Genomic DNA, 288,358 nt, shown 5'->3' with positions numbered 1-288,358 from the left:
GCAACAGCAAAATCTTCGCTGCCACATCCGCTGCTTCGAACCTGCGATCTGCGGCCCGTGTCGCATTTTATAGGATGTCACGAAAAAGATGCATCACATTACCGTGCTGCCACCACTATACCAGTGGTGTATGTGTTTATAAAATTAAGGCAACAGCCAAATCTTCGCTGCCACATCCGCTGCTTCGAACCTGCGATCTGCGGCCGGTGTCGCATTTTATAGAATGTCACGAAAAAGATGCATCACATTACCGTGCTGCCACCACTATACCAGCGGTGTATGTGTGTTTAAAATTAGGGCAACAGCAAAATCTTCGCTGCCACATCCGCTGCTTCGAACCTGCGATCTGCGGCCGGTCTCGCATTTTATAGTATGTCACGAAAGACATGCATCACATTACCGTGCTGCCACCACTATTCCAGTGGTGTATGTGTGTATAAAATTAGGGCAACAGCAAAATCTTCGCTGCCACATCCGCTGCTTCGAACCTGCGATCTGCGGCCGGTGTCGCATTTTATAGTATGTCACGAAAGAGATGCATCACATTACAGTGCTGCCACATCTATACCAGTGGTGTATGTGTGTATAAAATTAGGGCAACAGCAAAAGCTTCGCTGCCACATCCGCTGCTTCGAACCTGCAAGCCGCGGCCCGTGTCGCATTTTATAGTATGTCACGAAAGAGATGCATCAAATTACAGTTCTGCCACCACAATACCAGCGGTGTATGTGTGTATAAAATTAGGGCAACAGCAAAAACTTCGCTGCCACATCCGCTGCTTCGAACCTGCATGCCGCGGCCGGTGTCGCATTTTATAGTATGTCACGAAAGAAATGCATCACATTACAGTGCTGCCACCGCTATACCAGTGGTTTACGTGTGTATAAAATTAGGGCAACAGCAAAATCTTCGCTGCCACATCCGCTGCTTCGAACCTGCAAGCCGCGGCCGGTGTCGCATTTTATAGTATGTCACGAAAAAATGCATCAGATTACAGTTCTGCCACCACAATACCAGCGGTGTATGTGTGTATAAAATTAGGGCAACAGCAAAATCTTCGCTGCCACATCCGCTGCTTCGAACCTGCAAGCCGCGGCCGGTGTCGCATTTTATAGTATGTCACGAAAGAGATGCATCAGATTACAGTTCTGCCACCACAATATCAGCGGTGTATGTGTGTATAAAATTAGGGCAACAGCAAAAGCTTCGCTGCCACATCCGCTGCTTCGAACCTGCAAGCCGCGGCCGGTGTCGTATTTTATAGTATGTCACGAAAGAGATGCATCAGATTACAGTTCTGCCACCACAATACCAGCGGTGTATGTGTGTATAAAATTAGGGCAACAGCAAAAGCTTCGCTGCCACATCCGCTGCTTCGAACCTGCGAGCCGCGGCCGGTGTCGCATTTTATAGTATGTCACGAAAAAATGCATCACATTACAGTGCTGCCACCACTATACCAGCGGTTTATGTGTGGATAAAATTAGGGCAACAGCAAAATCTTCGCTGCCACATCCCCTGCTTCGAACCTGCGATCTGCGGCCGGTCTCGCATTTTATAGTATGTCACGAAAGAGATGCATCACATTACAGTGCTGCCACCACTATACCAGTAGTGTATGTGTGTATAAAATTAGGGCAACAGCAAAAGCTTCGCTGCCACATCCGCTGCTTCAAACCTGCAAGCCGCGGCCGGTGTCGTATTTTATAGTATGTCACGAAAGAAATGCATCACATTACAGTGCTGCCACCGCTATACCAGTGGTGTATGTGTGTATAAAATTAGGGCAACAGCAAAATCTTCGCTGCCACATCCGCTGCTTCGAACCTGCAAGCCGCGGCCGGTGTCGCATTTTATAGCATGTCACGAAAGAGATGCATCACATTACAGTGCTGCCACCACTATAGCAGTGGTGTATGTGTGTATAAAATTACTTCAACAGCAAAAGCTTCGCTGCCACATCCGCTGCTTCGAACCTGCGATCTGCGGCCGGTGTCGCATTTTATAGGATGTCACGAAAAAGATGCATCACATTACCGTGCTGCCACCACTATACCAGTGGTGTATGTGTTTATAAAATAAGGGCAACAGCAAAATCTTCGCTGCCACATCCGCTGCTTCGAACCTGCGATCTGCAGCCGGTGTCGCATTTTATAGGATGTCACGAAAAAGATGCATCACATTACCGTGCTGCCACCACTATTCCAGTGGTGTATGTGTGTATAAAATTAGGGCAACAGCAAAATCTTCGCTGCCACATCCGCTGCTTCGAACCTGCGATCTGCGGCCGGTGTCGCATTTTATAGTATGTCACGAAAGAGATGCATCACATTACAGTGCTGCCACATCTATACCAGTGGTGTATGTGTGTATAAAATTAGGGCAACAGCAAAATCTTCGCTGCCACATCCGCTGCTTCGAACCTGCGATCTGCGGCCGGTCTCGCATTTTATAGTATGTCACGAAAGAGATGCATCACATTACCGTGCTGCCACCACTATTCCAGTGGTGTATGTGTGTATAAAATTAGGGCAACAGCAAAATCTTCGCTGCCACATCCGCTGCTTCGAACCTGCGATCTGCGGCCGGTCTCGCATTTTATAGTATGTCACGAAAGAGATGCATCACATTACCGTGCTGCCACCACTATTCCAGTGGTGTATGTGTGTATAAAATTAGGGCAACAGCAAAATCTTCGCTGCCACATCCGCTGCTTCGAACCTGCGATCTGCGGCCCGTGTCGCATTTTATAGGATGTCACGAAAAAGATGCATCACATTACCGTGCTGCCACCACTATACCAGTGGTGTATGTGTTTATAAAATTAAGGCAATAGCCAAATCTTCGCTGCCACATCCGCTGCTTCGAACCTGCGATCTGCGGCCGGTGTCGCATTTTATAGGATGTCACGAAAAAGATGCATCACATTACCGTGCTGCCACCACTATACCAGCGGTGTATGTGTGTTTAAAATTAGGGCAACAGCAAAATCTTCGCTGCCACATCCGCTGCTTCGAACCTGCGATCTGCGGCCGGTCTCGCATTTTATAGTATGTCACGAAAGACATGCATCACATTACCGTGCTGCCACCACTATTCCAGTGGTGTATGTGTGTATAAAATTAGGGCAACAGCAAAATCTTCGCTGCCACATCCGCTGCTTCGAACCTGCGATCTGCGGCCGGTGTCGCATTTTATAGTATGTCACGAAAGAGATGCATCACATTACAGTGCTGCCACATCTATACCAGTGGTGTATGTGTGTATAAAATTAGGGCAACAGCAAAAGCTTCGCTGCCACATCCGCTGCTTCGAACCTGCAAGCCGCGGCCCGTGTCGCATTTTATAGTATGTCACGAAAGAGATGCATCAGATTACAGTTCTGCCACCACAATACCAGCGGTGTATGTGTGTATAAAATTAGGGCAACAGCAAAAACTTCGCTGCCACATCCGCTGCTTCGAACCTGCATGCCGCGGCCGGTGTCGCATTTTATAGTATGTCACGAAAGAAATGCATCACATTACAGTGCTGCCACCGCTATACCAGTGGTTTACGTGTGTATAAAATTAGGGCAACAGCAAAATCTTCGCTGCCACATCCGCTGCTTCGAACCTGCAAGCCGCGGCCGGTGTCGCATTTTATAGTATGTCACGAAAAAATGCATCAGATTACAGTTCTGCCACCACAATACCAGCGGTGTATGTGTGTATAAAATTAGGGCAACAGCAAAATCTTCGCTGCCACATCCGCTGCTTCGAACCTGCAAGCCGCGGCCGGTGTCGCATTTTATAGTATGTCACGAAAGAGATGCATCAGATTACAGTTCTGCCACCACAATACCAGCGGTGTATGTGTGTATAAAATTAGGGCAACAGCGAAAGCTTCGCTGCCACATCCGCTGCTTCGAACCTGCAAGCCGCGGCCGGTGTCGTATTTTATAGTATGTCACGAAAGAGATGCATCAGATTACAGTTCTGCCACCACAATACCAGCGGTGTATGTGTGTATAAAATTAGGGCAACAGCAAAAGCTTCGCTGCCACATCCGCTGCTTCGAACCTGCGAGCCGCGGCCGGTGTCGCATTTTATAGTATGTCACGAAAAAATGCATCACATTACAGTGCTGCCACCACTATACCAGCGGTTTATGTGTGGATAAAATTAGGGCAACAGCAAAATCTTCGCTGCCACATCCCCTGCTTCGAACCTGCGATCTGCGGCCGGTCTCGCATTTTATAGTATGTCACGAAAGAGATGCATCACATTACAGTGCTGCCACCACTATACCAGTGGTGTATGTGTGTATAAAATTAGGGCAACAGCAAAAGCTTCGCTGCCACATCCGCTGCTTCGAACCTGCAAGCCGCGGCCGGTGTCGTATTTTATAGTATGTCACGAAAGAAATGCATCACATTACAGTGCTGCCACCGCTATACCAGTGGTGTATGTGTGTATAAAATTAGGGCAACAGCAAAATCTTCGCTGCCACATCCGCTGCTTCGAACCTGCAAGCCGCGGCCGGTGTCGCATTTTATAGTATGTCACGAAAAAATGCATCACATTACAGTGCTGCCACCACTATAGCAGCGGTTTATGTGTGGATAAAATTAGGGCAACAGCAAAATCTTCGCTGCCACATCCCCTGCTTCGAACCTGCGATCTGCGGCCGGTCTCGCATTTTATAGTATGTCACGAAAGAGATGCATCACATTACAGTGCTGCCACCACTATACCAGTGGTGTATGTGTGTATAAAATTAGGGCAACAGCAAAAGCTTCGCTTCCACATCCGCTGCTTCGAACCTGCGATCTGCGGCCGGTGTCGCATTTTATAGGATGTCACGAAAAAGATGCATCACATTACAGTGCTGCCACCACTATACCAGTGGTGTATGTGTGTATAAAATTAGGGCAACAGCAAAAGCTTCGCTGCCACATCCGCTGCTTCGAACCTGCAAGCCGCGGCCGGTGTCGCATTTTATAGTATGTCACGAAAGAGATGCATCAGATTACAGTTCTGCCACCACAATACCAGCGGTGTATGTTTGTATAAAATTAGGGCAACAGCAAAAGCTTCGCTGCCACATCCGCTGCTTCGAACCTGCAAGCCGCGGCCGGTGTCGCATTTTATAGTATGTCACGAAAGAGATGCATCAGATTACAGTTCTGCCACCACAATACCAGCGGTGTATGTGTGTATAAAATTAGGGCAACAGCAAAAGCTTCGCTGCCACATCCGCTGCTTCGAACCTGCGAGCCGCGGCCGGTGTCGCATTTTATAGTATGTCACGAAAGAAATGCATCACATTACAGTGCTGCCACCGCTATACCAGTGGTGTATGTGTGTATAAAATTAGGGCAACAGCAAAATCTTCGCTGCCACATCCGCTGCTTCGAACCTGCAAGCCGCGGCCGGTGTCGCATTTTATAGTATGTCACGAAAAAATGCATCACATTACAGTGCTGCCACCACTATACCAGCGGTTTATGTGTGGATAAAATTAGGGCAACAGCAAAATCTTCGCTGCCACATCCGCTGCTTCGAACCTGCGATCTGCGGCCGGTCTCGCATTTATAGTATGTCACGAAAGAGATGCATCACATTACAGTGCTGCCACCACTATACCAGTGGTGTATGTGTGTATAAAATTAGGGCAACAGCAAAAGCTTCGCTGCCACATCCGCTGCTTCGAACCTGCGATCTGCGGCCGGTGTCGCATTTTATTGGATGTCACGAAAAAGATGCATCACATTACAGTGCTGCCACCACTATACCAGTGGTGTATGTGTGTATAAAATTAGGGCAACAGCAAAATCTTCGCTGCCACATCCGCTGCTTCGAACCTGCAAGCCGCGGCCGGTGTCGCATTTTATAGTATGTCACGAAAGAGATGCATCAGATTACAGTTCTGCCACCACAATACCAGCGGTGTATGTTTGTATAAAATTAGGGCAACAGCAAAAGCTTCGCTGCCACATCCGCTGCTTCGAACCTGCAAGCCGCGGCCGGTGTCGCATTTTATAGTATGTCACGAAAGAGATGCATCAGATTACAGTTCTGCCACCACAATACCAGCGGTGTATGTGTGTATAAAATTAGGGCAACAGCAAAAGCTTCGCTGCCACATCCGCTGCTTCGAACCTGCGAGCCGCGGCCTGTGTCGCATTTTATAGTATGTCACGAAAGAAATGCATCACATTACAGTGCTGCCACCGCTATACCAGTGGTGTATGTGTGTATAAAATTAGGGCAACAGCAAAATCTTCGCTGCCACATCCGCTGCTTCGAACCTGCAAGCCGCGGCCGGTGTCGCATTTTATAGTATGTCACGAAAAAATGCATCACATTACAGTGCTGCCACCACTATACCAGCGGTTTATGTGTGGATAAAATTAGGGCAACAGCAAAATCTTCGCTGCCACATCCCCTGCTTCGAACGTGCGATCTGCGGCCGGTCTCGCATTTTATAGTATGTCACGAAAGAGATGCATCACATTACAGTGCTGCCACCACAATACCAGTGGTGTATGTGTGTATAAAATTAGGGCAACAGCAAAAGCTTCGCTGCCACATCCGCTGCTTCGAACCTGCGATCTGCGGCCGGTCTCGCATTTTATAGTATGTCACGAAAGAGATGCATCACATTACAGTGCTGCCACCACTATACCAGTGGTGTATGTGTGTATAAAATTAGGGCAACAGCAAAAGCTTCGCTGCCACATCCGCTGCTTCGAACCTGCGATCTGCGGCCGGTGTCGCATTTTATAGGATGTCACGAAAAAGATGCATCACATTACAGTGCTGCCACCACTATACCAGTGGTGTATGTGTGTATAAAATTAGGGCAACAGCAAAAGCTTCGCTGCCACATCCGCTGCTTCGAACCTGCGATCTGCGGCCGGTGTCGCATTTTATAGTATGTCACGAAAGAGATGCATCAGATTACAGTTCTGCCACCACAATACCAGCGGTGTATGTGTGTATAAAATTAGGGCAACAGCAAAAGCTTCGCTGCCACATCCGCTGCTTCGAACCTGCGAGCCGCGGCCGGTGTCGCATTTTATAGTATGTCACGAAAGAAATGCATCACATTACAGTGCTGCCACCGCTATACCAGTGGTGTATGTGTGTATAAAATTAGGGCAACAGCAAAATCTTCGCTGCCACATCCGCTGCTTCGAACCTGCAAGCCGCGGCCGGTGTCGCATTTTATAGTATGTCACGAAAAAATGCATCACATTACAGTGCTGCCACCACTATACCAGCGGTTTATGTGTGGATAAAATTAGGGCAACAGCAAAATCTTCGCTGCCACATCCGCTGCTTCGAACCTGCGATCTGCGGCCGGTCTCGCATTTATAGTATGTCACGAAAGAGATGCATCACATTACAGTGCTGCCACCACTATACCAGTGGTGTATGTGTGTATAAAATTAGGGCAACAGCAAAAGCTTCGCTGCCACATCCGCTGCTTCGAACCTGCGATCTGCGGCCGGTGTCGCATTTTATTGGATGTCACGAAAAAGATGCATCACATTACAGTGCTGCCACCACTATACCAGTGGTGTATGTGTGTATAAAATTAGGGCAACAGCAAAATCTTCGCTGCCACATCCGCTGCTTCGAACCTGCAAGCCGCGGCCGGTGTCGCATTTTATAGTATGTCACGAAAGAGATGCATCAGATTACAGTTCTGCCACCACAATACCAGCGGTGTATGTTTGTATAAAATTAGGGCAACAGCAAAAGCTTCGCTGCCACATCCGCTGCTTCGAACCTGCAAGCCGCGGCCGGTGTCGCATTTTATAGTATGTCACGAAAGAGATGCATCAGATTACAGTTCTGCCACCACTATACCAGTGGTGTATGTGTGTATAAAATTAGGGCAACAGCAAAAGCTTCGCTGCCACATCCGCTGCTTCGAACCTGCGATCTGCGGCCGGTGTCGCATTTTATAGTATGTCACGAAAGAGATGCATCACATTACAGTGCTGCCACCACTATACCAGTGGTGTATGTGTGTATAAAATTAGGGCAACAGCAAAATCTTCGCTGCCACATCCGCTGCTTCGAACCTGCAAGCCGCGGCCGGTGTCGCATTTTATAGTATGTCACGAAAGAGATGCATCAGATTACAGTTCTGCCACCACAATACCAGCGGTGTATGTTTGTATAAAATTAGGGCAACAGCAAAAGCTTCGCTGCCACATCCGCTGCTTCGAACCTGCGAGCCGCGGCCTGTGTCGCATTTTATAGTATGTCACGAAAGAAATGCATCACATTACAGTGCTGCCACCGCTATACCAGTGGTGTATGTGTGTATAAAATTAGGGCAACAGCAAAATCTTCGCTGCCACATCCGCTGCTTCGAACCTGCAAGCCGCGGCCGGTGTCGCATTTTATAGTATGTCACGAAAAAATGCATCACATTACAGTGCTGCCACCACTATACCAGCGGTTTATGTGTGGATAAAATTAGGGCAACAGCAAAATCTTCGCTGCCACATCCCCTGCTTCGAACGTGCGATCTGCGGCCGGTCTCGCATTTTATAGTATGTCACGAAAGAGATGCATCACATTACAGTGCTGCCACCACTATACCAGTGGTGTATGTGTGTATAAAATTAGGGCAACAGCAAAAGCTTCGCTGCCACATCCGCTGCTTCGAACCTGCGATCTGCGGCCGGTCTCGCATTTTATAGTATGTCACGAAAGAGATGCATCACATTACAGTGCTGCCACCACTATACCAGTGGTGTATGTGTGTATAAAATTAGGGCAACAGCAAAAGCTTCGCTGCCACATCCGCTGCTTCGAACCTGCGATCTGCGGCCGGTGTCGCATTTTATAGGATGTCACGAAAAAGATGCATCACATTACAGTGCTGCCACCACTATACCAGTGGTGTATGTGTGTATAAAATTAGGGCAACAGCAAAAGCTTCGCTGCCACATCCGCTGCTTCGAACCTGCGATCTGCGGCCGGTGTCGCATTTTATAGTATGTCACGAAAGAGATGCATCAGATTACAGTTCTGCCACCACAATACCAGCGGTGTATGTGTGTATAAAATTAGGGCAACAGCAAAAGCTTCGCTGCCACATCCGCTGCTTCGAACCTGCGAGCCGCGGCCGGTGTCGCATTTTATAGTATGTCACGAAAGAAATGCATCACATTACAGTGCTGCCACCGCTATACCAGTGGTGTATGTGTGTATAAAATAAGGGCAACAGCAAAATCTTCGCTGCCACATCCGCTGCTTCGAACCTGCAAGCCGCGGCCGGTGTCGCATTTTATAGTATGTCACGAAAAAATGCATCACATTACAGTGCTGCCACCACTATACCAGCGGTTTATGTGTGGATAAAATTAGGGCAACAGCAAAATCTTCGCTGCCACATCCCCTGCTTCGAACGTGCGATCTGCGGCCGGTCTCGCATTTTATAGTATGTCACGAAAGAGATGCATCACATTACAGTGCTGCCACCACTATACCAGTGGTGTATGTGTGTATAAAATTAGGGCAACAGCAAAAGCTTCGCTGCCACATCCGCTGCTTCGAACCTGCGATCTGCGGCCGCTGTCGCATTTTATAGGATGTCACGAAAAAGATGCACCACATTACAGTGCTGCCACCACTATACCAGTGGTGTATGTGTGTATAAAATTAGGGCAACAGCAAAAGCTTCGCTGCCACATCCGCTGCTTCGAACCTGCGATCTGCGGCCGGTCTCGCATTTTATAGTATGTCACGAAAGAGATGCATCACATTACAGTGCTGCCACCACTATACCAGTGGTGTATGTGTGTATAAAATTAGGGCAACAGCAAAAGCTTCGCTGCCACATCCGCTGCTTCGAACCTGCGATCTGCGGCCGGTGTCGCATTTTATAGGATGTCACGAAAAAGATGCATCACATTACAGTGCTGCCACCACTATACCAGTGGTGTATGTGTGTATAAAATTAGGGCAACAGCAAAAGCTTCGCTGCCACATCCGCTGCTTCGAACCTGCGATCTGCGGCCGGTGTCGCATTTTATAGTATGTCACGAAAGAGATGCATCACATTACAGTGCTGCCACCACTATACCAGTGGTGTATGTGTGTATAAAATTAGGGCCACAGCAAAAGCTTCGCTGCCACATCCGCTGCTTCGAACCTGCGATCTGCGGCCGGTGTCGCATTTTATAGTATGTCACGAAAGAGATGCATCAGATTACAGTTCTGCCACCACAATACCAGCGGTGTATGTGTGTATAAAATTAGGGCAACAGCAAAAGCTTCGCTGCCACATCCGCTGCTTCGAACCTGCGAGCCGCGGCCGGTGTCGCATTTTATAGTATGTCACGAAAGAAATGCATCACATTACAGTGCTGCCACCGCTATACCAGTGGTGTATGTGTGTATAAAATTAGGGCAACAGCAAAATCTTCGCTGCCACATCCGCTGCTTCGAACCTGCAAGCCGCGGCCGGTGTCGCATTTTATAGTATGTCACGAAAAAATGCATCACATTACAGTGCTGCCATCACTATACCAGCGGTTTATGTGTGGATAAAATTAGGGCAACAGCAAAATCTTCGCTGCCACATCCCCTGCTTCGAACGTGCGATCTGCGGCCGGTCTCGCATTTTATAGTATGTCACGAAAGAGATGCATCACATTACAGTGCTGCCACCACTATACCAGTGGTGTATGTGTGTATAAAATTAGGGCAACAGCAAAAGCTTCGCTGCCACATCCGCTGCTTCGAACCTGCGATCTGCGGCCGCTGTCGCATTTTATAGGATGTCACGAAAAAGATGCATCACATTACAGTGCTGCCACCACTATACCAGTGGTGTATGTGTGTATAAAATTAGGGCAACAGCAAAAGCTTCGCTGCCACATCCGCTGCTTCGAACCTGCGATCTGCGGCCGGTCTCGCATTTTATAGTATGTCACGAAAGAGATGCATCACATTACAGTGCTGCCACCACTATACCAGTGGTGTATGTGTGTATAAAATTAGGGCAACAGCAAAAGCTTCGCTGCCACATCCGCTGCTTCGAACCTGCCATCTGCGGCCGGTGTCGCATTTTATAGGATGTCACGAAAAAGATGCATCACATTACAGTGCTGCCACCACTATACCAGTGGTGTATGTGTGTATAAAATTAGGGCAACAGCAAAAGCTTCGCTGCCACATCCGCTGCTTCGAACCTGCGATCTGCGGCCGGTGTCGCATTTTATAGTATGTCACGAAAGAGATGCATCAGATTACAGTTCTGCCACCACAATACCAGCGGTGTATGTGTGTATAAAATTAGGGCAACAGCAAAAGCTTCGCTGCCACATCCGCTGCTTCGAACCTGCGAGCCGCGGCCGGTGTCGCATTTTATAGTATGTCACGAAAGAAATGCATCACATTACAGTGCTGCCACCGCTATACCAGTGGTGTATGTGTGTATAAAATTAGGGCAACAGCAAAATCTTCGCTGCCACATCCGCTGCTTCGAACCTGCAAGCCGCGGCCGGTGTCGCATTTTATAGTATGTCACGAAAAAATGCATCACATTACAGTGCTGCCACCACTATACCAGCGGTTTATGTGTGGATAAAATTAGGGCAACAGCAAAATCTTCGCTGCCACATCCCCTGCTTCGAACGTGCGATCTGCGGCCGGTCTCGCATTTTATAGTATGTCACGAAAGAGATGCATCACATTACAGTGCTGCCACCACTATACCAGTGGTGTATGTGTGTATAAAATTAGGGCAACAGCAAAAGCTTCGCTGCCACATCCGCTGCTTCGAACCTGCGATCTGCGGCCGCTGTCGCATTTTATAGGATGTCACGAAAAAGATGCATCACATTACAGTGCTGCCACCACTATACCAGTGGTGTATGTGTGTATAAAATTAGGGCAACAGCAAAAGCTTCGCTGCCACATCCGCTGCTTCGAACCTGCGATCTGCGGCCGGTCTCGCATTTTATAGTATGTCACGAAAGAGATGCATCACATTACAGTGCTGCCACCTCTATACCAGTGGTGTATGTGTGTATAAAATTAGGGCAACAGCAAAAGCTTCGCTGCCACATCCGCTGCTTCGAACCTGCGATCTGCGGCCGGTGTCGCATTTTATAGGATGTCACGAAAAAGATGCATCACATTACAGTGCTGCCACCACTATACCAGTGGTGTATGTGTGTATAAAATTAGGGCAACAGCAAAAGCTTCGCTGCCACATCCGCTGCTTCGAACCTGCGATCTGCGGCCGGTGTCGCATTTTATAGTATGTCACGAAAGAGATGCATCACATTACAGTGCTGCCACCACTATACCAGTGGTGTATGTGTGTATAAAATTAGGGCAACAGCAAAAGCTTCGCTGCCACATCCGCTGCTTCGAACCTGCGATCTGCGGCCGGTGTCGCATTTTATAGTATGTCACGAAAGAGATGCATCACATTACAGTGCTGCCACCACTATACCAGTGGTGTATGTGTGTATAAAATTAGGGCAACAGCAAAAGCTTCGCTGCCACATCCGCTGCTTCGAACCTGCGATCTGCGGCCGGTGTCGCATTCTATAGTATGTCACGAAAGAGATGCATCACATTACAGTGCTGCCACCACTATACCAGTGGTGTATGTGTGTATAAAATTAGGGCAACAGCAAAAGCTTCGCTGCCACATCCGCTGCTTCGAACCTGCGATCTGCGGCCGGTGTCGCATTTTATAGTATGTCACGAAAGAGATGCATCACATTACAGTGCTGCCACCACTATACCAGTGGTGTATGTGTGTATAAAATTAGGGCAACAGCAAAAGCTTCGCTGCCACATCCGCTGCTTCGAACCTGCGATCTGCGGCCGGTGTCGCATTTTATAGTATGTCACGAAAGAGATGCATCACATTACAGTGCTGCCACCACTATACCAGTGGTGTATGTGTGTATAAAATTAGGGCAACAGCAAAAGCTTCGCTGCCACATCCGCTGCTTCGAACCTGCGATCTGCGGCCGGTGTCGCATTTTATAGTATGTCACGAAAGAGATGCATCACATTACAGTGCTGCCACCACTATACCAGTGGTGTATGTGTGTATAAAATTAGGGCAACAGCAAAAGCTTCGCTGCCACATCCGCTGCTTCGAACCTGCGATCTGCGGCCGGTGTCGCATTTTATAGTGTGTCACGAAAGAGATGCATCACATTACAGTGCTGCCACCACTATACCAGTGGTGTATGTGTGTATAAAATTAGGGCAACAGCAAAAGCTTCGCTGCCAAATCCGCTGCTTCGAACCTGTGAGCCGCGGCCGGTTGCTTATTTTATAGTATGTCACGATAAAGATGCATCACATTACAGTGCTGCCACCACTATACCAGTGATGTATGTGTGTATAAAATTAGGGCAACAGCAAAAGCTTCGCTGCCACATCCGCTGCTTCGAACCTGCGATCTGCGGCCGGTGTCGCATTTTATAGTATGTCACGAAAGAGATGCATCACATTACAGTGCTGCCACCACTATACCAGTGGTGTATGTGTGTATAAAATTAGGGCAAAAGCAAAAGCTTCGCTGCCACATCCGCTGCTTCGCACCTGTGAGCCGCGGCCGGTTGCTTATTTTATAGTATGTCACGATAAAGATGCATCACATTACAGTGCTGCCACCACTATACCAGTGGTGTATGTGTTTATAAAATTAGGGCAACAGCAAAAGCTTCGCTGCCACATCCGCTGCTTCGAACCTGCGATCTGGGGCCGGTGTCGCATTTTATAGTATGTCACGAAAGAGATGCATCACATTACAGTGCTGCCACCACTATACCAGTGGTGTATGTGTGTATAAAATTAGGGCAACAGCAAAAGCTTCGCTGCCAAATCCGCTGCTTCGAACCTGTGAGCCGCGGCCGGTTGCTTATTTTATAGTATGTCACGAAAGAGATGCATCACATTACAGTGCTGCCACCACTATACCAGTGATGTATGTGTGTATAAAATTAGGGCAACAGCAAAAGCTTCGCTGCCACATCCGCTGCTTCGAACCTGCGATCTGCGGCCGGTGTCGCATTTTATAGTATGTCACGAAAGAGATGCATCACATTACAGTGCTGCCACCACTATACCAGTGGTGTATGTGTGTATAAAATTAGGGCAACAGCAAAAAGCTTCGCTGCCAAATCCGCTGCTTCGAACCTGTGAGCCGCGGCCGGTTGCTTATTTTATAGGATGTCACGAAAAAGATGCATCACATTACAGTGCTGCCACCACTATACCAGTGGTGTATGTGTGTATAAAATTAGGGCAACAGCAAAAGTTCGCTGCCACATCCGCAGCTTCGAACCTGCGAGCCGCGGCCGGTGTCGCATTTTATAGGATGTCACGATAAAGATGCATCACATTACAGTGCTGCCACCACTATACCAGTGGTGTATGTGTGTATAAAATTAGGGCAACAGCAAAAGCTTCGCTGCCACATCCGCTGCTTCGAACCTGCGATCTGCGGCCGGCGTCGCATTTTATAGTATGTCACGAAAGAGTTGCATCACATTACCGTGCTGCCACCACTATACCAGTGATGTATGTGTGTATAAAATTAGGGCAACAGCAAAAGCTTCGCTGCCAAATCCGCTGCTTCGAACCTGCGATCTGCGGCCGGTGTCGCATTTTATAGTATGTCACGAAAGAGATGCATCACATTACAGTGCTGCCACCACTATACCAGTGATGTATGTGTGTATAAAATTAGGGCAACAGCAAAAGCTTCGCTGCCACATCCGCTGCTTCGAACCTGCGATCTGCGGCCGGTGTCGCATTTTATAGTATGTCACGAAAGAGATGCATCACATTACAGTGCTGCCACCACTATACCAGTGATGTATGTGTGTATAAAATTAGGGCAACAACAAAAGCTTCGCTGCCACATCCGCTGCTTCGAACCTGCGATCTGCGGCCGGTGTCGCATTTTATAGTATGTCACGAAAGAGATGCATCACATTACAGTGCTGCCACCACTATACCAGTGATGTATGTGTGTATAAAATTAGGGCAACAGCAAAAGCTTCGCTGCCACATCCGCAGCTTCGAACCTGCGATCTGCGGCCGGTGTCGCATTTTATAGTATGTCACGAAAGAGATGCATCACATTACAGTGCTGCCACCACTATACCAGTGGTGTATGTGTGTATAAAATTAGGGCAACAGCAAAAGCTTCGCTGCCACATCCGCTGCTTCGAACCTGCGATCTGCGGCCGGTGTCGCATTTTATAGTATGTCACGAAAGAGATGCATCACATTACAGTGCTGCCACCACTATACCAGTGGTGTATGTGTGTATAAAATTAGGGCAACAGCAAAACCTTCGCTGCCACATACGCAGCTTCGAACCTGCGAGCCGCGGCCGGTGTCGCATTTTATAGGATGTCACGATAAAGATGCATCACATTACAGTGCTGCCACCACTATACCAGTGGTGTATGTGTGTATAAAATTAGGGCAACAGCAAAAGCTTCGCTGCCACATCCGCAGCTTCGAACCTGCGAGCCGCGGCCGGTGTCGCATTTTATAGGATGTCACGATAAAGATGCATCACATTACAGTGCTGCCACCACTATACCGGTGATGTATGTGTGTATAAAATTAGGGCAACAGCAAAAGCTTCGCTGCCACATCCGCAGCTTCGAACCTGCGAGCCGCGGCCGGTGTCGCTTTTTATAGGATGTCACGATAAAGATGCATCACATTACAGTGCTGCCACCACTATACCAGTGGTGTATGTGTGTATAAAATTAGGGCAACAGCAAAAGCTTCGCTGCCCCATCCGCTGCTTCGAACCTGCGATCTGCGGCCGGTGTCGCATTTTATAGTATGTCACGAAAGAGATGCATCACATTACAGTGCTGCCACCACTATACCAGTGGTGTATGTGTGTATAAAATTAGGGCAACAGCAAAAGCTTCGCTGCCACATCCGCTGCTTCGAACCTGCGATCTGCGGCCGGTGTCGCATTTTATAGTATGTCACGATAAAGATGCATCACATTACAGTGCTGCCACCACTATACCAGTGGTGTATGTGTGTATAAAATTTGGGCAACAGCAAAAGCTTCGCTGCCAAATCCGCTGCTTCGAACCTGCGATCTGCGGCCGGTGTCGCATTTTATAGGATGTCACGAAAAAGATGCATCACATTACAGTGCTGCCACCACTATACCAGTGGTGTATGTGTGTATAAAATTAGGGCAACAGCAAAAGCTTCGCTGCCACATCCGCTGCTTCGAACCTGCGATCTGCGGCCGGTGTCGCATTTTATAGGATGTCACGAAAAAGATGCATCACATTACAGTGCTGCCACCACTATACCAGTGGTGTATGTGTGTATAAAATTAGGGCAACAGCAAAAGCTTCGCTGCCACATCCGCAGCTTCGAACCTGCGATCTGCGGCCGGTGTCGCATTTTATAGGATGTCACGAAAAAGATGCATCACATTACAGTGCTGCCACCACTATACCAGTGGTGTATGTGTGTATAAAATTAGGGCAACAGCAAAAGCTTCGCTGCCACATCCGCTGCTTCGAACCTGCGATCTGCGGCCGGTGTCGCATTTTATAGGATGTCACGAAAAAGATGCATCACATTACAGTGCTGCCACCACTATACCAGTGGTGTATGTGTGTATAAAATTAGGGCAACAGCAAAAGCTTCGCTGCCACATCCGCAGCTTCGAACCTGCGAGCCGCGGCCGGTGTCGCATTTTATAGGATGTCACGATAAAGATGCATCACATTACAGTGCTGCCACCACTATACCAGTGGTGTATGTGTGTATAAAATTAGGGCAACAGCAAAAGCTTCGCTGCCACATCCGCTGCTTCGAACCTGCGATCTGCGGCCGGCGTCGCATTTTATAGTATGTCACGAAAGAGTTGCATCACATTACCGTGCTGCCACCACTATACCAGTGATGTATGTGTGTATAAAATTAGGGCAACAGCAAAAGCTTCGCTGCCAAATCCGCTGCTTCGAACCTGCGATCTGCGGCCGGTGTCGCATTTTATAGTATGTCACGAAAGAGATGCATCACATTACAGTGCTGCCACCACTATACCAGTGATGTATGTGTGTATAAAATTAGGGCAACCGCAAAAGCTTCGCTGCCACATCCGCAGCTTCGAACCTGCGATCTGCGGCCGGTGTCGCATTTTATAATATGTCACGAAAGAGATGCATCACATTACAGTGCTGCCACCACTATACCAGTGGTGTATGTGTGTATAAAATTAGGGCAACAGCAAAAGCTTCGCTGCCACATCCGCTGCTTCGAACCTGCGATCTGCGGCCGGTGTCGCATTTTATAGTATGTCACGAAAGAGATGCATCACATTACAGTGCTGCCACCACTATACCAGTGGTGTATGTGTGTATAAAATTAGGGCAACAGCAAAAGCTTCGCTGCCACATACGCAGCTTCGAACCTGCGAGCCGCGGCCGGTGTCGCATTTTATAGGATGTCACGATAAAGATGCATCACATTACAGTGCTGCCACCACTATACCAGTTGTGTATGTGTGTATAAAATTAGGGCAACAGCAAAAGCTTCGCTGCCACATCCGCAGCTTCGAACCTGCGAGCCGCGGCCGGTGTCGCATTTTATAGGATGTCACGATAAAGATGCATCACATTACAGTGCTGCCACCACTATACCAGTGATGTATGTGTGTATAAAATTAGGGCAACAGCAAAAGCTTCGCTGCCACATCCGCAGCTTCGAACCTGCGATCTGCGGCCGGTGTCGCATTTTATAGTATGTCACGAAAGAGATGCATCACATTACAGTGCTGCCACCACTATACCAGTGGTGTATGTGTGTATAAAATTAGGGCAACAGCAAAAGCTTCGCTGCCACATCCGCTGCTTCGAACCTGCGATCTGCGGCCGGTGTCGCATTTTATAGTATGTCACGAAAGAGATGCATCACATTACAGTGCTGCCACCACTATACCAGTGATCTATGTGTGTATAAAATTAGGGCAACAGCAAAAGCTTCACTGCCACATCCGCAGCTTCGAACCTGCGAGCCGCGGCCGGTGTCGCATTTTATAGGATGTCATGATAAAGATGCATCACATTACAGTGCTGCCACCACTATACCAGTGGTGTATGTGTGTATAAAATTAGGGCAACAGCAAAAGCTTCGCTGCCACATCCGCAGCTTCGAACCTGCGAGCCGCGGCCGGTGTCGCATTTTATAGGATGTCACGATAAAGATGCATCACATTACAGTGCTGCCACCACTATACCAGTGATGTATGTGTGTATAAAATTAGGGCAACAGCAAAAGCTTCGCTGCCACATCCGCAGCTTCAAACCTGCGATCTGCGGCCGGTGTCGCATTTTATAGTATGTCACGAAAGAGATGCATCACATTACAGTGCTGCCACCACTATACCAGTGATGTATGTGTGTATAAAATTAGGGCAACAGCAAAAGCTTCGCTGCCACATCCGCTGCTTCGAACCTGTGAGCCGCGGCCGGTTGCTTATTTTATAGCATGTCACGATAAAGATGCATCACATTACAGTGCTGCCACCACTATACCAGTGGTGTATGTGTGTATAAAATTAGGGCAACAGCAAAAGCTTCGTTGCCACATCCGCTGCTTCGAACCTGCGATCTGCGGCCGGTGTCGCATTTTATAGTATGTCACGAAAGAGATGCATCACATTACAGTGCTGCCACCACTATACCAGTGATCTATGTGTGTATAAAATTAAGGCAACAGCAAAAGCTTCGCTGCCACATCCGCAGCTTCGAACCTGCGAGCCGCGGCCGGTGTCGCATTTTATAGGATGTCACGATAAAGATGCATCACATTACAGTGCTGCCACCACTATACCAGTGGTGTATGTGTGTATAAAATTAGGGCAACAGCAAAAGCTTCGCTGCCACATCCGCAGCTTCGAACCTGCGAGCCGCGGCCGGTGTCGCATTTTATAGGATGTCACGATAAAGATGCATCACATTACAGTGCTGCCACCACTATACCAGTGATGTATGTGTGTATAAAATTAGGGCAACAGCAAAAGGTTCGCTGCCACATCCGCAGCTTCGAACCTGCGATCTGCGGCCGGTGTCGCAATTTATAGTATGTCACGAAAGAGATGCATCACATTACAGTGCTGCCACCACTATACCAGTGATGTATGTGTGTACAAAATTAGGGCAACAGCAAAAGCTTCGCTGCCACATCCGCTGCTTCGAACCTGTGAGCCGCGGCCGGTTGCTTATTTTATAGCATGTCACGATAAAGATGCATCATATTACAGTGCTGCCACCACTATACCAGTGGTGTATGTGTGTATAAAATTAGGGCAACAGCAAAAGCTTCGCTGCCACATCCGCTGCTTCGAACCTGCGATCTGCGGCCGGTGTCGCATTTTATAGTATGTCACGAAAGAGATGCATCACATTACAGTGCTGCCACCACTATACCAGCGGTTTATGTGTGTATAAAATTAGGGCAACAGCAAAAGCTTCGCTGCCACATCCGCAGCTTCGAACCTGCGAGCCGCGGCCGGTGTCGCATTTTATAGGATGTCACGAAAAAGATGCATCACATTACAGCGCTGCCACCACTATACCAGTGGTGTATGTGTGTATAAAATTAGGGCAACAGCAAAAGCTTCGCTGCCACATCCGCTGCTTCGAACCTGCGATCTGCGGCCGGTGTCGCATTTTATAGTATGTCACGAAAGAGATGCATCACATTACAGTGCTGCCACCACTATACCAGTGGTGTATGTGTGTATAAAATTAGGGCAACAGCAAAAGTTTCGCTGCCACATCCACTGCTTCGAACCTGCGATCTGCGGCCGGTGTCGCATTTTATAGGATGTCACGATAAAGATGCATCACATTACAGTGCTGCCACCACTATACCAGCGGTTTATGTGTGTATAAAATTAGGGCAACAGCAAAAGCTTCGCTGCCACATCCGGTGCTTCGAACCTGCGATCTGCGGCCGGTGTCGCATTTTATAGTATGTCACGAAAGAGATGCATCACATTACAGTGCTGCCACCACTATACCAGTGGTGTATGTGTGTATAAAATTAGGGCAACAGCAAAAGTTTCGCTGCCACATCCACTGCTTCGAACCTGCGATCTGCGGCCGGTGTCGCATTTTATAGGATGTGACGATAAAGATGCATCACATTACAGTGCTGCCACCACTATACCAGCGGTTTATGTGTGTATAAAATTAGGGCAACAGCAAAATTTTCGCTGCCACATCCGCTGCTTCGAACCTGCGATCTGCGGCCGGTGTCGCATTTTATAGTATGTCACGAAAGAGATGCATCACATTACAGTGCTGCCACCACTATACCAGTGGTGTATGTGTGTATAAAATTAGGGCAACAGCAAAAGCTTCGCTGCCACATCCACTGCTTCGAACCTGCGATCTGCGGCCGGTGTCGCATTTTATAGGATGTCACGATAAAGATGTATCACATTACAGTGCTGCCACCACTATACCAGCGGTTTATGTGTGTATAAAATTAGGGCAACAGCAAAAGCTTCGCAGCCACATCCGCAGCTTCGAACCTGCGATCTGCGGCCGGTGTCGCATTTTATAGTATGTCACGAAAGAGATGCATCACATTACAGTGCTGCCACCACTATACCAGTGGTGTATGTGTGTATAAAATTAGGGCAACAGCAAAAGTTTCGCTGCCACATCCACTGCTTCGAACCTGCGATCTGCGGCCGGTGTCGCATTTTATAGGATGTCACGATAAAGATGCATCACATTACAGTGCTGCCACCACTATACCAGCGGTTTATGTGTGTATAAAATTAGGGCAACAGCAAAATTTTCGCTGCCACATCCGCTGCTTCGAACCTGCGATCTGCGGCCGGTGTCGCATTTTATAGTATGTCACGAAAGAGATGCATCACATTACAGTGCTGCCACCACTATACCAGTGGTGTATGTGTGTATAAAATTAGGGCAACAGCAAAAGCTTCGCAGCCACATCCGCAGCTTCGAACCTGCGATCTGCGGCCGGTGTCGCATTTTATAGTATGTCACGAAAGAGATGCATCACATTACAGTGCTGCCACCACTATACCAGTGGTGTATGTGTGTATAAAATTAGGGCAACAGCAAAAGTTTCGCTGCCACATCCACTGCTTCGAACCTGCGATCTGCGGCCGGTGTCGCATTTTATAGGATGTCACGATAAAGATGCATCACATTACAGTGCTGCCACCACTATACCAGCGGTTTATGTGTGTATAAAATTAGGGCAACAGCAAAAGCTTCGCTGCCACATCCGCAGCTTCGAACCTGCGAGCCGCGGCCGGTGTCGCATTTTATAGTATGTCACGAAAAAGATGCATCACATTACAGCGCTGCCACCACTATACCAGCGGTTTATGTGTGTATAAAATTAGGGCAACAGCAAAAGCTTCGCCGCCACATCCGCAGCTTCGAACCTGCGAGCCGCGGACGGTGTCGCATTTTATAGGATGTCACGAAAAAGATGCATCACATTACAGTGCTGCCACCACTATACCAGCGGTTTATGTGTGTATAAAATTAGGGCAACAGCAAAAGCTTCGCTGCCACATCCGCAGCTTCGAACCTGCGAGCCGCGGCCGGTGTCGCATTTTATAGGATGTCACGAAAAAGATGCATCACATTACAGTGCTGCCACCACTATACCAGCGGTTTATGTGTGTATAAAATTAGGGCAACAGCAAAAGCTTCGCTGCCACATCCGCAGCTTCGAACCTGCGAGCCGCGGCCGGTGTCGCATTTTATAGGATGTCACGAAAAAGATGCATCACATTACAGTGCTGCCACCACTATACCAGTGGTGTATGTGTGTATAAAATTAGGGCAACAGCAAAAGCTTCGCAGCCACATCCGCAGCTTCGAACCTGCGAGCCGCGGCCGGTGTCGCATTTTATAGGATGTCACGATAAAGATGCATCACATTACAGTGCTGCCACCACTATACCAGCGGTTTATGTGTGTATAAAATTAGGGCAACAGCGAAAGCTTCGCTGCCACATCCGCAGCTTCGAACCTGCGAGCCGCGGCCGGTGTCGCATTTTATAATATGTCATGAAAAAGATGCATCACATTACAGTGCTGCCACCACTATACCAGCGGTTTATGTGTGTATAAAATTAGGGCAACAGCAAAATTTTCGCTGCCACATCCGCTGCTTCGAACCTGCGATCTGCGGCCGGTGTCGCATTTTATAGTATGTCACGAAAGAGATGCATCACATTACAGTGCTGCCACCACTATACCAGTGGTGTATGTGTGTATAAAATTAAGGCAACAGCCAAATCTTCGCTGCCACATCCGCTGCTTCGAACCTGCGATCTCCGGCCGGTGTCGCATTTTATAGTATGTCACGAAAGAGATGCATCACATTACAGTGCTGCCACCACTATACCAGTGGTGTATGTGTGTATAAAATTAGGGCAACAGCAAAAGCTTCGCAGCCACATCCGCAGCTTCGAACCTGCGAGCCGCGGACGGTGTCGCATTTTATAATATGTCATGAAAAAGATGCATCACATTACAGTGCTGCTACCACTATACCAGTGGTGTATGTGTGTATAAAATTAGGGCAACAGCAAAATCTTCGCTGCCACATCCGCTCCTTCGAACCTGCGATCTCCGGCCGGTGTCGCATTTTATAGGATGTCACGAAAAAGATGCATCACATTAGAGTGCTGCCACCACTATACCAGTGATGTATGTGTGTATAAAATTACGGCAAAAGCAAAAGCTTCGCTGCCACATCCGCTGCTTCGAACCTGCGATCTGCGGCCGGTGTCGCATTTTATAGGATGTCACGATAAAGATGCATCACATTACAGTGCTGCCACCACTATACCAGTGGTGTATGTGTGTATAAAATTAGGGCAACAGCAAAAGCTTCGCTGCCACATCCGCTGCTTCGAACCTGCGATCTGCGGCCGGTCTCGCATTTTATAGTATGTCACGAAAGAGATGCATCACATTACAGTGCTGCCACCACTATACCAGTGGTGTATGTGTGTATAAAATTAGGGCAACAGCAAAATCTTCGCTGCCACATCCGCTGCTTCGAACCTGCGATCTGCGGCCAGTCTCGCATTTTATAGTATGTCACGAAAGAGATGCATCACATTACAGTGCTGCCACCACTATACCAGTGGTGTATGTGTGTATAAAGTTAGGGCAACAGCAAAATCTTCGCTGCCACATCCGCTGCTTCGAACCTGCGATCTGCGGCCGGTCTCGCAATTTATTGTATGTCACGAAAGAGATGCATCACATTAGAGTGCTGCCACCACTATACCAGTGGTGTATGTGTGTATAAAATTACGGCAACAGCAAAAGCTTCGCTGCCACATCCGCTGCTTCGAACCTGCGATCTGCGGCCGGTGTCGCATTTTATAGTATGTCACGAAAGAGATGCATCACATTACAGTGCTGCCACCACTATACCAGTGATGTATGTGTGTCTAAAATTAGGGCAACAGCAAAAGCTTCGCTGCCACATCCGCTGCTTCGAACCTGCGATCTGCGGCCGGTGTCGCATTTTATAGTATGTCTCGAAAGAGATGCATCACATTACAGTGCTGCCACCACTATACCAGTGATGTATGTGTGTATAAAATTAGGGCAACAGCAAAAGCTTCGCTGCCACATCCGCTGCTTCGAACCTGTGAGCCGCGGCCGGTTGCTTATTTTATAGCATGTCACGATAAAGATGCATCACATTACAGTGCTGCCACCACTATACCAGTGGTGTATATGTGTATAAAATTAGGGCAACAGCAAAAGCTTCGCTGCCACATCCGCTGCTTCGAACCTGCGATCTGCGGCCGGTGTCGCATTTTATGGTATGTCACGAAAGAGATGCATCACATTACAGGTCTGCCACCACTATACCAGCGGTTTATGTGTGTATAAAATTAGGGCAACAGGAAAAGCTTCGCTGCCACATCCGCAGCTTCGAACCTGCGAGCCGCGGCCGGTGTCGCATTTTATAGGATGTCACGAAAAAGATGCATCACATTACAGCGCTGCCACCACTATACCAGTGGTGTATGTGTGTATAAAATTAGGGCAACAGCAAAAGCTTCGCTGCCACATCCGCTGCTTCGAACCTGCGATCTGCGGCCGGTGTCGCATTTTATAGTATGTCACGAAAGAGATGCATCACATTACAGTGCTGCCACCACTATACCAGTGGTGTATGTGTGTATAAAATTAGGGCAACAGCAAAAGTTTCGCTGCCACATCCACTGCTTCGAACCTGCGATCTGCGGCCGGTGTCGCATTTTATAGGATGTCACGATAAAGATGCATCACATTACAGCGCTGCCACCACTATACCAGTGGTGTATGTGTGTATAAAATTAGGGCAACAGCAAAAGCTTCGCTGCCACATCCGCTGCTTCGAACCTGCGAGCCGCGGCCGGTGTCGCATTTTATAGTATGTCACGAAAGAGATGCATCACATTACAGTGCTGCCACCACTATACCAGCGGTTTATGTGTGTATAAAATTAGGGCAACAGCAAAATTTTCGCTGCCACATCCGCTGCTTCGAACCTGCGATCTGCGGCCGGTGTCGCATTTTATAGTATGTCACGAAAGAGATGCATCACATTACAGTGCTGCCACCACTATACCAGTGGTGTATGTGTGTATAAAATTAGGGCAACAGCAAAATCTTCGCTGCCACATCCGCTCCTTCGAACCTGCGATCTCCGGCCGGTGTCGCATTTTATAGGATGTCACGAAAAAGATGCATCACATTAGAGTGCTGCCACCACTATACCAGTGATGTATGTGTGTATAAAATTACGGCAAAAGCAAAAGCTTCGCTGCCACATCCGCTGCTTCGAACCTGCGATCTGCGGCCGGTGTCGCATTTTATAGTATGTCACGAAAGAGATGCATCACATTACAGTGCTGCCACCACTATACCAGTGGTGTATGTGTGTATAAAATTAGGGCAACAGCAAAATCTTCGCTGCCACATCCGCTCCTTCGAACCTGCGATCTCCGGCCGGTCTCGCAATTTATAGTATGTCACGAAAGAGATGCATCACATTAGAGTGCTGCCACCACTATACCAGTGGTGTATGTGTGTATAAAATTACGGCAACAGCAAAAGCTTCGCTGCCACATCCGCTGCTTCGAACCTGCGATCTGCGGCCGGTGTCGCATTTTATAGTATGTCACGAAAGAGATGCATCACATTACAGTGCTGCCACCACTATACCAGTGATGTATGTGTGTATAAAATTAGGGCAACAGCAAAAGCTTCGCTGCCACATCCGCAGCTTCGAACCTGCGATCTGCGGCCGGTGTCGCATTTTATAGTACGTCACGAAAGAGATGCATCACATTACAGTGCTGCCACCACTATACCAGTGATGTATGTGTGTATAAAATTAGGGCAACAGCAAAAGCTTCGCTGCCACATCCGCAGCTTCGAACCTGCGATCTGCGGCCGGTGTCGCATTTTATAGTATGTCACGAAAGAGATGCATCACATTACAGTGCTGCCACCACTATACCAGTGATGTATGTGTGTATAAAATTAGGGCAACAGCAAAAGCTTCGCTGCCACATCCGCTGCTTCGAACCTGCGATCTGCGGCCGGTGTCGCATTTTATAGTATGTCACGAAAGAGATGCATCACATTACAGTGCTGCCACCACTATACCAGTGATGTATGTGTGTATAAAATTAGGGCAACAGCAAAAGCTTCGCTGCCACATCCGCAGCTTCGAACCTGCGATCTGCGGCCGGTGTCGCATTTTATAGTACGTCACGAAAGAGATGCATCACATTACAGTGCTGCCACCACTATACCAGTGGTGTATGTGTGTATAAAATTAGGGCAACAGCAAAAGCTTCGCTGTCACATCCGCTGCTTCGAACCTGCGATCTGCGGCCGGTGTCGCATTTTATAGTATGTGACGAAAGAGATGCATCACATTACAGTGCTGCCACCACTATACCAGTGATGTATGTGTGTATAAAATTAGGGCAACAGCAAAAGCTTCGCTGCCACATCAGCAGCTTCGAACCTGCGATCTGCGGCCGGTGTCGCATTTTATAGTATGTCACGAAAGAGATGCATCACATTACAGTGCTGCCACCACTATACCAGTGGTGTATGTGTGTATAAAATTAGGGCAACAGCAAAAGCTTCGCTGCCACATCCGCTGCTTCGAACCTGCGATCTGCGGCCGGTGTCGCATTTTATAGTATGTCACGAAAGAGATGCATCACATTACAGTGCTGCCACCACTATACCAGTGATGTATGTGTGTATAAAATTAGCGCAACAGCAAAAGCTTCGCTGCCACATCCGCAGCTTCGAACCTGCGAGCCGCGGCCGGTGTCGCATTTTATAGGATGTCACGATAAAGATGCATCACATTACAGTGCTGCCACCACTATACCAGTGAAGTATGTGTGTATAAAATTAGGGCAACAGCAAAGCTTCGCTGCCACATCCGCAGCTTCGAACCTGCGATCTGCGGCCGGTGTCGCATTTTATAGTATGTCACGAAAGAGATGCATCACATTACAGTGCTGCCACCACTATACCAGTGATGTATGTGTGTATAAAATTAGGGCAAAAGCAAAAGCTTCGCTGCCACATCCGCTGCTTCGAACCTGCGAGCCGCGGCCGGTGTCGCATTTTATAGGATGTCACGATAAAGATGCATCACATTACAGTGCTGCCACCACTATACCAGTGATGTATGTGTGTATAAAATTAGGGCAACAGCAAAGCTTCGCTGCCACATCCGCAGCTTCGAACCTGCGATCTGCGGCCGGTGTCGCATTTTATAGGATGTCACGATAAAGATGCATCACATTACAGTGCTGCCACCACTATACCAGTGGTGTATGTGTGTATAAAATTAGGGCAACAGCAAAAGCTTCGCTGCCACATCCGCAGCTTCGAACCTGCGAGCCGCGGCCGGTGTCGCATTTTATAGGATGTCACGATAAAGATGCATCACATTACAGTGCTGCCACCACTATACCAGTGATGTATGTGTGTATAAAATTAGGGCAACAGCAAAGCTTCGCTGCCACATCCGCAGCTTCGAACCTGCGATCTGCGGCCGGTGTCGCATTTTATAGTATGTCACGAAAGAGATGCATCACATTACAGTGCTGCCACCACTATACCAGTGATGTATGTGTGTATAAAATTAGGGCAACAGCAAAAGCTTCGCTGCCACATCCGCTGCTTCGAACCTGTGAGCCGCGGCCGGTTGCTTATTTTATAGCATGTGACGATAAAGATGCATCACATTACAGTGCTGCCACCACTATACCAGTGGTGTATGTGTGTATAAAATTAGGGCAACAGCAAAAGCTTCGCTGCCACATCCGCTGCTTCGAACCTGCGATCTGCGGCCGGTGTCGCATTTTATAGTATGTCACGAAAGAGGTGCATCACATTACAGTGCTGCCACCACTATACCAGCGGTTTATGTTTGTATAAAATTAGGGCAACAGCAAAAGCTTCGCTGCCACATCCGCAGCTTCGAACCTGCGAGCCGCGGCCGGTGTCGCATTTTATAGGATGTCACGAAAAAGATGCATCACATTACAGTGCTGCCACCACTATACCAGTGGTGTATGTGTGTATAAAATTAGGGCAACAGCAAAAGCTTCGCTGCCACATCCGCTGCTTCGAACCTGCGATCTGCGGCCGGTGTCGCATTTTATAGTATGTCACGAAAGAGATGCATCACATTACAGTGCTGCCACCACTATACCAGTGGTGTATGTGTGTATAAAATTAGGGCAACAGCAAAAGTTTCGCTGCCACATCCACTGCTTCGAACCTGCGATCTGCGGCCGGTGTCGCATTTTATAGGATGTCACGATAAAGATGCATCACATTACAGTGCTGTCACCACTATACCAGCGGTTTATGTGTGTATAAAATTAGGGCAACAGCAAAATTTTCGCTGCCACATCCGCTGCTTCGAACCTGCAATCTGCGGCCGGTGTCGCATTTTATAGTATGTCACGAAAGAGATGCATCACATTACAGTGCTGCCACCACTATACCAGTGGTGTATGTGTGTATAAAATTAGGGCAACAGCAAAAGCTTCGCAGCCACATCCGCAGCTTCGAACCTGCGATCTGCGGCCGGTCTCGCATTTTATAGTATGTCACGAAAGAGATGCATCACATTACAGTGCTGCCACCACTATACCAGTGGTGTATGTGTGTATAAAATTAGGGCAACAGCAAAATCTTCGCTGCCACGTCCGCTGCTTCGAACCTGCGATCTGCGGCCAGTCTCGCATTTTATAGTATGTCACGAAAGAGATGCATCACATTACAGTGCTGCCACCACTATACCAGTGGTGTATGTGTGTATAAAATTAGGGCAACAGCAAAAGCTTCGCTGCCACGTCCGCTGCTTCGAACCTGCAATCTGCGGCCGGTGTCGCATTTTATAGTATGTCACGAAAGAGATGCATCACATTACAGTGCTGCCACCACTATACCAGTGGTGTATGTGTGTATAAAATTAGGGCAACAGCAAAAGCTTCGCAGCCACATCCGCTGCTTCGAACCTGCAATCTGCGGCCGGTGTCGCATTTTATAGTATGTCATGAAAAAGATGCATCACATTACAGTGCTGCTACCACTATACCAGTGGTGTATGTGTGTATAAAATTGGGGCAACAGCAAAATCTTCGCTGCCACATCCGCTGCTTCGAACCTGCGATCTGCGGCCGGTCTCGCATTTTATAGTATGTCACGAAAGAGATGCATCACATTACAGTGCTGCCACCACTATACCAGTGGTGTATGTGTGTATAAAACTAGGGCAACAGCAAAATCTTCGCTGCCACGTCCGCTGCTTCGAACCTGCGATCTGCGGCCAGTCTCGCATTTTATAGTATGTCACGAAAGAGATGCATCACATTACAGTGCTGCCACCACTATACCAGTGATGTATGTGTGTATAAAATTAGCGCAACAGCAAAAGCTTCGCTGCAACATCCGCAGCTTCGAACCTGCGATCTGCGGCCGGTGTCGCATTTTATAGTATGTCACGAAAGAGATGCATCACATTACAGTGCTGCCACCACTATACCAGTGATGTATGTGTGTATAAAATTAGGGCAACAGCAAAAGCTTCGCTGCCACATCCGCTGCTTCGAACCTGCGAGCCGCGGCCGGTGTCGCATTTTATAGGATGTCACGATAAAGATGCATCACATTACAGTGCTGCCACCACTATACCAGTGGTGTATGTGTGTATAAAATTAGGGCAACAGCAAAAGCTTCGCTGCCACATCCGCAGCTTCGAACCTGCGAGCCGCGGCCGGTGTCGCATTTTATAGGATGTCACGATAAAGATGCATCACATTACAGTGCTGCCACCACTATACCAGTGATGTATGTGTGTATAAAATTAGGGCAACAGCAAAGCTTCGCTGCCACATCCGCAGCTTCGAACCTGCGATCTGCGGCCGGTGTCGCATTTTATAGTATGTCACGAAAGAGATGCATCACATTACAGTGCTGCCACCACTATACCAGTGATGTATGTGTGTATAAAATTAGGGCAACAGCAAAGCTTCGCTGCCACATCCGCAGCTTCGAACCTGCGATCTGCGGCCGGTGTCGCATTTTATAGGATGTCACGATAAAGATGCATCACATTACAGTGCTGCCACCACTATACCAGTGGTGTATGTGTGTATAAAATTAGGGCAACAGCAAAAGCTTCGCTGCCACATCCGCAGCTTCGAACCTGCGAGCCGCGGCCGGTGTCGCATTTTATAGGATGTCACGATAAAGATGCATCACATTACAGTGCTGCCACCACTATACCAGTGATGTATGTGTGTATAAAATTAGGGCAACAGCAAAGCTTCGCTGCCACATCCGCAGCTTCGAACCTGCGATCTGCGGCCGGTGTCGCATTTTATAGTATGTCACGAAAGAGATGCATCACATTACAGTGCTGCCACCACTATACCAGTGATGTATGTGTGTATAAAATTAGGGCAACAGCAAAAGCTTCGCTGCCACATCCGCAGCTTCGAACCTGCGATCTGCGGCCGGTGTCGCATTTTATAGTATGTCACGAAAGAGATGCATCACATTACAGTGCTGCCACCACTATACCAGTGATGTATGTGTGTATAAAATTAGGGCAAAAGCAAAAGCTTCGCTGCCACATCCGCTGCTTCGAACCTGCGAGCCGCGGCCGGTGTCGCATTTTATAGGATGTCACGATAAAGATGCATCACATTACAGTGCTGCCACCACTATACCAGTGATGTATGTGTGTATAAAATTAGGGCAACAGCAAAGCTTCGCTGCCACATCCGCAGCTTCGAACCTGCGATCTGCGGCCGGTGTCGCATTTTATAGGATGTCACGATAAAGATGCATCACATTACAGTGCTGCCACCACTATACCAGTGGTGTATGTGTGTATAAAATTAGGGCAACAGCAAAAGCTTCGCTGCCACATCCGCAGCTTCGAACCTGCGAGCCGCGGCCGGTGTCGCATTTTATAGGATGTCACGATAAAGATGCATCACATTACAGTGCTGCCACCACTATACCAGTGATGTATGTGTGTATAAAATTAGGGCAACAGCAAAGCTTCGCTGCCACATCCGCAGCTTCGAACCTGCGATCTGCGGCCGGTGTCGCATTTTATAGTATGTCACGAAAGAGATGCATCACATTACAGTGCTGCCACCACTATACCAGTGATGTATGTGTGTATAAAATTAGGGCAACAGCAAAAGCTTCGCTGCCACATCCGCTGCTTCGAACCTGTGAGCCGCGGCCGGTTGCTTATTTTATAGCATGTGACGATAAAGATGCATCACATTACAGTGCTGCCACCACTATACCAGTGGTGTATGTGTGTATAAAATTAGGGCAACAGCAAAAGCTTCGCTGCCACATCCGCTGCTTCGAACCTGCGATCTGCGGCCGGTGTCGCATTTTATAGTATGTCACGAAAGAGGTGCATCACATTACAGTGCTGCCACCACTATACCAGCGGTTTATGTTTGTATAAAATTAGGGCAACAGCAAAAGCTTCGCTGCCACATCCGCAGCTTCGAACCTGCGAGCCGCGGCCGGTGTCGCATTTTATAGGATGTCACGAAAAAGATGCATCACATTACAGTGCTGCCACCACTATACCAGTGGTGTATGTGTGTATAAAATTAGGGCAACAGCAAAAGCTTCGCTGCCACATCCGCTGCTTCGAACCTGCGATCTGCGGCCGGTGTCGCATTTTATAGTATGTCACGAAAGAGATGCATCACATTACAGTGCTGCCACCACTATACCAGTGGTGTATGTGTGTATAAAATTAGGGCAACAGCAAAAGTTTCGCTGCCACATCCACTGCTTCGAACCTGCGATCTGCGGCCGGTGTCGCATTTTATAGGATGTCACGATAAAGATGCATCACATTACAGTGCTGTCACCACTATACCAGCGGTTTATGTGTGTATAAAATTAGGGCAACAGCAAAATTTTCGCTGCCACATCCGCTGCTTCGAACCTGCAATCTGCGGCCGGTGTCGCATTTTATAGTATGTCACGAAAGAGATGCATCACATTACAGTGCTGCCACCACTATACCAGTGGTGTATGTGTGTATAAAATTAGGGCAACAGCAAAAGCTTCGCAGCCACATCCGCAGCTTCGAACCTGCGATCTGCGGCCGGTGTCGCATTTTATAGTATGTCACGAAAGAGATGCATCACATTACAGTGCTGCCACCACTATACCAGTGATGTATGTGTGTATAAAATTAGGGCAACAGCAAAGCTTCGCTGCCACATCCGCAGCTTCGAACCTGCGATCTGCGGCCGGTGTCGCATTTTATAGGATGTCACGATAAAGATGCATCACATTACAGTGCTGCCACCACTATACCAGTGGTGTATGTGTGTATAAAATTAGGGCAAAAGCAAAAGCTTCGCTGCCACATCCGCAGCTTCGAACCTGCGAGCCGCGGCCGGTGTCGCATTTTATAGGATGTCACGATAAAGATGCATCACATTACAGTGCTGCCACCACTATACCAGTGATGTATGTGTGTATAAAATTAGGGCAACAGCAAAGCTTCGCTGCCACATCCGCAGCTTCGAACCTGCGATCTGCGGCCGGTGTCGCATTTTATAGTATGTCACGAAAGAGATGCATCACATTACAGTGCTGCCACCACTATACCAGTGATGTATGTGTGTATAAAATTAGGGCAACAGCAAAAGCTTCGCTGCCACATCCGCTGCTTCGAACCTGTGAGCCGCGGCCGGTTGCTTATTTTATAGCATGTCACGATAAAGATGCATCACATTACAGTGCTGCCACCACTATACCAGTGGTGTATGTGTGTATAAAATTAGGGCAACAGCAAAAGCTTCGCTGCCACATCCGCTGCTTCGAACCTGCGATCTGCGGCCGGTGTCGCATTTTATAGTATGTCACGAAAGAGATGCATCACATTACAGTGCTCCCACCACTATACCAGCGGTTTATGTGTGTATAAAATTAGGGCAACAGCAAAAGCTTCGCTGCCACATCCGCAGCTTCGAACCTGCGAGCCGCGGCCGGTGTCGCATTTTATAGGATGTCACGAAAAAGATGCATCACATTACAGTGCTGCCACCACAATACCAGTGGTGTATGTGTGTATAAAATTAGGGCAACAGCAAAAGCTTCGCTGCCACATCCGCTGCTTCGAACCTGCGATCTGCGGCCGGTGTCGCATTTTATAGTATGTCACGAAAGACATGCATCACATTACAGTGCTGCCACCACTATACCAGTGGTGTATGTGTGTATAAAATTAGGGCAACAGCAAAAGTTTCGCTGCCACATCCACTGCTTCGAACCTGCGATCTGCGGCCGGTGTCGCATTTTATAGGATGTCACGATAAAGATGCATCACATTACAGTGCTGTCACCACTATACCAGCGGTTTATGTGTGTATAAAATTAGGGCAACAGCAAAATTTTCGCTGCCACATCCGCTGCTTCGAACCTGCAATCTGCGGCCGGTGTCGCATTTTATAGTATGTCACGAAAGAGATGCATCACATTACAGTGCTGCCACCACTATACCAGTGGTGTATGTGTGTATAAAATTAGGGCAACAGCAAAATCTTCGCTGCCACATCCGCTCCTTCGAACCTGCGATCTCCGGCCGGTGTCGCATTTTATAGGATGTTACGAAAAAGATGCATCACATTAGAGTGCTATCACCACTATACCAGAGGTGTATGTGTGTATAAAATTACGGCAAAAGCAAAAGCTTCGCTGCCACATCCGCTGCTTCGAACCTGCGATCTGCGGCCGGTGTCGCATTTTATAGGATGTCACGAAAAAGATGCATCACATTACAGTGCTGTAACCACTATACCAGTGGTGTATGTGTGTATAAAATTAGGGCAACAGCAAAATCTTCGCTGCCACATCCGCTGCTTCGAACCTGCGATCTGCGGCTGGTCTCGCATTTTATAGTATGTCACGAAAGAGATGCATCACATTACAGTGCTGCCACCACTATACCAGTGGTGTATGTGTGTATAAAATTAGGGCAACAGCAAAATCTTCGCTGCCACGTCCGCTGCTTCGAACCTGCGATCTGCGGCCAGTCTCGCATTTTATAGTATGTCACGAAAGAGATGCATCACATTACAGTGCTGCCGCCACTATACCAGTGATGTATGTGTGTATAAAATTAGCGCAACAGCAAAAGCTTCGCTGCCACATCCGCAGCTTCGAACCTGCGAGCCGCGGCCGGTGTCGCATTTTATAGGATGTCACGATAAAGATGCATCACATTACAGTGCTGCCACCACTATACCAGTGATGTATGTGTGTATAAAATTAGGGCAACAGCAAAGCTTCGCTGCCACATCCGCAGCTTCGAACCTGCGATCTGCGGCCCGTGTCGCATTTTATAGTATGTCACGAAACAGATGCATCACATTACAGTGCTGCCACCACTATACCAGTGATGTATGTGTGTATAAAATTAGGGCAACAGCAAAATCTTCGCTGCCACATCCGCTCCTTCGAACCTGCGATCTCCGGCCGGTGTCGCATTTTATAGGATGTTACGAAAAAGATGCATCACATTAGAGTGCTATCACCACTATACCAGCGGTGTATGTGTGTATAAAATTACGGCAAAAGCAAAAGCTTCGCTGCCACATCCGCTGCTTCGAACCTGCGATCTGCGGCCGGTGTCGCATTTTATAGGATGTCACGAAAAAGATGCATCACATTACAGTGCTGTAACCACTATACCAGTGGTGTATGTGTGTATAAAATTAGGGCAACAGCAAAATCTTCGCTGCCACATCCGCTGCTTCGAACCTGCGATCTGCGGCTGGTCTCGCATTTTATAGTATGTCACGAAAGAGATGCATCACATTACAGTGCTGCCACCACTATACCAGTGGTGTATGTGTGTGTAAAATTAGGGCAACAGCAAAATCTTCGCTGCCACGTCCGCTGCTTCGAACCTGCGATCTGCGGCCAGTCTCGCATTTTATAGTATGTCACGAAAGAGATGCATCACATTACAGTGCTGCCACCACTATACCAGTGATGTATGTGTGTATAAAATTAGCGCAACAGCAAAAGCTTCGCTGCCACATCCGCAGCTTCGAACCTGCGAGCCGCGGCCGGTGTCGCATTTTATAGGATGTCACGATAAAGATGCATCACATTACAGTGCTGCCACCACTATACCAGTGATGTATGTGTGTATAAAATTAGGGCAACAGCAAAGCTTCGCTGCCACATCCGCAGCTTCGAACCTGCGATCTGCGGCTGGTGTCGCATTTTATAGTATGTCACGAAAGAGATGCATCACATTACAGTGCTGCCACCACTATACCAGTGATGTATGTGTGTATAAAATTAGGGCAACAGCAAAAGCTTCGCTGCCACATCCGCTGCTTCGAACCTGCGAGCCGCGGCCGGTGTCGCATTTTATAGGATGTCACGATAAAGATGCATCACATTACAGTGCTGCCACCACTATACCAGTGATGTATGTGTGTATAAAATTAGGGCAACAGCAAAGCTTCGCTGCCACATCCGCAGCTTCGAACCTGCGATCTGCGGCCGGTGTCGCATTTTATAGGATGTCACGATAAAGATGCATCACATTACAGTGCTGCCACCACTATACCAGTGGTGTATGTGTGTATAAAATTAGGGCAACAGCAAAAGCTTCGCTGCCACATCCGCAGCTTCGAACCTGCGAGCCGCGGCCGGTGTCGCATTTTATAGGATGTCACGATAAAGATGCATCACATTACAGTGCTGCCACCACTATACCAGTGATGTATGTGTGTATAAAATTAGGGCAACAGCAAAGCTTCGCTGCCACATCCGCAGCTTCGAACCTGCGATCTGCGGCCGGTGTCGCATTTTATAGTATGTCACGAAAGAGATGCATCACATTACAGTGCTGCCACCACTATACCAGTGATGTATGTGTGTATAAAATTAGGGCAACAGCAAAAGCTTCGCTGCCACATCCGCTGCTTCGAACCTGTGAGCCGCGGCCGGTTGCTTATTTTATAGCATGTCACGATAAAGATGCATCACATTGCAGTGCTGCCACCACTATACCAGCGGTTTATGTGTGTATAAAATTAGGGCAACAGCAAAAGCTTCGCTGCCACATCCGCAGCTTCGAACCTGCGAGCCGCGGCCGGTGTCGCATTTTATAGGATGTCACGAAAAAGATGCATCACATTACAGTGCTGCCACCACTATACCAGTGGTGTATGTGTGTATAAAATTAGGGCAACAGCAAAAGCTTCGCTGCCACATCCGCTGCTTCGAACCTGCGATCTGCGGCCGGTGTCGCATTTTATAGTATGTCACGAAAGAGATGCATCACATTACAGTGCTGCCACCACTATACCAGTGGTGTATGTGTGTATAAAATTAGGGCAACAGCAAAATCTTCGCTGCCACATCCGCTCCTTCGAACCTGCGATCTCCGGCCGGTGTCGCATTTTATAGGATGTCACGAAAAAGATGCATCACATTAGAGTGCTATCACCACTATACCAGCGGTGTATGTGTGTATAAAATTACGGCAAAAGCAAAAGCTTCGCTGCCACATCCGCTGCTTCGAACCGGCGATCTGCGGCCGGTGTCGCATTTTATAGGATGTCACGAAAAAGATGCATCACATTACAGTGCTGCCACCACTATACCAGTGGTGTATGTGTGTATAAAATTAGGGCAACAGCAAAATCTTCGCTGCCACATCCGCTGCTTCGAACCTGCGATCTGCGGCCGGTCTCGCATTTTATAGTATGTCACGAAAGAGATGCATCACATTACAGTGCTGCCACCACTATACCAGTGGTGTATGTGTGTATAAAATTAGGGCAACAGCAAAATCTTCGCTGCCACGTCCGCTGCTTCGAACCTGCGATCTGCGGCCAGTCTCGCATTTTATAGTATGTCACGAAAGAGATGCATCACATTACAGTGCTGCCACCACTATACCAGTGGTGTATGTGTGTATAAAATTAGGGCAAGAGCAAAATCTTCGCTGCCACATCCGCTGCTTCGAACCTGCGATCTGCGGCCGGTCTCGCAATTTATAGTATGTCACGAAAGAGATGAATCACATTAGAGTGCTGCCACCACTATACCAGTGGTGTATGTGTGTATAAAATTACGGCAACAGCAAAAGCTTCGCTGCCACATCCGCTGCTTCGAACCTGCGAACTGCGGCCGGTGTCGCATTTTATAGGATGTCACGAAAAAGATGCATCGCATTACCGTGCTGCCACCACTATACCAGTGGTTTATGTGTGTATAAAATTAGGGCAACTGCAAAATCTTCGCTGCCACATACGCTGCTTCGAACCTGCGATCTGCGCCCGGTCTCGCAATTTATAGTATGTCACGAAAGAGATGCATCACATTAGAGTGCTGCCACCACTATTCCAGTGGTGTATGTGTGTATAAAATTACGGCAACAGCAAAAGCTTCGCTGCCACATCCGCTGCTTCGAACCTGCGATCTGCGGCCGGTGTCGCAATTTATAGTATGTCACGAAAGAGATGCATCACATTAGAGTGCTATCACCACTATACCAGCGGTGTATGTGTGTATAAAATTAGTGCAACAGCAAAAGCATCGCTGCCGAATCCTCTGTTTCGAACCTGCGATCTGCGGCCGGTGTCGCATTTTATAGCATGTCACGAAAGAGATGCATCACATTACAGTGCTGCCACCACTATAGCAGTGGTGTATGTGTGTATAAAATTACGGCAACAGCAAAAGCTTCGCTGCCACATCCGCTGCTTCGAACCTGCGATCTGCGGCCGGTGTCGCATTTTATAGGATGTCACGAAAAAGATGCATCACATTACCGTGCTGCCACCACTATACCAGTGGTGTATGTGTTTATAAAATTAGGGCAAGAGCAAAATCTTCGCTGCCATATCCGCTGCTTCGAACCTGCGATCTGCGGCCGGTGTCGCATTTTATAGGATGTCACGAAAGAGATGCATCACATTACCGTGCTGCCACCACTATACCAGTGGTGTATGTGTGTATAAAATTAGGGCAACAGCAAAATCTTCGCTGCCACATCCGCTGCTTCGAACCTGCGATCTGCGGCCGGTGTCGCATTTTATATTATGTCACGAAAGAGATGCATCACATTACAGTGCTGCCACATCTATACCAGTTGTGTATGTGTGTATAAAATTAGGGCAACAGCAAAAGCTTCGCTGCCACATCCGCTGCTTCGAACCTGCAAGCCGCGGCCGGTGTCGCATCTTATAGTATGTCACGAAAGAGATGCATCAGATTACAGTTCTGCCACCACAATACCAGCGGTGTATGTTTGTATAAAATTAGGGCAACAGCAAGAGCTTCGCTGCCACATCCGCTGCTTCGAACCTGCAAGCCGCGGCCGGTGTCGCATTTTATAGTATGTCACGAAAGAGATGCATCACATTACAGTGCTGCCATCACTATGCCAGGGGTGTATGTCTATATAAAATTAGGGCAACAGCAAAAGCTTCGCTGCCACATCCGCTGCTTCGAACCTGCGATCTGCAGCCTGTGTCGCATAATATAGTATGTCACGAAAGAGATGCATCACATTACAATGCTGCCAACACTATACCAGCGGTGTATGTGTGTATAAAATTGGGGAAACAGATAAATCTCCCCTGCCACATCTGCTGCTTCGAACCTGCGATCTGCGGCCGGTGTCGCATTTTATAGGATGTGACAAAAGAGATGCATCACATTACAGTTCTGCCACCAGAATACCAGTGGTGTATATGTGTATAAAATTAGGGCAACAGCAAAAGCTTCGCTGCCGACCTGCTGTTTCGAACCTGCCAGCCGCGTCCGGTGTCACATTTTATAGTATGTGACGAAAGGGATGCATCACGGTACAGATTAGTCACCACTCTACCAGTGGGACATGTGTGTATAAAATTAGGGCAACAGCAAAAGCATCACTGCCGACCTGCTGTTTTGAAACTGCTAGCCACGGCCCGTGTCGCATATTATCGTATGTCACGAAAGGGATGCATCACGTTACAGATTAGCCAATACAGTACCAGCGGTGTATGTGAGTTTAAAACTTAGGCAAGAGCAACACCTTCGCTGCCGCATCCGCTGTTTCGAACCTGCGAGCCGCGGCCGGTGCCGCATTTTATAGTATGTAACGAAAGAGATGCATCACGTAACAAATCAGCCACCACTATACCAGCGGCATATGTGTGTATAAAATTAGGGCAACAGCAAAAGCTTCGCTGCCCCCCTGCTGTTTTAAACCTGCCAGCCACGGCCGGTGTCGCATTTTAAAATTTATCGCGAAAGAGATGGATCACGTTACAGATTAGTCGCCACTATAACAGCGGGATATGTGTGTATAAAATTAGGGCAACAGCAAAAGCATCGCTGCTGACCTGTTGTTTAGAAACTGCCAGCCGCAGCCGGTGTCGCATTTTATAGTATGTCGCGTATGAGATGCATCACGTTACAGATTAGCCACCACTATACCAGCATGTTTGTGTGTATAAAATTAGGGCAACAGCAAAAGCTTCGCTGCCGACCTGCTGTTTCGAACCTCCCAGCCGCGGCCGGTTTCGCATTTTATAGTATGTCGCGAAAGAGATGCATCACGTTACAGATTAGTCACCACTATACCAGCGGGATATGTGTGTATAAAATTATGGCAACAGCAAAAGCTTCGCTGCCACATCCGCAGCTTCGAACCTGCGATCTGCGGCCGGTGTCGCATTTTATAGTACGTCACGAAAGAGATGCATCACATTACAGTGCTGCCACCACTATACCAGTGGTGTATGTGTGTATAAAATTAGGGCAACAGCAAAAGCTTCGCTGTCACATCCGCTGCTTCGAACCTGCGATCTGCGGCCGGTGTCGCATTTTATAGTATGTGACGAAAGAGATGCATCACATTACAGTGCTGCCACCACTATACCAGTGATGTATGTGTGTATAAAATTAGGGCAACAGCAAAAGCTTCGCTGCCACATCAGCAGCTTCGAACCTGCGATCTGCGGCCGGTGTCGCATTTTATAGTATGTCACGAAAGAGATGCATCACATTACAGTGCTGCCACCACTATACCAGTGGTGTATGTGTGTATAAAATTAGGGCAACAGCAAAAGCTTCGCTGCCACATCCGCTGCTTCGAACCTGCGATCTGCGGCCGGTGTCGCATTTTATAGTATGTCACGAAAGAGATGCATCACATTACAGTGCTGCCACCACTATACCAGTGATGTATGTGTGTATAAAATTAGCGCAACAGCAAAAGCTTCGCTGCCACATCCGCAGCTTCGAACCTGCGAGCCGCGGCCGGTGTCGCATTTTATAGGATGTCACGATAAAGATGCATCACATTACAGTGCTGCCACCACTATACCAGTGAAGTATGTGTGTATAAAATTAGGGCAACAGCAAAGCTTCGCTGCCACATCCGCAGCTTCGAACCTGCGATCTGCGGCCGGTGTCGCATTTTATAGTATGTCACGAAAGAGATGCATCACATTACAGTGCTGCCACCACTATACCAGTGATGTATGTGTGTATAAAATTAGGGCAAAAGCAAAAGCTTCGCTGCCACATCCGCTGCTTCGAACCTGCGAGCCGCGGCCGGTGTCGCATTTTATAGGATGTCACGATAAAGATGCATCACATTACAGTGCTGCCACCACTATACCAGTGATGTATGTGTGTATAAAATTAGGGCAACAGCAAAGCTTCGCTGCCACATCCGCAGCTTCGAACCTGCGATCTGCGGCCGGTGTCGCATTTTATAGGATGTCACGATAAAGATGCATCACATTACAGTGCTGCCACCACTATACCAGTGGTGTATGTGTGTATAAAATTAGGGCAACAGCAAAAGCTTCGCTGCCACATCCGCAGCTTCGAACCTGCGAGCCGCGGCCGGTGTCGCATTTTATAGGATGTCACGATAAAGATGCATCACATTACAGTGCTGCCACCACTATACCAGTGATGTATGTGTGTATAAAATTAGGGCAACAGCAAAGCTTCGCTGCCACATCCGCAGCTTCGAACCTGCGATCTGCGGCCGGTGTCGCATTTTATAGTATGTCACGAAAGAGATGCATCACATTACAGTGCTGCCACCACTATACCAGTGATGTATGTGTGTATAAAATTAGGGCAACAGCAAAAGCTTCGCTGCCACATCCGCTGCTTCGAACCTGTGAGCCGCGGCCGGTTGCTTATTTTATAGCATGTGACGATAAAGATGCATCACATTACAGTGCTGCCACCACTATACCAGTGGTGTATGTGTGTATAAAATTAGGGCAACAGCAAAAGCTTCGCTGCCACATCCGCTGCTTCGAACCTGCGATCTGCGGCCGGTGTCGCATTTTATAGTATGTCACGAAAGAGGTGCATCACATTACAGTGCTGCCACCACTATACCAGCGGTTTATGTTTGTATAAAATTAGGGCAACAGCAAAAGCTTCGCTGCCACATCCGCAGCTTCGAACCTGCGAGCCGCGGCCGGTGTCGCATTTTATAGGATGTCACGAAAAAGATGCATCACATTACAGTGCTGCCACCACTATACCAGTGGTGTATGTGTGTATAAAATTAGGGCAACAGCAAAAGCTTCGCTGCCACATCCGCTGCTTCGAACCTGCGATCTGCGGCCGGTGTCGCATTTTATAGTATGTCACGAAAGAGATGCATCACATTACAGTGCTGCCACCACTATACCAGTGGTGTATGTGTGTATAAAATTAGGGCAACAGCAAAAGTTTCGCTGCCACATCCACTGCTTCGAACCTGCGATCTGCGGCCGGTGTCGCATTTTATAGGATGTCACGATAAAGATGCATCACATTACAGTGCTGTCACCACTATACCAGCGGTTTATGTGTGTATAAAATTAGGGCAACAGCAAAATTTTCGCTGCCACATCCGCTGCTTCGAACCTGCAATCTGCGGCCGGTGTCGCATTTTATAGTATGTCACGAAAGAGATGCATCACATTACAGTGCTGCCACCACTATACCAGTGGTGTATGTGTGTATAAAATTAGGGCAACAGCAAAAGCTTCGCAGCCACATCCGCAGCTTCGAACCTGCGATCTGCGGCCGGTCTCGCATTTTATAGTATGTCACGAAAGAGATGCATCACATTACAGTGCTGCCACCACTATACCAGTGGTGTATGTGTGTATAAAATTAGGGCAACAGCAAAATCTTCGCTGCCACGTCCGCTGCTTCGAACCTGCGATCTGCGGCCAGTCTCGCATTTTATAGTATGTCACGAAAGAGATGCATCACATTACAGTGCTGCCACCACTATACCAGTGGTGTATGTGTGTATAAAATTAGGGCAACAGCAAAAGCTTCGCTGCCACGTCCGCTGCTTCGAACCTGCAATCTGCGGCCGGTGTCGCATTTTATAGTATGTCACGAAAGAGATGCATCACATTACAGTGCTGCCACCACTATACCAGTGGTGTATGTGTGTATAAAATTAGGGCAACAGCAAAAGCTTCGCAGCCACATCCGCTGCTTCGAACCTGCAATCTGCGGCCGGTGTCGCATTTTATAGTATGTCATGAAAAAGATGCATCACATTACAGTGCTGCTACCACTATACCAGTGGTGTATGTGTGTATAAAATTGGGGCAACAGCAAAATCTTCGCTGCCACATCCGCTGCTTCGAACCTGCGATCTGCGGCCGGTCTCGCATTTTATAGTATGTCACGAAAGAGATGCATCACATTACAGTGCTGCCACCACTATACCAGTGGTGTATGTGTGTATAAAACTAGGGCAACAGCAAAATCTTCGCTGCCACGTCCGCTGCTTCGAACCTGCGATCTGCGGCCAGTCTCGCATTTTATAGTATGTCACGAAAGAGATGCATCACATTACAGTGCTGCCACCACTATACCAGTGATGTATGTGTGTATAAAATTAGCGCAACAGCAAAAGCTTCGCTGCAACATCCGCAGCTTCGAACCTGCGATCTGCGGCCGGTGTCGCATTTTATAGTATGTCACGAAAGAGATGCATCACATTACAGTGCTGCCACCACTATACCAGTGATGTATGTGTGTATAAAATTAGGGCAACAGCAAAAGCTTCGCTGCCACATCCGCTGCTTCGAACCTGCGAGCCGCGGCCGGTGTCGCATTTTATAGGATGTCACGATAAAGATGCATCACATTACAGTGCTGCCACCACTATACCAGTGGTGTATGTGTGTATAAAATTAGGGCAACAGCAAAAGCTTCGCTGCCACATCCGCAGCTTCGAACCTGCGAGCCGCGGCCGGTGTCGCATTTTATAGGATGTCACGATAAAGATGCATCACATTACAGTGCTGCCACCACTATACCAGTGATGTATGTGTGTATAAAATTAGGGCAACAGCAAAGCTTCGCTGCCACATCCGCAGCTTCGAACCTGCGATCTGCGGCCGGTGTCGCATTTTATAGTATGTCACGAAAGAGATGCATCACATTACAGTGCTGCCACCACTATACCAGTGATGTATGTGTGTATAAAATTAGGGCAACAGCAAAGCTTCGCTGCCACATCCGCAGCTTCGAACCTGCGATCTGCGGCCGGTGTCGCATTTTATAGGATGTCACGATAAAGATGCATCACATTACAGTGCTGCCACCACTATACCAGTGGTGTATGTGTGTATAAAATTAGGGCAACAGCAAAAGCTTCGCTGCCACATCCGCAGCTTCGAACCTGCGAGCCGCGGCCGGTGTCGCATTTTATAGGATGTCACGATAAAGATGCATCACATTACAGTGCTGCCACCACTATACCAGTGATGTATGTGTGTATAAAATTAGGGCAACAGCAAAGCTTCGCTGCCACATCCGCAGCTTCGAACCTGCGATCTGCGGCCGGTGTCGCATTTTATAGTATGTCACGAAAGAGATGCATCACATTACAGTGCTGCCACCACTATACCAGTGATGTATGTGTGTATAAAATTAGGGCAAAAGCAAAAGCTTCGCTGCCACATCCGCTGCTTCGAACCTGCGAGCCGCGGCCGGTGTCGCATTTTATAGGATGTCACGATAAAGATGCATCACATTACAGTGCTGCCACCACTATACCAGTGATGTATGTGTGTATAAAATTAGGGCAACAGCAAAGCTTCGCTGCCACATCCGCAGCTTCGAACCTGCGATCTGCGGCCGGTGTCGCATTTTATAGGATGTCACGATAAAGATGCATCACATTACAGTGCTGCCACCACTATACCAGTGGTGTATGTGTGTATAAAATTAGGGCAACAGCAAAAGCTTCGCTGCCACATCCGCAGCTTCGAACCTGCGAGCCGCGGCCGGTGTCGCATTTTATAGGATGTCACGATAAAGATGCATCACATTACAGTGCTGCCACCACTATACCAGTGATGTATGTGTGTATAAAATTAGGGCAACAGCAAAGCTTCGCTGCCACATCCGCAGCTTCGAACCTGCGATCTGCGGCCGGTGTCGCATTTTATAGTATGTCACGAAAGAGATGCATCACATTACAGTGCTGCCACCACTATACCAGTGATGTATGTGTGTATAAAATTAGGGCAACAGCAAAAGCTTCGCTGCCACATCCGCTGCTTCGAACCTGTGAGCCGCGGCCGGTTGCTTATTTTATAGCATGTGACGATAAAGATGCATCACATTACAGTGCTGCCACCACTATACCAGTGGTGTATGTGTGTATAAAATTAGGGCAACAGCAAAAGCTTCGCTGCCACATCCGCTGCTTCGAACCTGCGATCTGCGGCCGGTGTCGCATTTTATAGTATGTCACGAAAGAGGTGCATCACATTACAGTGCTGCCACCACTATACCAGCGGTTTATGTTTGTATAAAATTAGGGCAACAGCAAAAGCTTCGCTGCCACATCCGCAGCTTCGAACCTGCGAGCCGCGGCCGGTGTCGCATTTTATAGGATGTCACGAAAAAGATGCATCACATTACAGTGCTGCCACCACTATACCAGTGGTGTATGTGTGTATAAAATTAGGGCAACAGCAAAAGCTTCGCTGCCACATCCGCTGCTTCGAACCTGCGATCTGCGGCCGGTGTCGCATTTTATAGTATGTCACGAAAGAGATGCATCACATTACAGTGCTGCCACCACTATACCAGTGGTGTATGTGTGTATAAAATTAGGGCAACAGCAAAAGTTTCGCTGCCACATCCACTGCTTCGAACCTGCGATCTGCGGCCGGTGTCGCATTTTATAGGATGTCACGATAAAGATGCATCACATTACAGTGCTGTCACCACTATACCAGCGGTTTATGTGTGTATAAAATTAGGGCAACAGCAAAATTTTCGCTGCCACATCCGCTGCTTCGAACCTGCAATCTGCGGCCGGTGTCGCATTTTATAGTATGTCACGAAAGAGATGCATCACATTACAGTGCTGCCACCACTATACCAGTGGTGTATGTGTGTATAAAATTAGGGCAACAGCAAAAGCTTCGCAGCCACATCCGCAGCTTCGAACCTGCGAGCCGCGGACGGTGTCGCATTTTGTAATATGTCATGAAAAAGATGCATCACATTACAGTGCTGCTACCACTATACCAGTGGTGTATGTGTGTATAAAATTGGGGCAACAGCAAAATCTTCGCTGCCACATCCGCTGCTTCGAACCTGCGATCTGCGGCCGGTCTCGCATTTTATAGTATGTCACGAAAGAGATGCATCACATTACAGTGCTGCCACCACTATACCAGTGGTGTATGTGTGTATAAAATTAGGGCAACAGCAAAATCTTCGCTGCCACGTCCGCTGCTTCGAACCTGCGATCTGCGGCCAGTCTCGCATTTTATAGTATGTCACGAAAGAGATGCATCACATTACAGTGCTGCCACCACTATACCAGTGATGTATGTGTGTATAAAATTAGCGCAACAGCAAAAGCTTCGCTGCCACATCCGCAGCTTCGAACCTGCGATCTGCGGCCGGTGTCGCATTTTATAGTATGTCACGAAAGAGATGCATCACATTACAGTGCTGCCACCACTATACCAGTGATGTATGTGTGTATAAAATTAGGGCAACAGCAAAAGCTTCGCTGCCACATCCGCTGCTTCGAACCTGCGAGCCGCGGCCGGTGTCGCATTTTATAGGATGTCACGATAAAGATGCATCACATTATAGTGCTGCCACCACTATACCAGTGGTGTATGTGTGTATAAAATTAGGGCAACAGCAAAAGCTTCGCTGCCACATCCGCAGCTTCGAACCTGCGAGCCGCGGCCGGTGTCGCATTTTATAGGATGTCACGATAAAGATGCATCACATTACAGTGCTGCCACCACTATACCAGTGATGTATGTGTGTATAAAATTAGGGCAACAGCAAAGCTTCGCTGCCACATCCGCAGCTTCGAACCTGCGATCTGCGGCCGGTGTCGCATTTTATAGTATGTCACGAAAGAGATGCATCACATTACAGTGCTGCCACCACTATACCAGTGATGTATGTGTGTATAAAATTAGGGCAACAGCAAAGCTTCGCTGCCACATCCGCAGCTTCGAACCTGCGATCTGCGGCCGGTGTCGCATTTTATAGGATGTCACGATAAAGATGCATCACATTACAGTGCTGCCACCACTATACCAGTGGTGTATGTGTGTATAAAATTAGGGCAAAAGCAAAAGCTTCGCTGCCACATCCGCAGCTTCGAACCTGCGAGCCGCGGCCGGTGTCGCATTTTATAGGATGTCACGATAAAGATGCATCACATTACAGTGCTGCCACCACTATACCAGTGATGTATGTGTGTATAAAATTAGGGCAACAGCAAAGCTTCGCTGCCACATCCGCAGCTTCGAACCTGCGATCTGCGGCCGGTGTCGCATTTTATAGTATGTCACGAAAGAGATGCATCACATTACAGTGCTGCCACCACTATACCAGTGATGTATGTGTGTATAAAATTAGGGCAACAGCAAAAGCTTCGCTGCCACATCCGCTGCTTCGAACCTGTGAGCCGCGGCCGGTTGCTTATTTTATAGCATGTCACGATAAAGATGCATCACATTACAGTGCTGCCACCACTATACCAGTGGTGTATGTGTGTATAAAATTAGGGCAACAGCAAAAGCTTCGCTGCCACATCCGCTGCTTCGAACCTGCGATCTGCGGCCGGTGTCGCATTTTATAGTATGTCACGAAAGAGATGCATCACATTACAGTGCTCCCACCACTATACCAGCGGTTTATGTGTGTATAAAATTAGGGCAACAGCAAAAGCTTCGCTGCCACATCCGCAGCTTCGAACCTGCGAGCCGCGGCCGGTGTCGCATTTTATAGGATGTCACGAAAAAGATGCATCACATTACAGTGCTGCCACCACAATACCAGTGGTGTATGTGTGTATAAAATTAGGGCAACAGCAAAAGCTTCGCTGCCACATCCGCTGCTTCGAACCTGCGATCTGCGGCCGGTGTCGCATTTTATAGTATGTCACGAAAGACATGCATCACATTACAGTGCTGCCACCACTATACCAGTGGTGTATGTGTGTATAAAATTAGGGCAACAGCAAAAGTTTCGCTGCCACATCCACTGCTTCGAACCTGCGATCTGCGGCCGGTGTCGCATTTTATAGGATGTCACGATAAAGATGCATCACATTACAGTGCTGTCACCACTATACCAGCGGTTTATGTGTGTATAAAATTAGGGCAACAGCAAAATTTTCGCTGCCACATCCGCTGCTTCGAACCTGCAATCTGCGGCCGGTGTCGCATTTTATAGTATGTCACGAAAGAGATGCATCACATTACAGTGCTGCCACCACTATACCAGTGGTGTATGTGTGTATAAAATTAGGGCAACAGCAAAATCTTCGCTGCCACATCCGCTCCTTCGAACCTGCGATCTCCGGCCGGTGTCGCATTTTATAGGATGTTACGAAAAAGATGCATCACATTAGAGTGCTATCACCACTATACCAGAGGTGTATGTGTGTATAAAATTACGGCAAAAGCAAAAGCTTCGCTGCCACATCCGCTGCTTCGAACCTGCGATCTGCGGCCGGTGTCGCATTTTATAGGATGTCACGAAAAAGATGCATCACATTACAATGCTGTAACCACTATACCAGTGGTGTATGTGTGTATAAAATTAGGGCAACAGCAAAATCTTCGCTGCCACATCCGCTGCTTCGAACCTGCGATCTGCGGCTGGTCTCGCATTTTATAGTATGTCACGAAAGAGATGCATCACATTACAGTGCTGCCACCACTATACCAGTGGTGTATGTGTGTATAAAATTAGGGCAACAGCAAAATCTTCGCTGCCACGTCCGCTGCTTCGAACCTGCGATCTGCGGCCAGTCTCGCATTTTATAGTATGTCACGAAAGAGATGCATCACATTACAGTGCTGCCGCCACTATACCAGTGATGTATGTGTGTATAAAATTAGCGCAACAGCAAAAGCTTCGCTGCCACATCCGCAGCTTCGAACCTGCGAGCCGCGGCCGGTGTCGCATTTTATAGGATGTCACGATAAAGATGCATCACATTACAGTGCTGCCACCACTATACCAGTGATGTATGTGTGTATAAAATTAGGGCAACAGCAAAGCTTCGCTGCCACATCCGCAGCTTCGAACCTGCGATCTGCGGCCCGTGTCGCATTTTATAGTATGTCACGAAACAGATGCATCACATTACAGTGCTGCCACCACTATACCAGTGATGTATGTGTGTATAAAATTAGGGCAACAGCAAAAGCTTCGCTGCCACATCCGCTGCTTCGAACCTGCGAGCCGCGGCCGGTGTCGCATTTTGTAATATGTCATGAAAAAGATGCATCACATTACAGTGCTGCTACCACTATACCAGTGGTGTATGTGTGTATAAAATTAGGGCAACAGCAAAATCTTCGCTGCCACATCCGCTCCTTCGAACCTGCGATCTCCGGCCGGTGTCGCATTTTATAGGATGTTACGAAAAAGATGCATCACATTAGAGTGCTATCACCACTATACCAGCGGTGTATGTGTGTATAAAATTACGGCAAAAGCAAAAGCTTCGCTGCCACATCCGCTGCTTCGAACCTGCGATCTGCGGCCGGTGTCGCATTTTATAGGATGTCACGAAAAAGATGCATCACATTACAGTGCTGTAACCACTATACCAGTGGTGTATGTGTGTATAAAATTAGGGCAACAGCAAAATCTTCGCTGCCACATCCGCTGCTTCGAACCTGCGATCTGCGGCTGGTCTCGCATTTTATAGTATGTCACGAAAGAGATGCATCACATTACAGTGCTGCCACCACTATACCAGTGGTGTATGTGTGTGTAAAATTAGGGCAACAGCAAAATCTTCGCTGCCACGTCCGCTGCTTCGAACCTGCGATCTGCGGCCAGTCTCGCATTTTATAGTATGTCACGAAAGAGATGCATCACATTACAGTGCTGCCACCACTATACCAGTGATGTATGTGTGTATAAAATTAGCGCAACAGCAAAAGCTTCGCTGCCACATCCGCAGCTTCGAACCTGCGAGCCGCGGCCGGTGTCGCATTTTATAGGATGTCACGATAAAGATGCATCACATTACAGTGCTGCCACCACTATACCAGTGATGTATGTGTGTATAAAATTAGGGCAACAGCAAAGCTTCGCTGCCACATCCGCAGCTTCGAACCTGCGATCTGCGGCTGGTGTCGCATTTTATAGTATGTCACGAAAGAGATGCATCACATTACAGTGCTGCCACCACTATACCAGTGATGTATGTGTGTATAAAATTAGGGCAACAGCAAAAGCTTCGCTGCCACATCCGCTGCTTCGAACCTGCGAGCCGCGGCCGGTGTCGCATTTTATAGGATGTCACGATAAAGATGCATCACATTACAGTGCTGCCACCACTATACCAGTGATGTATGTGTGTATAAAATTAGGGCAACAGCAAAGCTTCGCTGCCACATCCGCAGCTTCGAACCTGCGATCTGCGGCCGGTGTCGCATTTTATAGGATGTCACGATAAAGATGCATCACATTACAGTGCTGCCACCACTATACCAGTGGTGTATGTGTGTATAAAATTAGGGCAACAGCAAAAGCTTCGCTGCCACATCCGCAGCTTCGAACCTGCGAGCCGCGGCCGGTGTCGCATTTTATAGGATGTCACGATAAAGATGCATCACATTACAGTGCTGCCACCACTATACCAGTGATGTATGTGTGTATAAAATTAGGGCAACAGCAAAGCTTCGCTGCCACATCCGCAGCTTCGAACCTGCGATCTGCGGCCGGTGTCGCATTTTATAGTATGTCACGAAAGAGATGCATCACATTACAGTGCTGCCACCACTATACCAGTGATGTATGTGTGTATAAAATTAGGGCAACAGCAAAAGCTTCGCTGCCACATCCGCTGCTTCGAACCTGTGAGCCGCGGCCGGTTGCTTATTTTATAGCATGTCACGATAAAGATGCATCACATTGCAGTGCTGCCACCACTATACCAGCGGTTTATGTGTGTATAAAATTAGGGCAACAGCAAAAGCTTCGCTGCCACATCCGCAGCTTCGAACCTGCGAGCCGCGGCCGGTGTCGCATTTTATAGGATGTCACGAAAAAGATGCATCACATTACAGTGCTGCCACCACTATACCAGTGGTGTATGTGTGTATAAAATTAGGGCAACAGCAAAAGCTTCGCTGCCACATCCGCTGCTTCGAACCTGCGATCTGCGGCCGGTGTCGCATTTTATAGTATGTCACGAAAGAGATGCATCACATTACAGTGCTGCCACCACTATACCAGTGGTGTATGTGTGTATAAAATTAGGGCAACAGCAAAATCTTCGCTGCCACATCCGCTCCTTCGAACCTGCGATCTCCGGCCGGTGTCGCATTTTATAGGATGTCACGAAAAAGATGCATCACATTAGAGTGCTATCACCACTATACCAGCGGTGTATGTGTGTATAAAATTACGGCAAAAGCAAAAGCTTCGCTGCCACATCCGCTGCTTCGAACCGGCGATCTGCGGCCGGTGTCGCATTTTATAGGATGTCACGAAAAAGATGCATCACATTACAGTGCTGCCACCACTATACCAGTGGTGTATGTGTGTATAAAATTAGGGCAACAGCAAAATCTTCGCTGCCACATCCGCTGCTTCGAACCTGCGATCTGCGGCCGGTCTCGCATTTTATAGTATGTCACGAAAGAGATGCATCACATTACAGTGCTGCCACCACTATACCAGTGGTGTATGTGTGTATAAAATTAGGGCAACAGCAAAATCTTCGCTGCCACGTCCGCTGCTTCGAACCTGCGATCTGCGGCCAGTCTCGCATTTTATAGTATGTCACGAAAGAGATGCATCACATTACAGTGCTGCCACCACTATACCAGTGGTGTATGTGTGTATAAAATTAGGGCAAGAGCAAAATCTTCGCTGCCACATCCGCTGCTTCGAACCTGCGATCTGCGGCCGGTCTCGCAATTTATAGTATGTCACGAAAGAGATGAATCACATTAGAGTGCTGCCACCACTATACCAGTGGTGTATGTGTGTATAAAATTACGGCAACAGCAAAAGCTTCGCTGCCACATCCGCTGCTTCGAACCTGCGAACTGCGGCCGGTGTCGCATTTTATAGGATGTCACGAAAAAGATGCATCGCATTACCGTGCTGCCACCACTATACCAGTGGTTTATGTGTGTATAAAATTAGGGCAACTGCAAAATCTTCGCTGCCACATACGCTGCTTCGAACCTGCGATCTGCGCCCGGTCTCGCAATTTATAGTATGTCACGAAAGAGATGCATCACATTAGAGTGCTGCCACCACTATTCCAGTGGTGTATGTGTGTATAAAATTACGGCAACAGCAAAAGCTTCGCTGCCACATCCGCTGCTTCGAACCTGCGATCTGCGGCCGGTGTCGCAATTTATAGTATGTCACGAAAGAGATGCATCACATTAGAGTGCTATCACCACTATACCAGCGGTGTATGTGTGTATAAAATTAGTGCAACAGCAAAAGCATCGCTGCCGAATCCTCTGTTTCGAACCTGCGATCTGCGGCCGGTGTCGCATTTTATAGCATGTCACGAAAGAGATGCATCACATTACAGTGCTGCCACCACTATAGCAGTGGTGTATGTGTGTATAAAATTACGGCAACAGCAAAAGCTTCGCTGCCACATCCGCTGCTTCGAACCTGCGATCTGCGGCCGGTGTCGCATTTTATAGGATGTCACGAAAAAGATGCATCACATTACCGTGCTGCCACCACTATACCAGTGGTGTATGTGTTTATAAAATTAGGGCAAGAGCAAAATCTTCGCTGCCATATCCGCTGCTTCGAACCTGCGATCTGCGGCCGGTGTCGCATTTTATAGGATGTCACGAAAGAGATGCATCACATTACCGTGCTGCCACCACTATACCAGTGGTGTATGTGTGTATAAAATTAGGGCAACAGCAAAATCTTCGCTGCCACATCCGCTGCTTCGAACCTGCGATCTGCGGCCGGTGTCGCATTTTATATTATGTCACGAAAGAGATGCATCACATTACAGTGCTGCCACATCTATACCAGTTGTGTATGTGTGTATAAAATTAGGGCAACAGCAAAAGCTTCGCTGCCACATCCGCTGCTTCGAACCTGCAAGCCGCGGCCGGTGTCGCATCTTATAGTATGTCACGAAAGAGATGCATCAGATTACAGTTCTGCCACCACAATACCAGCGGTGTATGTTTGTATAAAATTAGGGCAACAGCAAGAGCTTCGCTGCCACATCCGCTGCTTCGAACCTGCAAGCCGCGGCCGGTGTCGCATTTTATAGTATGTCACGAAAGAGATGCATCACATTACAGTGCTGCCATCACTATGCCAGGGGTGTATGTCTATATAAAATTAGGGCAACAGCAAAAGCTTCGCTGCCACATCCGCTGCTTCGAACCTGCGATCTGCAGCCTGTGTCGCATAATATAGTATGTCACGAAAGAGATGCATCACATTACAATGCTGCCAACACTATACCAGCGGTGTATGTGTGTATAAAATTGGGGAAACAGATAAATCTCCCCTGCCACATCTGCTGCTTCGAACCTGCGATCTGCGGCCGGTGTCGCATTTTATAGGATGTGACAAAAGAGATGCATCACATTACAGTTCTGCCACCAGAATACCAGTGGTGTATATGTGTATAAAATTAGGGCAACAGCAAAAGCTTCGCTGCCGACCTGCTGTTTCGAACCTGCCAGCCGCGTCCGGTGTCACATTTTATAGTATGTGACGAAAGGGATGCATCACGGTACAGATTAGTCACCACTCTACCAGTGGGACATGTGTGTATAAAATTAGGGCAACAGCAAAAGCATCACTGCCGACCTGCTGTTTTGAAACTGCTAGCCACGGCCCGTGTCGCATATTATCGTATGTCACGAAAGGGATGCATCACGTTACAGATTAGCCAATACAGTACCAGCGGTGTATGTGAGTTTAAAACTTAGGCAAGAGCAACACCTTCGCTGCCGCATCCGCTGTTTCGAACCTGCGAGCCGCGGCCGGTGCCGCATTTTATAGTATGTCACGAAAGAGATGCATCACGTAACAAATCAGCCACCACTATACCAGCGGCATATGTGTGTATAAAATTAGGGCAACAGCAAAAGCTTCGCTGCCCCCCTGCTGTTTTAAACCTGCCAGCCACGGCCGGTGTCGCATTTTAAAATTTATCGCGAAAGAGATGGATCACGTTACAGATTAGTCGCCACTATAACAGCGGGATATGTGTGTATAAAATTAGGGCAACAGCAAAAGCATCGCTGCTGACCTGTTGTTTAGAAACTGCCAGCCGCAGCCGGTGTCGCATTTTATAGTATGTCGCGTATGAGATGCATCACGTTACAGATTAGCCACCACTATACCAGCATGTTTGTGTGTATAAAATTAGGGCAACAGCAAAAGCTTCGCTGCCGACCTGCTGTTTCGAACCTCCCAGCCGCGGCCGGTTTCGCATTTTATAGTATGTCGCGAAAGAGATGCATCACGTTACAGATTAGTCACCACTATACCAGCGGGATATGTGTGTATAAAATTATGGCAACAGCAAAAGCTTCGCTGCCGACCTGCTGTTTCGAACCTGCGAGCCGCGGCCGGCGTCGCATTTTATATTATGTCACGAAAGGAATGCATCACGTTACAGATTAGCCACCACTATACCAGCGGTGTGTGTGTGTATAAAATTAGGGCAACAGCAACAGCTTCGCTGCCGGCCTGCTGTTTCGAATCTGCCAGCCGCGTCCGGTGTCGCATTTTATTGTATGTCACGAAAGAGATGCATCACGTTACAGATTAGCCACCACTATACTAGCGGTGTGTGTATATAAAACTAGGGCAAGAGCAAAAGCTTAGCTGCCGCATCCGCTGTTTCGAACCTGCCAGCCGCGGCCGGTGTCGCATTTTATAGTATTCAACGAAAGAGATGCATCACGTTACAGATTATTCACCACCATACCAGCATGTTTGTGTGTATAAAATTATAGCAGCACCAAAAGATTCGCTGCCGCATCCGCTGTTTCGAGCCAGCGAGCCGCGGCCGGTGTCGCATTTTATAGTATGTAACGAAAGAGATGCATCACGTTACAGATTAGCCACCACTATACCAGCGGGATATGTGTGTATACAATTAGGGCAACAGCAAAAGCTTCGCTGCCGCATCCGCTGTTTCGAACCTGCCAGCCGCGGCCAGTGTCGCATTTTATAGTATGTTGCGAAAGAGATGCATCACGTTACAGATTAGTCTCCACAATACCATCGCGATATGTGTGCATAAAATTCGGGCAACAGCAAAAGCTTCACTGCCGACCTGCTGTTTCGAACCTGCCAGCCGCAGCCGGTGTCCCATTTTATAGTATTCAACGAAAGAGATGCATCACGTTACAGATTATCCACCAGCATACCACCATGTTTGTGTGTATAAAATTATAGCAGCACCAAGAGATTCGCTGCCGCATCCGCTGTTTCGAGCCTGCGAGCCGCGGCCGGTTTCGCATTTTATAGTATGTAACGAAAGAGATGCATCACGTTACAGATTAGCCACCACTATACCAGCGGGATATGTGTGTATACAATTAGGGCAACAGCAAAAGCTTCGTTGCCATCCTGCTGTTTCGAACCTCCCAGCCGCGGCCGGTGTCGCATTTTATAGTATGTCACGAAAGTGATACGTCACGTTACAGTTCTGCCACCACTATACCAGCATGTATGTCTGTATAAAATTAATTCAGCACCAAACGATTCGCTGCCGCATCCGCTGTTTCGAACCTGCCAGCCGCGGCCGGTATCGCATTTTATAGTATGTCACGAAAGTGATACGTCACGTTACAGTTCTGCCACCACTATACCAGCATGTATGTGTGTACAAAATTAGGGCAGCACCAAACGATTCGCTGCCGCATCCGCTGTTTCGAACCTGCCAGCCGCGGCCGGTGTCGCATTTTATAGTATGTCACGAAAGTGATACGTCACGTTACAGTTCTGCCACCACTATACCAGCATGTATGTCTGTATAAAATTAATTCAGCACCAAACGATTCGCTGCCGCATCCGCTGTTTCGAACCTGCCAGCCGCGGCCGGTATCGCATTTTATAGTATGTCACGAAAGTGATACGTCACGTTACAGTTCTGCCACCACTATACCAGCATGTATGTGTGTACAAAATTAGGGCAGCACCAAACGATTCGCTGCCGCATCCGCTGTTTCGAACCTGCCAGCCACGGCCGGTATCGCATTTTATAGTATGTCACGAAAGTGATACGTCACGTTACAGTTCTGCCACCACTATACCAGCATGTATGTGTGTACAAAATTAGGGCAGCACCAAACGATTCGCTGCCGCATCCGCTGTTTCGAACCTGCCAGCCACGGCCGGTATCGCATTTTATAGTATGTCACGAAAGTGATACGTCACGTTACAGTTCTGCCACCACTATACCAGCATGTATGTGTGTACAAAATTAGGGCAGCACCAAACGATTCGCTGCCGCATCCGCTGTTTCGAACCTGCCAGCCGCGGCCGGTATCGCATTTTATAGTATGTCACGAAAGTGATACGTCACGTTACAGTTCTGCCACCACTATACCAGCATGTATGTGTGTACAAAATTAGGGCAGCACCAAACGATTCGCTGCCGCATCCGCTGTTTCGAACCTGCCAGCCACGGCCGGTATCGCATTTTATAGTATGTCACGAAAGTGATACGTCACGTTACAGTTCTGCCACCACTATACCAGCATGTATGTGTGTACAAAATTAGGGCAGCACCAAACGATTCGCTGCCGCATCCGCTGTTTCGAACCTGCCAGCCACGGCCGGTATCGCATTTTATAGTATGTCACGAAAGTGATACGTCACGTTACAGTTCTGCCACCACTATACCAGCATGTATGTGTGTACAAAATTAGGGCAGCACCAAACGATTCGCTGCCGCATCCGCTGTTTCGAACCTGCCAGCCGCGGCCGGTGTCGCATTTTATAGTATGTCACGAAAGAGATACGTCACGTTACAGTTCTGCCACCACTATACCAGCATGTATGTGTGTATAAAATTAGGGCAGCACCAAACGATTCGCTGCCGCATCCGCTGTTTCGAACCTGCCAGCCACGGTTTGTGTCGCATTTTATAGTATGTCACGAAAGTGATACGTCACGTTACAGTTCTGCCACCACTATACCAGCATGTATGTGTGTATAAAATTAGGGCAGCACCAAACGATTCGCTGCCGCATCCGCTGTTTCGAACCTGCCAGCCACGGCCGGTGTCGCATTTTATAGTATGTCACGAAAGAGATGCTTCACGTTACAGTTCTTCCACCACTATACCAGCATGTATGTGCATAAAATTAGGGCAGCACCAAACGATTCGCTGCCGCATCCGCTGTTTCGAACCTGCCAGCCACGGTTTGTGTCGCATTTTATAGTATGTCACGAAAGTGATACGTCACGTTACAGTTCTGCCACCACTATACCAGCATGTATGTGTGTATAAAATTAGGGCAGCACCAAACGATTCGCTGCCGCATCCGCTGTTTCGAACCTGCCAGCCGCGGCCGGTATCGCATTTTATAGTATGTCACGAAAGTGATACGTCACGTTACAGTTCTGCCACCACTATACCAGCATGTATGTGTGTATAAAATTAGGGCAGCACCAAACGATTCGCTGCCGCATCCGCTGTTTCGAACCTGCCAGCCGCGGCCGGTATCGCATTTTATAGTATGTCACGAAAGTGATACGTCACGTTACAGTTCTGCCACCACTATACCAGCATGTATGTGTGTATAAAATTAGGGCAGCACCAAACGATTCGCTGCCGCATCCGCTGTTTCGAACCTGCCAGCCACGGCCGGTGTCGCATTTTATAGTATGTCACGAAAGAGATGCTTCACGTTACAGTTCTTCCACCACTATACCAGCATGTATGTGCATAAAATTAGGGCAGCACCAAACGATTCGCTGCCGCATCCGCTGTTTCGAACCTGCCAGCCACGGTTTGTGTCGCATTTTATAGTATGTCACGAAAGAGATGCGTCACGTTACAGTTCTGCCACCACTATACCGGCATGTATATGTGTATAAAATTAGGGCAGCACCAAACGATTTGCTGCCGCATCCGCTGTTTCGAACCTGCCAGCCGCGGCCGGTATCGTATTTTATAGTATGTCACGAAAGAGATGCGTCACGTTACAGTTCAGCCACCACTATACCAGCGGAATATGTATGCATAAAATTAGGGCTTTAGCAAAAGTTCCGCGGCCACGGCCGCTGTTTCGAACCTGCTAAGCACTGCAGGTGTAGCATTTTGCAGTATGTCACGAAAGAGATGCATCACGGTACAGTGTAGCCACCACTATACCAGCGGGATATGTGTGGATATAATTAGGGCATCAGCGGAAGCTCCGCAGCCTCGCCCCCTGTTTAGAACCTGCGAACCACGCTAGGTTGAGCATTTTATGGTATGTCCCAAAAGAGGTGTATCACCTGACAGTGTAGCCACTGCTTGCGGAACTTGTTTGGCTAAAATTACAGTATCAGGAACAGCTGAGCAGCCACGTCCACTGTATCGAGCTCGCGAGCAACGGCAGGTGTTGCATTTTATATTATGTGACGTGGGAGCTGTATCATACACTTTACTAGCGACCATTCCAGCGAAATGTCTCTGCGCAAAATTAGAACGTTAGGCATGTGTCGATTGTCGCGACTCACCTGCACACAATTGTTATCCGAGAGCCGTATGTTGATTACTGAAGTGCGGAAAATCTGCGCATAATTGCGCACGTTTTTATGTATGTGTCTGGTTGAGAGAGCGTTTGAGTGCAAAATTGCACAGTGAGAGAAGCAAGGGCCAGAAATTTTTCATGCTAGGTGTGAATTAGGAACACAAAGAATTATAGTATTAGCTGATCTGTGCCAGATAGATGACCTGTGAGCAAGTATATGGCACCTACGTTCAAGTTTTCTCATGTCTACATGGAAAAGGCGTTTGCCAATGTCCACTGCTCTCTCAATTCGAAGTAGATTTCACCTATTTTTGGCGACGTGTCAGTTTGCCTCATGTGATATCGGTGTTGCCAGGCTAGTCATTACACGGGCCTTAGTAGACCCCTCTGACGACAGTGACGTAACCATTTCGCTCGTTTATTGCAATGGAAACTAGAAGCGTAAAGCTCACTTCATTTGCCTTTTGCTGAAAAGGTAGGTAGGATGGAACTTCGCAAATTATCATAGTCGGCTATCGCGGAGGCCATACTGCAAAGCTCCGCATAATTTTTTGGCAACTATAGTTTATTTTAAATTTCCTGTAAACAATTGAGGTTTTTTTACACTTGTTCCAATTAACTGTGATCGGCAATTGAACCCGTGAGAAGAACTGCGTATCGCAATAGCGCCGTTCAAAAACCGGAGTTTACGTTGCCTCGAGCTTTCGTTTTTTCTATACAAGCGTTGAAAAATGGAATAAGCAAGACAGTATAATAGGGGTAATGACAGGTGAATAAATTGCTGCCGAATTACCTGATAAATGTTTGCATCATCATCATTATCATCATCATCACCAGCCTGTTTTATGTACACTGCAGGACGAAGGCCTCTCACTGCTATCTCCGATTTTTCAACTAGCGCACGCGAATTTCCTAATTTCATCGCGCCACCTATTCTTTTGTCGTCATCGATTGCGTTTTCCTTCTCTTGGTACCCATTCTATAAACATAATTGTCCGACGGTTATCTAACTCGCGTATTACATTACCTGCCATGCTCCATTTCTTCCTCTTGATGTCAATAAGAATAAAGTCTATACCCCTTTGCTCTCTGGTCCAAACCGTTCTCTTCCTGTATCTTTACGTTGTGCCTAGCAATCTTCGTTCCATTGCTCTTTGCGCGGTCCTTAGCTTGTTCTCAAGCTTCTTTATCAGTCTCCATGTCTCTGCCCATGTGTCAGCACTGATTGTACTCCTTCCTTTTGAATGATAATGGTAAGCTTCCAGCCAGGAGCTGACAATGTCTGCCGTATGCAATCCAATACATTTTTATTTTTCTGTGAATTTCCTTCTCATGATGAGGGTTGCCTGTAATTATGTGCCCTAGGTAAACGTACTCTTTCACACACTCTAGAGGCTAACAGGCGATCCTAAACTCTTGTTCCTTTGCCCGGCTATTTATCATTATCTTTGTCTTCTGCATAATAATCTTCGAACCCCCTGTTACACTCCCTCTGTTAAGGTCTTCAATCATTTGTTGTAATTCGTCTGTATTGTTGCTGAATAGAACAATGTCATCGGCAAACCAAAGGTTGCTGAGATATTTGCCGTCGATCTTTACTCTTAATCCTTCCCAGTTTATTAGCTTGAATACTTCTTCTAAGGACGCAATGAATAGCATAGGAGAGATTGTGTCTCCCTGTCTGACCCCTTTTTTATAGGTATATTCCTACATTTCTTGTGTAGAATTAAGGTAGCCGTAGAACCTCTGTAGATATTTTCCTAGCTTTTTACGTATGCTTTCTGTACTCCTTGATTACGTAATGCCTCTATGACTTCTTGTATCTCTACTGACTCAAATGCATTTTCGTAATCTACGAATGCCATATAGAGATGCTTATTGTACTCTGCGGATTCATTGTAGACTATCCCTTCCTGAAGCCAGCCTGTTCCCTTGGTTGACTAAAGTCCAGTGGTGCCCTTATTCTATTGGAGATTATTTGGTAAATATTTTATACAATATTGGGAGTAAGCTAATGGGCCTATTATTTTTAAATCCTATCACGTCTCCTTTTTCTTTGATTAGTGTAATATTTGCATTCTTCCAGTTTTCTGAGACCCTTGCTGTCTCTAGACACTTCGTATAAATAGCTGCCAGTTTCCCAAGCATTATGTCTCCTCGATCTTTGATTAAATCGATTGTTATTCCATCTTCTCCTGCCACTCTTCCTCGTGTCATATCTTGCAAGGCCCTTCTGACCTGATCGCTAGTTATCGGAGGAGTTCCTGTAACCTGTTCATTACTGTTTCTAACTGAGGTATCCTGACTCCTCTTGGTACTGTACAGGTCACTATAGAATTCTTCCGCTGCTTTTACTATATATTCGAGATTGCTTATGATATTACCCTACTTATCTTTCAGCGCATACATCTTGGTTTGTCCTATGCCAAGTTTCTTTCTCACCTATTTGACGCTGCGTTCATTTTTAGCGGCTCCTTCTTTCTCACGTTATACTTTCGAATATCCCTAATTTCCGCCTTGTTGATTAGTTTTGACACTTCCGTGAATTCTATCCATTCTCTTGAGTTGGACACTTTCATTTTTTGTCGTTTCTTCATTAAGTCCTTTGTTACTTGGGATAGCTTGCCTACTGGTTGCCTTGGTACCTTGCCACCCACTACAATTGCTGCCTTTGAAGGCACCCTAGGTACGGTTTCATTCATTAGCTCTATGTTTACATCATCTGTCTGTTCTAAGGCTGCATATTTGTTTGCAAGTACCAGCCTGAATTTGTCTGTTTTTACCCTTACTGCCTTAGGTTGACATGTTTCATCTTGTCCAATTTTGCTCTTTCTTCCATCAAATTGAGGTGAATCCTAGCCCTCGCTAACCTATGATCACTGCACTTTATCCTACCTATCACTTCTACATCCTGCACTATGCTGGGATCAGCAGAAAGTATGCAGTCAGTTTCTGTTTTGTTTCACCATTAGGGCTTTTTCAGGTACACTTTCTGTTGCTACGCTTCCTGAAAAAGGTGTTCATTATTCGAAGCTTATTCCTTTCTGCGAATTCTACCAGCATCTCTCCTCTGGCGTTCATGGAATCGACGCCGTAGTTGCCAATTGCATCTTAATAAGCCTGCTTTTTCCCCACTTTTGCATTGAAGTTGCCCATTGCTACTGTATATTGAGTTTGCACTTTTCTCATCGCTAATTTATTATCTTCATAAAGCTGACCTACTTCCTCATCATCGTGACTGGATGTTGGAGAGTAGGCTCGTACTGCGTTTAATCTGTAGCTCTTATTTCGTTTGATTACGACTACAGCTACCCTCTCATTAATGCTGTAGAATTCGTCAATTTTGCGCGCTATGCCCTTATGGATTATGAATTCTCCCACGTATTGCTTCTTGTCTAGCAGAAGACATGCACGTTATTCAGCAATGTATATGCATATAACCATTTCTTGTAATTTCACTAAGGCCGATGATATCCCAAACAATGACTGATAATTCCTCAAAGAGTCCTGTTAAGCTAGCCTCACTCGAGAGGTTTCGGGTGTTGAACGCTGCAAGGGTCAGTTTCCATTGGCTGCCTGTCCGGATACAGAGATTCTTAGCACCCTCTGCTGTGTTACAGGTCTTACCGCCGCCTTGGTCAGGCGCTCCGCAGCTGCTGGGGGCTGAGGGTCATTGGGTAATTGAGTTAACCATTTCGGAGGGGGTGGCCGAATACTGCACCAGGGAAGCCAATTCCTGATCTGGTGAGGGAGTGTCTTGTTGAAGCTTTGTGGGCCTTCCTAATCGGGCTGTACCTGGATTAGTATAGCCCCACTCGCTCTCAGTATAATTTGCCGGTGAGAGGGGTCACTCCAAGCTTGCAGATGTGCACTGTAGAAGGAGAATTTCAAGCTCACCATCATCAAAAAAGAAAGAAAGAAATTCTTATAGCGGGATTCGAACTTCCGACTATGGCAACGGAGCATATGCCATAGCCCAGTCAGGTAATCCCGCAGACGAGGAGGCTACCTTATCACCGAAAAGTACACCATCGAGGGCTCTTCATGCCTAAAAGCTTATTTGATTTGTCCGCGACAGAAGGTCTCGGTTGTCTTTCTAAGTTATTCCTAACGAGGTGGACCGATACTGAATACCGCCATGACCGTGGCGCCAAATGAGGGTAGGATGCCTAGGCCTTCGCTCAAAGGGCAAATTCTCAGAGTGGGGGCCGCTACAATTGTGCTGAACCGCGCGTGAGAAGGGCTTCCTTGGAAGGAGGGATTTCTTTTGGTTGGAAAGCGTCGCCTCCTTGAAGCTACAGCGAATGCGTGTGCGGTTGGTTAGATATTGTTTGTACAGTTGGCGCGAGGAATCGAAGTACCAATTGCCGCCGCACTTGCAATAATCTAGCAGTTGCGAATGCGCGCTCGTGATCTTCTCGAGTACAAACGAAAACCCGCGAAAACTAATATCAGTGCGAAAGTAGAGGAACTAGCTGGGTGCGAACTACGACCTTTTTTTTACATGATGAACATTAGTATTGCAAGCTTTGCTACTGGTTGCCGCTACGTTATTTTTCTTATGATGTGCGTGATAGTGCAAACTTTCTCATATTTTCTCTTCCTTTCGCATGACAATTTATTTCCTTTGCGGTACAGAGCCCATACTTCTATTCGTATTTCGAATAATAATAACGTGCACGTTGTGCTCGCTTTGATAGTACAAAGGCATCATAATAACAGAAATAATGTCTACTATGTGCTCGCTTTGACCACAAAAGGGGCGCTTGCATCTCAGTTGGCACGCCTTGGCGGCGCGTGTCGGGAGTTTTTGCTGCCTATGTCATGAACCTTACGCACCTAAACATTTTCTTGATTTGTCCGCGATAGACGCCTTTAGCTATTCGCGATGGGTAACTCAATATAGAACGATGTCTAAATGGTTCCGGCCTCGTAGTTCCGGAATCGCACGTGCGCAGTCGGCCCTGAACCGGGCGAGGTATAAGGAGGCTCGGCCGCCTTTGAGGGCGCTTAGAACGTGGAGGGGTAAGTTAATGGTGGAAAATTGGTCGCTGCTCTCACCGGAAAGGCGAATAGACACGGAGCACCTCCATCTTGCGCTGCTTTGAAGCGTCTCTGTCGTATGCATATATATATATATATATATATATATATATATATATATATATATATATATATATATATATATATATATATATAGGAAAGCTTTCACTCACGGGCGAATCGGAAGACTGCGACACCGGATTCTTCTACGGCACGGAGCTCCAACGCGCTTCTCTCATTTAAGAATGATAATAATCGAAATAACGCCCAGTATATGCTCGCTTGGACCGCAAAAGGGGCTTTTTTCGGCTTGTAGCGCAGCTCAGAAAGAGCAAAAAAGAAGGTTGAATGGGTAATGTATGGGAACGGAGAACAGAGTGGGCGCTAAAACCTTCTTCGCTGGGTCCGACACTGCGGAAATTTCTGCGCTTCGCTCACCAGAAAACCGAGTGCTTGTGGCAGTGCCAGTTGCGTGAACTTCGTGTGCGTTGTTATTTATTTATTTTATTTACAGTACACCCTGCAGCGCCGAAGCATTATAGCAGGGGAGTGGGTACAACATAAAGTGACTAGCACGAGAATATAATCACACAAAAGGGAGGGATGACAAAGGAGCAATGCATCAAGATAAAAATAAGTACATGAAAAAAGTAAATGAAAAACAGTACAAGAAAAAAGTTCATTCAGCCTGCAGTCATTGGTTTGGAAGATGATTGCAATTACAAATCATTGATTAGTCTTAAAAATGCATCCCGGGGAGCACTCACAACTTCAACTGGCAACTTATTCCATTCAGAAATACTGCGGGGAAAAAAAGAAAACTTCATATAGTTTGTTTTGCAGGAAATTTCACGTATTTTGAAACTGTAGTCTCTTCTGTTTGAGATATAGTGGGGTGCTTTAAGGTATTTTAGCTTGTCAATGCCTGTCGCGTCAGTGTATATTGCGTGCAGAAGTTTCAGTCGGTGCTTCTGGCGCCTTATCTGTAGCGGCTCTAGTCCGATGTGTTTCTTTATTGCTGTTATGCTTGCGTGCCTGGAGTACTGCTTTGATATAAACCTGGCAGCGCGGTTTTGTATGCCTTCTAACTTATCAATCAGGTACCGCTGGTGGGGATACCACAAGGCGGTGGCATATTCTAATTGCGGCCTTACCAGCGACTTATATGCTATGTTTTAAGAATCTGAGGGGCAGTTCTAAGGGTTCGTATAAGTAGGCTAAGCATTTTCCCGGCTTTCCTGACGGTCATATCAATATGGCTGGAAAAGGACAGATCAGCAGTTAGATGAACACCTAAGTATTTAATTTCGTTAACCTTCCTGAGCATGGAATTTCCCAGTTTGTAAGTAGGTTCATTAGTTAGTTAGTTAGTTTGCGTTTAGTGGCACAAAGGCAACTAAGGCCATGCTGCGCCAGTCACAAGACAAAATCAAACGGAACGTCAGGGCAGGTAAACCTCCATTACATTATAGTTCGTGTAAATAACCGGTTTTTTCTAAAAAGTCGAAGAGGTTAGGAATTGGCACTAGGGGGTCATCTGCTAGTAATAGGGCAGGGTGTAATGGAATGTGCAATTTATACAGGCTGTGTAAAAACCTCCGTCTCAGTGTATTCATGTGTGGACATGTTATTAAGATGTGCATGACTGTAAGAGCTTCATTACATTTTTCGCAAGTTGGCGGGTTTTCTTTTCGAAGAAGGAAATTGTGCGTCAGATGTGTGTGTCCAATTCGAAGTCGACACAAGATCACCTCGTAGAATCGTTGCTGGTGACTGCATGATTTCCACTCGCCAATTACAGGTTTAATTAGATGAAGCTTGTTGCTTATACAAGTGTCCCAATCGCGTTGCCATTTTGATGTCAAGGCCTTCCGAATCGCATTGACACTGTCTTTATATGGAAGTGCTGTATTTTCAATGTTTTTGTACGCTGCCATTGATGCACATCTATCCGCCGCTTCGTTACCCAATATTCCAACATGGCTTGGTACCCAGCAAAACTTAATTGATCGGCCATATTTGTTTGACGTTAATGCATTCAAAATATCGCCTAACAAGGGTTCACTTTGGGATTTCATGTGTAGAGCCTTCAGTACGCTTAATGAATCTGTGTATATGACAGTGTTTTCAAGTTTGTCAGCAATGATCTTTTGAACTACCGTCCATATCGCGTACACTTCGGCTGTGTAGACAGAGGCATGCTGAGGTAATCGAATACTTGTTTCCCAATTTTGTGTTACGGCACCTACACCCGCGTGTTTTTTCGTTTTAGAACCATCAGCATAAAATTCTATGTAGTTTATATACTTGTCTTGAAGAGAGCGGAATTCTTGTATAATGTGTTCATGTGGTGTGTCTCTTTTCTTTAGATGTGTTAGTGTACAATCACATAACGCTATGAAATCACACCACGGGGGTAAACGTTCTGGCTTTCTGGCAACCTGGAGGACTTCCCGAGGGATGTCATAATCCCGACAGTATTCCTCGTATCGCAAGATAAGCGGCCTAATCATGTTTGGTTTATTTGTGTAATGTAAGTGTGAGCTGCACTTTGTGACTATTTTGTAGCATATGTGTTGTGGTGAGGATCGGATTCTGAGTATGTAGGAGAAAGTTAGTAGCGCTCTGCGATGCTGTAAAGGAGGTTCATTACATTCAACATGTAAGCTCTGTATAGGTGATGTTCTGTAAGCACCGCATGCCAGTCGTAGTCCTAGGTTATGGACTGGATCAAGTCGTCGGACGTAAGATAGTCTGGCTGAACCATATATAATGCTACCATAGTCTAATATGCTACGCACCAAAGTGCGGTAAATGTGTAGCAGGCATTTACGGTCAGAGCTCCACCGCTTCCGGGAGAGGATTTTTAGAATGTTAAGTGCATTGTTCGCTTTGATTTTAATACTATTGATGTGTGCGAGAAAGTTCAACTTTTTATCAAACAGAACACCCAAAAACTTGTGTTCTTGTTTCACGGGTAATGTGGCATCCTGTAGTTTAAGGATGGGATCTGGTTGTAGGCCTCTTTTTTGTGTAAAGACAACACTAATCGTTTTTTCACTTGAGAAGCGAAAGCCGTTTTCAGATGCCCACTGCGTTAGTTTGTTTAGTGTAATTTGAATTTGTCGTTCGCAGGTTGCCATGTTCGATGCACGACATGCAATTTGAAGATCATCCACATATAGTGAATGCATTATAGAAGATGGAATTACATTATTGAGCGAGTTCATTTTCACCACAAACAATGTTGTGCTTAATACGCATCCCTGAGGTACTCCGTTTTCATGAATAAATACGCTGGACAGCACCGTTCCTAAATGCACCTGGAATGTTCGATCGGCCATGAAATCAGCTAGACATTTAAGCATTCTGCTTGAAACACCGTCTTGGGTTCGGGATATATGGTCTGACGTTTACTTTTACATAGCCTGCATCCAGAGATGTAGGCATTTCGCTTGTTCCAAATGTAAGTATGACATGTTTTGTTGGGATCTCTTGGTCATTTCTGCGGATGACTATTCTTTGTACTTTTGTCACGTTTTGCTCCTGGAAACCCTCAAGGAGTTCCTCATCGCTCAGGCCGATGAAATCTTCCTCTGATATCACACCCCGGCTTGTGTTCAGTGTTCTATGCGGTGAAATTGTCACTGTGGTGTCGCCAATAGTGGTAAGTTCCGATAGCTTTTGCGCTTGATCTTTATCAGTTAGTTCTAGGAGTAGGTCCCCACTAGACATTTTTGAGGCTTTATATGTAGTTCCGATTTTGTCCTTGAGACACTTGGCCACCAGAAAGGGAGATAGCTTTCTTACTGGTATGTTATTTTCACTGTGGACGACATAGTATTTAGGAAATGACGGGGCGTTGCTCCGAAAGGAGAACAGGAACGGTGCTTCGGTGCGGCTTCTTTTGAGACGCCGATCATAGACAGAAGTTCGCGCTGCCATAAGAAAAATTGTTTGTTCGGCAACAGCGCCGACCGCCCACCACGGAGCCCAACGAGGGGACGTGGCAGGGCTTGTATAGAAGCCTGCCAGACGCCAGTCGTACGCCATCACTATAACCAAATATGGTGTACCCAAGGTAGGATAGCCACACAAGGTTAACCCTTGCCGCCGTGGAGAAAGGAAGTAAATGGAAGAGAGAAGAAGACAGGAAAGATAAAAAAGTGAGAGATAAAGACGAAGGTTTGAGGAGAGAGAGATAGGAAGAGGCGACTACCGATTTCCCCCGGGTGGGTCAGACCGGGGGTGCCGTCTACGTGAGGCAGAGGCCAAAGAGGTGTGTTGCCTCCGCCGGGGGGCCTTAAAGGTCCCAACACCCAGCATCGGCTCAACCTCCAGGATCCCCCTTTCCCCGCACACAGCTAAGCCGCGCACGGTTACACGCGGGAGGGTCCAACCCTCGTGTGCTCGGGTACGTGGTGTCGCAACACACCAAACGCCTGCTGACGCAGACGCCCCTGCGGGGAGGTTCATCAGTGATTTTAGATTTAGTGAATGTTACCTGGTAACATTTATCAGTATTCAGGCTAAGTTCCCAGTTTTGACACCAGGAGGCTATGCTGTTGAGGTCCTGCTGGAGTACGTCTATATCATGTTGATTGCGAATGGATCTGTAAACAATGCAGTCATCTGCGAAAAGTCTAATTTGTGAGGGAATGTATGAAGCGATGTCATTGATGTAAATTAAGAACAGCAGCAGCCCCAGCACCGAGCCTTGCGGCACTCCAAAAGTGACTTGGGCAAAACTAGAATTCTTGCCTCCTATAACTACGCATTGTATTCTGTCGTTCAGGTAATCTTTAATAACCTTCATGACTTTCGCATCCAAATTAAGAGTGCTCATTTTATGTATTAACACATCATGTGATACGGAGTCAAAGGCTTTGCGATAATCGAGAAAGACTGCATCTGCACGTATTCTTCTTTCAGCACTATCTGCAAGCTCATGAAATAGTTCTATCAGCTGAGTGGTACAACTCACGCCTTTGCGAAAACCGTGCTGATTTGGAAAGAAAAAATTGTTTCCTTCTAAGTGCCTTATTATATTGCTGTAAAGAATGTGTTCAAAGATTTTACAACATATGGAACAAAGTGAAATTGGCCTGTAGTTAGATACGGATGACTTGGAACCGCTTTTAAACACTGGAACTATATGGGCTTTTTTCCAATCTTTAGGGAGCACGCCACTTTCGAGGGTTTTGCAAAATATTATTTTTAAGTATTGAGATATAATGAATGAACAGGCTTTGAGTATCCTCGGAGAGATTCCGTCTGGTCCAATTGCTTTGGCTTCATTAATGGAGTGGAGACAGTTCCTGATACCCTCCAATGTGATAGTAATTGGAGGCATTACGTTTGGCACACTGTATGTAGTGTTGGGAAAAGTATTTCTATGTGTCGTTTTTAGAAATACTGATTTAAAGTAGTCGTTAAAACAGTCCGCTTTAGCGTTGCTTTCACATATCTGGATTCCATTGTGAAGAGTACTTGGAATACCTGTACTCTCCTTCCGCGTCTTTCTTAGATAGCTCCAAAATGCTTTTGGATTTGTCTTGATAGAATCAGCTAGTCCGGAGAAGTACATGTCCTTGGCGGTATTGATAGCCTCGACATATTCTATGTGTAACTCTTGTAGACGGCGCTGATGTTCCTTTGATGGGTTCTTTTTATATTTTTGATAAGCATGAGTCCTTCGCTTTATCTTCCTTTTAACCTCATAAGTCATCCAGGGTTTGTCTACTTTTGCTTTGTCTGAGATGTATTTGAATGGTACATGTTTTTCAATCAATGATGACAGCACGCTTTTAAAAGAATTCCACAGAACGTTCACACCTTCGGATGAGTGTAGTGAAAAAGCCTGAAACGTTGCTTCCAAACCAAGACTGATTTCATTAAAATTTGCCCTAGAGTAGTCATACAGTTTGCGAGTTTCGTGGGTAGCAGGAATTATTTGTGGCAGAGTAAGCATTGCAGTGACAATTCTGTGATCGCTAATACAAGGTGAAACACAAACATCATGAACAACGCTCGGATCATTGCAGAATAGTAGGTCAAGAATATTATTTCCACGTGTACCGTTCATCACGTATTGATCAAACCCATATTTGCAAACCATATCAAAAAATGCTGAACAGGTTTCGTCTGTACGCATGCTCTTATCCCAGGTTAAGTTTGGAAAATTGAAGTCACCTGCTAGCACAATTCGAATATCGGGAAGCGAGGCCAGTGTATCATCCAGTGATGTGATAACTTGTGGTCGTGCGCTGGGTGGACGATAAACTACGCCCAACGCTACGGTTCCTTTATCAGGAGTGCGGAGCCTGCACCAAACTGATTCATGATCGCTGGTTTCCACGTCTATTGCGGTACACTGCAAGAATTCCTTAGCTAAGATAAATACTCCGCCGCCCCTAGAGTTCCTGTCTTTTCTAAAGACTTGATATGTTGAAGGAAACACTTCACTGTCTCTTATTGAGTCATCTAGCCACGATTCGGTAGCAAAAACGATATCTGGATTCGTCATCTGGAGTAGGGCATAAAACTCATCAACTTTGTTTTTAATGCTTTGGCAGTTTATTAAGAGAACAGAGCATTCTGAAATTTGGGGCTTTCTATTGCTTAAGAGTGGTCATTCCTTATTTAGTTTATTTACTGATTGGGTGTCTTCATCCCAGAGGAACGCCTCTCCATTTCTAATTAGTTTATCGTATGCCAAGGACACCTTGTCTTTACCATTAAGTTTTCTTGGTTCACCAACAGCCCAGAGCTTCTGACGAATTTCTCTGACACGCCTAGAGTAGTCCCGTGAGATTACATAATCAGTCTCTTTTAATTTATTGCCGTTGCTTAGGATCAGTTCGATATCCTTGTATGATGCAAAGTTTGCGATAATCGGTCGTTTACGCCCAAGAGTATGTTTGCCTATCCTATGGGCCCTCTGAATCAGCCCGGAGAAGGCTGACTCCCGGAAACACTGTTCACTGGCCGGAAAAGATTGACCTACCAGAACACATCCACAACATTTTGGCGTTGGGAGCTAATTTTGCGGTGGAATCTAGTAAACCACCGGAAGAGATGCTGTCAATGGTGAGGCAGATTTCCAAGTTCACGGTGGAAGAGGATGTTTTGCACGTTATTTCCGAAGGTGTAGGGGCAATATCCCGCTCTAGACAGCCACTTCCGAAGGTTTCTTTGAGACGTGTAGCTATCTGCATGACAATTCGATTTGCGTGTTACCGGCAGATTAAGAAGGCGGGTTCTGTGTACTTTCAGAAGGGAATTTTCATGCAAGGAAATGTCACGAAATTTCCGCCTTTCTTAAGCGACAGGATACAGTGTCCTTAAGTAAGGTAAAAGCTAAGGCTAAGAAACTTTGCAGGGAATGTGACTTGGAGAAAATGTTGGAAAACATTGCCAGGAGCAAACAAGATCACCTAGAGGTGTTTTTAGCTCGAAAACGCGCAAACCTGACGTCCCGTTGAAGGTTACTGTTTCAGAAAATGACATGTGGCAGAAGTCTGTCGCACTGTTTCTCCAAGCCAAGATAGCCGTTTTACCCTTGAATGACCCGTTTTTAATACGCAACTCCAATGAAGTGATTGGCTTTTCGAAGGACAACTCTGATCGACGTTTTCAAGTCTTCTCCGTCGATGTGAAAGACCTGTACTATTCTATTCCCCGCAATGCCCTGCTTTCAGCAAATTCGCAGACAATTGATGAATTTGGCGTCACCGGTTTTCAGAATAATGCTGGGCTGTCTAGCAATCACTCTTTAGAACTTTTGAGCTTTTATTTGTCATCAACGTTCATCACATGGAATGGCACCATCTATTTGCAGAAAAACGGAGTATGCATCAATTCGTGCATTGCCCCGATCCTCAGTGATTGATTTTTAGCTCGCCTAGATGTCGCCATGTCAGTGAACCTTAATCAGACTAATCAGCGCCTTGTCCGTCGTACATATTCTTCTTTTAGTCCACGTCTTCTTAGCGGCTCTTTTTTCAAGTATGCAAAACCAACTCGCCCACATCAAGCTTCTGCTGTTTTTAGAATATTTCGTTATGTGGACGATTTTTTGTTTTGTATTCAGTATTCTCCGGCTGACCTTGAGACTGAGGTTGCCGTGGTAGTGCCAATAGTTAAAGAATGCCGTGCGCCCCCTGACGTTACTTACGAGCTCCCACAGGATCACACGATCCGGTTTTTGGATCTGCGCTTAGCTTGTTCCGATATTCACACGTGTTGGTACTATGAACCTCGTGCTAACAAACCACTTCTTCCGTTTCATTCTGCTCATTCTGAGTTGGTCAACAGAGCCATTGCCAACCTTTGCCTAAATAATGCTTTGAAAAAGTCGTGCCACCATACTGTTTCGTCTAGCTTTGCCTCTCAGTGCGAACGGCTCAGTGCTCCCCGTATGTAAAAATACTGAAAGATATCTATAGCGGCTCCACAGTCACCGTAGTCCTCCATAAAGAAAGCAACAAAATCCCAATAAAGAAAGGTGTCAGGCAGGGCGAAATGATATCTCCAATGCTATTCACAGCGTGTTTACAGGAGGTATTCAGAGACCTGGATTGGGAAGAATTGGGGATAAGAGTTAATGGAGAATACCTTAGTAACTTGCGATTCGCTGATGATATTGCCTTGCTTAGTAACTCAGGGGACCAACTGCCATGCATGCTCACTGACCTGGAGAAGCAAAGCCGAAGGGTGGGTCTAAAAATTAATCTGCAAAAAACTAAAGTAATGTTTAACAGTCTCGGAAGGGAACAGCAGTTTACAATAGGTAGTGAGGCACTGGAAGTGGTGAGGGAATACATCTACTTAGGGCAGGTAGTGACCGCGGGTACGGATCATGAGACTGAAATAATCAGAAGAATAAGAATTGGCTGGGGTGCGTTTGGCAGGCATTCTCAGATCGTGAACAGCTGGTTACCATTATCCCTCAAGAGAAAAGTGTATAACAGCTGTGTCTTACCAGTACTCCCGTACGCGGCAGAAACCTGGAGGCTTACGAAAAGAGTGCTACCTAAATTGAGGACGACGCAACGAGCTATGGAAAGAAGAATGATGGGTGTAACGTTAATGAATAAGAAAAGAGCAGATTGGGTTAGGGAACAAACGCGAGTTAATGACATCTTAGTTGAAATCAAGAAAAAGAAATGGGCATGGGCAGGACACGTAATGAGAAGGGAAGATAACCGATGGTCATTAAGAGTTACAGTATGGATTCCAAGGGAAGGAAAGCGTAGCAGGGGGCGGCAGAAAGTTAGCTGGACGGATGAGGTTAATGAGTTTGCAGGGGAGACATGGCCACAATTAGTACATGACCGGGGTAGTTGGAGAAGTATGGGAGAGGCCTTTGCCCTGCAGTGGGCGTAACCAGGCTGATGATGATGATGATGATGCGAACGGCTTTAGCAGGCTGGTTATCTCGTGTCCCTACAAGTATCAGTAGCACAATGGATTCTAAGAGAGTTTAGAAAGGACAACCAGCCTGGAGATAATCCTGCAACTACTCGGGGTAGGACAAGCATCATTCCTTATATTCACACCGTCTCACATAACCTTAAGGAAATCTCCAAGCGAGCGAATATTCGTGTAGTGTTTTCTGCCCCTAACAAGTTTATGTAGATTTGCAAGCTCCCTAATATGAATAAGGAGGCTCCTCCTACCTGTGATAAGAATCACAAAAAGAAGTTCGTTAATTGCGCATATTGTGTTGCTTATTGTTTTCCACTCAAGTGCGGAAAACGTTACGTTAGTCAAACTGGCCGATGTCTGAATGACAGGCTGCGCGAACATGGTTACAATGCCAAGAAATGTGTTACAGCTGGGGGGTTTCTTGCTCAGCACTGCAAAACGTGTGGTGGCGAACCTGTCTTAGAGGCATGCCTCATTCTAGGTCGTAGTCGTAATCAGCTCACAAGAGAAATCATCGAAACAAAGGCTATCATAGGTCTCGGCCATGCATGTGTAAGCTCACCTTCATTATCATTATCAAGCAATGAATTGGCGTATCTCCGACTGCAGCCACCGGCTGTCTGAATATGTTTTCATGTGGTTACTATCAATTTTGTTGCTTGGTTTCTTTGTAATCCCTTGATGTCACATGGTTTGCCGAGTGTATAAGTAGCCTTTTGTGTCACGAAATAAACCATTAGTTGGAAGTTAGCGCTGTCTCTGTTTTCCGTTCGCTTTGATTACCCCTACTTCCTTCCTTTTTTGCTCTTTCTGAGCTGCGCTACAAGCCTAAAAAAGTCATGACATACCAACTCGCCCAAACTGCCATGCTTTTGTCACAAAAGGGGCGCATGCATCTCAGTTGGCACGCCTCGGCGGCGCGTTTCGGGAGTTTCTGCTGCCTACTTCGTGAATCTTACGTGCCTAAAAATTGCCTTGATTTGTCCGCGATAGATGCCTTTAGCTCATCGCGATGGGCAACTCAATATCGAACGATTTCTAAACGGTTCCGGCCTCGTAGTTCCGGAGTCGCACGTGCGCAGCTGACACGGCGTAGTATTGCTCAATGGTTCCAACATCGTGGTTTCGGGGTCACCCGTACGTATGCGGCCATGAGCGCGGCTAGATATACGGTACATTTTCGGCGAACTTGAACAATACTTCAATGTTATATGGAAAAAAAAAAGAAAATGAGAAGGAATACAAAACTTTCAGCGCTTACCGGGAACTACATACTACGAACTACGTATTTTTCCCTCTTTGACATGCTCTAAGTTTAGCGCGCAATTTGCGATATGTATACTGAATGCGAAAGCATTACGGTGCTGTAGGCGGCGGCGTGACCAAACGATTGTACCGAAATGGCCGCTGGCAAAGAGTAAAAATACTTCTAAAGACACCCAGAGTGACGTCAAATTTCGCAGGAGGGCTCCTTTAAACAAATTAAACAAATGCCTTCGAAAAACCGTTTAGGTAAATTTCGGTCTTGGTGGGAATCGAACCCGGCCCTCGAAGACGAGCGTGCTTCCCCGACGACACGGCGGCTCCGCGGTTGCGACGGACTGAATGTGTGCGTCACTGCGCACGTCACAGCCATCTGGATGACGTGGCGGTGCAGCCAATTGGTCTGGAGCACGTCATGAGGGTGTAAAATGAGTGTATAAAATTAATTTCAATTTCCATAATTAGAATTATGAATTCTCCGCGGGCAAGCGAGCGCGTTGAAACTCTTGGTACGTTTTTATTCTTGCTTACCGAGGCGCAGTTAAAACTCAGGCGAGAGCTTGCGCAGACAAGGAAAGCGCAGAAAAAAAAACATTTCACCGAAAGGACTATAAAGGTTTCGCATTCCTCCGCGTAAACAGCCTTGAGTGTCTCTGCCGAATTTGTATTCTACCGACCATGATTTGTGTCATGATACCTTGATACCAGTATACGTAAATACATCAAGTCACTGATGTGTCACTTGGCCGATCCGGCTGGCGTTTCCCTGCAAGCCGGCGAGCCTCGATGGACGCGTTTTAGGTCACGTGTCAATGATCTTAAAGTGCGCATTCTCGAGGGTTTGTTCCGTTGGCGCCACGCGATAAGAAGTGGTGTCACCTTCGCCTTTATCGGCTGCCACTCCACGAGGCTCGGCGAGGGACCACTCGTCGCCGCACAGTCACGATGCTCCGGCTCGCGCTGCTGATCGCGCTGGCCAGCGCTGCACGGGCAGGTAAGAGCCGCCGTCCCCGCGGTCAGTCGGCGCATCAAGCTTTTATTGCAGGAAACAACCTGAACGAGCAGGTCAACCAAAACAGGTACTTCCTCCACGACCGATGCCGAATCGGGCTGCAGGAACAAGTCAACTTGGAATTGCACGCTAGCTTGGTCTACATGCAGATGGTAAGGGACGCCACTTTGCATCTATTTGCCAGGTTACAGTTGAAATTACCAAGAGAGTTTTGGGATAAGAAAGTGGAGTGGGTGTTCTTAAATATGGTGTATCTTACAATTATTCAGTTTATCGCCGTAGTAACGTTTTCAAGCTAATGCTTTATTCGTGTGTGGTATATATTTTGCTCAAGTGTCCCGCAAGCAAACATATTATATCGTTATGTTGACTAGCAAGCTGGTTTTCGCTGTGAATGAAGCTTAGCCTTGTATGCATCTAGGAGTGACTGTACAATGGCGACAGGTGGTTAATTTGCGTCACTTGGCTCAGCCTTTCCACGTGCTGCTTGATGAGCGTTTTCGCAAGCCGCGCCATCTTGTGGGTGCTTTGTATTGTACAGCCCGGTCTGTGTTCAATATGTGGCCAAGTTGGGGGTTGTGAATCCGCATTTGGATTAACATACCAATGAGCAACCAATATATGAAGGCTATTCGTCAAAGTCCTGTAGCGCGATATTAGCGGACATCCGATGGATGTGTGGATAAAGTACGAGCATCCGAGTCCGATAGAGGAGTCCTGTGGACGAAGAGGAGATGTTGCATTTTGGTTCGTTCAAGGGCCCCTCACCATGCCCCGTAAAAAATTTTGGTTATACGCTGGAAGTTGTTACACGCCCTCCAAGAAACGTTCAGCCGGAATAATTATTCGAATTGGTTCATTAAGAGCCCAGATATAAATAATTAAGTGCCGGGAAACCATGATTTTGGGAGGCGAGCGCCACTGCCAAGAGAGACACTCTCTCCACTCGCCCCGTCTAGCCTCCGCAGGCGAAATTCCTTCCCTGCGTTCTCCCATACCGGACCTCGAGGATCGCGTGACGCAAACGTCACAGGCCCCGCCGTCGTATTTTTTCCCCTCGATTATTTTGCGGCTTGGCGCACTTCCGCTGACGGTGTCGCGCGCGACCTGTTGCATTTGTCTCGTAGCGCGCAGCTCTCGATTGTGCGCGCTGTGCACGAGAGCACCTGACTGTCGGTACGAGTCAGTGCTACGCGAACACTGAAGAAGACTAAAGCGGATCACAGAGCATGATCGCGCGCTGCAAAACGGGAGAAATTTGCATAGTTGCGGTGTCTCCGCGCGCGAATGCACGACGTTGGAACAAGCAGACGAAACGGAAGTACATCTCTCTTGCTGCGGTGCGAAGTAAAACAAATACACGCAGGCATTCGGTTTGTGTGCTTTATTATTTCTCTAAACCTTAATTCGTCTATCGATTCAACAGATTACACATAACACAGCTGCTGCCCTAACTCCAAGTGACGAGTCACTGAGAGCGACAGCAATGACACGCACGGTCATCCCTCCGGCTTGGAGTGCGGCGCCCGCGAGGAGAAAGGCAAACGGGGTTCGGTTTGAAGTTGCAGCTCATTCTGCCGCGCGTAGCGACATAATACTTAGCAGACACGATCGTTAGAGCGCATTGTGTACACGCCACTTGTCAGCTCAAAATGCCAGACCTTGTGAGGGGCGCTTTAAGAGCGGCGACAAATTTTGTTCCATGAATATGATACGGACATCATCACTAGGATATCCGACAGCGGACAATGCAGGAAGGTATACTTTCTTCAGTCTCACTAAAACAATTCAATGCTGTTATACTAAAATATATGTAGCACCACTTATCCCTCAATAACTGCTTACTATGTAGCGACAGTTGCATATTCAACTTGTAAGTTCCACCGACGTGCTAAATGTTTGATAAGTCCCATATCCAATTGAAGACGTTCAGAAGAACTCGCCGCGACATCCTATTCGGCAAACTCCAGAAAACGCGTCATTACGGATATGATTAGCATGTGGAATCAGCATACGGAACATTTTCTGCGAACATGAGACGGCTTGTTAAGAGGATGTGTGTTTGCTTCTCAGACGGCGCTCTCTATAAAATTGCATAAAATTTGAGGTTATTCTGCTAGGGACGTCCCAAAACATCGCACCAGTGCATCTTTTTGGCCCTCACTTATTAATACTCGGCAACCGAGAGGTTTGGTTCTTTATATTTCTAAACAGAGAAACATAATTTTGGATAATTTGAAATTATAACACAAAGCTCTAACGTCCGCCGCTCATAAATACCCCGTCCTTCATGTATATTTTTGATGACATTGACCTTAAAACTTTATTAGTTGAATATTCCTGCTGTGCCACGCGGAAAGTATCCAAGAGCGCCTAGGATGCTTCCGTGTGGTTGTGCGCCTGCGCGCTCGGTCATGTGCCTCTCTGTGCGTGGAAGACGTCACGTGCTCTATATTGCATATGCCTGTGATGCAGTGCTTAGCGTTCAGTGCAGTTCAGTGCGTGCACAGTGAGGAACACATTCAAAAGCCACCGCCTAAAACTATCATAGGCATAACAGCCAAATAACGTCCCATGGATATTCCATGAAAATCACATATTCAAGTACTGCATCTGATGCACGTCGCCTGGATGTTGCAAACAGAAAAAAGTACAGATTTTAAAATCCCAACATTTGAGAGCGGCGTCTGCAGCACGTCCAATCAGACGCCTTCATTATTTTTTTTTCAATCTTGCGCGGGACCGTCTGTTGACAATCGCGGTATGTCATTCGAATTGATGGAAATGTCCATTGGACGTCGTAATGTACGGAGCTAGATGTCGCACCAACGTATCTCACATATCTGTGGCCCATTGGGATAACGGTCTGCGGGGAGCCTTTTCCACCAGCAAAAATAAACCACCTGCGACATGGCTTTGCCATCAACACTAGGAACAGATGCACATATTTATATGCATTCAAATCATGCCCATGGGCATGCAACAAGGCCATGCCAGCACTTATTGACTTTCGGAAAAGGCAGTTCTTTACGAAGGAGGCGAACGCATGCTCAAGCACTTATGATTCAGGCTGCCTATTTTGCTGCTTCAATAGCCAGCCCAGTGATTTCGTCTCTGTCTCTCGACACGAATAAGCATGTTTTTAAACAATGGCTCAGCGCCACATGTGCGACTATGCAGAGCCAAACAGCAATCACGTGTTAGTTGAGAGAAGTAGCCCGTGTAAGTTTAAGATTGTACTACGTTTGGCTGTGAGCCGTTGCTTTCAAAATGCTTTGTCGTGTCAAGACAAAGGATTGAAATGACGAGGCTGATTATTGAAGCAACAAAAATAGGAAGACTAAAACAAGTGTGACAGCGAGTCCTTGCTTAATTTGTTAAGAACGGTCTTTTCTGAACGTGGTTTATGGCGCGCACGGCATTTCTGCCTCCGCCTGAGCAGGATTTGAATGCGTATAACTACGTGCACCTGTATCTATTAAAGTTTTCTTGAAGTTAGCAAGTGTGTTTCCACTTCTCCGTGTAGCTTCTCAATGCAATCCTAAGTATGTCTTACTAACCATACAGAAAGTCAAAGCTTGTCAAGATATTGCCATCGCCATAAAAATATTGTTCGCTGGGGTGACCACCCTTCCCGAGAACCGGCATAGAGGGAGATTTCGCTTTCTTTTGAAGGTGAAAAGTACTGGGTGCCAAAATACAAAGGACATAAAAATTACTAAGTGGTGATACGCCCAGTGCATATTTTGCTTGTCTTAAATTCATTGAAAGGTTTTAGATAAAATACTGAAAATATTTAAAATATGCATGCTGATGTTGCAAATAACTTCTGAAAACGTCTTTATAGCCTAAGAACCACACAGCAACACCTGCTGCCGAAGACCCAATGGATGTGATATGGATGGGTGTTCACCAAAAAGACGTGTTGAGCGGAAGTACAGGATGGTTTACGAAACAAAGGAAAAAAACATCCGGGAAAAAACGAGAGGCTAAGATGATAACGGAAAGTTACAAGAAATTAATTCGTTTGGGACAATTCCGTTGTCTACCATGTATGAATGCCTGACAGAGCGCTTGTGATGAGGCGTCTAATGACATTTGGAGAAGCTGAAATCCGACACATTACGTGCCGGTGCGAGGGTGGAGCTGGCATTGTGTTGAAAAAAAAAATTGGTGGTTTCGGTTGAAAACTGGCAACCCTATTTCTAGCACAAGAGCATTGCTTCTGAGCTAATCTTCATTTCAGTACACAACAAAACCAGTACAGGTTAGCTAAGCGGCGAAAAAATGAAACAATTTTCATATATACATACATATGCATATACATATGCACTTATAATACACACACACAATATATTTAACACAAAATGAACATAAACTCAAACCACGCCACCGAACATACACACAAGTTCTAAATAACAAAAATCTAATTGAATGGAAAAGCTGATTCCTTTCTAATCCCTCAGAGTCCCTAATTTCTATTTACGCAGAATCTACCAAGATGCCAGCTTTATCTGTTGTCTCCCAGCGCTGAGTTCTACGTCCTCTATTATTCGTCATCTATATAAACGAAATACCAAATAATTTACCCTCTCAAATCCGAGTTTACCTCGACGTTTGTGTCCTTTGCGACGTACATGAAACCCCATAGGGCCGCCTATGCCTTAACAATTCAGTCTCTTGGCTTTGCGCTTTCTGAGAGATCTGACAAATGAATATTAGCTTCTCTACAACTGTTAGAATGCCAGTTACAAACAGGACTACGCCCTCTTTCTTTTAGTATTTGCACAACAACTCTGCTTTAAACAGGGTGCCCAGGATGTCGTCATCACAAGCACTTTAACACCGTCTCACCGTGTTCACTGGGCCGCTATTTACAAGGATATGTGAAGCATAGAATGCCACAAATCAACAAAGCTCCTAATATAGAAATCGCTCTTTCGGCCTATACTAGAATATGCCTGATTTGTCTGGTTCCCGCTCTATCAATGCAATAGTGTAGAAGAGCTTGAGGAGGTACAAAAGATGTGTGCTTTATATGCCCCTGATACGATAGCTACGTCTCCTCGTCATCTCCTCTTCCTTCATTAAACTTACCACCACTCTCTGCCCGTCGTAAAATTGATTCACTGAAATATGCATACAATATCATTAACTCTTCATGTAGGCTTTCGAATAGCGAATACTTATCTGTTGCTAAACAGCCTTCAACCCGCAGTCATCATGAACTTATCTGTAGCCGGTTTGCGCTCCTATGACACATTTAAATACAGCTTTTTCCCACGTACTATTGACTTATGAGAATCTTTACCTGCCAATATCCGTTCCCAGCTATCAAATAAAGTTTTCGCCACACTAACTGGCAATGTAGCTGAATAATATATCTCTATTTTTGAATAAATTCTAATAACGTTTCTATTCACATGTTTACTTTTTTGTACTTTACGAATTGTGCCCATTCCTGCAATAGCCCTTGCTTGACTGCAATATGTTAAAATATATAAATAAATAAAGTTCACAGTTCGTGGACAGTTTTTATCTTTACAGGGATTGTGTTGAACAGTCTCATTCTATTAAATTCTATATCGTCATAAATTTTACGACATTCGCGCCTGGTAATGTTCTCGTTCAAAGCACGTCACGTATTACGTATAGGAAAGAAGAGAGGCCAACCGGAAGAGAGGAGATTCCTTTAGTTATTTTGTTGATTGAAACAGCATACTTGCTGCGCAATATCGGAACTGAAAATTCGTGGTATGAATGACAAATGTTACCAATAGGTTTATCGTGGCATAGTGCTCACAGTATTTGCTTGCAGAGTCGTTCTAGAAGTTTTAAATACCCCATGAATCCAGGCCATAACTTACGTGACAGCGACACAATGAGCAATATTGCATTCGAAGTGTATCTTGCGGAAAATATTGGCCAACTTTTATTATAGTGTGCCAGCCTAGGTAACCATAGTCACTATTTTATTTATTTGTACATACTGCCGCCAAACATTTGGTTATAGCAGGTGCAGGAAACAGAAGAATGAATTTCACAGATGCATTACAACTATTAAATAGCAGTAAGAACTTCATCTAAAGGGCATTCACGCACATTCCCGGCCAAAGCATTCAGCACTGGGTGGTACAAGGGAAAAAACTGTACAAAAATAAGTCTGAACGAGAACTGTACGAAACAATATTTAGAGCATAATACGCGCGAGTCTATAAAGGGGCTGGAGATGAAATATAATCGTGAGAAGAACAACGTAGTGAATTTATAAAATTGTGCAAAAACTTCAAACAACCGAAGTGGCGACGTTTCAGCAGCGTGATTAGGTTCACGTTAGAAAGGTTCGAAGAGGGTGAAAATATCTATCATAACGATGACAGATACACCTAACAGCTTTTTTTCTGTACTGATTCTAACAATATGATGCGTTTTTGTTTCCGATGGGAATTCCATGTGATAAAGACGTACTCCAATATTGGATGTATTAGGGTTATTATATAGGCTAACAGTCCAGTGTGTTTGGGTGCACATTGCAGCGTGCGCTGCAAATAACCGAGGCATCGGAGATCTTTTTTGCATGTTAGTTCAATGTGCGAAGACAAGGACATAGCGCGAAAAAATAACTTCTAATTACTTATAGTGGTTAACTCTGTTTAGGGTTTCATTGTTAAACGAGTATGTAAAAGAAACCATCACTAGGCTGGCTTCAGAGGCAGCACTGGAAGTAGGAGGCAAGGCACCAATTCAACCAGTAGGCAAGCTCTCCCAACAATGGAATAATAAAGAAACGACAAAGAATGAAAGTGTCCAACTCAAGAGATAAGTTAGAATTCGCGGAACTGTCAAAACTGACCACGAAGTCTAAAATAGGTGATATTCGAAACTATACCGTGAGAAAGACTGAAGAAGCCGTAAGAAATAGACACAGCCTGAAATGAGTGAGAACGAAACTCGACATACGACAAACCAAGGTATATGCACTGAAAGATAAACAGGGTGATATCATCAGCAATTTCGAAGATATAGTAAAAGAAGCGGAAGAATTCTATACTGACCTGTAGAGTACCCCGAGGAGTCAGGATACCTCCATTAGAAACAGTAAGAACAGGATACAGAAACTCCTCCTATAACTAGCGATTAGGCCAGAAGGGCCTTGCAAGACATGAAACGAGGAAGAGCGGCAGGAGAAGATGGAATAACAGTCGATTTAGTCAAAGATGGAGGAGACATACTGCTCGGAAAACTGGCGGCTCTTTATACGAAGTGTCTATCGACTGCAAGGATCCCAGAAAACTGGAAGAATACAAACATTATATTAATCCACAAAAAGGGAGACGTTGAAGGATTGAAATATTGTAGGCCCATTAGCTTACTCCCAGTACTATATAAAATATGTACCCAAATTATCTCCAATAGAATACGGGCAACACTGGTCTTTAGTCAACCAAGGGAACAGGATGGCTTCAGGAAGAGCTACTCTACAATGAATCACATCCATGTCATTAATCAGTTTATCGAGAAATCTGCGGACTACATTAAGTCCCACTATATGGCTTTCCTAGATTACGAAAACGCATTCGATTCAGTAGAGATATCCGCAGTCATAGAGGCATTACGTAATCAAGAAGTAGAGAACATTTACGTAAATACCTTGGAAAATATCTACAGAGGTTCTACATCTACCTTGATTCTACACAAGAAATCTAGGAATATACCTACAAAAAAGGGGTCAGACAGGGAGACACAATCTCTTCAGTGCTATTCATTGCGTCCTTAGAAGTATTCAAGCTATTAAACTGGGAAGGCTTAAGAGTAAAGATCGACGGCGAATATCTCAGCAACCTTTGGTTTGCCGATAACATTGTTCTATTCAGCAACAATGCAGACGAGTTACAACGAACGATTGAGGTCTTTAACAGAGAGAGTGCAAGGGTGGGGATAAAGATTAATGTGCAGAAGACAAAGATAACGATAAATAGCCGGGCAAAGCAACAACAGTTCAGGATCGCCAGTTGGCCTCTAGAGTGTGTGAAAGAGTACTTTTACCTAGCGCACATATTCACAGGGAACCGTGATCTTGAGAAGGAAATTCACAGAAGGAGAAAAAATGTGTTGGATCGCATACGGCAGATATTGCCAGCTCCTGACTAGAAGCTTGCCATTATCATCCAAAAGGAAGGTGTACAATCAGTGCATTTTCCCATTGCTGACACATGGGGCAGGGACTTGGAGACTGATAAAGAAGCCTGAGAACAAGTTAAGGACCGTGCAAAGAGCGATGGAACGAAGATTGCTAGGCATAACGTTAGGAGACAGAAAGATAACGGTTTGGATCAGAGAGCAAACGGGTATAGACGGTATTCTTATTGACATAAAGAGGGAAAGATGGAGCTGGGCAGGTCATGTAATGCGCCGGTTAGATAACCGTTGGACCATTCGGGTTACAGAATGGATACCAAGAGAAGGGAAACGCAGTCGAAAACGGCAGAAGACTAGGTGGCGCGTTGAAATTAGGAAATTTGCGGCCGCTAGTTGGAATTGGTTGGCGCAGGACATGGGGTTATTGGAGCTCGCAGGGAGAGGCCTTTGTCCTGCAGTGGACATAAAACATGATGATGATAATGATGATGATGATGATGAAATGGTATGTAGAACGATGCCTTGAAAATGATAAAAGGACAGTTTTGCTGAAGTTGATGGTCATCTGCCACGGGTCATTTGCCAGCTGCAAAACCTTTAGAAACAAGTGTTAAGAGCGACATGATCAGATGGACATTGAATGACACAGCATATAACCCAATCTTCCGCATATAAGCGGATTCTTTAGGAGATCATTTACATAAAGTAAGAACAGGAGAGGGCCAAGCACGGAACCTTGTGATACACCTGAGGATACACCTGCTGCCGGAGATTTACAAGAGTTAAAAAGTACATAATGTTACCGTTGTGCGAGAAAGCTAGATAACAAGTTTACAATATTAGAGTCATTCAAAATACTTTGACGTTTATGCAAGAGTTTGGTATAAACTACTGTATCAAAAGCTTACGAAAATCGATAAATAAAGCGTTAATTTTGTCACCGACACCGAGAGCCTGGCCTACGTCGTGGGCGAATTCTTGGAGCTGTGAGACTGTTGTCAGGCCTTTTCTAAAACCGCGTTGAGACGCAGACAGGATGTTGTTAGACTCATGACACCCGGATATATGTTTATAGACGATATGCTCCAGTAACATGCCACATTGGGAGGTTAGTGAAATTGTTCTATAATATCTTAAAGTGTGCTTCTCACAAGATTTATCTAATGGGAGGATCTTAGCAACCTTCCGTGAATTTGGGACTACACAAGTGGACCAGGATTGTTTTTAATATAATGATAAGGAACTTGCAAGTCCATAAGGAGTAACACAAGAAATTAGTTTCGATTGTCATCAGGGCATGTGTTCTTTTTTTAATCAAGATTTTGAATAACATTTAAAACGCCTTCCTTGCTCACTTCAATGTCATCTATGGAAGTATCTGCAACGCGATCAAAAGGAGGAACCTAAAGATTATCTGTAGTAAAAGTTGATCTGAAATAACTGTTAAACGTTTTTGAAATTCCACGTGGATAACTAATATTTTGGCCATAAAATATAAATGAACTGGATGAGAAAACTGGAGGTAAAATGGAAGAACAAACCTTACGCAGGTTAGTTTTAAGCAAATTAGGCAAGGTGTGTCTGTGTTTTCACTTTAAGTGAGTGAAATTTCAGCAAAGTATTACAATCAACATTTCTCTTCGCACGTCGAAATCAGGTTACACGGCTAAATAGATGCAGGCCAATTTAGTGTTAGTCTTCTTTTGTTTTACGAGGTACAAAGCGCTCAATACGCGCCTTAACAGTATCCTGAAAAAAAAAAGTAACGATGCCATTAATATCACACGCAACGTTACGTTTTTGAAAAGTAGAAACTGAATCAGCTAAGTAGTCAACAATGGAGGCATCATCAGCCTAGGCAAAATTGTTAAATGTGAAGTAAATCAAGCTTCTTTTAGGGATGTTTATATGAAAAGAAACATGTACTGCTTTATGATCCGATATACCCTCGATAAGTTCACACGTGTCGCCAGTTTGAGACAAATACTCACTGAGGAAACCCAAATATAACGTTGACGTGCCTCTAGTATTGCTATCGACTATTTGCTTTAGATTGCACGTTAAGGATAAGTTCACTAGTTTCCTACATAAGGAAAGTTCGGGAACCGAAACTGTGAGGGATGACCACCCATACCTGGCAAGTTGAAATCAACAAGTATTATAAAATTGGAGGAACGGAGGCCCTGTTCGTGAATGAACGTCCTTAAGATGTGCAATTGACTAAGTGGTGACCCAGGAGGATGGTAAACAGTGCCAATCTATACCGAGCCATTTCCTTGGTACACATTACACCATACAGATCCTGTGTCAGCGCGGCTTTTAATGACAGAAAAGTGAAGGTCAGACCGGATAAATACAGCTACACCTGGGTTATTTTGTAGCTATTGGTAAGATTGGGTGGATGTCTCATTTTCCCTTTATTAATAGCTACAGCTCCTCCTCTACTATTGGTACGGTCAGATCAAAGGACGGTAAAACCTGGTGGTGTTATTTCGAGAGCGCGTATATCACCACTTAGCCAAGTTTCAGTTACACCAAAAATTTGGGGAGAGTATAATGGAAATTCGGGACACTTATTTATTACGCTTCTTGCATTAACAACTAAAAGTTTAGGTTATTGCATGTACAATGTGGCCGTCACCGAACACTCGTAGCCATGCTACGCGACAAACCATTCGATCTGCGAGATGCTTGGACAAGGAAATTAGGATCCTTATCCAATTTCTACCGGACATCATCATTAAAAGCATGGTCAAATCTTAAACTTACAGCGTTAGCGTTTGAGTGGAAAGAGGCTGCAGCGTCCCGAGTCTTTTTCCAGAAAGAACGAACGCGAGCCGAGAAGCCTTGACTTATCCGAAAATCATTATCATCATCATCAGCTTGGCTATGCCCACTGCAGGGCAAAGGCCTCTCCCATACTTCTACACCTACCCCAGTCATGTACTAATTGTGGCCACGTTGTCCCTGCAATCGTCTAAATCTCATCCGCAGCAGACGCTTGATGTGGGCGAGTTGGTTTTGCATACTTGAAGAAAAGAGCTCTACAAAGACGCGGACTGAAAGAGGAACATGTACGACGGACAAGGCGCTCATCCGCCCACCTAACTTTCTGCCGCCCCCTGCTACGCTTCCCTTCTCCTGGAATCCAGTTCGTAACCCTTAATGACCATCGGTTATGTTCCCTCCTCATGACATGTCCTGCGCATGCCCATTTCTTTTTCTTGATTTCAACTAAGATGTCATTAACTCGCGTTTGTTCCCCCCCCCCCCCCCCCAATCCGCTGTTTTCTTATCCCTTAACGTTACATCCATCATTCTTCTCTCCGTAGCTCATTTCGTCGTCCTCAATTTAAGTAGAACCCTTTTCGTAAGCCTCGAAGTTTCTGCCCTGTAGGTGAGTACTGATAAGATACAGCATTTATACACTTTTCTCCTGAGGGATAATGACAACCTGCTGTTCATGATCTGAGAATGCCTGCCAAACGCACCTCAGCCCATTCTTATTCTTCTGATTATTTCAGTCTCAAGGTCCGGATCCGCGGTCACTACCTGCCCTAAGTAGATGTAATGCCTTACCCCTTCCAGTGTCTCGCTACCTACCGTAAACTGCTGTTCTCTTCCAAGACTGTTAAACATCACTTTAGTTTTCTGCAGATTACTTTTTAGACCTACCCTTCTGCTTTGCCTCTCCAGGTCAGCGAGCATGTATTGCAATTGGTCCCCTGAGTTGCTAAGCAAGGCAGTATCATCAGCGAATCGCAAGTTACTAAGGTATTCTTCATTAACTCTTATCCCTAATTATTTCCAATCCAGGTCTCTGAATACCTCCTGTAAACACGCTCTGAATACCATTGGAGAGATAGCATCTTTCTGCCTGACGCCTTTGTTGGGATTTTGTTGCTTTCTTTATGGAGGACTACGGTGGCTGTGGAGCCGCTATACATATATTTCAGTATTTTTACATACAGCTCGTCTAAACCTTGATTCCGTAATGCCTCCGTGACGGCTGAGGTTTCGACTGAATAAAACGCTTTCTCGTAATCAATGAAAGCTATATATGAGGGTAAGCTACATATATATCCGGAAATCAGACTCTGCCAACTTAGATTTGTTTTGCAAGATGCGGACTTTATCACGATAATCAAGAAGTTTTATGATGACAGGGCGGGATCTGTCCACTCGAAGTTTTCCCAGCCTGTGACATCTTTCAATACTGGACAGTCAAGCTGCAGTTTATCAGAGAAAAAGCGCGAAACATTATTCAATAATACTTTATTCCTTTCATCTGCAGGGTCACTAAGTCCATCTAAAAGAGTGTTATTTCGATGTATACGACTTTCCAGGTCTTCATTTTTTGAGATAAACATATTGACTTTTTTACTGAGGGAGCTAATGTCGGAAACAACCCCTTCATGGTTGTCAGCGTGTCTGTCAAAATCACTAGAGAGCAATTCAAGATTAAAAAATTATGGGGTTTTACGTGCCAAAACCACTTTCTGATTATGAGGCACGCCGTAGTGGGGGACTCCGGAAATTTCGACCACCTGGGGTTCTTTAACGTGCACCTAAATCTAAGCACACGGGTGTTTTCGCATTTCGCCCCCATCGAAATGCGGCCGCCGTGGCCGGGATTCGATCCCGCGACAATTCAAGATTGCCCACTCTAGTCTCAAGGGCGCCTAACCTCGCATCAAACGCTTGGTGAAAACCCTTCATTTCTTCTATATCGCGCGTTATTTCTTTGATCAGCAAAAATTACTAATAACAACTGTCCTGATGCTCACTTGTACCGAGAGATGCATTGATGTGTTATTTCTGGTACCCATTGAAGGGCTGTTGGCACTGGTTGAAGACCCTGAGATAGCATCAGTTTCAGCCGATTTTGATATCTTAGGACCGGGGTTTTCTTCGGCGCCGCCACAAAGCAATATACTCATAAAGCAAAACACTGGGCAAGAAAAGAAGCACCACAATGTGTCAAAAAAGTAGATTTTCCTGCGTGGGCGAGCAAACAGCTGCAAAAATGTATTAGCGGAACGTATGCAATACGCATTGTTAACATAACGTACCTGCGTAAGAACAAGACATGACTTGAACATAGCTGTAATGCTGCTGTTGTCTCACCCACTGAGGGACCAGCACGTCAGGCATGCTTTTATATCCCTGGCCGTCAGCGTAAACGAACCTGGCTTTTCGATGATTGGACAATCCAGTGAGACGTCACGAGAATGGTTGACACGTGTCAGGAATGTCAAACCATGATGTCGCTCCAGTTCAAAATCTGAACATCCAGCAAGTCGACGACGGCAATCTTTACTGCGCAGATACGAATCCACCGTGGTTGAGCCGATGCAGAAACGCTGTGGAACGAAAGTGAAGGCTCCAACATCGATGATGAAAGCCAGGTACTGCGTAAGAAAAAGACATGGCTTGAACAAGGCTGTAATGCTGCCGCTGTCTCGCCGACTCAAAACCATATATCGTGTACTTGCTCCGGCCAGTGTGAATTCTCATCGAAACTTGCCTCTAAGTATTTGAAACAACGAACTTGTCGAATAGGAATGTTCCTAATAATAGATTTAGAACTGCAGTTATCAAATGTTTTCTGCAAAAGTGAAACAAATATTTTGTTTTTGCACAGTTGGTAGGCAACTGATTCTTGGCAAAACAAACCAAAATGTCTCTGTAGGGCTTCTGAGATATCATTTGCATCAAGAGCGAATAATATTGAGCCTAATCCTGAGCCCTGTGGTACTTCGCAGTTAATATTACTGTAGGGTGAATTAACGTGACCAACGACTATGCACCGGCAGATAAATGGGAAAGAACTCGAGTCATCTCTGATTCCATGAGAAATGAATCTTTTTCAGAAGAACAGAATGACTAGCCGCATCAAATGCTTTTCTAATGTTTAAAACGATTAGTATTACTTAGGGTTGTTTTCATGCAGGGCGTAATTATTATAGAGCGAAAGAATCAAAGCAGATCTAGAAGTGGGCCTGTTGGCAACGAAACCATGCTGCTGAACACAATGAGCGTTACCATTACACAGGAAGTGCTTCAGCTGCGAGTAAAAAAAAAATTTCAAATGCGTTATTGATGCTACTCTGGACAGATATCAATCTGTAGCTGTCGGGAATGTTTCGGTCACCGGATTTGTATACTGTATTACTTTAGTAGTCTTAAAAATTTTAGAATAAGTTTTAGAAGAAAATGTATGGTTAAAATGTGGAACAACGGACTACATAGAACATCAATGTAACAACATCCCTTAACATCCTCGAATGCTTCATGGGCAGCCTCCTTGTTTCCCAGTGACTTGCTCATAACCTGCCTGATGTGATCCTCGGTTATGGCGCGTAGTTGAAAATTATTGTCAACAGTAATCGGGGCCTTAAATTGGGTACATGAGTAGGGCACTTGCTTGCAAGGCTGATGCCGATATTAGTAAAATAACTGGTAAACTGTTTGATTACGAGAAGTAATGCGTTTATTCGCACCTATGCCAGTAACAACTTTCACCATTTACTGTATTGTCTTCGTGATGCCTTGATTTCTGAAACCTTTTTGGAACCATTTTGTAGAACCTTTCTTTTCTTTCATTATTCCAGCTGTTTCATTTCAATGCAACTTAAAATTTTTATTCAAATATATATTGCTCCTGTTCTTGTTCCATTTATCTCAAGAAGACCCTTCTAACTTCAAGTGTTTGAGTATACTTTATTCATTCGTGGGCACATGGCATGCTCATAATTTTGGGGGCGAGAGCAAAGAGAGAGAGAAAAAGCATTTATTTGTAAAGAGGTGGGGTAACAGCTGTGCACTGACCGCCCAATATGGTCCACAATGCACTCAACATTATGTTCACACCTAACATGCATGTAATCGTCATAGAGCAGGGGCGTAGCCAGGGGGGGGGGGGCTTATGGGGCTTCAGCCCCCCCCCCCCCCCCCCCCCCCCCGAAATGTTTTCGTGCTGTCATCCTCCGCCGACCAATACAACCCCCGGCGCTGAAAATCATGCTCGATTTTGTCTAGAATGTCGTTTTCACACTCGAAGGAACATTTTAGCGCGAACATTGCGAAATCGGGCTGGATTTCGCGGCAACGCCCATGCACCGGGAGTCACATATCATAACGCCAAGGAGCTCATTCCGAGCACAAAGTTCTAAAGGCGTGGCGGGCGGGCTCGTCGCGGCATCTCGCTGAGGCCGTGGAATCTAGCAAGCGCTTGGATTTTAATTCTGAAACATTGTGGTTATAAAGATCACATAAACTTTGCGAAAGGTGCATTGATATTTCCAAAGTCGTGCTTTAGATTTTCAATTCCGGATTTTTGTGGTTTTAATGTTCTTGTAAACATCTGACGCCAAAGGTGCACTGACTTTTTCAAAGTCGTACATCGAACCATACAACGAGACAAGCCAAATCAACACACCATCAGACAAGTTTACAAAGCACATAGCGAGGTCCGATGAGACGAAGCGTTGTGATTGTTTATTTGTGCCGTCATGCCACAGAAAATAATGGGCAAGACGCCCATGCCAAGACACTAAAGCAAGCAAGGTAACTACGTTCTTATGTTTTTTTTCTACTTTGACTTTTATTCGAGAGTACACATTGAGCCTCTTCAATTTTCTTGTTCTCACTACCCGCAAGCTACCAGAGCTAGCCAGACGTCTTGCGTATTTCACGTGTTGCCCTGTCAACCGCGTGAGTCGCACTTCGGTGCGCGTTCGTTTTTCTTTGGCGGAGTGGATCTTGGCCTCACAGTTTTCGACGCTTTCTGGCTAGCAGACGAGAAAAGGAAGAAATGGTCGCTCTCCGCCACCACTGCGGGCACTCGACGGATTGGAACGCGTTTGCTTGAGGGCATCACCTTCATTGCGAAGTTATCGCAACCTCTCCGGAAAGTATTTTGTCTCGCCACTGTAGGATAACGAGCAGCATGCATATGGTTCTCTGTGGATCAAGCGTCTCACGTTTTCTTTGATATTCCTTCGGTAGCCACACTACGTGCCCAAGGCACGCATCCCATTGTGGCCAACATGCTTTACTTTGCGTTTTCTTCATTTCGGTGCCCCACCCCACAAAAGAAAAAAAAAAGCCGTTGTGGAGGCGCAGCGAATTGTCGCATGGTGAAAGTTCGATTTGGTTACTCCTTTTGCGAAAAGTAATGGGCCACGGGACTCTTCAGTTGTCGACGCTGTTCAACCTGGTGATGATTGGGCTCTCCGAACGCCTCTCGAAGATACAAGGCCTCAACCACACGGTATACGCGGACGACACCACCATCTGGTGCTCCGCGGGGTCGGACGACTTTATCGAATCCGCTCTGCAGGAGGCAATCGAAACCACTGAGTCCTACCTCGACCACACGGTCCTCAAGTGCTCCTCCGCCAAATCGGAGCTGTTGTTGTACTGCGGAAAACGACAAGGCAAAAGGCCTAAGGGATGGAAACCAGCGACCGAGCGCAACATCACCGTCCGCACCAGAGACGGTCGCCCAATCCCCAGGGTGGACTCCACCCAAGTACTAGATGTGAGTATCGAGGCGGGCGGATCAAACATCCAAACGGTCCATGAGCTGACGACAAAGACGAACAACGCAATACGACTCGTACGCAGAGTGGCCAACCGTCACCACGGCCTCAAAGAAGACAATCTGCTGCGTCTCGTACGCGCGTTCGTCCTATGTCACTTTACTTACGTCGCAGCTATGCACAAGTGGAAACAATTGGAGTGTTACAAGCTCAATACACTCATCCTAAAGGTAGTGAAGCGAGCCCTTGGGCTTCCTATCAACATGCCAGCGTATCGACTCCTCGAGCCCGGGGTGCACAATACGCTCGAAGAGATCGCTAGGGCCTCAGGATAGAGCGCAAATGATACAACTGATGATGACCAAGACCGGCCGTCACATCTTGCGCGAGCTCGGCTACTTCCCACCGAACACCCAGGATCCACCGGAGTTTACGCCGGTTCCCCGCGAGCTCCGCGACCTGATCACGATCGCACTCATTCCGCGAAAGGTACATCCGGAACACAATGGAGGCAGGCACCTAGCCCGGGCCACCGCATTCCTTAAACGCATAAACAAGAGATCGGACGACGTCGCTTTCGTGGACGCCGCCGCCTACCGATGCAACCGAGCCTTCGCCGCGGTAGCGGTCTCGTCCTCGCAACGGACTTTAAACGCCGCCACGGTACGCACACGTGACCCCGAGGTGGCGGAGCAAGTGGCCATATCCATGGCAATGCTCGACGATAAGCGAAAGACAACATTCAGTGACTCGAGACCGGCCATCAAAGCATTCGAGAGAGGAGTCGTCTCCCACCAGGCGTTACGCGTCCTCCGCGGCGCTGATCCGAGCACCCTCAAACACCACACCGTCATCTGGTTTCCCGCCCGCCTGGGTCGGATCCCGGGTGGCCCGCCCAACCTCAACGAGACAGCCTACGACGCTGCGCGCGCGCTCACCGACCACGCCGCCACCCCCGGGCAACCGCGTCTCGATGAGTTGGAGGCGAACAGGGACGCCCCAGTAACGTACAATGAAATCACCAAACACTTTTACATGGGGCGACGTCTCTTTCCGACCCCGCACCCCAAACTAAGCAGCTTGAAGGGGTGTACGGTAGCGGGATTAAACGACGGGACAAAAGAAGACACACAGGGGCAAACAGAGCGCTAACTTCCAACAATCTTTATTATCGAAAACCAGGTCGCACTTATATACTCAGCCAACATGAGTAACAGCCACGTGAAGAGATAAATAATAAATCAGAGCGATACATTGACGTGGTTTTTTTTTCTGCACATAACAACCTAATCAGCGTGTGCAGGAAAACAAGACCAGAAATAAAAGAAAGTGCTCCTAGCTGCCAAGTTAAGCACAGGAAGGAGTTTATAGAGTGTAAGACATCAATTGCATATCGTATACCCTTATCATGAGGGAAGTATTACGTCGAACAGTCGGGCAGATGCATTAACGATAGACTGCGCAAACACAAAAGTAAAGTCAACAAAGTTGTATCAGGTGGGCTTCTCTCCCTTCATTTCATTGTAAGCAACATAAGTGCTCCTCTCTCTTCGAATCAACAACCGTTACTGGTAGAAATAAGTGCGAACTTACTAGACTTATAATAGAAGTAGAGCAGATTGATGCCCTAGGGGATTTATGTATCAGCAAGCCGTCATTGGTGCTCTCTGGAAGAGAACTGAAATTTTTCGCATATCAAAACATATCACTTACAAAAATGTTTTGCTCTGATTGATCGTTTGCCTCTTCACGTGGCTCTCATGTTGGCTGAGTGTATAAGTGCGACCTGGTTTTTGATAATAAACATTGTTAGAAGTTAGCGCTATGTGTGTCCCTGTGTGTCTTCTTTTGTCTCGTCTTTTTATCGCGCTACCGTACACCCCTTCAAGATGCACTACCAACAAGCCCACATTGCAACCCTCCAAACTACACAGGCCGCAAGCACTAACGCTACGCTTGTTACAGGCACATACCTATCCAAACCACGCCACCTTACACATCATGTACCCCGGACGTCTACCCCGACGATGCATGTCCCTCGTGCGGAGTCATGGCGACACTCGCACACGTGCTCTGGGAGTGCAGAAACGCTCCGCCCGACCCTACCTCCGACAAGTGGGAGAAGACCATACGAAGCCCGCTCTTACAAGACCAGCAATGGGCCGTCCAGCAGGTTCGCGCAGCGGCCGCCAGGTACTCCCTGTCGGTCCCTGCGTGGGAGACGCCCACTGCGCGCTGACGTGCGTCCTGCAGGACTTTTATCAAAGTTTTTCCAATGCAATCTTCATTTGCCGGATATTCTTATTATATTATTGCGATAGCAATTATATGGATACTCAATGCGCGTTCCTGCCGTCGCCGTCATGCTCCGTATGAAGTCCAAGGGCGATAACATCATCACCACACTCCGCAGGGGGGCGGGATGAGGTGAGCCGACGATGGTGGCTCAGTCTTGTGTGCACAACGGAGAAAAGCGGGGATCTGTGAATTTGTGATTTCGCAACATGTTTATTTGCCTTGGTTGGCGCACTATGCAGGGTGTTTCAGCGAACTTTAGCCAGGGTTTAAAAATATGCCGATGCACTGTGTTACGTTCGACCTGCGAAGGCTGGCGATCTTCGGGGAAGCGACAGTTCCCAACAGAACGGTGCCACCCTATCTACTGCGGCGACTCGCTTTGAAAACAACAATGCGCCGAGTCAACAGGCCATTGTCGCCGGCATGTCTGCTGCGGCGACTCGCTCTGTGAGGATGACCGTGCGCCGCGTCACCAACAGAATGTCGCCGAGATGTCTAGACACAGTCGGCGAACCAAGTATTGTTAGTGGATTCGCCGTCCCCGTCCCGGTTTGTTTGAAGTGGTGGAAGTCCGGGAATAAGAGGCTTTGTGGCGCCGTCTCACGAGCCTTAGAAGTCGTCAGTCAATGGACAGACGCGGCGGCCACTGTCAGGGGGGTCAACACTGGGATCAAGAGGCGCCTGCTCAGGACAAGGCCCGTGTCTGCGAAAAACCCTCTCCCCTTGGTGTGGTCAGTGCAACCTGTGCGGAAGTGAGTGCGTAAGCCCTCACCCTCAAAGGCGGGTCGGCTACGATGACTTCGGACGCTCCAAATTGGTCGAAGGTCGAACGGCCGTTTTCCCTCACTTAGGGATCTAGGGAGGACAGAGTGTTTAGAAGCAGCTGTTGCGCGGCTGCTAAGTGTGCATTCTATCTCAGTCATGCTAGACTGATGAACTGTAACATTCTCATGTAGACACTGTAAATAAATCATATATTCCTCGTTCTCGATGAGAACAAGTCTCTCCCTCCAACAACGTCCTCAGCGCGGATAAGTTGGACAAAGGCATGGGCCAGCTACCATCTATTTGATGACCGACCCCGTCACGACGCGGCGAAATGCGTGTTGCCCACTTTTCTATGCAGTGTATGAAGCTATATTTTTGTATTTTGTTTAACAACATTAGTCCAGATTAATTAACCAACTTCTGAAGCAAGGAACCTAGGGAAAAAATTCAATTAGAAAGTTGCAGACACGTTTGCAAAACGTCCGAATAAACAATTTCTGTCTTTCTATCTATTAGGTATAGTGTTTTTCAGCTTACTGCCGGATGCCCACGAAATACAAACTCAACGTGACATGCCCGCTTGCCCGTCGTGATTGCACTGCTCCCAAGCGTTCTCTGCACAAACAGCCATAGGTGCGTTGGCCAATTAAAAAGCGAAATGGCAGTGACGCAAGCATTGGCTGTTCGATTTAAGCTAGGAACCGTTATCGCTTGCGCTGCGTAAAGCGACTGATGGACGTGGTTGTGGTGGTGGCTGGTAGTTACAGAAAGCGATAAACAGACTATCGCGCATCGTATGTTAAAGCGCAAGCGATTTCGTGATGCCTTTTTCCAACGTGCAAAAAGCAGACATTATCGTTCCTCGAGGAGCTGCAAGCGACAGGAACGGCAGGCAGCAAGAACATATCGAAGCTGGCCCCCGGGTACGCGACCGAGTCTGATGACAATATTCAACACCTATGACTCACTGAAGAAAACCGGAAGCTTCCCAAAAAAGAAGCAGAGAGCTCCAGTCAGAAATAATGAGGTTCGCTCCAACATTTTGTCTTTTATGGCGGCTAATCCACACGCTGGCACATGGGGCGTGACGCACAACTCAACTACCTGGAGGATTTTGAAAACAGCTGGATTGCACCATCTGCAGTTGCATGAATGCCTGGAGTCAACAGATCTCCAAAAGAGACTTGACTTTGCGAATTGGATTATGATTCAGAAGGAGCAGGATTCTGACTTTCTCACCAAGGTACTCTAGACTCATGAGACGAACGTTTCCCGATATTGCCAATAGCCACAACGCACACTATTGGAGTGAGCAAAATCTCCACTGGCTAGAAAGATACCCCCACCAATATCAGTGGTCTTTTAGCTTTTGGGGCGGAATATATGGCTACGCGAACAAAGGATTAAGGACTGGAGACTATTTACAAAGTATATTTACAAAGGATAATGCAGTGCTGGCCAGTTCAGCCGACAGCTCGAGAGCCAGAGAGCGTTCGTCCTCTTCGTCGGGGCGCCCGTGTGCATCGTCCACAAGAAACACGCAATATGCGTGTATCATTATCCCCGGTGGCGCAAGCACCATCCCGGTGCGTCTAAATATCGGTGATAACAGGAGAGTAATATGGTTTGAGGCGCGTGACATTCACAACGTCAGGCACTGGCACTTATTAACTGGCACTGACCTGGGCGATTTCGTACGTAACTGGAGTCACGGCACGCAGTAATCGATACGGACCTGCGTACCGAGACAAGAGCTTTTCTGACAAGCCAACGTGACGAGTCAGGGACCGCCGAAGTACCAGAGATCTAGGCGAAAAGTTTACGTCTCTGTGTTGGCGATTGTACAAACGCCGTTGCATCTCTTACGAGGTCAGGAGGCGAGCGCAGGCAATTTCGCGTGCTTGAGCTGCCCTGGTGATGGCGTCAAGTGCATACTCGCTGGTCTCTGCTGCAGCGGATGGAAGGGATGCGTCCAATCGCCATGCGAGTTATCGGCCGAACAACAAAAAGAACGGGGAATAACTGGCACTGTCGTAACGCGAAGCATTATAAGCAAAAGTGAGGTAGGGCAGGGCAAGGTCAAACAATCAATCAATCAATCAATCAATCAATCAATCAATCAATCAATCAATCAAAAAACTTTATTCCATCCACAAATCTGTTCTTTTGTGGAAGACGAGGGCTCGAAAAAAAGAGGATATACCCACTTGAGAAGCTTCGAGCCCCCGTTTACATGGCATACAGTGAGAGCGTGGAAATACAAAGATGTGTGTACACTTTGAGTAATGATAATTCTCTAAGGCATTCATGACAATAAATTCATCGATGCTTTATACAATTGTAACACTGCAAAAAAAATAATTCGGAAATATGAAATAAAATTGCACATAATGTGTTGCTTTCAAACAAAAGAAATGGATTAATCTATCGCAACAAAAAATGTCTTGATTGTACGATTCCCAGTTGTTTGTAATTTCATTCCTTATTGATGAAGTTCGTTAACAGCTTTGGAAGCGTGAGACGAAGCATTTGTTTTGTTAACATAAGGCGTGTGAAGGGTATTTTCCAGATATCATCACTGCGGGAACTATAACACCTTGTGAGTGGTGTCAACACTGAAAGTGTACGTAGAAGTCCGTTTGAATCGCATTTATATTTTCTGGCTAGATTTAAAAGGTAGAATTTATGCACAGTTACAAGATTGTATTTTATAAGTAAAGGTTTTGTGTGCGCAGTTCTTTCAATGCATGCAATGTGACGAAGTGCTTTCTTTTGTAATATAAGCAACTGGTCCAGGTTCCTTAACGTGGTTGTGCCCCATACTAGACAGCAATATTTTAAATGTGAAAAAAAATAGTGCGCTATAAATATGAAGTTTGACAGCTGCTGGTAAGTGGAACTTGAATTGCGCGATAATTCCTACTGCCTTTGCAATCTGCGTAACAACGTGGTTAACTGGATGTCCCAAGACATATGCTTTTGGAAAACTACACCAAGTGACTTTACTGAGTCAACAATTTCTACAAGGGAATCCCCTAAGATTAGATTCAAAGTTGGCGCTTCAGGGGACTGTCGAATTGTGCAGATAATAGTTTTCGTTTTATCTATGTTAATTTCAAGTTCATTTATTATGCTCCACTTGTGTAAATCGCGGAGAGCTTCATTAATATTACTTTGAAGGGTTTCATAATGATGACTGCGAAACACATTTTTGTGTCATCTGCATAAGTTAGATACTCGGCGCCGTGGTTACCTTGTGTAATTTCATTTATACAGAAACTAAATAAAAGCGGTCCAAGTATGCTCCCTTGGGGTCACCTGAAGTAATTGCTTTGCACGTAGATAAATTTCCCTGAATGCAAACACATTGTATTCTATGTTGCTGGTAGGATGTTATAGGCGCGAGCGGTGTGCCTCTAATTCCATGTAATTTAAGTTTTTTAGTTAGTGTTAACTGGTTTAGACGGTCGAACGCCTTTGAGAAATTGATATATATACCAGCGATCAGGCTTTTTTCATCGAAGGCGTTTAGAATAATTCTTTTTGTATGACAAGGGCAAGTTCTGTAGACCTGCTTTTTCTGAATCCGAATTCGGTGGGGCTAATCAAATTGTATTTGTTGGCAAACACAATTATTCTAGCGCACATTATTTTTTCTAAACCTTTGGAGAGCACGGGTAGTATGGATATCGGGCTGTATTTTGATAAGTTTTTTTTCTCCGCCCTTGAATATCGCAATAACTTTTGCAATTTGCATTTTCTTTGGAAAAACACCTGCCGACAGAGCTAGATTATAAATATGCGTGAGCTGTGTCAGGTATGATGTCGAGAACGTACTTTACTGGCCTGATTTGAATGTTGTCGATATCACACGTTAAGCTGTTCTTAAGAGATTCGTACACGTTATTTAGTTCACTCTCAGTTTTAGGATTCATATATATATGCTCGTAGAAGTTCTCGAGATCACATTTACTGCCTCCGGAGAATGAGAGCTAGTGACTAGATTTATGAAGTAGTGAATAAATTCTTCCCCTAATTCAGCTCCTTCTCTAAGTTGATTTTTCAGCATTATTTAACCAACCTCTGCATTTTTTGGGTCCCGATTTAGTAGCTCATTAATTTTCCTCCAGATTAAGTCCAATTTCTGTTTTCTTCCGATATCAAAGTACCTGTACAGATGGTTTCGCTTTGTATTCTGTAATAAGGCATTAGTTTTGTTTCTGTGTGTCCAAAATATGTGCCAGTCATCGGTGTTACGCGTGTGGAGGAACCTGTTAAAAACGTATCTTTCTTTTTAATCATTTTAAGGCATTCCGTATTTATCCAAGGCTTGCGTACATTTTTCAACTTTTTTTGTGTACGATATATGGAAATGACTTCCAGTACGCATCACGAAATAGGCGCAACAATTCGTCATATGCATCGTCAGAGGTGTGAGACGTGTATACGGCATCCCATTTCATTTTTATAATGTGATTGTGAAAGTTCTGCAATGTTCTTTCGCAAATATCTTGAATTTTCTTGGTTTGTGGAAGTGTCGTACGGTACCGATTAAGCACTTTTGCCAAAAAAAAAAAATAGGTGAGTGGTCACTAATTCTTCATGCCAATACACCACCAATAACTTCGCGCTCTGGTAGGTTTGTTATAAATAGGTCAATTCATGTATTCGTTGTCTTTGTCACTCGTGTAAAATCTCTAATCACATGAGTCGAACAACATGAAGATACCATTGTCTGTAAATTGTGCTGAGCATTTGAGTAATTCAGCCTGTCGATGTTAAAATCACCCCCCCCCCCCAGTATTAGTACCAGGTCGTTCTCCCTTGCATAGTTCAATAAAACTTCCAAATACACAATGAATGTATCGACAATTCTATCTGGAGGGCGGTACATTACAGCTACAGTATATTTCTGTAATACAATAGCAACGCACTCAGCATCATGTGTCATAAATGAAACTTCAGGAAATAGGTCACAAGTAATGCACTTCTTGATATTCAGTAAAACTCCTCCACCATGTTTATCTTGGCGATTTAGACGAAGAGTCTAGTAATTATAAATCTCTATGACATCGCAGTCCGAGTTAAACCACGTTTCGGTCAGCATAATTATGTCGAATTTAAGGCAAAATTGGTCCTAGTAGAGGTTTAGCAAGTCCTGTTTATGGTAGGCAGATCTGATGTTTAGGTGGAAGCACGTTAGTCCAATATCGCTTTCGGATACTGCAAGACGGTTAACGTCTTCGAGTTGCAATGCCATGATGGACAGGAGGGATGCTCAAAGGCGTGACGCCATTCACTCAAACTGTTTTTGCAATGTCACTTTCAGTGCTTACGCGAAGTACTACGGACTATTCATCCTTTCGAGCAGAAATCTTGCCATTCCTTGTCCATACAAATTTACATTCGCAAGCCTTTTTCTTACTGGTTGCCATTCCAAGCAATTTCTTGAGGGTAGGGCACAGATGCTAATTAACAAACACTGGCTTATTACTTGGGAGACCGATGTCATTTGTCGAGAGCCTAGTTTTCCTTGCTTTCAGCAGAAAGGCGTCACGTTTTGAGCGGCTCTTAAATTGCACTATTATGTTTCAACAAGAATCATTATTCGTGGTTTTCACTAGGTGGTAAGCATCAATGTCGCTCACGGCTACTGGCTCATTCAGAGCTGTACCCGCTTGATTCAGTATTTCATGCAGGTTTTCATTCCTATCCTCCTCTATCCCCTTGATTTCCACATTGCGGTTCCTAGAGTATTGCTCGCTGTTTGTGATTCTTGATTCATGATCTGTAAGCGTTCTCACAGTCTTATCACATTCTTCTTTCAGCGTTAGGTTCTCTTTTTTCAGAGCTTCATTCTCTTTTGCAGCATTTCGTTTTTCACGTTGCTTTCTTGAAATTTCAGACTTAGGAACTCAAGACTTTCTTTGACTTCTCTCAACTCCTTCACCAGATCACGTTCGCTTAAATTTGAATTCTTTCATTTCTTTCCTCATATCTTCTTCGAAACGAGTAGACATGGTTAAACAAGTTACCAAACGAACGGTAGACAATTATGGCAGCGGGAAAGGAGCAAAACGAAAAAGAAACAATAAATAGAAAAAGAAAGTAGATATGGGAGCGACATCGAACCTGCGGCGACAAGAAATACGTTTCAGGCGTGCTCTTCGCTTCCCCGCGGCTGCCAAGTGGTCCGGCGCACGATGATGTCCGGTTTATGTAGGCTTCGATGGCCTCTGGCAGCGGTACAGTGGTGCAGATTATAGAAGATATTGTTGTCATACCCCCAACGTAGGCACGTGGATCCGCGGCAAGCAGCAGCTGTGGCTTGTTTGATGGGCTTATCTGCGGTGACAAGAAATACGTTTCAGGCGTGCTCTTCGCTTCCCCGCGGCTACCAAGTGGTCCGGCGCACGATGATGTCCGGTTTATGTAGGCTTCGATGGCCTCTGGCAGCGGTACAGTGGTGCAGATTATAGAAGATATTGTTGTCATACCCCCAACGTAGGCACGTGGATCCGCGGCAAGCAGCAGCTGTGGCTTGTTTGATGGGCTTATCTGCGGTGACAAGAAATACGTTTCAGGCGTGCTCTTCGCTTCCCCGCGGCTGCCAAGTGGTCCGGCGCACGATGATGTCCGGTTTATGTAGGCTTCGATGGCCTCTGGCAGCGGTACAGTGGTGCAGATTATAGAAGATATTGTTGTCATACCCCCAACGTAGGCACGTGGATCCGCGGCAAGCAGCAGCTGTGGCTTGTTGATGGGCTTATCTGCGGTGACAAGAAATACGTTTCAGGCGTGCTCTTCGCTTCCCCGCGGCTGCCAAGTGGTCCGGCGCACGATGATGTCCGGTTTATGTAGGCTTCGATGGCCTCTGGCAGCGGTACAGTGGTGCAGATTATAGAAGATATTGTTGTCATACCCCCAACGTAGGCACGTGGATCCGCGGCAAGCAGCAGCTGTGGCTTGTTTGATGGGCTTATCTGCGGTGACAAGAAATACGTTTCAGGCGTGCTCTTCGCTTCCCCGCGGCTGCCAAGTGGTCCGGCGCACGATGATGTCCGGTTTATGTAGGCTTCGATGGCCTCTGGCAGCGGTACAGTGGTGCAGATTATAGAAGATATTGTTGTCATACCCCCAACGTAGGCACGTGGATCCGCGGCAAGCAGCAGCTGTGGCTTGTTGATGGGCTTATCTGCGGTGACAAGAAATACGTTTCAGGCGTGCTCTTCGCTTCCCCGCGGCTGCCAAGTGGTCCGGCGCACGATGATGTCCGGTTTATGTAGGCTTCGATGGCCTCTGGCAGCGGTACAGTGGTGCAGATTATAGAAGATATTGTTGTCATACCCCCAACGTAGGCACGTGGATCCGCGGCAAGCAGCAGCTGTGGCTTGTTTGATGGGCTTATCTGCGGTGACAAGAAATACGTTTCAGGCGTGCTCTTCGCTTCCCCGCGGCTGCCAAGTGGTCCGGCGCACGATGATGTCCGGTTTATGTAGGCTTCGATGGCCTCTGGCAGCGGTACAGTGGTGCAGATTATAGAAGATATTGTTGTCATACCCCCAACGTAGGCACGTGGATCCGCGGCAAGCAGCAGCTGTGGCTTGTTGATGGGCTTATCTGCGGTGACAAGAAATACGTTTCAGGCGTGCTCTTCGCTTCCCCGCGGCTGCCAAGTGGTCCGGCGCACGATGATGTCCGGTTTATGTAGGCTTCGATGGCCTCTGGCGGCGGTACAGTGGTGCAGATTATAGAAGATATTGTTGTCATACCCCCAACGTAGGCACGTGGATCCGCGGCAAGCAGCAGCTGTGGCTTGTTTGATGGGCTTATCTGCGGTGACAAGAAATACGTTTCAGGCGTGCTCTTCGCTTCCCCGCGGCTGCCAAGTGGTCCGGCGCACGATGATGTCCGGTTTATGTAGGCTTCTATGGCCTCTGGCGGCGGTACAGTGGTGCAGATTATGGAAGATATTGTTGTCATACCCCCAACGTAGGCACGTGGATCCGCGGCAAGCAGCAGCTGTGGCTTGTTTGATGGGCTTATCTGCGGTGACAAGAAATACGTTTCAGGCGTGCTCTTCGCTTCCCCGCGGCTGCCAAGTGGTCCGGCGCACGATGATGTCTGGTTTATGTAGGCTTCGATGGCCTCTGGCGGCGGTACAGTGGTGCAGATTATGGAAGATATTGTTGTCATACCCCCAACGTAGGCACGTGGATCCGCGGCAAGCAGCAGCTGTGGCTTGTTTGATGGGCTTATCTGCGGTGACAAGAAATACGTTTCAGGCGTGCTCTTCGCTTCCCCGCGGCTGCCAAGTGGTCCGGCGCACGATGATGTCCGGTTTATGTAGGCTTCGATGGCCTCTGGCGGCGGTACAGTGGTGCAGATTATGGAAGATATTGTTGTCATACCCCCAACGTAGGCACGTGGATCCGCGGCAAGCAGCAGCTGTGGCTTGTTTGATGGGCTTATCTGAGGTGACAAGAAATACGTTTCAGGCGTGCTCTTCGCTTCCCCGCGGCTGCCAAGTGGTCCGGCGCACGATGATGTCCGGTTTATGTAGGCTTCGATGGCCTCTGGCGGCGGTACAGTGGTGCAGATTATAGAAGATATTGTTGTCATACCCCCAACGTAGGCACGTGGATCCGCGGCAAGCAGCAGCTGTGGCTTGTTTGATGGGCTTATCTGAGGTGACAAGAAATACGTTTCAGGCGTGCTCTTCGCTTCCCCGCGGCTGCCAAGTGGTCCGGCGCACGATGATGTCCGGTTTATGTAGGCTTCGATGGCCTCTTGCGGCGGTACAGTGGTGCAGATTATGGAAGATATTGTTGTCATACCCCCAACGTAGGCACGTGGATCCGCGGCAAGCAGCAGCTGTGGCTTGTTTGATGGGCTTATCTGAGGTGACAAGAAATACGTTTCAGGCGTGCTCTTCGCTTCCCCGCGGCTGCCAAGTGGTCCGGCGCACGATGATGTCCGGTTTATGTAGGCTTCGATGGCCTCTGGCGGCGGTACAGTGGTGCAGATTATGGAAGATATTGTTGTCATACCCCCAACGTAGGCACGTGGATCCGCGGCAAGCAGCAGCTGTGGCTTGTTTGATGGGCTTATCTGAGGTGACAAGAAATACGTTTCAGGCGTGCTCTTCGCTTCCCCGCGGCTGCCAAGTGGTCCGGCGCACGATGATGTCCGGTTTATGTAGGCTTCTATGGCCTCTGGCGGCGGTACAGTGGTGCAGATTATAGAAGATATTGTTGTCATACCCCCAACGTAGGCACGTGGATCCGCGGCAAGCAGCAGCTGTGGCTTGTTTGATGGGCTTATCTGAGGTGACAAGAAATACGTTTCAGGCGTGCTCTTCGCTTCCCCGCGGCTGCCAAGTGGTCCGGCGCACGATGATGTCCGGTTTATGTAGGCTTCGATGGCCTCTGGCGGCGGTACAGTGGTGCAGATTATGGAAGATATTGTTGTCATACCCCCAACGTAGGCACGTGGATCCGCGGCAAGCAGCAGCTGTGGCTTGTTTGATGGGCTTATCTGAGGTGACAAGAAATACGTTTCAGGCGTGCTCTTCGCTTCCCCGCGGCTGCCAAGTGGTCCGGCGCACGATGATGTCCGGTTTATGTAGGCTTCGATGGCCTCTGGCGGCGGTACAGTGGTGCAGATTATGGAAGATATTGTTGTCATACCCCCAACGTAGGCACGTGGATCCGCGGCAAGCAGCAGCTGTGGCTTGTTTGATGGGCTTATCTGCGGTGACAAGAAATACGTTTCAGGCGTGCTCTTCGCTTCCCCGCGGCTGCCAAGTGGTCCGGCGCACGATGATGTCCGGTTTATGTAGGCTTCGATGGCCTCTGGCGGCGGTACAGTGGTGCAGATTATGGAAGATATTGTTGTCATACCCCCAACGTAGGCACGTGGATCCGCGGCAAGCAGCAGCTGTGGCTTGTTTGATGGGCTTATCTGAGGTGACAAGAAATACGTTTCAGGCGTGCTCTTCGCTTCCCCGCGGCTGCCAAGTGGTCCGGCGCACGATGATGTCCGGTTTATGTAGGCTTCGATGGCCTCTGGCGGCGGTACAGTGGTGCAGATTATGGAAGATATTGTTGTCATACCCCCAACGTAGGCACGTGGATCCGCGGCAAGCAGCAGCTGTGGCTTGTTTGATGGGCTTATCTGAGGTGACAAGAAATACGTTTCAGGCGTGCTCTTCGCTTCCCCGCGGCTGCCAAGTGGTCCGGCGCACGATGATGTCCGGTTTATGTAGGCTTCTATGGCCTCTGGCGGCGGTACAGTGGTGCAGATTATAGAAGATATTGTTGTCATACCCCCAACGTAGGCACGTGGATCCGCGGCAAGCAGCAGCTGTGGCTTGTTTGATGGGCTTATCTGAGGTGACAAGAAATACGTTTCAGGCGTGCTCTTCGCTTCCCCGCGGCTGCCAAGTGGTCCGGCGCACGATGATGTCCGGTTTATGTAGGCTTCGATGGCCTCTGGCGGCGGTACAGTGGTGCAGATTATGGAAGATATTGTTGTCATACCCCCAACGTAGGCACGTGGATCCGCGGCAAGCAGCAGCTGTGGCTTGTTTGATGGGCTTATCTGAGGTGACAAGAAATACGTTTCAGGCGTGCTCTTCGCTTCCCCGCGGCTGCCAAGTGGTCCGGCGCACGATGATGTCCGGTTTATGTAGGCTTCGATGGCCTCTGGCGGCGGTACAGTGGTGCAGATTATGGAAGATATTGTTGTCATACCCCCAACGTAGGCACGTGGATCCGCGGCAAGCAGCAGCTGTGGCTTGTTTGATGGGCTTATCTGCGGTGACAAGAAATACGTTTCAGGCGTGCTCTTCGCTTCCCCGCGGCTGCCAAGTGGTCCGGCGCACGATGATGTCCGGTTTATGTAGGCTTCGATGGCCTCTGGCGGCGGTACAGTGGTGCAGATTATGGAAGATATTGTTGTCATACCCCCAACGTAGGCACGTGGATCCGCGGCAAGCAGCAGCTGTGGCTTGTTTGATGGGCTTATCTGAGGTGACAAGAAATACGTTTCAGGCGTGCTCTTCGCTTCCCCGCGGCTGCCAAGTGGTCCGGCGCACGATGATGTCCGGTTTATGTAGGCTTCGATGGCCTCTGGCGGCGGTACAGTGGTGCAGATTATGGAAGATATTGTTGTCATACCCCCAACGTAGGCACGTGGATCCGCGGCAAGCAGCAGCTGTGGCTTGTTTGATGGGCTTATCTGCGGTGACAAGAAATACGTTTCAGGCGTGCTCTTCGCTTCCCCGCGGCTGCCAAGTGGTCCGGCGCACGATGATGTCCGGTTTATGTAGGCTTCTATGGCCTCTGGCGGCGGTACAGTGGTGCAGATTATAGAAGATATTGTTGTCATACCCCCAACGTAGGCACGTGGATCCGCGGCAAGCAGCAGCTGTGGCTTGTTTGATGGGCTTATCTGCGGTGACAAGAAATACGTTTCAGGCGTGCTCTTCGCTTCCCCGCGGCTGCCAAGTGGTCCGGCGCACGATGATGTCCGGTTTATGTAGGCTTCGATGGCCTCTGGCAGCGGTACAGTGGTGCAGATTATAGAAGATATTCTTGTCATACCCCCAACGTAGGCACGTGGATCCGCGGCAAGCAGCAGCTGTGGCTTGTTTGATGGGCTTATCTGCGGTGACAAGAAATACGTTTCAGGCGTGCTCTTCGCTTCCCCGCGGCTGCCAAGTGGTCCGGCGCACGATGATGTCCGGTTTATGTAGGCTTCGATGGCCTCTGGCAGCGGTACAGTGGTCCAGATTATAGAAGATATTGTTGTCATACCCCCAACGTAGGCACGTGGATCCGCGGCAAGCAGCAGCTGTGGCTTGTTTGATCGGCTTATCTGCGGTGACAAGAAATACGTTTCAGGCGTGCTCTTCGCTTCCCCGCGGCTGCCAAGTGGTCCGGCGCACGATGATGTCCGGTTTATGTAGGCTTCGATGGCCTCTGGCAGCGGTACAGTGGTGCAGATTATAGAAGATATTGTTGTTATACCCCCAACGTAGGCACGTGGATCCGCGGCAAGCAGCAGCTGTGGCTTGTTTGATGGGCTTATCTGCGGTGACAAGAAATACGTTTCAGGCGTGCTCTTCGCTTCCCCGCGGCTGCCAAGTGGTCCGGCGCACGATGATGTCTGGTTTATGTAGGCTTCGATGGCCTCTGGCAGCGGTACAGTGGTGCAGATTATAGAAGATATTGTTGTCATACCCCCAATGTAGGCACGTGGATCCGCGGCAAGCAGCAGCTGTGGCTTGTTTGATGGGCTTATCTGCGGTGACAAGAAATACGTTTCAGGCGTGCTCTTCGCTTCCCCGCGGCTGCCAAGTGGTCCGGCGCACGATGATGTCCGGTTTATGTAGGCTTCGATGGCCTCTGGCAGCGGTACAGTGGTGCAGAGTATAGAAGATATTGTTGTCATACCCCCAACGTAGGCACGTGGATCCGCGGCAAGCAGCAGCTGTGGCTTGTTTGATGGGCTTATCTGCGGTGACAAGAAATACGTTTCAGGCGTGCTCTTCGCTTCCCCGCGGCTGCCAAGTGGTCCGGCGCACGATGATGTCCGGTTTATGTAGGCTTCGATGGCCTCTGGCAGCGGTACAGTGGTGCAGATTATAGAAGATATTGTTGTCATACCCCCAACGTAGGCACGTGGATCCGCGGCAAGCAGCAGCTGTGGCTTGTTTGATCGGCTTATCTGCGGTGACAAGAAATACGTTTCAGGCGTGCTCTTCGCTTCCCCGCGGCTGCCAAGTCGTCCGGCGCACGATGATGTCCGGTTTATGTAGGCTTCGATTGCCTCTGGCAGCGGTACAGTGGTGCAGATTATAGAAGATATTGTTGTCATACCCCCAACGTAGGCACGTGGATCCGCGGCAAGCAGCAGCTGTGGCTTGTTTGATGGGCTTATCTGCGGTGACAAGAAATACGTTTCAGGCGTGCTCTTCGCTTCCCCGCGGCTGCCAAGTGGTCCGGCGCACGATGATGTCCGGTTTATGTAGGCTTCGATGGCCTCTGGCAGCGGTACAGTGGTGCAGATTATAGAAGATATTGTTGTCATACCCCCAACGTAGGCACGTGGATCTGCGGCAAGCAGCAGCTGTGGCTTGTTTGATGGGCTTATCTGCGGTGACAAGAAATACGTTTCAGGCGTGCTCTTCGCTTCCCCGCGGCTGCCAAGTGGTCCGGCGCACGATGATGTCCGGTTTATGTAGGCTTCTATGGCCTCTGGCAGCGGTACAGTGGTGCAGATTATAGAAGATATTGTTGTCATACCCCCAACGTAGGCACGTGGATCCGCGGCAAGCAGCAGCTGTGGCTTGTTTGATGGGCTTATCTGCGGTGACAAGAAATACGTTTCAGGCGTGCTCTTCGCTTCCCCGCGGCTGCCAAGTGGTCCGGCGCACGATGATGTCCGGTTTATGTAGGCTTCTATGGCCTCTGGCGGCGGTACAGTGGTGCAGATTATAGAAGATATTGTTGTTATACCCCCAACGTAGGCACGTGGATCCGCGGCAAGCAGCAGCTGTGGCTTGTTTGATGGGCTTATCTGCGGTGACTAGAAATACGTTTCAGGCGTGCTCTTCGCTTCCCCGCGGCTGCCAAGTGGTCCGGCGCACGATGATGTCCGGTTTATGTAAGCTTCGATGGCCTCTGGCAGCGGTACAGTGGTGCAGATTATAGAAGATATTGTTGTCATACCCCCAATGTAGGCACGTGGATCCGCGGCAAGCAGCAGCTGTGGCTTGTTTGATGGGCTTATCTGCGGTGACTAGAAATACGTTTCAGGCGTGCTCTTCGCTTCCCCGCGGCTGCCAAGTGGTCCGGCGCACGATGATGTCCGGTTTATGTAGGCTTCTATGGCCTCTGGCGGCGGTACAGTGGTGCAGATTATAGAAGATATTGTTGTCATACCCCCAACGTAGGCACGTGGATCCGCGGCAAGCAGCAGCTGTGGCTTGTTTGATGGGCTTATCTGCGGTGACAAGAAATACGTTTCAGGCGTGCTCTTCGCTTCCCCGCGCCTGCCAAGTGGTCCGGCGCACGATGATGTCCGGTTTATGTAGGCTTCGATGGCCTCTGGCAGCGGTACAGTGGTGCAGATTATAGAAGATATTGTTGTCATACCCCCAACGTAGGCACGTGGATCCGCGGCAAGCAGCAGCTGTGGCTTGTTTGATGGGCTTATCTGCGGTGACAAGAAATACGTTTCAGGCGTGCTCTTCGCTTCCCCGCGCCTGCCAAGTGGTCCGGCGCACGATGATGTCCGGTTTATGTAGGCTTCGATGGCCTCTGGCTGCGGTACAGTGGTGCAGATTATAGAAGATATTGTTGTCATACCCCCAACGTAGGCACGTGGATCCGCGGCAAGCAGCAGCTGTGGCTTGTTTGATGGGCTTATCTGCGGTGACTAGAAATACGTTTCAGGCGTGCTCTTCGCTTCCCCGCGGCTGCCAAGTGGTCCGGCGCACGATGATGTCCGGTTTATGTTGGCTTCGGTGGCCTCTGGCAGCGGTACAGTGGTGCAGATTATAGAAGATATTGTTGTCATACCCCCAACGTAGGCACGTGGATCCGCGGCAAGCAGCAGCTGTGGCTTGTTTGATGGGCTTATCTGCGGTGACTAGAAATACGTTTCAGGCGTGCTCTTCGCTTCCCCGCGCCTGCCAAGTGGTCCGGCGCACGATGATGTCCGGTTTATGTAGGCTTCGATGGCCTCTGGCAGCGGTACAGTGGTGCAGATTATAGAAGATATTGTTGTCATACCCCCAACGTAGGCACGTGGATCCGAGGCAAGCAGCAGCTGTGGCTTGTTTGATGGGCTTATCTGCGGTGACAAGAAATACGTTTCAGGCGTGCTCTTCGCTTCCCCGCGCCTGCCAAGTGGTCCGGCGCACGATGATGTCCGGTTTATGTAGGCTTCTATGGCCTCTGGCAGCGGTACAGTGGTGCAGATTATAGAATATATTGTTGTCATACCCCCAACGTAGGCACGTGGATCCGCGGCAAGCAGCAGCTGTGGCTTGTTTGATGGGCATAACTGCGGTGACAAGAAATACGTTTCAGGCGTGCTCTTCGCTTCCCCGCGCCTGCCAAGTGGTCCGGCGCACGATGATGTCCGGTTTATGTAGGCTTCTATGGCCTCTGGCAGCGGTACAGTGGTGCAGATTATAGAAGATATTGTTGTCATACCCCCAATGTAGGCACGTGGATCCGCGGCAAGCAGCAGCTGTGGCTTGTTTGATGGGCTTATCTGCGGTGACAAGAAATACGTTTCAGGCGTGCTCTTCGCTTCCCCGCGCCTGCCAAGTGGTCCGGCGCACGATGATGTCCGGTTTATGTAGGCTTCTATGGCCTCTGGCAGCGGTACAGTGGTGCAGATTATAGAAGATATTGTTGTCATACCCCCAATGTAGGCACGTGGATCCGCGGCAAGCAGCAGCTGTGGCTTGTTTGATGGGCTTATCTGCGGTGACTAGAAATACGTTTCAGGCGTGCTCTTCGCTTCCCCGCGGCTGCCAAGTGGTCCGGCGCACGATGATGTCCGGTTTATGTAAGCTTCGATGGCCTCTGGCAGCGGTACAGTGGTGCAGATTATAGAAGATATTGTTGTCATACCCCCAATGTAGGCACGTGGATCCGCGGCAAGCAGCAGCTGTGGCTTGTTTGATGGGCTTATCTGCGGTGACTAGAAATACGTTTCAGGCGTGCTCTTCGCTTCCCCGCGGCTGCCAAGTGGTCCGGCGCACGATGATGTCCGGTTTATGTAAGCTTCGATGGCCTCTGGCAGCGGTACAGTGGTGCAGATTATAGAAGATATTGTTGTCATACCCCCAACGTAGGCACGTGGATCCGCGGCAAGCAGCAGCTGTGGCTTGTTTGATGGGCATAACTGCGGTGACAAGAAATACGTTTCAGGCGTGCTCTTCGCTTCCCCGCGGCTGCCAAGTGGTCCGGCGCACGATGATGTCCGGTTTATGTAAGCTTCGATGGCCTCTGGCAGCGGTACAGTGGTGCAGATTATAGAAGATATTGTTGTCATACCCCCAATGTAGGCACGTGGATCCGCGGCAAGCAGCAGCTGTGGCTTGTTTGATGGGCTTATCTGCGGTGACAAGAAATACGTTTCAGGCGTGCTCTTCGCTTCCCCGCGGCTGCCAAGTGGTCCGGCGCACGATGATGTCCGGTTTATGTAAGCTTCGATGGCCTCTGGCAGCGGTACAGTGGTGCAGATTATAGAAGATATTGTTGTCATACCCCCAATGTAGGCACGTGGATCCGCGGCAAGCAGCAGCTGTGGCTTGTTTGATGGGCTTATCTGCGGTGACAAGAAATACGTTTCAGGCGTGCTCTTCGCTTCCCCGCGGCTGCCAAGTGGTCCGGCGCACGATGATGTCCGGTTTATGTAAGCTTCGATGGCCTCTGGCAGCGGTACAGTGGTGCAGATTATGGAAGATATTGTTGTCATACCCCCAACGTAGGCACGTGGATCCGCGGCAAGCAGCAGCTGTGGCTTGTTTGATGGGCTTATCTGCGGTGACAAGAAATACGTTTCAGGCGTGCTCTTCGCTTCCCCGCGGCTGCCAAGTGGTCCGGCGCACGATGATGTCCGGTTTATGTAGGCTTCTATGGCCTCTGGCGGCGGTACAGTGGTGCAGATTATAGAAGATATTGTTGTCATACCCCCAACGTAAGCACGTGGATCCCCGGCAAGCAGCAGCTGTGGCTTGTTTGATGGGCTTATCTGCGTTGACAAGAAATACGTTTCAGGCGTGCTCTTCGCTGCCCCCACTGCTGCCATGGTCCCAATTAGCATGGTTGGAGGAGACGTACTTTGCAATCATGTCTGTTAGGGTACGAATCAGACGTTCGATGAGATCATTAGTCTGTGGATGGTAAGACGTAGTCAGCTTGTGCTTGGTTGAGCAGGACTGCAGGATGTCGGCGATGACTTTAGAAGCAAATGTCCGACCACGGTCAGTGAGCAGTTGGTCTGGAGCGCCATGCTGCCGAATCATGTTGCGTAAAAGAAAATCGGTGATATCTGTGGCGCAGCTCGTTGGAAGAGCTCTGGTGATGGCGTAGCGCGCGGCGTAATCTGTCGCCACAGCGACCCACTTGTTGGCAGACGTGGATAGAGGGAAAGGGCCAAGTAAGTCCAAACCACGCGAAAGAACGGCTCCGAAGAAAGCGGTTGAAGGCACCCGGCAGCCCGCCGGTAAGATCCTTGAGTGAGGAAAGCAAGCAGAGCGCGTTGTGGTCCGTGATTACAAACACGTGCGTGCCATACAAGTAAGGGCGGAATTAGGACACCGCCCAGACGAGAACCAGGCATTCATGATCTGTGATCTAATAGTTGCGCTCCGCTGCTGTGAGGAGGCGGCTAGTAGGCGATAACACGATCTTGACCCTGTTGGCGCTGGGCTAAGACGGCTCTGATACCGTGGCCACTGGCATCGGTACGCCCTTCTGTAGGAGAGGACGGGTCAAAGTGGACCAGTATAGGTGGCGGGGTGAGAATGTTGGTGAGGTGGGCAAACGCGGCAGTTTGATGAGTAAGCGGTCGGACAATCGCGGCGAAGTCTTTAGCGAAGCGTCGGAAGTAGGAGCAGAGTCCTACAAATCTTCGGACGTCTTTGACAGACGGATGTACAGGAAATGACGTGACCGCATGAATTGTCTCCGGGTCTGGTTGAATACCGGAAGCGTCGACGAGGTGGCCGATCTTGACACGATCTTGCAGTGAGGAGGCGGCTAGTAGGCGATAACACGATCTTGACCCTGTTGGCGCTGGGCTAAGACGGCTCTGATACCGTGACCACTGGCATCGGTACGCCCTTCTGTAGGAGAGGACGGGTCAAAGTGGACCAGTATAGGTGGCGGGGTGAGAATGTTGGTGAGGTGGGCAAACGGGGCAGTTGGATCAGTAAGCGGTCGGACAATCGCGGCGAAGTCTTTAACCCATTAGGGACCGGTTTCTTTTTTTTCTTGCTATCTTGAAATAAATCTAATATATTAACTTACCTTTATACTAATAATTCACATGCAAGAAATTATTACTCTTGCCTAATTAGTTTTTGAAATATAGCCCGTGACCATATGGTTACACTGGGCCCTTACGCTACAGCAAAATACACGAAGTGAAAAACATTTATTTCAAGCCATGAAACATCACAAAAAACATACATAGCGAATAGTGGAGCACTTATTTAGTGTGACATGGTTTAAATCATGGAATACACATGCCGCTGGCATGCTTTATGCATTGTGTGTGCACTGCGCTGTTGCAATTATCTCATGCACACCTCCGCCTCTTGCCATTAGGTATTGGTGCAACAAAGTGGGCCACTTGGTCATACCGTGTACCAGTCAGGACACACCAGTCTTTGGGATTCTGTGCTGACCAGGTCCTCTATGCTTACTGTCCTATCGCATCAGGTAGCTTTGTGCAATTTGCCTGCGGAATTTCACCTGCGTGACGTTGAACCCTGTACTACGAATTAGCGCCCAAACGTTGCTGATAGATACACCACAAAGTCAAGTGAAAATCGGCCACCACCACTTTCTGCCACGAATTACAATCCTGTGGGCGCCTACATTTGCATCCATCTGGTCCGTACCTCCCATGAAACTTGTACTGAGCAACAGTGTTTTTTGCGGGCCACCTTGATTTGCTTGTTCTGAACACGAGAGTAGCTGTCTAGAGATGACATTGGCTCTACGCCGTCAATGGTGCTTACGATCGTTACTACAGGATTGTCCATCCAGCGGACAACAATCATCCCATTGTCGCTCAGCACGGACTCTTCGTGCCCGCTAGGTTGGCGCTTGACGAATTGTGGTCGAGCGATAGGGCACTCTTTGGGAACACGGTTCTGCTTCACTGTGCCCGTGCCTTCGTAGCCCTGTGCCTTGAAATGTCTGAGTAGCGGCATGCCTGTGAATAAATTATCAAAATAGAAAAAGAAAGGAAGGTCGTGCGTCTCTGCTGCGAGTTCATCCCCCATTTGAAGAAGTGGCGCCGTTGCTTTTTCGAAGTCCTTTTCATATTTTTCAGTGTTCCGGGATCCCCTGCTTGCCTTGGTACACATTGAAGTTTACAAGGTATCCGTTCTTGGCATTTAGGCAACATACTTTATGCCCGAAGCGGATAGGCTTTCCGCGTATAAACTGTTTACAGCCATGATGACCATAATACTCAATCATACTTTCGTCATAGCTCAGGTGACGCACAGGTTGAAAGTGCTCCAGAAATCTTGCTTTCAATAGTGCCATCAATGGACGCAACTTTGCCAACTTGTCACTAAGCGTTAGGCTTGCATTTCGCACAGTGCAGGAATCGGATTATCTGTACGAAGCGATTTCTTCGCATAGCATTGTAAGCCATCGTGTTGCGCATGGCAAGCGGTTATAGCCGGACAAAACGAGCACTCCAAGAAAAGCTAATTCTTCTTTGGTAACCTCCGGATCGGGCGTATTGAAAAATAACGCATACTTTCTTGTTCGTTTGACTAGCAGCTCCACGACGGCTTCGTCAAAAAAAGATTTCGAACAACTCAACAGGTGAAAAGTTCCTGTAAGAAGCAAAGTTTGGGTAGGGAAATATGTCAAGGCTTCTCTAGAGATCACCGTTCGTCCACTTAGAAGCAGTGGATAATTTCGCAGGAATGGCCGCATCAACTGCAGCAGAAGAAACCTCTCATGTTCCGTCACCTTGCCTGCCGGGGTCGTCACCGTCCTAGTCGGATACACCAATGCGGCGTCCGTCAGGGAAAACAGTTTCAGCGCCGGCTCATAGCTGCCGCCCGATTAGATTGTCAATGAGCCCACCTGAGTCTTCATCGGCCGACTCTTCATCCGAATAGGTGCTAGCCTCTCGCGGGTCGATATAAATCACTGACACGTCGTCATCGTCTTCTTCGAGTATCTTCGCTATTTATTCCAACATCAACCTATTCAGACAATAAAATAAGAAATAACCACTGTGGGAACGCGCCAGCAGCCGTGCAAGAGATGAGAGTGCAGGTTAAAAATAATAAAAGTTAGGTAGCCAAGAGGCCCAGCGTGACCATAAGGCAACGCGCAAGATAACACGCTCGTTCATGGATAAATCAGACATTAATCTTTCACAAATGCTCATCAAAGGTCACATATTCAAAGAGCAATATGGAGATAAGGATATCCGACTATTGCTTAAACAAGTAGTGAAAAAAAACGCATTACCCCTTGGAGTGATGCATGGCAACGCTACTCGCACAGCAACACTTATTCCAGCCTTTGTGAGGGGCTCCCACAAAACGACTGGCACCTGCTGCCACTTGATATCCATAAAGGGAACTCTCATCTGTCTAACGGCATGTCAAAGGCGAGTTTGGTGCCGTTTTGTTATTCTTAATTAATTTAAATCCACTGTGCAGACTAACGTGACCATATGGTCACGCTGGTCTTTAATGGTTTAACGAAGCGTCAGAAGTAGGAGCAGAGTCCTACAAATCTTTGGACGTCTTTGACAGACGGATGTACAGGAAATGACGTGACAGCATGGATTTTCTCCGGGTCTGGTTGAATACCGGAAGCGTCGACGAGGTGGCCCAGCACTGTAATCTGCCGACGACCGAAGTGACTTTTCGATGAATTTAGTTGCAGCCCAGCCTCGTGGTAAACTTGAAGAACAGCTGATAAGCGCTCAAGGTGTCTCACAAAGGTATTGAAAATACGAGAACGTTGTTTAGGTAGCAGAGGCATGTTGACCATTTGAACCCTTGAAGGAAATAGTCCAGCATACGTTCGAACGTTGCTGGGGCGTTACATAGACCGAATAGCATAACTTTGAATTGATGTGGACCATCGCGGTGACGAACGCAGTCTTCTCTTGGTCCTTCTCAACCACAGAAATTTGCCAATAAGCAGACCGAAGGTCTATTGTTAAAAAGTATTTGGCACCGTGGAGACGATCGAGGGCATCGTCAATGCGAGGCAAGGGGTAGACGTCCTTCTTGGTAATGCGGTTTAGATTACTACAATCTACGCAGAAACGTCGTGTGCCATTTTTCTTTTTAACAATACCACAGGCGACGCCCAAGGGCTCGACGAAGCTTCAACAATTCCTTTGGTAAGCATGTTGTTCACTTCATCTTGAAAAACCTTACGCTCTGAAGTAGAAACTCGATATGGCCGGCGATGAATAGCACTGGCATCACCAGTATTTATGTGGTGCTTAACAATTGAAGTCTGGCCCAATTGGCGATTGTTGAGGTCGAAGATGTCGTGGTAGGAAACCAAAAGGCGACACAGAGCTGCTCCTTGCTCAGTCAATAGGTAGGCAGCAATCATGGGACGAAATGTTGCGTCAGTGCAAATAGCATCTTGTGGATATGTTGAATAATCTGAGCAGACGTCTACTGAAAACGTCATGACGTGGTCATCTCCTATAGCACGCAGCGCTGCAACCGATATGCCTTGGGGTATTACTTCCTCGGTCAGGTCAAAATTGACGACGGGGAGGCCTGTCTGGTTATCGGCGACGTTGACGACGGAGTGGGGCACAGTGATATTGCACATCAAAGGGACATCAGGAACAGGTGTAGCGACGTAATTACCATTGGGCACATGAAAACATGATAGCAAATAGACGAAAATCAAGGCTTTAGGCGACAGGCGGACGAAGGTGCTTGTACTAAAGTTGTTCGGCAGTTCGGCACGAATATGCGAGAATAGAGGAAACTCGAGGCAAAGGGTCCCGGCAGAACAGTCGATCAAAGCTGAATGCGCCGTAAGAAAGGCGAGTCCGAGGATTAGGTCATGGCGACAATTGGACAGCGCTTTAAAATGGAACAGGAGCGTGGCGGTCGGCGATACTGATACGGGAACTACACATTCTAGCGACGTAAACAGTGCTGCCATCGGCCACACGTACGATTCGAGTAGTCGGAGGCGTGGGAACCTTCCTCAGTCAAAGACGGAGGTTACAACTCAATATGGACACCCGGGCTCGAGTATATCTATTACCGCCGTCAAAGGGACACCCGTCGACGTGAACATCAAGTAAGTTCAGGTTCGTTGGTAGCGTCAATGGAGGATTTCGACATGACGAAGATAATGCAACACTACCCCCAGGAGATGCATGGTCTAGTTTTCCGTCCGGAAGGGACCATAATTGGTCGGCGAAGAATAGCGGCGTGGCTGGGGCGACGGGGACCGAGGGCGCTGAGGTGACGGTGAGCGAGCAGGACAACTGCCATCTACAGATACGCCTGAGGTAGGAGGCATGCGGCTCTGGTCGGCATATGGGCGAGGAGACGGGGAAAAGGAGCTCGAGTACGGTGACGTCCAGGAGGTGCGGCAGGAGCGCGCGACATGGCCAATGCGGAGGCAACGGAAGCAAATGGCCTTGTCGTCCGGAGTTCTCCGCTCACTAGGGTTGCGGTATCTGGGAGGGGAATACAGATCACTGTAAGGCGTAGCTGTCGGCACCGGTTCAGCGTCAGGTCGGGAGACGGAGCAGGCCGCTGGAAAACCGTGGTTGGCTAATTCTTACCGCACCACTGCCTGAATGAGAGACATCGCTGGGGCCGGTTGCTCAAACATGGGGTCAAGTGGGCGTGGATGGAACGGCGCAGGACTTGTAGCCTCGAGCTCGCGGCGAACAATACGTGTGACGTGTTCGTTTAAGGGTGGTGAAGCGGTAAGGTCGACACAAGGCGACGTCGCAGCCGTGATAGGGAGCCGGGAGAACTGTGGAATGACGCGGTGGCATTTGGCGAGCTCAAAGTGGCGGCATTCCTTGACAATGACGCCGATGGTGGACACATCGTTGATCGCGCCGTCCGCGGTCCCTTTGAGTACGTGGCCGGCTTCGTCAACCTCGGCCATTTTGTCGTAGACTTTCCGGCAAAGAGCGAGCACGTCTTCTATGTAGGAGACATACGATTCAGTAGAAGACTGAACTCGGGTAGCAAGCTCTTTTCTAACAGTTCCTAGGCCTTGTTCACTCTGGCGCAAGCGTGGACGACCTATGGAATTTCTTTTCAAACATGGTCGAGCACGGTGTGCAAAGCTTTGTCCCAAAACGTTTAAAACAACTAAACGAAAGAATCCCTGGACAACCAGAGAGATAATTCATGCAAAAACAAAGCTAAACGAAAGCTAAAGGCGTCTTCAAAGAAGTGCCGGCCAATCGACAAAATCTGCATTTCTAGTATGAGTGGAGAGTTAGAAGGGCTGATCAAATAATCTGAAAATAGGTTCTATAATGTCACATTACAATCTTTTTCTCAAAAATTGCCCCGCAAAATTTTGGCGATATATTAACCCCCCAGCTGTGTCTCGTTCGCGTGAAACTGGAGATAGCGCTCTAAAGAAGGCACAGGATTTCAACTCTTTCTTCTCGTCAGTCTTCACACGCGATAACGACTTCTTGCGCGATTTTACAGATGAATCTGGAAGGCCGCCTTTTCTATATATAAAAACTGACGAGTAGGGTTTATTTAACCTCTTACTCAACATGAACACTAAAAAAAAGTGCGGGACCTGACGGAATTCCTAATGAATTTTACAAAGGTAGGCAAAGTGGGTTTCTAAATTTCTAACCAATTTTTCAGGAATCCATTGACCAATGTTCCTTTCCCAGCGCATGGAAGCGTGCTAAAGTTATCCCAATTCATAAAAGTGACAGCAAATCAGACGTTAAAAATTATAGGCCGATCTCCATCACTAGCAATTGTTCGAAACTACCTGAACATATAATATCTAAGCAAAATTGGTCTACCTTGAAAACTACCATATCCTAAACAAGTGCCAACACGTGTTCCGTCAGGAACTCTCTACAGTGACTCAACTAATAGAGACTGCTCACGATCTCGCATATACAATAAATAACCGAGACCAAACAGACATAATATTCTTAGATCTGGCCAAGGCTTTCGATAAGGTGTCGCACCCAAATTTGCTATTAAAAATTGAAACTATATTCAAACACCTAAGCCATAGAGATCAATTTGTTGCATGTGAGGGATACCGGTCTTTCTTTTCACCTGTAGAGTCTGGAGTACCCCCGGGAAGTGTATTGGGCCCCCTGTTATTTTTATTATTTATTAATGGCATGCCACAAGACATTACAGCTCCCATCAACCTCTTCGCAGATGATAGCGTACTGTTTAACCGTATTGAATCACTTGCCGATCAGACCGATTTAAATTCAAATTTGCAAAAGGTAAAAAATTGGTGTGACACCTGGCAAATGGTTTTGAACTCTGAAAAAAAAACGGTTTACGTGTCTACCACTAGAAAACGAAGTATTATTGACTACGCTTATTCCACTGAAGCTGTCGCGTTAAAAAAGGTATCACCATTTAAATACTTGGGTTTAAAGCTTACCTCGAATTTGCGTTGGAATGACCACGTTGATTACGTATCTACGAAGGCCCAGAAAGCATTGTGGTCGCTTGAAAAAATGTGCGTAATGCTACTCCGGAAGGAAAATGTCTGGCATATAAAACGTCCATTCGACGGGTTATGGAGTACGCAAAAATTGTGTGGGACCCATACACTTCATCTAATCAGTCTAAGCTGGATTAAATTCAACGGCCTGCTGCACGATTTATTTTTAACAAATATCGGCGTTCTCACTCTCCTACCCAGTTATGTGAACTTGCTGAACTTTCCTCTCTAGAGTCTAGAACTGAGTATGACCGTCTGAAGTTTCATTTTCTTATTATTCATGGCCATGTTCAAATTCATAAATATGACTATTTTCAGTTCTCTCCAAGTAACTCTTTTCGTCATCGCCAGAGCATGTATATCTCTCCTCCTTCTACTCGCAATGATTGTTTTAAATATAGCTTCTTTTCGAGAGCAATAAAACAATAGAATGTATTATCAGACTCAATCGTAAGGACGTCATCTATGCGCGACTTTCTTGAAAATATCAAAAGCACATGTGTACGCATGCTATAACTCTGCCAAATATTAATACTGTAATCCCGTTAGCATTGTATCACATGTCGTATTTGCCACGATATTACTATCAGTGCATTCCCCAAGGTGTACTTTTATTTTCTTTATCCTGTAATTATATTGTTGCTTGTATTGTCACCTACCACTCCTGTAATAACCCAAAGTTGGGCTGGCAGTATCAATAAATGAAATGAAAAATGAAAAAACAGCAAGCTGCTGACCGGTGGGATTTCCAAAGATGTCGCTGAGCTTCTCCTTGAAAGCATCCAGCTAGAGATCTTGTGTTTCCGGAACCAGACACGAGCAGTTCCGCCCAAGTAGAATAGGACATTCGCTACCATAATGGTAGGGTCCCAGCCGTTGTTTTGGATAACACGCTCATAGAGGTTGAGCCAGTCCTCAACGGCGACATTATCTTGGCAGGAGAATATGCCACGATCGCGGAGGATGGTAACCGTAACGTACGTTGTTGGCAGGGTCGCAGGAGTAGAAGCAAACGAAGTGTCGTCACCGGGAGCCATGGCGGCAAGCAGGACGGTGCGGCTGCTGTGGAGCTCCTTGGCGAGGGCGGGGAACAGCACCCTCCACCAAAATGTTACGCGAACGAAAGATTAAGGGCTGGAGACTACAAAGCATATTTACAAAGGATAATGCAGCGCCGACCAGTTCAGCCGATAGCTCGAGAGCGTTCGTCGTTTTCGTCGGGGCGCCCGCGTGCATCGTCCGCAAGAAACACGCAATATGCATGTATCAATATGACAACACAGTCATTGGCCGAGTGTTTTTAACAACACTCTGACCGGCAATAGGTGTGTGAGTTCCTCAAAGGGCCGTTTGAAGACTTCTGCTGCAACATACAACTAGCCCGCCTTGACGCAATATGTCATCGACGCGACGGGGCCTCAGCCTACAGCTGCAGTCAAGCACGAGCATGGCTTCTTGTTACTTTCCCAGGGCAATCGATAGGGAGAAATGGGCCTGTCCTGTGCGCGGCAGGGTCACCCGACCTCAACCCTCATGTCTTTTTCTTGTGGGGCTATATTAAGGATCACGTATACACGACGGAAACGACGACTCCAGAAACCTTACAGGAGAAAATCCCAGTGTTGTATCGCTCCAGGTGATCTCTTCGAGCACTTGCTGGGAAAGCACATGAGAAATATTGGTAAATTCGGCGAAAGACGGCGTCTGGACATTTCATCATCATCAGCAGCAGCAGCCTGTTTTATGTGCACTGCAGGACGAAGGCCTCTCCCTGCGATCTCTAATTACCCCTGTCCTGCGCCAATCAATTCCAACTAAAATTAAAAAATTAAATTATGGAGTTTTACGTGCCAAAACCACTTTCTGATTATGAGGCACGCCGTAGCGGAGGACTCCGGAAATTTTGACCACCTGGGATTCTTTAACGTGTACCTAAATCTAAGTACACGGCTGTTTTCGCATTTCGCCCCCATCGAAATGCGGTCGCCGTGCCCGGAATTCGATCCCGCGACTTCGTGCTCAGCAGCCCAACACCATAGCCACTGAGCAACCACGGCGGGTATTCCAACTAGCACCCACGAATTTCCTAATTTCATCGCTCCAGCTAGTCATCTGGCCTCCTCGACTGTGCTTCCTTTCTCATGGTACCCATTCTGTAACACTAATGGTCTAACGGTTATCTAACCGGCGCATTACATGACCTCCCCAGCTCCATTTTTTTCTCTTGATGTCAACTAGAATATCGTCTACACCCGTTTGCTCTCTGATTCAAACCGCTCTCTTTCTGTCTCTTAACGTTATGCCTAGCAATCTTCGTTCCATCGCTCCTTGCGAGGTCCTTAACTTGTTCTCAAGCTCCTTTGTCAGCCTCCAAGTCTCTGCCCCATATGTTAGCACTGGTAAAATGCACTGATTGTACACCTTCCTTTTCAATGATAATGGTAAGTCTGCCGTATGCGATCCAACCCATTTTTATCCTTCCCAGAATTTCCTTCTCATGATGAGGGTTCCCTGTGATTAATTGGCCTAGGTAAACGTATACCTTCAGAAATTCCAGAAGCTGACTGGCGATTTTGAACTCTTGTTCCCTTGCCCGGCTATTCATCATTTTCTTCGTCTTCTGCATATTATTCAATCCCACTCTTACACTCTCTTTGTTAAAGTCCTCAATTATTTCTTGTAACTCGTCTGCATTGTTGCTGAATAAAACAATGTCATCGGCAAACCGAAGGTTGCTGAGATATTCACCGTCGATCCTTACTCCTAAGCCTTCCCATTTTGTTAGCTTGAATACCTAAAAGCACGCAGAGAATAGCATTGGAGAAATTGTGTCTCCCTGTCTGACCCCTTTCTTTATAGGTATCTTCTTGCTTCTTTTGTAAGGTAGCTGTGGAACCTTTGTAGATATTTTTCAAGGTATTTAGGTAAACGTTCTGTACTCCTTGATTACTTAATGACTCTATGACTGCTGGTATCTCTACTGAATCAAATGCCTTTTCGTAATCTATGAAAGCCATATAGAGAGGCTTATTGTACTCTGCGGATTTCTCGATAACCTGACTAATGTCATGGATGGGGTCCATTGTAGAGTACCCCTCCTCAAGCCAACCTGTTCCCTTGGTAGAATAAAGTCCAGTGTTACCCTTATTCTATTGGTATTTATTTTTGGTAAATATTTTATATAATACAGGGAGTGAGCTAATGGGCCTATTATGTTTCAATTCTTTAACGTCTCCCTTCTTGTGGATTAGTATAATGTTCGCATTCTTCCAGTTTCCTCGGACCCTTGAAGTCAATAGACACTTGGCATAGAGAGCCGCTAGTTTTCCAAGCATTATGTCTCCTACATCTTTGAGTAAATTGACTGTTATTCCATCTTCTCCTGCCACTCTTCCTCGTGTCATGTCTTGCAAGGCCCTTCAGACCTCATCGCTAGTTATAGGAGGAGTTCCTGTATCCTGTTCATTACTGTTTCTAATGCATGTATCCTGACTCCTCTGGGTACTGTACAGGTCAGTATAGAATTCTTCCGTTTCTTTTACTATATCTTCGAAATTGCTGATGATATTACCTTGCTTACCTTTCGGTGCATGCATTTTGGTTTGTCCTATGCCAAGTTTCTTTCTCACTGATTTCAGGGCGCGTCAATTTTTTACGGCTTCTTTAGTCTTTCTCACGTTATAGTTTCGGATATCACTTATTTTCCCCTTGTTGATCAGTTTTGACAATTCCGCATATTCCATCCTATCTCTTGAGTTGGACACTTTCATTCTTTGTCATTTCTTTATTAGGCCCTTTGTTACTTGGGAGAGCTTGCCTATTGTTTACCCTGGTGCCTTGCCCCCCCCCCTTCAATTGCTGCCTCTGAAGCCACCCTAGTTACGGCCTCGTTCATTATGTCATTTTCATCTCTCCGTTCTAAGGCTGCATATTGGTTTGCAAGTAGCAGTCTGCATTTGTCTGCTTTTACCCTTACTGCCTCTAGCCTGACCTGTTTCTTCTTGAACAATTTTACTCTTTATCTCTTTAAATTGAGGTAAATGGTTGCCCTCACTAACCTATGATCACTGCACTTTACCCTACCTATCACTTCTACATCCTGCACCATGCTGGCATCAGCAGCAAATATCAAGTTAATTTCATTTATCTTTTCATCATTAGGGCTTTCCCAGGTCCACTTTCTGTTGCTACACTTCCTGAAAAAAAGTGTTCATTATTCGAAGCTTATTCATTTCTGCAAATTCTACCAGCATCTCTCCTCTAGCGTTCCTAGAATCGACGCCGTAGTTGCGAATGGCTTGTTCACCATCCTGTTTTTTCCAGACTTTTGCATTGAAGTCGCCCATTACTACAGTATACTGAGTTTACACTTTTCCCATCGCTAATTTAACATCATCATAAAACTGATCTACTTTCTCATCATCGTGACTGGATGTCAGAGCGTAGGCTTGTACTACCTTTCATCTATACCTCTTATTAAGTTTGATTACGACTACAGCCACCCCCTCATTAATGCTGTAAAATTCGTCAATATTGCCTGCTATGTCCTTATGGACAAGGAACCCTACCCCGTATTGCTTCTTATCTAGCAGACCTCTATAGCAGAGGACATGTCCGTTATTCAGCGATATATAAGCCTGTAACCACTTCTTCTAATCTCACTAAGGCCGATGATATCCCAAACAACGTCCGATAGTTCCTCAAAGAGTCCTGCTACGCTAGCCTCACTCTAGAGGTTTCGGGTGTTGAACGTTTCAAGGGTCAGTTTCCATTGGTGGCCTGTCCGGACCCAGAAATTCTTAGCACCCTATGCTGCGTTACAGGTCTGACCGCGGCCTTGGTCAGGTGACCCGCAGCTGTATGATACTCTTATTCTGTGAAAACTGGTTTTTTTATTCAGGGATGTTCGATTTGCTAACAGCCGTCATGAGATGATGGAGTTGTTGCTTCTGGCAGCACAAGTGATAACCGCTGCGTCTGCTCATCGCTATAACGAACTGCCGCGAGGGCAGCACATCGGTGGCGTAAATGGCAAAGCCAACGCCTACGCCATTGGCTGTTTTCGAGCAGACGCTCTTTCGACGCTAGCGCCAAGGTCCGCTTCAGTTACGGCCCTGACAGCAGGGCGATGCAGAAACAAAAAGGCCGCGCACACGATTGTTTACATTGTCATGGCAACAGGAACAGCAGCCGCGCGGAGCCTCCTCTCCCAAACGGTATTCTTTTCTTTTTTTTTTTTTTACTATGCCGACCCACTCCGCTTCCTTTCCCCCATGCCGCGCGCGCCGCTTACGTTTGTTTTTGCCTGTACGCGGCGCATTGTGTTCTTTTTGTGTTTGTTTCCTATCGCGCGCGCGCGCCCTACGGCGCACCACGAGCCAGCTTGCAATCAATGACAATGCGTGCACTAGGCCGCGCATTTGCGCATTGACATTACTTGCGAGCTGGCGCGTGGTGCGCCGTGGGCTATGCGTTGGCACGCACGCAGTCTTGCCCATACTTATACCAGCATGTGCCGGGACATAAAAAAATTCCACTTCCGGTACAACAGATCTTTGGTCTCGCTTTCTTGACTTCGTTTCCGAAAACAAATATTTTTCTTATAACGTTGTGATACACGCTCAAAAAATGAGCACTAGTTAAAGGTGCGTGACATAAAGATTACTAAACACAAATGTTCACAGATGGTGAATTAACAAAAAAGCGCTAGCAAACGCGAATGCCATTTCATGTACACACACATAAAAAAACAAAGATATTTATATAACGCCCTCAAGACCGAAACGTAGACGAGCTTCTGATATATGTACTAAAATATTGGACAAAACTGGAGGGCGAGTATTCATCATCATCATCATCAGCCTGGTTACGCCCACTGCAGGGAAAGGCCTCTCCCATACTTCTCCAACTACCCCGGTCACGTACTAATTGTGGCCATGTTGTCCCTTCAAACTTCTTAATCTCATCCGCCCACCTAACTTTCTGCCACCCTCTGCTACGCTTCCCTTCCCTTGGAATCCATACTGTAACTCTTAATGACCATCGGTTATCTTCCCTTCTCATTACGTGTCCTGCCCATGCCCATTTCTTTTTCTTGATTTCAACTAAGATATCATTAACTCGCGTTTGTTCCCTCACCCAATGTGCTCTTTTCTTATCCCTTAACGTTACACCTATCATTCTTCTTTCCATAGCTCGTTGCGTCGTCCTCAATTTAAGTAGAACCCTTTTCGTAAGCCTCCAGGTTTCTGCCCCGTACGTGAGTACTGGTACGACACAGCTGTTATAAACTTTTCTCTTGAGCGATAATGGCAACCTGCTGTTCATGATCTGAGAATGCCTGCCAAACGCACCCCAGCGCATTCTTATTCTTCTGATTATTTCAGTCTCATGATCCGGATCCGCAGTCACTACCTGTCCTAAGTAGATGTATTCCCCCACCACTTCCAGTGCCTCGCTACCTATCGTAAACTGCTGTTCTCTTCCGAGACTGTTAAACATTAGTTTTCTGCAGATCAATTTTTAGACCCACCCTTCGGCTTTGCCTCTCCAGGTCAGAGAGCATGCATTGTAGTTGGTGCCCTGAGTTACTAAGCAAGCAATATCATCAGCGAATAGCAAGTTACTAAGGTATTCTTCATTAACTCTTATCCCCAATTCACCCCAATCCAGGTCTCTGAATACCTTCTGTAAACACGCTGTGAATAGCATTGGAGAGATCGTATCTCCCTGCCTGACGCCTTTCTTTATTGGATTTCGTTGCTTTCTTTATGGAGGACTACGGTGGCTGTGGAGCCGCTATAGATATCTTTCAGTATTTTTACATACGGCTCGTCTACACCCTGATTTCGCAATGCCTCCATGACTGCTGAGGTTTCGACTGAATCAAACGCTTTCTCGTAATCAGTGAAAGCTATATATAAAGGTTGGTTATATTCCGCACATTTTTCTATCACCTCATTGATAGTGTGAATATGGTCTATTGTTGAATAGCCTTTACGGAATCCTGCCTGGTCCTTTGGTTGACGGAAGTCTAAGGTGTTCCTGATTCCATTTGCAATTACCTTAGTAAATACTTTGTAGGCAACGGACAGTAAGCTGATCGGTCTGTAATTTTTCAAGTCTTTGGAGTCCCCTTTCTTATGGATTAGGATTATGTTAGCGTTCTTCCAAGACTACGGTACGCTCGAAGTCATGAGGCATCGCGTATACAGGGTGGCCAGTTTTTCTAGAGCAATGTGCCCTCCATCCTTTAACGAATCTGCTGTTACCTGATCCTCCCCAGCTGCCTTCCCCCTTTGCATAGCTCCCGAGGCTTTCTTTACCTCTTCCGGCGTTACCTGTGGGATGTCGAATTCCTCTAGACTACTCTGTCTTCCACTATCATAGTGGGTGCCACTAGTACTGTATAAATCTTTATAGAACTCCTCAGCCACTTCAACTATCTCATCCATATTAGAAATCATATTGCTGGCTTTGTCTCTTAACGCATACATCTGATTCTTGCCAATTCCTAGTTTCTTCTTCACTGCTTTTAGGCTTCCTCCGCTCCTGAGAGCATGTTCAATTCTATCCATATTATAGTTCCTTATGTCAGCTGTCTTACGCTTGTTGATTAACTTAGAAAGTTATGCCAGTTCTATTCTAGCTGTAGGGTTAGAGGCTTTCATACATTGGCGTTTCTTGATGAGATCTTTCATCTCCTGCGATAGCTTACTGGTATCCTGTCTAACGGAGTTACCACCGACTTCTATTGCACACTCCTTAGTGATGCCCACAAGAGTGTCGTTCATTGTTTCAACGCTAAGGTCCTCTTCCTGAGTTAAAGCCGAATACCTGTTCTGTAGCTTGATCTGGAATTCCTCTAGTTTCCCTCTTACCGCTAACTCATTGATTGGCTTCTTATGTACCAGTTTCTTCCGCTCCCTCCTCAAGTCTAGGCTAATTCGACTTCTTACCATCCTATGGTCACTGCAGCGCACCTTGCTGAGCACGTCCACATATTATATGATGCAAGGGTTAGCGCAGAGCATGAAGTCTATTTCATTTCTAGTCTCGCCGTTCGGGCTCCTCAACGTCCACTTTCGTCTATCCCGCTTGTGGAAGAAGGTATTCATTATCTGCATATTATTCTGTTCCGCAAACTCTACTAAGAACTCTCCCCTGCTATTCCTAGTGCCTATGCCATATTCCCCCACTCCCTTGTCTCCAGCCTGCTTCTTGCCTACCTTGGCATTGAAGTCGCCCATCAGTATAGTGTATTTTGTTTTCGCTCTACCCATCGCTGATTCCACGTCTTCATAGAAGCTTTCGACTTCCTGGTCATCATGACTGGATGTAGGGGCGTAGACCTGTACAACCTTCGTTTTGTACCATTATTAAGTTTCACTACAAGCCCGGCCACCCTCTCGTTAATGCTATAGAATTCCTGTATGTTACCAGCTATATTCTTATTAATCAGGAATCCGACTCCCAGTTCTCGTCTCTCCGCTAAGCCCCGGTAGCGTAGGACGTACCCGCTTTTCAGCACTGTTTATGCTTCTTTTGGCCTCCTAACTTCACTGAGCCCTATTATATCCCATTTACTGCCCTCTAATTCCTCCAATAGCACAGCTAGATGCCTCACTAGATAACCTTCTAGCGTTAAATGTTGCCAGGTTCATATTCCAATGGCGGCTTGTCCGTGTCAATTTAATTATGCTTGTTGGTGCATGAAAGAAACGTGAAAAAGTGGCTTCTGAGAAAATCAACAAAAAAGAATTAAACACCTGTAGCACTCACAAAAAAGACATCTATAATAGCTAAAATTTACGTACTTCCTAGCTTGCCTCCTCCCGCCTCTTGATTCTGTCAAATATTGCTCATGGAGCACCTCATTTATTATTGTAGGTTGTTTTGATGCCTCAACACCGCATAGGGAGGCCTTCACATTGAGCGTATTGCTACAAAACATTTTCACATCGTAAAGGCAACATTACATTGTAACTGGTTTAACATGTCAAGTTTGTCTTTCGGACGTTAATGAAATGACATACCGCCAGATAATACAAGCTTGAGAATTGGAGGGTTTTATTAGGGGCCTTTCATTGCTCTTTGCAAGGTCGTACTATGAAGCGGTTATCCGAATGTATGGCGCAGCTCATTTGCATAATATATATATATATATATATATATATATATATATATATATATATATATATATATATACACATATATATAAACAGGCTATTTTCACAATTTATGCACCTTCGTAATCTAAACAAAAACTAGTTTATTGTTCTCAGCCTGCCATGACGTTTTGACTGAGAAAGTTATATTCAATTTGTTCTGTGAGGCACGCAATAATAGCTGTGGCATGTTATATTATTGCACAACACTGGATACAGTAGCCAACCATTATTAAAACTCAGAAGAAATTGATAGCACAATACATGCGATCACGCACATAGCATATTATTGCACTTTTATTGTTACATATTACATAGCATATTATTGCACTAATTCAAGCCTTTTTTTTAGTTGCACAAAAGCTACTGCACAGAAATAATATTCTAGTACATACTTAAAAACCACGATTTTATACTGCGATAATAAGCAATCATTCAAATGTTTCTTATAGTGCCCAGGAACAGCTAGAGAAACTTCATACAGATGCACTTAACGAGCAATATGTGATACAAAATTTACGGAAACATAAATGTGGTAGACAAAAAATGCAAGATAGAGAAACAAATAGGGAAAACAGGAAACCAGGAAGAGTTAAAGGGGGTTAATCATACATCATTATCTACAGATACACAAAACACAGGAAGGTAACTTTGAAGTATGTCAATACAGGCACAGTTATGTGTTTTGGAATCAAATCTTATATAGCACAATCTTGTAACAAGGCCAGGCAATGAAAGTGGAATGCTGCCTGGTATACTGTTGCGGCACGAACAAATGCATGTGATCAAGAAGCTTTGGGGAATGTATAATGTCATGGACTACCCTATACAGGAACAAAAGGTGTGATTAATTAAGTCTTGAATCTAGAGGTACGAGTTGAGATTTGAGAAGGCGCAGCTATGGTCGCGAGAATGGCAAAAGCGGTGCTTGAAGATACATATCAATTAATTCTGGATGCGTTCAGTGCGGTCAGAATGAGATTTGCACGTTGAACCCCCGCCTACAGAGACATACTTTAGTAGTGGAAGGCCCAAAGCAGAATTTCAGAAACACAACAGGTGAATGGAAATCATGCAATATACGGCATGCAATTCGAAGAGCGTGAAGAGCATGTTGTGTAATTATCTATGTGAAGAGAAGCTTAGCATTTTGTCGAAGTACACACCAAGATCTTTCATTTCATCGACCCTAAGGAGTGGAGCATCGCGTAGGGTGTATGAAAATTTCACACGGTGCGTTTTCCGCATATAACTTAATGCCATAGTATTGGAAGCATCTAAGAGTACCTATTGTTTCTGCATCAGTTTGAGAGTGAAAAAATGTGTTTTTGGGGGTCGATGCAGTGGGGAACACTGTTGACAGTCTGAAATAGTTTTATGTCGTAGGCACACAAAGCCATGATGTTCATTTATTAAAATGCTCTTAGCACTAACAGAAAGCAAGGAATCCAATACCGATTCAAATACTTTTGACGCACTGCAGAGGATAGATATAGGCCGCCAGTTAGTAACTGCACATCTAGTACCTGATTTGTGCATGGGCAATGTCCATGCTACCTTCCGAGTGCTAGAAAACCTGCTAGCCTTTGGAGAACTATTGAAGATGCTTGTGAGAACAGGGAACAAGCATGCTTCCATACGTCTTAACCTTTTCAGGCGCCACTTTATCCCGTTGATTGAAAACTTCCTTTCACCAAATCTCTTGCCTCTTCAGAATCATAGAAAGTGTACAGCTGCAGAAAAGATGAAGAATTTTCAATGGTTTAGCGAGTTTTGCCAAGTTTACAAAATTTCGACTCCATGCAAAAACTCAATACAGGAACACAAAATATGAGAACATATACTATTTCGTGTTTCGAAAAGCTTGAAAAGCACTTATTCAGCCCACTTGAAGATTATGCCTGGTACATGACATTGTGAAAACCAATGAAAGATGTGAACCCTCTACGTACAACATACTGACACACTAAAAACACCCAGCCGTCTACCTTCCCACCAATTTGCTAAAACATTCTGCACGTTATTCAAAACTGCAGCACAGTTCCAATAATAAGTTCATCCTAAAACTTTTTGTGCGCAAACAAACAGGGACGAAGAATAGAAGAAACACAAGGACGAGCGCTTTATAAGAACTGGCTTTATTTTTGAAGAACCACCTGCTTAAATACCCGCAGATCTGCGCGATCTAGTCAAACGAGCACGCCTATAACGCATATAATACACTCAGATCTGCGCTGTCAAGTGACGAGAGCACGTCTATAGTACATATAACACTTGTGATAAAAATACGTGAACCAAAGCCACCCGGTCAACATAAAAACAGCAAGGTGCATGAAACAACCACTTATGATAAAATGCGTTAAAGATGTGATGATAGAAGTGAACTTTCTTTATCCAACAATGAAACAGAAGGATGGCTGATTCATTTTTCTTTTTGTTGTTCAATCCAGTGTGCTTCCACAATTTCCCTCGCGGTTTGATTCATATGCCTATACAACATGACGGTGCTACTAAGACAAGGTGAGCAATCATGTACTTGGCAATGCATTGCCAAATGCGTACTAGGGCGACCTTTCAGACTGGACAAGTGTTCCCTTAACCTCATGTTAATGCATCTCCCAGTCTGACCTACGTACACATGGCCGCACGTCATAGGGATCTGATAAACAACGTTCTTCGCGCAATCAACAAATTGGTTCTTGCGTGGATGTTTAACACTACATTCTTTGTTTACATCATCCTTTCTTTCGAACTTATTTTTAAACTTAAAGCACACACTACCTATTTTGTTTTTTGCCAAAAATACCACTTTTACTGCGTAACTACCGGCCACTTTCTTAAGTCTGTGTGAAAGGCCGTGCACATACGGAATCACTGAAATCTTGGAAGCTACATCCTTCTGCCTTTGATTCTTTGTGCATTGTCCTTTATCCTGTTTAAGTTTTTTCCTGTTGTTAAGTTTTTTCCTTTATCCTGTTTAAGTCCTTATCCTGTTCAAGTTTTTTAACACGAGGTTAAGGGAACACTTGTCCAGTCTGAAAGGTCGCCCTAGTACGCATTTGGCAATGCATTGCCAAGTACATGATTGCTCACCTTGTCTTAGTAGCACCGTCATTTTGTATAGGCATAGGAATCAAACCGCGAGGGAAATTGTGGAAGCACACTGGATTGAAAAACAAAAAGAAAAATGAATCAGCCATCCTTCTGTTTCATTGTTGGATAAAGAAAGTTCACTTCTATCATCACATCTTTAACGCATTTCATCATAAGTGGTTGTTTCATGCACCTTGCTGTTTTTATGTTGACCGGGTGGCTTTGGTTCACGTATTTTTATCACAAGTGTTATATGTACTATAGACGTGCTCTCGTCACTTGACAGCGCAGATCTGAGTGTATTATATGCGTTATAGGCGTGCTCGTTTGACTAGATCGCGCAGATCTGCGGGTATTTAAGCAGGTGGTTCTTCAAAAATAAAGCCAGTTCTTATAAAGCGCTCGTCCTTGTGTTTCTTCTATTCTTCGTCCCTGTTTGTTTGCGCACAAAAAGTTTTAGGATGAACCTGTTCCAACTAGGCCGACTCGCAGTTATGCTCCAATAATAAGTGTTTAAAGATGTATGAAACACATTTTAAATACCATTACTCTCATCAGTGATTTCGCTATTGATGCACTCTCCTGCTGAGCACAATTGTGTAGACAGCGTCTCATAGGATTAAGCACTGCGGAAGAAATACCATCAGCACCACAAGAAAGGGAAGGTTTGAGGCACTTCATGTACTTGAAAACAAGGTTTTCAGTGACTGATAGCGTACACACCATGTCAGACTGAGAAGGAAGGTTACTTGAAGCATATTTCACACCATATTGTCAACAGAAATGTTCTGCAAAGGCACCAGCAATGTTCGGGACAACATCACCATTTTCATCAAGACGACGTATATCTTTGGCACTCTTTTTAGAAGAGTAAGAGCGCACGGAGCTCCAGAAATATTTTGAATTATGTGTCACGCTGGCTTCAACACAATCAATGTGGTCATAGTGATCATTCTAATAATAATAATAATAATAATAATGTTAGTGGTAACTTGGCACTCTAGACTAAAAGAAAGGCTGATGCCTGTATGTCAGGGCGTCTGATAGCCAGCCATCTAGAGCAGGAATTTGCTGGATGCAGAAGACACACCCTTCCCCTCCACATGCACACACACGCACACAAACACACACACACGCACGTACACACACAAACACACACACACACACAGTTGCTAAATCCCACTGCGCGGCACACACGCACAGTCAACGGGTGCACAACACACAGGAGTGCCAATGCAGTCTGGCCGCAAGGAAGGTGAATCAAAATGGCCAGGGGGGTGGAGAGAAAGCTCTGTATGCCTGGTATAATGATGGATTTGTGGTGTGGGGCCATACAGGCGTGATAGGGGCTCAGGCTGTGCTAACCACTTGTTCAGACAAACTGCTGAAGAAAGATGAGTGCTGCCCAAAGAGCCCTCAAGCATCCTGCAGTATAGACTAGTGCAATGTCGCGCTGCTATTGCAGGATGTGCCACTTGAGGGGTTACCGAAAACACGGGAATAGAGGGTGCGTGTTGTCCGGCACTGAACAAGCTCAAGTTTGTTAGCGTCACAAGTTTGATACAGGGACTATAGTGACGAGCAGTACTCAAGTCGTGACAGAATGATAGAAGCGCAGATTGCTCGGAAAACCGCAGGTCATCAGGGAAGGGAGACGCCGGACGCAAACCCAAGAGTGAGCCGGTGCTTAGATACAGTGCTGGTGACATTTGCGGAAAAGTTGAGAGAAGAGCTGAATGTTACACCCAGAATGGGAAGGGCCCGAACAGTCTTTATAGAGGTGCCTCCGAAAAAGTAGGTTGTACATGCAGCAGTTTTGATATGCATGTCAGCCCTTTTTGCAGTGCTACTACAAAATTTGTTATTGTACACACTAAGAAAAAAAAGAGTACCTCTTACTCTTTTCGGAGAGTCTGAACTCGCCATGTATACGACACACTTTGTTGGAGACACCTGAACTCTCTTTCGGCAGAGAGTCCCGAGTCTTTCTGTGCTCAATACAAGGTGGTTACGTGACTCCACACACAATAGTCATGCACACTCTGTTGTAGTAGTCTCCTAACCCTCTCGAAAGGGTTACACGACTAGTGCTGAGGGAGTCCGTTAACTATTTTACACGAGTCAGACGACTCAAGATAAACTGTCACATGACCACTGCTGAAGGATTCTGGTAACTATTCTTGATGAGTCTGATGACTCCAGCAGTGTGTCAAGTTACCCTTAGTGCGTGGTGCAAGCCTCTTGCAAATAGAGTAAAATAACTAATCCATGCAAGTCTTGCATGGATTGCATGGATTGCATGGATTGCATGGGACTTGCATGGATTAGTTATTTTACTCTATTTGACTCTCGGATGGCAGTGTCGAGCCGCTTTTCAAAATGTGTCACCAACTTTTGCTGTAAGTACACACGACTACGGCTAGTTCTCAAGATAGTTACTGTGAAGACAACATATAAGAAAGAATCCATAGCAAACTTGCCAAAATAGACATGGCAGGTTAGCAACAAAAAGTTAACATTTCATCACCGTTTGTTATTGTCTTATGGAAAATTCAAATGTATCAGTCAGCACAGAATCACCATGAAGGCAAGACAGTTCTAATTACTATTAAACTGGAATCAACAGCCAACCAAGCAAAAGAGTCTTAAATAAACATCCAATATGTAGCCTGCAGGTGCATATGCATGACACTGCAATGCCACTCCGAACCATAATGAGACCCCAAAATATGTAACTCATGTAGAAGTTCAATACACCACTGCACAAGTCTCTTATAATATGTCAAAAGATTTATAAGTTAAACCTATTTCACCGTTCTCAGAGACGTGTTTTTATTTAGAACTTACGATTTAACATCCTAAGCAAGTAATCTACACATAGGAAATAAAAAGCTGCACTTATGTACAAAGGAGACCCAGATAATGAAGTGCAATAAAAACAATTTTTCAACTTAGATACATAATCTATGCGTTATACTATGCTTGCTGAAAACAACTGGTTGGCAATTGATAATCCAATCTAACAGTAAAAACAGCTGTCTTACCTTATGGTACTCTTGTTGGCACTTTTCCCACACAACTTGTGCGTGTTAGCATCAGTTGAAAATTGATCTGAAAAATACCATATTAAAAAGTTGTGCATCAATTTTATTCTGTCATACAACATTCAACAGTGTATAAAAACTTCATAACTGACAATATTACAAAAATAAATACAGCAACATTTATACTAATGCTTTATTTATGTTGACAAACATACTTTTCCAAGACGAAGTACAATAGCTGACACAGACAATTTCACAGATTGCAATAACCACTAATACAAAACTTGCCATAATGCAAACAGGCTGACAAAATATGTAGCACAGGTAGCTGTATTTTGTTACAGCAAAGATATCACATGAATGATGACGACGAGGGAGGAAGCAGAACACATAAACAAACTATACCCAGCTGCATGCATGCAGCTGTAACAATACACATGGTGCACCAAGATCCAAAAGAAACAAGGAGGAAGATGTGAGGAAGGCTTCTTTTACTCATCACAAGTCATCCTGTAAGACCAGATTATGCACTGGCTGTAATCTACCCTCAGCACATACACAAATAAGTTACATTAGGTGCCACATTTACAAATCACTCATACAATGTTCTTGTGATTGTCCTTATTCCGATTTTTAAATTGGAAAGCATGACTGAGTTACGTAAAGCCTCCCTACGGCTTGGCACATATACAGAAAGAAGTGTTTCGATAAACACTGGAGGTCATGGAAGGATGACTGACACATATCTATTTGAATTATTTCGTCTTTGTTTTTATGATTATCTATCACAGTAGTCTTTTATAGAGTGAAACACATCCAGATAATACACTGCGGGCAACCAAGTGTGAATACCTATTCTTGATTTCTACCTTTCTCTGGTGTCCCGCTAAGGTAAGATTGGCGCAAAAAATTGTCTTCCCAATGTATGCGTTCCCACAAAACAAAACAGGAGCAGATGATAAGCCACATTAATTGTTCGTGAAATAAAACCGGTGCTTAACTTACCACTGCCATTCCAATCTGGCGGGATTTTCTGCTTTGTTGTGTGCTCTAGCACAGGTGGTACGCAGTTCACTTAGTGCCCAAAGCAACTCTCACACCATAGCAAGATGTCAATTTTTTTTTTTTCAAATTCTAAGTGAAACTCTGGTTATGGGGGACGATTGCAAGCTTATAGTTTTGCTTTGTATTTTCATTATGTTGTTGACCTTTAACTTTAGCCACTTCACTACTTTTCTGCAGGTGCAGACAGGTCGTGGCACCAATGCTAGGTTACGAAAACACCAGAGTAGTGTAGAAAGCAAGAACAGATATTTATAATTTGGGTTCCCACTGTGCATTGGATAGATATGTTTCAATGAACGATAGAACTACTTGGTAGATAAACATATGAAACATAAGAGAATTAAGCTCGAAGCCTACCATATCAGTAACTGGGAACTTTATGTGTAAGTGTACTTTTTTCATTCCCAGTGATGAAGAAACAGTTTTGACAATATGTGCCAAGGCAACCAAGTCACTCATGCTCACAAAGGAAACAAAATAACAACAAGCAAGATTACAAGAAGTTCGAACTTGCAACCTAAAGTGAGACGCCTCACATGACAGATTTATGCATTTACTGAGCATAAATTACATCTAGCGCATAATCTGCTTGTACAAGAAGATGAACAATGAGTTACTGTTGCTTTTTCTCTGGGGCATTTGGCTCTTCTGAACACATGCACATTGTATGGCACAGCTGCGTGGATGTAGCTGGGTACAGCTGTTAGTCAGCATCAATCTGTTTTGATGGTCCTGTACTATTATCGTTGTAATTTATAATTAGCAAATAGCCTAACTATTGGGTTGATCAGCTGCATTTTGAACAAAACATACTGACAGATTTCACTGTTTATCGCTAACAAAGAGATGGGTACATCATTTCAGATTTCAATATTTTTTTTTCAAGATTTCTATTGTAGCCTGAAAAACTAATTCAAAAATATTTACTAATGTGACAGAGATTAGAACTGCATAATAATTGCAAATGTCTTCTTAGACAAGATCACAATAATCGAAATTTCAATAATTTCAGCAAAATGCTGACATCCCATTATTGAAGCTAGTCAGTGCTGAAGGTAATGTTAGTTTGTAGGAGTCCTCAGACAGGCAGCTCTGAAATATTTGTCACCATACTTGGTGGAACATGCTTTGCTCTTTCAGATATTACTTTGCCAAAAAGCCTTCTATAAGCCTTGTGGGACAATTCTGTGTGGAAGAGAAATCTATTTGATCATTACTTTATGGGTATGTGTATCTCAGAACTGGTGCTAGTCTGAGTTCTTACAAAGTAGAGGTTATTGAGTACTGTAATTCTAATGCAGTGAATCCTTAGCCTTAATTAATGCCTTAATACAGTGAATCCTTAGCCTGTAAAGGGGTTGTATGCCAACGGGGGCAGCCAACTCCAATGTGAGAATAAACAAAATTTGTTCTCGCATTAATGAAACCAGTCCAAATATTATACTCAGTGTAGGAGACTAACCCAGACCTGGAAGCCAATATTTAAATCTGAAATAAAGACATTCATCCCCCGACCACATGGCACTGCTACGCCACCAGAAGAAGCATGCATCCATGGACATATAGTCTGTAAGATTATTTTTAATGATCTGTAGTGTTACTCTTGCACTAACAAATTCTGAAAATTAGGAAATACATCTGCTATTTAAAGCACTGCTATAAACCTGTGTGTTTGAGAAATGCAATACACAAAAGGTGTAATACAACCAATGTGTGCATGAAACCTGTGCTGCCTTTGACATTCGTCAGTGTGGCAAATAATCACTGAGAAATGCCAAGGGTATCATAGCTTTCAGGTCTCAAACCTTGTATTCGAGTACCACTGGTATCTCTGCAGTGAAAGGAAGTCACATTATTACCAGACTTATAAGGAAAACCCATGTTTCTCTAGTTTAATATTTTCTTTCTTGTGCTCCTATATGCTTGAGTTTTTCAAAAATAACGGGTGCCTAAAATAAGTACTCTATATTGCTCTTAAATTTATCCTGCACCAGAGCCCGTGTTATGTTACATTTCTTGAACACATTGCAGTGCTGTAGATTATCAAAGGAAGAAAAAATGCCGTAAGTTTGCATTTTAGCCTTCTGTACAAGAATTAAGAACCTATCAATTACATCCACAAGTACAAAAGAACTACGAGAAATGGGGCATAAAGACAGGTATACATTATAATAGCAGGAGTTGATGGTGAGAATTCTAAGAGGAAGGTACTATTAAAAACTAGGTACTAAAGACACATATGAATTATAATAACAGAAGTATTTGCAAAGAATGCGAAGAGACAAATAGAATGTATATTCAAATCACTCCACCCCAAAATTCATCCATGGTTCAATAAGTGACCACAGCTGGTGATGCTCTTTGGATAGATGGGAGCTGAGATACAGCTGTGAAATAGATGAAACCAAGTGTTGCGCGCTGGTTGCACAGCAGGTTGCCTTGATCTCTGGACTCACTCGGCACTGATGCGCTGAGCCTGGTTATACGTCGTTCGCAAGATGCCTGGCCCGAGTGTGTGGCATGGCTCAGGTAAAATTTCGAGGCAACCTGAAAAACACAGATCCATATATATAGGCACCAAAATATTCTGCACCATAGGTCAAATCTGAAGTTCACCATCTGCACATAGCAGATGATGAAAACAGAAACAAGTCACCAGACTCAAGGTATATAAATGTGATAAAGTGTAAATGAATGTGAAGAGTTGCTTATAGGATGGAATCCTTCATTTTGTTTTTTGTGGACCAATAATAGTATCTTAACATAAAGTCAACTGTACATGACCCTCCCTATTTGTGTAAGTAGGCTATTCCAGCCTAGCTGTTCCAACCTGGCACACGACCACTTGGAATTTCTTTTTGAAAACTGGGGGCCCTTCAATATAGAACAAATCTCAATTTCACGCAATACCTAAAGCAAACAAAAATTTTACTGGCGTAAACACTATGTCACATTTTGTGTAATGCACCAAACTATGCATTATAAAATGACACAGCCAAAAAATTGGTTCCTTCTTTAAGAGGGCCAAATTTTTAACGACAATGAAGAGAGTCCTTACACCAAAAACTTCTCTGCTTATTAGCCACTGCTCAGTTTATTATGGCTGATTAAAAATGCACAAAATGGCTTATTAGCTTTATTTTCACAGAAGTGACCTACAGCAAAAGCTGCAAATTTATGTAGTCCACGTGTTTAGGACTTGTGCTGTGTGCAAGAACTGGTTTCAGAAAGATACATATGCAGCAGTGCAGAGAGAGGAGGATGAACTTGGAAAAAAAGTCAGTTTTGGTGCACGTTTATCGGCCTACTTACCATTGAGGCAGCCCTAGTAAATTCATGCCAAATACCATGTATGAGAGTACATTGTACTGTTTTGAAATTGGTAAAGCTTCATCAAAGTAGTTTTTGTGTTAAGCAAGAAAAGAATTGTAAAAGTGGTTTCTTGTACTTTCAAAATTTGCATCGCGTTTCGTCTGATACACAGCCTCTTGGCAGGTAAGACAAAATGCATGGACTTGAGTATCCCTGCACAGATAGCAGGGAGTCTTAACTGCTTCGAAGTTACTTCTTTCATTGCTGAGTGGCTACAAGCCACTTCACTCAAAAGACGCCGCTTAGTTGCAGGTATTTACCTGAATCTTTGTCGGCTGTCAGCCTGCTTTGCATCATCACTAAGGCTGCCAACTCCCTAGTGGACGTAGTCGGGACATGGTGGTGGCAGGATGCAGTGGCAGAAGCCGCCAAAGGCTCCCAACTCCCTAGTGGACGTAGTCAGGACAGGGTGGTGGTAAGACGCAGGGTTGGAGGCGCCAGAGTGTACCTGCAACAAATTTGCACAAATGTTCTTAGTCCTACGATGTCACGATTTACAATAAAAATTGAGCTGTCTGTGTAACATGGTTACCAATACAAATAAAGGCAAACAGTTAGGTCCTACAACACAACTAGAACCCCGATAAAAAAGAAACGGTACTTATGTTTAGGAAAATCCAAACAATGCAAAAAAATGTGCGACCGATTTGTGCATGGAAGCTCGGTTAAAACCTGAGCTCTTACCATCAAGTGATCTGCTAGTCAACTGCAAACCTGCCACCTTAAAATGTCATTGTAAATTTTTTTACATGCATTATTTTAAGCTGCATTAATACAAGTTCAAAATCTCTTAACATAAGTAAATAACCAAGCTAATTCAATTAACGAATTCCAGTGGTCGTTAATGCAACAAAGTGCAAGCTCGGAATGAAGCTGGCCAAACTGGGCAGTGAAAAGTAACAATGTGGTTCTCTACATTTTGTTTTTCTGGCTTTCGCTCTAGCATTGGAATATACAAGAATTTTGACATTCCTGATATTTCACCCTGCTAATTTTTATTCCATAATGCATAATACTTCAGCAAGAGCAATAATGCTTTCCTTTAACCATAAATAGTGATAGAACAAGAAAATTCACTGGAGCCAACATTTTGAGAAGAAAAATCTCCTTCTCTTTGTCGAAACATTGGCTCCAGCGATGCTGCTTGTTCTACGGCTCTTCATCATTTCAAGTCTCTGTCTTCCTGTGTACCTCTGTACTTTCAATGTCATGTCAATGAAATTGTAATAATGGATCATTAGTAAATGTAGCTGATGTGGAACTTGGGCTTGTTGGTAGATAACGACAGAGTAACTGCGCAACTTGCATAGAGATAAGGACAAAGGAGGCTTGTGTGTGTTGTCTCCTTCAGCCATGTCTCCCCTTTGGGCGATTACTCTGTCTCAATGTAAAACTACTGCCCTTTGCACAATAATACTAAAATGTATAAAGACAGGAAAGTGTACACAAAAATTACAACAAATAGCACCATATGCTAATGAGATATGCGGAAGTGCCTGCTACGATTTGTCTCACCCATAACGTGCTAAATAAGATGGCGACTTCTGGCTGTTGCCATTTCTTGAATACCTAAAATAAAATACATTTCAAAATTATAAAAATACACAGGACAAGAGAGTAGCCGAGGGCAGAACGCATTATTTAGTGCAAGAAGGTAAACTAATCTCTGATACACAGCAGACAAAATTTCCTTTACTAGGTTAGTAGAAAAATACACCACACTTCATTTCATTCAATGCTGTCAGCGTTTCTTGGTACAAGAAAAAAGGTTTTTCTGCATGGAAGCAGTAAAATAATAAATAGCCTTCTACTTTTACAAAATATGCTGCAGCGACTAAGCCAACTACAGCTGTATGTACTTAAAATGGTTGTATGCACATTACAATAGCCAAGACAGGATATACTTGGGTTCATATGCAGCTCACTGGAAGGTACAACTTTGCAATCAACTCATTTCCGCTTGACAAATATACGCACTAGCATACAACTACAAATAAAATGACCCTTTTTTTTTCATAAAACACCGGACTCAACATAGAATATCCAGTAGCAATATTACAAATTCACCACATAACACACCCAGGTTTTGTAAGCCTAGTAGGATTTACTATACAAATGTTGCAGCAAATTCATGCTTTTAAATATTTGCAACCGTGAAAATAAAGATTACGTAAAAAATAATACATTATATATAGACTTAGATTGTTAGCGAATGTGTTTCCTATTTACAGCCAAATGCACATAAAATTTGTTCTGTTTCAGCGCTTTTAAAGCGCTGTGTACGTCTGTTCGCTTGTGCATGCAGCCGCTATACCGCTCTAAAAAATATCTGTGGCTGCTACATCGCCTGACACTGCCATACAGCGTTGTAGCGGTTTTATTATTCGCGGTAATATACCTAAAGCGCTAGTAAATCTTCAGAACACACAAGCTGTCTTTTTGACTACCTGTCTTCGCCAGCGAAAGTCACACTGGTGCTAGTATTGTATCTACACTTCAAGTTACGCAGTACTTGATATTCTACGGACTTTTCGATGCGACAGGCCACTCGTCACTAGAGTCGTTAAGAACGGTGTTTCTCCTGGCAGTACAGCTTTGCAATAATTTCAGATGCTCTCCTGAGGCTTCCGTCTGCCAGTAGTATTTTCGCATACATACGCGCACGCATGCCTCAGAAACGCCTGTGAACTGCCAAGAGAAACGTGGCGCAAAATGTAGCCATACCGGAAGGGCCGAGTACGCGCCGTTTGTAAACTCGGAACGAAAGCTGATATGCTTACCTGAGACGTTAAGAGAAATACGGCACAGGTCACTCCCCGCGGGTAGTTTTTCGTATGCATCTGGTCGTCTCTGTCTGTTGCGATCTCCCATATCACAATGAAAGATGCAGTGCAAACCGCAACACTTCGGGCGCTTGTGACGGTCCGGCGAGCTGCACTTGCTCGATGTCGGCAAAGACGAAATCGGCGACACGCTGCTGCAGGTGGCGGTCCCCCTCGTCGCAATCACACAGCATCGAAAGAAGTTGCCACCGTAACTTGTCGCAACGCCTGATTACAGTCGCGCCTAACGCAGCGCTTTCAGAACCACTCAACAACAACAACGTACTCGCGCATGATGAAACCCAACTGGAAAATGGCGTTATGCTATTGACGGCTTCGGCTTTGGATAATTTTGTACGGGCGCAATTGCGCAAAACCCTAGTTTCGGTTTCCTTTTCTTGCGTTGAAATAAAAACTGTTTTGCTCACTGATAATTTTGCATCACGTAAGTAATGTTCATGGAATGAAACAGCCATGAATTTAACATGCGTCTTGAAATACCCGCTACGTTCACTTCGCAGAAGCAAAATCTGCTCGTCCGAGTGTGGTTGCGTTTGAAATATCTATCGTTGGGCTGTCGGAGCGTGCTCGAAGTGTGAAGACGCGGCGTAATTGTCCTTAATTTGCTTAGCTCTAACGGTGCGGCTGCCCTTGATTTCTGTCGAGTGCAGTTTGCTCTGATGTAAGGTAGAACTCCAAAGCCGCCCATGTTACTGAATGATCTAGTGCACCTGAAGCTGCCAGAACTCCGGTATTTCCTCCAAAAGTCTTGCGACTGTGTCACCAAATGCGAGCGTAGTCATTTGGCAGAGATTTAGCCACACATTTTCTAGGAATATCGTTCACTGCTCTATCACAACATGGAGAAGCAGCCTGGTTGGTCCTTAGTAAAACTTTCTATATATTGCGAATTTTGCGATAGCAATTATATGGACACAACCACCGAAACATATCTGTCGGTGTTGCCGTGAGCTTACGTATAAAGTTAAGTGCGATAAGATCCTATCCTGCGCCGTTGGCTGTGCGCGTTAAATGAAGTGTATGAGGGTGAGCCGAGATGTATAGTGCCTGGATGGGTGCCCCAATATCTATAGGTGGTCACGTGATAAAACGCGCGCGAGCCGGGGAAAGGAGGCGCTGGTTTAGTACGTTTCTCCTCTGGCCGTTGCTCTAGCCCGGTCTGGCGCCACTCTCGCTCTGTCTTGCACATAATTTCCGATGCGTGCAAAGTTGGGGGGCGCTTAGATGGACGACCGCACGCCAAGTTTCATCCTAGACGCCAGCGCTCGTTTCTCCCCTGGCGGAGCGATTTCATCTCCAACGGGTGTAGGTTTCCGCCGCCGCTTCCCTTAGCGGTCGCACTCGCGTTCAGTTCGCGCTGCGCGCGAAATGTCTCTTGTTTGCGACGGCGCCTCTTCGGATGACCGGAAATTATGATTGTGCTGTTAACTGTCACGACAGCAATGTAAACAGTAAAGGGTTGATGCCACCAGTGAAATTCTGCCGATTCACAAGAAAATGGTACGAAATAAGCAGACGACACACATGGATTACTGCGGTGCGCCGAGCGAAGTAAACAACTGGAAAACGAAGCGAGCTCGTTCATTGATCACTCCTGACTGTATGACGAGTTTTATATGTAACCAACATGAATTTAATAATTACTCGGTACATAATCCTTTTATTCATATAAAAACTTTAAGTTGTTCGACGAGCGCTTGTCCTGTCTTCTTTCTCGTGTTTCGTTTATGTGTGCGCTGCCCAAGAATGGAAACGACTTCTGCTGTATGCGCTAGCAGTGGCCGAAGTTCACGCGTGCCGAGAAATTGAATATGTGCACGATGCATTGAGCATGACCAGAGTTCATTCCCACTTCACCACTGCACCGATCGATCGAGCTGCTGGACGATACACGCCCGCGTCTTGGTCGCGCCGGCATTGCTGAAGCAGGAATGATATTACTAATACTTTCAACTTCCGTCTCTTGAGCACTGTTAAAATATGGCCAAGCTGTCTACACTGCTGCTTCTATTCCATATTGTAGGGGACGCACTAGTTAAAGTTGTGTTCGCATGTCGTACTTGTGCTATGCAGCGATATATTTTTGAGAGCAGCATTCCGGGCAAGTTGGTAATCCATTACTTAAATGATATTGCGCGACAAAAAACGACACGGACGTAAGAGACGACACACCAAGCGCTTGGTGTGTCGTCTCATACGTCCGTGTCGTTTTTTGTCGCACAATATCATTTAAGTCATTGATATATTTTGTTTATTTCCGCACAGTCTCGATGGAAGACCGTTGTCGCCATCAGAGACAACACGGATTTGTAGCAAACATATTGTGAGAAACTGCAAAAATGACTTTAGCTCGTATGTGCCGTACGTATGTGCCGCATCGTATGTGCTGACGATTTTTCCGGCGGTACATACGATGTCGTTTCCAATCACCTGCTCAGCGTCACTTACATGGTTAAGCAGACGCTGCCCTTTCGCCGCATTGCAGCCATAAAAATAATCGTCAAGCGTACCGATCTTCTTAAGCGTGTACAGTCTGTTTCACACTTAGGGGAAAACTCGGAACGTATTGCATCGCAATGCGGCAAGCAATGGAGGCGTGCTGTGGCAGCAGCTCGAGCAGGCGCAGACGCTCGAGGGGCGGAGTCGTGATCTGCGTCGTCTGCTACGGCGGCGCGCGCTGGCCGCATTGTCGGGAAGCGTGCTACTGTCAGGGGCAGTGCACCTATATTTCTTCACTGTGTGTGCTACCGTAATAAGCAGCGACAAGACGCACTAAGATGTGAGCGCAACGTGTTCAGTCTTTGTTTGACTCGAAAGGAAAACAAAGCACTCAACAATGATAACTATGGGAGTCGAACACGATGAAACAAACGGATACGATGAAATGAATGTTTTAGGTTCAGACAATGAGCTGGAAATGATTTTTCTCGATAATCATTCGCTACACCAGACAGACTCTGCCCGCCGGCGGGGAATTGGACACGTCACGCACGCAACTTCTGTTAGTATCTCGTCATGTCCCCAGCGGCAGCGATGACAGCGCTCATCCTGGAAGGCAGTGAAGTGCTGAATGACTTGATCAGGGATGTGTTCATTCGCAGCACGTCTCAGTCGCTGACGATGGTGGACCGAAGCCTATCCTCGGGCGACTGATAGAGGGGATGGTGCGCCAGCGATACTTTCAACGAGCCCCAGACATTTTAAATGATGTTGGCGCCCGGGGATTGAGGCGGCCACTCCAAGAGAGTGACTGTGCGCTCTTCTAGCAGTTGTTGCACCACACGAGCAGTGTGGATCGACGACCTATCGCGTTAGAATATATAGTCGCCTTCCAGAAACGGGCCGTCAAGAATGCATGGAATCAGTACGTCGTCTATGACTGCCCTGCAGCGATGAACTTACCTTCGAGGCATATCAGTTGGCGTCGCGCAACGCTTAGTAAAAAATACCGGCTCATTTCGCGCAGTAACGATGAGATCGGCGCCCTGCAACTGACAGTAGAAAGTTTCCCGACAATGCGGCCAGCGCGCGCCGCCGTTGCAGACGACGCCGTTCAAGATCCCGCCCCTTGAGCACCTGCGCGAGCTGCTGCCGCCGCCTGACTCAAGCGCTCGCCGCATCGCGATGCAATGCGCTCCGAGTTTTCCCCTAAATGTGAAACAGACTGTACACCGCCCTTCACGCGCACACACGTAGGCACACACCGCGCGCGGTGCGAAACGTGCCCCAACACGCGCAGTGCAGGAGGCAATCAAGGCGGCGCGAACGAGAGATGGGAGAGGGGTACCACCCGCTAATAGAATTTTGCTTCGCATGCGGCGCTCTCAACGCCGGCGCAGCAGCGCCGCTCTCGGTGCCGTTCTTGTCTATAGTGCCATTTCAAGTTTCCGAGACGAGGACGAGGAAGCAGAAGCGTTCCGTCCGCTTTGTTTGTGCCCTTCATCACGCCGACGTTGCATGTGATAGCGAGTGTTCGCGGTCATTGAGTGAGATCTGTTCATGTTTGCATGTGCGCGCGTGACCCCGTGCTTGCTAATTTAAGGAGTAAGCGTATGTTTACTGCAGTTTATTCAGGCGATGAAACTACGAACGTTGGTTCGTGCAGTTGTTCATGCAGTGGTTCATGCAGCATTCGGGGGACACTGCTACATTATTGTTTTGATATTTCTAGGTGGGGGGGGTTCAAAGGCAGTGCTGCGACGCTGTTTGTTTGTGGTCGCGAAACGCAACGCACTGCGGTAGCCCAGTAGCTTTGGTGTTGCGCTGCTGAGCTCGAGGTCACGGGTCCGATCACAACCACTGCAGTCGCATTCCAATGGGGTCAGAATGCGAAAACGCGCGTATACTGTGCATTCCGTGCACGTTAATAACACGAGCTGCTGAAAATAAATCTGCAGTTTTCCATTACCGTGCGCTTCATAACAAGATCTTGATTTTGGAACCTAAATCCTCAAAATTTTATTTTACATTGCGGAATTACATTTACAATCGACAATGTTGAGGGCGCCTACTGAACTTGTTATCTCGTTGCTGTGCTGTCTTTAGCAGCCAATGCTTTTTTTAGAGTTACTTATGATCAGAATCCAGTGTGACAAATCCGGGTCTTCCTTAGCATACGAAACCAGCGATCCTTTAAGCGTGTGAGATATTAACCGACATGGTCAAGGAAAATCGATATTTAGAGTTCGATGTAATTGCAGAACATGACAAGGACGAAAGAATGATACACCGCATTACAACCAGGACAGGAACCCGAGGGCCTGCCTAAAACAGAAGACGTTATCTGGTATTTCTTATCCTGCATTTTAATCTTTCTCTCGCCAGGCTCATCTCGAATATCAGAGGAGTCACGAACTTCCACGACGACTCTTCGCGTGCTATTGAGAGTCAAACGACCCATACGTAAATGTTGACTCTTGTTTTCTGACTCTACCCGCGCAAAAATGGGTCTTCGGAAGAAAAAGGAGAGTCAACTTGCCGTGGCTCACTTTTTACTCTCTTTTTTCTTAGAGTATAGGCCCAGTCGTTCACCTTTATGGTATGTATTTATTTCAAGCAGATATACTGTGCATCGGCATACTGTTGTTGTGCATGTATTACCTTGTTAATCAATCACATTCTGCGCAGATGCATTAGTAACTTGTTCTTTTATTTATTTAGTTATTTATTTATTTATTTATTTATTCTTATTTCAGATACTGTCAATCCCAGTGGGATTTTTACAGGTTGGGCATATATTATATACTCACAAATAGCGATAAAAACTGGTTTACATAATTTCAACAATGATATTTGCAATCGACACGAAGCAGATATACACATATGGTAGGAAATAAAACAAGAATGGTACATCGCATTTGGCAAAAAGGGGTGAAATTGCATAGGCAACTACAATGCTCATACATATTTTATTTTATACAACGATGTGAGTGGTGTATTATTTCCAGCTAACATATTCTAATTATTGCGCAACACTTCTTCTACAAGGGTTACAAATTTCGGCAACGATGTGTTAGTCGTTATGCAGGGGTCCAAGCTATTCCATTTTCTTATTGCAAGAGGAAAGAACGAAAATCTAAAGCAGTCAGTTCGAAATGCATATTCTTTAAGTGTTAGTGAATGCTTATGGCGGGAAAGTCTGGTGTCAGCTAGGGATATATACGACGAAGTATTTATTCGTAATGCATTGTGCATTAATTGGAACAATAATTTTAGTCTTGCTAGTTTGGTGCGGTTTCGCAGAGTAGGAATACAGGCTTGTTTTAGCAGTTGGGTGGGTGAATCGCTATTCTTGTGTTTGTTAAAGATGAATTGCCTTTCGCTGCACTCCTTCTAGTTTGTTAATAAGCTGTTGTGTATCCGGAAACCAAATTGTGTCACCATATTCGAGAACTGGGCGAATAAATGCGTTGTATGATAGCAGTTTAATTTCCGGTGGCGCAGCTCGGTCTTCTTCTGAGAAAGAACAGCCGTTTTAAAGCAGATGGTATGATACTGTTAATATGCGATTCCCATCTTAGGTCATGTGAATGATCAAGCCAAGATATTTGTGCTCATGAACTCGGGTGAGTGGTATGTTATTGATAGCGTAGCCGAAGTCCGACCTATGTTTTTTAGGGTTATAGAAAAAAAAGGCAGTTTTTTAATGTTCAGTTCCATCTGCCACTTTTTACACCACTTCACTACATCATGGAGGGCGCTGTTTAAATCAACGTGATCTTTCATAGAGTTAATTTCATTATACAGAATGCAGTCATCGGCAAAAAGCTTCATTTTCACGCGGATGCTAGAGGGCAAATCACTAATAAAAATAAGGAATAAAGTGGGAGCAAGGATGCACCCTTGAGGCACCCCCGATGCGACTTTTGCAATGGAAGAAAATTCATTGTTAACAACAACATACTGAAACCGGTTGGTTAGGTAATCTTCAATCCAATTGACAATAGAACCATTGCCTAAAGTTGTTTTCAGTTTGCTAATTAGTTTTTGATGGGTTACTCTATCAAATGCCTTCGAAAAATCTAAGGCTATTAAATCAACTTGTTTTTGATTATCAATGCTTTGGGATAAGTCATGCGTTAATTCAAGTAATTGGGTTATGGTTGAAAGTCCCCGCCGGAAACCATGCTGGATAGGCGATAATATTTGTGCTTGCTCAAGATAGCTCGTGATATGCTTTAATATGATATGTTTTAATAGTTTTCCTACTGTGGACGTTAGCGATATTGGTCTGTAATTACCGACATCACTTTTGCTTTCTGCTTTATGAACGGGGATTACTTTCGCTATTTTCCATTCCTTTGCAAGGCTAAATGTTGATAAAGATTTGTTAAATATTAGATGTAGATATATCGCGTTGACTTCGGCCTATCTTTGAGGAAAACTGTTGCAAATATTGTCCGGGCCGTTTCCTTTTTTTGTGTCTATTGATAGTAATAAGTTGAGCACTCCTGACTCCGTTATCGTTGGCATGTCTGGTGGTCTCTGGTTGTAGTGATTCACCTCCAGAATGCGACCATCGTCAGCAGTGAACACAGACTGGTAGTATGTATTTAATGAATTGGCAAAACTTAAACTTTGTTCCTGAGAATTGAGAGTGTTGCTTTGTTTTTTGGGGCTAAGATACTTCCGAAACTTTCCAGGGGAATGTTTTAAAAAGTTAGGAAGCGTAACAGAAAAGAAATGTGCTTTCGCTGTACTAATCTTTGCTTTCATTTCATTGACAGCACACGTGAGTTTGCGTTTATGTTGAGGACCTTTTTTGGTTTTAAGCAATTTTCTTAGTCGCCTCACTTTGCGCTTCGCATGAATGACATCACGTGTTATCCATGGGTTATTTCTATTTATTCGTTTGATTTTTGTTGGTATATAGTTATTGATGCAATGGGATACAATGGCTTTATACCTTTCCCATAATGCGTCTATATCAGTGTCTGAAGAATTACGAGTTCTTCAAATGACTGATACTCCAAAATTAAGTAATTAACTATGCTTGAGTCGTCACCTTTTCTGGAGTCAGTAACTTAATTAACATTATGTTCAAGACCGGTATATTCCCTAGAAGTCTAAAAAAAGCTAAAGTAATTCCTATTCATAAAAAGGGTGACAAAGCTTAAGTCGCGAACTATCGTCCTATATGTATTTTACCTTCAATTAGTAAAGTTGTAGAAAAATTAATACTTCGTCGTATTAACATTTACCTTAACAAATTTAGCTTGCTGAAACCCTGCCAGATTGGTTTTCGTTCAGGAAGCTCGACTAACTTGGCTTTGCTAGCATTAACTGATTATATTCGACATTCACTTTATCTTGGATACTTTGTTGGCTCGGTCTTTTTAGACTTTACTAAAGCCTTTTATACAATAAACCACGAAGTTTTGTTTACTAAACTGGAGTCTGTTGGCATTTCTGGTCCTGCTCTTAATTTATTAATAAGTTATCTGTTTAATCGCGAATTAACAGTGTACGCAGGCGGGGCTTAAAGCAAAATTATTAACCAAGGAGTGCCTCAGGGCTCGATTTTAGGTCCACTATTATTTTCCATTTATATAAATGATTTACCTGACTGCCTTAATTATACCCTACCTATATTATACGCCGACTACACGACTGTTGCCCTCTCTGATAAATCATTACTTTTGCTAACTTTGAAACTAAACAGTGATCTGCCAAAAATTACTTAATGGTGTAACGCCAGTTTGCTAGTTATAAACCCTACGAAGACGCAATTCATGTTGTTCAAGTCATTACAGACACATTTACCTTGCTCTCGGACCATAAATCTGAATGTGCATGACATTCCTGCCTCCACTTGTGTTTCTTTCCTCGGCATCAAATTAGATCCCCACCTTAAGTTTACTAACCACATTGCACACATCAAACAAAAAACAGCATTTGGCATTAGAGCGCTACTCAAATCACGTGCATTTTTTTCCAAAGAAGCATTATTATCGTTATACTTCGCTTTCATTCATAGTCATATCATTTATGGTATCGCTTCTTGGGGTAATACGTATCATTGTCATCTTTCCTCTATTCAGCACATTCAAAATCAGGCTATCCGCATTATAACACGAAGCCATCTTTTCTCCAACGCCTCTTCACAACTACGTACAAACCGCATTCTTCAAGTTACTGATTTGTTTAACTATCATTTAGCGATATTATTTTTCAAATTACTAACTCAACAACTTTCTTACAACTTTGTTAGTTCTGATCTCCTTTTTAATCCCAATAACACAAGGTTTGCAGCACAAGAAAATTTCTTGTTGCCTTTATGTGATACTAATTACGGAAAGATGGCTTCCTCTTCTTGCGCGCTTAAGCTTTGGAACAGTCTTCCATATTCCATTAAGTTGTCAACTACCTTGTACTCTTTGAAATATGAACTCAAGAATTATTTGCTGTCTGATTAATTTCCTACAATGTTATTTTGCTATTTAGATGCTGTGCAATTATCATTGATTGAGCATCTTTCCTCTTCCTTTTGTCTTTTATGTGTGTCGTCACTCAGTTTCTTGGTTATATTTTGCTTACTTCGAGATTTGTTTCTCTGCTCTGTATTCCGCTTTATTTTTTGTATAACTTCTAATCCAAGGGTCCCGGTGCAGTCTCTGACTTTGGGACCCTTGTCTGTATACCATATTTTGTAACAAAATGGTATGAACGAATAATAAACTGAAACTGAGACTGAAGTCTGGATAACTAGTTTTCGAAATAGAAAGATTTGTTGCGGCCTGAATGGGAGTAGTGCATAATGTTAATTTGTTATCTGATATTCCATCTAGCATTGCTAAGTTAGTTTTTTCGATCGAAAAGTGATTGCTCAGAAAGATGAGGTCAAGAATGTTGAATGCATTGCCTTGAACACGTGTGGGCTCGTTGACAATTTGTGACATGTAAAAACTAGGCATAATATTAAAAACAATTTCTGAACAAGGAGAGCGATAACACATGGTTGGCCAGTCGATATCCGGAAGGTTGAAATCCCCAAGAAGGATCAGCCGGGATTTTTGTACATGAAGTTGCATATACTGATATAATGATGTCAATGCGCGTTCATCAGTCGAAGGGCTACGGTATACACAACCGACACTGATAGTGGTCGCACCAAAACTGAGTTTGCAAAAAAGTGCTTCGGCATTGTCAACTTCCGGTAAGAGAGTGAAAGGAATTTTTCGATTTATTAGTTGAGCCACTCCTCCCCCTCGCGTTGACCTATCTTTCCGCACAATCACATAGTCGGGTGGGGCTATTTCTTTGTCCTGTACGTCATCTGTAAGCCACGTTTCTGTAATCGCGATAAAGTCAGGCTCTAGGCTGATAAGAAGAGACTCTCGTGCGTCAAGCTTATTCAGGATACTACGCGCAGTTACGTTTGCAAAGGTTGTTTCGTTTTTGGGGCGGTCGGGGGCGTAGGTGTGGTCTAATTCCTTGCTGGTTTTTTGGCTTTTACTCACACTTGTCTGTGCCTTTACAGGTACCCGGCAGTTCTTTCCTTCATCCCACTGAAACAATTCTACGTTGATTCGGACTTTATCGTTAACGAGCGGAACCTTTGCACCGGAATCTTACATTAATTTTACACTAACCCAGAGTTTTTTCCTTATGTCGCGTACTCGGACAGGGAAGTCTTCACTGATCGCGTATTCAGTATTTTTAAGTTTGCGACAGTTCTTTAGCACAATAGTGTTTTCACGGAAGTCAACAAGTTTTAATATTACAGGCCTGGTTTTCTCGGGTGAAGATTTTCCTAACCTATGAATGCGTTCAATGGCAAAAGGTTGAATTTCAAGAATGTTCTTGGCAATGCTTTCATTAAAAGTGTGTTCAAGAGATTCATTGTCTTCTTCTTCATCTTCTGAAATCCGTAAACTAAAAGATTACACCGTCTCGAGCAATTTTCCAAATCCTCTAGTTTTACTTCAAGCGAGGAAACAACCTTCTGCAAGTTGGTGACCTGGTTAATGCAGTCAAACATTTTTTTGTCAAGGGCAGCCATGTTTTCCAGTTTCGCTTCAATTGATGTTAGTCGATCCTCTTTAATGCTTTTTATGTCTCCGGCAATCGCCTCGAGCTGTCTGGAGATCTGTTCAAGATCTGGGCCGGGGTTTGTTTCGACGTCTCCAGCCAGTAGCAGTAATTCCGCCGCGTGCATTGCCAAATCACACAGTATAGGACACAGCAGCCTTGGGCACGGCAGCATAACAAGGAACGGATCATTTGAGCGAATACATTTGCCGTAACGCCTCACCTGCACAAGATAAACACAAGCACACAAAGATTTGAGGAGATCTTTTTCCTGACTACAAATTATAGTATCGCAGCAAGAAATATTTTAGTAGAACCTACATGGATTCGAGCAGTTTAAGCATACCGACTGCACAAAGCACTGATGACACCTTTTCACCTTCACCACAATGCACTCACGCCATCTACACTTTCCATAACCAAGAAAAGAGAAAAAAAAAGTCAAATACAGTTTCATTGACTCAGTACTTGCTGCTTCTGAAGCAGGCATCGAAGCAAGCATTACACATAATTTGTTCTGCACTTTCCAAAATTAATTCAACGATTTCAAGGATCTTATTGGAGTAAGTTAGATGATTTTTGAAAGCATATAGGTGTATCGGAGCCACTGAATGTGAAAGCGGAGGTTTGCCCTTCGTTTAAGATTTTTTTTAACGCCGTATTATTTCAAACAACCATCGATTTGCTGTCTTAAAAATTTATTTGGAGGCTATTTATTCAGAGGCTTTTAACACAAGTGTTAAAATCCTGTATAACAAAGCTTAAAGGCGAGTGCTCAAAATAATTGAACTCTGTCGGCAGTGAGCGGAGTAAACGAGGCTGTTATGCTCACGCTAATGAAGCAAACTCAATGTCGCACCATCGACTGCACTTCACGGGCTTTCCGTGTAGCTTACGTGTTCCCTGTAGTCCGAGGTGAAGGGCTTCAAAGCGTTTGCAAGGTAATACGAGGTGATTATCTTGCTAAATCCTAAGTAAAAAGTCACACTATTTCTTATACAGATTCCGGCTTATGCCATGTGAATAAGCTGGACGTAATTTTGCAAACAAATTACGAGAGCGGCACTTTGGTATGCTGATAAGGGTGCATAAAGTAAATAACTATCACGCTATAGACACAGACAAAATAATCGCGAGTTAACGGGACAAGGCAAATGGCAATGCACCACACTTGTTCGAGCAAGGAAAATAATACAACTTACAGCTTAAACTTACATCGTACTGGTAAAAAGAAAGCCGAAATTTTATATCTTGACCTTGTAAACACAACGCAAGAAAACCGACTTGATCAAGATAGCAGCGCCGAACGCAATTTTTCCCAACTTACTGACACCTTTCCGGCCGTCAAACTGTTCACTGAACGCTCCACCGGGTGCAAAATGACGCTTCATATGTGAAGACAACCGCGTGTCAATTGTCGGGACTCCGCGAGTCGCATGTGGAGGCAAACTCAAGGCGAGCCCTGCTGTGCGATTTTTCCAGCAACGTCTTTAGGTAGGCAACCCTACTGTGAATGCCAGCTTCGCAGAGCCTTCTCGTTCGCAGGCGGACACTTGTCCAACCGAGCTCATCCCTGATCTCCTTAGCAGTTAGAAAGGGATCTGCTACTGAGGCGGCCACAGTCAGCAGGCCTTCCACATGTGACGTGAATTCAGGGTGACCACATGAAGCGTCTTCGATGCGACCTTCTTCACCGTACGCTTTCAAGACTCAGCTCACAGTTCCCGCTGGGCGATCTGTCTCATTGTTAATACGGGACCCATTGTAGCGATCGCTTGCGGTCGATCGTGGAGCCGTCGCGAAAAATAGTGCTCGCGTCAGTCGTTTTTTGCGTCTATCACTTCATGTGCTAATACGCGTAGACGTGATCATGAACTGCGGTGCAGATTAATTATTGCCATTCTTTATGTTGAATCGCGTGTCGTTGTTGGAGCTAACGCTGGCATAACGGCGCAAATCCGCACTTATCACGAACGGCGACTGTTGCACAGGCGATAGCAAGCAATAAAAAACAAATTTGACTGTCTCTTATGACAAAATTGACCGGTTGAGTTTGGCCGCGAGTGTGCAGGCCGCATGCAGGTTTCTGGCGCTCGTATCCAACATATATCGAACCCAGCAGCTACTGAGAGGCGGCGCTTCTGCTGCCGTCAGCCAGCTGCTTGACTGCTCCAGACAAGTTTTATTCCGACTGTACAGGAGAGCAATCTAGACGCACAAGTAATGATGGTTTGTGTGCCTGTTTTCGGCATTCTTCCCTGCAGGATGCTGAAATGCACGAATGGCTGTGTTATTCTCTACCGCTTGGGTTGATGCTGGTCTTTTCAACTTTTCACGAAAAGCTAGTGCATTCACACAGTGCAACCTGCCGTGCATGCTCTTGTGCCACTGGTTCTTGCACTCAACGTCAGCGAAGCACTAAGACGTGACGTTTCTTCCTTGATGCAATCTGTGCCGCAGGATCTTAATCACAAGCGCACTAAGAATTAAGTACATTTTATGATGCCCGAGGCTTTACAGTCCATTATTGCTTCGCTTTGTCATTGCTTTCTTATTGTCCATATTGAGACAACGATTGACACCCCATCCAGAGAACCCAGAAAAATGACTTACGTTGACTGGGACAAGTTCCGCGAGTTCAGACACAAACGCCGAACAGGCAAAGAATCAATGGAACAATCGACGTCGCAACTAAAGACCGACATTAAGGCAGCCACGAAGGAAATAGAGACAGACCTCCCCGTTCAAAGCATGGACAGCCGACTGGCTCACATGCTAGAAGCCAAACAATCGCTCACCAGGAGATGGAAAAAACAAAGACGCAATCGACGGCTGAGGAAAAGAATTTCTTTCCTCAACCGGCTGATTGCAGAATATTGCACGCAACTATCTAACCAGCAATAGAACGAGGTGTGCGACGCCGCGGATGGCCGCATCAGCAGCGGGACGACGTGGCACCCGCTCAAACATCTTTTAGACAGAACCAGAACCAAAGCGGCCCGGGGTCGTACGCTGAACAGGATCATGCACGAGGAACTCAAAATTACCACGGAAAATGAGCTCATTGACGGTCCCGCCGACAAGTACCTCCCGCTGGCCAAAAATGCTAGAGGCACGACCGCCGAAGCATATCGCGGCAAAGCCAACCCAGAGCTAGATCGGGACTTCTCAATCGAAGAGATACGCACGGCGCTTCAGAACCTAAACAGCCAGTCAGTGGCGGGACAGGACGGCGTAACTAACAAGGCACTTAGAAACCTTGACGAAACCTCAATCGAAACCCTCACAGAGGAAATCAACAAAATCTGGAGGAACGGACCACTACCCGAAGACTAGAAAACGGCCCTCATCGTGCTCATCCCAAAGCCTGGCAAGGCGCCCAACATCAATAACCTCAGACCTATCTCGCTGACATCTTGCGTCGGCAAGGTAGCCGAGCACGCGGTCCTAAACAGGCTCTCGAAACATCTCGAAGAAAAAGATATCTACCCCGCAGCAATGATCGGCTTTAGACCCGGGCCATCGACCCAAGACGCCATGAAGCTCCTCAAGCATGAGATCATTGACGCATACACGAGAGACGCGAGAGTAATCCTAGGGTTAGACCTCGAAAAGGCATTCGATATTTTATCACATGACTACATACTCGACACGAATCCAACCTCGACGTCGGCGCGAGACTCTACGCTTATACAAAATCGTTCCTGAGCGACAGAACGGGCACCCTCCGTCTAGGGGAAATCAAGTCCCAGAAATACAAACTCGGCGGCAAGGGCACCCCCCAAGGTTCTGTCATCTCTCCGACGCTTTTTAACCTTGCGCTTGCCGGCCTAGGCAAGAAACTGGATCAAATCGAGAACGTCAAATACACGATATACACAGATGACGTAACGCTCTGGGTCCCCGGAGGTAGCCTGGGATCAATTGAAAGTGCTCTGCAGCAAGCGATCGACGCGATCGAGGAATACCTCGCTCCCACCGGCCTGCAATGTTCGCCTGCGAAGTCGGAGCTCCTCGTCTACAAACCATCGAGAAGCGGTCCCAAGCCAAAGAACGAAATCAGAGACACACACTCCATTACTCTCAGAACAAAAGATGGAGGAACCATTCCACACGTAAGCAAAGTCAGAGTCCGTGGGATGCTCATTGAGAGCAACGGCTCAAATGCCGCGACAGTAGAGAAGATCGTGACAAAGTCGAATCTCATGCGACGCGTAGCAAACAGACAACACGGCCTTAAGGAAGAAAATCTCCTCAAGCTAACACACGCCTTTGCGCTATGCCACTTCGCCTACGAGGCGGCCATGCACAGATGGAAGGTAGCGGAGAACGACAAACTCAATGTACAACTGAGGAAGCTAGTCAAACTAGCGCTGGGAATCCCCAAGAACACCGAGACAGAGCTCCTGCTGCAACTGGGGGTACACAATACACTTGAAGAAATCGCCGAAGCTCAAGAACGGGCTCAATGGACAAGACTCTCTGGAACCAAACCTGGTAGAGAAATCCTAGCCAAACTAGGTCATGACACCACAGTAATGGAGAATCTATATCAAAGCGTTCCGACGAACACACGCAACTCCTACACGGTTCGCCCACTCCCGCGGAACATGAACCCTGCGCACCATCAACCCAGAAGGCTGGCACGCGGATCGTTCATCCTGCGCGAAATACGTGATAAGAAGATCCTAGCCTGTTTCGTAGACGCGGCACAGTACCCGACCAGGAAGGCCTTCGTTGCCACCACGATCAATAAGCAAGGTCAAGTCACAAACGCTCTCACAGTCAAGACCCACAAGTCCGAGATAGCAGAGCAGGTCGCCATCGCACTCGCGCTCACAGACCCGACTAGCACCCACGTCTACAGCGATTCACGCTCGGCCGTCAAAGCCTTTCAGAAAGGAGCAGTTGCAAGCCCAGCACTACAAATAACCAATAGATCCCCACCGCTGCAGCATCACACCATCAGCTGGTTCCCGGCACACCTCGGAGAGATCGAGGACGCCCCTCGCAATCTCAATGAGATGGCTCACAGGAGCGCGCGAGACCTAACCCACCGCGACGCCACCTACTCTGGTCGTGACCATCCCAGCGACAATCCGGACCCTCCCTCCACATACAACGAGATCACAAAGCACTTCTATTTAGACGGCAGAATATACAGCACACCTCACAATAAGCTCACCAGGCCTCAAGCCCTCACGTTCAGAATGCTTCAAACACGTACCCCACGCAGAACAGACTACATCACTACATGCCTGACCTATACAAAACATCATTTTGCGAAAATTGCCATAGCACGCTAGACGTACATCACTTGCTCTGGCCGTGTGATCGGACCCACGCAAACAAGGATCAAGACTCCGCCAGGCTACAAGAAGCATTACGCAGCACGGACCAGGCGGAGCAGCTCTGGGCTGTCCAGCGAGCCCACGATGCGGCCAGGGAGTTACAACTCCCGGTCCCAACGTGGGAGTAGCCCGCTCTATGGGACCTTGCGCCCCGTAGCTCGCAGGACCTTTCATTAAAGTTATTCCATCCATCCATCCATATTCATGCGCGAATCCAACGGGGGATCGCTCTTTGCCGCTCTATCTCGAACAAATAGTGCAAAGAAGCATGCTCTTGGTTTTATTAAGATGTAACCTTAAGAGGAAGCTTTCACTCGGACGAAACTCCTGCACGGCCTATTCAAATAGATGTAAAACGCGGAAACGCTTTTCTGAGTTAACCCCTGCACCGATTTTATTGAAGTATGTTGCATTTGGGAGAGAACGTTAAATTCTAGTGACTGTTGGAAGCATAATTTCGATTTAGGGCCTGAATTTTCTTAAAACAATTTTCGAAAATTCGAAAGTTAAAAAAAAATAAAAACAGAATTTACAGTTTCATAACTCTGCATCAAGAGCAGATATTGCGGTTCTGTAAATGGCGTCCATTAGATCATTCAAAGTGGACGACTTCTACATGTCAATTTGCCTTACGTGAATTGGTTTCGTTGTGTACAAGGTTCTGCAAAACCTGCATTTTAATATTAGCAACTTTTTTAGACTCGTGTGTAACATATCCCTTTTGTCCGCTTTAGAAGTACTATTAGATGCGATTCACAAAACAGTGATATTACTTTTCATTGCTGAGTTAGGGGGTTGTAAATGTGATAGTTTCGTTTTCTGAAAATTCGCGATTTCTTCCATTTTTTAATGAAACATCTGACAATCTAAATCGAAAAATCGAAACGAACGGTCACTAGATTCTAACCTTTCCTTTTAAATGCAACAAACCTCGCCAAATTCGGTACCTTGGTTGCAGAGAAAAACGAGTTCCTTTACATGTAGTCAGATAGGAGCACACGAGCTAACGCTTCCTCTGAATGGCCGATAATGCTAACGACTGTCGATTCCATGCAATTCGCTCGACAGTTGTGAATGTCTAAGTGAATCATTTGCTCAATACTGTGGTTGGTGTGACCCTTGGTAGAGGAAAGTCAAATTGTGTGAAACAGTGGTGATATAATTCTTTAAACGTACCTCACCAAAATTTTCAATCTATCCTGGTTTGCTCACGTTCCCATAACGAGTGCGCCGTCGACGTTTAAGTCTGGTGCGTTGCAGACAAAGCGTGTTTTTTGATGACGGAAGGTTTATGCCCATCATATTATACGGTGAAAGCCACTGCTGGAAACACTGCTTATAACTGCTGAAGGATTCTCTGAACTCTTTCCAGCATGCTGTCACGAGAGCTTGCTTGACCAACTGCTCGTATTGACCAACTGCTCTCCATGTGGCTCCCCACGCAGGCCGCACATCTGGCCAACAACAAGGTGGCCCGCAACGGGTTCGCGCGCTTCTTTCGCGACCAGTCGAGCGAGGAGCGCGAACACGCGCAGAAGCTCATCGACTACGTGAACCTGCGCGGAGGCACCGTGTCCGCCGTGAACGTGGACGTGAGTATGCGCGCCTCAGTGGCCGCGCCTCCTCTTCTGAGCCGTGCACTTCGCAGATGCCGGCCACGGCCACCTGGATGAGCGTCCTGGACGCCCTGCAGGCGGCGCTCGCCCTGGAGCACCGCGTCACCAACAGGCTGCACGAGCTGCACCGGCTCGCCGACGACAGCCAGGACCCGCAGGTTTGGAAGGCTTCCTTAGGGAAAGCAGGGCGAGCCGAATGTTTCTCTTACTTGGTGCCCGTGAACATGAGCAGTCGCTGTGCTTCCTTTATTGGTACCGAATACAGGGAAAATGCATTGCCGCGGTTCCTCTATCCTTCGTATTAGTGATTAAAACCTGTTGCATCAGCAAATCATCAAGCACACTTTATTCAGGTTTGATGATGTGAAAACATAGTAAAGAATAGTTTGTAAACATGCGTAGAACGTAAATATTGTAGTACATGATAATTTCTCGCTCATTTATCGTTACAAGTTCATTTTTTGCGTTTTGAACCAGCAAGCGTCACGATCGATTAGGTGTCTGTCCGTTCGGTTCTTCCCAGGCACTTAATTAGTAGGTATTGCCATTAAACAATTCTACTTACAAATCATTGGTGGGCCACGCAAGGCCACCAGAAAACAATGATTTCGACTAGTCTAGCTGAGCGCCTCGACAGGATTGTATCCGAAGGAAACGCAGGATAATTGAGAGTCTTGCTTTAATTTTTAGCACATAGAGTGGGCACAGAAATCTTTTGTAGGTGAGAATGTTCACGCACATCCCAAAATGCCCAGAGCAGCCGAAAATCCAGTCAACAACTACACAGCCTTTGGGCCACAGCTGAATGTGTCGTCGTTCAGGCGGAAGGCGCGTCGCCTGCTTCTAGATCTCACAGACAAAAGCTGCAAAAACGTACTACTTGTGCCGGTCTGTACACGTCTGAAGAGAACGAGTAAGTAAGTTTATTTTCGACCATCACGTCATACATGATGATGCAGGGGGACCGAAGTAAAAGCTGTCTTTCAACAGCTTGACAGAGCAACGGCCCCCTTTATTTGGCAGTAGCATACAAAGTCAGAAAAAAGAAGATACACAAAAAGAAGCACTGCCCACGGCGGTCACATTACACTACAGAGCAATATATAAACATATTAGATAAAGGCTGCATCTGGTACATAGCTTAAAAAAAAAGAGAATTGAGTCATACACACATGGCAAAAAAAAAATGAAGGCTTTTAATGGTTTACGCAATGCAATGACATGGCAAAGGCACTTTAACAGAAAAAACAGGAATAACACCGAGTAACACCATACTTCTGTAAAGCGATTTGGCTTTAGTTGCATAAAGAAATAACAAGAAAAAGTTTAGGAAAGAAAGTAAGCCAAGAGTGTCCGAAATGTGGCATATTGAAGTGTTATATCCTGTCTCAATAGGTCATTAAGAAGTTGTGGAAGCCGGTGTTCTAACGTTTGTAGCCCATATGTTGTTCGAAATGTTTTAATTTCCCACATATCCTTATTTCTTGTGTTGTAGCTTTGTTCACGCCTTCTCAGGCCTGAAAGAGCTTGAATAAAAGATGTTTTGTTTAAATGTTCTTGTTTAAGTGTTCGGCTGAGGCGATAGTCGTAGATTTTTGTTACTGGAACTATTTTGTGTTCTAAAAATATTTCTCTTGTATGATGCAACCTCGGTAATTTCTTAACAATCCGCTTTGCATTTTTTTGTAATACAAGTAATTTGTTCAGGTTTGCCTGTGTTGTAGTTCCCCAGATAAGGCTACAATAGTTAAGGCGAGAATAAAATAAAGAGTAATAAACTAACATCATAACACAAGAGGGTAAGATTTCACGGTTGCGATAGAGCAGACCAATTATTTGTGATAATTTGGAAGTAATGTGGGCCACATGATCGTCCCAGGACATCTGCTGGTTAAACACAACGCCCAGAGTTTTAAACTGGGGTACTATTTCTAGAGGACAAGATCTAACGTATATTTCTTTTGTCAGAGTAACTTGTTTATTCTTGGCCCGAAAAACAACTGCTTTTGTTTTGCTCACATTAATTTGCAGTGCATTTTTTTGTCTCCATTTGTCTAGGTGTTTGAGCATGCAGTTTGCTGAATCTATTAGATCATTGGCATTTTCGCCGGATAAGAATATGCTCGTATCACCTGCGTGTATGATAAATTTTGCGAGGGGAAATACGTTGACGATGTCATTGATATAAAGATTGAAGAGAAATGGACCGAGTATACTTCCTTGCGGAACACTGCAGCGGACAGGGAGAGTTTGTGAGATGAAGCCATTTACACTTACAGCTTGTCGGCGATGTTCCAGATACGATTTGACTATGGATGCTGCATGCCCGCGATAACCGTATCGTTCAAGCTTCCGGAGAATTAATTCATGATTTATAAGGTCAAACGCTTTTGTAAAATCAATGAAAATACCCAAGACTATACTGTTATGTTCAAATTGTTTTAGTATATATTCCTTCTGTTCTAAGAGTGCGAATTCTGTTGAAAGGTGCTTTCTAAACCCATATTGTGATTTGGTGAGTATATTATGTTTGGATTCAAATTCTGTAAACTGTTTGTGAAGAGCTTTTTCTAATGCCTTTGAGAATATTGGAAGTATGGATATTGGGCGGTAATTGCCTAACTGGTTCCTATCTCCCTTCTTGAAAAGTACAGAACAGCGCGCAACTTGCATTCCATGAGGAAATACAGCATTTGCAATACAGAGATTAATGATGTGAGTGATGTAGGGCAAAATAATATCCAGAATTGATTATATGGGCCGTATTTGTAGTCCATCTATATCACGTGAGGTACTATTTTTGAGCTCTGTGAAAATTGTCATTACTTCAACTTCAGTCACAGGTTTAAGATATATCGTTTTGTCCAACAGTGGGACGTCATTTAAGTCGTTATCCACGTCTCTGTCACAAGCAAGATCAAGGAAATATTTATTAAACTCGTCCGCTAGATTTTGGTCGGACACATGTGTCCCATTTAATTTCAATAGCCGTAATAGTAGTAACAGCCCAAACAACGGAACGTGGCTGCGCTTCGTCTGCCTCAGTCACGTGATGTTTTTTAGGCTGTTACTCGTTTTCTTCATTCATTCGCAAGACTTGTCCAGTATATCATAACCACGAAAATGGTGTGTCCATGTTAGCTGTGTACCTAACCCGCTATTCTTTTAAAGCTCTTGTAATAAATCTCACCTGCTTTACTTGGACAATTCGTCAAATGCTTCCCTACCTCGCATGTTGCAGCAAGCTGCCGCAAGAGCTTGTGAATTTAATAAAAACAGAGTCAGTGATGAGTCCTAGCGCTTGCACGAGAGCATAAATTTGCTGGAAAATGGGCAAAGCCAAGTTGTATAATTGAGAGTTGCAATTCGTTGAAGGAATGAGCATGTATGAGGTACTGTACCTTCTTTCAGCTTGCGCAACACGAATACTATTTTAAGCGACCACGCGAGAAATATTTTCGGTATTCGGCCAAGACATTACTGCCATAGCGTTGAGGTGGTTCGCTTAATTCGCAATGCTCGACGAAGCTGGTTTACAGAGGAAAATTCTTGTACGATGTTTGTCATCTACGCTTAGGGATCAAACACACAGCGAGAACAAGAAAGGCGAGGCTGTCGGTCGAACACTCGGCTTAAAACAAGAATACAATGCCTCCCATAAAATCAAACGAAACTACAGCTCCCTACCAGGTGCGTCGCAGAAGAGCGAGCTCTTGCCGCAGACAGCCAACATTCAAAGGAACGGATAATCACACTCATTAAACTTATTAACTATTAAGGGAATCAACGCGATCGGTCGTTGCCGTATTTTTCAAAACCACACCAAGTGAATACGCAGCTGTAGTACTCACGTGGCGGCACAGGTGTGAGCCTCGTAGTCACACTTGGCTCGGTTCACGCGTAAGAAATTACCTTGGACGGTTTTCCAAGTAGTGGCAACGTTGCCTTATGGAAGACTAGGAAAGATGCAGTGAACATCAGAGAAAGCGCAGGGGAAGAAGTGAGTGACGTCATTTTGCTCAAGTTCAACAGCAGCCTGAGTCCACAGATACCCTGGTCAACCACCGCAATCCTCGTGATATCTGCTGTGGTCGTCTGTTGACCTCGTCGTCTGCTATGGAAACTTGCACCAGCGAAGTCACACCAATTTATCTGCTTTATTATTTATTGACCTTTTTCTAGAGATAGAGAAATCTGCTACTTTCACTTGTGAGGTTATTAAGAGGAAAAAATTGAACAAATTGAACAACGAAAGGAGTTGTACTTGTTGGAAGATCATTGTACCTAGTACTTGGATTTGTTTGTCGTAATGTGTAATTGGGTAATAAGAGCTGCGCTACTGATCGCGAAAAACAGCGCAATTTATTTCCATAAAGACGCCAAAGCGAGATGTCTCTACATTGCGGACTATGGACATGTGTAGCCCAGACACACTGAGCACTTCATGACAGTTTGTCATGAAACTGCATTGCTAAAAACATATTACATACGACTATGTGGCAAGTGTGACGTGCTCAACGTTTGGTGGAACCAATTAAAGGCTGCCCACAAGCTTACAGGAGAGTACGTATATATATATATATATATATATATATATATATATATATATATATATATATATATATATATATATATATATATATATATATATATATATATAATGTTACGCATGAAGAAAACGAAGACCGGTGAACGTGCGTGCGGTCCCGAGTGGGGGAAGGAAGAAGAGGACGACGCTCAGTTGATCAACCAGCTGGCCGCTCTTGCGCTCACCTTCGCGACCTAAAGTAAACGGTCCCCTTCATCCGTAAGGGTTATATATAAACGGTCTCCTTCGCGCGTACTATATATATATATATATATATATATATATATATATATATATATATATATATATATATATATATATATATATATACGGCTGTAGCAAAGCGAGTCCGTCCTTGGTCTCAACTTTAGGATGCTAATTCGTGGAGTCTCGGTGCTGTTCTCGAAAGCTTAATGTACAACTGACGTCAGCGCGCGCAGGTTCCTAGTAGCGGCAAGAAGTCACTCGGAATGTCTACTCGAGTGGCAGGGCGAGACAAACTGCGGCTTTATTCGTTTTTCCGCTCGTCCGCTGGGGCGCACCCGGGATGAAACCTCCGAGAGCACGCTTTCATTGTATATGCCGGCGGAGGCGCGTCAGCCACCCCGTACTCTCACCGATTCCTTTAGCGCACCTTTCAAATTTATGGATGAAAAAGATTCGCTCCCCTCGCGCGCTCAAGTGTATTGTAAACCAGATTGCAAGAGCACGACGCTCAAAGTAGTGACCAGACAGCCAAGCATGCAGGGCAAATTCGGGAGACTTTTCACATGTGCGTGGCGGTTGTGGAATCGTAAGAGAAAAGCAGTCCCTGTTTCTCCGATATATTCCTGCTTACACACTTCGCATTCAATTTTGTACACGACGTTACAATCGCGATTTTTGCTGTTTTTATGTACAAAGGCCGAATTCTATTCTTCATCTATTACTGTTGTTGTTATGGGACGACAAACCTTGCATCGTGGCTTTCCACACGACAGATAATACTTGGGCACATTGGCCTTCTGTGTTCTCGCCCTGATCAACGAATCCCTCAAATTTGTGTTCCTTCTGTATACTACATCAGGTGGCCGCTAGAAGATCGTCGTGAGTCGGCTGCTCTAGTTGACGTTAAAGTGGCAGCCCGGAATGGCATTGACCCGTGGATAACCGGTAGTGTATGTGAGGACTAAGTTCGGATCCCATTGGATATTCGTTTTGTTTATCATTTTTCTCCATTTACGAGCTCGATCTATGCTGCAGGCGCGTTCTATTGAATTTTATACTACTTGTGGAGGATAGTCTTGACATACAAGAGCGGATTTCATTTCCTAGGCGTGTCTCTCAAATTCTGCAGATTCAGGAGAGATTCTTCTGTTTCTGTGAGCGTGCGAATAGAGGATGCTTGTTTTGCACTGGTCGGGGTTGCTACTATAGAAGTGCAGGTGCTGCTGATGATCTGTTGGCGTTTTTGTACAGGGACGGGCAAATGTGACCTCCAATCAGTGTAAAAGTGACGTCTCTATTGGATCACAATGCACAATAAATCGATAGGGACGGACAGAGTAAAGAGACCACCAAGCCCTGACTGCAACTGGTTTACGGCCATGCGAAGCGCTTGTCGATACACTATTGGACGCGTGCGTGCGCGCACAAACAACAAAGCCAAGAAAGATGATACGGGAAGCACCTCTTCGATAGCAGCAAAAAATCTTGTGCGGATGAAAGCCACGTCACATGCAAAACAAAAACAAAAGCAAGACTACACTACGAATGTGCTCTGCAGACCGAGTCGCCGGGTGAATCGGCAGCCTTGAAACAACCGTTATTGGGTCACTACGCCTAAAGAGAGGCGCTCCTCATCACTTAACAACACCGACGGCATGTTTTGTGCAATTTTCTTTAAGCTTTCATATCTCGCCTGCTTCAACTATTTCCCTCGTGGTCTTCTCGGCGCACCTGCGCAGCACTGAGGTCCCGGCAATGTATATCTAGAGGCAGTAGTGTCGTTATTGTTGTGCCTTTCAGTTGACTCGCTTTCTATGACCACGTATCTCGACTTAAGGGTTCGCGCTATCCCTGCACGTTTTAGCTTTGCGTGGCTGAAGGCATGATAAGAAATCTCAAAAAGCTAGCTCCCAAAATAAACGCGGTTGGCTCAGATCACAGGAAAAATGTATCAGTGATTCCCTACCTGCATGCTATCTCTCACAACCTCAGGAAACTGGGAAAACGCCCAGGAGTGGAAGTGATCTTTTCGGCGCCAGAAAAGTTATCTAAACTCTGTAGGAAGGTCAACTCTTGCGACAGTCAGAATAGAAGCTGCACAATTAGGTACCAGCGGCAGTTTGTTCCATGCACAGAAAAGGTGCTCTACTCAATTTCCTAGCCCTGTGACTAAACCTACATCGACCAAACTGGCAGATGCTTAAATGAAACGCTCAGGGATCACAGCAATAAGGTTACTACTGCCTCTAGATGTACATTGCCTGCACCCCACACGACGTAAGGAGCCCTTCTTTGAGGAGACCTCAGTTCGGCGCAGGCGCGCCGAGATGACCAAGAGGAAAATATTTGAAGCAGGCGCGATATCAAAGCTTAAAGCAAATTGTGTCAGCATGCCGTCTGCGTTGTTAAGTGATAAGGAGCGCCTGTTTTTAGGCATAGTGACCCAAACACGGTTGTTGCAAGTTTGACGGTCCAAGTGGTGACTCGGTCTGCGGAGTATGTTTGTAGTGCAGTCTTGCTTCTCTTTTTGTTTTGTATGTGACGTGGCTTTCATTCGCAAGAGATTTTTCATTGCTATCGAGGAGGGCCTTCACGTATCGTCTTGGACTCCTTTGTGCGCGCGCGTACGCGTCGAATTGTATATTTACAAGCAACTCGCGTGGTAATAAACCAGTTGTAGTCGGCGCTTCGTGGTGTCTTTACTCTGCCAGTCTCTGTCGATATATTGTGCGTTGTGACCCAACAGGCATGTATGACCAAGTATCCAACCAGTTCGTCCTGAGAAAGTGACGCTGAGGAAGTCAATACTGCCTTGGGAGGAACTGTGCGTGAAGAAAATTGGCGGGCACAAAGAACTGAAATTAGAAATGAAGTGCAAGAGACTTTGTTCACTGCCGGCCCGCATAAAGAATATAACATTCAGGAATCGCTTGTAGAATGTTGGTTATGTGGCCGAATTTCTTAAGAAGAGAATTTCTAACGACGCCATAAAGATATTAGCATATTTGGCGCCATGTCGGTTGCGTTGATGTGCAGATAATGCTTGTTGTCGTACTCAAAGAAAATATGGGGGGGGGGGGCGGGGTTACGTGCCAAAACCACGATCAGATTATGAGGCACGCCGTAGTGCAGGAGTCCGGAAATTTGAACCACCTGGGGCTCTTTAACTAGCACATGAATCTAAGTTCACGGGTGTCTTCACATGTCGCCCCCATCAAAATGCGGCCGCCATGCCCGGGATTCGATCCTGCGGCCTCGTGGTCAGTTGTCGAACTCTAAGTGATTATATTTAAGTAATAAATTAAAGGAGTTTGAGTTGTATCTTTCTCTAAATGGCTGGGTTGGCTGGATTCAGCGTACCCTGACAGTATATAAGCTATACCCTGGGTGTGGGGTATGTTGGTGCCCAAAGATGCGGCATCCACACTAAGGAACGCACTGCTGGTGCCGTCAGGTTTGGTACATCCTGAAGGAACGGTTTTGTGGCTGTCATGTAAGAGGGAAGTGAAAATGGAATGTCGTTGATGACAATGTCAATAAAGCTGAATATTGTCTCAGTCACTGCTCCAGTGCTGGAAGCGGTAGGCCGGCCGGGATTGTTTATTTTGAGAATTTTTCGTAGTAAATAGAAACAGCCGGGGTCGGAGTTTCCTGGTATTCAGCCTTTGAATGTCGCATCGGTTATCTTCGCTGCCTTGAGCAAATTGGGGAGAACAGCCTTTCTTTCCCTCTCGAATTTCCCTCTAGGATGGCTCGGGACCTCTGCGAAAAAATTGGAGCAGCACAATTGACGGAAACCTACATAATCTTTCCGGTCAAGTACCACCACCCTTGTCCGCCGGCTTAATGACAATTGTTTGGTCGTTCCTCAGTCATTGCAACGATAGCTCTTTCTCTTTTGATAGGTTACTGCGAACGAGACGATGCCTATCGTACTTCTTTATAGTCTATTTTTGAACGGTGTACACGTACATGTTCAAGTATTTGTCGCGTTGCACACCAATTGTACGTGATTTATTGAATAGTCCAGGCAGCTGATCACGACTCCTCTCTATAGTTGTGCGATCATAGAAGTATTCCTTTAGGCGTTAGTTGTTCAGTAACTCATTCATCGTTCCAGACACTGCACAAGTAGTTAGATCATTCGAAAGAACATTTATAGTTATTCGGTGGACAATCGGCTACTCCACAAGTTTATGTTGAGGCATTGCCCATAGTGTGGTGTTATTTTTTGCTAGTTGCTCCAGGATAATTGGCCAGTTTGGATTCAAGATTAAGGCATTCAAAATTGCTGCTGATGGCTGTTGGGATATCCTCACGCTCGCGTTTCTTCCTTTGTTGTTTTTGGATGTTAACATTTTTCTTGCCCTCGTATTTTACCAGTTCCAGCGCTACTGATCCCGTGAGATATTACTGACTTAATTGCAGCTGCTCCCAACGCTTAAGTTGCGAGGCTCTACGCAGTCCAATATCCGAAGTGCATTACTCCGCTGCTCTCTTTCCTTGTCATCAGTTGTGTCCATTGCTGGCTTCTGTTTTACCTGAAGGCCCTTCGGTGCCACGTCTGAAATATTTATTCAAGTCAGACGCATTCATCTGAAATTACACACTCTTGTCAACTGTTGTCCGCAACTTCATCAGCTCCGGGAAGCACAAGTTGCAGGCCGCACGTGGTTGGCCAGTCAGTCTCGGGGCGTGCACGCCGTGCGGCTCGGCGTGGGTGGGCTCATCTCCGCGGCCTTTGCTCCCCGTGTCGTCCCACGGCTCCGGGCACGACGAGCATGTTGGTCAGGGCGTCGCGCGGAGGGCAAGGATGACGCAGCAGCATCGGGCCACCATTCACCGAGTGATCGAGCCAAGAACTCCGGGACCGTTCGCCACCCCGCAGGACAAGGCACCTCAAGTGACTGGCAACGAAGGCCACCCCTCGGGGTGCACACGATCATCTGCAAGCACTTTGCCACTGGCACTCGTGGTCGATGTAGAGTGCGTTCCTTGTCCGCCGGTAGTCGTAGTAGTAGCCGGTAGAGCTGAAATGCCTCTGTTTTGAAGCGATCGAGGAATCGTCTTTTGCGGCACGCTCGTCGTCCGTTTGGTGTCCTCGGCAGTACCAAGGTGGTGAGCACCTTCCTGATCTCAAGGCTTTCGAATAGTGGCCAGCAGATTCTTGCACTGCTGGAACACCGTGTTACCATACTTCGAGGCGAGGTCGTTCGTGTCCACGCGTGGCACCAATGCAGTCACGGAGCGTGGTAGAAAGCGAGAAAGTGGCACTGTGTCCTCAATCGGCGCACGGGACTGTGAGAAAGGCTGGGCAACAAATACTCCTCGTTACCGTGAAGCATCACTCAAGTTCTTTACGTTTGAAAGGTAGCACCCAAAGAATTTGTTCTACTTATCTATATCATAAGACGCCAACAAACACTGACACCAAGGACAACATAAGGGAAATTACTTGTGCTGAATGAATGAAATAAAGAAACGATAAAATAATGGAAATGAAAGTGGATGAAAACACAACTTGCCACAGGTGGGGAAAGATCCCACAACCTTTGCATGTGGAACTTTATATATATTGTTACGCAGGAAGACGCAGACAAAAAGCTATATACGTGTATATTTACAACGGAATAAGCCGCACTTGGCCGAGAGGCAACAGCCCGCGCTAGCCTCTAATCGTCATCGTCGTCTTCTCACTGCTCGCGTCTTCGTCATTGTAAACACTGTTCCATAGCACTACCCCCGGCGGCAAAAGCGCCGTCCCGAAGCGACTAAAGGTCGGACTGGGAAGCAGTGTAGTAGGTCTTGAGCCTACTGACGTGCACGACATTACTAGAGGCCAGAGTAGAGGACGAGGTTGAGCTCACAGGAGCAATTTCGTACGTCACAAGCGTCACCTGCCGCAGCACGCGGTAGGGTCCTGTGTATCGCGAAAGGAGCTTTTCTGAAAGTCCGACGTGACGAGAGGGCGACCACAGGAGCACGAGCGCACCAGGCGAAAACTGTACATCACGGTGGCGGGCGTTGTACTGACGCTGCTGCGTCGTTTGCGAGTCCGTCAGTCGAGCACGGGCAAGCTGGCGTGCATGGTCGGCGAGGGCGATGGCGCCGCGCGCATACTCGCTTGTTGAGATCGCAGCAGGAGGAAGTGCCGCGTCAAGGGGCAAGGTCGGTTCGCGACCGTAGAGTAGATAAAATGGAGAAAATCCAGCGGTGTCGTGCCGGAAAGAATTATAAGCAAAGGTGACGTAAGGAAGGGCAACGTCCCAGCCTTGGTGGTCCTTTGAAACGTACTTGGACAGCATATCGGCAAGAGTACGGTTTAACCGCTTTGTCAGGCCGTTAGTTGGAGGATGGTACAAGGTAGTCAGCTTGTGTTGAGTGGAGCAGGAACGCACAATGTCGGCGATAACTTTCGAGAGGAAGTTATGACCACGGTCAGTAAGGAGCTGTCGCGGGGCGCCATGAAGTACGATAATGTCACGCAAGATAAAGTCCGCGACGTCAGTGGCGCAACTGGTAGGGAGAGCCCGCGTGATAGCGTATCGGGTGGCATAATCAGTTGCCACGGCTACCCATTTGTTCCCAGAGGGAACGAGGAGATGTAATCCAACACGAAAGAACGGTTCCACGGGGACGGTGATCGGCTGGAGATGACCGGAAGGTAGCACCTGAGGTGTTTTCCGACGCTGGCAGGTATCACAGGCAGCAACATAGCGTAGGACGGAGCGAGCGAGACCAGGTCACTAGAAGCGGCGGCGGACGTGGTCGTACGTGCGGGTTACCCGAAGATGTCCTGCAGTGGGTGCGTCATGCATCTCAAAGAGCACTGTCTGTCGTAGATGTTTTGGCACGACAAGAAGAAGATCAGATCCGTCAGGGAGGAAGTTCCTTCGGTACAGAATGCCGCCCTGGAGGACATATCGGCGAACGGATGCGTCGGTAGGTGTAGAGCGCAGACGCTCGATGAATGCTCTTAGCGATAGGTCTCGGTACTGCTCATCGGTGGTGTTAGCGAAGGCAGACACAGAGAAAATACCGCTGGCGGTACTACTGCCGGCTACTGTCGGCGTCGTCAGGCTCATCTACCGGGTAACGAGACAGGCAGTCAGCGTCCTTGTGTAGTCGGCCAGATTTGTAGGTGACAGTATACGAATATTCTTGGAGGCGTGAGCCCAGCGACCAAGTCTTCCTGTAGGATCTTTCAGTGAGCATAACCAGCAAAGCGCGCGATGGTCTGTGACAACGGAAAAGAGTCGGCCATATAAGTATAGGCGGAACTTCGCAACCGCCCAAACTAGGGCCAGACACTCACGCTCAGGGACGGAATAGTTGACGGAATATCTCCGCGGGTGAGAGGAGCCTGCTGGCGTAAGCGATAACACAGTCATTGCCGCGCTGGCGTTGTGCCAGTACTGCGCCAATTCCGTGACCGCTGGCATCAGTACGGACTTTGGTAGGCGCAGAAGGATCGAAATGGGCCAGAACGGGAGGCGTGGTGAGAAGGTCGATTACATGCCAGAATGCAGAGGCCTCGTCTTCGCCCCACTGGAAAGCGATGTCTTTTTTCAAAAGTTCGGTTAGTGGTCGTGCTATGGCCGCGAAATTTTTCACGAAACGGCGGAAGTATGAACAAAAGCCGATAAAGCTGCGCACATCCTTGACACACTTCGGAACAGGGAATTGCGTAACAGCATGGATCTTGCCTGGGTCCGGTTGCACTCCGTTCGCGTCAATGAGGTGTCCAAGGACGGTAATCTGGCGACTGCCGAATTGGCACTTCGATGTGTTCAGTTGCAGACCGGCTCGACGAAAAACGTCCAGGACTGCTGAGAGGCGCTCTAGGTGCGTAGCGAAAGTTGGGTAGAATACTATAACGTCGTCCAAGTAGCACAGGCACGTGGACCATTTGAAACAGTGAGGAAGGGAGTCCATCATGCGTTCAAAAGTGGCAGGAGCGTTACATAGACCGAACGGCATCACTTTGAATTGATAAAGACCGTCGGGTATTACAAAAGCAGTCTTCTCGCGGTCGAGATTGTCCACGGCAATCTGCCAGTAGCCGAAGCGAAGGTCAATAGAGAAGTGGCGAGCACCGTGGAGGCATTCAAGGGCGTCATAAATCCGAGGTAGGGGATACGCGTCCTCTTTGGTAACCCTGTTAAGGTGCCGATAATCCACGCAAAAGCGCCATGAGCCATCCTTCTTTTTGACCAGTACAACAGGTGACGCCCATGGACTACATGACGGTTCTATGATGTTCTTGGCAAGCATTTTGCGAACTTCTGCGCGAATAACTTGGCGCTCAGCCAGTGACAGTCGATACGGGCGGCGATGAATAGGAGGGGCATCGCCGGTATTAATGCGATGTTTAACAGCTGTAGTTTGGGCCAAAGGACGATCGATAAAGTGAAAAATATCGTGGTAGGAAAACAGAACGTGGTGGAGCTCACGAGCGTTCTCGGACGGTATGTCGGGCGCAATCATTTCTGTAAGTCGGCGATGGTACAAGTTGCCGACTGCGATAGTAGAGGAGGATCAGCTGAATTGTCGTCTACTGCAATAGATGCTATTGAGTGATCCTCGAATGAGCAAAGCTGGGCCAGAGACATCCCGCGTGGCAGCACTTGTGTCGTCAAGCCAAAATTGACCACTGGCAGGCAGACGCAATGCGCCGTAATAGATAAAACGGTATGAGGTACCGTGATCCCGTGTGTAAGTAGGACGTCTTGCATAGGAGCCGCAATGTAGTGACCATCGGGCACTGATGGGGATGACACTAAGTCAACGTAAGTCAGTGCCGAAGGTGGCAAGCGAACGAAGTCAACGGAACTGAGGCGACTGGGGTGTGGTTCAGCGGGAGCCAGAATAGGCAGGTCGAGGTGGAGAGTACTGGCGGAACAATCGATGAGAGCAGAAAGTGTGGAGAGGAAGTCTAAGCCGAGGATGATGTCGTGGGGACAGTGGGCGATGACGGTGGATAGCACGATTGTGGAGCGATCGGCGAAGGAGACACGGGCGGCACACATACCAATTACGGGGGCTGTTCCGCGATCGCCGACACGGACAACAGGCGTCGTGGAGGGCGTGATTATTTTCTTCAGGCGGTTACGAAGGTGAGCGCTCATTACCGACAAATGCGCCCCAGTGTCTATGAGAGCAGATACAGGAACACCGTCGACTTGCACGTCAAGAAGGTTCAGATGAGTGGGCAATGTCAGTGGAGGATTTGGTGGCGTAGGGAGCAATGCAGCGTCACCTCGAGGCGCTGCATCATCTAGTTTTCCTGCTGGCAGCGGCGTCCGAAGGGAGTCGGCGAAAGAAAAGGAGCGACGGGGCTGGGGATAGCGAGATTGTCGTCGTTGGGGCGAATGTGAACGATAATAGGGGTGGTTCGGCGCAGGAGAATCCGTGGCGGCATTATCGGAGCGTGCGGCATAGGGACGAGAAGGGCCACCTGAGGGGCGAGAGTAGGCAGTATAAGCAGACCGGGTCGGGGAAGTCGAGCGACCGCGACAGTGCCGAGAAATGTGTCCGATTAGACGGCAGTGAAAACAAATGGGCTTGTCGTCAGCAGTGTGCCATTCAGATGAGTTGCGGAAACGTGGTGGGTAAGAAGATGCGGGATGGGGCGGAATCGAAGAAGCCGGGTGGGTATCAGGGCGATGGGCTGAGCAGATGGTGTGAAGACCCATGTTTTAGAACTTCTGGCGCACAACTGCCTGGATCAGGGAAACCGTGACTGCAGGTGCGTTGGTGGGGTTGGAGTCAAACGCAGCCGGATAGGCGGCCTCCATCTCACGCCGGACGATCCTGGTAATATCGCCAGTGTTGTTGGGACGAGGAGCGTCGGCACAGGAAGATGTCGCTGGGGTGTTGGGCAAATGGGCAAACTGCTGGTCGATACGTCGGCTTTTAGCGCGTTCCAGGCGGCGGCACTCTTTTATAACTGCATCCACCGTCGTGACGTTGTTGAATACGAGCAAGTTGAAGGCGTCATCGACAATGCCTTTGAGGATGTGGAATACCTTGTCTGACTCAGTCATGTGTGCGTCAACTTTGCGGCACAGAGCCAAGACGTCCTGAATGTACGTGACATAGGGCACTGTTGACATCTGCACACGGCCGGAAAGCGCCTTCTGCGCGGCAAATTTGTGACCATAGGGGTTGCCGAACAAGTCTCGGAGCTTTTGCTTGAGCGAATGCCAACTGTTCAGCTCATCTTTGTGCGTCCGAAACCAAACTCGGGGTGTGCCACCGAGGTAAAAGACTACGTTGGCGAGCATGATGGTAGGGTCCCACCGGTTATTGCGGCTGACGTGTTCGTACAGGCTGATCCAGTCCTCGACGTCTTCCCTATCTTTGCCCGAGAATACGCCAGGATCACGAGGAGCAGGAAGAGTGATGTAGGTCGTTGAAGTGGCAGCAGGTGTCGGAGGCGGCGGAGTCGAGTTGTCATCGCCGGGAGCCATAAAGTGGACGGTACGGAGCTTCGCTCGACGTACCGTCCACTGCGAAGCTCCGTGACGAGGTACAGGGAACGTCCACCTCCACCAGAAATGTTACGTAAGAAGACGCAGATGAAAAGCTATATACAAGTATATTTACAACGTACTACGCCGCACTTGGCCTAGAGGCAACAGCCCGCGCTAGCCTCCAATCGTCGTCGTCGTCTTCTTACTGCTCGCCTCTTCGTCATTGGAAATACTATTTCATAGCAATATGATTCGTGTATTGCATCCGTATGATATGTAGCGTCTTTTAAAGGCATCAATATTGTTCGACGTAGCGTGAACGCGCGCACACGTCACGTTGGCGAGATCGACCGGGTGTATAGTTGGACCGATGGTTCGACGCACTGGCGGGCGTGGCCAACGCGCTCCAACGCTTGCCCGCTTGCGTACCTAGGCATTTCCCAGTACTAAATGCCCTGACGTGACTAGCGCTGCTACGTTCCGCAAAGCGCTCGCGTGCTGCGAAGGTATCGTCATTGCGCAGTGCTAAAACTGTCTTTTATCCGTATGCTCTGTTTCAGTCTATCTGCATCGCGCCCGTAAGAAATGATCAGTTTATGTTTTGATTTTTTTACTAAGCTTTATTCTATGGCTCTTCAGACAGTTTTAGTTTAGCGTACGCAACTTATAGCGTACGCTATACGCTAAGTGTAGCGTACGCTAAGCAGCGCGCGAATTCCGAAATTTTAGTTGGCCGGCGATATCTTCGGATCTCAGAGGCTATATGCCGTTGTGGCGGGTATTTCCCGCTTGTAGCGGGAAATAAAGATACACACAGAATTGCAGAAGAAAAAGCAATATCATTATTACAATAAGTCATATATAAACGAACAGCCAATAAATATATAGAAGTGACATGTGTAGAAATAGCAAACGCATATGAAATGCAGGAGGACAAATATAGATGCATAATCAGTGAATAAGCAAGTTGGAAACGCAGCATCTAACCAACATATTTTGTGCGATTGCGTGGAGCGTCCCAAATCTTATGAAAGCGAGTGTCTCGAATATTTCTGCTTTGTTTGAGACAGGATATGCGCTCAGGAAATTTCTTTTTTTTTTTCTAATCTCTGTTTGATAGCGCTTTCTTAGAGTATGTTGATAAAATTCAGGCTGTGGCCATAGAGAAAGAAATTTCAACAAGAGCGGACACTCCCATAGAGCCCAGCGGCCGAATTGACTGTAGCACAGCAAGCGGATGTTGTCGACTTCTTCCGGTTTCGGTTTTGGGCGCGCGCGTTTTGAACACCAGTTGGTACACGCCGCGCCGGCTCCGCTGCTCGGGGCGGCATTCTTTTTTTTTTTCGCTTCTGCTGAACCTCGCGTGGCCTTGGCGTAGAATCGTTTCATTATTAAGTAGAAATGATTGCAACTGACCTTTACAACACTGCGCCGAATCTGTCAGGTGCAATTTCATAAAGAAAACGAAAGACGTCTTCTGAGATGATGAAATGTTTATTTTGCTCTATATAAATGCTCGTTCCGGGCTTCTCCTGCATTCATCCAAAGTTGTGGCACCAGGTAAGCAGCAGTCGTTGCCGTACCATGCTCCACCGGATGCCATCAGCTGAAAGAAAGTAAATTACAAGCATGTATCATTTCGGTATATTGACCTAACAGGAGTATTGCGTGTAGAGGCGAAACGTGCGTAAGTGGTGAATGAGCGGCATTACAGATAAATTCACTTTTACGTACATTTCGCAGCAAAGACTCCTTCCAAACAATGCCATAAAATCTGAACATCCGATTTTCAAGCAGCCCTCCTTTCCCGGGCATTATTTCCTGCACTTTAAGTGCACAAATACACGGGTGACTGCGCGTTTCCAAAACAACTTGGCCTCAGTCGACACGATGGTACGCCAAGTACACAAAGGTGGCTACAACACAGGCTCAGCCAGATCACGTTACACGCTCGCAGAATGCCTTCTAATCGCACTCAAGTCAGACTCGTGGGTGCAAAGCCTGTTTTCAGTCGCTCAGAATACATAAATGTCATGTTCTTGAGCTCCTCCGTGTTATCTTTTACGCGTCCTGCCGGCGCATGCAACACTCCCGTGTTATCACTCTCGGCAATCGCTCGTCGCGTTTTCGAGAAGCGTGAGTACCGAAATAAGGTATATGTTGTTACAGGGCTATGAAATGCGTCACAAACTTGTCCCACTAAAATTCAGTACACGCAAAACTAACTCACTATGGCCGGCTTGCTTTTTTGCTAACAGCTTCACAACCCCAGGCGCGGCGAGCAAGCCTCAAGATATCCCAAAAAGTTACCAAATAAATTACAATACTTTTTCGGGTCAGAGAATGCGTCACGAACTTCTACCAGTAAGATTCAGTACACGCGAAACTAACTGCGGCACAGCCGAGCTGCTTTTCGCTAACTGCATCAATATGCCGGGCGCGGCAACCGTACTTCTAAACTACCCCAAATATAACGACGTTATTTACAACAATATTGGGGGCCACAGAATGCGCGAACACTTGTCTGTCTTAGGCGCTACAACGTAGTACACGCATGCACACGCGCAAATGCGTCACACGGCCGAGCCGGTTTTCGCTTACTGCGTCAATAAGCCGGGCGCGGCAAGCGTGCCCAAAAACTACCGAAATAAGTTACAGTAAGGTTGGGGCGCATAGAAAGCGTCGCAAACATCTCCCAGGACGAGGCATTAACTCAAGTTAACTGCGCCAGGACGGCGGAGCTGTTTTTCGCTAACTGCGCCACTCGAACTAAGCCTAAATGTGCTTAACATGCGCCGCACACTGTCAAACACAATTTCTCACCTTGCCGTAGTCCAGTAGTGCAGTGGTGCCGTGTCGAAATGCAGACGATACGCAAGAGAAGCATAGAGAAGGCCGGGAGCCCAAAAAATGGGCTATATCCAAAACAGACGGGTCGCCGAGCACGCGAGCTTCGCACGTACGACCGGCCTCGCTCACTCCTGCGGCTTGTCTGGCGCATGACGTATGCACTCGCGTCTGGCGTGCCGCTAGCTTGTTGCTAGGCAACGCAACAAAAAGTTGCAAAGTATAAGTTCATTTACACGCAAAACTTTTTCACTTTTAGTAGGAAGGAATAAAAAAAATAAAATGTTGTCTGGAAGTTTATTTCATTCTTTTTTTCTGATGCTCGCGTCAACTAACGGATCTTGTTGAAACTAGGCGTGACGTGTTTCCTGTTGCCAGTTTTTGAAGAGTGTCCCCTCTTGTTGAATTTCTTTCTCTATGCTGTGGCAATGATTTCAATTCCCTGAACAGTGGCTCGGAATGAGTCAGATATGAAACATTCATTATCGCTCTAACAGCCTTCTTTTGTATTATATTGTCACGTGGTGGTGACGTTGAAGAACACAGTAGCAACACTGTGAATGAATGAATGAATGAATTATGGGGTTTAACGTGCCAAAACCACTTTCTGATTATGAGGCACGCCGTAGTGGAGGACTCCCGAAATTTTGACCACCTGGGGTTCTTTAACGTGCACCTAAATCTAAGTACACGGGTGTTTTCGCATTTCGCCCCCATCGAAATGCGGCCGCCGTGGCCGGGTAGCAACACTGTGACCGACAAAACTAAATTTTATTGGGCGAACCTGTGCCCACAAAACAGGCTACACTTATAGCACAACGATAGCGGCGAACACAGTCGGCGATCGTCGAAAATCTGATCAGCGGGTCAAGCGCGTCGGCTTTTATAGAGCAGTCGTCGAATGTTCCAGACCAATCGTTCGGACCCGCGTGCCTTCCACAAAGTTCTACACCATTCGCGTCACGCGATGAAATCAGATAACATAATGTTCGGCGACAACAGACAGCGGATAGAAGCATCGATAACTTTCCAGAAACTTCGGATACATGCAGGCGCGTCCCACGCTGTGCGAGAACATTTGTTAGGCGGCGAAACGTGGTTGCCCGATACAGATAAGTACACGTGTTAATACCCCCCTCTTAAAAAGCATCGACCCGATGCTGCATACAAACGAAAGTAATAAAGAAAACACCCGTAGCAAAGAAAACAACAAAATAAGGAAGTTCGTCAGCGTGCGTAAAAGGGTTTCAGACGCACCACGTGGACCACTTCAGATCGTGCGTGGCGCCGCTGTGAATGCGAAATTCCGTCTGGCATGACCTCATAGTCCAGTGCGCCAATACGTCGAATGACCTTGTAGGGTCCGAAATAGCGGCGCAATAGTTTCTCGCTGAGTCATCGTCGGCGTATCGGGGTCCAAACCCAAACACTGTCGCCGGGCTGGTACTTGACGAAGCGTCGTCGGAGGTTGTAGTGTCGGCTGTCGGTCTTATGTTGGTTCTTGATCCGTAGGCGGGCGAGCTGTCGGGCTTCTTCGGCACGCTGGAGATAGCTAGCGACGTCAACATTCTCTTCGTCAGTGACGTGGGGCAGCATGACGTCGAGCGTCGTCGCCGGGTTCCTGCCGTAAACCAGCTTAAACGGCGTGATCTGTGTTGTTTCTTGCACTGCCGTGTTGTAAGCGAAGGTTACATGCGGCAGGACTGCGTCCCACGCCTTGTGCTCGACATCGACGTACATTGTTAGCATGTCGGCGAGGGTCTTGTTCAGGCGTTCCGTGAGACCATTCGTCTGCGGATGGTAGGCAGTTGTCCTCCTGTGGCTTGTCTGGCTGTACTGTAGGATGGCTTGGACGAGCTCTGCTGTAAAAGCCGTTCCTCTGTCGGTAATGAGGACTTCTGGGGCACCATGTCGCAGGAGGATGTTCTCGACGAAAAATTTCGCCACTTCGGCTGCGCTGCCTTTTGGTAGAGCTTTAGTTTCAGCAAAGCGGGTGAGATAGTCCGTCGCCACGACGATCCACTTATTCCCGGATGTTGACATCGGAAACGGCCCCAACAAATCCATCCCAATCTGCTGGAATGGTCGGCGAGGAGGTTCGATCGGCTGTAGTAATCCTGCTGGCCTTGTCGGTGGTGTCTTGCGTCGCTGACACTCTCGGCATTTCTTGACGTAATGGGCGACGTCGGCGGTCAGACGCGGCCAGTAATACCTTTCCTGTATTCTCGACAGCGTCCGGGAGAATCCGAGGTGCCCAGCGGTTGGATCGTCATGCATGTAGGGCGTGCAGTATTTCTGGACGCAGCGCTGACGGTACAACAAGAAGGTAGCTGGCGCGGACTGGTGAGAAGTTCTTCACGAGCAGGTTGTTTTGTACCGTGAACGAAGACAATCCACGCTTAAATGCCCTAGGGACAACGTCGGTGTGCTCTTCCAAATACTCGACGAGGCCTTTTAGCTCCGGGTCCCCTCGTTGCTGTTCGGCGAAGTCTTCCGCGCTTATTATTCCAAGGAAGGCGTCGTCATCCTCGTCATCTTGCGGCGGCGGGTCAATGGCGGCGCGTGACAGGCAATCAGTATCTGAGTGTTTTCGTCCAGACTTGTATGTTACAGTGATGTCGTATTCTTGTTGTCTGAGGCTCCACCGTGCCAGCCGTCCTGAAGGGTCCTTTAAGTTAGCTAGCCAACACAACGCGTGATGGTCGCTGACCACTTTGAATGGCCTGCCATATAGGTAAGCGCGAAATTTCGCTGTAGCCCAAACGATGGCGAGGCGTTCCTTTTCGGTTGTAGAATAATTGCCTTCCGCTTTTGACAACGACCGGCTAGCGTAAGCTATCACGTGTTCATGTCCATCTTTTCTCTGGACTAGGACGGCACCGAGGCCTAGGCTACTGGCGTGAGTGAGGATTTCGGTATCGGCGTGCTCGTCGAAGTGCGCAAGTACGGGCGGCGACAGCATGCGTCGTTTTAGTTCTTGAAATGTGTCGGCCTGCGGCGTTTCCCACTTGAACTCGACGTCACATTTAGTTAGCTGTGTCAGCGGCTCAGCGATGCGTGAAAAGTCCTTGACAAATCGCCTGTAGTAGGAACACATGCCAAGAAATCTACGCACTGCCTTCTTGTCGGTGGGCTGCGGGAACTTCGCGATGGCAGCTGTCTTCAGCGGGTGAGGGCGGACTCCAGACTTGCTGATGACGTGGCCTAGGAACAGAAGCTCATCGTAAGCGAAGCGGCACTTTTCTGGCTTCAGAGTGAGCCCTGATGACTTGATGGCCTCTAGTACTGTGGCAAGCCGCCTAAGGTGATCGTCGAAATTTCCGGCGAATACAACGACGTCATCCAAGTAAACGAGACAGGTCTGCCACTTCAATCCTGCTAAAACCATGTCTATCACGCGCTGGAACGTTGCAGGCGCCGAGCACAGTCCAAATGGCATAACCTTGAAGTCGTAGAGGCCGTCTGGGGTGATGAAGGCGGTCTTTTCGCGATCTCTTTCGTCGGCTTCTATTTGCCAATAGCCAGACTTGAGGTCCATCGAGGAGAAGTATTTAGCGTTGCAGAGCCGATCCAATGCGTCGTCTATCCGTGGGAGGGGGTATACGTCCTTCTTCGTGATCTTGTTCAGACGACGATAATCGAAGCAGAAACGTAGGGTTCCGTCCTTTTTCTTCACTAGGACAACAGGGGATGCCCACGGGCTTTTTGACGGCTGGATGATGTCGTCCCGCAGCATTTCGTCGACTTGTTCTCTTATAGCTTCGCGTTCTCGCGGCGAAACTCGGTAAGGGCTCTGGCGGAGTGGTCGAGCGTACTCCTCGGTGATTATGCGATGCTTGGCGACTGGTGCTTGTCGAATCCTCGATGACGTCGAAAAGCAGCCTTTGTATCGTCGGAGCAGACTTCTGAGCTGCTGTTGCTTTATCACGGGTAGACTTCGATTAATGTCGTAGTCTGGTTCGGGAACCATGGTCGTCGGGGTAGATGCGGCGCAATCCGAGAGGACAAACGCATTACTGGTTTCCAGAATTTCCTCGATGTACGCGATCGCCGTGCCCTTGTTGATGTGCTTGAACACCTGGCTGAAGTTTGTCAGCAACACTTCAGTTTTCCCTCCATGCAGTCGAGCGATCCCTCTTGCGACGCAAATTTCACGGTCTAGCAGTAGACGTTGGTCGCCTTCGATGACACCTTCTACGTCAGCGGGTATTTCGGTGCCGTCCAAAATAACAATGCTGGAGCGAGGCGGGATGCTTACTTGATCTTAGAGCACACTCAAGGCGTGGTGACTACGAGGGCTCTCCGGCGGTATCGCTTTATCTTCCGACAGTGTTATTGACTTCGACTTCAGGTCGATGATTGTGCCGTGTTGGTTCAGGAAGTCCATACCGAGAATGACGTCTCGTGAACACTGTTGGAAGATAACGAAGGTGGCAGGGTAAATCCGGTCATGAATGGTTATTCTTGCCGTGCAGATTCCAGTCGGCGTAATCAGGTGTCCTCCAGCGGTGCGAATTTGAGGGCCTTCCCATGCAGTCTTAACCTTCTTCAACTGGGCGGCGATGTGTCCACTCATGACGGAGTAATCAGCACCTGTGTCCACTAAGGCGGTAACTGCGTGGCCGTCGAGAAGCACGTCGAGGTCGGTGGTTCTTTGTCTGGCGTTGCACTTAGGTCTTGGCGTCGGATCACGGCTGCGTCGTGTTGAACTGACGCTGGAACGTCGCGTCGTCAAGTCGTCTTTCGTCGGTGTAGTCTTGGCTTCCTGACTTCGTCGGGACGACGGCGGGTCGTTATTATGTCGTCGAGATGATCTATTCGTCGTATTCGTCGGCGGCGGAGGATCTTCGTCAGTTCGACGAACAGCAACCGCACCTCCATCGGTTGCTGCTTTTAGTTTTCCGGATATGAGCTCGTAGAGCGGCCCCGGGGTGGGCCGGTGTATGGTCGGCGCTGCGGCAACAGGTAGCGGCCTGGTGACGGCGAACGGGACGGCCGTCGAGGGCTCCACTGAGTAGCGGCGAGGTAATCGGCGATGTCACGTGGGCGCTCGCCAAGCTGTGGACGCGGCGCGTTGATGGCGAACCCTCTCAGTCCCAAGTCGCGGTATGGGCATCGGCGGTACACATGGTCGGCTTCTCCGCAGTGATAGCAGAGCGGGCGGTGGTCGGGGACTCGCCAAATGTCCGTCTTCCTCGCGTAGGTGCGGTGGGCGACGGGTGGGCGTGCTGGTGGCGGCGGCGGCGGACGACGGAATTGCGGCGTTACAGGGCCCTGGCGCGGTAGCGGAGGGGTGCCTTGACGGCGTGCGACGGCGGCGTAGGTCATCGCTTCCGGCTGGGGCTGTGGTGATTCTGGTTGCGCCTCAGGAACTCCAAGCGATCGGTTCACCTCTTCTTTCACGATGTCGGTGATCGAGGCCACTTGAGGCTTCGACGAAGGCAAGACCTTGCGCAGTTCTTCGCGCACAATGGCCCTGATGGTCTCGCGCAGATCGTCCGTGGCCAGTGACTGAATTCCTGCGTAGTGGGTAGAGCTGGTATGGCGGTTGAATTGCCGGTTCCGCATTTCGAGTGTCTTCTCGATGCTGGTGGCCTCGCGAAGGAACTCTTCTACGGTCTTCGGTGGGCTTCGTATCATTGCGCCGAAAAGTTCTTCCTTCACACCGCGCATGTGAAGGCGGACTTTCTTCTCCTCGGGCATATCCGGGTCGGCATGGCGGAACAGACGGTTCATTTCTTCCGTGAAGATGGCAACGTTCTCGTTAGGTAGTTGCACTCGGGCGTCCAGCATGGCTTCGGCCCTTTCCTTGCTCACGACGCTCGTAAAGGTGCGCAAGAAGCCGCTACGGAAGAGGTCCCGTGTCGCCAAGGTCGACTCGCGGTTCTCAAACCACGCTCTGGCGGCATCTTCAAAGGCAAAGTATACATGCCGCAGCTTGTCGTCGGAGTCCCAGTTGTTAAAAGTCGCGATTCGCTCGTAGGTCTCCAGCCAGGATTCTGGGTCTTCAGTCGCTGCTCTATGGAAGGTCGGTGGGTCCCGAGGTTGTTGTAGGATAACGGGGGACGCTGGGGCAGCCATTGGGGTTGTTTTGACCACAATCTTCGTTATCGACTAAGGTAGAAGTCCGTGCTCTGGGGGCAGTCCTTGCAGACTGCGGCTAGCACGCTGGTCTTGGGCGATGTTGGTTTTGTCCTCGGGCTTTGGGCTTGGATCGCGGCTTTGCGGGGGCGTTCGGTACATGAACGCACTAGCACCTCCACCAGATGTCACGTGGTGGTGACGTTGAAGAACACAGTAGCAACACTGTGAACGACAAAACTAAATTTTATTGGGCGAACCTGTGCCCACAAAACAGGCTACACTTATAGCACAACGATAGCGGTGAACACAGTCGGCGATCGTCGAAAATCTGATCAGCGGGTCAAGCGCGTCGGCTTTTATAGAGCAGTCGTCGAATGTTCCAGACTAATCGTTCGGACCCGCGTGTCTTCCACAAAGTTCTACACGATTCGCGTCACGCGATGAAATCAGATAACATAAGGTTCGGCGACAACAGACACCGGATAGAAGCATCCATAACTTTCCAGAAACTTCGGATACATGCAGGCGCGTCCCACGCTGTGCGATTACATTTGTTAGGCGGCGAAACGTGGTTGCCCGATACAGATAAGTACACGTGTCAATATCTACTTGACTAAGTTTGATAAAGTGGTTGTACCCCAGACTAATAAACAATGACGGACTACTGACATAAATAGGGAGTTATAAATAAGCATTTTTATGCTTCTATGGAGGCAATGTCTCTGTTTAGAAAGCCCTCCTGATGCTCCGGATATTTCGCCACCTATTGTAACTACTTGCAGATCACAAGACATATACTGTTCAAAGAATACTCGCAAACACTTAACAGCCGGCACTATTTCTATGATGAAGTTTAGAAGTTGCAGTGAATATTGCAAATAGATTTTGTGGTTTTTTGGTCGGAAAAGGTCAGCTTTTGTTTTAGTTGCATTAACGATAAGGAAATTTGTAGTGGACCAAGTTGACAGCTTCATTGTGCGATATTTGCTTTCATAACAGCATCGTTAGCATCTCGCGCAGTGATGAGTATGGACGTAGGTCATCGCTTAGCAGACCTGTAAATATTAACGATATCATTAATGTAAACACAAAACCGCAGTGGCCCACGGATGTTTTGTTGTGGTACACCTGGCGTTATAGATCTTAAATTTGAGGCATGGTTCTTAATGATTACTTTCTGCTTCCAGTACTGAAGGTAAGATTTCATTACACCAAGAAATGCGCCGCGGAAACCATAATGATTCCTTTTTTGTAGTCAGGTGATTTATCCGTTGAAAAGCCTTGGAATAATTAATAAAAACGCCTAATGCACACATTGATTGCTAAAATGCTTCCCCTATTATTTATTTTTGCGCTAAGAGAGCATGTTCGGTCGAAAGACCTTTCAAAAAACCGTACTGACACAGCGTTAGTGTACTGGGTTTAGTAAGAAAAGAAATCATTTGGACATGAATCAATTTGTCTAGGCCTTTAGAGAAGACCGGGAGTACTGATATAGGCCTCTAGATGGAGAAAACATTCCTGTCTCCAACCTTATACAATGTAATTACTTTCGCGACCTGCAATTTTTTAGGAAATATGGCATTGGTGAAGACAAGGTTAAAAACGTGTTGCCAGACTGGGGCGACTATGTCTAAAACCTATTTAATAAGTCTGATTTGTAATCTTGCGTCAGCATCAGAGTAACCACTGTTATTTATAGATTCAAAAATTCCAACTATTTCGTTAGCGGTTGTAGGGGCGAGAAAGGCACCTTGCCTTTCCTGTCGCCCATGTACTGTAAACTATTTGGGTCATTCTTGTAACTTAATCATCATCATCAGCCTGTTTTATGACCACTGCAGGACGATGGCCTTGTTATAGACGAAAAATGCTCTTTTTTTTTTATTGCGATAAAGGCTTGCCCTTAAGGCATAATTCTTGGAGCGTATATGTGTATTATATGTGTGCTGTGAGGCCTGTGTTGTGTATGAATTGAAGCAGTGTTTTGTGGAATCTGTTGTCATGTATCCAGCGGTCATAGCTGGTTGTCACACTGTAGCGGAGGCCGGCTTGCAGTAGGAGACGCGAGCGTTCAGATTGTAAACCCGTACATGTCCATATTAGGTGGTATGCATCTGATTCCACCACAGGAATGGAGCAGTATGGACACGTAGCACCCAGTGGTAAATGCGACCAGTTCCACCTTGAGACAACAGCCGGTGTAAGGGCCACCCCGGCCCGAAGCCTCCTAAGCACAACTTCCTCCGCCCTAGTAAGATGAAGGGGGAGGGAGCAGACACACGGTGGGATAAGAGCGCGTGTGTTTTGCCGGAGAACATTTTTACGGGCTCGCAGCGAGTTACGGGGTTGGGGTGGGAGGGGAATAGGTGGAGGATCAGGATTAGGAGGGCAGTGTGCCTGCTGGTCAGCAGCAATGTTGTGAGGGTTTGCTGAATGGCCTTGAATCCAGTGTACCTTGACGCAAGTAGCTGTCTTACTATTCATAGTGTGTATTCTCTCGCAGATTTCCATCGCCTTATCAACCTTCTTGAGTTCCTGAATAGCCGCTAAAGAATCAGTGAAGATATCTAGTTGCTTGATGGTAAGCAGCTTAGATGTCGCATCTTGCACAGCGTCGTGGATGGCTTGAAGTTCCATTACTAGAGCGCTGGCTTCCGTAGATAAATAGCGGTGGTGGCCGCTGATGAAATTATGCGTAGTACTCAGGAATGATGTCCTTCCGCCGTCTGGGAGAATGGCAGCATCCGTATAGACTTTGCAGGTGTTAACGCATGATGCATCGACGTTGTTGTGTTCGTCAATAATACCTGTTGTATCGCTGCGTCGTAACTTCGTTGGCTTATTAGTTGTGATGCTGGTGAATTCCCAGGGAGGCATTGGATAGGGCTGATTGTCAATCCGAGAGCCGCGGTGAAAATGAGCATGCAACGCAGCGACAGCCGGAATAAGTTGCTTTTTTATTTCACGTGCTTTTTCACGTTGCAAAATTAGCTCTGCAATTGTGTTGAGCTGGGCATGTTCCTGTAAGGTTGGTATCGGAGTGATGCGGGACAGTGCTGTGATTGTGCGCATAGCATCTCGATTAATCGTCTCCAACTGTGCCAGCTGTGCCAAAGTCAGCCGTTGAAATTGTGCTTGACATAAAATTCGTGGCTGCAAGACTGCACGCACCAACCGTCGAGCTACGTCAGTACGAGCTCCAGCTGCTTTTGCTGCAATGCGACGAATAAGGTGAAGTGTTTTTGTCGAACTCTGTCTGGTTTTACGGAGCCAGTGTGCACCACTGCCGGATTGGTGAATATCGAGACCCAGTATGCGGACCTCAGAAGCCTCAGGGATTGTCACTGAGCCGAGTCTAAATGTGAAGGGGTGCTGCGTGATTCTTGTGCGTCCTTTCTTGTTGGCCACCACAACATAGCTTGATTTTTGGGCGGAAATGTCCAATCCTGCTTTCCGAGCGTAGTTGTTCAGCACATCAAGGGCTTCTTGAAGCTGTTGAGTTTGTCTAGATATATCTTTATGCACGGACCACAAAGTGACGTCATCCGCATAGATTAAGAACCTCACATCCGGAATCCGATGTAGTTGCCAGGCTAGAGGTATTAAAGCAACGTTGAAGAGAAGAGGAGCCAGAACCGAACCTTGTGGGACTGCTCTGTTCGATGTGAAGTATCCTTCTTGCCTTCCGTCTACTCTAATCGCAAATGTGCGATTCTGAAGGAATGAGTAGATGAATCTTATCACCCGCGGTGGAAGTCCCAGGTCGATGAGGTTAGATATAATGATTTCATGGTCTATATTGTCATAAGCTTTCGTTATGTCTGTTGCTACTACCGTGCGCACAGCATGACTGTGTGGAGAAACCTGTAAAACATCGTCTGATAACATAGAAAGGCCGTCTTCAGTTCCCAAGTAAGAACGGAATCCAATTTGAGCAGGATGATATTTATCGTGGCGTTCAAGCCACCAGGAAACTCGTGTGGCCAGCATCTTTTCAGCGAGTTTGCAGACAGTTCAGGTTAGTGAAATTGGGCGTAAAGACTGCAGGCTATTTGGAGACTTTCCTGGTTTCGGAATCGCGACAACAATTGAATGCTTCCAATCAGGTGGAACGTTTCCAGTCTCCCATACTTTATTAATAGCCTGAAGAAGTGCGTCGAGAGCTGCTCCTTCCATGTTCTTGAAAACCTCATAAGGAATACCATCGGGACCAGGTGTTGTTCGTTGCTTCGAAGTTTCAATCGCCGCTATTAGTTCGGCCATGCTGAAAGGGCTGGATATTTCGGATTTGGAGGTTGTGTCAGACTCATCAATATCGGGGCAGTTTATAGGTGACGCTTGATCGTATTTCGGGAAAAACGCTCTAGCAGCGTGTTCTGCAAATTGATGTGGCGAACTCTGCATCGCTAACCTAACGCTCGCTGCAGGGTCAGGTTGCTTATGACCGCGTTCCATTGACCGGAACGTACGCCAAAGTGCTCTGTTTTCAATGCCCGATCCAAGATTATCGCACCACTCATACCATCGTCGTCGAGAAAGTTGCTTTTCGTGCTGACGCGCCTTCGCCGCTATATGGTTAGCACGTGCACGGCTACCTGGTGCATCGGGATTCCTTGACGCATACAATTCTGCCTGACGTCGCTTTGCCCAAAGTTGCAAAAGGGTGAGGTCCGGTTGAGGTTGTTCCTCGTCAACTGTGGTCACAGTGGTGTTCCTCCGTAGCAGTTCTTGCAAAGCGGGAAGAATTTCTGAGGGCTCTGAGGGTACTTCATCAATCGATGATTCCCGAAACTTATCCCAATGCGTGACTGTTACTCGTCGTCGAATTTTCTTTATGCACGTTCTGTGCAAACCAATCATTACTGGCATATGATCACTGCCCCATGTGTCTGGTTCCACCCGCCACTGCGGCATTCCAGGACCCAACCACCACGTGAGGTCTGGAGCGTTTGTTCTAGATACTGCGGGTACAGCACAGGTAGCCACAGCGTGATGGTTCAGCAGTGTAAAAGTGGCATCGCTCATGATGTTTTTAACTTGGTATCCTCTTCGGGAGTTGTACTTGTACCCCCATTCTGTATGTGGGGCATTGAAGTCTCCACCCACGAGAATAGGAATTCCCGGGTACGTAGACCGGAGATGGGCTATCCACCCCAAGTTCAAACGTGTGCACTGCGGTCTGGCGTAGAATGACACTAGAATGACAGGAGTCTTCACTGGTCGTGTTAGGACCCCGACAACTTCTTGATTACCACTACACCATGGCTCCAGGTCAATCACTGTGTGAGCAATATGCGATGATATATAAACTGCAGCTTTTCCCGGAGCTGAAGCCATTGTAGTAGCACGTCTATCTCTAATAGATGGGTTATGATACCCATTAAAATTGGATAGGGAGCATAGCTTATTATGCTCTTGAATAAGCAGTGCCCATACATGTAGCTTATTGTATTGAAGCTTGGTTTTAATTTCTCCTAACTTGGAGTTTAGGCCCCGACAATTCCACTGTAGAATTCCATCCTGTGACAGCTGCTGCAGAGAATTACTGCAGAAAAATACTCGTGAAAAGAATTTGCGAGGTCCTCGTTTGAAATTATCCCACCATCCATGCAAAGTTCTTTCAGATTGTTTATGTTATTCACCTTGCGATTTAGGAACTCATTTATTCGCTTCCAAGCTTGACCACTTGTTTTCATTACCTCCGAATTAAATAAATTCTAGACATAGCACCTTTTCTCATGTCGTAAAAGACTGGTGAGCTTACTTTGTTGAGATTTGAAGTTTTTAGGGCAACCACACACTTGCTGTTTATGAAAATAATTTATTTCAACTGCGTATTTTTTTTTCAGACATTTCTTCGTTATCCATGGCTAGCCCTTACGCGAGCGCTTCAAAGTCCTGAGTGGGAAGCACTGATTATGAACACCACTAAATATCTCTAAAAAACAATCGTTTGCAATTTCAGGTTCATTGATACAATAAACGTTTGACCAGTCAATCATTGATAGCTGATTGTGAAAAGAAACCAAACTTCTGATGTTAATAACTGTTATGTTAACTAAGTTCAAGTGACATGCCTGGTTTACAGTAGTTGAGCTTAGTAAAAATATAGGAGGGTGGTCACTTTTCTCGGCGCTTACTATCCCGTAAAGGAGACATGAATCGTCAATGTTAGTAATAAACAGGTCCATCAGTGCTGATGAAGCATTTGAAATGCGTGTTAGTGCTTTTATTTGATTTGAAAAACCATTTACTTCTAGGGTTCTGCTTAATTTCTTCTGATGTGTAAAACATTTCAGAAGTTCTATAGTCAGGCATCCTGCCAGAAACAACCTATACCCATTATTACTGGACCAGCTCAGGTAGTTGTCCACGAAGGAAAGAAAATGCGGTACACTTCCTGCTGGAGGCCGATACAACACGCAAAACACAGCATCATTGCACCGCACCGTCAATACCTCATAATCTTGTGTGATACCTGTATTTGATTCAACTAACACGCAGGTTATTCCGTGCTTAGCCAACAGCATCACGCCGCCTCCTAACCGGGAACGATGATTTACAAACTAAGACGCGTACCCTGGCGGCTGAAGAACACCGCAGTTATCTTGATGCCAAGTTTCGCTGATCATTACGATGTCCGGCTCAAAGCCAAAAGCAGCCATCAAAGCAAGAATTTCCTCCTCTTTATTTCGTGCCAACTGAGCGTTCGGATGAATAAAGGAAAAGTTCAAGAAAAATTTATCGCGGGAAATGGCAACTTCACATGGTGTGGAATAAGCTGTATCCATCGTGGGTCTGAAACTATAATAACATAATACGCCTGATAAGCTCAGTCCATTTTTTTTGCCAGATCGTTGACCTAGACGATGCGCAGCGTGTGAGAGGATTCTGTCTTTTTTGCAAAAATCTTTCAGTTTTTGGCGCAGACAAAGTGCCATTTCCTTTCTTTCTTTATAACAGCAGTCATTCTAAGCAGTTTTTTTCAGTTCTGGGCACAAGTGCTCGTTTACGAAAACGGATGACGCTGGTGTAAGGCCAATGTCAGTGGTAGAAAGCCGTACTTCCCTTGCTTTTGCGAGGATTTCATTACGTTTAGCACGGCTAAAAAACTGGACGACAATGTTAGACTCGTTTGCCTTTCTTGTCGGCAGCCTGTGACGCACTTCGATGTCATTTTTAGCGATTGGTTCATTCCAATCTTTTCTAGGATTTCAGCAACATTTTCGGAATGAAACTCCGGAATGCCTTCAATTTTAAGTTTCTTGTTCCTCGAGTATTTCTCAAGCTGCAATAGCTCCTGCTCACTTTCTTGCACTCGTTTCTTGAGCGAATCGCATTCAGATGTGAGAGAGGCATATTCGGCGAGAATATCCTCACTTTCTTTTCGTATGGCCTTCAGCTCAGTTGCCATTTCATCAAATTTTTCACAAAAAAATTCTATTCTCTTCTTTAGGTCTCTGTGTTCCCTTCTAACCTCTCTATCTAGAAAAACTCGCATTTGTTTTCGGTCCTGCCGTACGTCTTTGAGAGCTTTAGCAAGCTCAGAATTTATATCTAACAATGCAAGAAACGAAGCACCCCTCGAGCAATGCAAAGGAAGGAAACACCCCTCGGCAGCAGCAGCAGCGCCAGCGACAGTTTAGGCAGTAATGAAGGAAAATATTCTAAATCAGTGTCCCACCTGCAAGACGATGAAATGCCAAGGCTTGAGTGCAACCTTCAACTGCCGCAGCTGGTGCAGAAGAGAAGATGCCCTGTCCAAGCTTGCTCTCTTAAACCGCGTTGCTCCTAGGGGTAGGCAATGGACAAGTGATGCAGACCGTGACGTCAGGAAGGCGACGATCAGTGGTATACCGGGAGATAGTAGCAGTCGAAGAAACGTTCAGCGAGGAATGGTGGCTGGCGGCTAATCTGCAAGACAATGAAATGCCAAGGCTTGAGTGCAAGCTACAGTTGTAGCAGCTCCTGCCAAAGTGAAGATACCAGGTCCAAGCTGGCTCTTTTAGAGTATGTTGCTCCTGGCGGTAAGCAATGGACAAGTGATGTAGACCATGACGTCAAGAAAGCGACGATCAGTGGCATGCCGGGAGATAGTGACCGTCGAAGAAACGTTCAGCGAGGAATAGTGGCTGGCGGGTAATCTGCAAGACGATGAAATGCCAAGGCTTGAGTGTAAGCTACAGTCGCCCCAGCTGCTGCCGAACTGAAGATGCCCGGTCCAAGCTTGCTCTCTTAAACCGCGTTGCTCCTAAGGGTAGGCAATGGACAAGTGATGCAGACCGTGACGTCACGAAGGCGACGATCAACGGTATACAGGGAGGTAGTGGCAGTCGAAGAAACGTTCAGAAATCGATGGTTGCTGGGGGATAATTCACAAGGCGATGAAATGCCGAGGCTTGGGTGCAAGCTACAGTTGCTGCAGCTGCTGCCGAAGTGAAGCGAGTAAGATGGTCTAAGGCGGTAAAACTCCAGCGCTGACCGGTGTGAGTAGAAGGGGGCCGTATAATTCTATGCTCATAAATTTGAGAGGGACGGATGGGCACGGCATAGGCTGTGAAGTGCCGCTAGAATGGATGTCGAATTTTTTCTATGTTGGCATGACGCGCAGAAGCCAGCGTACCTGGCGACACAGGTGGAGGGGCCAGGCCAGAAACAACAAGTCTTGATGTAATTTTAGTTTTTATTTAAACCTAAGTGGGGCCACCAGCCTTCCGTCCTCATGTAGAGCTTCTAATACTCGAAGTCGAAGTGAATGAGGGATGACCAGGACCCCTCGGTTACCGCCAGGATGGTATATTTGACGAAATAGTGCTACATCTTAAAGTTGAAACTTGCAAGTAGTCGTCTTAAGCGGAGGTCGGGAGGGAAGACTGAATCAATGAGCCGATCGATGATCATGTGGCAGCATGAATCTGCGCGTTGTAATGAAACAAAATCAGCAGACGAAAGAAAATCTACCGATGCAAAGGATTGTAACCCCTTATTTATTTCATTTATTTATTTCATATACCTCACAGGCTCCAGAAGGAGTATTGCGTGAGCGGGGCAGTACAGATAACAATTGTCGAGCAAAAACATAGTTTTTGTTACATAAATATGAACAAAACGAGAATAAAATAATTAATTGAAAATAATTGAAAATATCATTGGCGACTTGGCTGCCAGGCTGCCAGAAAACCGAATGGGAAGCATTTTGTGACATCGGGCAGCGCGACAGAGCGTCGGCATCTTTAGGTTGTGTGCCGCAGCTCTACATGACAGTGTAGTCCTGCTTCTGCAAGTGCAATACCCGAAGAAGCCTTCCGAAGAAGTTTTTTCAAAGATGAGAACCAGCATTCAGCTTGGTGGTCCGTCACGATGGCGAAATGGCGGCAGTATAGATAAGCGCCAAATTTTTGTATTGACCACACATAGTATTGACATTATGGCGAGACATTCTTGTCCCGTGATGGTATAGTTTCGCTCCGCAGGAGAAAGAGTACGGCTTGTGTAAGCCACGACTTGCTCTTCGGATACGTGATTCCGCTGCAGCAGGGCTACGCCTATACCATGCCTACAGTGCTTGCGTCAGTGTGACGGGTAGTACAGTCTGTTCGATCGGAATTGCCGGAGCACTGGCCCTGACATGAGGCATCGCTTGAGAGTCTGCAAGGTAGCTTCACAGTCGTCCGATCAGACAACAGACATGCCAGAATATTCTGAAGAGGAGCTGTGATCGGTGGCAAACTGACGGTCAATGCGGCAGCAGTAAGACAGTAATCCAAAAAAGCTGCGAATGTGTTTCAGTACGGATAGTTGATGAAACTGCAATAGAGCAGCAACTGTCGGGTTTATTGATAATTGCCTTGCTTACTGAAGATGTGGCCTAATACTTTAAGGCTGCGGCTTGCTAATCGACCCTTCTTAGTACTTAGCTGTAGACCAGCCTTGGCTAGACACGTTAAAACTTCGTCTAAACTTTCTAGGTGGTGCGAGAAACTCGACAAAAATATGGCTTGTTCGTCTGGGTAACAAAGGGAGGTCTTTATTTTTGGTAGGATGTTGTCTCGGGCTAACTGGTTCATAGCTTTAAATACACACCACACCACGAGCGCAGACTGCCAACTGTTTTGGTAAGCAAGAAACGTACATACATTTCTTTCATGAACCTGTACACGTGTCTGCATTGTCACTGCCACATGTGCCGATAAACATAAAAACGTAAAAGTTACCTGCTGGGATCGTATCTATCATTCGTTCAAACACTACTGTTGTATTGCACAGTCCAAAGCGCATCGCATTAAACTCGAAAAGGCCGTGGAACCACCAAGCACAGTTAAGCACAATTGTTTTATTTGTAGGCCCCTTTACTTGATCTCCTCCATCGTTTATAACTCCGCTCCCTCATCTCTTAAGCCTTAAGGCGATAGACATTTTGTTCGAGAAACGGTCGCAAACTACGTATGGACTTTGGTGGCGAGTAGTCGGTGATGGCCTGGGGTGATGATTTTGTCAGGCAGCGGAGTGATGCCATGATTGGTGATGTGATGTCCGAGAAGATCAATCTGTGGAACACCAAATTGACATTTGTCAACACTGATGACGAGATGGTAATCACGAAGTCGAGTTAAAGGTTGAGGTATATATCCAGCGAAAACACGGGGAAGGCAGGAGATGGAAATTCAAGACGATGGGCAAAACGAGAACAAGGTGAAGTCAGAAGCCAACATTACGGCAAGTGGACTTGTTTTTTGAAGAAGACAAGTCCACTTGTCGTAACGTTGGCTCCTGCTTTAACCTTGTTCTCGTTTTGCTCATCGCCAAGTTGACGTAGACGTGCTTTGTGGGTTTCAGCATCGGTGTTGGCAACGAGAAGATCGTCTATGTAGGCAAAACAAAACGGTAATTCTCTGGTAACTTCGTCTATTAAACGCTGAAAGGTTTGATCTGTGTTGCGTAAACCGAAAGACATGCGTAAGTGCTCAAAAAGGCCAAATAGGGTAGCCATAGGTGTTTTTGGAATGTCGGCTGGCCTAACGTGGATCTGGGGATAAGCTTTCAGAAAATCGATTTTTGATTATATTGCTCTGCCGATTAGAAAGATAGTGCAGTCCTGAATATTGGATAGCGGGTATCGGTCGGGAAGAGTGACACCATTCAGTGCTAAATAATCACCACAGGTCCACCAGTCATTGTTCTTCTTAGGCACCATGTGTAGTGCTGCCAAACAAGAGCTTGATGACGGACGAATGATTCTTGTTGTAACATATGCTCGAATTTATTGCGGGCAACTCGAAATTTATCAGGACCGAGTCGGCGGGGGCGGCAGTGTAACGGGCTAGCCTGTGGTAACAATACAATGCATTACAGTGTGTTTAAGGGTTTTATCCATCGGAGACTGTGTAATCTCCGGAAACTCGTTGAGTATAGCTGAATACGGTTAGGTAGGCAGTTTGATGGAAGTACGTTTGAGAGCAGTAGCGTGCGGCAAAAAACCGTTGACTGACAGACCCGTGATATTATCCACCAGACGACAGCGGTTCATGTCCACAAGCAGATCAAAATTGCTCAAAAAATCAGTCCTAAGATGGCATAGCGGACGTCAGCTATCCAAAATAACCTTGCAAACTTCTCTTAAGACCGAGATCGAGAGTAACAGACTTCTGTGCGTAAGTTGCGATGACGGAAGAGTTGATATCATGTAGGGTGGTTGACTTTGTGCGGAGAAGCCGGTCAGCTTTGGACGCAAGAATCATGCTGACCTCCGCACCAGTGTCTACTAATAAACGTACTGCTGTGCATAGGCATATCTACCGGAGGGTGGGCGGCAACGCTTGCCCCCCCCCCCCCCCACACTCTCAGGACTGGGAGGGGGGAGGCAAAATAGGTCACTTGCCCCCACCCACTTTTGAAACTCGAGAATATATGTGCCGAGAGTGACAACCAAGTTCACTCCGATCTGCAGAAAGCGACTTGAAGCACTAAAAATGGGGGTCTGGCCTCTCCACCAGCTGCACGTGGAGTCTCGGCCACATTGGTTCTTCACCGCACTCAACACTGGTATTTATATAGCACACAGAGTCTACTCGGTAACAATTCGTAAATTTCCCCACCTCTGCAAGTCTGCAGCAGACTTTCGAATCTTGACCCAGACATTAATACAGGCTAATTGGTTTGTCAATGGTGCAATTGAACCTCATTCGTGCAACTGAGGTTCCCAGAACTTTCAAGGATGCTTTCATTTAGTTGGTCCTGAAAGGTGTTCTCGCGGTGAAACTGAGGGTGCACGAAACGTCCGCTTATTGCTGCCGGCGGGCTCCATCGCGTAAGCATTGTGACAGCGACTGCTCCTGGTCTTCGATTGAGATGTGGTTATATTTGTCTGTACGTACGTGACAACATGCTTGTCGTAGGCGTATCTACCTGTTCGGGGGGAGATGCTCCCCCCGTAGTGAGAATGAAAAAGGAAAAGTCGGCCATTTATGCACCCCCCCCCCCCCCCCCTACGCACACAGAATTGTGAAAGTGGGCACTGTCGGCGGCACACTGCACAAATACAACAGAACAACAGCTGAGGCCAAGTTCTCTGTCATAATTGGGCTTATATGGGCACGATTTATTCATTACGCATCTCCTGCTTTCGGGCCTCGCCTCCAGATGACGCGTTACTACGCACTTTGCGGTGCGAGGCGCCTGCGGGACGTGCCTTGCAAGCCTGCTCAGAAAGCTACCACAACGCTGTCCAAAACAAGTCTACCATCACTTGCATCATCCCGTGTGTTGGGGCCGTCTAACCTAACCGTCTTTGAAAACACAAAATCAAATTTACTTTTATAATTTACCGGTATTTTATCAATGTTGCCATTTTAATGATTTGGCGCTAGATTTTCAGACGTTTTTGTCTGTTTGCGGCAAAGTTTGCTATTCAGCAATCATTGACGTTTTAGTGACTTAAATGAACAGTTGGCGATATTTAACGACCTATAAGTTATTGCTTGGAAATGACCGTCAAGAACGCACTTTGAAATTCAAAAGCCACAACTCGCTGTACGATGCATAGGCTCCGTGAACATGATGAACTAACGGTTGCCTTCACATTGGTAGCCTTCACATTGTGATCACAACATTCAAGTGTAATAGTTATTTACAAATCCTATTGAACGCACATATATTTAAATATTACAGAACCGCTGCGAACCCGCAGAGTTTGAACACTGCGGGTTCAGCGGTGTCACTAAATTCATTTGATTGGTAGACGCTTGGCAAACGTCTCAGAGAAGTAATTTAACAAAAATCAAGTCAGAAAAAATTTTCTGTTCAGATTTAGAACACTGCAAATGAATAAGACCTATCGACTGCGTAAAAGCGTAAATATCGGAACCGCTTAGCTCGTTCACGCGTGACTTAGCAAATCGCTTTCGTTTCTAACGTCTTTCGGACCAATCAGTACTTCACGGCGGCTTTCAGCAACATCAAGGACGAAACATTTAACCGGCACAAAGCTTGGGTCATTGCCATGTTAACAACATAAGGGCAAGCGCGTTCCACAGAAGCTAGCTCTGCCACCGCGAGTGTCGACATGGATGGATGGATGCAACACTTTAATGAAGGTCCTGAGGCACGCGACTCAGCGCGCTGCGGGCCGCTCCCACGTTGGGACCGCCAGGCGATGGCCGACCGCCGCATCGTAGGCCCTCTGGACAGCCCATAGGACAGCCCATAGCCGAGAGCCACTTGTCCTCATTGATTTGTTCTGTGCCTCGTAACGAGGGGCAACGCCAGAGGATGTGGTCTAGGCTAGTGATGTCATTGCAGTGCCTGCAAGAACTAGTCGCATAGGTGTCAGGATAAAGCTTGTGGAATAAAGCCGGGTTGGGATTTGCAATAATCTGATGGTCAATGCCTGCGCTCTATTTAACTTCTTGTGTGGAAGGGGAAAGTCTCTCCTGCCGAGATAAAAGTGCTGCGCAATGTCATTGTATGTGGTCGGTTGATCTCGGTTCTCCACCTCTGCGGGCCGGCGTTGGAGTTCTCCATGGTCGCGGAAAGCGAGACCTCGCGCCTTGGAGTGGGCCAGCTTGTTGAGGTTTGTGGGGCGTACCATGATGGATCCCATGTGAGCGGGCAACCACGTGAGAGTGTGGGTGGCGATGCTGTTGCCGTCGAGGATGCGACAGGCTTCCTTACACACGGAGCCAACGCTGAATGCGCGGATGGCTGCCTGGAGTCGCTGAAGATATTGGCATGTGTGTCGTCCAGGAGGGCCAAGGAAATGGTCACTTCCTCGGCCGCACGCGACGACGTGCTTCATACCGAAGCGGCGTTAACGGTCGTACCCCTGTGGTTCATTGACACTACCGTGAAATTGTTGCTGCTGCCATATTGGGCCGCATCAACGAAGCAGCTGTCGCCAGGGAGTTCTGTCGCGCGGCGTAGGAGCGCCACCGCTCTGGCCTTCCTTCTTTCTACGTTGAGCTGCGGATGCATATTGCGCGGGTCGGGCGATATGATGATGTTATCTTTTTGGGCTTTCGGAAAGCCCTGGTAGGCGTCTTGGACAGTCGCCGGGGGGACGCCCATCTCTGTTAGGAGTCGTCTGCCCGCCCTGCTGCCGGAGAACCTGAGAATCTGTGCCCTTTCTTGTGATTCTGCAATTTCTCCTAGGGTATTAGGAATACCCAACTGCAACGAGTCGGTCGGTGCATGTGTAGTTTGGTAATCCGAGCGCGCTCTTGATCCCCCTCCTTATCATGGCATTTAGCTTGTCTCGCTCGGCCTTCTTCCAGACGTGCGTGGCCGTTACGTACGTGAAATGGCCTATCAAGAAAGCCTGGACTGGCCTTATCAGATTCTCTTCGCTCAGGCATCTCCTTCTGTTAGCTACCCGCCTGATTAGACCGATGACGCTATCCGTTTTCTTTGCTAGTTTGTGAATGGTGATGCTATTCGTGCCCGCCCCTTCGAGTGACATTCCCAAGATTCGAATGTACGCGACTTTGGGAATGGAGTCTCCGCATTTGCTGTAGAGATTAATGTCAATTTCAGTGGGGGGTTTCCAGTTCTGTGTCTTGCGGCCCTTTCTAGTTGGGCTGTAGAGAAGGAGCTCCCATTTCTTTGGGGAGCACCGGAGTCCTGTGTCGGATAGAAAGCGCTCTGTAGTGTCGGCAGCTTCCTGGAGAGCGGCTTCGACTTGTCCGTCCCTGCCACCCGCACACCAGACAGTGATGTCGTCCATGTAGATCGTGTGACCGATGCCCTGGACCTTGCCTAGGTATATTGAGACGTCGACCATTGCGATTTTGAAGAGGAGCGGTGAGATGACATACCCCTGGGGGTGCCTCTTCTGCTCAGCTCCATTTTCTCCGATTCCAAATCTCCAGCCTTGAGAATTGCGCATCCGTTGCTCAAGAAAGACCTGACGCAGGCATGGAAGGACGTGCCTAGGTCGAGTGTGGAGATGGCGTCGAGAACGAACTCGTCGACAAGCACAAAAAATTTAGGAATAATATTCAGACGAAATGCACTTTCATGCTAGGAAAAGTGCGTTGCTTGTGTTATTTTGAATCGTGCTGTATTTGTAATCTACCAATCTGAAGATAATGAAAAATTCATATGTTATAATTATAATGTGACAAGACAATGTCAGGCAGGCAGGCAGGCAGGCAGGGAGATACGATCTCTCCAATGCTATTCACAGCGTGTTTACAGGAGGTATTCAGAGACCTGGATTGGGAAGAATTGGGGATAAGAGTAAATGGAGAATACCTTAGTAACTTGCGCTTCGCTGATGATATTGCCTTGCTTAGTAACTCAGGGGACCAACTGCAATGCATGCTCACTGATCTGGAGAGGCAGAGCAGAAGGGTGGGACTAAAAATGAATCTGCAGAAAACTAAAGTAATGTTTAACAGTCTCGGAAGGGAACAGCAGTTTACGATAGGTAGCGAGGCACTGGAAGTGGTAAGAGAATACATCTACTTAGGACAGGTAGTGACTGCTGATCCAGATCATGAGAGTGAACTAATCAGAAGAATAAGAATGGGCTGGGGTGCGTTTGGCAGGCATTCGCAGATCATGAACAGCAGGTTGCCATTATCCCTCAAGAGAAAAGTGTATAACAGCTGTGTCTTACCAGTACTCACGTACGGGGCAGAAACCTGGAGGCTTACGAAAAGGGTTCTACTTAAATTGAGGACGACGCAACGAGCTATGGAAAGAAAAATGATAGGTGTAACGTTAAGGGATAAGAAAAGAGCAGATTGGGTGAGGGAACAAACGCGCGTTAATGACATCTTAGTTGAAATCAAGAAAAAGAAATGGGCATGGGCAGGACATGTAATGAGGAGGGAAGATAACCGATGGTCATTAAGGGTTACGGACTGGATTCCGAGAGAAGGGAAGCGTAGCAGGGGGCGACAGAAAGTTAGGTGGGCAGATGAGATTAGGAAGTTTGGAGGGCCAACATGGCCACAATTAGTACATGACCGGGGTAGTTGGAGAAGTATGGGAGAGGCCTTTGCCCTGCAGTGGGCGTAATCAGGCTGATGATGATGATGATGATGATGATGAAGACAATGTCATAATTCAGTATGTAAATAGTAGAGGTAGACGATCGGATATCGCCTTTTTCAAATACGCATCGAATACGAATAGTAAGTATCGAATATCAAATAGTCAAAGGCAGATGCACATATTTACAGCAGGAATATTTGTTTCGGTATAGTTAGGAACACGCTTCCACTGAATTTAATGTCAACCACCAAGCACAATTTCGATCGTTTTAAACACAAGATCACAACAGTCATGAAACAAACTACACGAATGGCGGCTTGACACCTTTAAACCTGGTGGCAAACAAGCTTTCCAAGAATGATAGACATTTGAAACTGACTAACTATCCAAAAACGCATAATAACTAGTTAAAAATATCACAAGGTATGGAAAAAGAAGATACAACGCTAAGGAGGTATTTGTGTGCCCTAGAAAGAATACAGAGCCTTTTACAAGAAAAAAACATGATTAGTTGTGACCTAAGAGATAAAACTCCTACATGACTAGCCTGCAAGAAAGACTAATTGGTTGGCCATAAGCACAATATAGCCGATTGTCAAGTATTGGACGAAAAGAAGGGGATTCGATGGGCCCAGTGGTATTGCAAGAGCGCTCGCACGTATTTGTTAGAACTATATGAACACAGCAGGTAATGAAGAAACGGAAAGCATACGATAACTTATTTGTAGTTTCTAATTGAAGTGCAAAAATGAGAAGCTAATGGGAAATGGAAGAAAACTCAACTTGCTGACGGTGAGAGCCGAATCCAGAACCTCTGCATTCTGCGTGGGTTGCACTACAGATGGTGCTACGGCGACGACGGCCGTTCCCACATCCATGCAGTCTTGGGTATTTATGTACGCATACAGGATCTAACCCAAGGAGCGTTAACCAGCGCCAGACATCCACCAAAAAAAATTATGGGGTTATACGTGCCAAAACCACGATCTCATTATGAGGCATGCCTTAGTGTCCGCGGACTCCGGAAATTTGGACCAGCTGGAGTTCTTTAACGTGCACCATATCTAAGCACATGTGTGTTTTCGCCCCGTCGAAATGCGGCCGCCGTGGCCGGGATTCGATCCCGCGACCTCGTGCGTAGCAGCCCAACACCATGGCCACTAAGCAACCACGGTGGGTCCCGCGAAACCGAAAACACAGCTTGTATTACCGCTCTCGTTTCTGCATTGCGTGAAATACCTTGTAGCTGTTTTACTCCTGATAATTATAATTTGCGATACTTTCTTCAGCAGGTGGACAGCAGGTATATTCCCGATTTGAACAGTCGGTTGTTGCGAAATATTTGGTTAAATTTGAGATTTGAAAATACGAAAAGTTCATTTTTGAATACGAATAAAATATTACACACCTACTATCCATATTCTAAACTTCAATATTCGCCTATCCTATAGTAAATACATTACTAAGGTTAAAGAGCTCTATACTCTGTTGGTAAATTCACTGTTTTCCTTCAGCTGCATGAACATTAGACCAACATGACCAGTCTAGGTAAGTTATTTAGTTCACGCTGCTTATATTGCAGTGTTTCAGAATACCTACATTCAGAAAATTCACTTGACAGTTATAACTGGAGTTTTAGTGACATTTTTGTCTCACGACAGTAGCACGTACGCTTCTTAAAATTTTGGCAACAGAAGACTGTAATGGTTCATAATGTACGATTGAAAACAAGATCTATCGATGACAAAAGATAAATTTCACTGACGCATTTTTCAGCCTCTTTTATTCTAATGGCAATCGGGTAATGCGCAAGGGAGGCGAACTTTACAGTATACGTGCCACCTGGACCCGCTCTGAGTACGCATTTTTCGGCCAGTCGTCAATGCGAACTATCCTATAACCTCCAATGAATATTTTACGACAAATCAACATGTCATTAACACGTCAAATAAAAGAACGTGTCATCGCTTATTGGTCTATGGCCGCTAAAGCGGCATCTACCTAGCCTTCTTCCCAGCAGGAGGTTGGGTAGATGCCGCTACCCTAACCCCCGCTCCCTTTGGAAGGAGCCCTCCGTGTCGGGATTTTTAGTAAAGCATACGAAAAACGAACATGTACGGCAGAGAAGTCAAAGAGTAAATGATATGCAGGGTTGTGCAGCTGCCGTTGTTGGTGTGGGGTGTCAATGCGGACGAGCGGCGGCATAGCTATCTCCAGGTGGCACGCACTGCGAAGATCACTTTCCTATGTATATATATATAAATATAGATATATATATATATATATTGCCGGTAGGTGTCACGAGCCAGTGCTGAGAAAGAAGTTGGGACTGGCACGCGCGCTCGGCATGAGGCGGGCGCTGAAGTAGAAATAGAAGCTGAGGACGACGGCTTGAGTTATTCCAGGCCATCTTGTACAACTGTCTGCCTCGCCGACGCCGGGTACATCTTCCATTGTCTTTTCGTGACGAAACTGGTGGAGGTGCGGGGTACGGTTCCCCCGTAGCCGCATACCCCTCCTGGTAGCAGGAGTACCAGTCCTCTATTAGTGAACACACCTGCTCACCAGGCAAGCAGGAGAATCCGAGGATTGCCTCCGGAGCTAGATTATCTCTCCGCAACAACATCGACGCCCTCACACACTGGTATAGAAGGAACGTCGACGTCCCTACCGACCATCAGGCAAGGTACGGCCACAATGGCAACTCAGTATCTGCTGCAGAATCTCCGAGTGCCGAATGTGTTCCACGGGGATATCTTCGAGGATGTAGAAGACTGGTTAGTCCAGTTTGAGCGCGTTGCCGAGATAAACGAATGGAGCGACGCGGCGAAGTTAAGGAACGTCTACTTAAGCTTGGAGGACGGTGCCCGCACTTGGTACAAGAACCGAGAAGGGCTCATCAAATCGTTGCTCGAGTTCCGTCGTGCCTTGCTAGAGACCTACACCAATGCTGATCGCCGCGAACGTGCCGAACGGGCGCTGCAATACCGCATTCATCTGCCGAATGAGAGCGTGACGTCGTACGTCGAGGATATGACGCGCCTCTTCCGTCGGGTGTACCCAACCATGTCCGAGGAAAAGAAGCTGCGCCATCTAATGCGGGGAGTTAAGGAACAGCTATTTGCTGGCCTTGTTCGAAGCCCGCCGAAGACCGTGGCTGAATTCTTAACCGAAGCCACCAACGATGGAAAAGATGTTACACCAGCGCTCAGCTCTCTATGAAAGGCAATGAACGCAACTTCACCTTTGGACCAGCGCTCAGCTCCGTGTGACAGGCACGCAAACGCTGCTTCACTGATGGACGCGATTGCCTTTGGAAACGTGGACGTTCTCCGAGACCTTATCCGTTCTGTGGTGCGCGGTGAGCTTCAACGGCCCACCTGCCCGCCTCAGCCCACGCTAGGTTCCATTTCTGCCCTTACGAGGAATGAAGTGCAGCAAGCGATCTAAGGTCCCGTTCCAAGCAGCAATGCGCCGCCTGTGACAGCACATTTGCAGTGGCCGTCGTATGCGGAAGTTTTGAGGCGAGTGCCTGTCCCCGCTCCGACCCATTTCGACCCCGCCACGTCTTACGCCGCGTCATACGTCCCGCCGCTCCCATCAGTGCAACCGATCCAACGTATGGAGGATCGGCGCCCGCTCGAAAGGAAATCTGACGTCTGGAGTACCCCGGACAGACGGCCTCTGTGCTATCACTGTGGAGAAGCCGGTCAAGTATACTGCGAGTGCCCATACCGCCGCCTCGGACTGCAAGGTTTTGCCGCGGATTCACCAAGGCCCAGATATGGCGAAAGGCCTAGGGCGATCGAAGAATACCTGAACCAGCAGAGTATGCCACTGTTCCCGATGCGGCAGTCGCGCTCGCTGTCCCCCAGGCGTACTTCCCCAGTTCCTAGAAGCCCTCCTATGGCAGCGCAGGGACGATCGCCAAGCCCTCGCCGAGAAAACTAAGAACAGCGACCTTCGGGGACGAAGCCGCTGATAATCGCCCTTTTGAAGACCTCCCATCGACGCGAGCACGGTGAATTCAGCACGATTCAACGACGACAGCAGCCGAACTCAGCGACAGACTCTCGCTAGACATGCCTGTTGTGCTCGACGGCCGCCACGTTAGTGATTTATTGGACACGGGGGCCGACTACTCAATCTTGTGCGGAAAACTAGCGACGGAACTTAGAAAAGTTATCATGCCTTGGTCTGGAACGCAAATCCATACTGCTGGCGGGCATATCGTAAGACGGTTGGGCATGTGCACGGTCAGAGCACTGTTACGTTTCGCCTACAACGCGCGGTATAGCCGGCCCGGATGCAACGGACGCCGGGGCTTCGTTCAAAGCGGCGGACATTTTGGCCCGTTCAGCGCCGCCGATACGCCTCCCCGCCAAGCGCGTCCAGGCATGTTTCAATGCCACGTGTCTTCAAGTGTGCGTGTGTGTGTGTGTGTGTGCATGTTGGTGCCCACGCTTGTCAAAGCGCGGAAGCCGGGGAGAGGAGCTCCCCAAGTGTGAAGCGAGGAGGTCTGACCGGCGCCGGCCCGGCGGATGCGTCACTACACTCGTCCCAACGTGTCTCTCAGCCTGTCCGTGCCGCGCGTCACGTGCGCCTCTATCAGGCGTTCCCTCTTGCCCTCGACTCCGAGACTATAAAAGCAGCTGCCCCCGGACGCCGAGAGAGGCTCCAATTTCATCCGTTGAGTTACGTGCTCTCCCGTCTCTCCACTTCGGTCGACCTGACCGCCCGCTCTTTTGCGATGCTAAAATAAACAAGTTGTTCTGTTACCAGTCGACTCATGCTTTGCCGGGACCTTCGGATGCTTCCAGTTGTGCCCCAGGCCGCCAGGCCAACGCTACCCTTGGGGCTTGCGACCCAGTTGCAACAACTCGTGCCAGCGGTCCGATTGCAACAACGGGCGTCAGCGCTGAGATTCCAACAGCACAAATTCGTGGGTCCACGTTTCCAGCCAGCTGCCTTATACTCCGCGATTGCTCTCGGGACCTCATCTTGGGCGTCGACTTTCTGCGAGAGTGTGGCGCCATTATATACCTCCGGAAGCGCACAGTGACTTTTTTGCCAGAAAGAGCAGCGAAGAGCCGCGACAATTGCCGACGTAACGCGCTTCGGGTTTACGCCGACAGTGTAACTGTATCACCACGCGCAAGTGTCCTGGTAATGGGGGTATGCGACGATCTGCTTGACGACGAAGCTGTTGCAGAGGGCAATTCCTCTCTTATGCTGACTCATGGTGTATGTGCAGCCCGCAGTCTCATTGTGCTTCGAGGTGGACTTTCGGTGCTCCTCGTGACGAATTTCAGCCAGGAACATCGGCACCTATTTCGTCGTACTACTATCGCTTTCGCTGAGCCCGTAGCAGACGTTGCTGAATGCTTTGCGTCTATGACGAAGGAAAACCCAGCCCAGACACTCAGCAATATCGACATCAATTCAGACCTTTCGGAGGAAAAGCAGAAAGCGCTGCGCGAGTTGCTCCTTCGGTTCAAGGAGTGCTTCGCATCTTCTTCTTAGGTAAGCCAGACGCCCATCACGAGACACCGAATAATCACGTATGACGATTCTCGTCCCATACGACAACTGCCTTATCGCGTATCGAGGAAAGAGCGCAACGTGATTAATGCACAAGTGAAGGAAATGCTTGACGATGACGTCATACAACAATCCCAAAGCCCTTGGTCGTCACTGGTGGTCCTCGTCAAAAAGAAAGACGGAACGCTTAGGTTCTGCGTTGACTATAGGAAGTTGAATAACGTCAAAAAAAGACGTTTATCCGCTTCCGCGGATTGATGATTCGTTAGATCGACTGCGGTGAACCAGGTATTTTTCATCCATAGATCTGAAGAGCGGATATTGGCAAATCGAAGTTTGCGAACGAGATCGCGAAAAAACTGCCTTTGTTACCCCGGATGGACTGTTCGAATTTAAAGTACTTCCATTCGGCCTGCGTTCTGCACCGTCCGTATTCCAGCGAATGATGGACACTGTTCTGACGGGTCTGAAGTGGCACAGCTGTTTAGTATATTTAGATGACGTCATCGTGTTTGTGGTGACCTTCGAAGAACATCTGAAGCGTTTAGAGGCGTTACTTGAGGCACTCCGCTCCGCTAATCTCTCACTAAAGCCAGGTTACGAAGAGCTGAAGTTTCTCGGGCATGTCGTGAACGCCGACGGCGTCCAGGCTGACCCAGACAAAACATCTGTTGTTGCTGCTTTTCCGACTCCTCGTGACAAGAAAGCAGTACGCCGCTTTCTCGGTCTGTGTGCGTACTATCGTCGCTTCATCGCTAATTTCTCGCGCATCGCCGAACCACTCATACGCCTCACGCAAGAAGACAAACCCTTCGTTTGGACGGATGAGCAGGACGCTGCCTTCACCGAGTTACGGCAACGCCTGCAGGAATCACCCGTCCTCGCTCACTTTGACAAGAACGCTGACACCGAGGTGCATACCGATGCAAGCAACATCGGTCTTGGCGCTGTACTCGTTCAATACCAGGAAGGCGTCGTGCGAGTCATCGTTTACGCCAGTCGCACCCTTTCACGAGCCGAAATCAACTACTCCACCTCCGAAAAAGAGTGTCTAGCGGTTGTGTCAGCCATCACGAAATTTCGGCCTTATCTTTACGGTCGCCCTTTCAAGGTGGTGACAGACCACCATTCCCTGTGTTGGTTAGCCAACTTATGAGACCCATCCGGGTGACTTGCTCGATGGAGTCTCCGTCTGCAGGAGTTCGATGTTACCATCGTCTACAAATCGGGCCGCAAACACGAAGATGCGGACACGTTGCCGCGCGCTCCCTTCAAAACTTGCGATAAGGACATGGACAAAGACGGCGCATTCCTTGGGGCCCTCAACGCATCTGACTTGATCATACGGCAGCGCGAGGACGCCGAAATGCGCCCTCTCATCAATCACCTAGAAGGCAAGGATGCCACAATCCCACGACACATTTCTTGCAGTCTCTCGACCTTCTGCCTCCGAAAGGGTGTCATCTACAAGAAAAACTCGAGTGCAAGCGACAAAGAGTATCTATTGGTCGTACCTGCCGCCTTCCGTAATGACATTCTCCTAGCCTGCTATGATGAGCCCACGTCTGGGCGCTTGGGATTTTCACGCACTCTTGGAAGAGTACGCCAGACGTACTACTGGCCCAGACTTTCTACCACGGTGAAGCGTAACGTGCAAAGCTGCCGTGAGTGTCAACGCAGGAAATCGCCGTCTTTGAAGGCCGGGGGGTTACTCTAACCCATCGCACCACCTAGCGCGCCAGTTGATCAAATCGGCATTGATTTTCTGGGACCCTTTTCCGTGTCAGCCAGCGGAAACAAGTGGATTATTGTCGCCATGGACTATCTAACACGCTACGTCGAGACGAAAGCTGTACAACGTGTCACGGCCTACGAAGTTGCCCAGTTCTTTATCGATCACATAGTCCTCAGACATGGTGCCCTATCACATGTCATCACCGACAGAGGCACTGCCTTTACAGACCAACTGATAGAGGACATATTCGAGTTGAGCTGTACGCAGCATCGCAAGGCGACTGCCTATCATCCGCAGGCCAACGGACTGACGGAACGGCTAAACAAAACCATTGCTGACATGCTGCTCTATGTATGTGGACGTCAAGCATAAAACATGGGATCAAGTCCTGCCATACGTTACATTCGCGTACAACACCGCCATTCAGGAAACCACACAATTCACACCGTTCCGTCTTCTCTACGGGCGCGAGGTCTAGACCACGCTAGACGCTATGCTCCCGCACGACACCGACGCATCACTTACTTCCGACGCCGAGCAACTTACTCAACACGCAGAGGAAGCTCATCAAATCGCGCGCATACACATCACGAAGCAGCAGAGTACAGACGCACGGCGCTACAACCTTCGACATCGGCAAGTCGAGTACCAGCCAGGTGACCAAATATGGGTGTGGACTCCAGTCCGTCGCCAGGGGTTGTCTGAGAAACTCCTTAGTAGATACTAAGGACCCTACAAAGTGATACGTCGCATTAGTGAAGTGAACTATGAGGTCATTCCCGATGGTGCCGCGTCGCTCGGCGTCGACAGCATCACTGAGAGATAGTGCATGTTATTCGCCTCAAGCCGTATTTCGCGCGTTAAGGCGGCGCCAATCCGATCTCATACGACTTCCACACTTCCACTTTCTAGTTTAGTAAGCAGCGTCGGGTTGATGCCTTTCTTTTGGCGGGGGAATAATGCCGCTAGGTGTCACGAGCCAGAGCTGAGAAAGAAGTTGGGACTGGAGCGCGCGCTCGGCAAAAGGTGGTCTCTGAAGTAGAAAAGTAGAAGCTGAGGACGCCGGCTTGAGTTATTGCACGCCAGCTTGTACAACTGTCTGCCTCGCCGACGCCGATTATATCTTCCATTGTCTTTTCGTGGCAATATATATATATATATATATATATATATATATATAGAGAGAGAGAGAGAGAGAGAGAGAGAGAATGACTTGCCCCACTCGAAAACTTGTTGGTACGCCACTGCTTCTGTGGTTCAGTCGGTCGTGTAGGAAGAGGCGGCCATCACAGCCACGGCGGAAGAAGAGGCACGTCGACGCGAGGCGCGGTCACTTGAGGACTCCGAACAGGTGCTGCCTTTTGCGGCGTGCGCAACTTTTTGTCTCCATTTGGCAGCGCTTCTATGGGCGCGCTCGACAGAGGTGCTTTATTTCGATGCATATATGCCATTCGGCTGCTTAGAACGACTCTATTTGGTTGGAGGAACGTGTCTTTATATTTCTGCCGACATACCGACCTATAATTAGACTCGAGACTTGAGGGCTCCAGCCACTTTCATCTCAGCGTAAGGCTGCATTAGGCTCTAATTTTGATACTGACATAATAGTTCTTCGGAAACTCTCAAGGTGGAGAGAAGTAATTAATAAAGGGAAAATCAGACATCCACCCATTCGTAGCGTTTCCTACAGAGGGAACCCATACGGGTTCCTAGAAAGAAAAGCCTCACAGTTGAAGAAAAATTTGTCCTGGTCCGTTACTCGAACCCAGGACCCTAGCCTTTCCGGGGCAGCGGCTCTACCATCTGAGCAAACCAAGCGGCTAGCAGATGGCAGGGCGAAGTCGAATTTGTCGACAACACGAAGCAAAGGCAAGAGTTTGACATAATGTGGACCAAAATTTGGACCAGGACGAATTTTTATTCAACTGTGAGGCTATTATGTCAAACTATTATGTCAAACTCTTGCCTTTGCTTCGTGTTGTCGACAAATTCGACTTCGCCCTGCCATCTGCTAGTCGCCTGGTTACCTCAGATGGAAGAGCGGCTGCCCCGCAAAGGCGGTGGTCCTGGGTTCGAGTCCCGAACCGGGAATAATTTTTCTTCAACTGTGAGGCTTTTCTTTCGAGGAAACCGTATGGGTTTCCTTTGTAGCAAACGCTACGAATGGGTGGATGTCTGACTTTCCCTTTATTAACTCATTTTGATATTTACGAGAAACACGGGCAATATGATTCCATACTTACTGAAAGTGCCAAAGTGAGCACCGTGTAACACGCATTCAGAGTGCTAGAGCACTAGATAAGCCTCCATAGTGGCCAACATGCACAAGTCATGCATAGCTGAATCTGCAAAGTGTCACGGCACAATTTGAGGGGTACTTTAATCGATTTGTGAGTTGTGTTAGGAGTGCAATAGCCAATAAAAACTGCATTCGCTTTCCTTATTTTTACTCTAATATAAGTAATGCCCAGCATTATAAGCTGGTGGTTTATCTCGTTTAGGTAAACAGGTAATAGAATGGTTAAAACAAAATTCAAAACAGGAAAGTTAGAAGCAACGCAGAAACACAACCACCAGGGCATATCTTTGTTCCCATCACCAGACGTACATGGTTACAAACACGGTGCAAGCTTGGACCGTATCAATGGTATCGACTATCCCGCTGTCGGTTGCTGCGCAGATGTTTGGTTTCACGTTACCATGCGCCGCTGAATATTTGAAGCCGCGTAGCAGTCGCGGAAGATGTGCCTTCATTCGATCACTCGATGGGCGGCTGTCCCCACCAAGAGCTTCCACATTTGTCCCCTCAGCTGGCAGAACAGCGCACGTAGCTCACACAAGCTTCGCGAGCTTTCTCAAGTTGCGCGACTTGCTGGTGTCAGACCTTCTTTGTTTGCTGAACTGTCACATCCTCATCGCAATATGTGGTATAAAGTTTATAAACAGGGATAAGGTGCCTCAGAAAGGCTGGCCAGCGTTTTGATAGGAGGACCTACCTTCGTCAAAGGCGTCATTGTCATCCTGGGCATGTTAGTTTTAAAGGGTTAGTACAGTGACGTCACGTGCGGTTGTTGTCGGGGGCGGCTGGTTGTAAAGGGAAGGATTCAAAGAGAATGAGCGCAGTCACCTGATGTCTGTGAGCGTGGTTCATATGACGAGTGGACAAGACCGGGAGAGTGGGAAGGCGGGGAGAAAAGAAAAGGGTAAAAGAGAAACAAGACATCATGCGTAAAAAAAGAACAAGAAAAAAAGAAGTGCATGGGAGGCTGTTGGGGAACCGAGAGGTTAGGGAGCATTCAGGGGTGTCGTTAGCGGCATGTTCTTGTGGCTTTAGAGGAGCCAACCAGGTGGTCGGTGCGCGTAACAAAAAAGACCCAAAAAGACATCAGTTGAAAGAATGACTTTAGTAACGTACTTTCAATGCGTCGAGTACTTTCGAAGGAGTTAAGATGGCGACAAGGATTCTGGGGTGCAATGCATGAGGTAACTGGAAGGCAGCGGCATGGTCTTTCAAGGTACGTGAGCCCCAGTAGCTCAACGTAAGCATCGTTACGGCGCTACACAGAAATGGCGATGTCTTGTGTGGCTGAGGCGCCGAAAAAGGTATCCTGGCGTCTGGGGCTTTGGAATGTGTTGGTGAGGGCCTTTCAAAAAATATATATAATAAAAGCCAGACAACAAAGGGGGGAACCGAAACAGGAATAACAAATAGGAGGCTAACGTGCGCACAAGCGTGCGGGGGCGGGCGTACTTGGGAAAAGGGGGTCGTACAGTTGATATAAACGTAAAAACATGAAACAGTATATTACATTGAGAGTACGCAGGAAAAAAATTTTCGAAATGGAAGAATAGATGAGGTTAAGAATTAAGGTTAGCTGGTAGCATAATGTGTTTTGTGCCTTGGTTGATAATATGAGAATTCCAGATTTAAGTTACCACTTTTAAAGATTCTAAGTTGTCACGTGCCAAATTAATTTCCCTCGGGTATACGCAATTAAACTTGTGTATGAGGTATGATTCCGTATATTTCTTTTCGCGAGGTGAACGAATATTTGTTTGTAGTATATAGAGCATTGATTTCACGAATATATGACCATGTTCATTGAAGTGGCTGGCTACTGCTATAGGTAAATTGTGTTTTGTATCCGCGCGTTGACCATTGAGTCTTGTATGAATTTGTTGTCCAGTCACACCTATGTATTGTTTGCTACAAACGGCGCATTCTAGACAGTAGACAACGTTGCTTGATGTGCAGGCGAAGCTCGAAGTTACCTTGTGTGAGGAATTCAACGCTTTTTTTTTTCTGTAGTAGTAGATTGAACATGTTTGCATGTAGAGCACCTGGGGTGGCCACAGGGACCGGTTCCCAACTTCGTCTTTGTCCTTAGTTTGGCATGCACAAGAATACCTTTAATGTTAGTGTTGCGTCTGTAGGCTACCCTGGGCGGGTCGGGAAAAATCTTATTTAAGTTTCTGGTTGCTGGTGAGAATTGGGTAGTATTTACTGCGGATGTTGTTCTCGTTTGGGAGTGCGTTTGAGAATTTAGTAGTAAGAGGCGTTGTTGCTCTAGTGATACTCGGGCGGGGCTTCCGGACCTCGGCTCGATCAAGTTTTGTTGAAGCGATGTAGGCTTTTTGAAGGTCCCTGTTTGGGTGGTTCCTGTTTGATAGGGTTTCTAAGGTGATCGAGTCCATCTTCGTAGTCTTCGTTTTCAATGCGAATGCGATGTAGTCGTGTGGCTTGGCCTTTAAAGATGCCTTGTTTGCAATGTCTTGGATGGTGGCTAGTATATTCTAGGTACTGTTGTTTGTCGAAAGGTTTCTTATACAGCGCTGTCTTTAGTGCCCCATTGTCAATGTATATTGTTGTGCCGAGGAAGTTTATGCGCTGTTACGACTTTGCACCGCTGCACCACTATTACGACTTTGTGGTCCCGTAGCGCTCGTCACCCGTTTCGTGACAGAGCGTTGGTAGCGAAGACTCCGAGCCAGGCGTCGATGAGAATAACAAAAGGGACTTTATACACTATATACAGGTCATTATACAGGACATGAAGGGATCGGCACTGGGGCCGAGAGCTCACAGCAAACGCGACTGTTCCCGCACGGCAACGTCCGGCGAAAACGCGTGACACATCTCGCTCCAGTCGAGAGCGGCACTGGCTCCCGGTGGGTCGGCGGATCCGGTTTTTCAGGCGGCGCGCCTCCGCTTATAAGCCCCCAAAACCATTGTCACCCAAACGGCCCAATACAAAGCGAGCACTCGACGGTCGTCCGAGAGGTCCAACCAGCGACCGCGCTGGCCACCTGGTTCAATTGTGGCGGGCGCGGTGACCTCCAGGCAAGGGCCGGAGGTCACCTAGTGGATGTCTACGGCGCCGGGCTGTCTGGCACTTGGCGACACGTCCGAACAAGTTGCTCGCCGATGCTTCTCCCGCAGGACACCGCTGCCTGACGGCTCAGCATCTTGACTTTTCAAGGGAGAATTTGGGCGCTCGAAGGATACTTTTGCATCTTGCAGATTCGGAATCCGGGCTGGTGGTAATGGCACAACAGCATCCCCGCCCTCAGATAAGGCGCCGGGAAGACGAGCTGCCTCCACGTGGCTCGGATGCCAGGCGCGCACGTTCGTCAGGCTCGTCCAAGTTCACGTCCAGTGTCGGGACGCCAGGTAACTTCACGTGCCCAGGTCCGACTTGCCAGGACAGGAGCTCTGCTCACCGCGTTGTCGCCAAGGCACCTCGACCAGCTCCGCTCGGGTCGTTCCTAAGCCCTCGCTTCTGGCCACTGGTCCCGGTTGGTCGTTCTGCAGCTTGCAAAACCGACCGGCAAAAGGCAACACCCAACACGAACAAGTGCCCTCTGTCTCCCGTCAAACACCAGACAAGGCTATAATCCAAATCAACCTAACTGAATTGCTATCCCCCTTTTTGCTCCCGCTGCAACAAGAGGCAGGTGTACGATCTAGTACACAAGGCTCAAACAACCAGTTTTCAACTTAACAACACACCAAAATATCAGAAATAATTAATAATCAACAATAATAATGACAATAGAATGGTCCCCTTGAAATCACTTGGACCGAAAACATACTACTGAGGAAGCAAATGAGGTCATTCATTTTTCCCGGCGATATTTTCGCGGAATCCGAAGCTGCTTATATTTGCGACCCTGCTTATCCGTGTAGCGGCGGTACAATAAGCCAGATTCCTTGCCAAATGAAACCCTCTTTTTTTTCACTCCCCGTTTGACGCTCTTCCTCAGATCGGCTAGTGAACAGTCTTCCTGTTGCTCGCGAATCAGAGTTTCTCTTTCAACTGCCGCCTGCTCCTGCCAGCTGGCGGAAACCGGAGCGAGTGTGGAGCCCGCGTCGCCTAATTGCGGCGTCGCGTCTATATCGCGGCTAGCACTGCACGCGTCACTCCCACTCACTTCCAGGACACGCTCGCCCAGGCCAGCCTCCGAGCTCTGCCTCTCCCGTGCCTGCTCGCCACTCAAGTTACCTTGATCGGTCCGTGTGCCGCACCGCCTTTCGCTCACCGACGCAAAGTCAAGTTCCCTCGACAGCGGGCGCGCTTTGGATCGCGTGAGGGCCATGTACGCCCCGTCGGCAAAGAACGATTCGCCCTGATCCTTCAGCAGCTGCTCCGAGCTATTTGAGAAGAGGTAGGGAAAGTGCTCCGGGAGGGCGGCTGACACAGCGGCTTCGGTGTTAAGTTTCCCAAACTCTCCTTCAATGATAACCGTTGCGATCGGTAAACAGACACTCTCCTCCTCGGCCACTTGCCGTATCCTAGCACACTCTCCCGTAAAATCACTCGAGGAGACGAAAGACGGGTGAACAACGTCCATAGTTGCTGCAGAGTCCCGAAGTGCACGGCACTTCTTACCGTTTATCTTAATTTCCTGCACATAGGGCTCCAATAGACGTATGTTTTTGTGAGTTTCCTGTATTGTTGCAAAAGCAATTCTCTCTGGGCAGCTTGCAGCGATGTGCCCTTGCTTTTTGCAATTGTAGCAGGTTAACGGTTTCCGTTTTTCAAAAGAACGCGTCGTATCGTTTCGCTGTTTCGGACCATCGTCATCATTCTGAGATGCATTCTGTCCTTCCCTTACAGTTTCTTTGGGAAGGGACTCGTCTTACTGAAACTCGCGACGCCTCATTTCTTTCCGTTCATCGGGCTCCCCGGAAAACCCATCTCTCCTATCTGCTTTTTCTACGCGCACTGCCTTGCTGTGCAAGCTGCGGCGGGTGTAATACTCTTCCGCTAACTCTGCTGCCTTGTTTAGCTTAACCTCCTTTAGCCTATCTTGCAGCCAGAGCCTGACATCCTCATCAATGCAACGGTAGAACTGCTCCAACGCGATGCATTCGACGATTTTGTCGCGGTCGTCGTAAACCTCTTCGCCCTTCAGCCATTCCACCAGGTCGGCTTTTAGACGAAACGCGAAGTCAACATTCGACTCCTTGCCCTTTTTTGCATACCGGAACCTCTGCCGGAAAGCTTCGGGCGACAATTTGTACTTCCGCAGTAGCGCTTCCTTCACATCACTGTAGCTTTCAAACGCCTCTTTCGATAAGCAAGTTATTACGTCTGATGCCTCCCCAGGAAGCAAGGCTAACAGATTCTGTGCCCAGAGGGATCGCTCAATGCTATTCCGTTCGCACACGTGCTCAAATTTCACGAGGTATTTGGCCATATCCTCTCCGACGACAAAGGGTGGAAGTTGATCGCGTATTCTTGGAACGTTAGAAGTTAGACTAGGCGCCGGCGAGCTATTTCGGGTCTCCAACTCTTTCATTTTAAGCTCGTGCTCACGACGTTCTCTCCTTTCCTCCTTTTCCTCCTCGCGATGTTCCCTCTCCTTCTTTTCCTTCTCGCGACGTTCCTTTTCTTTCCTTTCCTCCTCGCAACGTTCCTTCTCCCTCTTTTCCTCTTCGCGACGTTCCTTTTCTTTCCTTTCCTCCCTTTCCCGACGTTCATTGATATCCGCCCAGGCCTCTGCGGCTTCCTCAGCCGTTACGTCCCCAGTCCTCATGACCTCAAGGATCGCATTCTTTCTTTTAGTTGAGCCCAACTCAATGCCCAACTCCTCACAAATTTGGAGAAGTTCCTTGACCTTGTACTTCTCCATCGTTCACACTGTCCTCCTGCTGTTTGCCCTTTTTGAATATACCTGCCGTACACTACTATAATGCTACTAGTAAGACATATGCAAGTATTTCACACACTGCCCTGTTTACCCCCTCAGCATCCCCTGGTTTTCAAAACACTCTAACTAGGCTTGAAACACACACGGTTAACACAATGCAACACCAAATCCTTCCCTGAGCTACTATAACCTGTGTCAGAGAAAGTCTGGTGTTTGAGGTAAACTTCAGGCACTCACCGCGCCGAGGTAGCTGATGCCGGTCAATCCCGTAGCTGCCATCCACTGTTACGACTTTGCACCGCTGCACCACTATTACGACTTTGTGGTCCCGTAGCGCTCGTCACCCGTTTCGTGACAGAGCGTTGGTAGCGAAGACTCCGAGCCAGGCGTCGATGAGAATAACAAAAGGGACTTTATACACTATATACAGGTCATTATACAGGACATGAAGGGATCGGCACTGGGGCCGAGAGCTCACAGCAAACGCGACTGTTCCCGCACGGCAACGTCCGGCGAAAACGCGTGACACATCTCGCTCCAGTCGAGAGCGGCACTGCTCCCGGTGGGTCGGCGGATCCGGTTTTTCAGGCGGCGCGCCTCCGCTTATAAGCCCCCAAAACCATTGTCACCCAAACGGCCCAATACAAAGCGAGCACTCGACGGTCGTCCGAGAGGTCCAACCAGCGACCGCGCTGGCCACCTGGTTCAATTGTGGCGGGCGCGGTGACCTCCAGGCAAGGGCCGGAGGTCACCTAGTGGATGTCTACGGCGCCGGGCTGTCTGGCACTTGGCGACACGTCCGAACAAGTTGCTCGCCGATGCTTCTCCCGCAGGACACCGCTGCCTGACGGCTCAGCATCTTGACTTTTCAAGGGAGAATTTGGGCGCTCGAAGGATACTTTTGCATCTTGCAGATTCGGAATCCGGGCTGGTGGTAATGGCACAACAGCGCTCAGTTGAAGATTCTGATGTGAATTTTATTGTTGGGTGTAAAGAATTTAGAAATACTACATATTTATCTAGACTGCATTGACGATGTCCCAATATTATGAATATATCGTCTATGTATCGTAGGTATGTGTAGGGCTTGTCAGTGCAGCGCGGTAGGAAATCTGTTTCTAGAATCCGCATAAATATGCTCCCGTAGGTTGGTGCAAAAGGCGTAGCCAAGCTTGTCCCATGTATTTGCAGGTAGCAACTCTACTCAAATTCAAAGTAGCTATGTGTTAGAACTAATTCAAGGAGAGACAAGTAGACTTCCATAGAGTGTTGTGCATTGTGTTTAGACAGTGTTTGTTTTATCGAACATTAACCATCGGGGATTGGAATGTTCGTGTACAGGGCCGTGACGTCTAGTGTTGCGAGAATTATGTTGTGGGGTAGTGTGCCTTTAGTATTAATGTCCTCCATAATTCTCAGCAGGTGGGGCGTATATCGTACAAATGACGGAAGTGCTTTTGGCAAATCACCAAGGAAGTAGTTAAGGAATGTGGAGATGCTGTCTATAGGGTGTTGTTGTTTGATTCTATCGGGCGACCTCGGATAATAGCGGTGTGGAGTTCAGTGGATGAAATTTTATCAATTTTTGGAAGGAGGTTGAAGCGCCCGGCAGTTTTGTTGCTTGGCTTAAGAAGTCTGTATTCTGACGGTTTAATAATTCATCAGCCAAAAGTGATTTCAGCCAGTTGGTAATTGTCACTCTGTAGGACAATGTCGGATCGTTATCTAGTTTACGGTAATGTTCTAGGTTGTTAATTATCTGTAAGCCTGGTGCTTATATTTTTCTAGTGCCCAAATAACTATACTTCCACCCTTATCTGCTTCCTTAATAACAATGTCATTCCGGCAACTAAGATTAGAAATGATATGACTCTCCGACGCAGTTATGTTTTTAAGTCCCTTAGATGTCTTGGGTTGTCTTATCATTTCTTTATTGACAGTTTTAAGGTATATGTCAAGTTCTATGCCTTGTTCTGGTTCAGGAGTCCAAGTGGATTGGGTCTAAGTGGAGTCGTCCCGGTGTCTGGTGTGTTGTCTGCGAAAAAAGTGTCTGATACGCATTCGTCGGGAAAATTCTGAAAGGTCTTTGTGAAGCTCGAATTTATTTATTGTGGTGTTCGTGGTACAAAAGTTTAGGCCCTTGCTGAGCACGCCTATTACTTGTTTACTTAATATTTTGAAATGTGTACAACATTGGACTGGTTTAATTTTGTGAAAGCTTCCGTAACGTCTGGTACTTCTAGACTCGAGGTTCCTCTTGTTGGCGTGAGGTGGCTGTTTGCCTGGAAGGTTTTTTTTTAAATGTAAGTTTGCTTTTTTTTTCTTTCTTTTTGAACACTTTTTCTAGTCTGTTTTTCGTCATAATGCTCAAAATTGTTGTTCTCATCCGGTGTCAGAGCGATGTTCAGATTCAGAAGTCTGTGGCTAAAACTTTCAATTTGTTCTTCGCAGTGTTCCTTGAGGATATTCAAAAGTGAAAATGTAGCATTGTTCATGTTGTTCGCCAGTTTGCACGATGGTGTGGTGGGAGTGTTCCTAGAGCTGGCACAGACTTTAGTGTAAGACCTTTAGGGATTATATTTTTCTCTGTGCAGTCTGTGTCGGTTTTTAGATAGGAGGTGTAGCTCACATGTTTTCTGGTAAGTTTTCTAGCCTGTAACAATTCGGCGCTTCGTGGCAGAGAAGAGTTATTGATTTGCATTGGCTGTCACTTATTTGTCTTTTTGCGGCTAGATTTGCGTGGAGTATGTTTCTGTTTGGCACGCTTATTACCACATGCCTGGCTTAATTCCTGCTCGCTTTTCCTTTGACTTTGTGCGTGTGGGCGTCTGTGTGAAAACTTCGGTAGTGGATTTTCTGTTGTCTGTTACAGTTGTGTCTGTTTGCATTGTCATTGATGTCGTTTTTGGAGTAGTGTGTGTCTTGTGGCTCGTTCGCTCGTTTTGTTATAATTTATACATGTTTCGGTTCCCCCCCTTTTTTTTCTCTGTTTTATTATATATATTTTTGAAACACCCTCACCAAGACGCCAGGATACCTTTTTCGGCACCTCAGCCACACAGGGTATTGCCACTTCTGTATACCGCCGTAACGACACCTACGTTGAGCTACGGGGGTTAACGTCCCTTGAAAGACCATGTCGCTGCCTTCCAGTTACCCCATGCATTGCACCCCAGACTCCTTGTCGCCATTATAACTCCTTCAAAATTACTCGACGCATGGCTGCTACGTCACTAAGGCGAACTGATGTCTTTTTGGGTCTTTTTTGTTAATCGCGCACTGACAGCCTGACTGGCTCTTCTAAAGCCACAAAAACATGCCACCAACGACACCCCTGAATGCTCTCTAACTTCTGGCTTCCCCAACTCCCTCCCATGCCCTTCTTTTTCTTTTCTTTTTCGTTCTTCCTTCGCTTGGTGTCTTCTTTTTTTACACCTTTTCTTTTCTCCCCGCCTTCCCACTCTCCCGCTCTTGTACCCTCGTCTTAGGAAACACGCTCACAGACGTCAGGCGACAGCGCTTATTCTCTTTGAAATCTCTCCCGTTACAACCACTCGCCACCGACAACAACCGCACTTGACGTCACTGTACTAACCGTTTATAGCTAACATGCCGATGATGATGAGGCCGCCTTTGACGAAGATAGGTCCTCCTATCGAAAACTTGGCCAGCCTTTCTGAGGCACCTTGTCCCTGTTTATAACCTTTATACCACCGTGTGCTATTCTATCTGTCATCCCCTTTTTTGATTTTGGACTTCGCAACATATTCATTCAAAAGATGCGCTGCAATATCTACTTTGCGCTTAGCAAATAGAAATCGAATGCGATGCTTATCAAGCATTTTATCCATGGCGAGATTGTAAGCATCAGGCTTTTCAGTATGTTTCCTGAAAACTGCTTCGGCTCTCTCCAGCATTTCATGTATATGTGCAGCCGGGTGCAGCAGCCGGCCTCGTGTCTTGAAGTTTGCAATAGCAGCCTCCGGTCGCGCGTTGTCTGCTCGAGCAGATGACACGTCTCTCGCGTGTCGGAAATGACGGTGTTTCGACATGAAGCGGCCTGAAACCTTCCAGGTGCTCAGAATAAGATGTCTAAATAACGAAAAAGGGCATATCTTTAGGAATGGGCGTTTCACTGCTGACTGAGGTCGTAAATTATCCACGCTTGCGCGAGCAGATTTGGCGGCCAGCAAGCAAGGCCCCCTGAACACGTGCTGTCCCTAGCGGCGACGCTCACCTCCGGTCACACAAAGTGGCCGCTCTGGCCCCAGCGCGGGCGCGCCGTCGGGGCACCTCTCTGGTTCCACCGTGCGTATACCCATGATCGCCCGTCGCTGTTATTGACGACCGACCTGAGCCTTTCCCGCGTGCCACGAACAGGGTGACACACATCGACGAGCCGCAGCGCGTGGTAGTAGTACAGGCCCAGTGATGAAAAACTGCTCAGGTTGTTGAAACGGCCATTGCTTAGAAGGCGGCGTGAGAGGCGGATGAATTAGATAGGGTTGGTCATTCATGTTGCGAGTGTTGCGCGATTCCTGACGCAAGTCGGCGACTTGAGGTGCGAGCTCTTTTAAGCCGAGACCACACGTGCGCTTGCGGACGCGCGCAAGCTCGCGTCCGCGCGCCTAGCGCCTGCCGCGCCTCGGCAGCAATGGCGGTGTGCATGCACAAGACGCGCGACCGCGCGCGCGCTCATTGGGATCGCTCACAGAGGACAGGCGCCGCTTCGTACTTTGTTATCGACTGTGTTTCAGAATGCTTCGATATCCATAAACGTAACTGTTATATTTTTGTGGCTGTTAGATCAGCGCAAACAGGAAAGAAGCACTTTCTTGGATGATATAAATCTGATTCCCTGAGAGTTTAATGTTCCACACCGTAGCGGCGTAGCCAGGCGCGCCAACACGATGCAGCACGAGACGTTCATATGAGGGATTACCAGCCGTTTGTGCGCAAGTGCGAGTAAGAGCGGGCACGAGGGAGAAAATCTGAGGGCTTTTGCTGCTTGAATATATGACTCTGCCTAGGCACTACGGAGGAAGTTTCTTTGCGCGTGTTGTAGGCGTTTGTCCCTAGGCGTGCCGGCATTGCTGAGTGGGGTCCAGTTTGTTTACGCTCGAGCGCTGCCTGCCGGCGCGGTAAAATAGGTGAAGCAGCGGGCACTCACGCCCGATTTGGCGACCGCTGTGTCGGACAGACTCGCGTCAGTCGTGGCGGATCATAGCTTTCTGGCGCCTTATATATACGGCGATGTACGTTGTAAATAACATCGCAGATGTTTCTGTGGGAGCAGTACCGACCGTAGTGGTGCCCGGGCCGCATATATTGAAAATCTAGAAGGCAGAGCGCCTTAGCAACCGCGGATGAGCGCAAGTGGCTGAAAGACCACTGATGGCGATGACTGACGCAGTATTAGCGCCGCAGGCACGAGGAAGTCTGTCCGACGTACTTTCAGAGGCAAAGTTCTGACTGGTGTTGCAGAAGTCGCAGGGCGCGGTATCAATCAATCAATCAATCAATCAATCAATCAATCAATCAATCAATCAATCAATCAAAAAGTGAGATTTATTTAAACAATTCAATGAATGCGTACAAAAATAGTTGGACCAATAGCCTATGTGGCTATTAGGTGGTCCAATACACAAAAATACTTATACAGGTCATCCAAGTACATATCTGCTCAATGAGTAAGAACAATATTTACATGAACAAGTACTTTCTTTAAGGAATAGTTATTACGTTTGGCTAGACAAGAAGACGCGTTTGCATAAAAGGTGAAAATTTCTGGTTACTTCTACTTCCACAGGCACGGTGTTCCAAGTTATAGCGCCAAAGACCTCTAAAAATCGTTCACCGTAGACATAATATCAATAAGAAAGGTTAAAGTTAAAGTTAGGTGCTAGCCTGGTGTTTGCACGCAGGAAGTTAAATATGGTATTGAGTAAGGGGAAGTTGGTCTTGAGTATTTTGTGAACTAAACAAGTGACCTTGTAATCTCTCAAAGCTGTGAAAGAAAGGATACGAAGGTCAATAAACAGAACACTACTACGGTGATGAACTGAGGAAAATGTTATTATAGTTATGGCGCGTTTTTGCAACTGCAGTATAGGTTCATGAATATATTGCGCTTAGTTTTACACTGACAATTTTAAGTGAAGGACAGGACGTGAATGTATGTTGTGCAAGCTACCAACTGTTTAATACGGTTAAAGAACGCGCTTACGTACAAGGAGATATGGCGCGGGGGCGGGGGGGGTTGAGATATAAAAAGATATTACAAGGTGACGACATGTGATCATACTTTGGGCCAGGCATACATCGTGCACTTGCACTCGTTCGCCTTTGCAAACTCCACCTCAGCTCGGATAAGCGCGATGGACGGAGTGCTTACGCACATCTCCTTTTCTTTAGCTATCGCAAGTGCCTCCCATATTTCTCGCTCCGTTCTTGTTTTTGATGTGCCAATGACTGTGGTGCTTTCTAGTAGCGGAGAGCATTTGCATTGTTTGCAGTGTGCAGCCAAGTTGCTAGGTGCTGTCAGAAGCTGGTACGTTTGTTTGTGCTCCCGTAACCTATCATTTAGACAACGTCCAGTTTGCCCAATGTGCGCTTTCCCGCAATCTAGTGGGATTTGGTAAAACACTGAAGTAGCACATTCCACGTACTTTTTCACGTGCTTAGTCTGACAGACCGTAGCACTTAGATTGCCCTCTTTGGATCCTGCGTTCACGCTCTTGCACATGCCTTTTAGTTTTTGCGGAGCGGAGAACAGTACTTTAACATCATGGCGTTGCGTTGTCACTTTTATCCTATGTGACAACCCATGGATGTAAGGTAACACCAGGCGTTTTTTTTTTCAATTTTTCTTTTTCCTGTGTTTTTTGCCTTTTCCTGTTTGCTCTGATTTCGGGCAACATGTTTTCACAGATTAGCACCACCATACCATTCGGGAGCCAACTGTTTCTTAAGCGGCTTACTTGCAAATCAATGCTCTCCCCCACAGCATGGCGGCAAGATTTTTCAACTGCTTGACTAATGCAAACCTTGGCGATGCCTCTTTTTATGATTTTAGACATTTTAGATATCTTTTTTATATCTCCACAAAAGAGGCTATTTACAGGCTATTTACACTGGAGCCAGAAAGCCACGCCGACACTCGCTCGAGCCAAGGGCACCGACCAACTTCATCGTCGCTCTCGCGGCGGCTCGTCTCTTGAGCATCGCTCAATGATATCGTAATACTAACCCCCCCCCCCCCCCCCGGCGCCCAAAGCGCCGTCACGGTGCTGTTAAATATCCAAGGCGCGTGGAAAGTTGGAGGGCTTCAGTCGGGCGACGTGGACAATGTCACTGGTTGTCACAGCAGAGGATGTAGTGGGTGGGGCTAGAACGATCCCATAGGTGACATCGGTCACGTTGCGGAGCACGCGATATGGGCCTGTGTAACAGGAAAGCAGTTTTTCACAAGGGCCAACTTTACGCGATGGTGACGAAAGCAACACAAGGGTGCTGGGCAGAAAATGGACGTCACAGTGACGGAGGTCGTAGCGTTGCTTGTTTGTCTTGAGACACTTGTAGACAAGCGCGCCCAAGTTGGCAAGCATGGTCAGCATGGGCGATTGCATCACGGGCATAATCTCTAGTTGAAGCTGTGGCAGATGGAAGCACAGTGTCCAGTGGTAGCGTCGGTTCGCGGCCATGCAAGAGGTAAAACGGGGAAAAGCCAGCAGTTTCGAGACGGGAAGAGTTGTACTCAAAGGTAATGTAAGGTAATAAGGTAGAGTCAGGTCCCAGCCACGGTGGTTGTCTGGAACGTATTTGGATAGCATGTATATAAGGGTGCGGTTCAAACGCACAGTGAGGCCGTTCGTTTGGGGGTGGTAGGAGGTGGTAAATTTATGCTGTATTGAGCAGGCGCGCATGATGTCGTCGATGACTTTAGCCAGAAACTTACGGCCACGGTCTGTTAGCAATTGACGCGGAGCACCATGCATCAAAATGATATCATGCAGGAGGAAGTCCGCAACATCAGTTGCGCAACTGGTCGGAAGAGCGCGGGTTACGGCGTAGCGGGTCGCGTAGTCTGCCGCGACTGCAACCCACTTGTTTCCTGATGTAGATTCCGGAAGTGGGCCGAGAAGGGCTAAGCCGACCCGATAGAAGGGTCGGCAGGGATGTCGAGCAGTGAAGGTAACTAGCAGGGAGCTGGAAAGGCTTCTTGCATCGTTGGCAAAGTTCACAAGCGGCGACGTAATGTCGTACGGAACGGGCAAGGCCCGGCCAAAAAGAACGGCGACGTACACGGTCATATGTTCGAGATATGCCGAGATGTCCTGCCGTTGGTGCGTCGTGAAGCTCTTCTAGAACGGTGGAGTGGAGGTGTTTAGGTATTACAAGTACGAACTCAGAGCCGTCTGGATGAAAGTTACGACGGTACAGAGTACCGTCGCGGAGGACGAAGAGGCGTAGAGCAGCATCGCCCGGAGAGTGGTCAAAACGGTCGATGAGTGCTCTGACGTAGGCGTCAAGGCGTTGCTCATCGACGAAATGAAGCAGCTGTGACACAGAGAACACGCAAGAAGCACTGGCAATATTGGAGGAGTCAGAGTCGTCAACAGGGTAACGCGACAAGCTGTCAGCGTCTTGGTTGCAGGTGGCCAGACTTCTAGACCACGGAATGTGAAAATTCTTGTATCCTCAAAGCCCATCGACCAAACCGGCCTGTAGAATCCTTTAGCGATGAGAGCCAGCAGAGAGCATGATGGTCAGTGACTACGAAAAAAGGGCAAACGTAAAGGTAAGGACGGAACTTCGCAACCGCCAGACAACAGCAAGGCATTCTCGTTCCGTGATGGAATAGTTGCGCTACGATGGTGCTAGGAGGCGGCTCGCATAAGCAATAACGCGACCCTGGCCACGCTGACGCTGGGCTAAGACGGCACCTACGCCATTACCACTGGCATCTGTACGCAATTCTGTAGGGGCATCAGGGTCGAAGTGGGCGCGAATGGGTGGTGAGGTTAGAAGAGTGACGAGACGAGAGAAGTCGGTGGCTTCTGCAGTACCCCATGAGAATTGTACGCCTTTCTTCAAAAGATTAAAGAGGGATCTAGCAATTGTCGCAAAATCTGGAACAAAACGACGAAAGTACGAGCATATTCCTACAAAACTTCGAACGTTCTGCGGCTGTCTTCGGAACCGGAAACTCTCGGACAGCGCGAGTTTTGTTTAGATCAGGCTGTACACCGGAAGCGTCAACGAAATAGCCCAGAACAGTAATTTGTAGGTGGGCAAAACGACGTTTGGACGAGTTAAGTTATAGCTTCACCTTTAGAAATACATCAAGTATAGTTAAACACTCAAGGCACGTGTCGAACGGTGGTGAGAAGACGATGAGGTCGTCGAGGTAGAAGAGGCATGTGGACCATTTGAAACTTTGGAGCAAGGAGTCCATCATACGCTCAAAGGTGGCAGGGGCGTTGCATAATCCAAACGCCATTACTTTAAGTTGGTATAGGCCATCAGGTGTGATGAACGCGGTTTTTTCTATGTCCATATTGTCAACAGCAATCTGCCAGTATCCCGAACGAAGATCAATAGACGACAAATAGCTGGAACCGTGGAAGCAATCAAGGGCATAGTCTATACGTGGGAGCGGGTAGACGTCCTTCTTAGTAATGTTGTTCAGATGACGGTAGTCTACACAGAAGCTTCACGTACCGTCCTTCTTCTTGAACAACACCACAGGTGACGCCCAGGGATTCGAAGAAGCCTCAATGATGTTTTTATCTAGCATTTTGTTCACTTCATTTTGAATTACTCGGCTTTCCGAAGCAGAAACTCAATACGGTCGTCGGTGAATAGGCCGACGACCGCCAGTAAGAATTCGATGCTTCACCGCTAGCGTCTGGCCTAAAGGGCGATCGTCGAAGTCGAAAATATCGTGGTAGGACGATAATACTTCGCAAAGGTCTTCAGCCTACGCAGAGGACAGGTCCGTCGCAACCATTTTCCTTATGTTGGGATCTGCGCCCGAGGCTGGCCCGAGAGACATGCTAAGCTCGCGAGAACTATCGGTCGATAAAGCTGCCACGTATTGGTCTCCGAGACAATCAATGGTGGCAAGGCAAATACCTTGCGGCAGAATTTGCTTTGCCAATCCAAAGTTACAGACAGGCATACGAGTGTGGTTCGCAGTAATAGTAAGTATACTGCGAGACACGGTAACGTCATACTGTATCGGAATGTTGGGCAGAGTTGTGACGAGGTACTCGCCATCAGGAACTGGTGGGAAAGACACCAGTTCAATGTACGCTATTGACTTTGGCGGTAGGCGAAAAAGGCCGGTGGGGCGTAAGCGGCAGTGGTCTGCGTCAGAAGGTTCTGCAAGCATCGGCAAATCAAGGCGAAGGGTTGCGGAAGAGCAGTCAATAAGAGCAGAATGCGCGGATAGAAAATCGAGGCCGAGAATGAGGTCGTGGGGGCAATGAGCAATTAAGGTGAAGAGGACAGGAGTATGGCGGCCGGCGATGCTGACACGTGCCGTACACATGCCAATGATAGGCACAGTACCAGCATCCGCAACGCGGACGACGCGTGCAGACGCTGGGGCGAGGAGCTTGTTCAGTCGTCGTCGGAAGGCAGCACTCATAATAGAAAGATGTGCTCCTGTATCGATGAGTGCCGTGACAGGATAGCCGTCAACGTCAAGAAGGTTTCGGCTCGTAAGTAACGTCAGCAGAGGATTTGAGGGCAGGGTCGACAACGCAGCTTCACCTCCAGAAGCTGCAGTGCGTAGTTTTCCGGCTGGATCCAGGAGGCGATAGGCGGTGAAGAGAAGCGACGGGGTTGGAGCAAACGAGACTGATGGCGTCGAGGTGGGGGTGAGCGGCTGTTGAGAAGGTTCGGAGCAGGAGCATCAGTGGCAGTAGGTTCATGGCGGGTGGTATGGGGAACAGAAGGTCCAAAGGTGTGGGAATACGTCCGAGGAGGTGGTGGCCATCGGTTGCGGCAGTGACGAGCGACATGGCCGATGCGACAGCAGTGGAAGCAGATCGGCCTGTCATCAGGGGTACGCCATTCGGACGGGTTGCGACGAAATGTGGCATAAAAGAACTGCCGGGGACGAGGAGGGCAGCTAGAGAACTGGGGAACGCTGGGTTGAGACGTGGAACACACGGAGTTCAGACCCATGTTCTCAAATTCCTGTCGGACGACGGCCTGAATCAACGCAATGGTGGTTGCTGGCGGATCAGGAGGCGTCGTGAAGAAAGCTGGCGAACAGGCGGCCTCGAATTCGCAGCGAACAATATGGGTGACCCTCACATGTCGATGTAGCAGCTGTGTATGGTAGCTGCGTAATTTGGTGTGAGTTACGGCGGCTCTTAGCTTGTTCAAGGCGACGGCATTCTTTTATGATGGCGTCGGTAGTCGAGACATTGCAGAAAACAATCAAATTGAAAGCGTCGTCGGCGATGCCTTTTAGCGCATGTGCCACTTTATCTGCTTCGGGCATAGTATCGTCAGCTTTACGGCATAGAGCCAAGACGTCGAGGATATAGGAAAAGTACGGCTCTGTAGATGACTGAGCCTTTCTCGCGGCAACCTTGCACCCAATGGGGCCGCCGAACAGTTCCCGTAGCTTTCGTTTGAAACTGTCCCAACTGGTAGTCTCGTCGTCATGCGTTTGGTACCACATGCGTGGGGTGCCGCCGAGATAAAAGATGACATTGGCGAGTATAATCGTTGGGTCCCACCTGTTATTAGCACTGGCGTGTTCATAGAGCTTGATCCAGTCGTCAACATCCTGTCCCTCCAGGCCAGAGAACACACCTGGGTCGCGATGTGGGGCAACCGTGGTGATTGGAGCAGTCGGACAAGCCGAAGCCGTTTCAGAGGTGGGCTCGTCACCGGAAGGCATGGTGACAAGCTCGATGTGCCGACTACTTCGGAGTTCCGCGGTGAGGACGGGGATTGCTAACCTCTACTAGAATGTTACGTGTGGAAAGACACAGACAAAAGAGGCTATTTACAGGCTATTTACACTGGAGCCAGAAAGCCAAGCCGACACTCGCTCGCGTCAAGGGCACCGACCAACTTCATCGTTGTTCTCGTGGCGGCTCGTCTCTTGAGCATCACTCGATGATATTGTAATAACGTAAACATGAACGTCCACCAACTAGCCCCCTTCATTGATTTACTAAATGCAGTATCGGTGTGTTGTATCGTAAGGTTTAGGGTAGCTGGGTCAGGTGGCCAGACGCACCGAGCCACACTCTGGGCCCTCCGTCCCAGAAAAACAAGCACGACTCCAATCGTCTGCGATTACATCTCTCTCTGTCCTCCTCCTTGACAGCACCAGTCTTTTTATTGCCATTATGACGTCATGTATGACGTAACCACGAAACCAATACTAGAAACAAAAACAACTGCACAACAACAGCACAACATACACCTTCCCTTAAAAGAAAAAAATAAACAAGGAAAGAAACTTGCACACTTCACAAAGACAGTCTAAGAAGTCACAAAGTCACTCAGCCATGCTGGAGGTCGGCGGATTCTAGTTCTGCGTTCCTACTGTGCTGTAGCACTTCTGGATGTCGATGGGGACTCTAGTTGATGCTCCTCTCCTCTTTGCTCGTTCTCTGCTTGATCTCTTCGTTCTGTGGTATCCAGAAGGCCAGGGTGCTCAGCTGGCATATTTTGAGGCTCGGGAACAACAGGAAAACTGGCATACCAGTCGCCAGCCACAGGAGCAGCTGTTGTCAACGGTGAGCCTCCTTGACGACCCGTGTACGGCACCTTAGACAGCCTCTCGGCATTCCATGTTTTGTTGTCTCCCAGTGTGAAAGTACCATTTTCCTTTTTACCCACATCTTCAGGGGTTCACTGTAGGACAAATCGCCTTTCCTGGAAACATGAGGATCTTTCAACCTCACGAAGTGACCCGTACGGAACGTTGGCACTTTCGCCCCTCTTTTTCGATCTGTATACTCCTTGCTGCTCATTTGTTTGTCTCTCACCCTCTTCCGTAATTGGGCAATTTCTGATGCCGAATTGTAACAGAAACCTGGGCCTGGGGATAAGCCCACTATGTCCAACATGGTGCGTGGAGCACGTCCATGCAAGAGTACGGCTGGTACTCCAATACTGCTGTCTCAATAGGCCGATGTTCGAAAACTGCAAGCTGCACGTAGTCTTTCAAGACCCTGTTGAAACGTTCCACCTGTCCGTTACTTTGAGGATGATAAATCGATGAGCAGGAGCGCTTAATTCCGCGCTTTCGAAGAAAATCCTCGAACAGGGTGGACTTCAGTTGCGGTCCATGATCTGTTAATATCTCATCTGGGTACCCCTCTCTGCTGAACACTGCTGTCAAGAATCCGATTACACATTAGTCGTCACACTTGAGACAAAGGATACCTCGGCCCACTTGGAATAAAGGTCAATTAACGTTACTGCAAACTTGCAGCTCTCCTTAACTCTTGTAAAAGGACCGACAATGTCCAGCGCTACTTTCTGCCAAGCACGCTCAGGTAGCGGAATGGGTTCCAGTGGTGCTACCGTGGGCTTCGATGACTTATCTGCCGCTTGGCAGACACTGCAAGACGAGATTGCCTGCTCTACTTGTTTGTCGAGTCCTGGCACCATTACTTCGCGCAAAGCCTCTGCTTTGTGGGCACAATTCCTTGGTGACCTTCATGCGCCGACTCCAGGAGCGTTGAAGTCAATGCAGCTGGTGTGACCAGGCGCTCTCCCCGCAACAGAAGGCTGCCCATAACTGCCAACTCATCCCGCACGTAGAAAAAGGGCCGAAACTCAGGCTGAAGTCTGCATTTCAAGTCATCACCTGCTGTAACAGCAAGTCGGATTGAACAGCTTCCTGAAGTTGTGCCTTGGTGATGCAGGTGGAAACAAGCGACACAACTTGTTCCTCTTGTTCTTGTACGTTTGACAGAGGAAAGCGTGATAGAGTATCCGCCACCTTGTTATAACTTCCACGGTGGTATAGTACATCAAAATTGTAGTACAGTAGACGTGCCGACCATCTTGCAATTCGGGTAGACCGGGGGCCTGTGCCCCGGGATGAGAGGAGAATAACCAGAGCTTGATGGTCGTAGCTCGAACTTCCTTCCCCAATGAAAGACATGCCAGTGTTGACACGCCCATGCGCACGCGAGTGCCTCCTGTTCTCCTACTTGCGCTCCGTTTGCCACAGCGTTCGAGACGCGAAGGCGACGGAGTTCATTTCCGTACCGCAGTGCTCCAAGACCGTAGTCGGAAGCATCTGTAGCCACTACCAGAAGTAGGGAGGGGTTAACATGTGCACGGCGTTGCCTGTTGCGAGTAGTTGTTTCACCACACGGAAGCTTTGAGCAGCCTTGTCGTCCCAGGATAAAGAAGCTCCTTGACGAAGTAACTCGTCAAGAGGCTCTACGACGTCAGCAAAGTGAGGAACGAACTTGGCATAATAGCTTGCAAGTCCAAGGGACGAACTCTGTGGTGTTCGTGGGCGCTAGGGCATGAACAATAGCTTCAACCTTAGCTTTCAAGGGTGACAAGCCGTTGTGGCTGACGACATGTCCCAAGAATGTCAGCTCTTGCACATTGAACAAGCCCTTTTCTTTGCGCCGCAGGCCAGCCGCTGAGATGCACTGAAGAATATCATGAAGGTTCGCAGAGTGCTCAGCCGCAGATTTACCGTAGGCGATGATATCGTCTATGTAGCAAAGTACGCCCTGCAGCCTCTCAGGATTGAAGTCATCGTCTTCTGAAAAGCGGCTGGTGCAGAGGTGAGGCCGAAACACACTCGACGGAACCGAAGAAGACCGTCGTGCGTAATGAATGTCGTCAGATCGCGGCTTTCAGGCGTTAGTTCCATTTGATGGTAGGCTGATGCCAAGTCAATTTTTGAAAAGTGTGTTGCCCCTGCTAGCTGGTGTAGTAGGTCGTCACTGTGTGGAAGAGGAAATCCGTCAACGATGATAGCTTTGTTGCCTTCCCGAAGGTCCACACACAGCCGAATGTTGCCGTTCTTCTTTCGGCCCACTACCACCGGAGAAATCCATTCAGAAGCATCCACTTTCTCCATTATACCTGCTTGCTCAAGCCGCTGTACTGCCGCAGAAACTTGTTCCCGAAGGGCAAGAGGAAGTCGACGTAGCTTAGCGGCCACTGGAGTCACATCCAGCTTGCGGTTGATGTGATGAGCAAAGCCTTTTACTAGTCCTGTCTCATCTGAGAACAAGTGGCTGAATTTCTTGCGAAATTCCACAGGTAGAAGATCGGAAGCAACACTTTTCTTTTGCAGGTATTTCAACTCAGCTCCATGTATATGGAAGTCCAGGGTGCTGATGGTGTCCAATCCAAGTAGTGCGGTTCCTTGTTGTACAACATACAAGAGAACAGGGACAGTGCGTTGCTTGTAAGCAACGGTAGCGGGAAAACAGCCCTTCACCGTGATCTCCCTGTTGAAGTAATCCAATAAAGCAACAGCAGGTGGTAGCAACGCCTTCATACTTTGAAAATGCTTCATGTAAAGGTCCTCCGTTATTATGGATACTGACGACCCTGTATCTACTAGAAAGTTCACAGGAACTCCTTCAACTTGCAGTTCGATGGAAATGCTGAGGCGCGAAACGCCGGTCGAGACATGGAGCAGCGTGACACGATGCTCGGCGTCCGCTTGCACTTTACTCAGGCTCTCTTTATATTCCGAATTGCGGCACATAACCTGAAAGTGGCCTACTTTTCCGCATCCAGAGCATTTCTTATGTTTAGCCTTGCAATAAGGCGAATTTGCCAAATGTCGAGTAGACCCGCAGTGGTAGCTACGACGCTGATTCGTATTCATTGCAGACGCTGGCTGCGTCTGTTGACATTTTGCGGCGAGGGCATGAACTCTTTACGGCGCCTTTAAGCGTCTTTAAGCGCCTGAATGTTGTACGTACTTCACCTCCTCCGCTGCGCCGAACTCTCGAAGACTCTTCCAAGTTGCTTCGTAATGCTCTGCTATTGTAACTGCCCTGTCCAAGGTCAGCGTTGTGCCATCGAAAAGGAAACGCTCACGAAGCCTGGCCGATGCGATACCAGAAATGAGTTGGTCGCGGACAGCTATGCCAGAGGATCCCTCGAACTCACAGTTCTTTGCTAGTTCGCGTAAATTAGCAATGTAGACATCCGTAGGCTCACCCGGAATTTGTATCCTCTGTTTGAAGCGGTGCCGTTCAACAGGCACATTCGTCGTGGTTGAGAACAGGCGGTCACAAATGCACAGCGCGTCTTGAAATGCATCTTCCGACGCTGTAACTTGACTTGTAGAAGTAGTATGCTGATGTGGGACTGGCACCGTTGGAGTAGTAGCAGACAGTGCAGTAGCAGCGTTCGTCGACACGTTGCGGAGTTTACGTTGCCCCTCGACGCCAAGCGAATACAGAAGTATGGCTCTCCGACGAGACGCAGCAAACTCGGTGGCACCCGACGCTTCCAAGTAGGTAGAAAATAGTTCCTTCCACTGCTTCCATGCTATGGGTGGCTGTATTGTGCCGTATTGCCGCAGAGTGGCTCACAATCTAAAGAATGTCGCCACTAGATACCAAATTCCGGTAGTGTTTTCCGCTCCTCAGAAACTGTCAATGTTGTGCAGCCGTATTTTCAAAACAAGTAAAAAACCTGATTGTGAAAAGAACCACGCGAAGTTTGTAGATTGCAGCGTCGGTGTGGTTTACAAGATTCCCTTGCCATGTGGCAAAGTGTATGTAGGGCAGTCAGGCCGCTGTGTTAATGAGCGCCTTAGAGAACATGAGCGATCCATACCAACAGGCACAGGTTCCCATTTGGCTCAGCATTGTAAAATATGCAAGTGCATACCCATGTTTCGTGATACCACGATTTTGAAAAAGAGCAGTGACACCACCGCCCGAGAGTTATCGGAAGCTTTTTTCATTCAGTCATTGGCGTCACAGTGCATTAGTGTGCCTCCCATAACCGTGTACAGCGCTGAATTTGGTTTTTTGGATTCTGTCGCATGAGTGCGCTCTTGGGACCGGATGTTGGTGGCTTCACCGCGTGGTGCTCACTGAGCATGTTCCTCTAATTTGAGCAGTCTATAAAGGAGTGACGCAATAAAACGATGTCAGTTGAGAGTAGCGCCTTGTCCTGGTCGTCTTTCTTGTGCCTGTTGTTTTGCTCTAAACAAAGTATTCATGGATTCGCACCAACTAGCCCGCCACAGCATCGGCTGACCGGGGTTTCCAGAAATGCAGGCGGAGGCGTAAGTCCCGCGAAACTCATCGTAAGGCCTAGCTCGTCGCCAATATGTTGTATCGTAAGGTGCAGGGTAGCTGGGTCAGGTGGCCAGACGCACCGAGCCACACTCGGGGCCCTCCGTCCCCGAAGAACAACCACGCCTCCAATCGCCTGCGATCACATCTCTCTCTGTCCTCCTCCTTGACAGCACCAGTCTTTTTATTGCCACTATGACGTCGTGTATGACGTAACAACGAAACCGAAACTAGAAACAAAACCAACTGCACAACAACAACACAACAAGGTGTTAAGCAAATTTTATATGGTAGGCCCAAGATTTCACAACAATAGCCCATGTGGGTATGAAACAAAGAAAAGTATATGCAACGAAGCAAAGCACGAGGAAAATATTGCCGGGCACGGGCCAGTGTGTAACAGCTGAAAGCGAGTTTTCTACCGACAACGCTAATTTGTTCTCTCCAGTGCAAGTGACTGTCTAAAGTAATCCCTAAATATTTATATGTATCAACATGACCCAGAGTACGGTTCGCTAGAGTCAAAGTGAACGCACTGGAGTCTAGTATTTTCCTCTTGGAGTGAAATATGATCTACTTAGTTTTATTAGCATTTAGGGCTAGTCTATCTTCTGAAAACCATTTACCTACTTTTAGAAGTTCACCAGATATAGCGTCTTGTAATGACGAGAGTGAGACGCCTGACTATACTAAGGAGGTGTCGTCTGCATACATCCAGACTTTTGACAGGTTAAGTGCGTCCGGTAAATGATTTATGTATGATGAAAACAAAATAGGGCCTAAAACCAAGCCTTGTGGTACACCGCATATGATATCGGGGAAAGCAGAATGATGTTTGTTAATTACCACTTGTCGCCTTCGTGCCTTCAAGTAGGTGTGGATGAATGGAAGCGCGTTTCCAACAATACCATAAGATTCCAGTTTTTATCGCAGTATGGAGTGACAGATTGTATCGAACGCCTTTCTTGTGTCAAGAAAAATCGACACAGCCATGTTATTCTTGTTAAGAGCAGAGTTAAGGGATTGCGAAAGTGGTAAAACTGCGGTTGATGCAGATCTACCTGCAGCAAAGCTATGCTGCTGCGGGCAGATAACGCTATTTCTTACAATGAATGCATTTAACTGTAGTACAATGAGCTTTTCAAATAGTGTGTTAACTACACTAAGAATTGACATTGGTCTATAACTACTCGGATGGTTCGGATCACCAGTTTTGTACACAGGCATAATCTTTGACACTTTCAGTATATTTGGGTAAACACTACTACTTATCGTATGGTTAAACACGTGACAAAGGGGCATGCATAAGACATCAACATAGTTCTTAAATATCTTAATATGAATACCGTCAAGTCCAGGTGCTTTCTTAGCCGATAATTTGCCTACGATACTTCTTATTTCCTCAAGAGTTATTTCACGGAACGAAAAATTACTGCCGTCGTCTGAATCCTGGTTGTGGGAATTGCAAGAACTGACTGTTCATATATATTGTCACCAATTTTTGAGAAATAATCACTGAAGTCATTAGCAATCTGAGGGGCCAGATTTTCGGGAGGAGCATATTGTTTATCCTGTAATCCTACTACATCTCTGACTATTTTTCATATTTGCCTTTTATTCACATTTAGTCGTTTTAGCAAGTTCGTATAATAAACCTTCTTTGATTTGCGAATTGGCTTAACTGATCTGTATCGAAAAATTTTAAACTGGCTTTTGTAGTAGCTGTTAGTTTTGTTATATTTTGATTTGTTATAATAGCAGTATTTCATCTTTAATAGGGCAAGTATGGACTTATTTATCAACGGACATATGGCGTAATCATAGCTGTGTCGTGAAGCGTACCGCGATTCTTCTATCGCGTTTGTAATGCAGTCAAAAACTTTTGACATACCGTGTGAACGTTGCCGTTGCAGAGGTTATCAAAATTTGTTAGTGACTAGGATGCTGCGCGTACACGTGGATAGTTAAGCCTTGTCGAATATTTGTGCTGCATTTGGTGAAAAGAACGCAAACTACCCCGAGGCAGAGACAAAAATGTTGGACAATGATCAGCAATTGTGGTGTTATAAACACCTGCCTGTACATCGCTATCAATTTTGCACAAAATATGATCGATGAGAGTTGAAGACATGTTGCAAATACGAGTAGGGAATGAAATCACATTTTTAAGATTAAAGGACTGTACAAAAAAAATAAATACTCATAGCAGTCATCTCTAGACAAGTCGCTGTTCATGTCACCACAAATTATAATTGCATTGCAGGCCGGTAAAGGAGGGTCAATAACAGTTTCCATCACAGAGATGAAATCATTAATACATGAGCTAGGAGGACGGTAAGCTACGCCTATAACGAGGCCTCGTTGAAGTTTCACAAAAAAGGGTTTCAGCACTTCGGTTGCTGTACGAACTGTTCACAATGCATCGAAACCCGAGCCTGCGCCGTATAAAAAGAGCGATGCCACCACCACATGCTGTACTTTCTCTAGGTTGCGATAGCATCGTGTATCCCGGTATTGTTATTTTTTCATCACTTCTGAGCCATGTTTCTGCTATCGCGATGATGTCATAAAAAACGAGTGTTGGGATATTTAGGTTAAAAATGCGTCTAGATTTCCGGTAATACTACGGATGTTGCAGTGGACTAACGACAAGAAATCATGTCCTTGCCATGTTTCTTCAATATCAACTGATGTCCTCATTTTTCTGCCTTTCTTTTTCACGCTTACTGCACCTAAGCAAGGTTCTCTGCGCACGTCAGATGCAATACGTGTGAATTTTCTGTTTTGCGCATGAAGATCTTCCCATCAGAAACCCAACTGAATTTCCAGTTATGTTCCCTCTTTGCACTCGGCGCTCAGCAAACGCCTGGCGATTGCTGGCGAGTGCTGAGCTTAGCGTCAGAAGTTGGTAGCTGGACGTAATTATATTGATTCAATCGCCTTTTTTTAACTAATTGTAACAACGTGTCATTATTTCACATTATTGGCGGCGCCTCCGGGACACCAAAGCTAGAACTGGGACTGGTCCGTGGGTTGGGCCTGCGCGAGCCAGGAGTGTATAAGATCGCGGATAGCCAATTCTTTATGCGATCACCCCTTGACCCGCTTCAGCCTCCGCGGTGCCAACCCACGCGCAGCGCTGCTTCCAGCTTTGATCCCCCCGCTACCGCTTGGGTGCCCTGGAGATGCTGCGCTGCCTGCTTGATTATAACTCGTCGTTGCCGGTTTGAAGTGATTGATTCATTGTATTACTGTTGTCTTACCACCATGCTTGATTGATTAATGCATTGTATTATTGTTGTGTTTAACCACCCTGCTTGGACCTGATACATAAATAAATAATACCTCGGGTGCTCCCCTGAGGCCTCCGTTTGCCGGTTACATGTGCTCTCCTCGAGCAGTGCTTGTAAAAAATCCAGTCTGTTGTCCTGACGAAAAGCGAAAAGCGACTTATAAAACACCAGTCAGAACCTTGCCCCTTCAGACACAGCGATCACCAAATGCGGCGTCCGTGCCCACTGTCTCACCGCGCGGGCAGCCAGCGGCGGAGCGTAAACAAACTCGACCGCACTCCGCAATGCCGGCATGTGTAGGGGACAAACGCATGCAACACACGCTAAGAAACCTCCTCCGTAGTGCCTAGGCAGAGTCATATGTTCAAGGAGCAAAAGCCCCTAGATTTACTCTCCCACGCCTGCTATTGCGCCTGTGCACAAACGGATGGCGATCCCTCAAATGAACGTCTCGTAGGCAGCCCAAGGGTGCTATTCTCGACACGCATGGCGGCTGCACGGCCGCCATTATCCGCCATGTTGACTCTCTGATTGGTTGTGGAGAGCTCACGTGCCTTGAAATTTGTGCCGGGAAACGGAAGTTTTGCGAAATGTCATTTTGCGTTTTCATCAAGATGACGAAACGTGACGTGGAACTGCAAATTTTATGGACTAATACATTCTTTTGGGCCTTGGCAGATATATTGTGATGTTAGCGCTTCAAAAAGAATGTGAGCGGTAGCGTGCAGAAGCCAGCGCAATGCATCTACAATTGCGCGAATATGTGGTGGCGATCCAAGATGTGCGCCATGTCAGCTTGCTGATTGGCTGAAGGAATATCTCGTGAGGAGCGTCACAGGAAGGGCTGTTTCGTAAACGTCATTTTGACGATGCGTGACGTTGCGCTGGGCCGCCATTGCTGAGATTTTCCGCCATAATTTTTGCTGCGACGAGCCGCGCGAATTATGCTAATGAGCAGCCACGTGCAATGGCAGCCGAGAGGAATGCGTACCGCCGAATTTTCCCCGTCGTTTGGTGCCACGAAAATCTTTTGTTCATAACCCGTGCTCATAGTGTTTGCATCGCTCTCGGGTGGTGTTGGCATTTGTGTTTGGGGCCAGCATTTTTTAAAAGAACGCGTTTATACGAAATAATATTGGTTGAACATAGCATACTTTCGGCACTGTTGTCCACTTTTCACTGCTGCATTTGTATTGTAATCAAGATTAATGCCTTTTCGCACAATCGAAAGTTATGACAATGGCCTCTTTGTAATTTATAAAAGGAAATGTACGCAAGGCGGCGCCTTCAAGTTTCCTCCCGCGGTGCGAGTAACCACCGAAATGAACAAGAGATGGCAGCGCCGGCGCTTGCGTCGCGCTAGTGGATATCTGTGGCGCGCGCAACGCTATCAGTGATATTCGGCCGTTTCTCAGCCAGCCGAGTCGAGCTGATTCATTTGCGTTTCATGAGATAGCGATAACGTGACCTAGAACGTGCGCGCATCACCACTGGTAGGTCGCGTATGTTGTCTCAAGGAAGAAAACAAGCGCGTTGGGGCCAACATGCGAAGACTCATTCCATTTTTCGGGGACACGCATCCTAGCTATTGAAGCAGACGACGGCTTGTACACAGCAGACGACGGCTTGTACACAGCAGACGACGGAAGCGAGAAGCGTTTTCGACGGCATAATCATACGCTTTGAGATAGCTGCTTTATTTTCACTGCGGAGGAAAACTGTTTTGCTTTACTGATAACGCTACATTCAGTGCCTTCATTTCAGTTTCTTAGGCGAAACGTCAAGTTGGCGTCACGTTACGTAAGCAAAACTGAGCCACCAGTGCCATTTTGTTTGCGTCGCGCCTACGTCACGCACCGAAGAAAATGGCGGAATGTCCAGAATAGCGCCCCAAGCGCGCTTTAGCAGAGAGGAGCTGCGGAGCTGTTCCCTGAGATCGCGTCGCGTTTCGACGCACCGTCTGCGCATGCGTGGGCGCACGGACGCGAGCTTGCGCGCGTTCGCAAGCGTACGTGTGGCTTTACTGTTTCCCGAAGAGAATCCAGGAAGTAGATAGCTACGGACAGCATTTATGACTGCCAGAGCGACGTCCGTCATATCGTCGACCAGTTCGGCGAGTTCCCACAAGGGCTCATGCATAGCTGTGATGAGAGCCATGCGTACGTTGGCTGGAAGACGTTGCAAAAACAACTCACGTAATACGGCCATGTCCAAGGAGTCTACTTGGTCATCAATCAAGTGTTGCAGGTGACGTAGCAACTGAGTTCGACGTAAGTCATCGAGCTCTTCGTTGTTCAGGAGTTACTGAATACACCGATGTGCAGGCGGGATGCGACAGCGAAGAAGAGCCTCTGATTATCGAATATGGCGTTTCCTGATGTACTTGACGAGTATGTCGCGTATCTCGGCCATGGCCTGTAGCGGCAGAGCTTCAAGTAGTTCGTATTTGCAAAACTCCGACGTGACGCGATGACTGCAGAACTTGTTCTCAGCTTGTATGAACCATAACGTGGGATCGCCGAACCATAGCTGTGATAGGGTAATAAAAGATGTAGCTCCTCTAACACCCGTACAAGGTACCTGGCCGGTTGCAGAGGTAGTAGGAGTTGAGGAATCTGAATTTGATCCATTTAAGGTTGGTTTGTAGTCCGGGTCGCCAGTAACTGTGGAACCTCCAAGCACAGTTAAGAGCACAGGGGTTTTATTTGTACGTCCCTTCACTTGATCTTGCTTGCTTGCTTGCCTCGGAGAGTGGTTCACAGCCACTATGGGGCATTGGCCAAGAATCGGTTGTGCTCCATTGTTTCTAACTCCTCTTCGAGGCATACCCCACTACTCGCTCATGTTTAAAACCAGCGACGCGCCAGAAGAATAAAAAGTTTGCCACGAGGCCACTAAATGCGCCGAACGCAGTTTTTACTTTATGAGGTTCATGCAACGTAATCTGCCATAGCCAGAGCACAAGTCGAGGCTCGAAAATATTGGGCATCTTGTAAGTTATCCAGACCACCATCAATACGAGACATAGGACAGACATCCTTACGGGAAATTTTGCTCAGCGCTCTATAAAGGACGCAAAAGCGCACCCAACCATCCTTTATTTTTACAAGCACGACAGACGACCAAAGACTTGCTGAAAGTCTTATAATGCTGCGTGCAAGCATGTCGTTAACTTGTTCTTCTACAGCCTTGCATTTGGAAGACTATAGGTGGTACGGGCCGCGGCAAATGACGTGAGAGCAGTCTGTTTCGATGCGATGAGCGACAACAACATTCTGACCCAAGCCATGCAAACAGACTTCAAAGCAAATTTCTTGTTTCATTAAAATGGTCAGCACGGTGTCTGTCTAGGCTGAATTTAGATCTCCTCTGAAGGTGGCTTTGAGAGCACTAGAAGGACCTTCAACGGGTTTGCGATGTGTGAACGACGAAGCGGCTGAAACAGTGAGGGCACCTACTGGTGCTGCGTCGGTAAGGTTGACAACAGTAGACTATTCCAATAGTAGTAGTGTCTATGGAGTTGTGTTGAAGGCAGTGGGAGTAGCATAGCCGCGTCAGAACAGGCAGGAGGCGATGGCCATTCCTCGAGGAATGCAACGCTTAAAGGCGATACCCAGTGCTTCGATAGTGTCTCTGGACTTAGCGGTAGCAATGCTTCCTTGGCCTGGTGGGAGAACGAAAGCGATAGCTGCGACAAGAGGGCGAGAAATAGGAAACAGTAGCGAGTGTCCGTTGTTGCGACTCGGGGTTCGAAGACGTCGGATCCTCTTTCCTCGTGGAGGAGTAAGTGAACGTAAGGCTGGGTCCAATATTCAGGACGTTAGACAAATACGTATATATTTACATAAGTACAAGAAAATGCAAAGAAATACAGAAAAGTTGATGATGAAGTTGTAGTCGCCGATCACTCCCGCCGTCCGTAGCTCCTTTTACGCCTTGCGTGATCATTGTTTAGTTCCTTCCCCCAATCCGGTGTCAGGAGGCCGATGACATCAGGTCCCACCAATCCGGTATCAGGAGGCCGATGACATCAGGTCCCACCAATCCGGAGGTAGGTTGCCCTTTTCGCCAACTCCGATCGTACTCTGACAGGTGATTGTCGGATCATTGCTAATTGCTCAAACCTCTCCTGAACGTCATATTCACGCGTTGGTCTTAATTCATCCGTGTCGAGACCTATTTTGACGTGGCCGTCGGCCCGTTCCCCATAATCGTGCGAGCCGTGACCGAGGGGTGTCGCGGGGTAAACAGCCGATCACAACACCGTAATGTGAATTACTGGTTCACTACACCAAATGAGATCAGAAGCAGCTGACGGGAATTCTAAGCCTAATATAACCTGATAACCATTTATCGACTGGGTCCCTGTCGAAGAAACCAACAGCACGCGTGTCAAGACAACAGTGAACCCTTATGTTTATTGCGCTGAGCATTTTATACCAGAGCGAGGGAAAGGGGTAATGGAAATAAAGGGCAAGGAAAGGCACGTGTAGTTCCAGCACGTAAAGATAGCTTGTGCTTGTTGAACTGATACAATACAACCACAAATATTAGCCACAATTAACGAAAATGACCTTATGTGGACCAAAGCAAAACGGCCTCCTAACTGTCCTGAGCTGCTGCTGAAAATCGATTGAATTCCATGATTCGGTTGGCAAACTGAAATCACATGCGCGGCAAATTCACTGAAGCACCTTCAGCCGTGAACAAGACCTGGAATCTCGCAAATGAATAAGGACGCGTAGCTAAGCGTGGCGGTCATCAGCTTAAACATGTTTCACTTTTTCTGTAGGTGCGGCAAGTGTTTCAAATGAATTTAATAGATTCTTTGCACGCGTCTCTGGTACTGCTAAACCGCACCCTGATTTCTGCACTCTCAGAAACAGCTTATGCAAATCTGCGCACCTTCCTTCACTTTCAGCATGTGATCTCTGTTCAATTATTTTTAACTTAAAATCTAATAATTCCCCTGGCGGTGATGGTATTTCTGTGGGCGAGTTACGCTGGAATTCTGGTGCTGTGAAGTGTCGGCTATTAATATTACTGAAACTAGTAGTTATATCCCTACAGCAATCAAAAAGGCCATAGATATTCCATTGTTCAAGGGAGGTGCACGAAATAAGTACGTTATTTACCGGCAAATCCCTGTTCTACTGTGTATCTCCCAAATATAAGAAAAACATCTGCTGCAAGTCATGTCTAAGTATCCTCGATGCCAATAACATTACTTCAAGTACGCAATATACCAGGTAAAGCCACAGAGGCTCTCTTGAAGCATATTGCAGACCTTCAGCTTTCGAAGCTAACCAAGTTGTATGCTCTTTCTTTCGTGATGCTAGCAAAGCTTTCGACAGTGTATGCCCCGAAGTCTTTTATTAACTAAACTCTCATTCGTTGGATTTCGTGGGCTTTTTTTTTTTTAAACTGCTCATTAGCTTTCCAGACGATACAACGCAGTTAGTCTCCATAGGACAGTACCGGAGTAATATAACCTTGATAAAAGCCGGAGTACTTCAGGGATCCACTTTGTTTTAATGTATATGGCAATGACCTCGCCCTGCTATTCGTACCTATATAATTCAGGACGCAGACAAGACCATCATTTTGTCTCATCATTCCCTTTTTTCACATGCCTTTTGCAAGATGGAGCGATTAGCGTTATGAATTGGTTCGATAAAAATATGATTAAACTGAATGTCTCCAAAACATAGCTTATTTGTTTCCACAAGAAAGTGCCTCGAAGAAAGTTAGCTTCCACTACTGTCGCACCCTTCACCTTGTTCTCCTTGTACCTGTACGCCCGTCCTATTTGTTTCATCGGTTAAATACCTCGCTGTGTTACTTCACAGTGACTTCGCCTCGAATTGTCACCTGGCTTACGTATGCTGAAGGCTTTGCGCAGTTTCAGGTACATTGTAGAACATCAGACATTATAGGTCATTATTCGTTCGTAAAATGATTCTACAAGCAGTGAGTTATAGTTCACTTCGTTATGGAATTCTATTTTTCCCTCGAGAAACGAGGGAAAAACAGAATAAGCTCTATCCTTCGACCTATTCTGAAAATTATTAGCTATTACTTAGGACTGGCGACCGTCACTGACCTTTTCAAAGGTGCTCGAATTTTAACGCCCTTCTCATAGAAACGACTATCCTGGGGCATTTCTGGTCGCGCGAGTATAAAGCCTGCGCGTTGTCTCCGACCTAAAGACATTTTTTTTCCCTATAACTGCGCGAACAAACGATCACAGAGAGGGCAAACAAGGGCTGCCTTGTTTGCTCTCTCTGAGATCGTTTGTTCGTGCTGATAAAGAAAGTTAGCTAATATGCACCAAATCGCCCAACAACGAGTTCTAGACCTTAATACCGTTTTCGGGAGATTCGCTGCTCTAGCAGACGCCGTCAGGGCTCTCGTAATCACTTCATGCGCTCCTGCCTCGACCAGCAAGTGCCTTTCGCGCGAAATTTCTTCGTTGCACTATTCTCTAGTTATTCTAGCCCTCTGCCTTTTTATTTTCAGGTTGATTCCAATCATACATAACTGTCTGGTATCAGAGCCTTAAAAGGGTGACATATTGTTACGGTCACTTCATTATAAACTAAATCAGACGTTCATGCACTACCTGGATTGAGCGACCATAATATTTTTATTGCTGACGTTAGTGTTACAAATGTGCCAATAGTGAAAAAACCGCCTAGAAAAGTGTTCTTGTATAGTAAGGCTGATTACTGTTCTATAAATCAGTCGTTAGATTTGTACTTCCCAACGTTTGACACATTAGCGGATGATTTGAGCGTTGAACAGTTGTGGGAAAGCTTTAAAGAAAAGCTCTTCTATCGTCGAGATAAGTTCGTTCCAACTCGGATGCTTTCATCTAAACGTGATAAAGATAAACCGTGGTTTCGGCAGGAACAGCGCATCTTGCTGCGCAGGGTACGCTTAAGGCATAAAAAACACAGGTCCCTGGAAGACCTATCCAAACTAAAGAGGCTAAAGCTTGATTCTGAGAATTCAGCCAAATCGGCTAAGGAATATTATTTTGCTCGTCTTGGGGAACGGTTGGTAGAAGATCCCAAAGAATTTCGGAAGTATATTCGGCATAGTGGACAGAACGACAATTCTGTCCCTCCTCTTGAATACTTAGGCACGGTACTTGATGATGACAAGCGCAAAGTTGAAGCATTTGGTAGTGATTTTTCTTCTGTGTTTAGTAATCGCCAGTTTCGGGTTGTAAGTCTCGATTTTTCGCTATGCAATGAAGAAATGCCCGAAGTTGAGTTTGCTTTGGAAGGTGTACTCAAGCTATTAGAAAATGTTTCTCCCAGAAAGGCGAATGGACCAGACAATATAGCAGCAGCAATGCTTAGTAGTTGTTGTGAATCGTTGTGCATGTATTTACGCCGTCTTTTCCAAAAATGTTTAGACATGGGTGCCGTACCTACCGACTGGAAATTGGCAAATGTCGTGCCTGTACACAAAAGTGGGCCCAAAAACTGCATTGAGAACTACAGACCGGTGTCTTTGACTAGTATTACATGTAAAATAATGGAACACGTTATATATAGTTGTATTATGTCACATCTAGTTAGAAATAATCTATTAAATGCAAACCAACACGGATTTCGGCAGGGTTTTTCTTGTACTACGCAGCTTGTAGAATTCACTCACGATTTGGCTCAAGCAATAGACAAAAGGCAGATAATTGATTGCATCTTTCTAGATTTTCGTAAAGCATTTGACGTTGTGGCTGACGACCTACTTATTAGCAAATTACACGCCTACAAGTTGCACAAAAAGGTAACTGCATGGATATCTGAATATCTTTCACATAGACAACAGTCTGTGGTTCTCAATGGGATCTCCTCTGATCTTGCTGTAGTGACCTCTGGAGTACCCCAAGGCTCTGTCTTGGGTCCCCTCTTATCTTTATTATATATAAATGATATAACTAGTTGTATTACGTCATCTTTCAGAATGTTTGCAGACGACAGCGTAGTATATAGGGTTATTGATAGTGATTGTGATCTTGCGCACATCAGAGTGATTTAGGTAAACTTTCAACTTGGTGTGCGAAATGGCAAATGTCGCTTAACGTTTTACAATGTTTAAACATCACATTTACAAGAAAGCATTCATACAAGACATATGCGTAGAGTACAAATTAAATAGCGTTACTCTAAGCAGGGTTACGGAATGTAAATACTTGGGAGTTTGGTTTACCTCGGATTTAAGGTGGAACAGGCATGTACAGGAGGTAAGAAAGAAGGCGGCACGAAAGTTGGGCTTCCTCCGTCGAAATTTTGGCCAATTACCTAGTAAACTGAAAGAACAGCTGTATTTTACTCACGTACGTTCGGTACTTGAGTACGCTTGCATCTGCTGGGATCCTTATACGTGTCAGTTAGTCGATTTACTTGAAAAAATTCAGAATAGGGCGGTTCGATTTGTTCTTGGTTATTACGACAAAAACCTCAGTATTACCGAAGGCAAGCGCAGACTTCATTGGCAAGATCTAAAGGATAGAAGAAAATGCCTCAGACTCAAATTTTTTCACAGTGTTTACTACTCTAAAATAGGCATCGACAGGAACAAATATATTAAATTACCATCGTACATTTCCCGTAGAAGAGACCATGCCTTGAAACTCCATGAATTTCCTTTCAAGGGTGACACCTTGCGTTATGAATTTTTTTACAGGACCACGAGGGAGTGGAATGCTCTCCCATCAAATATTGTTGGTATACAATGCAATGAAACGTTTTACCGCGCTTTTTGTGTTGAAATGAGTGTCAACTGATGTAGATATGTATGTACCCCCCTGCTGTAATGCCTTCTAAGGCGATGCAGGTACTCAAATAAATAAATAAATAAAATAAATACAGGTGCCGACATGCAAGAATAGACCGTGAACACAGCAATTTCTGATTTGGTTTTATTTTAGTATGCTGACCCTGCTGTTATCATATGTACATTCTTATCCAGTCTTTTTTTTTTATCTTTTCACTGGTTTGTAGCGTGTAAAAATCGACAATTTTTTGGTATTATAAAAAAAATATGGAGATTTACGTGGGAAAACCACTTTCTGATTATGAGGCACGCCTTAGTGGGGGACTCCGGAAATTTGGTCCATCTGGGGTTCTTTGACGTGCACCTAAACTTCAGTACACAGGTATTTTCGTATTTCGCCCCCATGGAAACGCGGCCGCCGTGTAGTATTATATAACTACATCATCACTATTTGGTTGTTCTGCAGTATAAGTGCTACCTCACACCACATTTGAGCGTAAGTTACGTGGTTTACTTTTCTTTTATTTCTCTCCTAAATGGGCTTTTTTTTTTTCATTAGCAAGTTGTTCCTGCACATTCTGTGGTGTCCGCGACATTGCAGTTTGTAAACGCCGCCTGGCGGCTCTGCCCGTCAAGCCGAACGCCGGTGCGGCAGGCCTTTCACGCACTGGCGGAACCCTTGCGCTGATAAAGTATTATTATTACCGGCTCGCACAAGTGGCGGAGAATACTTCTTAAGCACGGATCGCGCGGCCTCCTCGCAGATGGCAGACTTCCTGGAGCAGGAGTTTCTGGCCGAACAGGTCCGCTCCATCGACCAGCTGCAGCGGCTCATCACGCAGCTGCAGAACATGGACACCGGCCTGGGCGAGTTCCTGCTGGACCAGCAACTGCGCGCCTAATGACTAATAAAGCTTGTAGGACTCGCATTTCTCTCGCTGCGAACACACGTGTCGTCGTCGCACCCGTTACCAGTTTTGCCGTGCTTCGTTAACTCGCTTATTGGATGCCAGTGCGTTCAAGGCAAACTGCAACTAAATTTGACACTGCGTGAAAGGCCTAGTCTCAGATAGCGTAGACGCACCACCGTGTAAAATGTGACTTTTCTAGTATGAACGCAAGCGCCATGGAAAGCTCGCAAATATAGTCGTTGTCGGTAGCAAAATTTAAAAGGCGGCACCATTACCCTTGCCGGAAGTGACACATGACCTCCTTGGCATCACCACCCAGATAAGATGCTGGGGCTTACGTCATAGCGAAAACCACCAAGTCAGTTGCTTAGGTGCTGCTTAAAGTCTACTAACAAGAAAACTATGAAATTAACGCCCATGCAGCATTGCCAAGATTGTTTTAGGGGTATATACTACTGATTTATAACACATTTTTGTTGCAATTTTTGTTTTGTTGTTGACCTTCACTGGGTAGACAGAGTAGTTAGGAGTGTTCGAATAGTAAAATTTCCTAATGCATTGTGAATATTCGAGAAGAACAACTCATAAATAAAAGCAAAGGTTACGCCACTAAGCAGACGAGAACCAAGTGAAACACAAAGAAAATATAGGGGGGATAACTTCCAACTGTTTATTCACCAGAAACCACGCTAGTTTATAGATGAAACTTAAGCGCGAAGTAATCACAGTAAAGATAAATTAACAGGGGTTGTGACTAAATGATAACTGAACAGGGTGGACCTCTAAATGTTTTCTCATTTCTAAAGAAACTGGTTAGCATGCAATTCGCTTAGTAAAAAAGTTGGAGTTTCGCCCAAAAATGAAGCGACGACTGTGTTAGTACATCATTACACAGCTATAGGAAGTAAGGATAGTAGTTTTATCAGCCGTATACACTGGGGAACATTCGCTTAGTAACTCAACTAACAAGCATGCTGTCAGTGCGCACAAGCAAACATGAACACATCACACTCGACGGACAGTCGCTGCCTCAACGATGGCGTGAGCAAGCGGGGCAGCAGCAGCGAGCGAAGTCGTGATCGCTTCAACGCAAGAGAGCACAACGCGCACAAAGGTCGTTCAGATCCCTTGCAAGACTACGCACTTGTTGGCGGAGCCGAAGCCGCGCTTGGCTGCGCGCGAGATTGAGCCGCGATCGTCAGCAGCGATGTTCCTTAGAGAAAATTTGGACGAAAGGGAAGGAGGGAATGTTTGCGATATTGCAGGGAATTCGAAGATTGCTCAAGTAAATATTAGAATGATGCCTTTGAGCGAGGAATCACTTTGACAAACCACGACGCACCCTTTTCAGTACACGGGCCACACATAGAGCCGGTCGGCTTCATATTTTAATATCCTTTGTTGTCGAAAAGCTGGTGTGCTGTTCCGGTACAAAACACCAACTGTAATTTGTTACATCAATATTCAATAAGTTAACCTACTCAAAATCGCTCAAAAGCAGCTAGCCACCAGTGTTAGCTGATGCTATAGAACTCTGTCTACACGGAAGGTATGTCGGGAACCGACATCAGAAAGTGCCACATTAGTGATTAAGTTCTTGTATCGTTGCTCGGCCGAGATGTTGAATAAACTATTATGTTCTTTCTAAAGACACACACACGCATATGAATGAATGAATTCTGGTGTTTTACCTGCCAAAATCGCGATTTGGTTATGAGGCACGCCGCACTGGGAGACTCCGGATTAAGTTTGACCACCAGGAGACCTTTAACTCCGTGCTTTGAATGCACGGGACACGGGCGCTATTGCACACCGCCCCACCGAAATGCGGCCGCCGCGGCCGAGATTCGACACCGCTACGTCGCCCACATTTAGCCCACACTTAGAGAAACTTCTTGTCGCCCAAGTGATGCCATTCCCGGATGAGATGGAACCAGACCTCCTTCCGTGCATTCGCAAGCACTTCGTGAAGGCCCGGCGCCTGTATCCCCGAAAACCACCTCACAGCGTGCCAACCAAACTTGGTGTGAGCACTCGACAAGAAGAAGCACGAACTGGTTGATCGTCTGTTTAGGCAAAGACTGCAAAAATCGAACAGTCTGATATGAAACACCTGGGAGCTTATAAAGACTATCAATCCTTTGGAGAAGACCTGCAGGAAGCAAACACTGCGTGAAGATATGAACTAAGTCCTCACGACCGCCACAAAAGGGGCACACTCCACGAGCCGTGACTGCCGTGACAGACCTGTAACTCAACGGCAGGCACCCTCGCGCCAGGCGGTACATGGATGTAGCTCGCCTAGCGTCGTGAAAACGGGCCTTCATGAGCTTCCAGCTTGGCCTGTGGGTGGACAGATCGTACCTTTGGCAATGCGGGGGGAGACTTGTGGTGGGGATATCAACTAGTTCCTGGATTGGGGTTGAAATTACGTCGGTGCCAGGGTGAACCTTGCGGAGGCATACCAGAGGGTTGGCAGCCGCCGAATAAATGGTGGACGGGGAACCTGAGCGAGGCACAAAGTGGGAGAATGTACTCTGGGAAAACAAGCGGAGTCGGGTGCTAAGAAAAGAGGAAGTAAAGCTTCGTATCAGGAGCATATTCGAGTTAAGAGCAACCTGGGTCCACCTGACGTGTAGTGCAGCAGTGACGATGCCCAGGTCGGGAATTCCAAGTCCTGCCTTATCCTTGGGCAACTTGAGCACCTGCCGAGCTACACAACCGGTTCTCCCTTTCCAGGGGAGGCGAAGGAGGAGCCTCTCCAAGATAAGCTTCATTCGGGTTGGAACAGGAGGCACACACGCCACATACGCAAGGAAGGAAAACAGTAGTCGGCGAAGAATTGTCGCTCGAGCAGTCAATAGGAATGAACACACGCTGAATTCCTGAATCCTGGTTTCAAGCTTGTCCTTAGCCTGCTGCAAGTTTGGTTGGTTCGAATTGGAAACCTAGAATGCACAACCGTATTTTCACGGGGACACCATGTACGGGCTGCGGGCTGGACGGAGTGGAGTTCAAGTGCATGGCTGCACTTTTAGACCTATTCAACCTTGCACTACTCGCCCCGCAGTAGCTGTCCATTACATCCACGACGGCGCAAGCTGATGCCTCGTCTGGGACGACAATGGACAAGTCATCCGCATAGGCAAAGAGTGAAACCGGAGGGGAACTTGATGGAAGTAGGAACCTGCCAATTCTGCTGTCACAGGACAACCTCTACAGAAGCGGTTCAAAAGTGAGTACGCAGAGGGCAGGCGAGAGAGGGTCCCCCCGCCGTACACCCCGTCCCACAATGAATGCCTCTGAGACGCGATTCTGTATGAGAACAGCAGAAGTCGGTCAAGCTTGGACCATCTGCCGAAAACCCACACTAAATCCAGACCCAGAACCAAAACCCAGAAAAGGTACCTATGGCTAATGATATTGAAAGCCTTCTCCTGATTGAAGGAGCACAGAATACCTGGAAGTTTCCTGGTATTAGCCCACAGGAGAAGGTCCCTTACTGCTAAACCGTGAAGCTCAGTGGAGCGCCCCTGGACACAACATGCCTGGTATGGACCCAAAACAGCGTTAAGTACTGGAATGAGTGAGTCGCATACACAAATACTTTGCTATTAGCTTGTAATCGCAGTTCAGCAGTGTGATTGGACGCAACGCTATTAGATCGGAGCTTCTCGACTCATCCTTACAAAGGACAGTGATTAGCCCCTCTCGTTGGCACACTGACAGGGTCCCTTCAATGAGTAGCCTGTTCACTAATGATGTGAACAGCTTCCCTAACATTGTCGAAAACTTCACATAAAATTCAGCTGTCAGACCATCGGGTACTGGGCTGCGATTATGCTTCATAGACTTCAAAGCCGAAAATATCTCGTCCTCGACTATGGCTGAGTCACAAACTACTGGCGGCTCAGCTGGTGAAACGAATGGAAAGACAGCTGGAGGTGCAGCTGGTTCGGCCTACAAGGTCATGTAAAACTGCCTCGCCAGTGCAAGAACTCCATCTCGTGAGTCGACTATGCTTCAATCAGGGAAGAGAAAGTTGTGCTCTTCCTTGAAAGATGTCTACGTAGGACATTTCTGCTGCACTAGGCTTCCATTTCCCACTGCTCTGCTCGTGTTGTGGCTCTCAAGGCATCCCAGCGTCGCTGCAGGAGAATCCGAAGTTCCTCTCGGAGTGAGGCCAGCGCCGGAACAGCACCAGGCCCACGGATAGTGGCCTCAAGAGAAGGAGGATCGCGTCGGAGACGATTTTAATCTGCTCGCGCTCCTCCCGCGCTCGACGCTTGCCCCAAAACCTGAAGCACTCGCACACTCTGGCCTTCGCGTCATCTCATTCTGTGCCATCTAGATTCTCTCTGTTGTGCAGCGATCATAAGAGAATGGATGATACCTCTGCGGTTGCCTGCCTGTCCTTTAAGAGCCGTGGATTTCGACGTCATGGTCTCTTCCCTTGCGAGACTATGTTCGAATCGGCAAACCGCAGAATTAGGAAGCTGTGGTCTCTAAAAGCAGAAGGAATCAACCATCAAGAATGCATACTGGAAGCTAGTGACGATGAGATGTAAAAACGATCAATGGGGCTCTGCATGCCCCTTCCTGTCCAAGTCATTTCTGACTGTACAGGCCGAAGCACGCGCCAAGCATCGACCAGTGCTAGACCATCGACGAGCTCTGGTATTACAGCATTTCCAACCCTATCTATGACTTTTGGAGTCCCTATACGGGAGACGCGATCAACTTGTTCTAACACACAGTTGAAATCCCCGTCAAGAATAAGCCGAGAGGGACCTACCAATGAGTCTAATGCAGCGAAAAACTCTCTCTGATCTCTAGCCTTGTTTGGAGCATAAACGATAACAATTCGAATGTCACAATCAAGATTCACCGACAGAATATGGCCCTCGGCATCCCTGGCATGACGAAGAACAAGGTCGCCAAAATTCGGCATCAAAATGATGGCCGTACCTCGACAGCCCGACTCGCCATAACTCCTGAAAGACCTGGTGCGAAAAATCCTGTCAAAGTGGCTGATCTGGCCTAACCTATGGACACAAGTTTTGTGGAGTACGAGAATGTCTACCTTTGTGGATTTAGCTAAGTTGACAACTTGTAACTGTTTGGAAGCTCGCGACAAACCTCTAGAATGGAAAGAAGCTATAGTAAGAGACGGAGCCATATTGGGTGAGAGAAAATTTAACAGAAAGCTAAATAAAGCAAAGACAACAAAAATGGCTAGAGAACGAGTAGGCTAGTATTGATAATACTAGCAGAATAAGATACAAAAGCTAGAACTGCCTATGAGGTAGTCTCCGAAATTGGAGACCCCTTATAAGTGGAATCATAAAGTTGTCTGACAATTCAGAGCAGTCGCATCGAACCGCTTTACAGTGCGCAGAAGGAGTAGTTTCCTCCATGTCCGAAGGGACGGCAGTCTCCGAGTCGGAATCTGAAAGTGTCACGGCAGTGCGCTTGAGTTGAGGAGCCCGACGCGTGCCGCGCGGCCGCGTCTTCGGCAGTCGAGCCAGCGGGCTTTTTTCACGCTTCCTGCTCGTCTTCAGTGTCCATGGGACACCGTCGGTTATGCCAGTTAGCGGCTCCGGACGATGGGCTTTAGCTCCCGCCCGCCAGAGGCCGCGGCCGGCGCAGTGGTTGCCGCAACAACTACGGGGGCAACCTCCTAGCCCCCCCCCCCCCCCTCGCACGTTGCCGTGCCAGACGGGAGAATGTGCGCGTCGGAATCCACGAAATCGTCGCCGCCCTCGGCGGTGTCTACCACGCTCAAAGACGCCCGGCTGTTCTCGTCCTCCAAGGCAGTTGCTGTGCAATCGACCGTCGAAGCAACCGCCTCCACTATTGCAGATTTTTTCTATTCTGGCCGCGCGGCTACCGACGAAAAGGTGCGGACACTACAGACCGAGACCGCGTGGTCTCCGCGACATCGTAGCACGCCGCGTCGCAAGCCAAGTGGCCAAACTGCTCGCATCGCGCGCACTTCGGCGTGTTGCACACGGCCGCTTGGTGGCCTTCCAGGTTACACTAACGGCACAATGGAACGACTCCCTCGTATTCATACTGGACGACACGCTCTCCTACACGAAGAAGGTTAGGAAGGGGCCGCACCACCTCGATCCGAATGCGCCGATTCCCTGTACCAATGGCAGAGAACCCCAGTACTTACTCTACGGGCGATCCCGTGGATCCTACCAAAGACCTCCAGCTCGGTAGCAAGACCTTGGTCTGGAAGATCCGCGGGGTGGCCAAAAAACCCTCACCATCTTCACACGAACACTTCGATACTTGAGCTGGACCTCGATATCGCGAACCTGCAAAGCTGGATCAGCTGATAAGCGATCGACCGCGGCCTTATTCTTGAACGTAACCTCAAAACGACCCACACCAATATCCTTCCCTAACTTCAAGTCGCACAGCGAAAAACGCTGCACAAGCGCCTTGCAAACGTTGACATTGGTCGCGCCTTTTGGAACACGACCAAAGAAGGTGAGTGGACGAAGCCGCGAAGGGGTCACCATCGCGGCCGAAGTGAAAAAGCTAAAAAAAACTCAGCTAAACGCAGCGGAGAAAAGGAGACGGAAAAGAAAGCCACAAGGGGCATTTCACCAAATGGATGGACAGCAGGCTGCAACCCTCAAAAACCCGCGCCGTATCCAGACATTCCGGGAGGAGACCACGTGGAAGGAATCAGCTGCACTCGAATGAATGCATTGTTGCGCCAAAAAGAAAAAAAAAGACTTGGGAGGGACTAAAGACTTGGGAGTCCCTCTCAAGTCTTTCTTTTTCTTTTTCGTGCAACATTGCATTCATTAGATCCCAACCAACTCAACCAGCAACAAGTTCTACTCAGCTGCACTCGAACTCGAACTCACGAACTGCACACCACGAGCGTTCAACCGCTCGGCGGAGGGATGTAACGATGCGAATAGTCGAGCAAACGAGATCGGAATATGTGCTCCCGCCCGACGCCCCCGTCACATCGTGCACGTGTCCCGCACTCTCCTCACGCTCGGCTGTATAGGGGGGCAAAGATTGATTAGTGTGCGTGTGCGTGTGCGTGTGTGTGTGTGTGTGTGTGTGTGTGTGTGTGTGTGTGTGTGTGTGTGTGTGTGTGTGTGTGCGTGCGTGCGTGCGTGCGTGCGTGCGTGCGTGCGGCCGTGCGTGCGCGTGTGTGTGTGTGTGCGCACGCGTGCGTGCGCGCGTGTGTGTGTGTGCGTGTGTGCGTGTGTGCTTTTTAATAGAAAATGGGAAGAGAAAAGTACAGCGCCGTTTCTGCCTCTCTTGCGAGGACATCTCCACAGCGCTGTACGGGTGGGTACGGGTGGATGGATGAAAAGAATGGCGGGGATAGGGAAGAGGCGCCAAGTGGTAAAGCACGTACATAAACTGCAGAAGGGCAGCGGATTGGGCGAGTTGGTGTTCCATGGTAACAATAGAATTCAAACAGCGCTAGACGACAGGACCAGAAAGAGGAGGAGACAGACAGCGCCGTGTTTGTCTCCTCCTCTTTCTGGTCCTGTCGTCCAGCGCTGTTTGAATTTTATTGTTACGTACATGAAGGCGGCGAGGTTACAGCCGTCCGCACAGGTCGGCGCCGTCCAAGTAGTCGAGCAGCGGGCGTGCTCGGCCACTGAGCGGACGGGAAGAGCAGTGCTTCTGTGCTGTCGCAGGGGAGTCCGAGGCCACGGTGGGCGTCGGTGAGGGTGGCGCGCGCCGCTGCACTGGCCGAGCACCGGAGCAGGGCGTGGTCGAGCGTCTCGATATCGACCCAGGGTCCCTGACATACTGTAGGAATTCATTTAAGGAAGAGTCCGCGCGGCGCTGCGCATGCTGGCCGTCGCTGGGCACAAAATCGAGCCTCAGACGCCGCAAAACGTCCTTCCTCGTGTTCTCCGCCCGCACTGCCTCATGCGGCTATGTTTACCGTAATATTTCTCCCCTCCTAGACGAAGCCCGCCGGGCGAGTGAGTTATTTTCGTGGAGTGAAGGGCTTCAGACGAGCGACGAGTACAACCTCAGTCTTCGCGGAGCGTAGTCCAGTTGCGGTGAGACTCGCCAGTCGATAGTTCACCTCACTGAGCTTGTCAACAACAACGTACGGGCCTTTATAGCTGGCGAGAAGTTTCTGACACAGGCCGGCGTTCCGGACACCACAGCAAGACTAGATCCCCTGGAGAATAGGTGACATCCCGATGGTCCTACCGTGCTTTTGACCAGTCTTGCGAAACCAGAGTATGCATGCGGGCCAAGCGTCGAGCTTCTTCAGCGAGCCTTAGAGTCACGCCGATGGAGAGACCGTCGTGGGTGGAGAAACACAATATGGTGTCCAGTGTGTGGCGTGGCGGACGGGCGTAGAGGAGGTAAACGGGCTGTAGCCAGTATTTTCGTATTTTGAGTGTGAACGTCGTACGTTATCAAGGGCAAAATGTCGTCCCAGTCTTTGTGGTCCGATGCGACGTACATGGACATCTTCACCAGTGTGTGGTTGGTACTCTTGATCAGCCCATTTCTTTGCGGGTGATACGGTGTCGAGTGGCGAAAGCTAGAAGCGGGAAATCGAAGAAGCTCTTCGACGAGATCTGCAGTAAACTGGCGGCCGCGGTCGCTGATAATGACTCGTGTGCAGCAGAAAAAGGGAAACTAGCCTGGCCGTGGCAGATGGTAAAGCAGCCGCCTCGAGCTCGTAGTACCGGCTCAGATTACCGGCAGATCCCGGAAAAGGGACCCATGAGATAAATTCGAACTTGCTCCAAAAGAGAGCGAGGAGGCGTCAGTGGTTGTAGGAGCCCGACTGGCGTGGCAGTTAAATATTTGTGCACCTGACACTGAGCGCAACCGGCCACATGCATTTCACTCGACCGACGCAATCGGGGCCAGTAAAATTTCTCTTGGGTGCGATGAAATGTACGCGCCGCTCCTGGATGAGGTGGGATCGTCAAGGGACCCATGAGATAAATTCGAACTTGCTCCAAAAGAGAGCTAGGAGGCGTCAGTGGTTGTAGGAGTCCGGCTGGCGTGGTAGTTAAATGCTTGTGAACCTGAAACTGAGCACAACCGGCCACATGCATTTCACTCGACCGACGCAATCGGGGCCAGTAAAATCGTTCTTGGGTGCGATCAAATGTACGCGCCGCTCCTGGATGAGGTGGGATCGTCATGGATGGCCCGCGTGGAGCGTGGCTTCTCCAAAACAAGAAGGAAACGGCCACCAGTGGTTGCGAAATTGCTTTTGTAGAGAAGGCCATCACAAACACAAAATCCTCGGGTTAGTGTGGAGTCATGCGCAGTACTGAAAAGCGGCTCTTAGCTTTGGCCTTCTCGCTGCTCCTTCTCAAAGGTCTCTTTATCAGGAAATGCTGGCGCCAAAGAAGCAATCAGGCGGTCAAATTTATCCGCATCACAAAGTGTCGTGTTCAGCGGCAATCTCGAAAGGCAGTCTGCATCAGCGTGTCGGCGACCGCTCTTGTATGAAACTGTGACGTTGCACTCCTGGAGAAGTAGAGCCCAGTGCACGAGGCGACCAGAGGGATCGCGGAGGTCGACAAGCTAGCACAACGATCCGTCGCGAGTGCGAATGGACGCCCATGCACATACGAGCGGAAACGTTGCCCAGCAAAAATGTCCACTAGGCATTCTTGCTCCGTAACGGTGTCATTGCGTTCAGGCTTTCTTAGCGTGCGACTCGCATAAGCAAAGGCTGGCTCTTTCTGGTCACATCGTTGAACGAAGACTCCACCAACTCGCATCGGTGTGGATATCTCGGTGCGGCTGGGTCAAAATGCCGAAGAATGGGGCCCGTCGCTATAAGCATCTATCACGGACAAATCAAACAAATTTTTAGGCACGTAAGGTTGACGAAATAGGCAGCAGAAACTCCCGAAACGCGCCGCCTAGGCGTGCCAACTGAGTTGCGTGCGCCCCTTTTGTAGTCAAAGGGAGCCCATAGTGGACGTTATTTCTGTTATTATCATTTTTAATGAGCGTAGCGCGTTATGAGCTCCGCGCCGTAGAAAAATCCGGTGTCACAGTCTTCCGATTCGCCCGTGAGCGAAATTTTTCGTATATCTATATATACGTGTGTGCATACGACAGAGCAGCTTATCCATTCTCCTCGGCTCGGCCTTCAAAGGAGCGCAAGATGGGGGTACCAGTCGCCTTTCCGGTGAGAGAAGCGACCAATTTTCCACCATTAGCTTACCCCTCCACGTTCTAAGCGCTGTTAATGGCGACGGAGACGCCTTATACCTAGATGGGTTCACGGCCGACTGCGCAGGTGCGATTCCCGAACTACGAGGCCAGAGCCGTTTAGACATCGTTCTATATCTATTGCGGACAAATCAAACAAATTTTTACGCACGTAGGGCACTCGGCGCTGCACTTGTCGGTGATAAGGTAGCCTCGCCGCCTGTGGGATTATCTGACTGAGCTATGTCGAATGTTCGGTTAGAAGTTCGAATCCTGCTATCAGATGTTATTTTTTCTTTTTCTACGATGGTGAGCTTCAAGTTCACCTCCTCCAGTGCACAACGTTTGCAGGCTTGGAGTGACGCCTGTCACCGGCAAAAGATGCCGAGAGCGAGTGGGGCTATACTAATCCAGGTGCAACCAAATCAGGAAGGCCCACAAAGCTTCAACAGGACACTTCCTCACCTTAACACGAATTGGCTTCCCTGGTGCAGTATTCGGCCACCCCCTCCCACAGGGCTCACTCAATTACCGAATGGCCCTCAGTCCCTAGCAGCTGTGAGGCACGTGACCAAGGCGGTGGTCAGACCTGTAACGAAGCAGAGGATGCTAAGAATGTCTGGGTCCGGATAGCCCGCCAATGGAAACTGACCCTTGCAACGTTCAACACCCGAAACCTCTCGAGTGAGGCTAGCGTAGCAGGATTCTTTGAGGAACTATCAAACGTTGTTTGGGATATCATCGGCCTTAGGGAGATTAGGAGAACTGGTTATAGGCTTACATATTGCTGAATAACGGACATGTCCTCTGCTATTGAGATCTCCTAGATAAGAAGCAATACGGGATAGGGTCTCTTATCCATAAGGACATAGCGGGCAACATTGACGAATTCTACAGCATTAATGAGGGGGAAGCTGTAGTCGTAATCAACCTAAGAGGTATAGATGAAAGGTAGTACAAGCCTACGCTCCAACATCCAGTCACGATGATGAGAAAGTAGATCAGTTTTATGAAGATATTAAATTAGTGATGGGAAAAGTGCAAACTTAGTATACTGAAGTAATAGGCGACTTCAATGCAAAAGTCGGGAAAAAACAGGATGGTGAACAAGCTATTGGCAACTAAGGCGTCGATTCTAGGAAAGCTAGAGGAAAGACGCTGGTAGAATTTGCAGAAAGGAATAAGCTTCGAATAATGAATACCTTTTTCAGGAAGCGTGGCAACAGAAAGTGTACCTGGAAAAGCTCTAATGGTGGAACAAAAAAGAAATTGACTGCATACTTTCTGCTGATCCCAGCATAGTGCAGGATGTAGAAGTGATAGGTAGGATAAAGTGCAGTGATCATAGGTTAGTGAGAGCTAGGATTCACTTCAGTTTGAAGAAAGAAAGAGAAAAATTGGTCAAGAAGAAACAGGTCAACCTAGAGGCAGTAAGGGTAATAGCAGACAAATACAGGCTGGTACTTGCAAACAAATATGCCGCCTTAAAACAGAGAGATGATGATAGCACAGAACTAATGAATGAAACCGTAACTAGGTTGGCTTCAGAGGCAGCAATTGAAGTGGAAGGCAAGGCACCAAGGCAACCAGTAGGCAAGCTCTCAAAGGTAACAAAGGACCTGATAAAGAAGCGACAAAAAAGAAAGTGTCCAACTCAATAGATAAGACAGAATTCGCGCAATTGTCAAAACTGGTCAACAAGGCGAAAATACGTCATATTCGAAACTGTAACGTGACAAAGGCTGAAGAAGCCGTAATAAATCGACACAGCCTCAAATCAGTCAGAAAGAAACTTGGCATAAGACAAGCCAAGATGTATGCACTAAAATATAAGCAGGGTAATATCATCAGCAATCTCGAAGATATAGTAAGGGCAGCGGAATAATTCTATACTGACCTGTACAGTACCCAGAGGAGTCACGATACCTCAATTAGAAACTGTAATGAACAGGATACAGCAACTCCTATAACTAGTGATGAGGTCAGAAGGGCCTTGCAAGACATGGAATGAGAAATAGTGGCAGGAGAAGATGGAATAACAGTCGATTTACTCAAAAATGAAGGAGACATAATGCTTGGAAAACTAGCGGCTCTTTATAGGAAGTGTCTATCAACTGCAAGGGTCCCAAAAACCTGGAAGAATGCAAACATTATACTGATCCACAACAAGGGAGACGTTAAAGAATTGAAAAATTATAGGCTCATTAGCTTACTCCCTGTATTACATAAAATATTTACCAAAATAATCTCCAAGAGAATAAGGGCAACACTGGACTTTAGTCCACCAAGGGAACAGGCTGGCTTCAGGAAGGGATACTCTACAATGGATCACATCCATGTCATTAATCAGGTTATCGAGAAATCCGCAGTGTATAATAAGCCTCTCTATATGACTTTCATAGATCACGAAAAGGCATTTGATTCAGTAGAGATACCAAGAGTCATACCGGCATTACGTAATCAAGGAGACAGAACGCTTACGTAAATACCTTGGAAAATATGTAGGGTTTCTACAGCTACCGTAACTCTACAGACGGAAAGCAGGTAGATACCTATAATGAAATGGGTCAGACAAGGAGACACAACCTCTCCAATGCTATTGACTGCGTGCTAGGAAGAAGTATTCAAGCTATTAAACTGGGAAGGCTTAGCAGTAAAGATCGACGGCGTATATCTCAGCAACCTTCGGTTTGCCGATGACATTGTTCTATTCAGCAACAGTGCAGACGAATTACAACAAATGATTGAGGACGTTAACAGAGAGATTGTAACAGTGGGATTAAAGATTAATATGCAGAAGACAAAAATAATGATAAATGGCCGGGCAAAGGAACAGGAGTTCCGGATCGCCTGTCGGCCTCTAGAGTGTGTCAAGGAGTACGTTTACCTAGGGCACATAATCACAGGGAGCCCTCATCATGAGAAGGAAATTCACAGAATAATACAAATGTGTTGGATTGCATACGGCTGACATTGCCAGCTCCTGACTGGAAGCTTAACCTCATCATTGAAAATGAAGGTGTACAATCAGTGCATTTTACCAGGGCTTACATAAGGGGCAGAGATTTGGAGGCTGTCAAAGAAGCTTGAGACCAAGTTAAATACCGCGCAAAGAGCGATGGAAGGAAGATTGCTAGGCATAACATTATAAGACAGAAAGAGTGCGGTTTGGATCAGAGAGAAAACGGGTATAGACGATATTCTAATTGACATCAAGAGAAAAAAATGAAGCTGGGCAGGTCATATGCTTTTTTTTTTTCACTCTGCCGATTTCGAGTGCTTAATGCACTTGGATGCATGAAAAGCATTTTGCTTTTCTTTACATATATAAAACGAACAAAGAAAAAGGGGGTCATAAAACGTGCCTCTAATAAATTTAATACTTGCTGCTTGTAAACTTTCCCAACTAAATAAAACTTGAGAGGATGTGCTCAGTCATAGATTAACTTCTTACCGTGTCCAAAAACATTGTGCATAAGTGGTTAACTTGACGCAACAAGGAATTGAAGGTTAAGCAGCATGTGTACAACATTCATTATGACTGGTATAAAAGCAATATGTACGTATAGTGGTCACCTTCTGCATATATATACGCATGATATGCTTTCAATCAGAATATTTATTTGGAAGCAAATTTTAATTTGTACTGCTCATAAGAAAACTTATTTCGAGTGAAATCAAACTTTACATTCTTTCTTGTCAGTCTGGGTGGCCAACCTGTTGCCCCTTTACTACTTAGAGAGAGACCGAGAGAGAACGAGAAAGAAAGCTCTTTATTGAAATTGCAGAGCGTTGAGCCGGCGTGTTTTTGGCAACATGCTACTCTGCAGGGAACGGGGCGAATAAGAAGAAAGGCCCCTAGAGGAAGGTGGGCAGAAGAAAAAGGGGGGAAATGTGCAGGTCGTGTGATGTTATCAGCAGTAGAGTAAGTGTCCGAGGCGATGACGGTAGAGTGTGAATGCAAAAGATGATTCAATACATCAAATACGGATGATTCAAACCAAATGATTCAATACATCAAAACAATAAGTCCAGTGCTTTGTGCTGTTTTTGTGGGCAAGGGAGCCAGCATCCGTGTCAATGTCAAGAGGCCTTGGTCGAGTTTTTCCATGTTCATTTTATACCGATGTCGCTCGTCCCTGTAAGCTGGGCAATCGAGCAAGATGTGGTCTATAGATTGCACGCCGCCACAGTTGCCGCAACATGGATTTCTGGTCTAGCCATTGCGAAAAAGAAGATTGTTCGTGTAGGCAACGTTCGGTCGAAGCCGGGGACAAAGTTACTCCAGATGCCGTGGTAGATATTGTGATAGCCTTGATTGGAGTTCTAGGTTGATGCTGAACAAAAACTTTCCATTACCTAAAGGTGAAGACCATCTCCTACGCCAATCATTATTCCCTATCACTTCACCCAAGTTGAAGCCTCACTTTTAGTGAAAAAATGGCAACCATTCCACTCTGTGAAATTGGAATGGCAGCGAAAGCTGACGACAGTCAAAGCTCTCAAACCAAAAGCAAAGTGCTTTCGCTGCCATTCCATCTTCACAGAGTGGAATGGTTGTCATTTCGTGCGTTGCGAATCTCGCGTCATTGCTCGTTCGGAGGTGCTAGGGCTAGCGATTGTCGTTTTCCTTCAGCATCGCGGGAACGTTCTCCGTCGGTGGTCGTTTCGCGCCGGCGCGGTTTATATGTTCGTTGCTGTTCCCTCTGGCGTTCCTCGTACACATGTTCTTCTTCGGGTGTACGAACTATACGTGTCCGCCCCATCAATAACGCAGCTGTTTTTAGCGCCCATCCTGCTTATATATTGCGATAATCTTGACGTCACGCTATTGGTTCACGGCGAGCGTTCTAATCTGTTCCGCATTCTGGCATCTGCGCCGCCGCACTGCACCCGCATGGGTTTGTCAGAAATCGCGAAGTCCGTTTCTGTTGCCGGACGCCGAAAAAACTACGGAAGGTTAGTCATACACAGCTTTCGCTATGAAACACTTTTATAACTTTTATGTGATCGTGCCCTTTGTGGTTTGCCTCATCCCCGTTTTGATTACCTTTTATTCCATAATTATACTTAATTGAGCATTTAGACCATGCACAACAAACTACCAAAGTGCACAAAAGTTAAGCAGTACCATGACAGGCATGCTCCCAGCCATGGCCACAAACAAGGATGATCAAGATGAGGCCGTTTGATACTGTAAGCATCCTGCATACGTGTTCTATTTTGGTTACTCTATATATAAGATATAAGCTCACAGAGGATGCCCATTATAGGTGAAATATTGTAAGCTCTGCTCAGGTTGTTAGAGTGAGTTAGGCATGGCCTGTGTGTTGTTTATGCGTTTATGTAGCAACAACCTGGCCAGCGGATGCACAGGCATAATTTAAGAACATTAAAAAAATTTAAAGCAGAACAACTGGCCAGTACCTGCATTTTAATTGAGAGCAAACCAAGATTATCAAGTGATTAAGCTTTGCAGTGAGCTCAGTGATCTCTCATGACGAGAAAAGGTTGATGTAGTAAGTGGTTGCTTTGTGTTTGTTTTCGTAATTAAAAGCTGCTTCAATGTGCACATGACAATGAAATGAAGGTTCATATGGTGGAAGGCATGCCTGCACAAGAAACGAGGGAACGTTTATTGCCATTCTTTGATTTTCACAACAAAGCAACAGATAGTTTCTTGGTTCAGCTTCGTGAATTATGCACAAGGTGTTTTGCGCAAAACCATTGGTGTACTCCACTACCTATTCCCTATTCGAGTAGCCACATAAATGGTACCCCCATGAGCACTGTGAAAGAGAGCAGAGATATTTGCACTCAAGAGGCCACAGTAGCTCAGCCTCTGTGGCAGAAAGAAAACATGCAGTCTGGTGAATTGAGTATGCATTCGCCTGTACTTTTGAAATGCGAACATCACAAGTAATCTTTCATTCCTTGCGGCATTGCTCACCATTCTACAGACTTTATTGCAGCGCCGTGTGTGTGTGCAGTATTATAACTAGTAAAATCAAAACTGTGGTAATTCAGTACACTGAAAGTAACTTTGCGTGTGGCTTGGATAATTTAATGCTCCTATATATGGGGCAGCTTAGTATCATTAATGTCCTAGACATTCATATGGTCGCTTGTCCAGTGTTTGCATAGGTTTGGTGCAGCTACGCATCATACATAGTTTCCAGACACAATCTAATTGGCCAAAAGCATGCAGGAGTTGGTCTTCGAGCTTTTGGTTCAGAGGTGGCTTTGCACGAAATTGGCGGTTGAAGAGGCAGATTTCACTTCATCGAAAGGAACAAGTAAAGATGAGCCTAGAACTCATCACACCCAAAAGCAGTCACCATGTATGACTGAAGAACGACATGTGACAGAACGATGAGCAGTGGAATTCATCTCCCTAGCGTACAATGTAGTGTAGCTGCGTTCAGTATTTCAATGCTGCTATACTAAACACAAAACTTCATATGAGTTGTTTAGACAGCATAGTCAACAAGACCCATCTAATAAATGGTGGCAAAGGCTAAATAAAAAGCTGCCACCTCAGGAATTGTCATTGGTATAAAATATAAATTCTCACATGCACCGGATACAGTCCATAAATTGGTTTACATACAGGTATGAAATGCTGTAACTGCATCACGTGATAAATTTGAAATAGCAGCTGAATACCGCATAGAAGACCTTTCATGGGATCGAGTTGGTGCGACATGTCTTGATAGTAGAAGTTGCGGTTTTTCATTCACGCACACATGTACGTAAACGCAAGGTATACATACTATTTGTGTTCACTTGTTACTGTGTGCGTCTAACCAACAGAACAAATTATACAATCAATACAATATTACGAATACCTTTTTATTGGACTAATTCCTATTAATTATGCAATAACTCCTTTTTTCACATGCAGAAACTCTATTTTTCTACAGGCACGCTACCGCTGCATCGTTTTCATTGTCTGGCCCATACCCACGGGGACAATACGCGATGAATCGCCACGCGACTGGCCGCTCGAGGCACTTAGCGTGTATTGGCGGGCATCTTTCGCCCTCGCATAAGCACTTTTATGTAGCACACATTGAGCAACACAAAGCTGTATCGGGAGTTTTTCACGTCGCTCTACAATTTTATAATGAACACTTTCCATCTAATTCGAATATTTGAGAAGTCTATTATTCAATTAAGACTAATTATCTAAATAGTCGGAAGGAAAATATAATTTCAGTATCTGCAAGCGACGGCAAACAACATCACCTAAGATCTGTCCAGCTGCGTACAGTTCGCATATTTTGGAATTTTAGCTAAGCGAAGCGCCAGCACTTTGAAGGCCAAGCGGGTGCGGATGGCGCTACTGACGCTGATGACGTCAAGAACGCAGGTAGGTAAGCTACGATTAAAGTTCTCACATCATCCTTAGACGATATCTGGGTGATACCAGGATCACGCACGGCTTATGCCTGCATGGTCAATATGCAGTCTACGCGCGCCAACAGCAGGCACGTGAACGTGACGAAGGGAAGAATCTCCGGAGGGCCGAATTTGAAAACATGACACATGCTAAAAGAATGGCGGCTCCCATACCCACTGAAAGGACGGGCGAAGCGCTGGCAGTTTAAAGGCAAAGTGAGTGCGGTTGGTGCTACTGTAGCTGATGACGTCAAGATGTCACCTCGGTCAGCGGTAGTTCAAGTTCTAACATTACCTTTAGACGATATATGGGTGATACCAGGATCACGCACAGCATAGGCCTGCTTGGTCAACATGCAGTGTATGCACGCCAAAAGCAGGCATGTGAAAGCGATGAAGGGAACAAGAACCTCTGGAGGAAAGAGTTTTAAATCTTGACACATGCTAAAAGAATGGCGGCTCCCATATCCACTGAAAGGACGGGCGAAGCGCTGGCAGTTTAAAGGCAAAGTGAGTGCGGTTGGTGCTACTGTAGCTGATGACGTCAAGATGTCACCTCGGTCAGCGGTAGTTCAAGTTCTAACATTACCTTTAGACGATATATGGGTGATACCAGGATCACGCACAGCATAGGCCTGCTTGGTCAACATGCAGTGTATGCACGCCAAAAGCAGGCATGTGAAAGCGATGAAGGGAACAAGAACCTCTGGAGGAAAGAGTTTTAAATCTTGACACATGCTAAAAGAATGGCGGCTCCCATATCCACTGAAAGGACGGGCTAAGCGCCCGCAATTCAAATGCCAAGCAGGTGCGCATAGTCCTATTGTAGCTGTTGACGTCAAGATGGCAGGTAGATCAGATGTGGTTCAAGTTCTCAAATCACCCTTAGACGATATGTTGGTGACACCAGGATTACGCACGGCATATGCCTGCATAATCAACATGCAGTCTACACACGCCAACAGCAAGCACGTGAAAGTGACGGAGGGAAGAAGAACGTCCGGAGTGCAGAATTTTAAAACTTGACACATGCTGGCTGGTTGGCAGGACCCAGAACCACTCAGACGTCGGACGAAGCGCCGGCAGTTTGAAGGCAAAGTGAGTGCGGATGGCGCTACTGTAGCTGAAGACATCAAGATGGCAGGTAGGTAACCTACGATTCAAGTTCTCACATCACCCTTAGACGATGTGTTGGTGATACCAGAATCACGCATAGCTTATGCCTGCATGGTGAACATGCAGTGTATGCGTGTCAACAGCAGGCATGTGAAAGTGATGAAGGGAAGAATGACCTCCGGAGGAAAGAGCTTTAAATCTTGACACATGCTAAACGAGTGACGGCTCCCACACGCACTGAAAGGACGGACGAAACGCGGGCAGTCTAAATGCCAAGCGGGTGCGGATGGCGCTACTCTAGCTGATGAGGTCAAGATAACAGGTAGGTCAGCTGTGGTTCAAATTCTCACATCACCCTTAGACGATATATTGGTGACACCAGAATAACGCACGGCATATGCCTGCATAGTCAACATGCAGTCGATACGCACTAACAGCAGGCAGATGAAAGTGACGAAGGGAAGAACCTCGGGAAGGCAGAGTTTTAAGCCTTGACACATGCTGGCCGATTGGCCGCACCAATGACCACTGGAAGGCCGGATGAATCGCCGGCAGGTTAAAATCCAAGCGGGCACAGATGGCGTTTTTGTAGCTGATGGCGTCAACATTGCAGGTAAGTAATCTATGATTCAAGATCTCACATCGCCCTCAGACGATAGGTTGGTGATACCAGGATCACGCACCGCATATGCCTGCATAATCAACGAGCTGTGGATGCGCGCCAACAGCACGCACGTGAAAATGATGAAAGGAAGAAGAACCTCCACAGGGCAGAATATTAAAATATGGCACACTGGGAGAATGACGGCACCCATAACCACGGAAAGGTTGGACGAAGCGCCGGCAGTTTAAAGGCCAAGCTAGTGCGGATGGCGCTTCTGTAGTTGATGACGTCAAGATGGTAGGTAGGTCAGCTGTGGTTCAAGTTCTCACATCACACTTCGACGATATGTTGCTTATACCAGGGTCACGCACGGCATATGCTTGGGAAGTCAGCATGCACTGTATGCGCGGCCAATAGCAGGCACGTGAAAGTGACAAAGCGAAGAAAAACCTCGGAAGGGCAGAATTTGAAAACTTGACACATGCTAAAAGAATGGCGGCTCCAAAACCAACTGAAAGTTCGGACGAAGCGTCAGATAAGTAAAGGCCAAGCCGGTGCGCATAGCTCTACTGTAGCTGTTGACGCCAAGATGGCAGGTAGGTCAGCTATGGTTCAAGTTCTCACATCCCCCTTAGACGATATGTTGGGGATACCAGGATCACGCACAGCATATGTCTGCATATTCAAGATGTAGTCGATACACGCCAACAGGAGGCACATGAAGGCGACGAAGGGAAGATCAACCTCCGGAGGCGAGAATTTTTAAACTTTACACATGCTGGCTTGTTGGCAGCACTCATAACCACTGAGACGTCGGACGAAGCGCCGGCAGTATGAAGGCCAAGCAGGTGCGGATTGGGCTACTGTAGCTGATGTCGTCAAGATGAGAGGTAGGTCCAACGTTCTTAGACATACTTCAGTTTCACAGCTTCGCTCGGGACATGGCCGAATTGGTGGTCACGCGAACTAGCGGCACTGCGATCGCGCCTTTCGTCACTTTTTGTTTCGTTTCTGATAGAAGTTGCTCCATTTCTGGTATATTTCCGGTTTACATTTTGAGAAGTAGTTATTTCACAGTTCTTAATTTTGAGCAGCTTTGTGAAAATTTGTCATATCTGAGCTAGGTATTGTAAGTGCGTTTCTGGTAATGAACTTGAAACTTCACTTCTGCTTTCACTTCTGGTTTCTTGTTGGTTGCGCTGCATCGTCTGCCGTTATCCTTCTCCGTTTTGTAGGTGTTGTGTGATGTGTCGTGATTTGCTCTCTAGAAAAGCTTCTTGAAGAAGCGTTTCCGCGTCTCATGACAGCAAGAAATTCCATATGCCGTGCTGTTTTGTCCCCGGCTGCACAAGCGGCCTGAGGCGCGATGACGCTGGTCACCATTTTTTTCGCGCCGCCGCAAGGCGCTGGAGAGTTTAAAAGTTGGGAACGCATGCTACACCGAAAAGACAAACGCCTCACAAACAAGTCAAAAGTGTGTGAACACCACTTTGAGGACGACGACATTTTGAAATACTACAAGCATGTTGTGGGCAACAAAGAAATATTGATTTCTCGCGGGAAATGGATGCTTGTTCCCGGCGCACTTCCTCGGCTCTTTCCTGGGCTGCCTGAGCACATCTCAAAGCCAAAAAATGTGAAGCGAAAGCGACGTCCACCAAAAGAACGAGCGCCAGTGCCGGCAAGTATATCGGGCGAAGGTTGTAGTGACAGTGCTTCAACTTCAAACCTGCTGTTGGGCTTGGAAGAAGGAACTTCAGAAATATGCGCTACACGCTTTGTGCTCAACGAGCTCACGAACATGACTCTGCCTTCTGCACTCTGGAAGTTCGAAATTGTTGAGGACGACTCAACACAGAAGCGATGTGGAGTATCTTATATGAGGCAACTGGCAGCCGGGCATCTGCGAGTAATGAAAACTGTTGTGCTTGAAGAAGATGGTACTTGCTGCATAAACGGCTACAACAAAATTCACAAGAGGCTATTTCGAGCTGCGACTAGCATTGCAAATGTGGAAAGAATCCTGAGAGAAGCAGACAGCTTTAACATATGTGCGGGCGTGAAAGCAGGCCAGCGTGACACGGCGACACCAGATAATATACACCACAAGCAGTGCAATGTACTCACAAAGCAACTCGTCCGCGCGTTGTCTCCGTCTACAGAGGAAACTTCGACTGAGCATTAAGGCTTTGAGCGCAACGATCAAGCGATATCAGAAGCTACGCAATGTAAAGAAGAGGCTGCTTAGGGCGGCTACTGTGCATAAAAAGCAAAAGAAGGAAATTTTGGCTCTGAAGAAAACGCTTTCTGAAATGCCCGATAACAGAAACGAGGAAGCGTTGGCCGAACTTCCGCCTTTACAGCGACTGGCATTCATGACATCGTTTAAACAGTTGAAAGAAAAGTCTCCGTGTGCCGCGCGGTACAATGCGGACTGGCTTCTGAATTGTTTAATGCGGAAGATAGCGAGCCCTCGAGCATATAAGCTTGTATCTGACATGAACATGCTGCCCTTGCCCTCCCTGAGCCGTCTCACACAAATTCTGAAAGGAATACCATGCAAGTATGGTTTCAATCTTCTCTGTATGGAAGCTATTGGAAAACAGCTGGGCAACAGAGCAGATGAGAAGAAATTCGGCACACTGATTTTGGATGATTTTGGTTGATTTTGTACGCCAGGCGTACAATTTCAACAAGTCAACCTTCAAACTTGATGGTTTTGGGGACCACGGTGGTATTTCAAATGAAGGAACTGGCCAACTTGCAGATCATTCGCTTGTGCTGATGTTCGTACCACTTCTGAAGAGCTGGGTGCAACTGATTGCCACCTTTGCCACGAAAGGTGCTGCGCCTGCCAAGATTTTAGCAGAGCTGGTGTTGCAAGCAGTAATGCAATTGCATAAACGTGGTGCTATGGTGACCGCCGTAGTCAGTGATGGAGCTGGGAACAATCGCTCGATGTGGTAGTAAATGGGAATCAGCGGCAGCGTAACCTCACCTTCTGACAAGATTCCACATCCATGCCTGCCTGAGCGCGCGTACCTTTATTTCCTGTGTGATGTGCCACATGCCCTGAAGGGTGTACGCCAACGTTTGCTCACGCACAAATATGGACAGGTGAGCTAGCGTAGTTTATTTCATACATAACCTGTGCTGATTGGCGTCGATAACTTTTTTCAGGCTAGAGATTACCGCATAAACTATGCCCACTATCAACTCCTCTATGAGTGCGAAAGAAAGCATCATCTCAAAGTCGTCCCCAAGCTCTCAGCAGCGCGCGTAAGCCCCACAAACTTGCAGAGAATGGACGTGCGACTCGCTGCACAGGTGAGCTATTAAAAATAGTAATATGCCAAAATATAGAAGGTGGCTCTTTGTTGCTTTGTAAGTTTTTTCAACTACAACTGTTACACTTTGTTTGCCTTACACAGCTGTTCAGCCGTAATACTGCTATTGGATTGCCGTTATACAGGGCAGAAAGCGTTGAAGGCCTCCAAGACTCGGAGGGAACAGAAGCGTTTACAATGACAATGAATGACGTCTTTGATGCACTCAACACAAAACATCCTGCAGAAGGAATACGAAAGGGCTCACCAAAGATTGAGGTACGCTTTAAGCGAGTGTGCATGCGTCCAACTCAGTGTAATAACGTTTTAATTGAACTCCTACAGTTTAGTGCAAACTATAACGTGGTTTATTTGCGCAGATAATCAAAAAGTTTCTCGACCTGCTCAACATCACGGAACACAACTACCACCACCGAAACATGCTTATGTTTGCTTCGCGACAGACAAAGCTTTGCGTGTTACGATAATGTCGGTACTCGACATAATTGATGAGCTCCACGAAGCTGGTGTCCCCTACATACTGACAGTGAAGCTCAACCAAGATCTCCTAGAGGTAATGCGCAAGTGCTTGTTGAATATGTGGACAGTTGTTGAATCTTTAATGCATGCACAAACCGCAAATGCAAAGTTTCACTTATCGTGATTACTTTTACTACTGCAAGCTAAAGGACTATTAAATTAAAAAGTGCGTAGGCAAAATTACTCACAGAAAGCTTTCTTTGTTCATTTCAGAAATTTTTCGGTGTTGTTCGTTCATTTCATGGCGACTATGACCACCAATCCGTAGTTCAATTCAGCCAGATTTATAGATTGTTGTCTTTGTTCACACCTGGGGAAAATGCAGTGAGAGGGAATTGCTCTGGCGCTCCCGATGGTGTTCTGGTGTCTCTTCACGACAGCCTGGGGCAAAAGGCGAAGGCTGCTGCTGAGCTGAAAGGTGCAGTTGAAGCGAAGCTATACAAGAAGCTCTCTGGGATGAGTCTTTCAGTAGGCCACATGGATGACTTGGGCTACCATGGGTACCAGAAAGCAGGAACACAAGAAATGGTTGTCTAATACCTGGCTGGATATACACTGAAGAAAGTTACCAAATCCGTGTGTTCCGAACGGTGTGTTGAATCACTGGAAAGTGCTTCTGTGCCACCAAGTGCGCGTGACCCACGACCATCGCATAGCCTTTTGACAGAGCTGAGGTTATTCAAGCCAGGGTGCTTAAGTGAACCGTCTCTCAGAATGTTCACCGTCATCAAACACATAGAAGAAATAATTCGTCACACACGCGACAGTAACGCAGTTTTTGGTGACATATTTTGGAGCATCCTGGACGAGCTAGACAAAGCATCTGTGCCGGCACTAGGATGTGATAATCATTATGAGGAGGTGACTGCTAATGTCATCAAGTTCTATCTTGTCATGGGGCATGCACTTCTTTTCCAAAAAATGAACAGTGGGGCATCGCTGACAAAGCAGTTGCAACGTGAGGCTTATAGCGCGTGAAAAAGACAAGGACGAAAGTGAGACGTGACACACACAGTCACCTGTGTGTGTCACGTCTCACTTTCGTCCTTGTCTTTTTCACGCGCTATAAGCCTCACGATGTCTTGCCAACAAGCCCAAATCACTGCTTTACAGCAGGTGCAAGCAGCCAGAAAGAGGGCAAAATTGCTTTGAGCAAAAGTAGCTCAAAGTTATTTCTTGTGCACAAAGTAAATAAAAAGTGTCACTATGTTTGCTGTTTGTTTTGTTCACCCAAACGAAAATGAATTAAGCTTTGGCCTAAATATGTTCATAGTATTAAACTTCGTCCTTGTCACTGCTCACGGATCACTTCCAAAGCATTTGCATGTCCCATAATATCCGCGGACAACTATAAAAAATACATGTGTCAAATAAATTTATTAGGCGAAGAAGCGTTGACGAGGGTGGATCATTTCACCACAGCGTTGTCTCAAGCAACTGCTGGGCGTGATGCGTTAATGTCCCTACGTCTGCACAGGCGCTCGCCGTCTTTAATTACGACACATCTTAAGAATAAGCAGCAAAAAATAAAGCCCCCGCTGAAGGGAGCACCGTGGCGCTTTTACAGGGAAAAAGTTGGTTAAAAAGCGGAATCGCAGTGCACGGCCGCTCATTTGCGGTGTAGTTGCCGCCTCTAAAAACTAGCCAGACATGTCATTCGAGGGTACTTGGTATAAAATATTGTGCGGGCAGCCAAAACACAGTCGTCAAAGAGCGAACCGCACAGCCCGGTTGGGGAAAACGACCCACCGCAGAGATGACATCGCAGGAGTACACGACGCGCGCTGCGTGAGAGAAACGTCACTGCAGCGCCGATTGCGCATAGACACCGTGAAGTCCCCTTTACTTACGCGCGGCAGGTTTGTTCCAAAACTCAGACTGCGTCTCTAAACTACATTTACCGACGGATAAGCGCCTACAGGCCAGTTGGTGCAAACGACGCGTCGCAGCAGGAGCAGAAGACGCGCGGCGCATGACGACAGACGCGACTGCAAGGCCTCTACTTTCAGCGACACCCGTTGCGGCCACGTTGGCCAATGGATTCGCATAGGGAGCTGCGAAATTGAAGTATGTGTAAGAACGTTGAGGTAGGTCAGCTGTGGTTCAAGTTCTCAGATTCACCTTAGACGATATGTCGGTGATGCCAGGGTCAAGCACGGCATATGGATGCATAGTTAGCATGCAGTCTACGCGCGCCCAAAAAAAGCTCGTGAAAATGCCGAAGGGACGAAGAACCTCCGAAGTGGAGAATCGTAAAACTTGACACATGCTAAGATATGGCGGTGCCCATACCCACTGAGAGGTCGGTCGAAGCGCCGGCAGCTTAAAGGCCACGTGGGTGGGTCTTCTGTAGCTGATGACGTCAAGATGGCTGATAGGTAAGCTGTTGTTCAAGTTCTCACATTACCCTTAGACGATATGTTGGGGGTACCAGGATCACGCACGGCATATGCCTCCGTAGTCATCATCATCATCAGCCTGGTTACGCTCACTGCAGGGCAAAGGCCTCTGCCATACTTCTCCAACTACCCCGGTCATGTACTAATTGTGGCCACTTCGTCCCTGCAAACTTTTTAATCTCATCCGCCCACCTAACTTTCTGCCGCCCCCTGCTACGCTTCCCTTCCCTTGGAATCCAGTCCGTAACCCTTAATGAACATCGGTTATCTTCTCTCTTCATCACATGTCCTGCCCATGCCCATTTCTTTTTCTTGATTTCAACTAAGATGTAATTACCTCGCGTTTCTTCCCTCATCCAATCTGCTCTTTTCTTATTCCTTAACGTTGCACCTATCACTCTTCTTTCCATAGCTCGTTGCGTCGTCCTCAATTTAAGTAGAACCCTTTTCGTAAGCCTCCAGGTTTCTGCCCCGTACGTGAGTACTGGTAAGACACAGCTGCTATACACTTTCTCTTAAAGGATAATGCCGACCTGCTGTTCATGATCTGAGAGTGCCTGCCAAACGCACCCCCGCCCATTCTTATTCCGATTATTTCAGTCTCATGATCCGATCCGCAGTCACTACCTTTCCTAACTAGATGTGCTCCCTTTCCACTTCCAGTGCCTCGCTACCTGTCGTAAACTGCTGTTCTCTTCCGAGACTGTTAAACGTTACTTTAGTTTTCTGCAAATTAATTTTTACACCCACCCTTCTACTTTCCCTCTCCAGGTCAGTGGGCATGCATTGCAGTTGGTCCCCTGGGTTACTAAGCAAGGCAATATCATCAGCAAATCGCAAGTTACTAAGGTATTCACCATTAACTATTATCCCGCATTCTTCCCAATTCAGGTCTCTGAATACCTCCTGTAAACACGCTATGAATAGCATTAGACAGATCGTATCTCCCTACCTGACGCCTTTCTTTATTGGGATTTTGTTGCTTTCTTTATGGAGGACTACGGTGGCTGTGGAGCAGCTATAGATATCTTTCAGTAGTTTTACATACGGCCCGTCTACACCCTGATTCCGTAATGCCTCCATGAGTGCTGAAGTTCCGACTGAATCAAACGCTTTCTCGTAATCAATGAACTCTATATATATGGGATGGTTATATTCCGCACAGTTCTCTATCACCTGATTGATAGTGTGAATATGGTCTATTGTTGAGTAGCCTTTACGGAATCCTGCCTGGTCCTTTGGTTGACGGAAGTCTAAGGTGTTCGTGATTCTATTTGCAATTACCTTAGTAAATACTTTGTAGGCTACGAACAGTAAGCTGATCGGTCTATAATTTTTCAAGTCTTTGGCGTCATCTTTCTTATAAATTAGGATTATGTTAGCGTTCTTCCAAGATTCCGGTACGCTCGAAGTCATGAGGCATTGCGTATACAGGGTGACCAGTTTTTCTAGAACAATCTGCCCACTATCCTTACACAAATCTGCTGTTACCTGATCCTCCCCAGCTGGCTTACCGCTTTGCATAGCTCCCAAGGTTTTCTTCACTTCTTCCGGCGTTACTTGTGGGATTTCAAGTTCCTATAGACTATTCTCTCTCACATTATCGTCGTGGGTGCTACTGGTACTGTATAAATCTCTATGGAACTCCTCAGCCACTTGAACTCTCTCATCCATATTAGTAACGATATTGCCAGCTTTGTCTCTTAACGCATACATCTGATTCCTGCCTATTCCTAGTTTCTTTTTCACTGCTTTTAGGCTTCCTCCGTTCCTGAGAGCATGTTCAATTCTATCCATAATATACTTCCTTATGTCAGCTGTCTTACGCTTGTTGATTAACTTCGAAAGTTCTGCCAGTTCTATTCTAGCTGTAGGGTTAGAGGCTTTCATACATTGGCCTTTCTTGATCAGATCTTTCGTCTCCTGCGATAGCTTACTGGTATCCTGTCTAACGGAGTTACCACCGACTTCTATGGCACACTCCTTAATGATGCCCACAAGATTGTCGTTCATTGCTTCAACACTAAGGTCCTCTTCCTGAGTCAAAGTCGAATACCTGTTCTGTAGCTTGATCTCGAATTCCTCTATTTTCCCTCTTACCGCTAACTCACTGATCGGCTTCTTATGTACCAGTTTCTTCCGTTCCCTCCTCAGGTCTAGGCTAATTCAGATTCAGGTTCAGATTCCAATGGCGGCCTGAACGTAAGTTATTGTTCATCAGAAGAAAGATGAAATTCGCACCTTCACAAACAAAGCTTATAGCCTATAATACCTGTGTTCGATCTAAGCTTGAGTATGCTTCTATCATTTGGGATCCCTATTTAAAGAAAGATATCAATCAACTTGAACGTATTACAGAAAGGCTGTTAGGTTTATACTTGGCAAATATCGTAGACTTGATTCCCCATCCATCCTAATGCGATTAAACTGTATTTCTACTCTAGAAGCCGGCAGAAAGTTTAGTCGCCTTTCATTTCTTTATAATTGTATGTTTGGTAACATAAAAATAGATCTGCCTGTCAGTTAAAACCCCTAACAACACGACGCACACGCCATCGCCATGAATCTGCACTAACCCCAATCTTTGCCTGATCAAAATCTTTCAAATTCAGTTATTTTCCTAGAACTGTGGAAAATTGGAATTCATTGCCGTCTGATATTTTTGGTTCCAATAATTTTCTCGCTGAGTTGGAGTGTCACCTTATCGCTTAAACTTTCTTTTTCTTTTTCTTTTCTTTCTTGCTTTTTGTTGTCTGTTGTTTTGTACATTCATGTTGGATGTAAACAACACCTGCTTGGGCCCCCACATCGGCCTGAAGTATTTTGAAATGAATAAACAAATACCCACTGAGAGGACGGACTAAGTGCCGGCTGTTTAAAGGCCAATTGGGTGCGGATGGCGCTTCTGTAGTTGATGGCGTCAACATGGCAGGTAGGTAATCTATGATACAAATTCTCGCCCTTAGACGATATGTTGGTGATACCAGGATATCGGACGGCATAATGCTGTGGTTAATATGCAGCGTATGCGCGCCAACGTCACGCACGTGAAAATGACGACTGCAAGAAGAACCTCCGGAGAGCAGAATTCTAAATCTTGACACATGCTTAAAGAATTTCGGCTCCCATACCCACTGAAAGGACGGAGAAGCGCCGGCAGTTTAAAGGCCAAGCGGATGCGGATGGCGCTTCTGTAGTTGATGCCGGCAAGATGGCAGGTAGGTCAGCTATGGTTCAAGTTCTCACATCACCCTTGGACGATATGATGGTGATACCAGGATCACGCATGGCATATCCCTGCATAGTCAACATGCACGCCAACAGCTGGCAAGTGAAAGTGACGGAGGGAAGAAGAACCTCCGGAGGGCAGAATTCTAAATCTTGACACATGCTTAAAGAATATCGGCTCCCAGACCCACTGAAAGGACGGAAAAGCGCCGGCAGTTTGAATACGAAGTGGGTGTGGATGACGCTGCTGTAGCTGATGACGTCAAGATGGCAGGTAGTAATCTGTGGTTCAACTTCTGATATCGCCCTTAGACAATATGTTGGTGATACCAGGATCACGCACAGCATATTCCTGCATAGTCAACATCCAGAATTTTAAATCTTTACACATGCTGAAAGAATGTCGGCTCCGATACCCACTGAAGCAACGGACGAAGCGCCGGCAGTTTAAAGGCCAAGCGGGTGCGGATGGCGCTACTATAGCGCATGACGTCAAGATGGCAGGTAGGTCAGCTATGGTTCAAGTTCTCTCATCACACTTGGACGATATGATGGTGATACCAAGGTCACGCACGGCATAAGCCTGCATAGTGAACATGCACTCAATGCGCGCCAACAGCAGGCACGTAAAAGTGTCGAACGGAGGAAGAACCTCCGGAGGGCAGAATTTTAAACCTTTACACATGCTAGTTGGATTGGATTGGAGACAACTTTATTTATGCCTGCAGTTGGGCGCTCGCGCACCCCGACGAGGGCCTACGTCATCCTCGAAGTTGCAGTTACTCGGCGCGGGTCTCCGCTCGCCGTTGCCGGCTCGCTGGGTCCGTGCCTTTCGAGCGCCGCGAGGGCCTGCTGGACGGCCCAGAGCTGATCGTCTCGGTCGTAGCTCTTCGCGGCTGCCCCAAGCCGCGGTGGAAGTGTTCTTGATTTTGCGTCTTCTAGATATATAACGCAGTCCCACAAGTTGTGCGTGTAGTCTGCGGCATCTCTCCGGCAGACTCTGCACATATCTGTCGGATATGTCTCGGGGTACATGCGATTCATCCGTCTCGGGCTCGGTAGCGATCCGGTCTGGAGCTGTCTCAGTACTACCGCCTCCGCTCGACTCAGTCTCGGGTGCGTGGGTGGGAGAGTCCTGCGAGCCAGGCGGTAGGCCTTCGTGATTTCATTGTAATCCGTCTTGCGGTCCTTGGTTCCGAACCACGTCGGACGGTCTGTCGCCGGGGCGCGGTTGGTTAGCGCTCGCGCCGCTGCGTGTGCCGTCTCATTATGGTTCTCATTGCGTTCCGACGCGTCGCCCGCGTGCGCCGGGAACCACTTGAGTCGTACTTTTCGTTCTTCTAGTTTGACCGCTCGCAGTACGCGCTCAGCCTCCCTGCAGACATGGCCTTTGGCGAAGTTTCGCACCGCCTGTCTTGAGTCACTCAGCACCGTGTGGCAGTCTGCGTCGGCGATGGCCAGGGCGATGGCTACCTCCTCCGCTTGTTCCGCTCCGGCGCTTCTCACGCTCGCTGCCGTCCTCGTGGCGCCGGTTGACGCCTCTATGAGACGACCGCTGCGAAGGCGTTCCGTTGGTATTCGGCCGCGTCCACATACCGCGCGTATTCGTCGTTGGCATGCTGGTCGATGAGAGCCTTGGCCCTCGCCGCTCTTCTTCCCTTGTTGAACTCGGGATTCATGTTCTTCGGTATGGGGTCGATTCTGGTCTGGCGTCGGACCTCTTCGGGGACGGGGAGCTTCATCTCCACCTCGTTCGAGCGTCTAATTCCCAGATCGCCCAGTATCTTCCTCCCGGCTTTGGTCATGGACAGCCGCTCCAGTTGAGAGGTCCGTTGCTCTTCGGCTATTTCTTCGAGCGTATTGTGTATCCCGAGTAGTAACAAGCGGGTCGTGCTCGTGGACTCGAACAGGCCCAGCGCCGTCTTGTACGCTCTTCTGATGAGGACGTTGATTTTGTTTCGTTCGTGTTGCAGCCATCTGTGGTAGGCTGCAACGTACGCGACGTGGCTGATGACGAAGGATTTGAGGAGCCTAATTAGGCTCTCCTTTCTCATGCCAGCCTTTCGGGAAGTGACTCGTTTGAGGAGTCGACTCGCGTTGGCTGCTTTTGCCTTGAGACGGGTGTTGGTTTCACCGTTTCTTCCGTGCTTTTCGATGACCATGCCTAGGATCCTAATTTTGCCGACCTCGGGGATCACGTTTCCGGATTTGGTGACGATTCTGATTTTTTCGTTTTCGCGTTGTCTGGTCTTGCCTCTGCTGTTTTTGGTAGGTGGGATTATGAGAAGCTCCGATTTTCTCGGTGAACATCTCAGTCCGGTGCCTTCCAGCTGGTCTTCTATTGCGTCGGCGGCTTCCAGCGCGCCCTCGATGTGGGCGTCGCTGCCACCAGTCACCCATATCGTGATATCGTCCGCGTAGATGGTGTGCCTGACGTCTTCGATGTTCCCGAGCTTTTCGGCCACTCCGATCATTACCAGGTTGAACAGCATCGGCGAAATGACCGATCCCTGCGGTGTGCCGGTGCTCCCGAGCTTCTTCTCTTGCGTCTGTAGGTCGCCTGCTCGTAGCTCGACGGTCCTGTCCGTGAGGAAGTCCTTGATGTAGTTGTAGGATCTTTCGCCCATGTTGAGCTTGGGGACTTGGGACAGATTCGCCGAGTGTTTCACCATATCGAAGGCGCTCTGCAGGTAGAGCCCTAGCATTGCTTTGTTGTCGCGGGCGCTGCCGCCATCATCGATGATTTGGTATTTGAGCTACAGCATCGCGTCCTGCGTGCTGAGGTGCTGTCTGAAGACGATCAAAGTGGCCGGGTACAGCCCTTCTTGTTCCAGGTAGTCTTGCCACCTGTTGAGCAGGACGTGCTCCAGCACCTTGCCCACGCAGGACGTGAGCGAGATTGGCCGGAGGTTACCCATGTCCGGCGGCTTCCCCGGCTTGGGGATCAGGATGGTCTTGGCTGTCTTCCACAGCTTTGGCAGCGCGCCCGCTCTCCAGCACTTGTAGTATTTTGCGAGCTTTTCAATCGAGCCGTCATCGAGGTTCTTGAGCGCCTTGTTCGTGACGAGGTCCGGGCCGGCTGCCGACCGGCTGTTGAGGTCGTGCAGGGCCGCGCGTACCTCCTCGACGTCGATGTCACGATCGAGCTTCACGTTAGGTAGGCCGCTGTACGGCGCATGTTGTTCGGTAGGTGTAGTCGGCAGGTATTTGTCGTTAATGCGCCTGGTGACTTCGTCGACGCCGTGTACTGAGACCGCCCGATGTATGAGCCTGGCGAGTCTGTACCTTTGGTGCGAATTGGTCTTGGTTTCGTCGAGGAGGTGCCGCAGCAGGTTTCACGTCTTCCCGCTGTGCATCTGTCCGTCTGCCGCGTTGCAGATCTCGTTCCACTGTTGCGTGCAGAGAGCGCGGCAGTGATCCTCGATCGCTCGGTTCAGCGCCGCCACCTTCTTTCTCAGTCTGCGGTTAAGCCGTTGTTTTTTCCAGCGATTGAGTATCGGCTGATTGGCTTCGATGAGATGCGCAAGCCGGCTGTCTACTTTGTCGATCTCCGCGCCCGTTTCAATCTCTTTGGTCGCGTCGCGTACGCTCTTGGTGATTTCGGCCGTCCACGAGTCGATGTCTTTGATATCGTCGTCACCGTCGCTCTTCTGGCTTCTGGCGTCTCGAAAGGCATCCGAGTCTATCCATCTGTGTGTTTTGATGCTGGTGTCGTTGTGTTCCGGTATGCTGATTTCCATGATGGTGTGGTCGCTGCCTAGGTCGGTCCCCTTGCTTCTCCAGGTGATCGCGCCCCGGATGTCGTTCTTGACGAACGTGAGGTCCGGAGTGGTGTCCCGGGACACGGAGTTACCAATTCTCATCGGATGTGTCGGGTCCGTGATGAGGATGAAGTCGAGTTCCGTGGCGTCTTGGTACAGGTCGCCGCTCTTTGCTGTGTACTTCTTGTAGCCCCAGGCAGGGTTCATCGCGTTGAAGTCTCCGGACGCGATCAGCGTGTTGCGGCCCGCTGCGGTGCTGGCTCTGTGCAGTAATGTCATGAATCTCTGTTTTCTCTGAGATGGGTTGCTGCAGACGTTGAGGAGAAATATGCTTCCTTTTCTCTTCTTGCCCGGGATGATTTCGGTGAGTGTGTGCTCGATCTTGATATTGCTGTGCAGCTCATGTTCGACGAACGTGAGTCCCTTCCTGACCAGGGTGCACAGGCCTCTGCCGTCGGGTGGTCCCTTGTGCACTCTGTAGCCGGGGAGGGACGGTGCGTCGGTTAGTGTTTCTTGTAGTAGTATAACGTCTGGCTTGCGCGCGGCATGTACGATGTGCCATTGGATGACTGCCTTCTTCCTTCTGAAGCCGCGACAATTCCACTGCCCCGCGGTTACATCTGCTGCTGCTGGTGTTGCGTTGGCCGCCATGATTGCGTTGGCGTGTACGGGGCTCCCTGGTTGGGTGGATGTTGCGGGAAGAGGGGCGCAAACGTCGGGTGGCTTACCATCAGCTGTAGGGTCCTTTCGATGCAGGCGAATCTGTTCCTGTTCTCGGCTTGGTAGGCCTCCGTTGTTTGTTTCAGTGCTGTCACTGCTGCGATGTTTGTCGTGATTAGCTGTTCGAGTTTGCTGAATGTCGCTTCGAATTTCGCTTCGAAGCTGTCGATGCGATCGTTTTCTGTTTGCATGCGCGTGGCCTCGCTTCTTCGGTGCCGGTTCCTCTATGGCTTTCTCCTGGATGTTCGTTGTCGTTTCCTCGGTCTTGCTTGTGCTTGGCGTGGGTCTCTGTGGAGGCTCGTTGTTGCATAGCAGCAACTGACGGATCTCGCCGATCTCTTTCGTGAGGTTGTTGATGGTCGCTCGCAACGCCGCGTTTTCTTGTCTTACGACCTCATTTGCCTCCCGCACCTTATTCATATCTTCTTTCTTCGTGGTTTCGGTGATTTTCTGTGCGTTCCTTATATTGTTTCCTTTCGCTGTGTCGACCCAGCTCACTCGCTCACGTGATGGTGATGTTTTCCTGCTGAGGCTTCTCTTGCAGCAGCTGCTGTCTCTGGATTTGGGCGCGCGGTTTTCCGATGGAGTCCTTGACTTTCGCGCATCTGGCGGCTTGTCGAGTGGCGAGAAATCGCTCTCCGACAGCAGCTGGCGTTCGGCCTGTAGGCGCTCCCATTGTCGCTTGCGCACTACGTAGGGAATCTTGTATTTCGCCTTGCACGTTCGGTCTCCGGTCGGGTGTACGTCTCCGCATAACTTACATTTTGGGGCACAGCGATGGTCTTCTGTAGGGTTCGCGAGTTCGCAGGCCAGGCACGTCTTGATTGTGGCGGTCGGGCACACGTCCTTGCGGTGTCCCACTCGGCCGCACTGCTGGCAGACGTCGATCCGTTTCTTGTAGAGGCGGCACGGTATCAGGGTGACTCCGTATCGGACGAAGTTCGGTACCTTGGGTCCCTGGAACACCACAATCGCAGTGGTCGTGCTTCCAATCCTTTTTGCGGCCACTGCTAGCGGGTTCCTCTCGTTGACGATGTTTCTATCTAGCTCTTCGGCGCTCGCGTCGCTGGGGATGCCTCTGATGACGCCCTTTACGGTGTCGTGAGGTGCCGTGCGATATGCGCTGACCTCGTAGGGTTTGCCTTGAATAGATATTTCCTTGACTTTAGCGTACCTTGCCGCGTTGTCTTCGTTCGGTGTACTTACGACCATGATGTTCTGTTGCGTGTTGGGGCAGATGGTGTCCGCGGCGCTTTCCTCGCTCGTGATATTGGCCGCAGCGAGTATGGCCGCAGCGACGGTGGTGGTGCCGGTCTTGACGATGTCCAGTCCCCCTCTGGGTCTGACAACTATCTTTCTTTCTTCTAGTGGCATTGCTGGCATGCGTGCTGCATTGATGGCCGAGGCTCTGACGTTCTTGTAGAATTTCGACGTCGTGCTTGTTTGACTCCCGCCGGGTCCATCGGGCTTGCCGCTGGCGGGGGTCCGCTGGCGCAGCCTCGACATGCGTTCTCCCGCGAGCGTCCGTCCGGCGTAGCTGTGGTATTCCTCGGGTGATATCTCTTTTCCTTGAAATTGAACGCACATGTGATTGTCCACGATCATTGTTGTTTCAGAGGGCGCCTCCATCTCGGAGATGACGAGTGGCAGCCGCCGGGATGTACGGCAGGCCGCTGTCGGTGCGACGGTGTTGGGCCGAGTGTCCGCGGAACACGCCTAAGCAATCCTTCGCACGGCGGCAGTAGAAGTAGTCACGAAATGTGGCAAAGAAAAACGCACCTCTGGGGTCAGCTGGTATCGGTCGATGCCGCTCGCCTTCACGGACACATTAGTGCAAGCAAAACTTTGGTTCGAAGTAATTAGCACTGCGTAATCGGCTAGCAATCACGGAGCCGATATCTGACTAGGGACGAGCGCTTCTTCTTCATCGTCGTCTCCCCGACACATGCTAAAAGAACGTCGGCTCACATACCCACTGAAAGGACGGACGAAGCGCCGGCAGTTTGAATGCCAAGCGGGTGAGGATAACCCTGCTGTAGCTGATGACGTCCAGATGGCAGGTAGCTCAGCAATGGTTCAAGTTCTCACATCACCCTTAGGCGATATGTTGCTGATATAAGGATCACGCACGGCAAATCCCTGAACACACAAGGAGCAGTGGTTTCGCGCCAACAGCAGGCACGTCAGAATGATGAAGGGAAGAAGAAGCTCCAAAGGGCAGAATTTTTAAATATGGCACGCGCTGGCAAAATGGCAGCACCCATAACCACTGAATGTTCGGACAATGTGCCGGCAGTTTAAAGGCCAAGAGGCTGCGAATAGCGCTTCTGTAGTTAATGACGTCAAGGTGGCAGCTAGGTCAGCTGCGATTCAAGTTCTCACATCACCCTTAGACGATATGTCGGTGTTACCAGTGTTACGCACGGCATATGCCTGCATAATCAACATACACTTTATGCGCGGTAATAGCGGACACGTGAAAGTGACGAAGGGAAAAAGACCTTCCGAGGGGCTGAATTTTAAGCTTGACCCATGCTAAAAGAATGGCAGCTGCCACACCCACTGAAAGGACGGACGAAGCGCCGGCTGCTTAAAGGCTTCTGTAGCTGATGGCGTCAACGTGGCAAGTAGGTAATCTACGATTCAAGTTCTCACACCACCCTTATACGATATGTTGATGATACCAGGAACACGCATGGCATATGCCTCCATATTCAACATGCAGCGAGGCGCGCCTATAGCAGGCACGTGAAAGTGACGAAGAGAAGCACCTCCGGAGGGCTGAATTTTAAAACTTGACACAGGCTAAAATAATGTCGGCTACCATACCCACTGAAAAGACACACGAAACTCCGGCAGTTTGAATGCCAAGCGGGACCGCATGAGGCTACTGTAGCTGATGACGTCAAGATCGCAGGTAGGTAAGCAGTGGTTCAACTTCCAGCATCGCCCTTAGACGATATGTTGGTGATACCAGGATCACGCACGGCATATTCCTGCAAAGTCAACATGCAGTGTATGCGCGCCAACAGCAGGCATGTGAAAATGACGAAGGGAAGAAGAACCTCCGGAGGGCAGAATTTAAATTTTTACACATGCTAAAAGAATATCGGCTCCAATACCTACTGAAAGACGAACGAAGTGATGGCAGTCTGAATGCCAAGTGGGTGCGGATGACGCTACTGTAGCTGATAACGTTAAAATGTCAGGTAGGTAAGCTGTGGTTCCACTTCTAACATAACCCTTAGACTATATGTTGGTCATACCAGGATCACGCACGTCATATGCCTGCATAGTCAACATGCAGTGTGTGCGCGCCAAACAGGCACGTGAAAATGACGAAGGGAAGAAGAACCTCTGGAGGGTAGAATTTTAAATCTTTACACATGCTAAAAGAATGTCGGCTCCCATACCCGCGGAAGCGACGGCCGAAGAGTCGACAGTTAAAAGGCCAAGCGGGTGCGGATGGGGCTACTGTAGCTGATGACATCAAGATGGCAGGTACGTAACCCATGATTTAATTTCTCACATCTCCCTTAGACGATACGTTGGTCATACCAGGATCACGCACGTCATATGCCTGCATAGTCAACATGCAATGTATGCGCGCCAATAGCAGGCACGTGAAAGTGACGTGACGCAGGGAAGAACCTCCCGAAAAGATAACATTAAAACTTGACATATGCTAAAGGTATGGCTGCTCCTATACACCCTGAAAGGAAGGACGATGCGCCGACAGTTTAAAGGAGAAGTGGGTACGGATGGCGCATGTGTACCTGATGACGTCAGGATCGCAGGTAGGTAAGCTGTGATTCAATATCTCACATCACCTTTAGACGATATGTGGGTGATACCAGGATCATGCGCGGCATATGCCTAAATAGTCAACATGCAATGTATGGGCGCAAACAGCACGCACGTAAAAATGACGAACAGAAGAACCTCTGGAGGGTAGAGTTTTAAAATTTGACCCATGCTAAAATAATGTCGGCTCCCATACCCACTGAAAGGACGGACGCAGCGCCGGCAGTTTGAATGCCAAGCGGGTTCGGATGGTGCTACTGTAGCTGATGACGTCAAGATTGCAGGTAGGTCAGCTGTAGTTCAAGTTCTCACATCACCCTTAGACGATATGTTAGTGATACCAGGGTCACGCAGGGCTTATGTCTGCATAGTCCACATGGAGTGTAGGCGCGTTAACAGAAGGCAGGTGAAAGTGACGAAGGGAGGCACCTCCGGAGGGCAGAATTTTTAAACTTGGCACATGCTAAAAGAATGGCTGCTCCCATACCCACTGAAATTACGGACGAAACGCCGGCAGTTAAAAGGCAAAGCGGGTGCGTATGGCGCTTCTGTAGATGATGACGTCAAAATGGAAGGTAGGTCAGCTGTGGCTCCAGTTCTCACATCACCCTTAGACGATATGTTGGTGAGACCAGGGTCACGCACGGCATATGCCTTCATAGACAAAGCGCAGTCTATGCGCGCCAGCAGCAGGCATGTGAAAGTGACGAAGCGAAGAAGAACCTCGGGAGGGGAGAATTTTAAAACTTGACACATGCTAAAAGAATGTCGCCTCACATACCCACTGAAAGGACGGACGAAGCGCCGGTAGTTTATACGCCAAGCGAGTGCGGATTGTGCTACTGTAGCTCATGACGCTTATCTGCGGCGAGAAGAAAAACGTTTGAGGCGTGCTTTTTGCAGCACCCGCTTAGGCCATGTACTCCGGCACACGATGGTGTCCCGTTTATGTAGGCTTCGATGGATACTGATGGCGGAAGTGGTGAAGATTCCAGAAGATACTGTTGCCACACCCCCAACGTAGGCACGGGTCTCCGCGGCAAACAGAATCTGTGGCTTGTTTGATAGGCTTATCTGCGGCGACACGAAAGACGTTTCAGGCGTGCTCTTTGCTGCCCCCGCTGCAGTCAAGTAGTCCGGCGCACGATGGTGTCCGGTTTTTGTGGGCTTCGATGGCCCCTGGTGGCGGCACAGTGGTCCATATTCCAGAAGATACCTGTGCCACACTCCCAACGTAGGCACGTCGATCCGCGGCAAGCAGCAGCTGCGCCTTGTTTGATAGGCTTATCTGCGTCGATAAGAAAGACGTTCCAGGCGAGCTCTTTGCTGCCTCTTAGGCGGCCACGTGGTCCAGCATATGACGGAGTGCGGTTTATGTAGGCTTCGATGGCCCCTGGTGGCGGCACAGTGGTGCATGTCCCAGAAGATACTTCTGCCACACTCCCAACATAGGCACGTTGATCTGCGGCAAGCAGCAGCTGTGGCTCGCTGATAGGCTTATCCGCGGCAACAAGAAAGACGATTCATGCGTGCTCTTCGCTGCCCCTGCTGCTGCCAAGTGGTCCGGCGCACGATGGCATCCGGTTTATGTAGGCTCCGATGACCAATGGTGGCGGCACAGTGGTGCAAATTCCAGAAGATACTTTTGCCACAAAAGCAACGTACGCACGTGGATCCTTGGCATGCAGCAGCTGTGGCTTGTTTGATAGGCTTATCTACGGCGACAAGAAAGACGTTTCAGGCGCGCTCTACACTGCCCCCGCTACTGCCAATGGATCCGGTGAACGATACTGTCCGGTTTATCTAGTCTTCGATGGCCCCTGTTTCCGGCACAGTGGTGCAGATTCCTGAAGATACTGTTCCTACAACCCCAACATAGGCACGTGGATCCGCGGCAAGCAGCAGCTATGGCTTGTTTGATAGGCTTATCTGCGGCGGCAAGAAAGAGGTTTCAGGCGTGCTCTTTGCTGCGCTCTCTGTGGCCAAGTGCTCCGGCGTGCGATGGTGTCCGGTATATGCAGGCTTCCATAGCCCCTGGTGGTGGTACAGTGGTGCAGATTCCAGAAAATACTGTTGCCAAACCAGCAACGTAGGCACGTGGATCCTCGGCAAGCAGCAGCTGTGGCTTCTTTCATTGGCTTATGTGCGGCGACAAGAAAGACGTTTCAGTAGTGCTCTTTGCGGCCCTTGCTGCGGCCAAGTGGTGCGGCACGTGATGTTGTCCGGTTTATGTAGGCTTCGATGGCGCCTGGTAGCGGTGCAGTGGTGCAGATTTCAGAAGATACTGTTACCACACCCCCAACATAGGCCCGTGGATGCGCGGCAACCAGCAGCTGTGGCTTGTTTGATAGGCTTGTCTGCTGCTGCACCACTGTGCTGCAATTAGGGGCCATCGAAGCCTACATACAGCGGGCACCATCGTGCAACGGACCACTTGGCAGTAGAGGGGGCAGCGAAGAGCGCACCATAAATGTTATTCTTGTCGCCACTGATAAGCCTATCAAACAAGCCACAGCTGCCGGTTGCCGCGGATCCACGGGCCTACGTTCGGGGTGTGGCAACGGTATATTCTGCAATCTGCAGCACTGTGCCACCACCAGGGGCCATCGAAGCCTACATAAACTGGACACCGTCGTGCGCCGGACCACTTGGCTGCAGCGGAGGCCGGAGAGCACGCTTGAAACGTCGTTTTTGTCACCGCAGATAAGCCTATCATACAAGCCACAGCTGATGCTTGCCGCGGATCCACGTGCCTACGCGGCGGGTGTAGCAACAGTATCTTCAGGAATCTGCACCACTTTGCCGCCACCAGGGGCCATCGAAACCTACATAAACCGGAAACCATCGTGCGCCGGACCACTTGGCCGCAGCGGGGGCTGCAAAGAGCACGCCTCAAACGTCTTTCTTGTCGCCGCAGATAAGCTTATCAAACTAGCCACAGATGCCTTTTGACGCGGATCCACAGGCCTACGCTGGGGTAGTGGCAACAGTATCTTCTGAAATCTGCACCACTGAATCGCCCCCAGGCGCCTTAGAATCCCACATAAACCGGACTCCATCGTGCGCCGGACCCCTTGGCCGTAGCAGGGGCAGCACAGAAGGTACTGTTGCCACACCCCCAACGTAGGCACGAGGATACGTGGCAAGGAGCGGCTGTGGCTTGTCTGATAGGCTTATCTGCGGCGAGAAGAAAGACGTTTAAGGCGTGCGCTTTGCTGCCCCAGCTGCGGCGAAGTGGTCCGGCGCACGATGGAGTCCGGTTTCTGTAGGATTCAAAGGCGCCTGGTGGCGCTACAGTGGTGCAGATTCCAGAAGATACCGTTGCCACACTCCCAACGTAGGCCCGTGGATCCGCGCCAAAAAGCAGCTGTGACTTGTTTGATATGCTTATCTACTGCGACAAGAAAGACGTTTGAGGCGTGCTCTTTGCAGCCCCGCTGCGACCAAGTGATCCCGCGCGCGATGATCTTCGGTTTATGTAGGCTGCGATGGCCCATGGTGGCGGCACAGTGGTGCAAATTCCATAAGGTACTGTTGCCACTCCCACAATGTAGGCACGTGGATTCGCGGTAAGCAGCAGCTGTGGCCTGTCTGATAGGCTTATCTGCGGCGACAAGAAAGATGTTTCAGGTGTGCTCTTTGCGTCCGCTGCGATGGCCAATTGGTCCTGCGCGCGATGGTGTCCGGTTTATGTAGGCTTCGATGGCCCCTGGTGGTGGCACAGTGGTGCATATTCCAGAAGGTGTTGCCACGCCCCCCACGTAGACCCGTGGATCCGCGGAAACCAGCAGCTGTGGCTTGTTTGATAGGCTTATCTGCGGCGACAAAAAAACGTTTCAGTTATACTCTTTGGTGCCCCTGCTGCGGCCAAGAGGCCCGGCGCACGATGAAGTCCGGTTTATGCACGATTCAAAGGCGCCTGGTGGCGGTACAGTGGTGAAGCTTTCAGAAGATACTGTTGCTACACCCCCAACGTAGGCACGTGGACGCGCGGCAAGGAGCAGCTGTGGCTTGTTTGATAGGCTTATCGGCGGCGTCAAGAAAGACGTTTCAGGCGCTCTCTTCGCTGGTCCCTCTGCTGCCAAGCGGTCCGGCGCTCGATGGTGTCCGGTTTATGTAGGCTTCGATGGCCCCTGGTGGTGGCACAGTGGTGCAGATTCCAGAAGATACCATTGCCACACCCCCAACGTAGGCCCGTGGAACTGCAGCAGCCAGCAGCTGTGGCTTGCTTGATAGGCTTATCTGCGGCGACAAGAAAGACGTTTCAGGTATGCTCTTTTCTGCCCCTGCTGCGGCCAACTGGCCCGGCGCACGATGGAGTCCGGTTTATGTAGGATTCAAAGGCGCCTGGTGGCGGTACAGTGGTGAAGCTTTCAGAAGATACTGTTGCCACACCCCCAACGTACGCCCGTAGATCCGCTCCAAAGAGCAACTGTGGCTTGTTTGATAGGCTTATCAGCGGCAACAAGAAGGACGCTTCAGGTGTGCTCTTCGCTGCCCCAGCTGCTGCCAAGTGGTCCGGCGCACGATGGTGTCTGGTTTATGCAGCCTTCGATGGCCCCTGGTGGTGGCACAGTGGTGCAGATTCCAGAAGATACCATTGCCACACCCCCAACGTAGGCACGAGGATGCGCGGCAAACAGCAGCTGTGGCTTGTTTGATAGGCTTATGTGCGGCGACAAGACAGACGTTTCAGTAGTGCTATTCGCTGCACCCAATGCTGCCAAGTGGTCCGGCACACGATGATGTCCGGTTTATGAAGGCTTCGATGGACCCTGATGGCGGAAGTGGTGCAGATTCCAGAGATACTGTTGCCACACCCCCAATATAGGCACGTCGATCTGCGGCAAGCAGCAGCTGTGTGTCGTTGATAGGTTTATCCGCGGCAACAAGAAAGACGATTCAGGCGTGCTCTTCGCTGCCCCCGCTGCTGCGAAGTGGTCCGGCGCACGATGGTGTCCGGTTTATGTAGGCTCCGATGAATAATGGTGGCGGCATAGTGGTGCAGATTCCAGAAGATACTTTTGCCACAAAAGCAACGTAGGCACATGGATCCTTGGCATGCAGCAGCTGTGGCTTGTTTGATAGGCTTATCTACGGCGACAAGAAAGACGTTTCAGGCGCGCTCTACACTGCCCCCGCTACTGCCAGTGGGTCCACTGCACGATACTGTCCGGTGTATGTAGTCTTCGATGGCCTCTGTTTCCGACACAGTGGTGCAGACTCCGGAAGTTACTACTGTTGCTACATCGCCAACGTAGGCACGTGTATCCGCGGTAAGCAGCAGCTGTGGCTTGTTTGATAGGCTTATCTGCTGCGACAAGAAAGACGTTTGAGGCGTGCTCCTTGCAGCCCCCGCTGCGGCCAAGTGGTCCGGCGCACGATGGTGCCCGGATTATATGGGTTTCGATGGCCCCTGCTGGCGGCATAGTGGTGCAGATTCCTGAAGATACTTTTGCCACACCAGGAACGTAGGTACGTGAATCCTCGGCAAGCAGCAGCTGCGGCTTCTTTGATTGGCTTATGTGCGGCGACAAGAAAGACATTTCAGTAGTGCTCTTTGCGGCCCCTGCTGCGGCCCCTGCTGCGGCGAAGTGGTGCGGCACGTGATGTTGTCCGGTTTATGTAGGCTTCGATGGCGCCTGGTAGCGGTGCAGTAGTGCAGATTTCAGAAGATGCTGTTACCACACCCCCAAAGTAGGCCCGTAGATGCGCGGCAACCAGCAGCTGTGGCTTGTTTGATAGGCTTGTCTGCTGCTGCACCACTGTGCCGCAATGAGGGGCCATCGAAGCCTACATACAGCGGGCACCATCGTGCGCCGGACCACTTGGCAGTAGAGGGGGCAGCGAAGAGCGCACCATAAATGTTGTTCTTGACGCCGCAGATA

The 288,358-nt window shown here is 47.5% G+C and overlaps 1 protein-coding gene and 1 long non-coding RNA gene across 2 annotated transcripts; one reads left to right on the top strand and one right to left on the bottom strand.

Moving 5' to 3' along the window:
• Positions 1 to 74,534: 74,534 nt before the first annotated feature.
• On the top strand, positions 74,535 to 245,405 carry LOC126546089 (soma ferritin). The gene is made up of 5 exons (XM_050194175.3): positions 74,535 to 74,644; positions 74,696 to 74,814; positions 158,797 to 158,943; positions 159,000 to 159,125; positions 245,225 to 245,405. Exons 1-5 carry the CDS (start codon positions 74,596 to 74,598, stop codon positions 245,360 to 245,362), a joined length of 579 nt encoding a protein of 192 aa, XP_050050132.1. The 5' UTR covers positions 74,535 to 74,595; the 3' UTR covers positions 245,363 to 245,405.
• Positions 134,273 to 141,744, bottom strand: LOC129380364 (uncharacterized). The gene is made up of 3 exons (XR_008608357.2): positions 141,408 to 141,744; positions 138,888 to 139,075; positions 134,273 to 137,802 (listed from the first exon to the last, which is right to left on the bottom strand). It is a non-coding gene; the product is annotated as an uncharacterized lncRNA (long non-coding RNA).
• Positions 245,406 to 288,358: the final 42,953 nt, after the last annotated feature.

Source organism: Dermacentor andersoni, chromosome 1 (genome assembly GCF_023375885.2).
Source record: "Dermacentor andersoni chromosome 1, qqDerAnde1_hic_scaffold, whole genome shotgun sequence".
Lineage (NCBI taxonomy): Eukaryota > Metazoa > Arthropoda > Arachnida > Ixodida > Ixodidae > Dermacentor > Dermacentor andersoni.
This window is presented reverse-complemented; position numbering and strand designations above follow the sequence as displayed.

Excerpts from the sequence above, each read along its gene's own strand:
- LOC126546089 (XM_050194175.3), top strand. The coding sequence starts at position 74,596 with ATGCTCCGGCTCGCGCTGCTGATCGCGCTGGCCAGCGCTGCACGGGCA. Across the intron at positions 74,645-74,695 it reads GGCCAGCGCTGCACGGGCAG|GAAACAACCTGAACGAGCAG; the intron begins GTAAGAGCCGCC and ends CTTTTATTGCAG. Across the intron at positions 74,815-158,796 it reads GCTTGGTCTACATGCAGATG|GCCGCACATCTGGCCAACAA; the intron begins GTAAGGGACGCC and ends CTCCCCACGCAG.